Source organism: Pongo abelii, chromosome 21, assembly GCF_028885655.2.
Source record: "Pongo abelii isolate AG06213 chromosome 21, NHGRI_mPonAbe1-v2.0_pri, whole genome shotgun sequence".
Classification (NCBI taxonomy): Eukaryota; Metazoa; Chordata; class Mammalia; order Primates; family Hominidae; genus Pongo; species Pongo abelii.
This window is the reverse complement of record NC_072006.2, coordinates 49,134,042-49,422,399: the sequence shown is the minus strand read 5'-3', so window position 1 is coordinate 49,422,399 and position 288,358 is coordinate 49,134,042. Positions and strand designations below refer to the sequence as shown.

General features: G+C 41.9%; 7 protein-coding genes and 1 long non-coding RNA gene across 22 annotated transcripts; 5 read left to right on the top strand and 3 right to left on the bottom strand.

Moving 5' to 3' along the window:
- The first annotated feature begins 46,420 nt into the window (after positions 1-46,420).
- Positions 46,421-47,623, top strand: WFDC12 (WAP four-disulfide core domain 12). Its single transcript, XM_024239084.2, has 3 exons — positions 46,421-46,677; positions 46,781-46,939; positions 47,104-47,623. Exons 1-3 carry the CDS (start codon positions 46,599-46,601, stop codon positions 47,199-47,201), a joined length of 336 nt encoding a protein of 111 aa, XP_024094852.1. The 5' UTR covers positions 46,421-46,598; the 3' UTR covers positions 47,202-47,623.
- A 7,707-nt stretch (positions 47,624-55,330) lies between these two features.
- On the top strand, positions 55,331-62,427 carry WFDC5 (WAP four-disulfide core domain 5). Of its 4 annotated transcripts, XM_054541368.2 has the most exons (5): positions 55,331-55,538; positions 56,187-56,709; positions 60,759-60,899; positions 60,993-61,133; positions 61,521-62,422. In XM_054541368.2, exons 2-5 carry the CDS (start codon positions 56,625-56,627, stop codon positions 61,523-61,525), a joined length of 372 nt encoding a protein of 123 aa, XP_054397343.1. In that variant the 5' UTR covers positions 55,331-55,538; positions 56,187-56,624; the 3' UTR covers positions 61,526-62,422.
- Positions 62,428-70,460: 8,033 nt separating this feature from the next.
- KCNS1 (potassium voltage-gated channel modifier subfamily S member 1) lies at positions 70,461-79,275 on the top strand. 2 transcript variants are annotated; one of them, NM_001168560.1, is given in 5 exon segments: positions 70,461-70,653; positions 71,214-71,421; positions 72,339-72,417; positions 72,883-73,916; positions 76,225-79,275. In NM_001168560.1, coding segments are annotated over 3 exon segments (1,581 nt in total). In that variant the 5' UTR covers positions 70,461-70,653; positions 71,214-71,421; positions 72,339-72,341; the 3' UTR covers positions 76,696-79,275.
- A 12,403-nt stretch (positions 79,276-91,678) lies between these two features.
- On the bottom strand, positions 91,679-204,854 carry STK4 (serine/threonine kinase 4). 5 transcript variants are annotated; one of them, XM_054541810.1, is made up of 12 exons: positions 199,236-199,316; positions 197,949-198,099; positions 194,496-197,278; positions 192,811-192,939; positions 189,393-189,507; positions 184,012-184,176; positions 176,078-176,245; positions 174,023-174,160; positions 170,808-170,936; positions 169,971-170,157; positions 146,310-146,467; positions 91,679-96,650 (listed from the first exon to the last, which is right to left on the bottom strand). In XM_054541810.1, the coding sequence occupies exons 4-12, from the start codon at positions 192,825-192,827 to the stop codon at positions 96,492-96,494; spliced, it is 1,236 nt and encodes a 411-aa protein (XP_054397785.1). In that variant the 5' UTR covers positions 192,828-192,939; positions 194,496-197,278; positions 197,949-198,099; positions 199,236-199,316; the 3' UTR covers positions 91,679-96,491. The 5 variants fall into 5 exon arrangements, with proteins under 5 accessions (XP_054397785.1, XP_054397786.1, XP_009231903.2 ...); XM_054541811.1 differs by having other exon boundaries at positions 197,949-198,081; XM_009233628.3 differs by lacking the exons at positions 194,496-197,278; positions 197,949-198,099 and adding an exon at positions 204,706-204,854.
- On the top strand, positions 204,842-207,534 carry LOC112130334 (uncharacterized). Its single transcript, XR_002912604.3, has 3 exons — positions 204,842-205,192; positions 205,632-205,755; positions 205,869-207,534. It is a non-coding gene; the product is annotated as an uncharacterized LOC112130334 (long non-coding RNA).
- Positions 207,535-210,832: 3,298 nt separating this feature from the next.
- Positions 210,833-231,125, top strand: TOMM34 (translocase of outer mitochondrial membrane 34). Its single transcript, XM_024238735.3, has 7 exons — positions 210,833-211,133; positions 214,781-214,880; positions 216,044-216,196; positions 219,254-219,423; positions 222,342-222,489; positions 229,753-229,879; positions 230,123-231,125. Exons 1-7 carry the CDS (start codon positions 211,007-211,009, stop codon positions 230,225-230,227), a joined length of 930 nt encoding a protein of 309 aa, XP_024094503.1. The 5' UTR covers positions 210,833-211,006; the 3' UTR covers positions 230,228-231,125.
- A 3,457-nt stretch (positions 231,126-234,582) lies between these two features.
- PABPC1L (poly(A) binding protein cytoplasmic 1 like) lies at positions 234,583-264,160 on the bottom strand. Of its 6 annotated transcripts, XM_054541809.2 has the most exons (14): positions 262,515-264,160; positions 259,969-260,162; positions 255,971-256,086; positions 253,806-253,945; positions 253,574-253,668; positions 251,451-251,588; positions 248,568-248,663; positions 242,525-242,791; positions 240,896-240,986; positions 240,143-240,271; positions 237,838-237,944; positions 236,598-236,691; positions 235,140-235,270; positions 234,583-234,657 (listed from the first exon to the last, which is right to left on the bottom strand). In XM_054541809.2, the coding sequence occupies exons 1-14, from the start codon at positions 262,705-262,707 to the stop codon at positions 234,589-234,591; spliced, it is 1,860 nt and encodes a 619-aa protein (XP_054397784.1). In that variant the 5' UTR covers positions 262,708-264,160; the 3' UTR covers positions 234,583-234,588. The 6 variants fall into 6 exon arrangements, 3 of the variants coding, with proteins under 3 accessions (XP_054397784.1, XP_054397782.1, XP_054397783.1); XR_010138714.1 differs by lacking the exons at positions 234,583-234,657; positions 240,896-240,986 and having other exon boundaries at positions 235,142-235,229; XR_008516951.2 differs by lacking the exons at positions 234,583-234,657; positions 235,140-235,270; positions 240,896-240,986 and having other exon boundaries at positions 235,321-236,691.
- Positions 264,161-264,294: 134 nt separating this feature from the next.
- Positions 264,295-287,192, bottom strand: YWHAB (tyrosine 3-monooxygenase/tryptophan 5-monooxygenase activation protein beta). Of its 2 annotated transcripts, NM_001168603.1 has the most exon segments (7): positions 264,295-266,437; positions 266,725-266,820; positions 267,721-267,884; positions 268,736-268,859; positions 271,031-271,333; positions 285,148-285,242; positions 287,009-287,192. In NM_001168603.1, coding segments are annotated over 5 exon segments (741 nt in total). In that variant the 5' UTR covers positions 271,331-271,333; positions 285,148-285,242; positions 287,009-287,192; the 3' UTR covers positions 264,295-266,380.
- Positions 287,193-288,358: the final 1,166 nt, after the last annotated feature.

The window sequence follows — 288,358 nt, the reverse complement described above, 5'->3', positions numbered from 1 at the left end:
CATCATCAGGTAATCAGCATAGTACCCGATTAGTTTTTTGATCCTCACCTTCCTCCCATTCTCTACCTTCAAATAGGCCCTAGTGTCCATTGTTCCCTTCTTTCTGGCCATATGTACTCAATGTTCAGTTTTCATTTATACGTGAGAAAATGCGGTATTTGCTTTTCTGTTCTTGTGTTAGTTTGCTTAGGATAATGGCCTCCAGCTCCATTCATGTTGCTGCAAAGGAGATGATCTTGTTCTTTTTTATGACTGCATAGTATTCTATGGTGTTTATGTACTACATTTTCTTTATCCAGGCTATCATTGATGAGCAATTAGGTTGATTCTATGTCTTTGATATTGCGAATAGTGCTGTGATGCACATACTGCATGGATGTGTCTTTATGATAGAATGATTTATATTCCTTTGGGTGTATAACCATTAATGGAATATCTTGGGTTGAATGGTAATTCTATTTTAAGTTCTTTGAGAAATTGCCATACTGCTTTCCATGGTGGCTGAACTAATTTACATTCCCACCAGCAGTGTGTAAATGTTCCCTTTTCTCTACAACCTTGACAGCATATGTTATGTTATAATGACTGGTGTGAGATGCTATCTCAATTGTTGTTTGGATTTTCATTTCTCTAATGATCAGTGATGTTGAGGATTTTTTCATTTGTTTGTTGGCCACATGTATGTTTTCTTTTGAGAAGTTTCTGTTCATGTCCTTTGCCCACTTTTTAATGGGGTTGTCTGTTTTTTGCTTGTTAACTGGTTTAAGTTCCTTACAGATTCTGGATATTAGACCTTTGTTGGACATATAGCTTACAAATATTTTCTTCTATTCTGTAGGTTGTTGGTTTACTGTGCTGATAGTTTCTTTTGCTGTGCAGAAGCTTTTTAGTTTATCTAGGTCCTTTTTTTCAAGTTTTGTTTTTGTTGCTATTGCTTTTGGCATCTTCATCATGAAATATTTACCAGGTTCTACGTCCAGAATGATATTTCCTAGGTTGCCTTGCAGGATTTTATAGTTTCATGTTTCACATTTAAGTCTTTAATACATCTTGAGTTGATTTTTGTATATGGTTTAAGGAAGGGGTACAATTGCAGTCTTCTGCATATGGCTAGCCAGTTATTCCAGAATCATTTATTGAATAGGAAGTCCCTTCCCCCATTGTTTCTTTTTGTGTTGATTTTGTTGAGGATTAGATAGTTGTAGGTTTGCAGCATTATTTCTGGGCTTTCTAATGTTCCATTGTTCTAAGTATCTGTTTTTGTACCAGTACCATGCAGTTTTGGTTACTGTAGCCTTGAAGTACAGTTTGCAGTCAAGTAATGTGTCGCCTCCCGCTTTGTTCTTTTTGCTTAGGATTGACTCAGCTATTCAGGCTCTTTTTTGGTTCCATACAAATTTTAAAATAGTTTTTTCTACTTTTGTGAAGAATGTCATTGGTAGTTTCATAGGAATAGAATTGAATCTGTAAATTGTTTTGGGTAGTATGGCCATTTTAACAATATTGATTCTTCCTAACCATGAGCCATAGGAATGTTTTTCCATTTATTTGTGTCATCTCTTATTTCTTTGAGCAGTGGTTTGTAATTCTTGTTGTAGAGATGTTTCACCTCCTGGGTTAGCTATATTCCTAGGAATTTTTTTTCTTATTTGGCTATTGTTAATGAGATTGCATTTCTGATTTATCTCAGCTTAGATTTGTTGATGTATAGGAATGCTGCTGACTTTTGTGCATTAATTTTGTATCCTGAAACTTTTCTGAAGTGGTTTATCAGATCAAGGAGCTTTTAGACAGAAACTATGGGGTTTTCAAGGTATAGAATCATATTGCCTGCAAACAGGGATAGTTTAACTTCCTCTCTTCCTATTTGGAAACTTCTTATTTCTTTCTCTTTCCTGATTCCTCTAGCTAGGACTTCCAGTGCTATGTTGAATAAGAGAGGTGAGAGAGGGAATCCTTGTCTTGTTCTGTTATTCAAGGGAAATGCTTCCAGCTTTTGCCCATTTACTATTATCTTGGCTGTAGGATTTTCAGAAATGACTCATTATTTTCAAGTATGTTCCTTCAATGACTAGTTTGTTGAGGGTTTTTAACATGAAGGAACATTGAATATTATCAAAACTTTTTCTGCATCTGTTGTGATAACCACACTTTTGTTTTTGGTTCTGTGTATGTAGTGAATCACAATTATTAATTCACAAGTGTTGAACCAACCTTGCATCCCAAAGTTAAAGCCTACTTGATCATGGTGGATTTGCTTCTTGATGTGTTGTTGGATTTGATTTGCTAGTAATTTGTTAAGGAGTTTTGCATCAGTGTTTGCCAAGGACAATGGCCTGAAGTTTTCTTTGTTGTTGTGTCTCTGCCAGGTTTTGGTATCAGGATGATGCCTAATAGAATGAGTTGGGGAGGAGTCCCTCCTCTCCATTTTTTTGGAATAGTTCCAGTAGGAGAAATATGAGCTTTTCTTTATACATGTTATACAATTTGCCTGTGAATTGTTTGGTCCTGAGCTTTTTCTTGTTGGTAGGCTTTTTTTTTTTGGAAGTTAATAGCCTTTTAATTTTTATATATATATATTTTTATTATACTTTAAGTTCTAGGGTACATGTGCACAACGTGCAGGTTTGTTACATACGTATACATGTGCCATGTTGGTGTGCTGCACCCATTAACCCGTCATTTACATTAGGTCTATCTCCTAATGCTATCCCTCCCCCTCCCCACAACAGGCCCTGGTGTGTGATGTTTCCCTTCCTGTGTCCAAGTGTTCTCATTGTTCAATTCCCACCTGTGAGTGAGAACATGCGGTGTTTGGTTTTTTGTCCTTGTGATAGTTTGCTGAGAATGATGGTTTCCAGCTTCATCCATGTCCCTACAAAGGACACGAACTCATCCTTTTTTATGGCTGCATAGTATTCTATGATGTATATGTGCCACATTTTCTTAATCCAGTATATCATTGATGGACATTTGGGTTGGTTCCAAGTCTTTGCTATCGTGAATAGTGCTGCAATAAACATACGTGTGCATGTGTCTTTATAGCCGCATGATTTATAATCCTTTGGGTATATACCCAGGATTGGGATGGCTGGGTCAAATAGTATTTCTAGTTCTAGATCCTTGAGGAATCACCACACTGACTTCCATAATGGTTGAACTAGTTTACAGTCCCACCAACAGTGTAAAAGTGTTCCTATTTCTCCACATCATCTCCAGTACCTGTTGTTTCCTGACTTTTTAATGATTGCCATTCTAACTGGTGTGAGATGGTATCTCATTGTGGTTTTGATTTGCATCTCTCTGAGGGCCAGTGATGATGAGCATTTTTTCATGTGTCTGTTGGCTGCATAAATGTCTTCTTTTGAGACATGTCTGTTCATATCCTTTGCCCACTTTTTGATGGGGTTGTTTGTTTTTTTCTTGTAAATTTGAGTTCTTTGTAGATTCTGGATATTAGCCCTTTGTCAGATGAGTAGATTGCAAAAATTTTCTCCCATTCTGTAGGTTGCCTGTTCACTCTAATGGTAGTTTCTCTTGCTGTGCAGCAGCTCTTTAGTTTAATTAGATCCCATTTGTCAATTTTGGCTTTTGTTGCCATGTTTTTGGGATTCAATTTCTTTCTGATTGAATCTTGAGGTTGTACAATTCTAGAATATTATCCATTTCCTTTAGGTTTTCTAATTTGTCTGCAGAGTGTTCCAAGTAGTCTCCGAGAGTTGTTTGTATTTCTGTGGGGTTAATGATAACATCCCCTTTGTGATTTCTGGTTGTGTTTACTTGGATCTTCTCTCTTTTTTCTTTATCCCCCTAGCTAACGATATATCAATCTTCTTTATTCTTTTAAGGAAAGAGCTCCTGGATTCATTGATTTTTTGCATTTTTTTTGTGTCTCAATTTCCTTCAGTTCAGCTCTAATTTTGGTTACTTCTTGTCTTCTGCTAGATTTGGTGTTGGTTTACTCTGGTTTCTCTAGTTCCTCTAGTTGTAATCTTAAGTTGTTAATTTGAGATCTTTCCAACTTTTTAATGTGAGCATTTAGTGTTATAAACTTTTCTCTTAACACTGCTTTGGCTATGTCCCACAGATTCTGGTATGCTGTATTTTTTTTTTTCATTAGTTTCAAAGAATTTCTTGATTTCTGCCTTAATTTCATCATTTACTGAGATGTCATTAAGAAGCTGGTTGTTTAATTTCCATGTAATTGCATGGTTTTGAGCAATTTTCTTTGCATTGATTTCTATTTTTATTGTGCTGTGGTCCAAAAGTGTGGTTGGTATGAATGTGGTGTTTTTGAATTTGCTGAGGATTGTTTTATGTCAAATTATGTGGTCACTTTTAAAGTATGTGGCATGTGCAAATGAGAAAAGTGTATATTATGTTGGTTTTGGGTGGAGAGTTCTGTAGATATCTGTTAGGTCCATTTGGTTCAGTGTTGAGTTCAGGTCCCAAATATCTTTGTTATTTTCTGCCTCAAAGATCTGTCTAATTCTGTCAGTGGGGTGTTAAAGTCTCCCACCATTATTGTGTAGTTATCTAAGTTTCTTCATAGGTCTTTAGGAGCTTGACTTAGGAATCTGGGTGCTCCTGTGCTAGATGCATATATATTTAGGATAGCTAGGTCTTCATGCTGAATTAAGCCTTTCACCATTCTCTAATGCCCTTCTTTGTGTGTGTGTGTGTTTTTAATCTCTATTGGTTTAAAGTCTGTTTTGCCTGAAATTAGAATAGAAACACCTGGCTTTTTCTGTGTTATGTCTGTTTGGTAGATTTTTCTGCATCCCTTTACTTTGAGCTTATAGGTGTCATTGCATGTGAGATGGACTCTTGAAGACAGCATACAGTTGGGTCTTGATTCTCTATCCAACTTACCACTCTGTGCCTTTTAATTGAGACATTTAGCCTTTTTACATTCAAGGTTAATACAGATAGGTGTGGTTTTGATCCTGTCATTGTACTGTTACCTGGTTAATACAAAATTTGATTGTGTGGTTGCTTTACAGTGTCAATAGTTTATGTACTTAAGTGTGTTTTTTTTAGTGGCTGGTAATGGTCTTTCTTTTCCATATTTAGCACTCCCTTTAGGGCCTTTTGTAAGGCAGGTCTGGTAGTAATGAATTCTCTTTGCATTTCCTTCCTTGAAAAAGATTGTATTTCTCCTTGACTTATGAAGCTTAGTTTGGCTGGATATTAAATTCTCAGTTGGAATTTCTTTTCTTTAAAAATGCTGAATATAGGCCCCCAATTTCTCCTGGCTTGTAGGGTTTCTGCTGACAGGTTTATCATTAGCCTGATGGGCTTCCCTTTGTAGGTGACCTGCCTCTTCTTTCTAGCTGCCCTTAACATTTTTTGTTTTATTTTGACCTTGGAGAATCTGATGATTATGCATCTTGGGGTTGGTCCTCTAGTATGATATTTTGCAGGGGTTCTCTGCATGTCCTGAATTTGAATCTTGGCCTCTCTAGTGAGGTTGGGGAAATTTTCGTGGGTAATATTCTCAAATATGTTTTCCAAGTTCCTCACTTTCTCTCCCTCCTTTCGGGAACACCAGTGAGTCACAGATTTGGTCTCTTTACATATTCCCATATTTCTTGGAGGTTTTCCTCATTCTTCATAATCGTTTTTGCTTTATTTTTGTCTGACTGAGTTATTTTGAAGAACCAAAATAGCTTTGAGGTCTTAAGCTCTGAGATTCTTTCCTCATCTTGGTCGATTCTGCTGTTAATACTTGCAATTTTATTCTGAAAACCTTGAAGTCAGATTTTCGGTTCTATCAGATCAGTTTTGTTCTTTCTTGAAATGGACATTTTATCTTTATTCCCTGTATCATTTTATTGCATTCCTAAGATTTCATGGAATGGGTTTTTACTTTCTCCTGAATCTCAATCATCTCTACTCCTATCCATATTCTGAATTCTATTTCTGCCATTTCAGCCATTTAAGCCTGGTTAAGAACCATTTCTGGAAAACTAATGTGGTCATTTGGAGGTAAAAACACACTGCCACCTTTAGTGTTGCCAGAGTTCTTGCGTTGGTTCTTTCTCATCTTTGCAGGCAAAGTTCCTTCAACATTTGAAGTTGCTGTCCTTTGGATGAGTTGTTTTTTGTTTTGTTTGCTTTTATCTTCTTTGATGCCCTTGGGTGGTTGATTTTGCTATAAGTTGAGTTCAGTCAACTGGGTTCATTTCTGGAATGATTTTAAGGCCCAAGTCTCAGTTCAGGACCCCTGGACTGCATGCTCTAACTCTGGAGTGGGGACGGTAACAGGCCCCTGGCTTTATTCTTGGGCCCCTCAAAGTTAGAAACCTGCTGCTCTGGATTGCTGAGGTGTTCCCAGTCCTCTGGCCATAATATTCCAATGTGTGGTGCTGGCCAAAGCACTTCATTGAGCGGTGGCAGTGGGTTTCATGATCACTCACACATTAGTATAACCTTCTATATGTTTTTATTGTCACATCATGTACCCATTAATGAGCTTTATAATAATATTCTCATGCATTTGCCTTTAAATCTTATAGAAAAGTGGGAAGTTACAAGTAATTCAATAATGTTGGCTTCTATATTTACCTGTGTAGTTACTTTTACCAGTGTTCTTTCTTTCTTTGTATGACTTTGAATAGTGTCTAGTTTCTTTTCATTTCAGCCTGAAGAACTTCCTTTAGCATTTCTTATAGAGTAAGTCTCCTAACTGCAAACTCTCACTTTTTTATACTAGGAATGTCTTCATTTCTCCTTCATTTTTGAAAGATAATTATGCTACATACAGAATTCTTGGCTGATAGGTTTTTGTTTTCAACACTTTGAAAATGTTTTCTCATTGCCTTCTGACAAACATGGCTTCTGGTAAGAAATCTGAAGCTAATATCTTAAGAATCTATTGTATGTAGTGAGTTACTTCTCTCTTGCTGCTTTATAGCTTCTCCCTTTGTCTTTGAGTTTCAACAATTGGATATAATATGCATAAATGTAGGTTTCTTTAAGTTTATCCTGCTTGGAGTTCTTTGAGATTCGTGGAAATATAGAGTCACATATATCATCAAGAATGTGACTATTGCCATTATTACTTCAAATATTTTTTCTTCCCCTTTATTTTTTTCTTGTTCTGGGACTTCCACTATGCCTATGTAGGTAAGCTTGATGATGTCTCACAGTATTCTCGGCATATTCTTTTTTCTTCCTTTTTCCTTTGTTCTACAGATGGGATCATTTCAAAAGACATATCTTGAAGTTTACTGATACTTTCTCTTGCCTTCCCAAGTATTTTGAATCTCATTAGTACATTTTTTCTTTCTCTTGTGCTTAGAATTTCACAATGATTAGCCATTAAGCTTTTAAAACAAACTTCCTTACAAAGTTTTTCTCAAGACCAGGGAAGAAGGAAAGAAAAGCCCGGTTTGATACTGGGAGGAGTAAAATGATAGGGTAGATCTGGGTGGGGTTTGTAGGATGAAGGCATAATAGGGAAACACCCTGGCTTTATAATCAAGACTGGATTTCCCAGTGAGTAGCTGAATGACCTTGGGTAACTCTCTTCAATTCTTGGGTCTCAGAGTGTTTCAAAATATTAAGAATGTGATTGCAATGTTGCCTGAGAAGTGAGCCAGCACTTCTTCTCTGCAAGAAAGTAGAAAAGCTCTTGGGACAATCAGTGGTGATGTGATGTGATGAAATGTCTGTCACTTATCCGCATGAATAATTTTTGGGTAAAGATTCCAGGGCCCTCCATAAAGGGGTGGATATTTCCTGATAGAGCTAAGGCTATGTCTTCTTCCTTGTAAATACCAGACCCACCCCTGGAGCCAGGCCACCCTGGGACTGCATAAAGACAGATTTGGTCTCAGCTCTTTGTCAAGCACCTTACTGACAATATGAAAGCCAGCAGCTTCTTGGTCCCAATGGTGGTCCTCATCCCTAGGACACTGGCAGTAGAGGCAGCTGTAATGGGAGATGAGTGAGCAGGTGACCCGATGGGACTGGGTTGGACAAACAATAGCCTCTCTGGAGTCTCCTGGGTCAAGACAGGTGGCACTTCTGGAGCAAGAGGCAGCACTGGAGCCCACACCTTAGCTTTCTGGCCTTTGCCATCATATCCAGAAAAACATATGAGATCTACTGGTCAGTGTCCTGTTTTCAGAGGAACATTAAAAATGCTTGAATAAACATGTATCATGCTCCTAAATAGTAAGAGTTTACACAGTCAAGATGCCAATAATTACACAGAAATTAAACAACTTGCTCCTGAATGAAAAAAGCTATAGTTTTATAGTTTCAGGTCTTACATTTAGGTTTGTAATACATTTAAAATTGATGCTTTTATAAGGGGTGAGATAAGAGTCCATTTTCACTCTTCTGTGTGTAGATATTCCATTTTCCCAACATTAAGTGAGAAATTTAAAAATTCTTTGAAATTGATGAAAATAGACAAAAACAATATTATTAAAATAATTTGGGATGCAGCTAAAGCAGTGTTAAGAGGAAAGTTTATAGCACTGAAGACCTACACCAAAAAGTTGGAAAGATCTCAAATTAACAATATAACATCACACTGAGAGAAACTTGGAAAACAAGAGCAAACCAAACCCAAAGCTAGTAGAAGAAAAGAAATAACTAAAATAAGTAGATCTGAATAAAATTAGGATGTAAAAAGTCATACAAAAGCCAACAAAACCAAAAGTTGGTTCTTTGAAAGAATAAACTAGATTGATAGACCATTAGCTAGATTACAAAGACAAAAAGAGAGAATATCCAAATAAACACAATCAGAAATGACAAAGATGATACTAAAACTGATCCCACGAGAATAGAAAATATCCTCAAAGACTGTTATAAACATATGCATATAAATTAGAGAATCTAGAGAAAATGGATAAATTTCTGGAAACAAATGATCTCCCAAGATTGAATAAGGAAGAAAGTAAAAACTTAAATAGACCAATGACTAGTTCTGAAATTGAATAAATAAATAAAAAAAAAAACCCTACCTACCAATGAAAGCCCTAGACCAGATGGATTCACAGCCAAATTCTAACAAAAATACAAAGAAGAGGTCCTACCAATCCTAGTGAAACTATTCCAAAAAAATCAAGGACAACTCTTCCGTAACTCTTTCTATGAAGCCAGCATCATTCTGATCCCAAAATCTGGCAGAGACACGTAGAAAAAGAAAACTTCCAGCCAGTATTCCTGATGAACATATACCCCAAAATCCTCAATATAATTACTAGCAAACTGCATCCACCAGCACATCAAAAAGTTAAGTCTTGACTTAGAGCAGTGGCTCATACCTGTAATTTCAACCCTTTGGTAGGCCGAGGCAGTGGTCATTGGCCGAGTTGGAGGATGGGGTCTCACGGTTAGAGAGCAGCCTGGGCAACATATCAAGACCCTCTGTCTACTAAATTTTTTTTTTTACTTAGCTAGACATTATCCCAGCTACTAGGGAGGCTGAGGCAGGAGAATCCCTCAGGCCCAGGGGTCAAGACTGCAGTGAGCTGTGAGCATGCCGCTTCACTCCAGCATAGGCAATGGAGTGACAGAATGAGAGCTTTTCTCTAAAAACAAACTCTTTGTGTATCTTTGTCTTCATTGTCTGTGCTTTTGGCATCATATTCAATACATCTCCATTCAGATCAATGTCATGGAGTTTTTCTTTTGCAGTATTTGTCCCTTCTCATAGTTTTATAGTTTCAGGTCTTACATTTAGGTTTGTAATACATTTAAAATTGATGCTTGTGTAAGGGGTAAGATAAGAGTCCATTTTCACTCTTCTGTATGTAGATATTCCATTTTCTCAACACCATTTATTGAAGAGACTCCCGTTTCTTCATTGTGTGTTCTTGGTACCTTTGTCAGAAATCAATTGACTGTAGATATGTGGGGTTATTCCTCATGCTATTTCATTAGCCAAAATGTCTGTTTTTAATGCCAATACTATGATGTTTTGATTACTATAGCTGTGCAATATATTTTGAAATCTGGCAGTGTGATGCCTCCTGCTTCGTTCTTCTTGTTCAAGATTCTTTTGGTTATTGGGGGGCTCCTTTAGTTCCATTCACACTTTAAGATCATATTTTCAATTTTGGTAAAGAATGACATGAATTTTGATAGGGATAGCATTAAATCTGTAGATCACTTTAAGTATGAGCATTTTAACACTATTAATTATTTTGATTAATGAATATGGCATATGTTTCCATATACTTGTGTTATCTTCAGTTTTTTTAATCAATATTTTCTAGTTTGCAATATATAGATATTTTATTTTTTGTTAAATTTACTCCTTAGTATTTATGCTTTTATAAATGGGATTGTTTTTTAAATTTCTTTTTCAGACAGTTTTAAACATTGAACTGTGTTTAGACACACCACTGAATTTTGTAAGCTGATTTTGTATCCTGCAACATTACTGGATTTATTTATCAGTTCCAACTGAGTTTTGTAGTATTTTTGGATTTTTTATATATAAGATAATGACATCAGCAAACAGAGACTATTTCACTTCATCCTTTCCTATTTGGATGCCTTTTATTTTTTCTGGTCCCTAATTTCTCTGACTAGGACTTCCAATACTATGTTGACAAGTGGTGGGAGAGTGCATTCTTGTCTTGTTCCTGATCTTAGTGGAAAAGCCTTTCACCATCTTGATTTTAGCTCTGGCTTGTCATGTATGGCCTTTATTGCATTGAGGAACATTTCTTCTATACCTCATTTCTTGCAAGTTTTTATAATAAAAAGATGTTACCTTCAGTCTATGAGTCTCCCCTAAGGTAAAATAAGTCTTTTGTAGGCAACATAGAATTGAGTCTTTTTTTCATCTATTCATACACTTTATGACTTTTAATTGGATAATTTTATTCATTTACACTTAAAGCAATTATTGATAGATAAAGGGTTACTATTGCCATTTTGTTCATTGTCTTCTGGTTCAATTGTAGATCTTTCATTCCTTTCTTCCTCTTTTGTTTTCTTCCTTTGTGGTTTGATGACTTTCTCTAGTGGTATTCTTTGGATCTTTTCTTTTTTATTTATTTTACAGCTATTATAAGGTGGGGCTTGGGGTTGCCCTGATGTTTGCATAAAACATGCTTATTACAGCCTATTTTAAATTGATAACTTTATTTTGATAACATATACAACCTCTAGTTTTTGCTCCCTCTCTCCCCGTGTTTATATTTTGAAGTCACAATTTATATCTTTTTATAATTTGTATCTGTCAACAAATTATAGTACCTCTATTTGTTTTTAATATGTTTTCTTTTTAATCTTTGTACTGGAGGTATAAATGATTTGCCCACCACCATTACAGTATTAAAGTGTTTACAATTTGACAGTGTGCTTACTTTTACTGATGAGTTTTATATTTTCATTTTATTTCATGAATCTTATCAGCCTCCTTTATGTTCAGCTTGAAAACTCTCTTTAACATGTTTTGTAAGATAGGTCTTCTGGGTACTGTATTCTTGGTTGGCAATTTTGTCTTTTAGGACCTTGAATAAGTTATTCTGCTTCTTTTTGGCCTGCAAGTTTTCTGCTGAGAAATCTGCTGTTAGTCTATAAGGGTTCCCTTATACATGATGATTTGTATCTCTTTTGCTGCTTTAAACATTCCATTTTTGTCTTAAACTTTTGACAATATGATTATAATGCTTCCTGGTTTGAGTCTCCTTGGATTCATCTTAATTGGTGTCATTTAGGCTTACTACTAGGATCAGGCTTTTTTTTTTCCTTTGGCTTATGAAGTTTTTGCCATCATTTCTTCAGATATGTTTTCTGTTCCCTTTTCTCCTTCCTCTACTTCTGACATGCCAATAATGCATAGGTTTTTCCTCTTGGTAGTGTCCTGGAAGTCACTTAGGCTACCTTTACCCTTTTTCACTCTTGTTTTTGTTTTCCTGTTTTTTGTTTTTTTCTCCTTAGACTGGATGATTTCCAGTGGCCTGTATTCTAATTCACTGGTTTTTCCTTCTCCTTGATTTAGTCTGCTATTGAACCTCTCTATTGAATATTTCAGTTCAGTTATAGTATTCTTCAGATCCACGATTTCTGTTTTGTTACTTTTTTATACTATCTCTTTGTTGAAATTCTGAGTTTCTTCTTGCATTCCTCTTCTGACCTCACTGAGCATCTTTATAATCATTATTTTTAATTCTCTTTTGGGTAAATAATATATCCCCATTTCATTTGGGCTGGCTTCCTGTTTGGTTTATTTATTTGTTTTGTTTTGTTCTTATATATTCCCTTGTTTCTTTGGCTTTCTTGACTCTTTGTGTTGATTTCTGCATATTAGATAAGACAACTATAACTTCCAGTCCTGTCAAACTGTGATTTTGTAGGAAAAGAATTCCACCAATTCACCTGGTCAGAGATTTTAAGATGCTTCTCAAATATTTGTGTTTGTTCAGACTGCTGGCTCTGTTTTTGATGTCTCCATAGAGCTTAGGATGTGCCTCCTCCTATCTGTACCCAGAGACTGGTAAGGTAGAAGCCTGACTCTCTAGATGTAACTGAAAGGACTGGGATGCTGAATGTGTGTTCCAGTTTCATCTATCCTCACGTTGAAGCTGAGCATGGGCATTTCGGTCCAAAACTCTTTGCAGTAAGCCAGGGAGATAGTCTGTGGCAAATGCTGTGCTCATGTTCAAGCTGTACCCTCTGATCGTGGGAAATGCCGTGCTCACACTGATGCTGCACCCTCTGATCATAACACCCTCTGCTATAGACAGATAGCTTCTGGAACGAACTTGTTGTAAAACCACTTCTTTGTTTCCTGTAGTCTAGGGCAGCTCAGGAATACAAAGCCCCATTGACTCTCACAGCTAGGTTGTTAAAGAAATTGTCCATTTGGTGAGAGCTATAAAACTTGCAGTACTTGGTCCATAGCCAAACTCCTTCCAGGAAGAATGAGTAAGCCTAGATTTATCATTGGGCAAGCTGGATGGAAGGCTCAAGAAGTGCCAAACCCTTGCTCTGGCTGTCAGAGGGCTCTTGTTTGTTTACCCCATTAACTCCCAAATGCAAGTTCATTAATAGCTAGGCCATCACTTAGCCACTGGAAGAGTGTGCTGTAAGCCCTTTCTGGAGAGAAAATAAGAGCTGCACATTCTTGCTCCTTTTCTGTACTTCTTCAAGGGGGAGTAGCCCCTGGAATTTGTTGCACTCCCATTTAAAACCAACTTTTTTGTTCCATGATCTAGAAAGACTAGAATATGCTTGTCCCCCTGTTCACAGAGCTAAGAAGTTTAAGAAAGAGTCCTTCAGGAGGTAGCTGTCTGATTTGGGGCAACTGATACATGGCATAAACATCTTCTGGGGAAAAACGGGACAGAGTTTTTCTATACCTCTTCTCCTTACTTTTCCTGGGTGATGTAACCCCTGGATGTGCTCACATGCCCATATAAAACTGTCACTTTTTTAAACTGTGGTTTGAAGAGACATACATTCCAGTTTCCTCTACTCCCAGAACTAGGAGGGTTAGTATATAGTCCCTCAGGTGGAAATTGTAAAAGTTGGGGCACTTGATGTGTGAGCAAATTCCTTCCAGGTGGAATTAATAGACTTAATTATCACTGGAGTGAGCTGGAGAAAAAAGCTTGAAAAGTGGCTATCTACTTCTCAGGTTAACACTTGTCTGCCTCTTTAACTTCCCAATGCAAGTTAGTTAGAAGCCAGGCCACTAAGTAGCCACTGGAAGAGTGTGTCATAAACCCCTTCCAAGGAAAAAAGAAAAACAAGCTGCATTTTTATTGTTGTTACTGTTGTTTGCCTTTTTTCTTCCTTTCTTTCTTTCTTTCTTGTTTTTTTGATCAATTCTGCCTTTGACATTCTTAATTGTATCTTTTTCATTTTATTCATTGCATTTTTCAGGTCCAGTATTCTGTTTGATCTTCAAAAGTTATATTCAATCTCTCTGTTAACATTTTCTGATACATTTCTGAATTGATTTTGTATTAGTCTGTTCTCACACTGCTATAAAGGACTGCAAATTACTGGGGAATTTATAAAGAAAGTGATTTAATTGACTCACCATTTTGCATGACTTGGGAGGCCTCAGGAAACTTACAATCATTGTGGAAGGGGAAGTAAACACATCCTTCCCCTTCCTGTGGAAGGGGAAGTGCCAAACAAAAGGATGGCACTTTTGTTGGCAGGAAGGAGAAGTGCCAAACAAAAGGGGGAAAAGTCCCTTATAAAACCATCAGATCTCATGAGAACTCACTCACTATCATGAGACCAGCCTGGAAGTAACCACCCCTGTGATCCAATTACCTCCCACTGGGTCCCTTCCATGACACGTGGAGATTATGAGAACTACAATTCAAGATGAGATTTGGGTGGGGACACAGCCAAACCATATCATTCTGCCCCGGCCCCTCCCAAATCTCACATCCTCACATTTCAAAACACAATTATGCCATTCCAATAGTCCCCCAACATCTTGATTTATTCTGGCATTAACCCAAAAGTCCAAGTCTGAAGTTTCATCTGAGACAAATTAAGTCCCTTCCACCTATCAGCCTGTAAAATCAAAAGCAACTTAGTTACTTCCTAGATACAATGGAGGTACAGGTATTGGGTAAATACACCCATTGGAAATGGGATGAGTTGGACAACACAAAGGGGCTACAGGCTCCATGCAAGTCCAAGATCCAATGAGGCAGTAATTAAATCTTAAAGTTCCAAAATAATCTCTTTTGACTCCATGTCTCACATCCAGGTCATGCTGATGCAAGAGGTGAGCTCCACAGCCTTGGGCAGCTCTGCCCCTGTGGCTTTGCAGGGTACAGCCCCCCTTCAGGCTGCTTTCATGGGCTGGCATTGAGTGTCTGTGGCTTTTCCAGGTGCACAGTGCAAGCTGTCAGTGGATCTACCATTCTGGGGTCTGCAGGATGATGGCCCTCTTCTCACAGCTCCATTAGGCAGTGACCCAGTGGGGACTCTTTGTGGGGACTCTGATCCCACATTTCCCTTCCACACTGCCCTAGCAGAGGTTCTCCACGATGGCCCTGCTCCTGAAGCAAACTTCTGCCTGGACATCCAGACATTTCCATACATGCTGTGAAATCTAGGCAAGGGTTCCCAAATCTCAGTTCTTGAGTTCTGTGCACCCACAGGCTCAACACCACAAGGAAGCTCCCCAGGCTTGGAGCTTGCACCCTCTGAAGCCATGTCCTGAGCTGTATCTTGGCCCCTTTTAGCCATGGCCAGGATGCAGGGCATCAAGTTCCAAGACTGCACAAAGCAGCAAGCCCTGGGCCCAGCCTATAAAACCGCTTTTTCCTCCTAGGCTTCCAGGCCTGTGATGGGAGGGGCTGCTGTGAAATCCTCTGACATGCCCTGGAGACATTTCCCCCAGTGTCTTGGCAATTAACATTTGGCTCCTCATTACTTACACAAATTTCTGCAGTAGCTTCAATTTCTCCACCGAAAATGGTTTTTTCTTTCCTAGCACATCGTCAGGCTGAAAATTTTCTGAACTTTTATTCTCTGCTTCCCTTTTAAATATAAGTTCCAATTCCAAGCCATATCTTTGTTAATACATAAAACTGAATGCTTTTAACAACACCCAAGTCACATCTTGAATGCTTTGTGGTTAGAAATTTCTTCTGCCAGATACCCTAAATCATCCCTCTCAAGTTCAAAGTTCGCACAGATCTCTAGGTCAGGGGCAAAATGCCAACAGTCTCTTTGCTAAAACATAGCAAGAGTCACCTTTCTTCCAGTTTCCAACAAGTTCTTCATCTCCGCCTGAGACCACCTCAGCCTGGACTTCATTGTCCATATCACTGTCAGCATTTTGGTCAAAGCCATTCAACAAGTCTCTAGGAAGTTCCAAACTTTCCCACATCTTCCTTTCTTCTTCTGAGCCCTCCAAACTGTTCCAATCTCTGCCTGTTACCCCATTCCAAGGTCACTTCCACATTTTGGGGTATCTTTACAGCAGCATCTGACTACTTGGTACAAATGTACTGTATTAGGCCATTCTAATGCTGCTATAAGGGACTGCCTGAGACTGGGTAACTTATAAAGGAAAGAGATTTAAATGACTCACAGTTCCACATGGCTGGGGAGGCCTCAGGAAACTTACAATCATGGTGGAAGGGGAAGCAAACATGTCCTAATTCACATGATGGCAGGAAGGAGAAGTGCTGAGCAAAAGCAGGGAAAGCCCCTTATAAAACCATCAGATCTCATGAGAACTCACTCACTATCATGAGAACAGCATGGAGGTAACTGTCCCCATGATTCAATTACCTCCCAGTGGATCACTTCCACTACACATGGGGATTATGGGAACAACCATTCAAGATGAGATTTCAGTGGGGACACAGCCAAAGCATATCAGATTCTCTGGGGTTTTTTTTTTTTTTTTTTTTTGAAGTTTGTGGAGCTTCCTTAAAACAGCTATTTTGAATTCTTTGTTTGAGAAATCACACATCTCCATCACTTAAGGGTCAGTCTTTGGCATCTTATTTTGTCATATTTGGTCAGGTTATATTTCCCTGAATGGTCTTGATGCTTGTGGATGTGCAACAATGTCTACACATTTAAGGATTAGATATTCATTTTAATCTTCACAGTCTGGCTTTGTTTGTTCTTATTCTTATTCAGAGGGCCTTCCAGAGATTCCAAACAGACTGATTAATGAGTTTCCTGTATCTGTGACCGTTGCAATTGTCTCAACACTAGAGGACACTCTAAGCCCAGGCTTGCTATAAGTCTTGCAAGACTCTGAAGATAATGCAGATTTCTAGTTTACATGGACCTGAAGAAGACCCAAGGAGGGTACTGGGGACAAGTGGGAATGCTGGTGAGAAATCATAGTCCAAAAATGTTGCTATGTCTCAGATGGATGAAATTTTTTGCAGGTATATACACAGGCAAATGGGTTCCCAACTGCAGTGAGAGTGGCTAGAGTTGAGACTGGGCCCACTTGGGATCTAATGTGGCAAGAAGTCCATTCATGGGACAGAGACTGGCATGCCTATCATGTTTTCTCAGGCAGAAGCACATTTTCAGGGAGGACCCTGAACAAGTGGCATAGTTCCCCAATTGCAGCAGGGTTGGCTGGAACTGGAACTGGGCCCTCTCATGATCTGCTGTGGGGGGGAGAATGGAGTGTCCATCTCATTGGCTCAGATAGGTACACATCTTTCAGAAGATTTTAGCACATGTGGTAGTTCCTCAATTGCAGTCAGAAGGGAAGCTGAGACTGGGCCCCCTCACAATATGCTGTGGGGCAGAGGCTGAAAAGCCTGGTCTCATTGGTTTACAGGTAAGCACATCTCCCAGCAAGTTCCTGCACAGAAAAGAGAGTTTTCCAATTTCAGCAGGAAGGACAAAAGCTGCAACTGGAACCCCCTCAGGATCTGCTGTGGGATAGAATCTGAAAAGCCAATCTTTTGGGTACAGGCCAGTACATGTCTTCCAGCAGATCTCAGCACTGTCAGGATACTTCCCCAACTATGGCAAGATGGGCTGGAGCTGAGAGTGGATCCCATCTAGACCTGCTGTGGGACAAAGGATGGCATGCCTATCTGGGAGGCTCAGACTGCTGGCCTGTGAGATATGGATGGGTCTCCCTGTGAGTTGTGTAAGCAGCCCTAAGCTGGGACTTTAGTTGATGGGGGCTGGACAAAGCCACAGGGCAACTTTCAGGTTCACTATCCAGACAATGTCAGTGTGCAGAGCAGCCTTTCTGCCAAATGTGTGTAATTCCTTCCGGACCCCTTGGCAGATGGTTTTGGTTGCAGGCTAAAGTCAACATGGTACAGTAGCCAAACCCTGGGAGGACTGGGCCATTTCCAGGATTGAACTCGGGAGCAAGCTCAGCAGATCAGCCACCTGGGTGTCTGTCTATACTCTCAAAATAATCCTCTAAGGGCTTGAGCTCCACTGGCATTTCACAAATTCCCCCCTGGATCCAGAGGCTCCCTCAGAGAGACTTTAAACTGTGAATGGGTGTAGAATTCTTATGGTTGTGGTGGGACACGACTGGGTGACCTTCTATTTCACCATCTCGGTGATGTCACTCCTTCCTCAGCAGTGGTGTGTGTGTGTGTGTGTGTTTTGGTCAATTTTGCAAAGCTTTAAGCTTTATAGTGGGGCTGGAAAGGGCGGGTAAGTGTGAGTCTCCAGCACTGGGATTTGTTGTTTGTTCCCTTTTCACTGACAGGTATTTTGTATTTTTGGCATGCTTTGTTTTCAAGTTATGTTGAGGGTGAGGTTTGCTTAGGAATTTCTTAATGATAGAGTTATTTTATACCACTTGAGAAGGAGATTGTGGAAGTTACTCATTCCTTCTCTTCTGCCTTCTATTGTCTTCAACTACGCCAAAGATCCCCTGGAAACTGCTCACTGAAAGAACTTGGAGAAAAATTATTAATGCACTTGATGGAGATCAACTCAGAAAAAAGAAACTGTGAGTAATGTCTTGGGCGAGTTGAAAAGATGCTAATTCCCTTGCTGCCATTTCATTGCTTCCCTCTGCAATAATTCTGAATGTGATCCATGCATTGGATGTGTCCTCCAGACACAAATCAGGTTTCAAAGGCACATATGGGGTACCAGTTCTCCCAACTTCCCAAGCAATGAGAGGTGCTGTTACTAGGGAAGACAGCCTTGTCCAAGGAGTGCTGGAAGCAGACAAGGGCTTGGAGACCCAGGACTTCAAAGAGAGGTACAAGGCCCCAACACATTTCACTTTGCTGCCCCTGCATGGCCTCCCTAGAGATACTGGCACTTGATTAACAAAACAATTCTTGAAGGGCATAAGGAACAAATAAAAGCACTGTAGAGAGATGTATTTTCCCTCTTTGCTTTATCATGATTGCACATACACCCTAAGAAAGCAATGCCTTTCCTAATTTCACTCAGTAAGTCAAGCCCAGAATACAACTGGCTCCCTGATTCCCAGACATGGGTTCATTGTACCATTGTATGAAAAGAGCTGACTTAATCAAATTGTTTCAAATGTCATTTCTATGACTCCAACTGATGTCTGAAGATGTCTCCTGATATTTGGAGCTTGTCATTATTTCCAATTAATTTGAATTTCAAAGGAAATTATTAATTGAAAGGAAAAAAGAATTCACAGCATGATCAGGGTCTATTTTGGAGAGATACAATTTTGGAACACACGTCCTTTGGTTTTAGGCCTATCAAGACGTGGTCCTGCCCACCTAGAAGACTGTGTAATTGGGTAGAGAAGAGAGTCTGTTTACCCACATTCACTTACCCAGCTTCATCCTCCTTCTAGGCACCATTTCTTCTCTGAATCCTTTCTGGAATTCAGGAACTGACAGTACTGTGCCATCTTCCAGACCTAAGTCCTACTCCTAACAGACATCAACAAATTCCTTGTTCTCACTAATCCCAGTAGCACCATCTGGAAAAGTGAAGTGCTGGGCATGTGGAGGTTTCTGAGCCCCTCTAACAGAGCCTCCAAACTACCTAGAGGTTTCTGAGAGCACATCTGAATATGTGGGTAGGAAGTTAGAAGAAGGGGGAAAATGACTGGATTTGGGGTCTGCCTTGCACATTTAGGTTGCCTAAAACACCATTCAAGCCACTAACAGTGGCTTCATGAGTACAGCAAATGTCAAGTTTTCAGTTACAGGAGGAGATACATATTCTCTGTCCTACTCCTCTTGCTCCCACCACCTAGATCCAACAATGCAACATCCACCAGGACCCTGATTTCCTTCTGAGCCTGGGAGCCCATGCTAATCCTTGAGGTTCCATGATCATCCTTGAGGAGGAATAATAGAGCGGCTACTGGACAGCTTAAGGAAAACTCAAGCCACTTCTTATGCCTTGTCTGGAACTGGGACAGAGAGACTCTCTTTCATCCAGTCATATGAGCCAACCCTCTCAGGGTAAGCAGGTGCCAGCACTAGGAGGTAAAAACAGGAACCCACTGTTTATCACTTCTTAGTATGTCCCTTGATCACACAGCCTTCCATCCAATTTAGAACAGGAAGTAACCCTCAGTGTTTGAGCTCAGATCACATAGAACCAGGGGCCCCAGCTAAAGGTAGAATGAGGCTGTGGTACACAGGTCTACCTTTTCTGCTCAATGTTGGACTCCTCTAATGGAAAATTCTTGCTCCAGAGCTCCCTGATGGGTTGCCAGAGATGTTGTCAGGTCAGGTTGGCAATGGCATCCTCTGCCAGTCCTTCTTCCTTTCCTTTACTGTAACAGGTGTGACCCCATAGGGCAACTTGCCCTCTTAGCTCTGTCTCAGCTCCTGCTTTCTGGATAACCCAATCTGTAAACGTGGCTTACAGAATTTTGAGAAGACGGAAGATTCAGACTCAGAGGTAATGTAAGAAGTAAGAGTATCCAGGCAGCATGATCACAGCCAGAACCACCCCTCAACAATTGTGTGACATGGACCCTACTGCTGCAGTCCTGGACACTCATCACTGCCACCCATGACCCTGAAATCAGTTGTCACTGTGAACAACCAAACTACCTTGTGCTAAGAAAGAATGCCCCTTTATCGTTGCTGCTTTTAGTCTTTTAGTTCTCGATGCTCCAGGTAGAAGCATCATTTGCTGAGTATAGCACAGCCCTAGGTCTAATGGGCAAAGAAAAGTGACCCTCTGGTCTGTTTCATTCCTGCAACAAGAGGCCAGTTCTGTCACTCACCAAGTCTCAAATATGGTGCAAAAAGGGAGGTGCCACAATATAACAAAGGACTGCCACACTGTGAGCAGTCAAAAGCATACAAATTTCTCTTTCACTGTGGATTTTCATAGGGTTCCAAACCCCCCATCAAACTCCAGGCACTCCTTACATTAGCAGGTGCAACAGAAACAGCAAAAATGTTGCCACCTCTGGAAGTAGAAGGCTACACTCTACAATCACCTTGAAAACATCCCTAAAATGTGTTTTCTCTTATTGAGCTAGACAGCGAGATACCCCTTTATGAGTTTCTCCACCAGCAATAATTTATTTCACAAGACCACCTTTAATCAGCCTGACCTGTTTTTCTATCCATAGTTTAATCACAGGCTGCATCCTCAGCTTCTCCACAATAGATAATACTTTGTCCTCCCAGCCTAGTGCTTAGTGATTTTATGGGCACACATTCCTCAACAATACCAGTCCCACAGCCTTTTTCTCTCCAATCACAACAGAGCGCACCACTGCTGCCTCCAGGCATGGTGACACCGCATCTGCCCACCAACATTGCCAAATTGGACACCTCTTCCACTTGTCTTCCTGGAAGTAGATACCCAGCCACTGATGCCACTGCTACCAGAGTAAACACTTCCTGCCATCTCCATGTCTGCTTCTTTCTCTATCCCAGTCCTCAGTCCATCACAGAGCGTGTTCCTCTGACTGTATGAACCAGTGCACATGTGGAGGCTTCCAAGAAGGCAGGGAAGTAGGCATGTGGACTTTGCAACTTCTGGGAATGGTGCTCGTATGCTTAGAAACCAAGACATGAAGTTGTCCACATGACCGTTCTCATCTCATTGTGAGCACCAGAGCAGCTACTGTTCCCTGCTCTCCTCCACTCTGTGTTCTAGCCCCAGCTTGTGGCCTACATTTTACCCAACTGTAAAAGCGAAGTGGAGATTGGAGACATTAGACTCCCTAGGGCTTTTTGGCTGGATTCTCTAAACTACCTACTGCCTTGTAGTATCTCTGAGTGTAATGGTGAGGTGAGATCAAAAACGATGGGAAAGATGAGAAGTTTGGGGCTGCATGATAATACTGAAGTTACCCAGAGGTGCTAGTATGGTAATTCACTACTAGGAATTTGCATTGCAGACAGAAAACACATGGTTATTCAGGGACAGCCTCCTGCAACCATGCTCCTCCTAGAAACAGTTTTGCTAGCAAAGGAGTTTTTGCTGAGACTAAAAACTCTGTTATCTTATTTGCAGGCTCTGTGTGCTCCACAGGGGTTGAGTAGAGAGAATCACTAATGACAATTTTGGGACAGTCTTCTTAGGATCTCCTTGTCCAGTACATGCTGGGATGGAGAGACTCGGTTCTAGCCAGCCATGTGTGTTTGTCTCCTGGAGTCCATAATCACAAGGATCATGCACAAGCATCATGTGCTTCTTGGCTTATAATAGATCCCTGAGCCACAACCTTCTGTTGAATTTGAAGGTGGAAGTCCTCTTTGAAATAATCTAGATAAACACCCTCATCATGAAGATGGGAAAACTGGAGTCCAGGAGAGCCATCAAGCTTACTCTAGAAGTCAGGAGCAGAGTTGGGGCTGGGAACTACCTGTCTTAATATGTCATTTCTCTTTGCTAGGATGTTGACCAAGGAAGGAAGATTTGGTAGCCTTTCAAGAAAGACTTGTGATGAACTCATTTTGCCAAGACAGAAAGCAAAGTAATAGCAGGAATCAGAGTAATGGGATGACTGAGACAAGGTGTGCAATCAGAGAAAAACATAGATTTGGGGACACCATGAAGATGAAAGGAACGTGATTATAAAGTGACATGCTGGCTGGGTGCGGTGGCTCATGCCTGTAATCCCAGCACTTTGGGGGACCGAGGCAGGTGGATCACCTGAGGTCAGGAGTTTGAGACCAGCCTAACCAATATGGTGAAACCCTGTCTCTACTAAAAATACAAAAATTAGCCGGACATGGTGGTATGTGCATGTAGTCCGAGCTACTTGGGATGCTGAGACAGGAGAATTGCTTGAACCCGGGAGGTGGAGGTTGCAGTGAGCTGAGATCATGCCACTGCACTCCAGCCTGAGCAACAGAGTGAGACTCTGTCTCAAAAAAGGTAAAAATAAAAATAAAAAATAAAGTGACATGCCACAAAATGTCAAGTCTGCCAGCATCAACGTCTTCTGCATCACCTTGGCATCCTCACTTACAGTGATTCCACTGCACAAATTTTCTGCTCCTCTATTGCAAATTCACTCTTCACCTGGCAGAGACCTTAGCTTAGATCCCTGAAATCTTTCTCATAGTAAGAAAGGTCTTAAGAGATCAAGTTATTCATTTCACAATAACTGAGACACAGACTACTGGCAAATGAAATTTGCCCAAAATCAGTAGTAACAAGACCATCCCATAGGAACAAAAAAATGACTTGTGTGTTTGTTTTAAATAGCATTTATTTAATTTTGGTTGAAGTTGTATTTATTTTCATACATCTATTAACTACTTACATTACTTTTTCCATAAATCATATATACGTGGTTCATGCTCATTTTTCTATTGGATCTTCTGTTATCTTTTATGTTATAAAAGTTCTTTCAATATAATATAGAATATATTTATTCCCGTCACATGATTGTACTCATATTTTTGAATTTCTAATTGCTTATATTACAATATGTTAGATTTTTCCCAACAAAAATTTTTTTATTTGCATATGGTTAACAATATCAATTTGCTCCAGAAAGTCATTCCCATATCAACATTCTACAAAACTCTACTCATATGTTCTTTAAATACTTTTATAGTTCAATCTTTATATTTAAATTCTTGACCATCTGAAACATACTTTGAGATAATGTGTAAGATACAAATCCAGTATTTCCCATGAATTGCTGGTAATCTGTCTTAATATCATTTACTGACTTATCTAACATTTCTTGGGTAATGTAGGATTCTGCCTTTATTGTTTGCTAGATTTTCGAAGGCATCAAGTTTCTTTTTTTTCCATTGATATGTGTGTGTATTTCCTTCATTAATACCATATGTTCTAATTACGTTGACATGTTATTATGACAAAATTGGTAGCATTAAAATATGTCATGGATAACTCCCTTTTTCATGACAATTTACCCTCAATATATTTCTGGAAATTCTCAAATGCTACTTTATCAGGTGATATGTTCAGTTTCCTTAATCATTAGATTTTCTGCCATGGAGCTGCCAACCTCCTCTTCATGGTTTACCACTAAAATTCCCATTGTTTTCAAGAGCACCATTAATCTAGACATTCCTCACACTCTGTTCCAAGATAATAGTCAGTTTCTTTGGGAGGACTTTGGAGCCCTCTGTTCTTATAGCTTAGGTTTCACCATTGAAAATCAGTGAGCTTTTTCTGTGGAGCTTTTTTGGAAATAGTGGCCCACTTCTCTAAGGGTGGCAGCCTTGTTTTACCAACATGGTTCTGGGCACAAGCAGTAGCCTCTGATGTTGTTGGCATGCATTCCCTAACTTGAAAACTCTACCCTACTAATTAGCTGTGCCAGGGGGTATGGGGTCACAATATTCTTTACCTCCAATCCCTGGGGTACACCCTCCACAATTCAAGTGGTGTTGGGTGGAAGAATGGAGCCTCGTACCTCTTGGTCACACACACCTGCAATACAACCTCTACAATATCACCTGGGAGGGAGGTTAAGAGATGCTTGCAGCCTTTTCTTCTTAGAGAGACATCATAATCCTTGACAGGGAGGTGGCAGAAAAGGGATTTTCCCTGTTCTTGGCTATAGATGCCCCAAGTGCAGCTTCCCTCATGCTGAGCTGGGAGGTAGAAAGTACATAATGGGTTATGGCTCAAATGGCATGGACACTCTGTGTTCTTTCAAGGTTTAGTAGAGTTTTAAAAATAAATGTATGCATGTAGGACAATTCCCAGATGGTTGTTTGGTTAAAGAGTATCTCCACAGAGCTCCTCACACTACTATTGCAGAGCAGAAGTCACTGGGTTACTGGATTATTAGTATTGTCTACTGGAAATTCAGTAAGAGAGTAGATTTTATGTGGTCTTCCCAAAACAAGAAAACTATGTGGGATGATGAATATGTTAATTGGCTTAACTATAGTAATTAACTATGTATATGTATATCAAAACATCATGCTGTATACCTTAAATGTGTACAATAAAAATAAAATCTTAAAAAATTTTTTAAATAACTTTCACCAGCTGTGATTGTTGGTTTAGAGTAATTCATGGAGCTCTCCACACATCTATTCCCTAACAAGAGTCACCCAGTCATTCACTTCTTAATTACAAAGAAGTCAGTCTTGGCTCAGTTAAAATTAAATGGATCACAAAACCATTAGAGAACCTATAAACCCAAGTTATAAGAAAAGGAAAAAGCAAGCAAGGCTATGAATGCAGAATCACAGTCAAAATCAGCCAGATACTGGCCTTAGTGGAGCTCACTGGTGATGCCTGAAAGCAGTGGAGGTTACATGTCTCACAGCCCATGTCTCTACCATCATTTCCATTTCTCTTCTGAAAAGTCAAATACAGCTGCCATTGCTATAAATGTCCTAGGAATAAATGTTCACATCCTATTATCACTAGCTCCCAAGTCCAGTTTAGAGTTTGTGCATCATATGACATTAACCCGGCATGTGCTCATATGAGGTTGTCTCTCAGTGAAGGCAGAGAAAACAAGCATCCAGATTTTCCCGCTCTGTTATAAAAAGTGGCACAGCCTCTGGCTTCCAGGGCTTATATGGTGGTTAATTTCCCCAAAATAGGAATGAAATTATTACACTTAGAAGCCAAGAATGAAACTTGTTTACAATAGCCACCTTCATTGCATCTTCGTCCCAGGGAAAGAAAAACTTTGTGTTTTCCTTCCACAGATTTTGTGGTAGCCCCATCTGTGCTACCAACCTGATATAGGATTTTAGACAGTCTCTGTCCATTTCTGAAGCTGAAATTACCTTCTGGGAAAAAAAAAACTAACAGAAAAATAAGGGATTTGAGATTCTTGGGACCCTCTGAGTAATCCTGACTATGTTACTTCTTGATTGTATGGAGACTGATGGCTCCATTCAGGCAACCTTGGCTTCTTTGTTGGGGAGAAATGAAAAAAAGGAAACAAAGATAAAGGTTTCCATTTTTTTAAAAAAATGGTAGAAATTACCCAGAAATGCAGCTGCGATGTTCAGTGTGACTTGTAAGTAGAGAAGTCAGAAAATGTGGTTTTAGGCACAACTCAACTGACACCACCCTCCTCCGCTGGAGACCTAGAGACCTCAGCACTACAAAGTTTTTCTGTGATAAGGAGCCCAGATAGCATCTCTTCAGGCTCTGGGTACATTTCAGGGGTAGAACAGTGAGCATCACTGATGACCTCAGGCACACTGGAGCCACTTGCAGACTCTGTTCTAGCCAGCCATGTGTGTCTTACCCCAGGATTGCAGAGTGCCTAGAGGCCAGGATAGGCTCCAGGTTCTTTCCAGCTTGTAACAGATGCCCTGAGCCACAACCTCCCATTGAATTTAGAATGAAATCCCTGCTGACATATCCTAGAAAACTGCCCTCCTCATGCACATGGGAAAATTATTTTGGAGTCCAGAACAGAGCTTGGAATTGAAAAGATCTGTGATGATTTCAAATCATTTTTCTTTTCACAGGTTGTTGACCAAGACAGGAGGATACAGATGTCTTCACAAAAGATATTCATCGATCAGCTTAGGTTGTCCCTGGTTGAAAGAGTTACAGTAGGAATGCCAGACCAATAAGACAATCCAAGCCCCAATGGGGAAAATTAAAGTAAATGTATTAATTGCAGCATTGTTTGTAACTGCAAAGTATTGAAAACAGCCCACATGCCTATACAGTGGAGAGTTGTTGAGTAAATGATGTTAATAGTACATCTATACAACAAAGTATTATGCAGCTGTTCAGAGGAATGGTGAAGATGGCTATAAACTGAGGTATGATTTCCAGATACATTATGAAGTGAAAGTGTCTTTAATAAACAAAGCAAAAGAAGAATATATTGAGTTATCTACTCAATGCAGAAAAAAAGAAACACACAAAGGAAAAAACCAAGAGACCATGAGAGTGATCACCTACAGGGTGTTGGCAGGAATGGTGTAGAAAGCAGAGAGAGAATGGAGATGGATACCTGATTCTTCTCTGAATATACCTTTACGCATAGACCTGACTCTGGAACCACGTTGGAAGTTTCACATACCCAAACAAATAATTAAGTGAATACATTCCATGGATCAGGGGGAAAATTTATAATTGAGCACAAACTGTTTATATGTTTTAAAAAATGAAAACAAACAGAAGGTTGGAGACAGAGAAAGGCGGCCAAATAGAAGCCTCCATGGATCATCCCCCCATAGGAACACCAAATATAACAACTACTTACACAAAAAGAATACCTTCATAAAAAGCAGAAAATCAGGTGAGTAATCTCAATACCTGGATGTAACTTCATATCGCTGAAAGAGACACTGAAGAGGGCATGAAAGAGTCTTGAATTGCTAACGCCACCCCCCTCCCCATCCCCCGGCAGAGGCTGCATGGCAGAGAGAGAAAATACGTGCACTGGGAGAGGGAGAGCTCAGTGATTGTGGGACTCTGCATTGGAACTCAGTGCTGTCAACACCAGAAATAACTCAGCCGATGCCCACGGAGGGCGCATTTAGATGACCCTTAGCCAGAGGACAATCACCCATTCCAGCAGTTGGAACTTGAGTTTTGGCAAGCCTCGCCACTGCAGGCTAAAGTGCTATGGGCTACTAAATACACTTGAAAGGCCGTCTAGGCCACAAGGACTACAACTCCTGGACAAATCCTAGTGCTGTGCTGGGCTCAGAGGCCAGTGGACATGGGGTCCATGCGACCTAGTGAGACACCAGCCTGGGCAGCTGAAGGAGTGCTTTCATCACCCTCCCTCAACCCCAGGCAGTGCAGCACACAGCTCTGAAAGAGACCCCTTTCTCCTGCTTGACAAGAGGAGAGGGACGAGAACCAAGGAGTTAAGAGGACTTTGTCTTGCAACTTGGATGCCAGCTCAGCCACAGTAGTATAGGGCACCAGGCAGAATTGTGAGGCCCCTGTGGCAGGCCCTAGCACCTGTATGATATACAAAATCAATGTACAAAATTAAGTAACATTTCTGTATGCCAACAATGTCCAACCTGAGTGCCAAACTAAGAATGCAATCCCATTCACAATTGCCACAAAAATAAAATAAAATACCTAGGAATACAACCAGAAAGGTAAAACATCTCTACTACAGTTATGACGAAACACTGCTGAACAAAATCAGAGTTTACACAAACAGATGGAAAAACATTTCATACTCATGGATAGAAAGAATAAATATTGTTAAAATGGCCATAATGCCCAAAGCAATTTACAGATTCAATGCTATTTCTATGAAACTACTGTGATGGTTAATACATAGTGTCAACTTGATTGGATTGAAGGATGCAAAGTATTGATCCTGGGTGTGTCTTTGAGGGTGTTGCCAAAGGAGATTAACATTTGATTAACATTTGAGTCAGTGGGCTAGGAAAGGCAGACCCACCCTTAATCTGGGTGGGCACCAACTAATCAGCTGCCTGTGTGGCTGTAATATAAAGCAGGCAGCAAAATGTGAAAAGATTAGACTGGCCTAGCCTCCCAGCCTACATCTTTCTCCCATGCTGGATGCTTCCTGCCTTCGAACACCGGACTCCAAGTTCTTTAGTTTTGAGACTTGGACTGGCTCTCCTTGCTCCTTAGCTCGCAGATGGCCTATTGTGGGACCTTGCAATCATGTGAGTTGCTTCATATATATATATATATCTCCTATCAGTTATGTCCCTCTAGAGAACCCTGACTAACACAGATTTTGGTACCAAGAGTGGTTCTAAAGGAACAGAATATTAAAAATGGAGTTCTTTCATTTGTTTGGGGTTTCTGGAGTTTGCTGCTTAATATGATTAGACCAAAAAATTCTAAGGACTCTAGTTCTAATAGTAGTATGGAGAATACTGATAGTCCTGGGCATTAACTGTTTAGAGAGTTATGCAAAATAAGCACATTTGACACTCCTGATTCACTGCTTGTGAGAGGCAAGGAGTTTAGTGACTCTGTACATAATACCTTTGACCATATGTGGAGAACCAAGGAACATAATGAAGCTGGTTTGTTGCTCCTAAGTTCAGCGGACGAAGTGATGAAAAAAAATGATGAACTCAGGGATTCTATCTCCCAGCTTCAGAAGCAGATACTGAGTCTCAAATCTGCTAAGATTGCCCTGACTGAGAGTCTTATCTCCTTTAGAGAAAGAGCTGAAATTGTGGAAAAACAGACACAAGCTCTTATCATGTGAGTGGCTGACCTGCAACAAAAGGTGCATGCACAGCCTCGCCAGGTATCATTGATTGGAAAAGAATGGGACCCTGCAACTTGGAATGGGGACATGTAGGAGGACCCTGATGAAGCTGAGGACACTGAGTTTGTAAATTCTGATGAAACTTTTTTGCCAGACGAAACAGCTTCCTCATCCCCAGTAGTGGCAACATCACCTCCCTGACCCGTGCTGCCATCAGCCTTTCTACCTTTGTCTGGGAAGATGAACCCTGTGCTGCCTGAGGCAACAGTGATGGCCTCCCCTGAGGCAGTTGCCAGGCAAGATAATGTTGATTCTCCTCAGGAGCCACCCCCAACACCCCGGTTTGCTTCTAGAACTATAAGTAGACTAAAGTCCCAGCAGGCCCCTAGAGGTGAGGTTGAGAGTGTGACCCATGAGGAGATGCACTACACTCGAAAAGAATTGCTTGAGTTTTCTCATTTATATAAGCAGAAATCTGGAGAACAGGCATGGACATGGATATTAGTGGTGTGGGATAATGGTGGAAGGAACGTAGAGTTGGATCAGGCTGAATTTCTTATTTAGGCCCACTAAGTAGGGACTCTGCATTTAATGTTGCAGCTCAGGGAGTTTTAAAAGGTTCTAATAGTTTATTTGCTTGTTTAGCTGAAATATGGATTAAAAGATGGCCCACTGTGAGTGAGCTGGAAATGCCTGATCTCCCTTGGCTTAATGTAGAGGAAGGGATCCAAAGGCTTAGGGAGATTGGGATGCTGGAGTGAATTAGTCACTTTAAACCTACTCATCCCAGCTAGGAGGGTCCAAAAGATAGACCCTTGACCAATGCCTTGTGAAATCGATTTGTGAGGTCAGCACCCGCATCTTTGAAGAGCCCTGTAATTGCTCTTTTCTGTATGTCAGATCTAACCGTGGGAACAACAGTCACTTAACTACAAAATATAAATACAATGGGAATAACTGAAGCCTGAGGTGGCAGGAGCCAAGTGGCAGCATTCAACTGTCAAAAGCAAGGTGGGTGTAGCTACCATAATGGAAAGCATAGGCAAAGCAGCAATCAGTCTGACTCATGTAGAGCTCTGGCACTGGCTAATTAATCGTAGTGTTCCTAAAAAGTGAAATTGATAGGAGGCCTACTGCTTCCTATTTAATTTATACAAACATAAAACCTCTAGGTCGAATGGACAAAAGACTAATTTGAATTATAAAAGCAGAGAATCATGGCCCCTCAATAAATTTCCAGACTTGAACCAGTTTACAGACCCAGAACCCCTTGAATGAAGGGGAGGCCAGGTCCCCTTGAGGAAAGACCCCACTACCCTACGGCCAATTTATGCAGTGAATCTTTCTCTCATCCTTTCCCAAGGAGACCTCTGGCTTTTTACTGGGGGAACTGTGCACTGGGGAAGGGGAAATGATCAGACATTTCAGGGACTACTGGACACTGGCCCTGAGCTGACGTTGATTCCAGGGGACCCAAAACATCATTGTTGTCCTCCAGGACCAAAAGTAAGGGCTTATGGAGATCAGGTAATTAATGGAGTTTTAGCTCAGGCCCAACTTATAGTGGGTCCCGTGGGCCCCTGGACTCATCCTGTGGTCATTTCCCCAGTGCCAGAATGCATAATTGGCATAGCCATACTTAACAGCTGGCAGAACCCCTACATTGGCTTCCTGACTGGTAGGGTGAGGGCTATTATGGTGGGAAAGGCCAGTGGAAGCCATTAGAGCTACCTCTACCTAGGAAAATGGTAAATTAAAAACAATATCACATCCCTGGAGGGATTACAGAGATTAGCGCCACTTTCAAGGACTTGAAAGACGCAAGAGTGGTGATTCCCTCTACCTCCCCAATCAACTCTCCCATTTGGCCTGTGCAGAAGACAGATGGATCTTAAAGACTGACAGTGGATTATCATAAGCTTAACCAAGTGGTGACTCCAATTGCAGCTGCTGTACCAGATGTGGTTTCATTGCTTGAGCAAATTAACACATCTCCTGGTACCTGGTGTACAGCCATTGACTTGGCAAATGCCTTTTCCTCCATTCCTGTCCATAAGGCCCACCAGAAGCAATTTGCCTTCAGCTGGCAAGGCCAGCAATATACCTTTACTGTCCTACCTCAAGGATATATCAACTCTCCGGCTTTGTGTCATAAAACAGCAAAAAGACACACAGCTAGGAGGTAACCACAAGACTGCACTAGAAAGAGAGGAAAGAATGATGATGTTGATGATAGATAGACAGATGATAGGTAGGTAGATAGATAGATAGATAGGTAGATAGATAGAACACCTGCTTCAGAGAGCTTTTTCCTCAGTATTTCTCTACCTTCCACATCAGGTACCAATTTTCCTGTGTGCACTCATAACCCATTTCTCACCATTATGGATAGCTATGTTCTCAGCCACCAAGTGAGTAGGTACATCACACACTTTTACAGGAGTGCAGAGAGGCAGAACGGTTATTTAGCCTAGGGGTCACATTCCAAAATGACCTAGTTAGACTTTTAACTTTATCAACAAATAAAGTTTTTGCAGAGTCATGGCGACATAAAGACAGGAGTTAAAGGAGCAAACACTAATAACGCAACTGAAACTTATTTCTCTGTAGTTCATAATGCATTTATATTTTCTATGAATCTAGAAGTTATCTTGCTAATAGCACAATATCTTGCTTTGTCTTTGTGTGTGTTTCAATGTCGATGTGGTACCCCAAATGCACCCATATGTGAACACCGCTGGGAGGGGTGGGTTTCAATTGTTCTGGATACACACTGGGAAGAGGGGAGTTGGTCAGACCTGGTGCAAGCCTGGGGAAAGACAGTGCCCTCCTATTGCCTCAAAATCCGTTGGATAAAGTCAGAATGAGGAAGAGCCAGGGCAGCCCTGCAACACCCTGAAGAGAGGCAGTCCACGAGGGCTCTCATAAATGATACTGCACAAATTGTTTCACTTTGTCTCTTCCTGGAGGTGAAAGGAAACAGCTGATGGTTCCGGGTCAAGTTGAGGCACCTCTGACCTCCAGCCCCCAGAGCCACAGCGCCGCCTGCTGGTGGAGCTCCGCCAGAACTGACATAGACTCGTCCAGCCTCCAGGTGCACCCACGCCCTTTTCTTGCACCATGAAGCTGAGCAGCCTGTCTCTACTCTCTGTGACTGTCCTCCTTGGTCTCCGCATGGTTCAGCCTGGAATCCTGAAGAGTGTGAGTAAGGCGTGACAATCCTGGGTGTGGTTGGGGTTAGGGAACATTTCCTCTGAGGAATCCGTGGAACGAGCTGGCCCTGATGCCTGGAAGTGACTTATGGTTGCCCTCGACTCACCCTGTGGCATCTTTCTCCAGCTGCACCGAAACCTGGATATTGCCCAGAGTTTACTCTATCCTGCCCTTTCACCCTCTTACCTGTGTGCTGGCACGATAAAGCCTGCATGGGGGTCGAGAAGTATTGCTTCTTCAACTGTCAACATCAGTGTACAGAGCCCTGGTGGACTTTGGATTGAGGTAAGGAGCCCCAGATCTGCCCTTCTCGGCTGCCCCTGAAACCTTCCTGCAGAAGCATTCATCTTAGAAGGAGTTGAGAACTGCCCATGCCCCTGGAAATCATTGAGATCAGAGCTTTCAAATTGGGTTGGCCCACAGATCTGCCTCTGAACAGTGAAGGGGGTGGCTCAATAGACCTCCTTGCTCAGAATATGCACTGTCCATTTCACATAAGGGGCATCACCCTTCTCCTCTGTATGAAGGGGACATTTGGACAAGATAATCTCTAAGTTGCTCAAGGGTTATTGAATTTTTATTGTTATTATTTTAGTTTTTCACGATACCTTTCACACCACCTTTCTCTTCATATTTAAATTGTAAGGTCAGGGATTATAAATTCATTATTCCTTAGGATGGCTTGCCTAGAGTCCCTGATCCCCAGTCCCTGATTCTGGGGCAGCATATCTCAGTTTTCTGTGAAGGAGAGTACTTAGCAGGATTTCTGCCACAGTGCCCCGAGACACAAAATCATGTCTCCTGCAATGCCATGTCCCCTGGCATTGACAAAGTACCAGCCAGGCTGAACCTTCCCTGAACCTTTGCACCTTCCTACATCCCTGATTCTCTCTTCTCTCTCGAGGTGGAACCTCCTTAGCCAAGCCTGAGGAGACGCCGGTGCTACAGGCTCAGATTTGGATAACTGGTCTCCAATTTGTCCATGATCTTCCCAGGCCCAAGATGTCATTTTAGAGTTAAATGCTTGTTAATATGACAAGAAGACAAAGAGATAAAGCATTGTATATTTAAAACCACAGAAAAATCTGTAAGACTGCTGGATCTTCTCTCTCTCTGTCTCTGTCTCTCTCTCCATCCTTTATGGCTTTTCCCTTAGGATCTGAAAAAAGGATATGATTACTATTTCACATTTAGTTAAGGATGACAAAGGTAGTAGAAGTCTGGACAAGTCTTCCAAAATTTTATTTGTAACTATTATAAACAAATTTTGAAAAGCCAATTATTCCCTAGCATGCTTTAAGTTGACATCTAACATTTTTATCATAATTGCATAATAGTTACAAAGAATAAACTTTTAAGAATATGATGAATATTGTCATTTCATTTAAAAAGTATACCTTAATCTTTTTAATGTTTCTAATGGAATTTAATCATCTTGACTTGGTAGTAATAACTATTAAGGAAAAAAAAAGCATGTTCTTTTTTCCCATCTTCTTCCTCTTCTTCTCCCTTTTTTCATCATTTCCTGAACTATTCAAACCAAAACTATAGGTGAGTAGGTTTGTTTAGGACTCACTCTGAAAAGCAGATGCCTAGACAGGATTAGATAATCAAGAGTGTGTGTCAGGGAAAATGCCTGTGAGGGGCAAATGGAGGTAGCCAAAGTGGCAAGGAGAGCATGAGACCATGATGCAGGGCTGCCTGCTCTGAGGGAGGAGAGAAGGAAGGAGGAACAGTCTCAGAATGAATTACAACATTGGTAAAGTGCCAGTCAGGCTGAAAGACAAGGCTTCAACTGAAGTCACCTATCAGAAGAGACCCGGGTCTCAGAATGAGCCTGCCTTAGTGTTCGGGCCTCACTCAGTCATTGGCTGGGAGTAACCTGAGGGAAGCATCCATGACTTCTGCACAGACATAGTGGCAGATGCAGAGGACAGTAGCTGGGGGCATCCATCAATTGCACACCCTGAAGCAGCAGGAGATCTAAGCAGTGCATTTCCATGCTCACCACTGTCCTCTACCTTGTGCTGCACAGTTACTTCTCCAGGTATGGTGATGAAGGCTAGTTATCCCAGCTACTTGGAAGGCTGAGGTGGGAAGATGGCTTGAGCCTGGAAGGCAGAGGTTGCAGTAAGGGGAGACCACACCTCTGCATTCCAGCCTGGGCGACAGAGCTAGACCCTGTCTCAAAAAAAAAAAAAAAAAAAGAAAGAAAGAAAGAAAGAAAGAAAAAGAAAAAGAAAAAAGAAAGAAAGAAAGAAAAAGAAAAAGAAAAAAGAAAGCTGGTTAATGTCAACTTGTTGAGTTTTTCATCTTGGCTGTCAGGGTCTAATCCATCATAGATGCTTCCCAGCAGGTGTTAATATGTAATACACAGTAAATGTCCGCTCACATGTTGGTCCTCTTTCCCTACCACAGACATCCTTGCTACTGATTTTCTAGTCCTTTGCCTTCCAAGCTCCTTTTTAAAAAATTGGGTTTTAATATTATTTAGGTATTTAATATTATTTAGGTATGACAAGGCCAACATATCAGGAGATGACTGCCTTTTAAAAGAGAGTTTGTTATACTCACATATCTCAAAGGAGAGCCACACCTTGCCATGGGAAGGGTAGAGCAGGGGGCACATAGGAAGCCCCTTTTTCAGTCAAGAGATAGAAGGAGTGAGGGAGAAATGTGGGCAAACCTTTTCTGTGGTTCCCGCAAGAAGGAGCAGGTGAGGCGGTAAGTGTCTCAAGATTGGCCAGTTTGAATAATTTCAGTGGTCTCTGAGGCAAAGGTACTGTCCCTAGCTGTCTCTGAGCCAGTGTCATAATGTTCCCTATGGCCCCAAACCCTAGTAGACCCAGGGTCCAGCTTATCTCAGTAGACCGCAGCACTAGACTGGCCCCCAGAGACTCAGGCTCCAGGCTAGCCCCTATGGCTAGGACCGAGGACAACCCTTGTGAACCTAGCCTCCAGGCCAGCACCCGCACACCCAGCCCCCAAGGTCAGCCCCAGTAAACTCAGGCTCCAGGCAGGTCCCCACAGACCAGGGCTCTAAGCCAGCACACATGTCTCTAGGAAACTGGCCATCATCTGCAATGCCAGGATCCAGACAATCCCCCACAGACCCAGACACTACAACTGCCACAACATGAGGCCAAACCCAGACTCTAGACCAGGCTCTGTGTTCTCAGAGTCCAGAAGACAAAGGGTCCACGATTGCTCTAGCAGACCCAGGATCCAGGCCCATCCCAGTAGACCCAAATACCAGACCACTTCCCCATGCACTGAGGATCCAGTACCATCCCTGAAGACCCAGGCTCAAGGTCAGACACCATGGACCCAGGACCCAGGCCCGACCCCTTGGACTAAGGCTACAGGCCTGCTCCAGTGGACCCACGTTTCAGGCTCATCTCAGTACTTGGCCAGCCCCTTCAGACTCAGGCTCAAGGGCCACCCCAACAGCAAGCTAGCCCCCATGGACCCAGGCTTCAGGCTAGCTCCTATGAATACAGATTCCAGGCCCAACCCCACCCAGGTAACACATCCACCCACCTGCTGACCCAGGCACCAGGCTAGGCTGCCCAACCACTCAAGCCTGCCCAAAGACCACACTCAATGGTCTCCCCAGAATCTCTGGACAGACTGACTGGGGAAGGGCTCTCCCAGACAAAGTCAGTCTGAAAAGCCTGGAATAAGTCCCTATTTCTTCAGATGCACAGATAGTAACATAAGGGAACAAGAAACATGAAAAATTAAAGAGATATAATGCCACCAAAAGAACACAATAATTTCCTAATAACTGACCTCAAAGAAGTGGAGAAATACAATATTGTCTGACAAGGGATTCAAACTAATTATTCTTAGGAAGCTTGATGAACTTCAAAAAATAATACTAGTACAGAGAAATAATTCATGAGATCAGAAAAAGAGTAAATGAGAAATTTAATAGAGAGAGTAAAGCCATTTTTTAAAAGATGAAACAGACATTCTGCAGCTGAAAAATGCAATGAATGAAATTAAAAATTCAATAAAGAGCATCAACAGCAGAATTGATCAAGCAGAAGAAAGAACCTGTAAACTCAAAGAAAAGTTATTTTAGAATATACACTCAAATGAGAAAAAAGAAAAAAAGTGAAGAGTAGTGAAGAAAGATTATGAAATGTCTAGGACAGCATCAAAAGAGCAAATATTCGAGTTATGGGATTTTAAGAAGAAGAGACATAAAGAGGTAGAAAGCTTATTTAAATAAATAATAGCAGAAAACTTTCCAAATCTGGGAAAGGACATAAATATACAGGTATAGGAAGGTCAAAGGCTTTCAATAAAATTTGAACCAAACAACACTACACCAAGATAGATTACAATCAGTCTGTCAAAAATCAAAAGCAGAGAGAGGATCCTAAAAGCAGCAAGCAAAAGCACTTCACATAAGGGAATTCCAATAAGGCTAACAGTGAACTTTGCAACAGAAACTTTAAAGACCAGGAAAGTGGAATGATATATTTACAGTGCTGAAGGAAAAAAGGTAACTGTCCTTCAGGAATGAAAGAGAAACTAAAATTGTCCAGACAAACAAAAGCTGGAGGACTTTATTGTCAAGAGACTAATATTACAAAAAATGCTAAAGGAAATTCATCAAGCAGAAAGAAAAAGATTTTAATAAGTAAGATGAAAACATACGAAGGTATAAAACTCACTAATAAAAGTAAGTACATAGTCAAATTCAGAATACTCTAATACTATAATGGTGGTGTGTAAATCAAATATTTTTAGTATGAAGGCTAAAACACAAAACTATTAAAAATAATAAAAGCTACAATAACTTGTCAAAGAGCACACAATATAAAAAGATGTAAGTTGTAACATTAAAAATTTTTAATGTGGGAGCCAGGGACAGTAGCTCATGCCTATAATCCCAGCTACTCAGGAGACTGAAGCAGGAAAGTCACTTGAGCCCAGGACTTTGAGACCAGCCTGGGCAATGTAGCAAGACCCCATCTTTTAAAAAGCGGGGACAGGGTGGAATCAAAGTGTAGAGTTTTAACATGATCAAAGTTAAGTTATCAGCTTGAAGAAGACACGGTAAATACAAATATTATTTTATGTTTATGGATTAAAGAATTTATATTGTTAAAATGCCCATACTACTCAAAGCAATCTACAGATTCAATGAAATGCCTATCAAAATTCCAAGGATATTTTCATAGAACTAGAAATAAAAGGCCCTAAAATGTACAGGGAACCACAAAAGACCTTTCGTTAAAGACTGCTTTAACAAAGCAATCTTGCGCAAAAGTGACAAATTTTTTTGTCAGGAGGCATCACACTACCTGATTTCAAAATACACTACAAAGCCATAGTAATCAAAATAGGATGGTACTGGCATAAAAATAGACACATAGGCCAATAGAACAAAATAGACAACCCAGAAATAAATCCATGTGTTTACAGTCGACTGAGTTTTGACAAAGATGCCAAAAATACACAATGGGGAAGAGACAGTCTCTTCAGTAATAATGTTGGCAAAGCTGGATATCCATATGCAGAAGACTAAAATTGGACCCTTATCACACACCACATGTAAAAATCAACAAAGTGGGTTAAAGACTTAAAGACTTGAAACCATAAAGCTACTAGAAAAAAATATAGTGGGAAAGGTCCGCAGCATTGGTCTGGGCAATTATATTTTGGATATGGCCCCAAAAATGTAGGCAGTAAAAGCAAAAATAGACAAATGGAATTACATCAAACTAACAAGCTTCTGCACAAAAAAAGAAACAACAGATTGAAGAGAGAACTTATGAAGTGGGAGAAAATATTTGCAAACCATGCATCTAATAAGGGATTAATATCTAAAATATATAAGAAACTCAGACAACTCAATAGAAAAAATATAACCCAATTAAGGAGTGAACAAAGAATCTGAATAGATATTTTCAATAGAATACATACAAATAACCCATAAGTATATTTGAAAACGATCAACATCACTGATCATCAGAGAATGCAAACAAACCACAATGATATTGTTTGATACCTGTTAGAATGGCTACTATATAAAAGACAAAAGACAAATGCTGGCAAGGATGTGGAGAAAAGGGGAGCCTTTGCACACTATTGGTGGGAATGTAAATTTGTACAGTCATTATGGAAAATAGTATGGAAGTTCTTCAAATAATTAAAAATAGAACTAAAATATAATCCAGCAATCCCACTACTAGTTACATATCCAAAGGAATTAAAATCAGTATTTTTAAGAGATATCTGCACTTCCATGTTCATTGCAGTATTTTTCACCATAGCTAAAATATGGAATCAACCTAAGTGTGCAAAAATGGATGAATAGATCAAGAAAATGTATATATACACAATGAAATACTATTTAGCCTTAAAAAAGAACAAAACTTTGTCATTTGTTACAAATGGATAAAGCTGGATGGTGTTATGTTAAATGAAATAAGCCAGGCACAGAAAGACACATTCTGCATGATCTCACTTATATGTGGAATCTAAAAAGTTGAACTCATAAAAGAGGAGAATAGATTGTGATTAGCAGGGGCTGGGGGGAAGGGGAGTGTGGGGAGATGTTGGTTAAAGAATACAAAATTTCAGTTAGGAAGAATAAATTCAAGATATCAATTGTACAGCATGATGAATATGGTTAATAACAATATTGTGTACTTTTGAAAACTGCTAAGATAGTAGATTTTAAGTATTCTCATTATGATGGTAAAACTTGAGTTGGGGCTATTAGATGACGCGAATGTATCAGTGTTAATTTCCTGATGTTCATGGTTGTATTGTGGTCACAACAGAGGATATCTTTGAGGGAAACACACATTAAGGTATCAGGAGTGATGGAAAATAATTTTGACAATTTTCTCTCAACTAAAGAAAATCACAGATACATACGTCATTACAAACTGTGGCAAATTTGAGTACAAATATAAATAAACTATTCATAAAACTATCTGCTCTGAGAAAAATTAAAAGGGAGGGTGAAAAAGACTTCTTTGATGTAGCACCGTGGAAGCTGAGACTTGAAGAACGTGAAAAACTTAGCCAAGTTGTGGTCAAAGAGCAAGAGGTGAAGAAGAAGACATGTTCTAGCAAAGGGACCTGTATTTACAGAAGCCTTGAGATGGAATAGAATATGATAAAGTCAAAGAGCAAACACTCAAGAACTAATATGTGTTTTATGTGATCATTCTGGAGAACGTGTGGTTTGTCAGAGGGAAGACGAGTTATCAAGCTATTTCTGTGATCTAGATAAGAAATACTGCAATAGCTTGGATTAGGACAGAGAGTCCCAACCTTGGCACTATTGACATTGGGGATGGACAATTTTTTTGTTGTGGGAGGCTGTCTGGTACCTTCTGGGATGTTTACCAACATCCTTGATCACTCCCATGTTTACTGCAGTATTATTCACAATGGCCAGGAGGTGGAAACAAACTAAAAGTTTATTGACAGATGAATGGGGTAAAGAAAATGTGGTATTTACATATCATGGAATTTAAACAGCCAAAAAGGAGGGAAATCTTTTCATTATGCTACAACGTGGATGAACCTTGAAGACACTATGCTAAGCAAAATAAGCCAATCACAGAAGGACAAATATTTCACAGTTCCACTTTTATAATCTTAAGTGAGTTGTCTAAAGTAGTCAAACTTATTTAAGCAAAAAGTATGATGGTGGTTTCGAAGGGTTTCAGGAAGGGGGAAATGGGGAGTTGCTATTCAATGGGTAAAGTTTCAGTTATGCAAGATGAAAAAGTTCTAGAGATCTGCTGTACAACATAGTGCCTAGAGTTAATATGGTACTATACACTTAAAAAGGTGTTACGAGGGTAGATCTCATGCTAAGTGTTCTTACCACAATAAAATAATTTTTTAATCCAAATTTAAATTTTCAGAAATTTAAGAATATTACATAATACATAATTTAGCACACAAATGTAAGAATATTAATAATATATAAGAATGTTATTTAGAAACATGGAGGTAAATATTAGAAACAGCTAGAAGAGCTAAAAGTGGTTACCTCTGGTATCACGACCTCTGGGTATCAGGAATCAAGGTAAATAGGAGCAATGTAGGAGATTCCCATTGTAAACCTGGTTTTACACTTTACATTTTATACTGTGTACATATATTATTGTGATAATACTTTAAATAGAATTTCATATCTTTAAAACTAGGGAAAAAGTAGCTAAAGAATAGGCATAACTTCTTCCTGGTTGATCTTCCTAAGGAAGCGTTTGCTCCTTTGTCTGGCTCAGTGGAAGGTGGAGAAGGGGTTCGGATGATCGTTTCCTGATTTTTAGGCATTAAATATTTTGGGATCCCACAATTTCTAACAAGGCCATTAATTCAGCTTATACTTTCAGTCAGGCACACTGTCAGGGCAAAGATTACTGTGATGTCATCTCCCATTAACAGAAAGTGACCCACACACAGACACAGACACAGACACACACACACACACAAGTCTCTCCTGTTGAAGCAAGTGCTTTAACAAGCAGAATATGTTCATACATGGTAGATAAATAAGGAATTAAATCACTAACATGTAAAATTGGGTTAATACAGCTTTTCATAAGGTGATTGTGCCTTGTCCTGTCATATAATACCAATCAAATGCAAAAATATTGAGCATGGTATCTCTGTAGTGACACAAAATACACACACTTCATCTCCTCCCTCTTGTCTCAGTTTTCCTATAAGCATTGCTCTACCGAGTGTGTAATATGCTGTTGTCCTGAGTTCTATCCTCTTCTTGATAGAAGTATTTAATATGTGATCAATGTCCTGGAAACAAGAATCTGAAACATGATTTTAAAAGAAATGCCTCAAGGCCAGGCATGGTGGCTCACGCCTGTATTCCCAGCACTTTGAGAGGCTGATGGGGGCGGCTCACTTGAGATCAGGAGTTTAAGAGCAGCCTGGCCAAGACAGTGAAACCCCATCTCTACTAAAAGTACAAAAATTAGCCAGCTTATAGGCCCAGCTACTTGGGAGCCTGAGGCAGAATCTCTTGAACCTAGGAAGTGGAGGTTGCAGTGAGCGGAGATTGCACCACTGCACTCCAGCCTGGGCGACAAAGGGAGACTCCGTCTAAAAAAATAAATGAATAAAAATGTAAAAATAAATAAATAAAAGAAATGCCTTAAATAATGAGAAGTTTGAAATAATAAAATATTTTTAAATAAATGAGAGCGTATGCTATTCGCCACAGCAATAAGCTAAATGTTGCACTCCATCAGAGATGAGACCGCTAGTGAGCCTAACACATCAGTTACTGTCAGCTTCAAGTGAGATTGATAAACAATTGTAGTGGATTAAAGGTCAAGTTTTTTTGTTTGTTTGTTTGTTTTTATGTTTTTTTGAGACAAAGTCTTGCTCTGTTGTCCAGGCTGGAGTGCAGTGGCGTGATCTCAGCTCGCTGCAACCTCTGCCTCCTGGATTCAAGTGATTCTCATGCTTCAGCCTCCCGAGTAGCTGGGATTACAGGCATGTACTACCACACCCAGCTAATTTTTGTATTTTCAGTGGAGACAGTGTTTCACCACGTTGGCCGGCTTGTCTTGAACTCCTGACCTCAAGTGATCCGCCCGGCTTGGCCTCCCAAAGTGCTGGAACTACAGGTGTAAGCCACCACGCCCAGCCAAAGATCAAGATTTTAATGTCAAGAGCATCAGGATAGAACTTTGCAGTTATCCAGTTTCATTTAGAGATATACAGCTTCCTTACAAAAGAGAGGAACTGGCAAATCAACAAAGCGGATTGCTATTTTAAGCCAGTACAGAAGTAAAAGATTGAAGACAATGACCCTCCAGTATAACAACCATTTAGTCCCAAGAATGATGATGTCCTTCATTCCACCTTTTGTGCATAACTCAAAAGCAACAGTATTTCACCATACCCACTTACCAAGCAAACTCCCCATCTTTTGTCAAAGTAAAGTGCTATATTTACTACAGAATTTTTTAATTAGGAATTGAAGATAAACATTTAACACTGTGGTCATGTTTTTATTGGGTGTGGCTTCTGTTTGTTTGATGTGTTACTTATGAGACTGCACAAGTTTGAATGTTCTACTTCAACTCTATTTTTTCCAGAAGACCTATTATTTGTAGTGAGCAAAACTCTGTAACTTAACGATTTTCAGGAATATATATTCCATGTTTACGAGAAATATATCTTCCCTTTTATTCCCTATCTGTTTTAGGCTCAGCCATTTTTGGTTCAAGGCTTTCCACTTTCTTGAAGCACATAAATAAATGATGCCCAAAAAAGACAATGAATGTGAAATCTGGTTAATGTAATTCACAAAATAACAGATTGAAGAAACAATCCATATATTTATCTCAATTGATGAAGAAAAGGTATTTGATAAAAATTCAACATCCTTTCATGAGAAAAACTCTTAGCTAACTAGAATTAAAACGGAACTTTATTAACCTGATTCAGCAGAACATGGGATGAATTCCACAAGGTCACATGGCATGGGCTAAGGAATGCCTTTATTGGGTGAAACCAGTGAGCCAAGGATCAGCACTCCTAAGCATGGGATACTCCCAGCAGACACTCCCATCATTACTCACTTCAGCCTACATTGAGGTGTTCTGAGGCCATGCACAGCTATTAGTCAGTGAGGCAGGACAGCAGCGTTTCTCAACATCAATACTATTGGCACTTGGAGACAGATCAGTGTTGTGAAAAGCTGTCTTGTGCATTGTTAGATAGTTAGCAGCAACCTCAGCCTCTAGACACTGGATGTCAGAAGCACATCTGTCCCAGTTGTGACAATCAAATATGTCTCCAGACATTGCCAAAGTCCCCTGGGGACAAAATAACCACCTTTTGAGAAGGTAGTTTACTACTGCAAAACAGGAACATTGTCCCCTGCAGTTTTATCTCTTATAATAAGAATATGAGAAGTTCCTTATGGGGCTTGCTTCCTAGACAGTCTAGGTTTCTAGGAAACCTAAATGTAAGCCTAAATGTATTTTTATATATACATATATAAACATATTTTTGCTATATATATATGTATATATGTAAACATATTTTTGCTATTGAGTTGCAGTTCTTTATATATTTTGAAAATTAACCCCTTATCTGATATGTAGTTTGCAAATATTTTTCCCATCTCACAGGTTGCCTTTATTACTAAGTATTTTACATGTTATTGCTTTTAATGTATTACATTTTTCTAACCAATATTTCTAGTGTATAGAAATGCAGTTGACTTTTATATATCGATTTTTGTGTCAGCTAATCTTGAATAATTGTCTAACTCATGATGTATCTGTAGTTTCTTTTGTGTTTTTATTAGACTATTGTATCATTTGCAAAAAATGGCTTTTCTCTTCTTCCATTCTAATACATATTTCTTTTCTTTTTCATTATATATGTGTGTGTACATATGCATATATATATATATATATACACATAAATATAAAGACCCGATTAACAGTGAATAAGACTTAAACAGACATTTCTCCAAAGAAGATATACAAATGGCCAACAGGTATGTGAAAAGATGCTCAACATGTCTAATCATCAGGAAAATGCAAATCAAAACCATAAGATCACCTCATACCTGTTAGGATGGCTTTTATTTTAAAAGGAAAACAAGTACCAGTGAGAATGTGGAGAAATTGAAACCCTTGTGCACTGTCAGTGAGAATTTAAAGGAGTATAGCCACTATGGAACACAGTATGGAAGTTCTTCAAAAAACTAAAAATAGAACTACCACACGATCCAGCAATCCCACTTCTGGGTATTCATCCAAAAGAATTTAAATCAGGATCCCAAAGAGATATTTGCACCTGCAAGTTCATTGCTGCAATATTCACAATAGCTAAGAAATGGAAACCTAAATGTGCATTGATCCATTGACAGATAAATGGGGGAAGGAAAAAAGATTATATACATGTATATATATATGCATACCATGGAATATTATTCAGCCATAAAAAAGAAGAAAATTCTATCTCATGCTACAGCATGGGTGAACCTCAAGGACATTATGCTAAGCAAAATAAGCTAGTCACAAAAGGACAAATATTGCATAATTCCACTTTTATGAGGTGTCTAAAGTAGTCACATATAGAAGCAGAAAACAGAATGGTGGTTCCAAGGGTCTGGGGGAGGGAAAATGGGGAGTTGCTATTCAGTGGGTTTCAGTCACACAAGATGAAAAAGTTCTAGAGACCTAATGTATGACACTGTGCCCACAATTAACAATAGTGTAGTATGCACTTAAAAATATATTAAGAGGTCATGTCTTATAGTATATATTTCTTACTACAATTTAAAAAAAAAACAGTGTTGAGCAAAGCATGAAAAATACAAAAGAATACTTAGGCCATAATTATGCTTACATAAAATTAAACAACATGTATCACTAAGCAAGCCATAGCAAGAGAGCAAAACTTTAAAGGAAAACATGAGGATGATTAACAGAAAGTTCAAGATAGTGGTTACCTCTGAAGTAGGGATGGTAATGTCCTATTCTAAATTGATAGGTTCATAGGTGTTTATTATTCTTTTTCAAAAGGTATAGAATGTTGATTACATTCTTTCATAAGTAGGATTTATTTTACAATACTTTTTTTAAAGAAGTATCATCAACAGTCAATTACAAATGACATTTTGGGGAGAACTGGAGAAACAAATATGAACTGGCTATGAGATGACATGCAGAAACTATTAATTATCTTAGATATGATAATGGCTTTGTGATTATATTGAAGAATATCCTTATTCTTAGAATTTGCATGCTGATGTATTTAGGAAATAGGAACATAATGTTTTCAATTTCATTTCAAATATTTCAACAAATGTAGCTATAGGTATTCTAAAATATCCCAAAATATTAATAATTGTTAAATCCAGTTGTAGGTATACAAGTATCATTGTTCTGTTATTTCAATTTTTCTGTATGTTTAAAAAGTTCATAATAAAAAGCTGGAGGAGAAAATAGCCAATACATTCCAACATTATAGTATTTGTTTATTAACTTTCCAGACTCCATCCCTGGTATCCAAATTATCTGAGTCCAAGGATATGACTGGTGAGATTGTAACCAAAGATTCACCATCTAATAAGGAGTTGGCTCACTTCCAGGAATGGAGGTAGCCAACTGCCTCCACTTAACCCCAACTCAGTCCCTTCCACACTTTAGGGTGTGGAACACCCCAAATCCAAATCTTTGCATTACTCAGGGGTCCTGTTAGTAAATGACAGAAAACCAATTCAGACCAGCTTAGGCAGAAGGGTGAATGTATTGGGTGGTAACCTCACCCTGAGTATGAGTGGGGCTGATCTCAGGAAAAAGGTTAGTGAAGGACTAGATATCCTCTAAATTACTCCCTGTCCATCTCTCATCCCTTCTTATCAGCATCTTAGATTTATCTTCTCAGAATTTCTCTCTCACTAGGGCCAGGACCAAATTTCTGGAGTTTCTGGGCTTATATCTGCAACTTTTCCAACAGGAAGGATTTTCCTCTCTTCAGTACCCATTCAAAGAAAGGACTCCAAAAGCCTGGTCTCAGACACACACACACACACACACACACACACACACACACACCCATGTCTTCTTCCAAATCCAGGAATTTGGGGGATGCAGGGGCAGAGGAGGGAAAACAAATCCTATGAAGACGATACAGTATAATTATTGTGCTCATTGTATGAATGAGGAAACGGAGGCTTAGAAAGGTGAAGCTGCTTTCAAAGTCACACAGCTGGTGACAGGTCCAAAATCTGCTTTCCTCCAGGCCACATGAGATTGGCGGGGGGCAGGAGCACACGGTGCTGGAGCGCAAGGCTGAGAGTGAATGTTCAGGACAGACATTTTAGGCACTGCCATTCAGATTCTTCCTTGGGTTGAAGTGAGAACTGAGAACAAGTCCAGGGTAGCACAGGAAGGAGGGAAGATTTTGGTCCCAGGTGAATCAGGCATGAAGAGGGACTGATAGAGAACATGGTGGAGTTGAGGAAGTCTGGCCCTGCCACTGCCTCGTGTGTGAACTTGAGTAATTTCATGCCCTTTCTGTGCTTCTTTTCCTCCTTCCATAAGACAGTTTGGCCCTGGTGGTGCCTAATGGTCAATCAGGTGTCCATTTCTTCTCCTCGTGTGAAGAACGAGAGTTGCTCTTGGATTTCTTCTTCTATTCCAGTGCGGAGCCTTAGGGAAAGCCCCAAGTCCCTCCTCAAAAGGGGCCATTTCCAAATAGAGCTGGGAAGTGCAGCCTCCCTTGCCATTTTGAGCCTTCAGCTCCACCCACTGGCACGCCCAGCAGGGACACTATAAAGTCAGGCTCAGCCCAGCTCCCAGCCAAGCACCTGCCTGGCAACATGGGGTCCAGTAGCTTCTTGGTCCTCATGGTGTCTCTCGCTCTTGTGACCCTGGTGGCTGTGGAGGGAGTTAAAAAGGGTGAGCAGACATGGTGGAGCAGGGTGGGGCTGGGCTGGGGAGAGGTCCTGAGGGGCCCTCTGGGGCTGGAGTTCTCATCTCACCTTGTGGCTTCCTCCACTAGGTATAGAGAAAGCAGGGGTTTGCCCCGCTGACAACGTACGCTGCTTCAAGTCCGATCCTCCCCAGTGTCACACAGACCAGGACTGTCTGGGGGAAAGGAAGTGTTGTTACCTGCACTGTGGCTTCAAGTGCGTGATTCCTGTGAAGGAACTGGAAGAAGGTAAGGAGACCTGCCTCCCAGGGCTGGGGCTGTCCCTTCCCCTGCCTCTATCTGACCCATGAAAGTTCGGAGGAATTAGTCCCTTTAGCTGGTGTGGGGAGGGATGGCTAAAGCTGGCAGGGCCCTCAGAGACCAGCTAGTATGAACATCTCCATTGTCCAAAGGAGGAAACAAGGATGAAGACGCGTCAAGGCCATGCCCAGAGCCAGGATGGGAGGCCAAATCTCCAGGCTACTCCTCTACCGGGTGTCCTCAGAAATGATGCTGGGTCCTTTCCACCTCTGGGGGGTCACTCTCAGTTGGCACCTGCCCCTGAGGGTCCTGAGACTTGGAATATGGAAGAAGCAATACCCAACCCCACCAAAGAAAACTCAAGCTTGAAGTCCTTTTCCCCAAAAAGAGGGAAGAGTCACAAAAAGTCCAGACCCCAGGGACTGTACTTTCCCTCTCTACCTGGTGCTCCTCCCTAATGCTCATGAATGGACCCCTCATGAATGAAATCAGTGCCCTTATAAGAGACCCCAAAGAGCTGCCTTGCCCTTCTGCAATGTGTGCTCACAGCTAGAAGGTGCTGTCAGAGATGAGAAACTGGCCCTCATCAGATGCTGAATCTGCTGGTGCCTTGATCTTGGACTTCCCAGCCTCTAGAACTGTAAGAAATAAATATTTGCTGTTTATAATCCACCCAGTCTATGGTAATTTGTTATAGCAGCCCAAACCAGCTAAGACAACCTAATAGTAAAAAAAAAAAAAAATCCTATTCAACATTATCAAAGTGAATAAAATATAAAATACCTACAAATAAACAAATCTAGAGATGTACAGAAATTTTCTGAAAAAAAACCCTAAAACTTTATTAAATGACATTTTAAAATATCTGGATAAGTAGACTAAACTTTTCTACAGAATAAATAAATAAATAAATGTTTTTTAAAAGATATGCTCTTCCTCAAGCAGGAAGCCTCCACAAAATGTTCATCTTGGTTAGCATAATTTATACCTGAAATATAATTAAAATTAAAACCCATTGGGTTTTGCAAACCCTAATGAAATAATTGATTCCAGCAATGATCATCCATGGCTTCTGAATATTTACAGGGCGCCATTTCATCACCCCGTGGTATATTTACAGTTTGTAAGAGGGGAAACACAAGTTTACAATGTGAGGATTCAGGTACACACCTAAAACACATTAATCTGTCTCCACAATGCTAAAAATGGGTAAAGCAGACCTCCGTTCCCCCTCAGGTGATGCAACACAAAACACACAGCATCATTCAAGAAGGGCTCCTGCCAAGACAGTTGAGTATGAACCTCACCAAGCTTCTACAGCTAGCATTCATCTATGGAAAACGTCAAGGACAAAGAAGTTGAAAGACATCACAGGAAAGCAACATGGGACATTCTAAAGAACAATTTGTTTTGTTCAACAAATCAATTGCATGAAGAAGAAGAAGGAGGGAGGAAAGGAGAATAAAAAAGAGTTGGAGAGATTGTTCTAGATTAAAAGAAACTTCAGATACATTACAGACAATGCAATATGTGCACCAACAACCATACAGTCACTTTTGAGACAATAAGAAAAACAAGATGCAAATAGAATATTAGATGATGTTAAGAAACTGCAGTTAATTTTCTTACGTGTGACAGTAGTATTGTGATTATGTGAGAAAGTGTCCTTAGTTTTTAGAGATGCACACTGAAGTATTTAAAGGTAAAGTATAAGATGGGTTGGATTTACTTTAAAATACTTCAGCCAAAAAAGGGGTGGGGATATGCATGAAGGAATTCTTGTAAAATGGTTCATTGTTGAATCTGGATGATGGGTATGTAGGCTCCATAAAAGTATTTGCTGTTCTTTTGTGCATTTCTGAAAACTTTTTATGATAAAAACAATGATTTGTTTTTGCAACTTAACAAAATGATCATTAGGTTCACATGGAACAATAAAATACTTGTAACCTGGAAAATTGAAAATGTAGACTAATGAAGGGTAATGGATACCACTAGTCACTAAAACATATTATGGAGCTACAACAATTACAGCCACAATACAAGCATACCTTGTTTTATTGTGCTTTGCAGTCATTGCATTTTTTACAAATTGAAGGTTTGTGGCAACCCTGCACCAAGCAAGTACATTGGCCGCATGTGTCCAACAGCATGGGCTCACTATGTGTCTTCGTGTCACATTTTGGTAATAGTCACAGTATTACAATTTTTTTCATTATTATTACATCTGTTATGTTGGTCTGTGATCAGTGATCTTTGATGATGCTATTCTAATTGTCTCAGGGTGCCATAAACTGTGCCCACATAAGACAGTGAATTTGATCGATAAATGTTGCATATGTTCTGATTTCTCCCCCAACTGGCCATTCTCTGTTTCTCTCCCTTGGAACACGACAATGCTGAAATGAGGCCAATTAATCATCTTACAGTGGCCTTTAAGTGTTCCAGTGAAAGGAAGAGTCATGTCTCTCATTTTAAATCAAAAAAAGCTAGAAATGATTAACCTTAGTGAGGAAGGCATGTTTGAAAACCAAGAAAGGTCCAAAGCTAGGCCTCTTTTACCAGTTAGCCAAGTTGTGAATGCAAAGGAAAAGTTATTGAAGGCAATTAAAACAGCTACTCCAGTGAACACACAAATGGTGAGTGAAACAGACTTATTGTTAACATGGAGAAAATGTTAGTGGTTTGGATAAAAAAATCAAAACAGCCACAGCATCCCCTTAGCCAAAGCCTAATCCAGAGCAAGGCCCTAACTTTTTTCAACTCTATGAAAGCTGAGAGGTAAGGAAGCTGCGTAAGAAAAGTTTGAAGTTAGCAGAGGTTGGTTCACAAGATTTAAGGAAAGAAGATATCTCCATAACACAAAAGTGTAAAGTAAAGCAGCAAGTGCCGATGGAGAAGCTGCAGCAAGTTCTCCAGAAGATCTATGCAAGATAATTGATGAAGGTGGCTATGCTACACAACAGATTTTCAATGTAGATGAAACAGTCTTATCAGAAGAAGAGGCCATTTAGGACTTTCATAGCTAGAGAGAAGTCAATGCTTGGCTTCAAAGCTTCAAAGGACAGGCTGACTCTCTTATTAGGGACTAGTGTAGTTGGTGACTTTAAGTTAAAGCCAATGCTCATTCACTATTCCAAAAATCCTAGAGTCTTTAGGAATTGTGCTAAATCTATTCTGCCTGTGCTCTATAAGTGGAACAACACAGCCTGGATGACAGCACATCCATTTACGGCATAGTTTACTGAATATTTTAAGCCCACCATTAAGACCTACCGCTCACAAAAAAACAATTTCTACTTTCCTTTTGTAGTATTTCTACTCATTGACAATGCATTTAATAGCCCAAGCGCTCTGATAGAGATGTACAAGACGATTAATATTTTCATCCCCGCTAACACAACATCTATTCTGCAGATCAAGGAGTAGTTTTAACTTTCAAGTTTTATTATTTAAGAAATACATCTCATAAGGCTATAGCTGCCACAGATAGTGATTCTTCTGATGGATCTGGGCAAAGTAAACTGAAAACCTTCTGGAAAGGGCTCACAGTCTAACTGCTATTAAGAACATTCATGATTCATGGGAGTAGGTCAAAATAACATGAATAGGAGTATGGAATAAGTTGATTTCAACCCTCATGAACGACTTTGAGGGGTTCAAGACTTTAGTTGAGGAAGTCATCGCTGCAGATGTGGTGGAAATAGCAAAAGAACTAGAATTAGAAGTGGAGCCTGAAGATGTGACTGAATTGCTACAATCTTATGATAAAACTTGAATGGATGAGGTGTTGCCTCTTATGGATGGGCAAAGAAAGTAGTTTTGAGAGATAGAATCTACTCCTAGTAAAGATGCTGTGAACATTGCTGAAATGACAAAACCAAGAATTTAAAATATTACGTAAACTTCGTCGATAACACAGCAGGGTTTGAGAGAATTGATTCCAACTGCTTGTTGTTGTTGTTGTTTTCAGAGACAGGGTCTTGCTCTGTTGCCCAGACTGGAGTGCAGTGGCATGATCATAGCTTACTGTAACCTTGAACTCCTGGTCTGAAACAATCCTCTTACCTCTGCCTTCCGAGGGGGTAGGACTATAGGTATGCACCACCATCCAGCTAATTTTTTAATTTTTTGTAAAGGTAGAGCCTCACTATGTTGCCCAGGCTGGTCTCAAACTCTTGGGCTCAAGTGATACTCCTGCCTTGGCTTCCCAAAGCTCTGGGATTATAGGCATGAGCCACCACACCATGCCATGACTCTGATTTTGAAAGAGGATGTACAGTGTATAAAATATTATCAAACAGCATTGCATGCTACAGAGAAATCTTTCACAATATACCTTTGTATCACACCTGCACATGTACCCCCTAATTCTAAAATGAAAGTTGAAAAAAAGGAAGAGTCCACGGATGCAGCAAACTTCATAGTTGTCTTATTTTTTTAAATTGCCACAGTCAACCTATCCTTCAGAAACCACTACCCTGATCATTCAGCAGCCTCAGCATCAAGGTAAGACCCTCCACCAGCAGAAAGATGATGACTCACTGAAGGCTTACATGACTATTAGCATATTTTAGCAATAAAGTATTTTTAAATTAAGTTATATACTTATTTTAGACAAATGCTATTGTTCACTTAATAGACTACACTATAGTGCAAACATAACTTTTAAATACACTGGGAAACCAAAAAATCCACATGGCTCACTTTAATCCTGGCATTTTGGGAGGCCAAGGTAGAAGAATCACTTGAGTCCAGGAGTTAGAGACCAGCCTGGTCAACATAGGAAGACCCCTGCCTCTACAAAAAATAAAAACTAGCCAGATATTATTGCAATATTCTCTTTATTTAAGTGGTCAGGAAATGAACCCACAATACATGCTCGCCTGTGCTGGCATAAGAATAAACAGTCAAAAGAAAAGAACGGGCAAGGCAGGATGGCTCACACCTGTAATCCCAGCACTTTGGGAGGCTGAGTTGGGCAGATCACAAAGTCAGGAGATCGAGAGGAGTTTGACCAACATGGTGAAACCCTGACTCTACTAAAAATACAAAAATTAGCTGGGTGTAGTGGCATGCACCTATAATCCCAGCTACTCAGGAGGCTGAGGCAGGAGCATTGCTTGAACCCGAGCGGTGGAGGTTGCAGTGAGCCGAGATGGTGCCACTGCACTCCAGCCTGGGCAACAGAGAGAGACTCCGTCTCAAAAAAAAAGAAAGAAAAAAAATGAAAACCCATAAACAGCCCCTGTTACATACAAGACAAGTTATTGATAAAATTTTAATTCTTAATCAATGGCAAAAGTTTAAATTATTCACTAAATGATCATAGGACAATTGCTTAACTACTTACAAAAAAAGATATTTCCTATTTCACGGTCTGTACCAAGATAAACTTCAGCTAGATTAAAGAATTAGCATGTCTTTCAAAAATCACTTTTACACTGTTGGTGGGACTGTAAACTAGTTCAACCCTTGTGGAAGTCAGTGTGGCGATTCCTCAGGGATCTAGAACTAGAAATTCCATTCGACCCAGCCATCCCATTACTGGGTATATACCCAAAGGACTATAAATCATGCTGCTATAAAGACACATGCACACGTATGTTTATTGCGGCATTATTCACAATAGCAAAGACTTGGAACCACCCCAAATGTCCAACAATGATAGACTGGATTAAGAAAATGTGGCACATATACATCATGGAATACTATGCAGCCATAAAAATGATGAGTTCATGTCCTTTGTAGGGACATGGATGAAATTGGAAATCATCATTCTCAGTAAACTATTGCAAGAACAAAAAACCAAACACCGCATATTCTCTCTCATAGGTGGGAATTGAACAATGAGAACACATGGACACAGGAAGGGGAACATCACACTTCGGGGACTGTTGCGGGGTGGGGGGAAGGGGGAGGGATAGCATTGGGAGATATACCTAATGCTAGATGACGAGTTGGTGGGTGCAGCGCACCAGCATGGCACATGTATACATATGTAACTTACCTGCACATTGCGCACATGTACCATAAAACCTAAGGTATAATAATAATAATAATAATAAAGAAAAAACATCTGAAATAGTCAAAACCTTTCCCAACTTTTGGATGTATTTTCTTTTCAATATTTTATATGCAAACATAGGCATTTTTAACAAAACTGTAAATATGTGAACATACACAAATGTAAAAAATAAAAATAAAAATAAATCACAAAATAATAACAAGTAAATATAGTGAATATTTATCTGGCATCAGAGTCAAAAAGCCCTTTTAGCATAAAAACAAAAGGAGAAAATATGAATGAAAAGATTGAATTGATTACCCCAAAATTTAATCCTTTGGTACTAAGCAAAAACGAGGAAAGAAATATTTGTAATATAGCATTAAAGCAATTACCAAGCTTATCTCATTCAGTTCTCAGAACCATCCTATAAAACATATATGATTATCTCTATCTCTACTGGTATACAAAAATAAACAGGGGTTTTACAAAATTAATGTCACACAGATAGAGCCTATGGCACCAAGATTCAAAACTAGGTCTGCCTAACTCCAATATACATCTGTTCACTACTGCCCCTTGTGTATGACAGGTTAATAGATTCTTAATATATAAACAGCTCTTATAACTCAAAAATAAAAGGACCCCCAAAATACAAAATACAAATGAGCAAAATACAAAAATACAAAAATGAGCAAAATACAAAAACAGGCAATTCACAGAAAAAGGATACAGTCAGTATGCGAATATGAAGAAATGCTCACCATCATGGGTATTAAGAGGAAGAGGAAGACAAATTAAAATGAAATATTGTTTTCCATTAGCAAAGATTTTATTTACTTATTTTTAAATATCCTGTATGTAGTAAGAATATCCACTAAGGATCTTTGGCTGTGAGCAAAAGCATCTGAGCTTTGGACTGTTCTGTTTAGAGAACTGGCTTCTCTGTTCAAGACTCTAATGAAGGTGTGGGCAAGTTAGGGGTGGAGAAGAGTGCAGTGGGTGTAACCTGGATCGAGTGCCCTCAGCTTTGATAGGAGTAGTACCTGCTGATCGGCAACCAACCAGAATGACAGGAGTCAGGAGGCAATGGTTCCATCAAAGGAAGAGATGCTGGGCAGACAAAACAATAGAGGTCTATTGCAGGGCAGGTGGAGGCTCTTGTACACTCACTTACTTCCTTTCTGAAATTTAATTTGACCAGATATATCCAACGCCTGGAAACATGACCATGCCTTTTGACCTAGCATTTCTAACTTTGACAAATTTACTTTAAGAAAACAGTCAGAGATGTGACTCCAAAATGTACACAAAAATATGGTTATCACAGCTTTATTTATGAAAGTGGAAAATTGGAAACCTCCATGTTTCATAATAGGATACTGATTATGTATATTTTGGCATATCTTTTTTCCCTGAAAACTTTACTGAAGTGATGTTTTGACATATAGATCTAACAAAACAGCATGTAGCCATCAGAAAACATGATGTTTAGAGAACATTTCACAGCACAGGAAAATGTCTACAAAATAATTTTAATTTAAAAAGCATTGGATGGTGGCTCATGCCTGTAATCCCAACACTTTGGGAGGCCGAGGCGGGTGGATCACCTGAGTTCAGGAGTTTAAGACCAGCCTGACCAACATGGTGAAACCCCGTCTCTACTAAAAATACAAAAAATTAGCCAGGCGTGGTGGCGGGCGCCTGTTGTCCCAGCTACTCGGGAGGCTGAGGCAGAGAATTGTTAGAACCCGGGAGACGGAGGTTGCAATGAGTAGAGATCGCCCCATTGCACTCCAGCCTGGATGACAGAGCAAGACTCCATCTCAAAAAAAAAAAAAAAAAAAAAAAAAGCATTTCATGGCTGGGCACAGTGGCTCACCCCTGTAATCCCAGCACTTTGGGAGGCCAAGGTGGGAGAATCACTTGAGTCCAAGAGTTAGAGACCAGCCTAGGCAACATAGGAAGACCCCCCATCTCTACAAAAAATAAAAATTAGCCAAATATGGGGGTGCACGCCTATAGTCCCAGGTACTCAGGAGGCTGAGGCAGGAGGGCTACTTGGGTCCATGAGGTCAAGGGTTCAGTGAGCCATGATGGCACTGTGCACTCCAGCCTGGGTGACATAGCGACATCCTGTCAAAGAGAGAGAGAGAAAGAGAAAGAGAAAGAGAGAGGAAAGAAGAAGGAGAAGGAGAGAAAGAAAGAACGAGAAAGAGAGAAAGGAAGGAAAGAAAAGAAAGAAAAGAAAGAGAAAAGAAAGGAGGAAAGAAAGAAAAGAAAGGAGGAAAGAAAGAAAGAAGAAAGAAATAAAGAAAAAAGGAAAGAAAGAAGAAAGAAAGAAAAAAAGAAAGAAAAGAAAGAAAGAAAGAAGAGGGGGGGAGGGAGGGAGGAAGGAAGGGCTCATATATTTGTCCTCCAAAATAAAGCTTCCAAGGAGGTGCCAGCATTCCAAAAGTAACATCAGATCATAGAAGACAGAGCCTCTCCTATCTTTATAGCTTAGAAGACAGCACGAGAGATTCACATTAAACCCAAGGAAGAACTTCCTGCTGCCAGGGCTGTCCTGGATTGGAATGGGTAAGTGAGACAAGCCCTGTAATATCACCCTCCTTTCTCAAGATCAGATGAGGTATTGACCTGCTTTTAAAACCCAGGAACTGAATGAGGGTGATGGGGAGGCCACAGTGGGAAGTCCCAGCTTAGTCAGGAATTAGCTGCGTGTCCTTGGGCCAGTCCTCTCTCATCTCTATCTCACAGTTTCCTCGTCTTTCAAATGGGAAGGCTGAGAGAATGTACTTCGATGGAGTTTCTGTTTAGGATGTCCCTTAGGATGCCAAGTCTCAGCTCCCTCTCTTCTACCAAATGCAGGAGCCAACATCAGAGATACGAAATCTAAGGTGGGGGTCCCTGGATGAGATGACATTTTTTTGCTCAGGATCCCTTAGGGCCAGAGAAGAGGTTCCAGTGGCCATGCATCTGCTGGGACCAGCAAACTTAGCCAAGCCAAAAGCCATGCTCCCCCACCCTCGACAGCCAAGCCAGCCCCAGGAAGAGGGCAGTTCTTCCAGAAGCCACTGGTGATCTCACCAAAGGCGGGGTGGTCTTTCTCCCATCCACAGGACCCAAGAGGAGAGGCCAGGGCTGGCCTCACTCATTATGCCAACCTGGGCCAGCCTTCTTTGGCTGCAAGCTCTGGCCTAACCCTAATGCCTTCTTCCTTCCTAGGCATCCAGAACTCTGCAAATCCCCACTCCTTTGCTATTCAAAGCTGACCTCTACCCACTGCCTAGACATCGCTGGGGCTTCAACATCTTTGAGAGCCAGGAAAGCAAGCATCTGACTCAACAACCTTCACCCTGTATAGAGATGAAAAAACTGAGGCCCAGAGAGACAAGACTTGCCCAAGATCACAGCCCAAGTCACCAATACAGGCAAGACTGGATCTGAGTCCCCCACATGCAGGATGTGCCGCCACCCTGTCTTCAGCTATTGTGACAGCATCCCTTGCACTGAGGCCTCGGGCCCTCAGGGGGTGGGGCCAAGATGAAGCAGGCACGGTGTCACTCCACGCCCCCTCTCTTTCCTCTCCTAAGTTTCTCTGGCTTCCCTGAGGCTGCAGGTATTAATCTGGGGGGCCCTGGGCCCTGAGCCAGCAGCAGAAATATGAGGATCCAGAGCCTCCTCCTCCTGGGGGCCCTCCTGGCTGTGGGGAGTCAGCTGCCTGCTGTCTTTGGCAGGAAGAAGGGAGGTGAGTGCGGGAAATCCCTCTGCTGTGGGGACCAGATTGTCTCTACTTCTCTAGGGAGAGCAAGGTTTGGGGGAAGGCAGGTAATGCCCTGTGGGGCATGTGTGTGTGTGTGTGTGTGTGTGCGTGCGCGTATGTGTGGATGCCTGATTCTTAGTGCTTTCAGAAGCCTGTGTTTTTATTTGTGTACATTTGTGCCTGTCCACCTGCCTGTGTTGGTATCGGTAAGTGTCTTTTCTGCCAGTGTCTCATTGCTTGTCTGTGCCTGTCTATATGTCAGGGGGTGGCGGGGCGCGGAATGCATGTGCCTGTCTCTGTGTAGACGTGTGTCTTTGCGCCTGCTTGTCTGTGCAAAGGTCTGTCTGCACTCGTACACTTAGGAATGGCTGCATGCATGTGTCTGAGCTTGGTGCCTGTCCGTGTGTGTCTCTGTGCCTCCAGGTATGGGGAGGGACCCTGTCTGCGCCTGCTGGGCTGTGGTGTGACTGGGTCAGTGGGTCCACCACCTCATCTGTGGAAAGGACTTGGGAATTGAGGAGAGGGTATCGCTTCTGGGATCTGGGCTTTGTAGGGAGGAAGCTCTGTCTCTAACTCTCATCGCCCCCAACCTCTTGTCCCCATTCCCACCCCTGACAAGGCTGGGGCTGGCCTGCTGACAGGCGAGGGAGGGCTGCTGAGTGGCTAGACAGGTGACTCCTGATCTGGGTGAGGCCTCCACCTCTGTCCTCTTCGGGGGCTGGAACACTCCAACCTACATTCACCTGTGCAACCCTGGCCCTGCCTTAAAGAAAGGGGACACGGGACAGGCTGAGGAAGGAAGTACATTGGTGAGCTCCAAGGCTGGACCCTGTGTTGGCTGTGATTCATGCACCATCACCACATAACTCCTCCATGCGATGCTGTGAGGACATGACTATTTTTAATCCCCATTTTGCAAATGAGGAAAATTGAGGCATAGCGGGGAACCACTTAACAAGGTCAAAGACTGACTCTGAGTTAGTGCCAAATGTGGTATTTGAATGCAAGTATTTGAAATCAGAAAGATTCACCTTACCAACTATTACAGCAAAAACCCAGGACTGTACAGGAGAATGCACCCCCAACGTAGGAAGGAGTTGAGAGACCAAAGAATGACTTAGACAAGACCAGATTGGCAAGTGCATGAGTTTATTAGGACTTCCAGGCAGGGCACTCCTGGAAGGCAACAGGACAGGTCTGGAGACTTACTCCTTGTAAAATGGGGTCCCATGCCTCTCTCTCAGGAGTAAATGGTGTCTGGAGGAATAAGGGCCTGGCACACAGTAAGCATAAGTGGGTGATCTGGGGAAGTCACTGTGTTCCCAAGGAGCACACCCCGATATTCAGCCCAGCTGCTCAGAGGCAAAGAGCTGGCACAGCAGAAACCGAGCCTGCACAGGGCCACTCTGCATGGGCAGGTGTGACACACTTGTCTCTCTCCCAGTTCACCACACCTTGTCCCCCACTGGTTTCTCTCCCGTGAGACATTGCCGAGCTGTTGGTAGAATTTCAGACAATGGAGGAAGGTGACAAAGCCAAGGGAAGGGAAGTCTCAGTTTGTTGCCTGTGGAAGCCCAGCCGCCTCTGTTTATAAGAGCTCCCCATTCCGCCCCTTCTCACTCAAACGTCTGGGTGTCTCTGATACAAAGAGCCTGGCATAGTCCCTGATAAACAGCAAGTGCCTAATTAAATGCTGTCAGTGGTTATGTGGTATTGGGAAGATATATGTGTCTGTGTAGCTCTGCGCATATGATTCTGTATATATGACTGTGTATGCGTATGTATGTCTGTCTGTTCACACACATATGCTATATATTTATATACATAACTGTGTGTGTCTGAGTGTCTATTTGTGTGTATGTATCTATGTGGGTAGGCATGTGTATATGACAGTGATTATGTTCCAGCTCATATGTACATACATGACTGCCTATTTATATGTGTTTATAAATATATTGCATATATATAACTATCTGATGTATGTCCATATATATGTGTGTGTATTAAGTTGAACCATGTAAAATTGCTACTTTTGTAGATAAAACAGTTGACTATCTGCAGTTTCCTATTGTTAAGCCTGTAGCTAATTGTGTGTCTAGATCTAAGTGTGCTTGTGTATTTGACTATGTATGTGTATTGTCTGTGTGTACAAGTGTATATATTTAACCATGTTTGGATACGATTCTTTTGCTCTCTAAGTCTACACACCCATGGCGCATGCATCCAGATGACCATCTGTGTGTGTGACTGTCTCGATGTACACATCTGTGAGTGGAGAACCTGGTTTGGAGGGACATTAGGAAAGGCAGGCAAACAGAGTGAGTGTGACCACCCAGAGCCTCTCACGCCGGCTCTGCACACGCCAGGCTTTTATCCCCACCTCCACATTGCAGCTATCGCAGTTCTTCCACTGGAAATGCCAGCTGTCATGCCCTAGCCCTATCTGTCCATTCCCCAAGGCCAGCTCCAGGCCCCTCGCCACAGAAGCTCTCCCTGCCTGACCCACCCGGCTCCACCGGCTTTGAGTGCAGGCAGCTCCATTTGGCTCACCCTTTGAGGCCTGCGCACCTTTGACTTGGACTTGTGAATTCAGGGCTAAACCTTGGACCTCAGACAGTTTCCCAGGAGCCCTCCCACCACCCCCACCACCCCAAACCCACACTATTCCCCCCTCCCCACGCCAAGCCTCTCTTTCTCCAGCAGGGGGCAGCAATTCAATTTAAACCAACCCGATCTGACTGCCGAAGTTGACTTAGCGCACGTAGGATGTGAGCAAGGTGCCTATTTATGTGTACAGCCAGCACCCAGGTAGGGGGCTGAGGGGGGGGGGGGCGGACACAGAGGTAAAGTCACAGCACCAGATCCAGCTGCCCCTCGGAACTCTTGAACATTTTCTCCGATGCTAGACTGAACTGAAGGCCTGGGACCTGCTCCACCCCTACAGCTCAAAGACAGCTCAGGGTGGAGACTCACAGAGGTCAGAGGGAGCCGGGCCCTGGGAGTCCTAAGCCCAGCCCATGTGGGTCTGGACAAGTCACTGCCCCTTTCAGGCCTTGATTTCCTCCTCTACATGGAGGAAGATACTGATTTCCAGCTTTGTGCATGAAATCTGAACATGGCCCAAAATCCCAGCAAGAAGAATGTTAGGTAAGCTCTGGGACAGAACACTCTGTAGCCATTCAGAGGAACACCTCGGAGACAGAGTTAATGCCCAATCCTCGAAACCATGCCATTTGCAACAGTGATGAACACAACAGTGCAGACGTGGCCAGCTGTGGTTGTGACAGTGCACCAGGCTGGCCACTGCTGATGCACGTGCAATGCTGGGCCTCACTTCAAAACCCTTTCTTTCCAAGTCACTGAGCCCCTACTGCTGTGTGTCAAGTGCTGTGATATGGACCAATGGTGAGCAAAGCTAGCAGGGTGTCTACTCTCATAACCTCCAGCCAAGTGAGAGACACAGACAAACAGATGCAGCGTCACAAACGCTGGAGGAAAGAAATGAGTGTGTGTGGGGGGTGGGGGGGCGCTGACCTAGTTAATGTGGGGTCAGAGAAGTAGGGTCTTCTGAGGATGTGATGTTTCTGCTGAGTCCTAATGAGCTGACCAGGCAAATGGAGTATAGAAGAAGTGCACTAGGCAAAGGATGCAGCCAGAGCAAGAGCCCTGCAAAGAGAGCTGGCTTGGAGCAGATCAGGAGGCACTGAGTGGAAGGGCAGTAGAGGATGGGGCTAGAGAGATGGGCAGGGCCCAGAACAGGCATGGCCTTATTGGCCACAGTGGAGATGTTGGGCTTCATTTTCCCCTGTCATTTGTGCCATCTGAGTCTCAAACTAGCCCAGCTTCCCATTTCACAGCCAGAAAACTGAGGCTTGGAGTCATTATAAACAAACAAACAAACAAAAAACAACAACTAGCCAAAAGACAGGCAAGAAGCAAGGGATGGAGAATTCAGATCTTGTCATTCCCAGCTCAGCGCTTATTACATAACCGTGAGCTTCCTCCAGCTGCAATATTGGGAGATTCTCTTACAGAGAAATCGGGGGGCTGCCCGCCAGATGATGGGCCCTGCCTCCTATCGGTGCCTGACCAGTGCGTGGAAGACAGCCAGTGTCCCTTGACCAGGAAGTGCTGCTACAGAGCTTGCTTCCGCCAGTGCGTCCCCAGGGTCTCTGGTAAATGCCCCCCTCCACCTTGCTGACCACCCAAGCCCCAAGCTCCAGGGCCGGTGGGCACGGACAGAGCTCATCCAGTTCCCTGTGTTGCAGTGAAGCTGGGCAGCTGCCCAGAGGACCAACTGCGCTGCCTCAGCCCCATGAACCACCTTTGTCACAAGGACTCAGACTGCTCGGGCAAAAAGCGATGCTGCCACAGCGCCTGCGGCCGGGATTGCCGAGATCCTGCCAGAGGTATGGTTCCTGGGTGCCCAGGGCAGGTGCCTTCCCTCTCTGAGCTCCAGCTCTAATATTTTCTTCATTGCTACAAGCTTGACAGGATGCCTCCCCAGAAGTCAGGGCCTCCCATGGCCAGGATTAGGGAATTGGATAGGGGTTGGGGGAGTCCTGCTAGGATGACAGAAGACCCGGGAGTCCTTGGTTCTCTTCTTGAGCTTGCTGTGGCACCTGGACGACAGCCCTAAACTGCTCCGGGCTTCAGTTTGCCCTTTTGAAGGGGGCGGAGGAATCCTGCCTTGGTGGCAACCAGAGCTGAGCTGGTGGGGCATGGATGGGAGACCAAGGCCAGAAACCAGAGCCCTATTATGGGAAGGAATTAACCTTTTCTTTCTCCCTCCTCAGGCTAGTTCTGTTTTAGGATCCGTGGCTCTGCACCTAAGCTGGGGACCAACGGAAAGAGTTTACGATGGGAGGCCTGGGGCCCTGCCCCCTGGACAGCACTATCTCTACCAGCGGTGGTTCCAGCCTTCTGATAAACACTGGCCTGCTGACACTTCCCTGCAACCCATCCACCCCTGGTTTCTCCTCCTGGGAGTCAAAGTCCATAGCCTGAGCTCAGAGGAAGGCCTCTGTATCACCCCAGTACCCTGCACCACTGCCATACGAGCTTCCCACCCTTCCTAACACGTTCACACCAGTCCGTACATGCTGCTTCCTCCACCAAAAATGCCCAATTCAGGCAGACCCTGACCTCTCCCTCAGGCAGCCCAACCATCCAGAATGAATATTCCAGCAGAGTTTTCCAAACATCGGTCATTCACCTCTTTCATGATTTTCACCATACCTACAAAATAGCACCGTGATAGGTTGCACGCTGCCTGTACCACCATTTACTTAATGTTTTCTTTAAATGACTCACTTTTGTATATAAACAAATTCATTTCAAAAGAAAATTGATATCACTACTATAAATGAGATAAATGAGATCAATTGCCACAAATGGAATTATGAAAACAAATGCCATGGAAACAGCTCAGTTCCATTAAAGTAAATCATGTCAGATTAAATGATATTAAATAGTGTTATTAAACTCTACCTAGCTACACCCACCTGCCAAGACTGAGCCTGAAGCCTGTACTCAGTCTATGTTTTTTGTTTTTTTGTTTTTTGAGACAGAGTCTCGTCCTGTTGCCCAGGCTGGAGTGCAGTGGCACGATCTTGGTTCACTGCAACCTCCGTCTCCCAGGTTCAAGTGATTCTTCTGCCTCAGCCTCCCGAGTAGTTGAGACTACAGATGCCCACCTTCATGCCTGGCTAATTTTTGTATTTTTAGTAGAGACAGGTTTTCACCATGTTGGCCAGGCTGGTCTCAAGCTCCTGGCCTCAAGTGATCCACCTGCCTCAGCCTCCCAAAGTGCTGGGATTACATATGTGAGCCACCGCGCACGGCCAGTCTGTTTTAATCAATGAAGATTTAAAGGGTTAAAGATGCAAACATTGGCCGGGCACGGTGGCTCATGCCTGTAATCCCAGCACTTTGGGAGGCCGAGGCAGGCAGATCATGAGGTCAGGAGATGGAGACCATCCTGGCTAACACGGTGAAACCCCGTCTCTACTAAAAATACAAAAAATTAACCGGGTGTGATGGCGGGTGCCTGTAGTCCCAGCTACTCCGGAGGCTGAGGCAGGAGAATGTTGTGAACCCAGGGGGTGGAGCTTGCAGTGAGCCGAGATCGCACCATTGCACCCCAGCCTGGGTGACACAGTGAGACTCCGTCTCAAAAAAAAAAAAAAAGAGAGAAAAAAAAAAAAGATGCAAATGTCTAAGCTGAGACTTTCTCCCTGAGGTAATCAGAAGGCTTGAGAAGGGAATGACTTTCTCCCTCCAGGAGTCCATGTTGCATGACACTGCATCCAGGTACATACTAAGATCACTTCAAATTGCCCAAAATTTGGGGAAATGTTGCGCAAGTCGTCGGGATGTCATTATTGTGGTGGGTCTCTCTCCACCTCACTCACCTCAGTTTCTCCTGGGTCCAGTATGCAGTCAGGGTTTAATGAGTGTTTCTTGCGGGGAGAAGGGGTCAATGAGGGAATGACAGTCATCCCAAGGGGCATCCCTGGACCCAGACAGCTGGATTCCTGACTCTCCCACTTTCCTCCCAGGAAGGAGATGGCAAATTCCCTGCTCTATCTGCTGGGCCTCTTGTGTCCAGCACAAGACTGAGGGACTGGGCGGTCCACTGTGGAGGTAAACTTAGGAATCCTTGGTCTTCTTTCCCTGTTCTCTTGACCTTGCAGTATGATGACAGGTGCATCCTTCTGCACTCTGGGCTTCTGTTTGCCCCATTGGAAGATGGAAGGGATTCTACTTCCTCACCCTCCTTGTCCTTCCCATGGGATTCAAATGCTTGAACGGTTGACTCAAAAGTACCAAATGCTAACTACATGGATATAGACTGAGGTCTTGGAGAGGGGAAGGAGAACTATCTGGGAGTCACTGACTCCGAGCAACCTTGGATATTTCTGTTTCTCTTTCTGGGCCTCAGTTTCCCCATCTACATATAGCTTCAGACAGTTAACACAGATAATATTGTAGATTGGATTATTTGCCTACAATTGTCCCTTTCCCCTCCCCACCCCATGCTTACAGTGGCTTCCCTCAGGGAGAGTGTACATCCTGCCCCAGTGACTTGGGCTTGGCGAGGAGACCTGTTTTAGCTAATGGGATGTGGGTGGCAGTGACAGTGTAGCCTGTTTATTTTTGAGACAGAGTTTCGCTCTTGTTGTCTAGGCTAGAGTGCAATGGCACGATCTTGGCTCACTGCAACCTCCACCTCCCGAGTTCAAGTGTTCCTCCTGCCTCAGCCTCCCAAGTACCTGGGATTACAGGCACCTGCTACCACACCCGGCTAATTTTTATATTTTTAGTAGAGATGGGGCTTCACCATGTTGGCCAGGCTGGTCTTGAACTCCTGACCTCCGGCAATCTGCCCGCCTCAGCCTCCCAAAGTGCTGGGATTACAGGTGTCAGCCACCACACCTGACCTCCACCCTTCTTGGAGCTTCTGCCCTCTGCCATGAGAAGAGCTTGCCCAGAGCCACTTGTCTTGCTGGAGAGACTCACCTGGGGCAAGCCTGAAGCTGAGCCAGACCAGCCAAGCCTCAAACTTGCCAAAGAGAAATAAACATTTGTGGTAAGAAGACACAGAGATTCAGGGGTTGTTTGTCACAGATTTATCACAGTAAGAGCTTGACTAATTCAGATTCTGGTTATGAGTCTGTAATGAATGTCTACTGTAGATCTCCCACTTTTAAACATCATTTCATTCATCCAACCCATAACCCTGAGAAAGGCTATTCCCATTTGCAGTGAAGAAATAGTGGCTATGAGATAAGTGACTTGCCCAAGACCCCCAGCTGAGAAATGATGTAGCCAGGATTAAACCATACCTTACTCCTCCCTTGAGAGTAATAAAGGCAGCAACAGCTAACAATTACAGATCATGTGCCACGGACCAGGTATCATTTTAATCACTTTACATGTATAATCTTGTATAATCTCATTAAATCCTTGTATCCTTATCGGGTAGGCTTCATTAATTTTCCCCATTTCACACATGAGGAAACTGAAGCACAAAGAGGTTAATTTGGCCAAAGTTGTCCAACTTGTAAGTACTAGAGCTGGGATTCAACCTCGAGCAGTCTAACCATAAACTTTACATCCCTATTGATTACACTAATTAATTACAATCAGTCTTTGAAGATTCCTCCCACTTAAGATTCCTCCCATCTGAAGATTCAGTGTCCACATCTGAAAAACGAAGATCACAAAGACCCAAGAACGTTAAGTGACCAGACTTAATTCTAGACAACTGGAACCCAAGCCTGTTGATACACAGCTTATTGCCCTAGGTTTCTTTCCTCAAAGGCATCAGGAGGAAAATTAGGGGGTCACAGCAGGAAGCTCCCAGTTAAGCCAGTTAAGACTTGGCTGCCAAGAGCCCTGTGACTATCCTGGAGCTCTGAGTTCTGAGCTAGGTCCTTGGAATGGCAGGAGGTGACAGGTCACAGACCATGGCTTCTCTGGCTATAGGTAGCAGCATCTACACAGCCCATTCTAGATTCCCTGCTCAGCTTCCTGGCTAGTTCATTCCCTGTTCCAGCAGTTCTGTGAGTTGGTCTATGCAGTGCCAGCTCCAAGTTCAGCTCCAACCCAGTCAGCTCTATCTCTACTGCCTGTCTCCGCTGCCTTTCTGGAAAGTCTCCTAGGAGGCTGGTTCCTTTTGCAGACTCTAACCTTGCTTTCCTCCCTCACTCATTCAATAAATGTTTGCTGAGCACTTAATATAGGCTCTAGGCTGTGCTTCGCAGAACTCATGCACTAGTGGATGAGACAAAGCCCTAGCTAGATAGTTGCATGACATATACCAGACTGGAGAGGCCTGGGAGGCTACGGGAGGCCAGGAGAGACCTAACTCAGCCTAGAAACCAGGCAAGTCTTCCTGAAGATGATATCCAGGTCAAGACCTTGAGTTTTAGCAGGAGCTAGCCAAGTAGAACACTTCTAATTATCCATTCTCCCCTTCTTCCTTACCAATAGCAGCGTCCCTGGTTAGAAATATTTGCCCTGCCCCACCCCCAGGCTCTTGGAGTGCCGGTGACATTCCATATTTTGACCTGGGTGGTAGTTACAATGGATACATACATTTATTTTTTTAAAAAATCATTCAGCTGTAACTTAATATTTGTGCACTTTACTATGGGAACAGTATATTTCAATTTTAAAGGTAAATTAAAAATTTAAAAATATGTTTCCTCTCCAGGCTCCCTTGCACCAAACAATGATCATGTGACCCAAGACTGGCCAATCAGAAGTAAGGAAAATCTACTAGGCGGGGCTACATGGCAAGCTATAGTTTTCCTAACTAAGGAGGTGGACTTGGCCTTTTGTTTGTCATCCATTTACCCTGTGTCCTTCCTGGAACATGGCTGCTGACACTAGAACAGCCATCTGGTGTCCTTGAGGATTGTCTTAGTTGGGTTCCCCCAGAATAAATCTTGAGATGAAGAATCATATGACGGTGATGCTTTGGAAATGTTTCCAGGAAAAATGGCTATAGGAGTACAGAAGTTCACCAGGAAGAGAAGAAGCCAGTGATGATGTGAAATCCAGTGAAGTCCCACAGAGCAGTTCTAGAAACAAGCATAGATGGAGCACACACATTCTCAGGTACTTCAGGTTCTCGCTGTGTGGAGCCATAGCAGGCTCTGGCAGCCTCAGGAAAGCCCCAGATATTAGCTGTCAGGAGGAAAAACATACCAGGAGCCTGTGTGCACAAAAGCAGTAAAGGATCCCAGAGAAGCTGTGGGCACGAATGAGTCACATAAGAATGGTGGAGGAGGAAGTGACAAGGAGCCTGGGTCTTCAGGGCTATTCATGAGCAGCTGTACCTACACTGGCCTGCCAAAAAAAAAAGTCAACTCTTCTCTAGTGAAGTCACTGTAATTCTGTTTTTGTTCCTGCAGCTAAATTAAATTCTAACTGATCTGCAGGGTAAAGAAAGGGCAGTAGGAGTTGTTCATGGAGAGGGAACAGCATGCGCTGGTCCTCATCTCAATCCTGAAAGGTAGGTGCTGTTCCCATTTTGCAGATGAGGAAGATAAGGATCCAAGAGAATCCTTGGCCCAAGGTCACACAGCCAGAATCTTGGGCCAAGAGAATCCTTGGCCCAAGAGAATGCTTGGCCCAAGGTCACACAGCAGTTTAGTGGCAAAGGCAGGATTCGAACCCAGCGTATTCATTATCTATTGCTGTGTAACAAGGTTTCACAAATGCAGCAGCTTAAAGCAACACACATGTATTATCTCACAGTTTCTGTGGGTCAAGATCCCGGGCACAGTTTAACTGGGTCTTCTGCTTCAGTTTCTCTGCTTCACGAGACTGCACTCGAGGGGTCGGCCATGGTGGGAGTCTCATCTGAGCTTCAATTAGAGAAGGATCTACTTTCAAATTCAACAACAGGGTTGTTGGCAGAATGTCAGTTCCTTGAGGACTAATGGACTGAATACCACAGCTCCTGGCTGGTTGTTGGCTGGAAGTCACCCTCATTTTCTTACCTTTCCCGCCTGGCAACTTGCTTCATCAAAGCCAGCTGGAAGTCACAACCTTAAGTAACCTAATCAGAGAAGTGACATCCCATCACTTTTGCTATATTCTGTTCATTAGAAGCAGCTCAGTAAGGCCTGTCCACACACAAGGGGAGGGGATTGCACAAGGGCATGAACACCAGGAGGCCGACATCACTGGCAGACATCTTAGAAGATGCCCGTCACATCCAGGTCTACTTAATTCCAAAATTTTCTGTATTTTCTGCAAAATCAAGCTTACTCTGAAGGTAAAACCCCACGGATTCCAATGACTAAACCTGGTCAGGGACTAAGGGAGAATTTGGGGGACAGGCCATCCATGGTACATGAAGGACAGGGATGCCCCGTCCTTCCCACCCGTAAGGCCCACCTTCCCACACTTGTGGCTCACAAATTCCACCAAAACTTCATTTACGTCTCACTATGGTTTCATCTGGGGATGAAACCAGATCCTGGTTTCATTCTCTTCTGCCCTTGGGAAATAGGTCTGTCTTTTCTCTCAATTTTGGAAACAGTCTCTGCAGCTCCAGGGAAAACTCCTGAGTCCTGAGGGGTAGCGAAGGCTGCAGTCAAACTCTTAGGCCAGGAAACAGAAGACCTGCTTCTCGGCAAATGTGCCTCAGTTTCCCTGTTGGTCAAATGAGGGAATTGGGCAAGATGCTCACTAAGCAGCTTCCTGCTCTCACTTCTTCTTTCGAGGGAAAAACTAAAGTGGCACAGCCTAGGGCTGTGCTGTCTAATATGGCAGCCATGAGCCATGTGTGGCTACTGAGCACATAAAATGTGACTAGTCCAAACTGAGATTTGCTATAGATAAATCTCAAAAAATCTCTCTCAAAAAATAAAAAATAAAATAAATTAGTACACTAGATTTATATATGGGAGGCAGAATTCAGATGACCCCCTCCTCAATGATCCTCATCCCTGTATAATCGCCTCCTCTTTAAGTGTAGGTGGAACCCATGAATGTATATTATATGGCAGAAGGGAGATTGCCCTGGGTGGGCCTGGACTAATCAGGTGAGAGTTTTAAAGTCAGAGATTTTTCTCTGGCTGGTTACAGGAGAGGAATTCAGCACTCTGATGTGCCTGAAAGAAAGCAAGCATTCATGCTATGAACTGCCTAAGGGCAGGAACTGTAGTCAGCTTCTAGAATCTGAGATTGATCCCCAGGGGACAGCTAACAGGAAAAGAGAGACCTCAGTCCTATAAGCACAAGGAAATGAATTCTGCCAACAATCTGTGAGCTTGGAAGAAAACTCTGAAGCTCACATGAGAACCTCAACCCTGGCTGACACCTTGGCTTCAACCTGGTGAGACCCTGAGGGTCCAGCCATGCCATGCCCAGACTTCTGACCTACAGAAACCATGAGATCATAAATTTGTATTGTTTTAAGCTACTAAATTGTGGTAATTTGTTATGTAGCAATAAGAAAAATTAGTACACTGGATTTTAGAGACTTAGTACAAAAAAAAAGAAAATGTAAAATATCTCAATAATTACTGATTCCAATGTTGAAATTATAATATTTTAGATTTAATAAAAGATATCACTAAAAATACAGTTGATCCTGAAACAACACAGGTTTGAACTGCTAGTGTCCACTTATATGCAGATTTTTTTCCAATAAATACATTGGAAAATTTTTGGAGATTTGTGACAATTTGAAAAAACTTACAGATGAACCATGTCGACTAGAAATATCAAAAGCCTTAAGAATAAGTTAGATATGTTGTGAATGCCTAAGATATATGTAGATACTATTTATGTGTTAATCAACTGTCTATATTATTGGTAAGGTTTCTGGCGAACAGTAGGTTATTACTAGTTAAGTTTCAGGGGAGTCAAAAGTTATATTCTAATTTTCTAGGCATGGAGGAGTGGTTTCCCTAACCCCCACTGTTCGAGGAGTAACTGTAATTTCGCCTGTTTTTTACTTCTTTAAAATGTTGCAATCAGAAATGTAAAAGGATATATGTGGGCTGGACGCGGTGGCTCATGCCTGTAATCTCAGCATTTTGGGAGGCCAAGGCAGGTAGATCATTTGAGGCCAGAAGTTCAAGACCAGCCTGGCCAACATGGTGAAACCCCTTCTCTACTAAAAATACAAAAATTAGCTGGGCATGGTGGTGCACGCCTGTAATCCCAGCTACTCGGGAGGCTGAGGCAGGAGAATCGCTTGAACCCAGGAGGCGGAGGGTGCAGTGAGCCAAGATTGTGCCACTGCACTCCAGCCTGGCAACAGAGTGAGTGAGACTCTATCTCAAAAAATAAAAAATAAAATAAAATAATATAATATATGTGGCTCACATTATAGGTGTTGGACTGTGCTGGCCTAGAGGACTCAGAAGTCAGCCATGGGACCTCCGGCAAGTCACCACACCTCTCAAAGCAGTTGTTATGTGTGAGATAGGAATAATAGTAGCACTTACCCCACAGATAAATTTGCAGTTTGAGTGAGATTGAGGTCTATGCTTGACCCAAGGTAAGTACTCAATAAATGTTGGTAATTATCATTATTATTAATAACAATATGTGCAAAGGCTCATACCCAGGCCCTAGTCTCCAGTGGCCTCTCCCCAACCAGGCACACAGCAGCCACACAACAGGTACATGTGTGGGGATTTCATAACCTCTACAAAGCTCTTTGGCACATGTTCTTTGCCCTCACAACCCACTTGGCAGGTGGGAATCAGGAACCCGTGGGCAGGTAAGGACACTGTGCCTCAGGGGTAAAATGATCGTTTCAAGCTTCACAACTCACCTAGGAAGAACCTGGGGCTCCAAGGGAGATGAGGCCACCTTCTACAGCTCCCTAACTCAGATGCCCACGGTCTGAGAAAATGACTGGAGCTCACCCCTAAAATGGGGGACACAAGATCCTGGCCCTGTCAAGTGTGTGTGCCAGGAATAACTGAGATCAATAACTTGCAGCAGCTGAAGTACCCTGGCACATACTAAACACTCAATTAAGAAAATCATGATTACTGTTGTTCCTTTGCCAGAGAAGCTTCTGCTGAAATCCCTCTCTAGGGGGAATCCTCACGCCCTAAATGACCCCTCCTTCCCGGCCCCGTAACTCCGGAGGATGCCCCTGCAGGTAGGCCCAGTCTCCAGACACCACCACCCCCCAACCGAGTCAGGAATAGAAACCGCCGCCTCCGGCCGCCAGCGGCCTCACTCCCTCCTCCGGCAGCGATCGATGCGGCCTTCAACCGCGGGGGACTAGGCAAGGAAAGAAGGAAGGAGAGGGCAGCGGGGCCGCCTGCAGCAGGAGGCTCGGCGGGGCCGGCGGGGCAGAGGCGAGACCGAGTATAGCCAGCGGCTCCCAGCCTCGGTGCCTTTGGGACAGACACGCGAGGCGCCCGGGAGGTGCCACCACAGGTAAGGGGCCTCCTTTGGGGAGGGACGTGGCTCCGGGACGGTCCCGGGCAGCCAGAGTGGGAGGCGGGGCTGCCTGGGGCTCCTGGTGCTCTTATCTCCTCTAAGAGACTCCCCCAGCCCCCGCCAAGGAGGAAGCAGTGTGGGGTGGCCGCGCTTTGGAGACCCTGGCTGGTACAGTTTGCTCATCTGTCAAATGGGATTAGAAAACCTCCCTGGCAGGGTTGGTGTAGGGATTAAACCGAGTGAGGTGTGCATGGAGCCCAGAGAAGTGACTAGCAGATAGGAGGTGCTCAAAATAAGTGTGTGGAGAGAGAATGAAGTAAAAAAACCTGGTCTCCAACCTTAGCTGTGCCATGGACTAGCTGGATGATTTTGAACAAGTCACTTGATCTTTCTTACTGATATTCAGGTTCTTGTCAGAAAATGTTTGTTGAATTAATTATCCCGTTTCATAGAGCAGGAAAGTGAGTTTCTGATGGATGAAGGGATTTGCCCAATATTATGCTTCTAATGGGTGATGGAACTGGATTAGAAATTTCATTTTTTGATGCCAAATGCAGGTGGAGATCCAAGTGGAGGTGGGAGTGGAGCTACATCACACATGTTTATTGTGCATTGATTATGTGCCAGGGACCATGCTGCACATAAACATCTTGCATCGTTTAATTCTCTGAGCCTCTCCTGGAAAGTATGATGCTGCCCGGTTCCACAGACAGGGAAACAAGCCCAGAGAGGGCAACGAATGCACTCAAGGTCAGCAGCTAGTAAGTGGCAGACTCAGGTCTGATCACACAGAAGTACACAGGATTAACATTTATCGAGCATCTACTGTTTTCCCAGGGCTTTGAACATATACTGCAATAATGATTCATCCTAAGCAACATTATCCCCATTCTAGAGGTAAAAGAGCTAAAGCCCAGAGTGGGAAGGAGACTGGCCTGAGGTCACACAAGTGATAGAGCTAAGGGTGGAACCCCAAATCCATTTAATGCCAAGCCCAGGTGCTTTACACACACTTAATCCCTAGTCTAGGCATTACTGAACCCACAGTGCAAATGCGATTGCCAGTGGTGAGGAGGTGTCACTAGCCCCCAATTCCAGCAGAGTCAGGAGTCAGTGGGTAATGGAAGAACCTAAATCCTTCCTGAGTATCCACTAAGGCTGAGCACTTTCTATAATCTACCTTAATCCTCCAGCCATCCCTGGAGGTAGGTGCTATTGTCTATGTTGTGCAGGAAATTGAGACCTGGAGGACAAATAGCTTCCTCAAGGCCCCAGGTGCATCAGGGGTGGAGATAAACCCAGGTTTGCCTGACTCCAGAAGATAGTGACACCAGTGAATAATTTATTAAATTCCTTCTGTGAGCCAAGCCCAAGAAAGACATTAGGTCATTTAATCTTCATAACCACACTTTGAGGTGAATATTTTTATCTCCATTTCACAGAGGCTCAGAGAGGTGATGTTACTTGCCTAAGGTGACACAAGAGAGCCAAGGTTCAAGGTCAGGTCTGGCTGACTCTACAGATGCTTTACATAATCTAAAGCAGGAGCTCTCAAACTTGACTATGTATCCGAATCACTTTCCAATCTTGTTAGAACACAAACTGCTAGACCCCACCCTTAGAGTTCCCAATTCAGTAAATCGATGGCAGGCTGAGAATTTGCATCTTTGACAAATTCCCAGGTGATGCTGATGCTGCTGGTCCGGGGAACACACTATGAGAACCTCCGGCCTAAAGTGGTGCTCCCAACACCCCTAGTAGGTAAGTGTTACTATCCTCATTTTGCAGAAGAAACAGGTTCAGAGGGCTGGCGGGCCCAAGATCCCACAGTAGACCTTTGGTGTAAATAAATCCAAGTTTGTCCTGGAAAAGGAGACATCCTATGTGAGCACCCACTAGGTGCCAGGACATCCTGCGATTCCATCGCTTTCATATCCTTCCAGGTAGATCTCAGCATTTACTTTCCAAAGGAGAAAAATGAAATGGGGGTGGGGTGGGTCAGTGATTTGGCCAAAGTCAAATGATGGGGATGAAGGATAGTCAAAGCCAGGCCTGACTCTGAGTCCAGAGGGCACCTGACATCTACTGAGCGCCTCCTGCATACCAGATGCTTCACACAGAGCCTCCAACACCCCTTGGCTGGTTGGATGGAGGACGGGATTTTAACCTGGTCTTCCAGGAAGGGAAGCCCGGGAACTCCTCAGCGCGCCCTTCTGGTGTCCGCAGGGAGGAGCACTGAAACCTTTGTGAGCGAGTTCCCGGGCCCCGACACCGGGATCCGCTGGCGGCGAAGCGACGAAGCGCTGCGCGTGAACGTGGGTGGCGTGCGGCGGCAGCTGAGCGCGCGCGCCCTGGCGCGCTTCCCGGGCACGCGGTTGGGCCGCCTGCAGGCTGCGGCGTCGGAGGAGCAGGCGCGGCGCCTGTGCGACGACTACGACGAGGCGGCGCGCGAATTCTACTTCGACCGGCACCCGGGCTTCTTCCTGGGCCTGCTGCACTTCTACCGCACTGGCCACCTGCACGTGCTCGACGAGCTGTGCGTCTTCGCCTTTGGCCAGGAGGCCGACTACTGGGGCCTGGGCGAGAACGCGCTTGCCGCGTGCTGCCGCGCGCGCTACCTGGAGAGGCGTTTGACCCAGCCGCACGCCTGGGACGAGGACAGCGACACGCCGAGCAGCGTGGACCCGTGCCCCGACGAGATCTCCGACGTGCAGCGAGAGCTGGCGCGCTATGGCGCGGCGCGCTGTGGCCGCCTGCGCCGCCGCCTTTGGCTGACCATGGAGAACCCGGGCTACTCGCTGCCGAGCAAGCTCTTCAGCTGCGTCTCCATCAGCGTGGTGCTCGCCTCCATCGCCGCCATGTGCATCCACAGCCTGCCCGAGTACCAGGCCCGCGAGGCGGCGGCCGCCGTGGCTGCGGTGGCCGCGGGCCGCAGCCCGGAAGGCGTGCGCGACGACCCGGTGCTGCGACGCCTCGAGTACTTCTGCATCGCCTGGTTCAGCTTCGAGGTGTCGTCGCGCCTCCTGCTGGCGCCCAGTACGCGCAACTTCTTCTGCCACCCGCTCAACCTCATCGACATTGTGTCTGTGCTGCCCTTCTATCTCACGCTGCTGGCTGGTGTGGCACTGGGCGATCAGGGCGGCAAGGAGTTCGGCCACCTGGGCAAGGTGGTGCAGGTGTTCCGCCTCATGCGCATCTTCCGCGTACTCAAGTTGGCGCGCCATTCCACCGGGCTGCGTTCGCTGGGAGCCACGCTCAAGGTACGGCCTCTGAGGCCAGGTTGGAGCGGGGGTGGGCGGGTGTAGCCATCCGGCAGGTTAGCAGGTTAACTTACAAGTCTGCCGAGTCCAGGCTTACGTTGAACTGAGACGCCATCCTTTGTGCCAGGCACAGGGCTGGACACCAGGTGTATGTTTCACATGCAGTGTGACTATCCCAACAGCCCTGTGAAGAAGGGCTTACCGTTATCTCTTTTTCCTGGGGAGAAAACTGGGGCATAGCTTTGCTTGTCTTTTTCAAAACAAAGAAAAAAGACAAAGATCACTTTTGATATGTCTATCAAACCTCAAATTGTATATATCACAAAGATGCGCAAAGCAGGATGCTAAATGGCTTTCTGCTAGAGCCTTTCTTCTGGCACTATCAGGGGGCTCTGATAATCATAGGTCACTCTTAATAGGTAAAGTCTAGGAATAGCCCCAGGAGCTAACACTTACTGAGCACTAAATCTCTGCCAATTTCACATCCATTATCAATTTAGTCCTTAGGAGAACTTCCTCAGGAAGATGCTATTATTTATTCTCTTCCCGTAGATGAAGAAGTTGAGGTTGGAGGGTTGGCTCTTTAAAGCCTGGTTGCAGTTTACTGAGCATCCTCCTGGTGCCAGGTGCTGCATTGTGGGTGAATCACTGCCCTGGCAAGCTTGCACTCAAGGGGGTGAAATTAGCCTGGTTTGAAGAGGGAGGCAAGGCGAACGGCGTGTGCCGAGGCCTGGAGAGAGAACAGGATGAATGCTGGGAGGAAGACATGGACGGAAGGAGATTCCCAGAGATGAGATTGAAGAGGCAAGCGGGGCAGGGCACCGAAGGGTCATGAAGTCTTGGCACATGATTTTGGACTTGGTCCCGAGCGTATAGGAGAGCTCGTGAGAGGTTTAAACAGAGGTAAGTGTTATGGTCACTGCTTTGCAGAGGTGGAAACTGAGGCTCCAAGAGGTGACAGGGCTTGTTGGAGGTTCCTCAATAAGCAGTAGAGCCCAGAGAAGAACCCACCTGTGCCTGGCTCCAGCACCTTATGTTCTTTCTCCTAAAGTACCATGCGGCCCTGCTGATAATCCCCAGACAATGCTAAAAGAAAGATCCCTTCCACCCGTGCTTAGTAAAGCCTCTTATATGCCCTCAGGATACTGGGTGCTGGCAGATGACCTAGGCAGAATCCTAGGGCACTGGGCAGGTATAACGAATTACATTTGCCAGACCCCCTGAGCTCAGCATCTCCCCAGGGAAGATCCCTGTGCCCCAGAACGCTGCCCTGTCCCCTCTATGCAGAGAGCCAGGGCCTGACACTGCTAGTTTTGTCTTCAGTAGGGGAGAAGAGTGTTACTAATCAGGGCTGCCAGGGTCTAAGATGCAGGTGTAATATACTCCAGATGAGAGCCTTGCTACTCAAAGTGATGCCCCTGACCACCAGCAGCTGTCTCATCACTTGGAAGCTTCCTAGACATGTAGATTCTCTGGCTCTACCCAAGACTATGCGATTGCGTTCTGCCAAGACCCCTGCATGATTCCTGCACGCATTAAAGTTGGAGAGACTCTGCTCTAGACTAGGGGTTCTCAGCCTTGCATTACTGACATTTGGGACCAGGTAATTCTTTGATGTGGGAGCTGCCCTGTACATTTTAGGATGTTTAGCAGCATCCGTGGCCTTTACCCACTAGAGGACAGTAGCACACCTGTCCCAGTTGCAACAACCAAAAATGTCTCTAGATATTCCCAAATGGCCCTTGCGGGGTGGAGGGGGGGAGGTGGTGGGCAAAACCACCCTGTTTGAGAATCACTGCCCTAGAGCTTGGCCTCAGGGACAAAGCAAACATACACAGCCATAGGAAAGTGAATTCTGTGGGTGGTCCAGGGGACTTATGTCCTCTCAGCTTCCTGGAGGAGCAAAAAATATTTTTATACTTTTCAGACCAGTCAAAAGTACATGAAACCAACTCTTTGCATTGTGGAATATAAACTGTGGTTCTCTTGGTTGTGCAACAGTGTAAAAATCACAAGCTCTTCATTCCCTGGCTGTGGTGCCACCAGTAACCCCGGAGTTAGAAAAAACAGCTGTAGCCTAGCAGACACCTTGGACAATAGAACTTAGGCCTATGCTCAAAACCAGGGAGTTTTGCTGCCAACTGTAGTTGAAAGATCTTAGTTTAAGGGACCTGGGCCTTAGCACCAGCTCTATCTTGCTGACTTTGGACCTGTCCTTTATACTCTCTGGGCCTCAGTTTCCCCATATGCCTAATACCAGGACTGTAAGCCCATCCACTCTGACTTGGCTTTCTACATTCTCTTTCAGCACAGCTACCGTGAGGTGGGCATCTTGCTGCTGTACCTGGCCGTGGGTGTGTCAGTGTTCTCTGGTGTGGCCTACACAGCTGAAAAGGAGGAGGACGTGGGCTTTAACACCATCCCAGCCTGCTGGTGGTGGGGCACAGTGAGCATGACCACCGTGGGCTATGGGGATGTGGTGCCAGTGACGGTGGCTGGCAAGCTGGCAGCCTCAGGCTGCATCCTAGGGGGCATCCTGGTGGTAGCACTCCCCATCACCATCATCTTCAACAAGTTCTCCCACTTTTACCGGCGCCAGAAGGCTCTGGAGGCAGCCGTGCGCAACAGCAACCACCGGGAGTTTGAAGACTTGCTGAGCAGCGTTGATGGGGTGTCGGAGGCATCTCTGGAGACATCCCGAGAAACCTCTCAGGAGGGACGGTCTGCAGATCTAGAGAGCCAGGCCCCCAGTGAGCCTCCACACCCTCAGATGTATTAAAACCAGGGATCCGTGACCCCCTGCCATGCCCCTACAGTCAGCTGAGACAGTAGAGATTCCTCTCCTGCTAAAGTTCTTCATGGTAGTGAGCCTCCCAGGATCACTCATGCTGTCCTGAGAAATGAGATCCAAAAGCTGCATTCCTTCCTCCAAAGGCCCAGGGCAGGACAGTGCTACCCTAGCTTCTGTGAGATTCTGCAAGCAACTCAGAAAGCTTTATAAACCTGCCTCCAAGCCATTCATGAAGCAGGCATGAGCCAGAGGGAGGAAGTTGAAAGGATGCTAATGATTCCTGAGCACCTCCTGTACATGAGCCAGGTCATGTTTGGCCTTGTGTTGGAGAAAGATAATTATCTCCACTTCACAGATGAGGAAACCGAGGCTAAGAGATGAGCAATGTCTCTCCCAGATGTCACAATTAGAAGTGGCAGAGTCAGGTGTGGAATCTGGGCTTGTTGGTGGGCCTGGAGCAATGCTCTATCAACTCCATCTTTCTTCTGCCCTCATGAAGTTTGCATGCGTTTTTTGGTGATTCATGGATCCCCAGAGTTGATCCACAAGATAAGAAATCCCTTTCAGAGCCAGGGAAGGATCCAGACAGGAGATTTGGATATAGGAGCTCTGGATCTCAGCTGTGGTTCCTTTCTAGGAGCATCCAACAGGAGTCAGCAATCAAAGATGAGTCCTGGAGGGAAGGAGGATGAGTTCTGGGAGGAAGTACCATAGCATTGTACTTGCCTCTTTAGCTGGTATGCAAGATTTGCTAAGCAATAATCTTCCGATATTCCTCCCAGGGCTGATGTGAGAGAAAGAAAATCTGAAGGGCCCCTGGCCTGAGATCTAGACAACCTAGCTGCGCCAAGACCTGCCGTGTAAAGTGGTCCAATCCCTGCCTCCAAGTCCAGATTCCAGCCCCTCTGTCAAATGGTCAGAATCTGTGACCCAGAGGGCAATGAAAGCCAAGGAGAGCAGAGGGGTCTCTAATTTAAAGCCAGCTTAGCTCTGAAATGGTGGCAGAGGGCTGACATATATGAATACTGGCTTCCCAGACCCTCCCCCAACAGTCTGACCTTGGCAGTTCCTTTCTGCCCGTCACACAGACGTCCAGCCCTACCTTGTCCAGCCGTACCTAGAGTACCCATCCAGGCCCATGTGTGAGAGTCCTCTCCCTTCTGGCCAGCTCCAGCCCCCTCATCCTTGCTGGGGGCATATCTCTCATACCCGCCTGCTGAATCTTCTCTTCACTTGCTGAGAAAGTCAGAGGAGGGGATCCACTAGCCCTTTCCACATACTGAGGCTACAGCACCCAGCACTGTGCTGTTGTTGTCTGACTGTGGCTATCTCTGTCCCATCACCCTGAGCCTCAAGATGGAAGACATTGTCTGCTTGAACTCTGGGCTTGGTGCAGAGTAGGTGTGTGGTAAATGTTGAATAGATCAACCAATTCCTACAGCCCACTGGGTGCCAAGCTCAGAGGGGAAAAAAAGATAGCCAGAGAGAGACCTGGCCCTCAAAAAGATGTGAACAAGACTGAAAAGGAGGTCCGTTGAGCTCCGCCTGCCCTGTCCCTGCTTGGTTCTTGAAGTTTTTACAATATATTCCTTGTAGGTTCTTCACTCACTCACTCAATAAATACCCATTGGAAGAGTCTTAAACTGGGGCTTCATGTGTGGCCTGCAGTCATGTTTTGGCTTAGTCCAACAGTATTTTTATTATATTTTAAGAATCTGAATGCCTTTGCGTGAGGCTTGCACTCTCAGGTTCCCCATAGCGTCTCCCCCGCTGCCACCCACAAACAGACACACATGCTGTTGTGTTATGCCCAGCCACTCTTATTTACTGGCTTCTGACTTGTGGACTGCTTACTAGTCTCAAGAGATACAGTGGTGGAAAAATATATCCCTATACTCATGAAGCTTACCGACTAGTAGGGAAGATAGACTCTATCGCAATAATCACATAAATAGATCATAGTGAGCTCTACTAAGTACAGGTGTGTATAACGTATCAGGGACCATGGCCTGAGAAAGTGAGAAGGCTTTCCTGAGCAAGTGATAATCTAACCTGCCATCCAAATGAGAAATTGCTAATTAAGCAAATGAGGTTCCAGTGGGGAGTACTCCAAGCAGAGAGCATGGCATGTGTGAAGGTGTGTGTCATACACAGGGCCTAGTACATAGTGGGCCCCCTACATACGCATGGATTCTGGGTCTCCAGATTGGAAAAGAGGATGGAGCTAGGCAGGAAAGGGCCTCCCTTGAATTCACCACACACATACCAGCCCTTCTGCACACTCTGCTCCTTACATCTAGGCCCAGCTGAACCCAGGTTAGGGACAGATCAGAAGGGCTGCATGTACCACCCTTATGGTCTTGCAGAACACAGCAAGAAACCCGATGGCGTCCATATTTTCTGACCCTACAAACAGGTCCCTAATACTGGTGTGGAGAAAGCGCAAGAGAGAATCATCTGGCCTGAGCCCACCATGAGGCTGTTTGTGGTCCTGGCAGAAAAGCAACAACTCGCTCCCCTTCCCATGTATCAATGAGAACCATTATGCAAATAAAGAGCTGGGCCGCAGGACGTGTTTCTGCTTGTATGGAGATGGCTCCCTGACATGCTGTCTGAGTGATTGGAGAGGGTGGGCAATATGTGGAGTGACTTGGAAGCCACATTCTCAGGCTCCAGTCCTGGATTTGGCACAGACTTTGTCTGTGGTTGTGCCAGCCAGAACAGGTTGCAAGTGACAGGAATTCAGTTGGAACAAACTTGGTCAAAAAGGGTAATTTATAAAATAATTAAAGTGATGAATGACTGTTAACAATTAGAGTTTGGGGGTATAAGCAACAGAAACTGACATTAAGCAAAAAATGAATTTATTGGAAGATATATTAGTTTCCAGCAGCTGCTGTAACAAATTCAGACAAACTTGATGGCTTAAAACAGTAGAAATGTATTCTCTGACAGTTCTGGAGGCCAGAAATCCAAAATCAAGATGTCAGCAGGGCCACCCTCCCCTCTGGAGGCTCTAGGGGGAAACCCTCTCCTTTTCTCTTCTAGTTTGTGGTGGCTGCCACCATTCTTGGCTTTCCTTGGCTGTGGCTGCATCACTCAAGTCTCTGCCTCTGATCTCACTTCACTGTCTGTGTATGTCAAATCTTCCAATGCCTCTGTCTTATAAGGACACTTTTGATGACATTTAGGCCCACCAGGATAATCCAAGATGACCTCATCTCAAGATCCTTAACTTAACCACATTTGCAAAAAGACCCTTTCCCAAATAAGGTAACAGTTACAGGTTCCAGATATTAAAATATGGACATATGTTTTGGGGCCACCATCTGGCGCACTACAGAAGGGTATCTGTGAAATTCACCCGACCAAAGGAAGAGCTGACTGACGAGGCCTCAGGAAATACAAGAATGAGGAGAGCTCTAGGGACCTCAGTAGCAAGACTCATGAACCTTCTGTTTAAGACACTGCCACCCACATGATCTGCCTCCAGTCACCTTCCTTCCCTGTATCATCCTGCTCACAGTTCCAATCCCAGGAGACAGTCTGATTTCACTTGAGTCATATGCCTCTCTCTTGGGAGGGATGGAGGGCAAGGTACCGTATTCGTATTTGTGGCAGTTGGAGGAAAGTTACTTACCCAAAGAAAAGACCATCTATTGTCACCAAAATAAAGGCAAAAGGTATTAATAGGCAAAAATAGCATACCATACACTCCCATCCTTTTCCCATACACACAGATTTATGCATGTTTCTAACATAAGGAAACTCTTATATATAACCAAAATATACCGATCGCCCTAAAGGAAAGACACCCTATGGGGCATATCCTGTTCATGAATCCAGCTATAAGTTCATTCTTCCACTGGTACCACTTATTCTGTCTCAATATCCTGTAATATAAGGAATAAATGGTAAATGTAACTGCCACCAGCATACCTGTATGATACTAGAGGAAAGGAAAAGAAAAACACAGCAAGGAGGAAAAGAAGCCATTGCTACTTCTTCATTTCTGTAATGGTCATAAGGCTGCTGCTGGCATTTATAACATGCCTTCTCTGTGAGCCATGTCATGCCCCCTGCCTTTGGCCAGCACTTTAGTTGGTTGGGATTCTTTGTTTGATGGGGTAACCTAAACCTTTATTCCTAGCGAATCTGAGCACTTGTTAGTCCTGCTGGCATGTGAAGATTCCCCAAGGAATTCCATGGAGTTACTTGCATTCCTTTCTGCCTACTTTGTGTAGCAGTAACCATATTTCCCCTTGACAGGGTGGTTGATTACCCTAATCAAGACTGTAGCTCCCTTCATACACACATAGGGAAAAGAAAAGCTCAGAAACTCCAGGTGACAGGCTGAGTCTCCAATTCAGGGTATTCTTCCTTGAGTACCAAAGAAGTATTCTTCCCTTGGGTACCAAAATCTCTTAAGTCAGCAGAGCTCAGAGTCATAGGGATAGGAAGCAATAGATTTGCAAGTGGGTCATTGGGTTTAATCAGAAAACATGCAACTTGATTGAAAGCAAACTTCTCATTAGGGTCTACGTGAGCCAAATCCCATGTACCCATGGATACACTTGATGATGGAGTCCTTACTAGGCATGCTTGACTTTCTATCTTGATGGATGATATCGTAGTTGGTCACGTTGGGTCATAAGATTACCTGATATCCCATAGTTAGGCCTTCATTCACCATCAAAGCCCAGTAGCAAGCCAGGATCTGATAGCAGTAGAACCAACAAAATCCAAATTAACACTGTACTTCTTCTGTGGTGATAGAAGTACTACACATATGTCCAGGTTACTGGATACTCTAAGAAAATTCACTGAGATGCACTGGATTTATCTCCCACCTTGTAAAAGGTGTGTCTTACCTACAGAGCTGAAGTGTCTGCTCCTTTGTGCTCTCCAGGCCCTGTTAATGTGATTTAGTCAAAATTAGTTTGCTGTCTTTTAGAATAGGGATATTCGGGAAATCAAGGCCTTCCTGGTACAGAGCTGGAGAACAGAGGTATGCCTGAGTTAGAACAGTAAATGAAAACTCTTATCCCTTCTAGGCAATAGCAAAATGCTTCCAGTGGTTTCTGTTCCTCAGAGTAGAGAGTGAAACTAGTAGATGCATGACTCCAGGGACTGTAATGATGAGCATATATCTAACACAACAGTTAAAAATGGAATTATCATCTGACTAAAGTAATCCACTGTCATTTTCCAAGACCCATCTAATTTTGCACCTACCAGAGGAAATTAATGGTGTTTTTATTGGAGTCATCAGCCTGCAAGGTCTTTGGTAGAAACACTAATCGCTGCAGCCTCCCCTAAAGATATGTTACTACCGTTGACTTTTCTATTCTGAAAGAGTTGTTCAGTTGGATTCTATTGGCCTTTTATATCACAATGGCCCTCACTTCATGGGTCAGAGAGCCAATATGGGGATCTTTTCCAACTATCTCTCCGAAACTGCTGATATAGAATAGTTTTGGAATTCCATTAGGCCTCCAGTGGCATGGACAAAAGCCAAAACACTATTTTTCACATGATAGATGGACCTACAGTGGTACTCTTGAACCCAAGAAACTGGTATTAGCTCGAAGTCTTCATCAAGGTTCCCTGAATGGTGTATTTCCCTTTCCCCAGTATCCATTTACCTTGGGAAATGGCCACAGATCCTTTTGGAGAAGGCAAGAGAAATATTCACATTACACTCATGTAGTATAGCAGAGTCCTTCCTCAAAGGCGAGTAGCATATCCTTCAATCAAAGGGCTTTAGATCAATAAACGCAAGCCCAGTGTTAGGTGATGATCTGTAACTACCACAGTGGCTCAAGTCGTGACTTTTTTTTTTTTTTTGCCAGAACTAGAGGGTGTTTTTGATTTTCGTTTTGCTTTGTTTTGTTTCTTATGTTTTGCTGGTTAAACAAATCAAGTAAGACTTTAGTGGGTTGTCTTTAACTTTTTAGGGCCCTACACTGTGGCAGTCTGCCACGGTTACTACTTGAGACCATGACTACTACAGTTACTACTGTTACTACTTGAGACCATCATTACGACAGCTTACTACTGTTACTGCCTGAGACTGTCATTACAAGACTGAATGAAGGGACGAATGTAGAAATGAAAACTTAAGACAAAAGAAACTATTTTAAAGGAAGGGGCCAGGGGAAGAAGAAGAGAGCTCCCTGCTTCTAGTGAGCAAAGGGAGCCCCCGAGCTTCCACAGTCCTTCCTATTTATTGGGTAACAAGAGCAGGGAGGAGGAAGTAACGATTGGTCAGCTGCTTAATTGATCACAGGTTCATATTGTTACTAACAGGCTTCAGATGTACCTAATCACAAGAAACACTGTGCTTGGGACGTGACTGCCCTCAGCATTCCTGCCGGGTGGCAGATGCAGTTTGTCAGTTTGTCAACATTCTGCATTTATGAGAAACAGTTTGCTGCTTACTCATGTAGCCTCCAGTAGTATACGGAGTTGATCACGACCCTCATCATTTCGGCCTGTAACACTACACCATGAGTTCTTGCCTCATACAGAGCCTACTGAATATTCCAGTGATCACTTCCACTTCATTTCTGAGGATGAAGTGCCAATGCCTGGCCTCCCACATCTCTGCATTCTTCTTCTCCTCTGAATCAGGCAACCTATTTCAAATTGCAGCCCCTCTACCCAGCATTCTTGACTTTCCTCAAAGCAAGGGTAAAGTGTGAGGGCTACAGTTAGAGGTATTTGTGGGAAGGAGGCACAAAATAGATCCAATCCAGCCTCCTGTCTTCAGAAATCTTTGAATCTCTTCCTCTACATGATGCCAAAGGATTTGGGGCCCTTCAGTTCCATTTCACGTGGGCCAGCATTTGTTTTAAGTTTGCATTAGCCAACTCATCACATTGTTAGAGCTTTGCCAGCTCCTGGAGCTACCGCAGAGAATGCCAAATAATCCCTGGCAAGTGAATCCATATCAAGAAGATCAGCCTGAGCCAAAATTACATTCCCCCTTCCTTGATAAAGCACCACAAAAATCCATTTCCACAGATACTTCCCCAAATTTTTGATGGTGTCAGTTAACAAGTTTCTTCAATTCTGTATGGGTCCAGGATTTTTACCTACCGTGTCTACTTGTCATGCTCTACGCCAAACTGATCCCCACCTTCCAGCTAAGTAGCCTTGAGGGATGGGGCAAGCAGGAAATTGTGAGCTTTCTCCTGTAAGAAAAGGTATGAATTGTTTGCACCCGGTGTTTAGAGAGCTTTCAGTTTTCTTCCACATCCTGTCATATGATCATTCCACTTGTCATAATCCCACTGCCTATTAATGCCTAACTTCACAAAGTGCAGCAGGGCTGTGAATTCAGCAGCCTGCATCATCAATTGACAACTTTGGTTATTTGGAGAACTCGGCCCTACTGCAAATCATAAGAGAGTCTTTTACTGTAGTCATAGAAATGCTGTCCATTCATTGTTTTTTTTTTTAAAAAAAAGGCATTGGGGCTTCCATTGTTGATTCTCCCTTTATATTAATCTATGCAGTTAGAAACAAAATGCTCTAGCTCACAGCCTGAACATCCCTCACTTCCTTAAAATTAACTGTGACACGTGTTATCCCTTCTCTGAGAGCCTCCTCAGTGGTCAGATGCTGTGAAGTAATGTAAGACATAGGTCTTTACCATGGCAGACCATTGCTGGCTTCCCAGACTAGAGCATGAGCAATAACCTCATTGTATTTTGCCCCATCACAGTCCAATAATTTTGAATATCCCACATTTCCTAGAGGATATGGTGTCTACAAATCAACTCTAGTTCCAATTTCTGTATCAGTTGGGAATTTTTGGTTGCAAACAACAGAATCCAACTCTGGAAAACTTAAGCCAAAAAAGGACTGTATTGGAAAGGTACTGGATAGGATCAAAGTCAAATTAAACAACGAGGCTTTGAGAAAGCCAGCAATTTGAGCAACATAGGGATTGAGGTAGGTAAAACTCATAAATCACCTCTTTGGGGCACTGCAATTAAAATAGTTTAGTGACAACTGCCTCCATTGTATAAATCACTCTGCTCAAGCTAAAAAGTTCCCTGAAGATTGAGTCTAACTAGACTGGTTTGGGTCATATGCTCATCACATGATTTCGGGGCGAGATGGGAGGAACTATCACAGACAGTCCCACCAGGACATAGATGGCAGAGGGGTAGCTCCCTGAAGGAAAATGGGGGTCCTTTCATTAAAATGAGGGGAAAGGATCCAGGGGAGACAAAACCAACATATATCTTTTACAATACCACTGAGTGAGAATGGCAGCCAGGCAGCTTGGTTTCAGCAACAACGAAATCAAGAATGAGAGAGAGACAGAGAAACAGACAGAGGGAGAGATTGGTTTCTGCATCACGTGGTAGATAACAGGGTTACCAACATCTCCCAGTTTGGTATCTTGTAGCACCTCCACCAGAGAACTTCCCATTTCCAGTTTGAAAAATCTGATTGGCCCAGAGATTGGTCACCTTGGGTGAGGTGACTGGATCACTCAACTGTGGTGAAGGGGTTGGATCATGTGAACCTGTGGCTGGGGTAGGAGTCAAGCAGTTCCCAGAAGAGGGAGTACAGGACAGATCTCATAGTAATCCCTTGCAGTCTTGCTCTCTTGGTCTTCAGTTTCAACTTCTGTAAAATGGAGGGATAATGTCCAGAGATGTTAGGGAGCAACTGGGGGCACGTGGGACAGCTCAGCACATCTGGGCTCTGAGATGTGATGTGCTTGTTGTTAATGATAAACGAACTGATAGTTTCCCCCGCTTTGCAGTGACCTCAAGGTGGCGACTTCCCTTGTGAGTGAGACATAATATTCCTTAGGGATTATCAGATTGAAGATCTGCCCCCTCTCCAGCCCCATTTTACAGATCAGAAAAGAGAGACCCAGAAGTCCAAGGTCACACAAGAAGCAAATCCCATTCCTCAGTCCCTTTGAGTGAGAAGAGCTGTTCAGCTCAAATAAGGGCGAAGCAGGGTGTTTACACTGGGACATCAGAGTGGAAGACTCCAGTTGACTTATACAGTACTTTTTGAAGCCCCCAAGAGTGAAGATAGCCTAGCAAATAATAGTCATCCTCCACATATCCTTGTCACTGTAATTTGCAAAGTGGTTTCGCATACATTATCTCATATACTTCTCACAACAACCCCACAAGACAACAGCAACAACAATAAAATGTAGTATCACCACTGAACAGATGAAAAAACCAAGATCCATGGTCAGACAGTTAAAAAGTAGCAGATCAGGGATTCAAACTCAGGCTTTTTAATACCAGATTGTACTCACTCAGCACCACTTCCCACTATTATCACTTTGTCTGGTAAACTTAACTCCCCAGGCACCACTGAAGGAAGTGGCTTTGAAGTGTGCATCCTATGAGTTTCTTCTATCTGAAGGCTCTGGAAACAGCCCTGAGGTGCTGGCTGGGATGGTCCTCAATACCAGACCTCATACTTCAGGCCAGTCCGGCCCTGCCGGTGTGGAAAGAATTCTCCAGGAAGTTAGTAAGTTGAGAAGATAATCTTATAAGACAGGAGTCTTTGAGAAGGAATGGGAGGGGGTGGCACCGGGAGTGTCTTTCAGAATCCTGTCTGCTAGAAAGGAAGAGAAGGACAAGGGCAGTTGTAGACTGGTATTTAACCTTGTTCAGAAGGGCAGAGTTCAGAACCCTCAAGAAATTCATTCGTTCAAGAGGAAGAATTGCACACAACTTGGTTTTTGAAGTCACATCTAGGTTCAAATATTGGCCCTGCCACTCATTAGTTGTGTGACCTTAGATTGGACCTGTTGACCTCTGAGGGGTATTATATCAGGACCAACCCCCAACTGGTATCCAACCCCCACCCCACCTCCCCGCCATCTTTTCCTACGTACCTAGATCAATAAGGAATCTTTCAGGTACAAGTGAAAGAGACCCAACAAACTGACTTAAGTACAGGTGGATCCAGAGGTTCCACTGAAGTCATCATGTCATTTTTCCCTGCTTCTCTCTCTGCTCCATGTTTCTGTGTTGGCTTCAGACGGTGAGTTATTTAAAATATTTGAATAAAATGGGAGAATATGAGGGATGCCATGCAGTGCAGAGGAAAGAATGTGGTTAAGTCCAGAAAGTTGGGCTTGAATCTGCTTCTTACGAGGTGTGTGATCTTGGTTGGGTTTCTTTGTCTCTCTGAGCCTGTTTCTTCACTTATCTTGGTTTAATAACACCCACACCTCAGAGTGTTACAGTCAAGTTCAAGTAAGATAATATATATGAAAATGCCTGGCACAAGGTTAAATATTAAAGAAGCCCAAAAAATGCAAAGCAAGGAAATAGAGCTCAGCAGCTTCTACCAGGGCTCTTGTTTTCCTCTGGAGGGCAAAGCAACTCCAAGCAGAGGGCACTGGGAAAGGAAGGGGTTTGCTTTATCTAGAGAACACAAACTGGACTCACACTTGAGGCCATAGTTGGGGTCCCGGAGTGAACACTGGAGTCAAGAAGCCTAAGTTTAAATCCAGACTTGACACTGCCAAGTCTTGGGCCTCTGTTGGATCATTCATCAGAACAAGATGCTGGCTGGGATAAATGCTCATGGGCTAAGAGTAACCACCCCTTACATCTGCAGAGGCCTAGGTAGTTTCCAAGGGGCCTTCCCATCCATGGTCTTGGAAGCTTCTAAAACAGCCCAGTGGAGTAGAAGGCAAAAAGGCTTGTCTATTCAAGTATAAAATACATATGGGGAAAAAAAGCACAGATCCTAAGAGTTCACATTGATAAATTTTCTCATCATGAACACACTTGTGTAACAAGCACTCAAATAAAGAATTAGAACCTGAGTAGCACTGTAGTCCCTCCTTATACTCACATCCAGTCACTACCCCACAACCAACAAAGGCAAACGTTGCCTTGACTTTTAACATCATAGAGTAGGTTTCCTTGGTTCTGAACTGTATATAAAAAGAATTGCACAGTATGTACTACTTTGTGTCTGGCTTTTTTATTGTGGCAAAAGACATATAGAATTTACCATTTCAACCATTTTTAAATGTAAAGTTCTGTGGCATTAAGTACAGTCACATTGTTGTGTAAGAACATCCGTCTCCAGAGCTTTTTCATCTTCCTCAACTGAAACTCTGTGCCCATTAAACACTAACTCCCCATCCCTCTCTCCCTCCCTCTGCCAACCACCATTCTACTTTATCTCTATGAAGAGACCTTGCTACTCTAGGTACCTTATGTAAGTGCAATCATGTATTTGTCCTTTTGTGACTGGTTTATTTCACTTAGCATAATGTCCTCAAGGTTCATCCATGTTGCAGCATGTGTCAGAATTTCCTCCTCCTGAAGGCTGAATAATATTCCATTGTATGTGTAGGCCCTATTTTGTTTATTCATTCATCCATCGATGGATGTGTCTAGCTTCATTTAAATGTTTGAGAGATACAGCCATATTGTTGCATGTAGTGAGAGACTGAACGTACAAATGGACAATCCCAGAATATATATATAAATAGAACTTTGACCCACAACCTGCAGTAACCTGCCCAGGAAACCAACCCCATATCTACAATAAATAGCCCAGGTTGCCAGCCTGCTATAAGTCAGACTTGCAGGAAGCCCCAGATTGCTATCTCCAGTGGCAATCCAGGAAGCTAAACAATAACTTCTGTAACAATCAGGCCAAAATGGTCAGGACTTGATTAATAACTGACAGCTTCCCCAATTTTTGTCCCCACTTCCAACTTAGGATCAAACAGAGAAACCAAATATGCACCCTAAATCAATCACATAGGATGTACTGCTTCAAGTTAGCCCACCTACAGCTTTCCTATGCCAACAGCTTCCAACAGGGCATCCCTGAAGCCTTCCTTTTTTTTCTACTATAGAGCTTTCCCATTCCTTTGCCTGCCTTTGAGTCTCTGACAAAATGCAAGTAACAGTGGCTGACTTCTTTGCTGTAGCAAGCTCACAATACCCTTTTGCTTATTTCCACAATAGCTACAGGTAGCTCATTCTCATTGTTGTATAGTATTCCACTATGCAAATCTATGTAATTTATTTATGCTGCCACTGGGCATCCAGATGGTTTCTGGTTTGGCAAAATTATAAATAATGCCATTATGAATATTCTAGTACATGTCTTGTGGTAAAAAAGCATACACATTTCTGTTGAGAAAATACCTAGGGAAGGAATGCTAGGTCATGGGTATATTCACCAGTACTCGAGTTCCAGTTGCTCCACATCGTCACCAATACCTAGCATTTCTATTTCTTCTATTTTAGTTATTATGGTGGGTACATGGTAGTAATGCATTAAGGTTTTAATCTGTACAGTTATCCCTTGGTATCTGTCGTGAATTGGTTCCAGGAACTCTGATGGATACCAAAATCTGCATGCAGATGCTCAAGTCCTTGATATGAAATGTCCTAGTATTTGCATATAACCTATGCACATCCTCCTGCATAAATCATTTCTAGATTACTTATACCTAATACAATGCTATGCAAAATGCCTAATGTAAATGCTATGCAAATTACTGTTATACTGTATTGTTTAAGGAAGAAAGACAGACACAATTTTTTTTTCTTTTCTTTTTTGAGATGGAGTCTCGCTCTGTCACCCAGGCTGGAGTGCAGTGGCACAATCTCGGCTCACTGCAACCTCCGCCTCCTGGGTTCAAGCGATTCTCCTGCCTCAGCCTCCCGAGTAGCTGGGATTACAGGCGCGCCACCATGCCCGGCTAATTTTTGTATTTTTAGTAGAGACAGGGTCTCACCATGTTGGCCAAGCTGGCCTTGAACTCCTGACCTCAAATGAGTTATTGGCCTCCCAAAGTGCTGGGATTATAAAGGTGTGAGCCACTGTGCTGGGCCATATTTTTTTTCTAATATTTTTGATTCATGGTTGGTTGATGTAGAACCTATGGATACGGAGGGCTGACTGTATTTTCCTGATGACTAAAGTTGAGCACTATTTCATGAAGGCATAGTTTCAAAATGCACAAATCTATCATGCCAGTTCCTTGCTTAAAACCCTTTGATGGCTCTCCATCTCATCAGGAATAACACCCAAACCCCTTCCCATGGACCACAAGGCCCTGAACATTCTTGCCTTCACCCACCTTGTACATACTGTTCCAGCCATGGAAGAATCCTTCCATTCTTCCAACAAGCCAAACTTTTGTTCTTATCTCAGGGTCTTTGTTCTTGCTGTTCTCTCAGCCTGGCTGGTTCCTTCTTGTCATGCAGGTCTCATTATAAACATCGTTTCTCCAGAAGCATCGTTTATCAGTCTATATAAAGCCATCTCTCCCTACACATACACACATGTGCACACACACATGCACACGTTACTCTCAATCCCATTACCCTGTTCTTTTCTTTTTGCTGTACTTCATCATTCTCTGAAATTACCACGTGTTTACATGTTACATAGACTTTCTGTGAAAACAACAGCTACAGATCTAAACCAATCTTGAATGAGTGACTCAAAAATCACAAGCATCGCTGCCATTGATGATGTGGTTTTCTGAAATGGAGAACAACTCTTAGTAAAGGTCCAAACAAAAACAAACTACAAGTGTCTCTCCATTCTTCATAGTTCATTCTTAAAAAAAACAAAACAGTAAAACCATATAAAAAGTACTTTGTGTTTACATGTAAATGAACTTTGGTTTGGTATCACGTTTATAAACAAAATTTTCACCAAAATTAATAACCAGTGAACATCTGAATGTTGTGTTGGACACTGGACAGATGTTTGTTATGCAGGACTGTCCCAGAATGCACTGCAGAACATCTAGCAAACCTGCCCCTGCCCATTAAATGCTGGTAAGGCTCCTCAATCACGATTACCACAAAAACACTCTCATACATTTCCAAAACACCCCCTGGTGGGCACTACTGCACACTGTAAAAGTCCGTATGTCTATAGAAAGGGTACACTATCATATACCTAAGAGTGTGTGTGAGAAAACAAATGAAGTCATCTAAACGGCTCTGCAATGTGCCTGGCAGATAATAAGTGCTTAATAAATATAAACTTACTTCATCCCTCCTTCTTTCCTTCATCTGGCCACAGGTTCTCAGTGTGATCAATAAGGAACATCTGTCATCAACCTTGGCCACAGGAAGGAAGGTACACTAAATATTTCAAGGAGTGAGGTGAGTAAGTTAGGGAACAATAAACACACTTATCACCCCACTCCAAGAAAGGCCCACAGAATAACATGACAGTTATACACACAGACTGTGGAACTATTCGATTAAATACTGTAGAGCAATTTCACTCAAGAGAACTACACTTACTTTTCAATATAACTCTATTCCCTCTCTGCTGTGGGGTCAACTTTTAAGGCTGAAAAAAAAACCTAGGGTCAGGCTGGAGAACTATTCCTGGATAAGAATGGGCCACACCAGGGCAGGAACGTGCTGCTCCACTTCTGAATGCTGGGCCACGTCTGGCCTGGCTTCATGCAGCAGCAGATGAGGATGAAGGATTCCAAGGTGATCATCTCACACTAGAGGCTTTATACAGGCGGGCTCTTCTGTCCAGGATGTCTTCTCTCCCTCACTTCCTACTCTTTATTAATCTAGCCATCTCTTCTTCATTTTTAAAGTTTCAAGGTATATTATCTCCTCTAGAAGAGTTTCCTTGGACATCCCAGGAGAACCGTCACTCCCTCTTCTGTGTATCCACAGGCCCTGTACCTTCTTCTACCATGGTATGTTCAATGTTGTGTGTTTTTGTGCTTGGCTAACTCCCCAAATGCCCTGCAAAAACTGTGCCTGGTTCATCTTTATTATATTCCTGATAACTAGCTCAGTACCCTGGCACACAATAGAAGCCCAACAAAAGTTTACCAACCTCTCCCCAGCTTTGAATCTTAGAATAAACACACCACAGAGTCAATGTCACAAAGATTGTTCACAACACCATTATCCAGGCTATATATGGAGGTTCTCATTAATAAGGGTTTGTGGTCCAAAGGACAGTTTATTTAAAACAAACGTGGTGAGGTATAGGAAGAAGAAAAGAAGAACAACAATTCTAACATAAAAACACAGGAAGCATCTCAAACTTGAAAAAAAAAAAAAGAAAAGGAGTGGGGGCAATGGAGGAAGCTATGTCTTATACAAACTGCTGACCTCAATTGATCACTTACATCCAAACCTTACAAAATAGCATTTCAAGTCAGCACTTAAGCCAGTGTTATTAGATTTTCTTACAAAAAGTTAAAGCTACAAACTTCACATTTTTAAACTGTACATAGCAACAGCATTTAAGCTTTTTTTTTCCAAGTTGGTCCAAGTGCAAGCTGGTAAAAGAGATTTTTTTTCCAAACACAAACAAGAACATGTATTCCAAAGACAATGAATATAATACTGATAAAAACACAAACATAGTGCTTAAGAAAAGATGGGGTGAGGTGGAGATGTAGATTGGGCAGGAACAATTTTCTAGTAAATAAGGAGCTGCAATCTTTAGAGGCAACATGGTATGCTAGAAAGGACACTGGAATAAGAATCAGAAGACCTGGATCTGAATCCTGGCTCTGCCATATTCTAGCCACATGACCTTGAGCAATAGACTTTACCTCTCTGAGCCTCAATTTTCACATCTGTAAAATGAGGATAATAATACCTATATCTCCCAGCACTATTAAGTTTCTACAGATATAGGGCTATTCAGATTATCTACTTCTTCTTCTTTTTTTTTGTTTGAGACAGGGTCTCATTCTGTCACCCAGGCTAGAGAGCAGTGGTGAGACCATGGCTCACTGCAGCCTTGACCTCCCTGGGCTCAGGTGATCCTCCCACTTCAGCCTCCTGACCAGCTGGGATTACAGGTGTGCACCACCATGCCCGACTAATTTTTTTTTTTGGTGTTTTGTAGAGATGGGATTTTGCCATGTTGCTCAGGCTGGTATCTATTTCTTCTTGAATGAATTTTGGTACTTTTTATTTTTCAAGGAATTTGTTTATGATGTTGAAGTTGTTAAATTTATTAGCATAAAATTATTCATAATATTCTATTGGCTTTTTAATACCCATAGGATGTATCACGATGTCACTTCTCTCATTCCTGATATTGAAAAGACTTACTGAGTTTTAAATGGTATAAATTTCTGGCATCTGGCAGGTGCTAAATAAATGTTTCCTGGATTGAAATCTACAGTCTCAAGGAGTCAAGGTTACAATTCTTAAGTTGCTTCAGATGACTGGTTCTGTCTATTTATCAATACGTCTATCGATCCACTCATCCACTCATCCATGCATCCTCCCACCCTTCCTCTTCCCCGTCAAACATTCATCCATCCAATTGGTGGCTTGGGGAAAGGGACAAAAAAGGAAAAAAAAAAAAAAAAAAAAAAAAAGGAATGTGCCTCAGAATTACAGATGGAGCAATTAAAATAGTCTTAAAGAATTCTGAGATTTTTGGCCAGGCAAGGTGGCTCACGCCTGTAATCCCAGCACTTTGGGAGGCCGAGGCAGGTGGATCACAAGGTCAGGAGTTCAAGACCCGCCTGGCTAATATGGTGAAACCCTGTCTCTACTAAAAATACAAAAATTAGCCAGGCGTGGTGGCGCAGCGCCTGTAGTGCCAGCTACCTGGGAGGCTGAGGCAGGAGAATTGCTTGAACCTGGGAGGCGGAGGTTGCAGTGAGCCGAGATGGCGCCACTGTACTCCAGCCTGGGCGACAGAGTGAGACTCCGTCTCAAAAAAAAAAAACAAACAAAAAAAGAATTCTGAGATTTTTTTTTTAAAGACAGAATCAGGTCATTGTTTCTTGAAGGCAGAGAACAAGCGAGGACCTCAAATTTCTCTGGAAGCTTGAGTTGCAAATGCTCAAGTAATGACGGAAGCCCAAGGCTCATTGAAAGCAAGCTGATATATCTTAAATTTAGTATTCAACAACAACAACAAAAACTAGGACTCGCTCCTTTGCCTTTCTGTCACTAGAAAACAAATATACCTTGTCAGGAAATTTCTCTGATCCAAAACAAATTGACTTCTGGCCAAAAGGCTCCATCATGCTAGACTGGTAAGCAATAGACTTTATTGGACCAGCAAGCTGGGTGCACACATGCCTGAAACAAAACAAACTCCAGATCAAAGTTCATGACCCAAGAATAGTTATGGGAGAAAATGGGAGAAAACTGAACTTTCTTTTATTTGGATCTAGCTTAGGAAGGGAGAAAATGGGCTTTCTCCTCCTCTCTGGCCAAGTGCAAAGTTCTTTGTTTAAAAAAGAAAGAGAGGCCAGGAGCGGTGGCTCATGCCTGTAATCCCAGCAGTGTGGGAGGCCGAGGCGGGTGGATCACCTGAGGTCAGGAGTTCAAGACCAGCCTGACTGACATGGTGAAACCCCGTCTCTACTACAAATACAAAAAAATAATCCAGGCATGGTGGCACATGCTGTAATCCCAGCAGGAGAATCGCTTGAACCCGGGAGGCGGAGGTTGCAGTGAGCCATGATTGTGCCATTGTACTCCAGCCTGGGCGACAAGAGCGAAAATCCGTCTCAAAAAAGAAAAAGAAAAAAGAAAGAGAGAGAGAGACAGAACTATTAATTCGTACAGCAAATGGTGCAGGGGTGTGCATCCTGGATGCTTTGGTTTTTAACACTTACTTGGCTATCAGACTTAACTACTAATTCAGCTGTCTTTCCAACCTAAAAACGCTAGTTAGAGTTATTTAGTCTATGCAAGAAAAGGTGGTCACTTCATTTTAAACAGGCTTGTGACTTTCCTGTTTTGTGTAAATACTGACCCCCTATAGTGATGCTATGAATCCTGATTCTATCATTTACTAGCTGCATGACCTTGGGAAGGAATCTTTCTCTCTGAACTTATTTCTTCAACTACAAAATGGAGATAAAGTAGTTAAGTCACAGGGTTATTGTGAAGTTTCGAGCCTACCCAGCTCAGTGCCTGATATATAATAGGTGCTCAACAAATGGTAGCTGTCATTTATTATTCCAGCAAGCTCCTCAAATTGTCCTGTGTTTTCCATATCTGCCACATAGTTATTTCAGTGGCCAAGCCCTGAAGACTAACAGCTGCCTCTTGCGTTTTTTAAAAACTTGCTTTAATTGCAAATAACAGAATCTGGCCACAGAAGAGGCACATTCCCTGCCTTTCCATTGATTCCCAGGTTTCAGGAGCAAAAGCAATTATGGAATCAAATTACAGTATCCTGAGGTACAACCCAGTCATGGCTCCCCATCTGAGGGAAAGAGGTAAAGTTGCAGGAAGATGGCTCTATGCTGTCTTTTGCAAAGCCCTCTGATCTGCTTCAGGCCCGAAACCTGCCTCCATGGGTGCCTGTCTCCTATATCTGGCAGATGTTGCGGAGCTCAAGGACTCGCTGAAACTGAATGATCTGGCTCGTCCAGGGAATCTCTTTACAGCCAGGTCATCTACTGAAGAGCCAAGGCAAGAGCAAGTTTCTGTTAGCAAGGTTCCCTGGAACAATTAACCAAGACTGACACAGGTCTCTTCCCCCAAAGAAGGGGCTGCATGGTTCGGTGGCCTGGGAGTGAGGACCCTGAATTCTAGTCCCAGCTCTTACGCTAACTTGCTTTGTGATTTTGGCCATTCCCCTCTCTACACCTCAGTTTTCGGATCATCCGTACAAGCGGGTCAGACCAGATGATCTCTATAGTCCCTTCCAGCTCTGACATTCTGTGTGTTCAGATTGAGCCTCCTGGAGAACAAATCTTAGTCTAATATTCATTTATCCTTTCCAGGCTGCTTAGCAGTAAAAGAGAAAAGAAAACAGTCACATATTTGAATGTGGGTCACAAAAGCAATCCCCTCTACCCCTGTGTGTAAGGAATGTGGAGCAAAATGCCATGTGTATGATTTTTACATGAACAATGAGAGCTTCGAAAATGCTTTTCCTTTGTGGACTGAACACAGCCCCGTGTTTGCTAAGAGTTCCTGGTAGACCTATCCCCTCAGTGGATCATGTCTCCTCTTAAGGCACTGGGCAGTATCTGTGCTGTGACTCTAGGCAGTTGAGAGAGTGGAGATGGATGAAAGGCATTGAAAGAGCAAAGGCCAATTTGCAAAGAGGGTGCCAGGCTTCTCCTGGGACTCAAAGAGTAAACATAAACTCTCAAAGCTTTCCCTTGGACATCACCAATAGCTCCAGAAGCCAGTGATGACCACACAAGGCTGAAACCATGGTTAAAGAACTGTCCCAAACCTAATTTTTAAATGCAGCCCTGCAAAGGGGGAGGTTGGCTCCTGGGATTCAGTGACCCCCTAACAGCCTCCCGGTGTCCTCTGCCCTCATGTTCCACAGTACCATAATCTTACAGAAAAGAGGCAAACCGTTTAAAACTGTACCTGTACAGAGATGCCACCACACTGCGTGGGGAATCTATTTATAATTTATATATATATATATGCATATTTATATATTTTTTAAAAGTCTTCCAGAAAGAACAATTGAAAGTTATTGGGAGAAGAAAAACAGACAATGTAAAACTTTCCCAGCTATCACTCAACTAGGAGTCTCTGTTCCTGGGGTTTAAAACTCTGAGTTAAAAGCGCCAATATAAATCCTTTGAAATAATATACCTGACCAATGTACATACACACATCAAGATGGCACGCTGACTGTCAAGAGAGCCCTTCCCACTGGCGCACATTCCTGAGTTCACAAAGGTGCTGTGGAGAGACGACAGAGCAGAAGTGCTGGCTAACAAACGTGAGGCAAGCCATCCAGAATTCACCCAAAGCCTGGGTGGAGCTGGGGCCCTCACAGCCTGGCCTTGCTCAGAAGTTTTGTTGCCGTCTCTTCTTAGCCTCAATGGCATCCAGGATGGGCTGCCGCTTGGACTGGTACTTCTGCCGGATCTCTTCAATCTCCTGCTCCATCATGGGGTCCAGGGCCAAGAGCCTCTTCTGAAGGTCCTCCACTGTCCAACTCTTAAGCTAGAAGAGAAGTGGAAAGTATAGTCACGACAAAGCTTAAGTCAGTGGCAGAACAGTGGAGAAGCCCAGCCTTCCCAGGCACCCAGAGGGAAGGGAGACAGGAGGAAGACACTGTGGTCAGATCACAGGTTGGGTGGTGGTGGTTGGAAAGTGACAATTCATTCCAAAGAATGGCATACCTTGAAGCTTGTCTGAGATAATTTATCCCTGGAAGAGATCTAAGTGCTAACCGCTTTGATTTAATGTGCCTTGACCAAGAACTTAGTGAATAATACTCTTACCTCCCCTATCTTTTAAATTAATTAAATATAGATTCATTGTTAGGGCATTAAAATAACAGTAACTTGCTGTATGTGAAATAATGGTTGCCTCCCCATTCTTGTTCTGTCCACAAGATAAGCATCTATCTGGACAGCATCTTTCCCACTTTCAGGATACGACACCATGGAGGATAGATGCTGATGAGGCGCAGATGCCATCCCCTAACCCTGCCTTCCCACACCCCCAATGTCTTAGCACTGCCCTATTATCATCACCAGCATTTACTTGAGGCTACTATATACCAGGTAACACTCTAAGCCCCTTGGGAATACAGACACAACCCTTGGCAGGGGTTGGGGTAAGGGTGGGTAGTTAGAAAAACCTCAAATTTCTATCATCCAGAGAAAAACAATGAGTTGATATATAAATTAATAATAATGGCTGGCATTCAGTGTTTTCTATGCACCAGACACTGAGTGCTTTACATGTATGGATTCCTTTAATCCTCACAGCAACCCATGCTACAAGGACATTATTATCCCTATGTTACAGATGAACAGCCCAAGGAGGAGGGTAGCTAAGTAACCTGCCCGATGTCTCCCAACTAGTAAGTGGCAGAGTCAAGACTCAAACCCAGGCAGCGTGGCTCTAGAGTCTATGCTCTTAACCAGTGTTGCAGAACAGCAGACTAGCAAAGCACAGGTTTTAGAACTAACTCAACCTTTGTTTAAAATGTGGTTCTGCCTGTTGCAGATGCCATGAGACTCTGTCAAGTTACCAATCTCTCCAGGCCTTCCCCATCTACAGAAGTCAGACAGCAGTGCCTCATCACATGTATTATAAGAATTAAATGAGATCACGGCTGTAAAGTTCTCAGCACAGTACCTGCTGCACTGTGTGTGTAAAGATGGCGATGGGTGTTATAAGCCTCTCTTCATAAAAGCCCAGGAGTGTACCAGTGTTCAACCTGTGTCTGCAGCTGTGGGGCAAGGGGCTCTGCTGCCATATGTGTGGAGTGTTCAATGATTCCAAGCCTGGCCAATCTTGGCTGTCAGGGGTGGGAATGAATGCTGACATTATCCACAGTGGGTGGTGATACTTCATTCTGTGTGCTCACAACCAGTTTAATAGGTACAGTGTTTCAAGAACTCAGAGTCTTACAAGAGGTCTGTTGTGCCCACATTTAGAAAATCATGATCCTTGGCCCCTTCCTGAGGTCTCCACAGGAAAGTAGTATAGGAGCTGGGTGAAGGGCCCTCTGTCTGTCTACCCTTCCTTGAGTGGGTGGGGTGAGAGCAAGTGTGAAGTGCTACAGTGGCCTCCCTAGAAATGGCCTGTCACCACAGGAATTTTCCTTGGCCTGCTTCAGGGAGGGTGTCTGAGAAGTGAGAAAACCCTAATAGTTCAAGACGAAAGGTTCTTTGTAATGTGAGAATGGAAGACTTGAGAGTGTGGGTAAATGCTGGAAAGTCGGGCTGAAAAAAAAAAAATGCATCTTTCCAGCCTGTGGTTTTATACTACCTTAGAGGTTGGTGTTCTTGGCCCAAGGACACCCCTAATAGCAATGCTTGCCTAGTCTTTGGCATTTTCAATTCCTTCTGCAAAGAGAGAATTCCCCAAGCCTACTACTGAATGTAACTGGTAGTTAAGAATGTAATCTTTGGGATCACAGGTCCTAAATCTGTACTGGCTATGTAACCTTAAACAGTAATTTCACCTCTTGAGCCTCGGTTTCCTCCTTTGGAAAACAGACAATACTATTTCGTTCCTCCACCCTGGGGCGGTACTAAGACTTACATGAGATAATGGTCTGACAGTCTTAGCTCAGAACTTCATATCGTATGTGATGGGCAGATAGTAAATATTCCATAAATGGAAGTTATCACTGTTGTTATTGTTGCTATTCTTATTCTTATTGTACATATGATTGGTAAGTCTCTAATTAATCTTCCATAAATAAGCTGTTTCTGTAACCTCTAATTCAAGCTAGAATCAAACATGTGAAAAAGAAAATATTCTACTCTATTTTGTGCTAATGCCTAAGGGCTGGTACATAATACCTGTTAACTTATGTACAGTTTAACAAAATATTTTTCACCCATCCATTTACAAATACTCATTGAACACCTACTATGGGTCAGGTGCTATTCGAGGCACATAGGCTACTTTAGTGAAAACAAACAAACAAACAAACAAAAATCAGTGCCCTTGTGAAGCTTACATTTTAATGAAGCAAGGAAAATAGCAATAAACACAGTAAATTAGTAAATTATTTTTATATTAGAAGGTGCTCTGGAAAAAAGAAAATAAAAAATAGTGTGAAAGAAGGGGAGCCGGGAATTAGGAGGGTAGACTTGCTTTTCATCTAGCCACTAGGATGAAGAATAAATTGCAAAATGAAGAAATATAAGTTAGTGGAGCTGCACTGACTTTGCAACTTATTCTGCAACTTTGGGCAAGCCCCTTCTCCTCCTTGGACCTTAATTTCCCCATTTGTAAGACAGGGCTGACTAGATGATCTCAGAAGTCTTTCCAGACTCAATGTTTCTCAGTGTATGACCTATGGATCACCTGTATCAGAATCACTTGCTAAAAATACAGATTCCTGAGCCCCAATCCAAAGCTACTTAGTAAGACTCCCTGGGAGGTGAGGCACAGGATTTTGCATTTTGAAGAAGCTATTCACGCTGGGCATGGTGGCTGATGCCTGAATCCCAGCACTCTGGGAGACCAAGGTGGGAGGATTGCTTGAGCCCAGGAACTCCAGACCAGCCTGGGCAAATAGTGAGATCCCATCTCTATGGGGGAAAAAAAAATTAGCCAGGTGTGGTGGTGCACACCTATAGTCCCAGCTACTTAGGAGGCTGAGATGGGAGGATCGCTTGAGCCCACTCCAAGGCTGCAGTCAGCTGTGACTGAGCCACTGCACTCCAGCCTGGGCAACAGAGCGAGACCTTGTCTCAAAAATACATAAATAATAATAAAAATAAACTAAAGAAGCATACAGATATTTCTTATAAATCCTCAAGTTTGATAAACATGATTCTGTATCTTCCTTATTTTTCTGTTAGTAAAATTGTCACAAAGTATTGCTGCCTGTCTCTAGCCTAAAACTTCTCCTGGGTTTCCAATTTCTAGGCAGTTTTGTTGCCCTTGATTCTAATCTGGGGGCAACAAGCACCCTTGCCTTATCTCAGCCACCTTCAGACTAATTTATGGCTGTCCTAAGAACTTTGGGGCTTAAGTTACATCTGACCTATTACAACACAGCCAGCCAGGCACTGCTGATGACTCAGTCATATCATCCAGATATGGATTTTTCCGAAAAACAAGCTCAGACAATAGTTTCATGGCGCCAAGTGTAGCATTTCACCTTCCTGGTCCTTGGTGGCATAAATACATTTCAAATGAACATCTTGCAGTAAAATAACTGTGGTTCTACAGTCTTGCTACAGCCAGAATCTTGAAGCAGCAAATTCTCAATCCAGCCATGTAAGTAGCTTGAGCTGTTTTCATGAGGTATGGGAAATATCACCATTCAGTACCTCATATATCCCATAGGATGTGAATATCCTCTCTATTCTGTGATACCCATACTCCATACTAGCACATCCAGATCAGCTCCCACTGGATATTTCAGTCCCTGATTATCTCGTGAAAATCTGTGATATGGTTTGCCTGTGTCCCCACCCAAATCTCATCTTGAATTGTAGCTCCCACAATTCCAACATGTTATGGGAGGGATCCAGTGGGAGGTAATTAAATCTTGGTAATTAAATAGCATGGTCAGGTCTTTCCCATGCTATTCTAATGATAGTAAGTCTGATGAGATCTGATAGTTTTTTTTTTTTTGAGACGGAGTCTGGCTCTGTCCCCCAGGCGAGTGCAGTGGCAAGATCACAGCTCACTGCAACCTCTGCCTCCTGGGTTCAAGCGATTCTCCTGCCTCAGCCTCCCAAGTAGCTGGGATTACAGGCGCCTGCCACCTACGCCCGGCTAATTTTTGTATTTTTAGTAGAGACAGGGTTTCGCCATGTTGGCCAGCTGGTCTCAAACTCCTGACCTCAGGTGATCCGCCCGCCTCGGCCTCCCAAAGTGCCGGGATTACAGGCGTGAGCCACCGCGCTAATAGAATCTGCAGCTTAACACATCCAAAGCAAAACTCTTGAGCCACATCCCTTCCTCATCCTCAAATCTTGTCTCCTTACTCCCCAGTCTTCCCCATCTCAGGAATGGTATCATCATCCTTCCATTTGCTCAAAATCATCCCTGATCCTTCCTTTTCCCTCACCCCCGCCTCCTGCCAACACCCAATCCTTTAGCAGTCCTATCAATTTTGTCCCTGAAATATTGGTATAACTCAAACCCAACCACTTTTTTCCATCTCCATCTACCTTGGTCCAGGCTATCATCATCTCACAGTAACAAACATAATTAAAAATACAGAAATGAATCCAATCACATCACCCTTAGGTTTCTTTCCTATTGCACTGAGAATAAAATCCAACTCATCAGTGGCTACATGGGCCTCATATGGCTGGCCCCTGCCTCCCCTCCAACTTCATAATCTATTACTCTCTCTTTTGCTCAGGAACCTACAGCTACCCTTTATTTCAGATCCTCAAACAGGCCCTACTTTTTCCAGCCTCAGTGGCCTACAGAGTTAATGAATCTTCTGCCTGCATGGTTCATGCCCTGTTCTTCCTTATCCTACAGGTTTTAGTTTAGATGTCAACTCCTCAGAGGATGCAGGCAAGCCTTTTCTGACCATCTTATCTAGAAAAGCTGCCTCCTCTCCATTATCCTCTATCTCAGCCTCTTGTTTTCTTCAAAACAATCATGTACCTTGTAATTATTTTTATTTATTTTCTTTTACTTGTCTCTCTTACTAGGATATAAGTTCTGTAAGGGATTGACCTTGTCTTGTTTACTATGCTAAACATAATACTGGTTGAAGAAATGAATAAATTATCCTTCATTTCTAGTCAACTAAGAACAAAAGCCACTGAAACCAATGAAGCAAGCTTACATGGGGCATCATCATATGCAACAAGGTCCTGGATGGGTGCTGAGAAGAGTCAGTGTAGAATAAGAAGTGAGTTCTGCCCTCAAGGAGCTTTTAAACTTAAAAGTAATTCCTCTCAACATTCTTTTGAAATCAAAGGAAATCTCTGTTCACTTAATGAAAATGTCTGTGTTTTGTACTGTCTGATAAGAAGCAAGGCTCCAGTCCCGGCTCAGTTATCTCTAAAGGCATGTCCATTTAAACTGTTTATTCAAACAAAAAAGACCTTCTATTATAAGAAATACACTTCAGAAAGAATGAGATCATCAAAAGAATAAGAGACACGATCCTGCTGGACAAGACAAAATAAAGGCCAACCCTAGAGCCACAGACTTGCTACTGAAGGTGGGTTTTGCTGAAGAGATCAGACCAAGTATAAAGATTTCTGAGTCTCTTTCTGGGAGAGATCACAGTGGAAGGAGAAACTAAAATAAGCCTCTTAATCATGGTTATTTAGAATTTCCTTGCCATAGTAAGGCTAAGCAACACATCAGTCTTGGGTAAAGGAAGAGGATGGGCTCCGAGCCTGACAGTACTAATGTCTTATGGGAACTCACTCACTCACTATTGTCTAACACCTAAACTTCCCTCACCATCGCCTTTACCCAGTGTGATGAAGTCTGATGTCTGCCAAAGGATGTCTGAATAAGTAAAAGCAACAACATTTGTGCAGATGAGATTTCTCTTAAAAGACGTGATCTTTGGAAATGTGTTGTATCTTAAAGTAGACATATTTTTAGTTTAAAGTTCAGCCTCACTCTGTTAGGGGGATACAAATGCTGTCTTACTGTTGGATTCTACACATAGATATGGAAGAAGCATGTTAATTACTTCACCATTTGCATCTGTTAAGTGCTGAACTCAGCATTTTATCTGCACTATTTTATTTCATCCATCTGTAAGGTAGGTATCACCATTATTCTCCTTTTAGAGATGAGGTCACTGAGGATAAGAGTGGTAAAATAATTTAAGTGATACAACAAGGAATTAGAAGAGACAACAAGCAATTGGAAGAAACATGAAGGGTTTCTGGAAATGGGAGTGTGTTTGTGAAAAATGTGGAAGACTGGAAGAATTATGAATTTAGCTGACATCAGATACATCAGATGGCCCTCACATTCAGAAATGCCACTAGTGGTAACGGGTGACTTTAGGCAAGTTACTTGTCCTCTTTGAGATTCCATTTTCTCATCTATAAAATGGGTATGCTGTCTATTTTGCTGCTTTTGTTCACATAAAAATACCAAGTGCCTACTACACACATGGTGCTGCTGCTGAGGTGCAGTGACTCCAGGGTGCTGAATATGATTCAAATCAAATCAACCAATTTTATTGGCAGCTACACTAGGCCAGGAACACTGCTGGGCAACATGAATATAAAGGGCAATACACCTGTCAGAGAAGCAGCTCAGGGGCAAGAGCACTGGTGTTAAGTCAGATGGACCGGGTTCCATACTAGTTCTGCCCTTGGTAGTTGGATGCCTTTGCATAAATCATCTAATATGTGCGTCAATTTTCTCATTTTTCAATGGAGGACGTTATTCGTTCTACAACGGCAGTTGTGAGGTTTGGAGGTATTGGTAAGGTATATAACATAATGTCATGCATCCACCAGAAAGAAAGTGGGTAAGTGAGGGCTACCACCTTATATCCTTTTTTGGGAAATGGAGGAAGTATGTAATGTAAATAATAGCTGCTGTTGCTCTAAGATGAGCTCACAACATGGTACAGGACACATACCACATACACAGAGGCACCTCTATTGAACTCTATGTGAGAAACCCTAAATCATACCCACCTGGTTTATTTCCTCTGGGCCAGGCCACGGCAAAGTCCTGATTCCCAGCATCAGTATGAATAATGAAGGCTGATGGGAACTGATTTCTTCGTAAATCACCTTAGCAACTCCGAAATTCTGAATCATACCATTTTTCAAAGTCGGCTGCATAATTGGCCCAGAGACCCACTGGGAAGCTCCAGCTGATACTTCATCACAGAGATAATTCAAAGGAATTACACTGACAATTAGCCCATCTTGAATCAGCAGAGTCAAGCTACACTAAACACATGAGAATGTATAGTACAGCTTCCTCTTCCCTTGTCAACCAGTCCCATAGGGAACACAAATGGGTCTGGCCCATATCCAAAGTACAGGGTTTAGGCCTATTTCAAAGTTCTGCTCCTCTGCCACTACAAACTCTCACCTCAAAAGTCTATTGTCCCTAAAAACCATCAAAGAGAGACCTGCCAGAGCTTTTAAGGACAAGTTTCAATTCCATATGTATCATATATGAACATTCACAATTCTTCCTCCAGTGTCACAAACAGGATTTCTCAAACACATCATCCCTTCTGGATGGGAGAGTCAGACTGATCCCGTCTCAGGTGATGTTTTATTGTGACCAAGGATGAGGAAACAACACACCTTTGGAATTTAGCAAGATGACAGGGAAGCTCGATAGAAGCTAAAAAGTTGAATGAAGCCGCCATCATACCATCCCATACCTCAACACTGGCCACTAGAAAGTCTGGAAAAGTGCAACAAAAAAAATGTACAAAGGCAGTCAAAAGGCATCTAGAGCACTAATTTAGTACCGAGGATACTTACTCTTTCTTGATGTGAATATGTTACAATTTAGGAATGGATTCTAGTTTAGGTAGAGGTGACTCTAATAAGATGAGATTCTCAGGTAATGCAGTAATCTCTCATCAGATGACAGAAAGCCAAGCAGAAAAATCAAAGAAGATGACAATCAAATCATAACTTGTGTGGATTAAGTAAGTACCACACCATTAGTTTCAAAAGACCTTGCTCCTTAAATAAGCCTTGTGGGAATTTTAATAAGAGACTTTCTCTGACTCAAATTATGGTCATGCCAAATTATTTTTCCATCAGTCCCCTATAAAGGCTTCCTAATTCTTCTCCAATAAGGAGGGAAAGCAGCAAAATCATGATGAGTTAACAATTGCCTCAATCCCATTTTAGGTTTATAATTAATCAACACTTGTAGTTCTCATTATCAAAATTCCAAACAAAGAAAACTTGACCACATATATAAAAAATATTTACCAAGAAGACTGGAATGAAATGCAGATCATAAGCCTGGGTGAATCAAAGAAATCTGGCTTCAAGTAGGCATGGTGATGTAATGACAAGACCTCTGACATGGATCTCTTAGAAGACTGGATTCAAATAACCCAAAGACTTTGTCCATAGAGCCTAGAGAGGAGACTCAGTACATCATGTGTGTACACATGTGTATATATAAAGAATATGATTTAATAAATGGCAAACACAAAAAACAAGTTTTCTTCTTTAAATAACATTTTCTAAAATATGAAGTACTTGCATACTGTTAGTTTTTTGTGATTACAGTAGTCCCCCTATCCACAGGGGATACATTCCAGTGGATGTCCAAAACCACAGATGTATATATTTTGGTACTATCTAGCTAGATATCTATATGTGTGTGTGTGTGTGTAGATATATGATGTGTATATATATATATGTATATAATGTGTGTATATATGTATGTATATAATGTGTATATATATATATACATACACAATTTTTTTCCTATACATATATACCTATGATAAAGTTTAATTTTTAAATTAGGCACGATAAGAGATAAACAAGGAAGCATTTTACAGCTTCTCTCTGGCAAATCCAAATTGCCAGCATCACAACTCTTATGCTTTGGGGCCATTTTAAGTAAAATAAGGGTTACTCATATAAACTAGAGGAACTAGAGAAAGAAGAGCAAACCAACCCCAAAGTTAACAAAAATAAATAACCAAAATCAAAGCTGAACTGAAGGAAACTAAGATGTGAAAAAACATGCAAAAGACCAATGAATCCAGGAGTTGGCTTTCTGAAAAAATAAATAAATAAATAAATAAATAAAAAGATAGATGGACCACTAGCTAGACTAATCAAAAAAAGAGGGAAGATCCAAATAAACAAAATCAGAAATGACAAAGAGGACATTACCACTGACCTCACAGAAATACAAAAAACTCCCAGAACCTATTATGAACACCTCTATACACACAAGCTACAAAATGTAGAACCAGGACCAGATGGATTCACAGCTGAATTCTCCTCAGATGTATAAGGAAGAGTTGGTACCAATTCTACTGAAACTATTCCAAAAAATTGAGGAGGAGGGACTCCTCCCTAACCTATTCTATGAGGCATCCATCTATGTCTATCATCCAGACACCAAAACCTGACAGAGATACAACCACCACCACCAAAAAACAAAAACAAAAACAGAAAAACTTCAGGTCATTTTTCTCGAGGAACATAGATGTGAAAATCCTCAACAAAATACTAGCAAATCGAATCCAGCGGCACATAAAAAGGTTAATCCACCACTATCAAGTAGTCTTTATCCCTGAGATGCAAGATTGGTTCAACATACACAAATCAATAAATGTGATTCATCACATAAACAGAACTAAAAACAAAAACCACATGATTACCTCAGATGCAGAAAAGGCTTTTGATGCAATTCAACATCCCTTCATGTTAAAAAAAAAAAACCTCAACAAACTAGTAACTGAAGAAACATACTTCAAAATAGTAAGACCCATTTACTAAAAACCCACAGCAAACATCATACTAAATGGGCAAAAGTTGGAAGCATTCCCTCTGAAAACCAGAACAAGTCAAGGATGCCCTTTCTCACCACTCCTATTCAACAGTACTGGAAGTCCTCCCAGAGCAATGAGACAAGAGAAAGAAATAAAAGACATCCAAACAGGAAGAAGGGAAGTCAAACTATCTGTCTGCAGACAATATAATTCTATACATAGAAAACCCTATAGACTCTGCCCAAAAGCTCCTTGATCTGATAAACCACTTCAGCAAAGTTTCAGTATATAAAGTTAATGTACAAAAATATAATAAGTAGCACTGTTATACACCAACGTCCAAACTGAGAACCAAATCAATAACACAGTCCCATTCACAATAGCCACAAAAAAATAAAATACCAGGGAAATGAAAGATATGTGAATAGAATACAGCTAACCAGGGAAGTGAAAGATCTCTACTTAAAGAATTATAAAACAGTGCTCAAAGAAATCAAAGATGACACCAACAAATGAAAAAACATTCCATGTTCATAGATGGGAAGAATCATTGTTAACATGGCTATACTGCCCAAAGCAATTTACAGATTCAATGCTATTCCTATCAAATTACTGACATTCTTCACAGAATTAGAAAAAACAGTTTAAAAATTCATACAGAATTTTTAAAAAGCCCAAAAAACCAAGGCAAAACTAAGCAAAACAAACAAAGCTGCAGGTTTGAAGTTGGTTTAACCAAATTCAAACTAGACTACAAAGCTACAGTAACCAAATCAGCATGGCACTGGTACAAAAACAGACATACAGATCAGTGGGACAGAATAGAGAGCCTAGAAATAAGGCTGCATACCTACAACCACAACCAACTGATCGTCGACAAAGCTGACAAAAACAAGCAATGGGAAAAGGAATCCCTATTCAATAAATGGTTCTGGGATAACTGGCTAGCCATATGCAGAAGATTAAAACTGGACCCCCCACTTGGCCGGGTGTGGTGGCTCACGCCTGTAATCCCAGCACTTTGAGAGGCCGAGGTGGGCGGATCACGAGGTCAAGAGATCGAGACCATCCTGGCTAACACAGTGAAACCCCGTCTCTACTAAAAAATACAAAAAATTAGCCGGGCATAGTGGCGGGCGCCTGTATTCCCAGCTACTCGGGAGGCTGAGGCAGGAGAATGGCATGAACCCAGGAGGTGGAGCTTGCAGTGAGCCGAGATCACACCACTGCACTCCAGCCTGGGTGACAGAGCCAGACTCTGTCTCAAAAAAAAAAAAAAAAAAAAAAAATACTGGACTCCCCCCCACTTCCTTATACCATACACAAAAATCAAGTCGAGATAAACTAAAGACTTAAAAGTAAAATCTAAAACTGTAAAAACTATGGAAGATAATCTAGGAAATACCACTCTGGACATAGGACCTGGGAAAGATTTCATGATGAAGACACCAAAAGCAACTGCAACAAAAACAAAAATCAACAAATGAGACCAAATTAAACTAAAGAGCTTCTGCACAGCAAGAGAAACTATCAAGGGAGTAAACAGACAACTTACAGAATGGGAGGAAATATCTGCAAACTATGCATCCAACAAAGATCTAATATCCAGAATCTACAAGGAACTTAAACAAATTTATAAGCAAAAAACAAACTTTCCTGTTAAAAAGTGGGCAGAGGACATGAACAGACACTTTTCAAAAGAAGACGTACATGTGGCCAACAAGCATATTCAAAAGTGCTCAACATCATTAATCATTAGAGAAATGCAAATGAAAACCACAATGAGGCCAGGTGCAGTGGCTCACACCTGTAATCACACTTTGGGAGGCTGAGGTGGGCAGATCACTTGAGCCTAGTAGTTTGAGACCAGCCTGGGAAACATGGTGAAACCCCATCTCTATAAAAAAAATACAAAAACAATTAGCCAGGTGTAGTGGCACATTCCCGTAGTCCCAGCTACTCAGGAGGCTGAGGTGGGTGGATCAATTGAGCTCAGGAGGTCAAGGCTGCAGTGAGCCATGATCACACCACTGCACTCCAGCCTGAGTGACACAGGCAAGACCCTGTGTCCAAAAAAAAAAAAAAACAGGCCAGGTGCGGTGGCTCACGCCTGTAATCCCAGCACTTTGGGAGGCCGAGGCGGGCGGATCACGAGGTCAGGAGATCGAGACCGTCCTGGCTAACATGGTGAAACCCCGTCTCTACTAAAAACACAAAAAAAAAAAAAAAAAATTAGCCGGGCATGGTGGTGGGTGCCTGTAGTCCCAGCTACTCGTGAGTCTGAGGCCGGGGAATGGCGTGAACCCAGGAGGCGGAGCTTGCAGTGAGCCGAGATCGCGCCACTGCACTCCAGCCTGGGCGACAAAGCGAGACTCAGTCTCAAAAAAAAAAAAAAAACCCACAGTAAGATTATCATCTCACATCAGTCAGAATTTTTTGCTATTACTAAAAAGTCAAAAAATAACAGATGCTGGTGAGGTTGTGGAGAAAAGAGAATGCTTACACACTGCTGGTGGGAATGTAAATTAGTTCAGCTATTGCAGAAAGTAGTGTGGTGATTCCTCAAAGAACTTAAAACAGAATTACCATTGGGCTCAGCAATTCCATTGCTGGGTATATGCCTAAAGGAATATAAATCATGAAGACATATGCACAATTAGGTTCATCACAGCACTATTCACAATAGCAAAGCCATGGAATTAACCTAAATGCTCATCAATGGTAGACTGGATAAAGAAAATATGGTCCATATACACCATGGAATGCTGTGTAGCCATAAAAAAGAACAAGATCATGTCCTCTGCAGCAACAGGGATGGAGTTGGAGGCCATTATCTTAAGCAAACTAACACAGGAACAGAAAAACAAATACTGAGGCCAGGCATGGTGGCTCACACCTGTAATCCCAGCACTTTGGGAAGCCAAGGTGGGAGGATCATTTGAGGTCAGGAATTTGAGACCAGGGTGGCCAACATGGTGAAACCCTGTTTCTACTAAAAATATAAAAATTAGCTGGGTGTGGTGGCACATGCCTGTAATCCCAGCTACTTAGGAGGCTGACGCAGGAGAATTGCTTGAACTCAAGAGACGGGGGTTGCAGTGAGCTGAGATCACACCACTGCACTCCAGCGTGGGCGACAGACAGAGCAAGACTCCATCTCAAAAAAAAAAAAAAAAAAAAGAAGAAGAAAAAAGAAAAACAAATACTGCATGTTCTCACTTATCTAAACAACAAAAACATGAGTACATACAGGGGAACAATAGACACTGAGGATTACTGGAGGGTGGAGAGTGGGAGAAAGGAAAAGATCAACAAATCACCTATTGGGTACTATGCTAATTACTTGGTGATGAAATAATCTGTACATCAAACCTCAGAGACATGCAGTTTACCTATGTAAAAAACTGCACATGTACCCCTGAACCTAAAAGTAAAAAAAATAAATAAATTTCCATACTAAAATAAAACAAAAGGGTTACTTAAACACAAGCACTGTAATACCAATACCACAACCGTCTTTATGATAACCAAGATGCCTACTAAGTGACTAATGGGTGCAACAGAGTGGATATGCTGAACAGAGCGATGATTCATGTCCCAGGCAGGATGGAGCAGGATGGCACAAGGTTTCATCACACCACTCAGGATGACGCATAATTTAAAACTCATGAATTGTTTATTTCTGGAATTTTCTATTTAATATTCAGTGGTTGTGGGTAACTGAAGCCATGGAAAGCAAAACCATAGTTAAGGTTTGGGAGCTACCGTAATTAAAAAACATTCTTAAATTTACAGGACAAAATTCTTAAAGTAGTATTTTGCATGCTTAGAATTTATTCCAACTCTATTCTGGCATGAGCTTTTACAACTTGCTCTGGAATTCACAAGGCACCTGCTTTGTTTTGTTTTGTTTTTGTTCTATGAGTTTTATAACAGCCTTCGACCAAAGGTAATATAGTTTTGACCAAACACAGATTTTTTTTCCCTGTCATTTTACCTTGACTCTCTACAGCAAGAACCCATCAGAAACTTTTCTATCCCCCAAGGTTTACTTGCTGATATCTAGCATTACATCTTTTTTAAAATGTAGCCAGTACCCACTCTGTGTCAGAACCCATGTAAGGATAGAGGAGTATGGGTAAGAGTGGGTATGGGACAAAAAAAGTATATGGCATGCTCCCTTCACACTAGTTGTGGAGAGAAAAGAGGTAGGGAAGTCACGAAAACAAGCTACAGTCTGGGGTATTAATGAGGGCTAATGATCACTAACATTAATTAGAGATACTTTTAATTGAGTTCTATGTGCTGGACATTGTGCTCAGCACCTTACATGCATTATCTCAAGTAATCCTCACAACAGTCCAAGAAATAAGTACTCTTACCCCTCATCTTACAGACGCAGACACTGGAGGCTTGGAGAGATATAGGCATTTGCCTCTGGTCCCAGAGGTTGTAAGTGGTTGAATTAGGATAGGAACCTTAGCGTGTCTGACTGTAAAGCCTGGCCAATTGTGTGTCAGGGCAACATGTGCTATAGGAATTGACAGATGGAAGAATCCCTGTGGTCAGAGTCTATGGGAAAAAAAACTTTATCTCGTCACACATTTATAGTGCAGAGAAGAGGGGGTCATTCTAAATCAGGGAAAGGTCTGAATTTTAACTTTTAAAAATGAAATGCAAGTTTGGTTATATCAAGTAACACATTTGAGATACAGAGAACTAATAAAATTACGTTAAATAAACGAAAAGACTTATGAGCTCATTAGTCAGAAATACTAACAACAACTCCCAATTCCTTCAGGTGCCATGCTTTTTTACACCTCCAAGCTTCTGCTGGATCTAATTCTGTCTTCTGCTTAGGGGGCTGCCCATTCAACCTTCCAGCTCAGCACAAACTCCAATTCCTCTCTCAATCCTGTATCTTTTTCTTTTACTAAAGTAGGACCTATTTGAGAGTAAAGACTATATCTAATATATTTTCACAGAGCAGGCCAGCAAAAAATAATTCTTAATAAATATTTAATAAAGAAATAGATCCTTAATCTTTAAGCCTTTATCTGAAAATGATACTGACTTTTTACTGGGTTCTCTCAAGCACCAGTAAGACACTAGGCTTTTCAGCATTGAAAATATGTAATCAATACATAAGCCTAAGAGGATAATTTAAGCTCATTAAATAAAGTTGTATCAATTACTCAAAATTGACCCATGCATACCAAAATCAAAATAAGCAACTAATTCAGTATCCTAATTGCAATAAAATTACAAGGAAAAAAATGAAAAAAATTCTGTAGTCCTGGTTGCTTATGATTGCTCTTTAAGAAAAATTCTATTTTAAGAGTATATTATATTCCCCCTTATCTGTAGTTTCAGTTACCCACAGTCAACCAAAGTCTGAAAATATTAAATGGAAACTTCCAGAAATAATCAATTCCTAAGTTTTAACTGTGTGCCATTCTGAGACGCATGATGAAATCCTGCGCTGTCCTGCTCTATCCCGCTTGCGATGTGAATCATCCCTTTGTCCAGCATAACCATGCTATACACACTATCCACCCCTCAGTCACTCAGTAGTCACCCTGGTTATCAAATGGACTGTTGCAGAATTGGTATCACAGTATTTGTGTTCAGGGAACCCCTATTTCACTTAATAATAGACCCAAAATGCAAGAGTAGTGATGCTGGCAATTCACATATGCCGAAGAGAAACCATGATGTGCTTCCTTTAAGTGAAAAGATGAACATTGTTGGCTAACAACAAAAAATCATACACTAAGGCTGCTAAGATTACAGTAAGAATGAATCTTCTACCCATGATACTGTGAAGAAGGAAAAAGAAATACATGCTAGTTTTGCTGTCATACCTCAAGGAGCAAAAGTTTCAACCACAGTTGTGTGATAAGCACTTGGTTAAGACAGAAAAGGGATTAAATTTGTGGGTGAAAGACACAAACAGAAACATTCTGACTGACGGCAATGGGGTTCAGCACTATCTACGGTTTCAGGTGTCCAGTGGAGGTCTTGGAACATATTCCCCCATTGACAAGGGGGACACTGTAGTTTTAAATTGGTGTATAAATTTCACACTTAAGGAAGACAGTCTGTGAGAGAAACACTTTCAGGAAGTTAGTAAACACCCATTACACCTCCTAGAATAATTGTAAATGTCTATAGAAGTAGAGTACAAGAATGCGAGGCTCTTGATGTTTGAAAGCACTAAAGGGAGGCATCAAAAGTAACCTCATTCTTGTAGGAATATTAATCTTTCAGAAGGTATGAAAACCTAAAACACCAACTGCACCGAGCTACTGTTTTAATGCAGCTTAATAATTCAGGAAAAGAGCTAGCTAATCACATAAGAAACCCTGCAAGCTATGCCTCTGTATGCTTTCTTGGGCTGGAAATTTCCAAGATAGCAAAAAGGCCAAGCTGCTGCTCTCTCTTCCTGCCAAATAAAAAAAGCCCAAAGAATCCCAAGCAAAATTTGAAAGCTAAAATGCAAATTGATCTCACTTTATTTAATAGATGTAGTCTTAAAAGGCATCTTCAGACTAAATAGGATCCAATTTTAAACACATGAAAGAAAAAAGAATGCTTACAGAAAACTTGTCAAGAATACAAATAGAAATTCCCTAAGTAAGCTACTTTGCAGGTCGAAGTTTTAAAATTGGGGATTTCTTAGCGTGGAAAAGATTGCAAGTACATAGCACTCAGTTTCTGGAAAGTATACAACACTCTGTAAGCCTTACTGCTGGGTACTCCCATGTAATGAAGGGTGACAGATTCACAACCTAAATACCCAAAAAAGAAATATCCTCTCAAGCAATCCTTTGAAAGAAAAAAAAAAATCTGCAACAAAAGCAGACAAGAAGTCCGCAAAGCATGTCAGAATCTTTTTATAATGGCCATAAAGTCTTAGGACTTGAACTCTCTACAGTGTCAAAAACATAAACTAGGTCTAGATAGGGGTAAGGGTGTGTGTGTGTGCGCGTGTGTGTGTGTGTGTGTGTGTGTGCGTGTGACCTTCAAACTGCTAAATATGTTTTTATCATTTGTTCATTTTTCTGGTTGAAGACTCTAAAAAAGATAGGTTTAATCCTTATTCTGTAAAAGGATTAGTATGTATATAGCCTAAATATTTTAGCATAGTCCTTTATTCTTTTCGGCAACTGTTTAATTGGTATAATCAAATGTGAATTAATTTATGCCATGGTAATACTTCTCAAATGTGTATAAATTCCTAAACCAGAAAAAAAATTTTGTAAAGACCATGTGTCCTAGTTTTTCATTTTGAAAGGTTTAAACACCATATTCCTAGCAGTAAGCTCGTCTAGGCTCAGAGATAAAAACACTTAGCTTCTCTGGTATAAAACCGTTCTTTAAAATGTGCTTCCTAAATGTTTTCTATAATGAGCAAACATCTTGAAGAAATAAAGTGCTTCCAATCTGGGGTCTGACTTACAACTTGGAATCTATGATTTCAATGATTGAGAGAGGAGAGAATAGTGACAATATCATGATTAGTATATAACACAGGTCCCATGGGAAGGTATAGTTCTATTTGTCTATAAACATATCTTTGTTACTTAAAACTACGTAAGTTCTAATTTTCATAAACTCTTTTCCCCTCATGAAGGGTCTGATTGTTAATAGCACAAGCATATAGTTATTACTGCTCTTGACTTGATAGCACTTCTTTTTAAAAGAATAGGGACAGTGTGTTACCTCTAAGATCCAAGTGCACCCTTCTAGATGCACTCTGTGATAAGCATTTCTCTGAAGAACGTGTGCTGTGAAGTTTTCTCAGTAGAGCACTGGGAGGAAGAGGCTGTCCTAAGTGTCCAGCATGGAAGTTGGCAATGTGGGTGTAAGGACCATCGACACTGTGGCCCAGCTACAGCCCAGAACGTGGTCTTTCTGTGACCTTGCAGGCTCAGCCTACCCTAACGTTTTGGGAGCTCAGCTGACATGGACACCAAAGCCTCCACATGGCTCTTGTGTTCTGAAGGCCTCCTGGCCCAGCCAGGGCCCACACCCCGCTACCCACTGGATAGCCTGCTCTCTGCCCCTTGGATATACGCCCTCAGCCTTAGGGAACCCTACAGAGTTTCTTCATATCTGATAGTTACTCTTTTATCATAGGTAATACTTATTACATTAAACTTCCCCTCTTTAACTTACTGTGTGGTTTCTATCTCCTCTCTGAACCCAGACTGCTACAGGGAGGAAGGGTGCAAGTGAATACCCATGAGCTCATGTTTGCCCACTAATGGAAGAACTTTCAAAATGATAAAACCTAAATAAATATTTGTATTTGAAAAATGCCAAGACACTTTCCAATCCAGAAGAGTCTGGATGATATTTACAGTCCAAATGCAGAATTAAAATACTCTCATTTTCTCCCACTGAAAATAAAGTAGTAGTGAACAGATAAATTCTGGTAATATCCATACAATGGAAACTACTCAGCAATAAAAAGGAACAAACTCCAGACATATGCAACAAATGAACAAATCTCAAAACAGTATGCTAAGTGAATGACGCCAAACACAAAAGGCTATATACTGCACAATTCCATTCATCTGACATCCTAGAAAAGACAAAACTTTAGGGACAAAAAACAGGGCATAAGGGAACTTGATGGGATATTAGAAATGTTCTATAGCTTGATTATGGTGGTATTTATACAACTGTATATTTCTATTAAAACTCATCCAACTGTACACTTAAAAGGAGCATGTTTTATAGCATATAAATTAAACCTCAACAAATCTGACTTTACAAAAATATTACATATCAAAAATTGTGGCAGGTAGTTGAAATAATATTTAAAGGAAATTTTACAGCCTTAAACGTATGTTAGAAAAGAAAGATAATTAGGCCGGGCGCGGTGGCTCACGCCTGTAATCCCAACACTTTAGGAAGCCGAGGCAGGCAGATCATGAGGTCAGGAGTTCCAGACCAGCCTGGCTAACATGATGAAACCCTGTCTCTCCTAAAAATACAAAAATTAGCCAGGCATGGTGGTGCGCATCTCTAGTCCCAGCTACTCGGGAGGCTGAGACAGGAGAATCGCTTGAACCTGGGAGGCAGAGGTTGCAGTGAGCCAAGATCAAGCCACTGCACTCCAGCCTGGGCAACAGTGCAAGACTCCGTCTCAGGGAAAAGGAAAAGAAAAAAAAAAGAAAGAATGAAAGAAAAAGAAAGATAATTAAAAATTAGTAAGCTAAATTGTCCAAGTGAAGAAAAGAAAAATAAACCCATAGAAAGCAGAAAGAAGAAAATGATGTAAGAACATAAATTAATGAATTCAAAAGTTAATGTGCAGTAGCAAGGATCAACAAAACCAAAAGCTGGTTTGGGCTTAAAAAAAATTACACTTTGGTAAGATTGTTCCCCACCGCCCCCCCCAAAAAAAGAAGAAACAAATAACAGGAATGAAAAGCAAGCTATAAATACAGATACTGCAAATTTTAAAATCTGAAAGTTGATGCCAATAAATTTTTAAATGTGCATGAAATTAAGATGTCCTGGGAAGTGGCAGAGACCTACATCTGGAATGAAACCAAACAAAACTGCCCACTAAGAAATCTAGACCACAAGGACAAAGTAGAATGAGTAGATTGTTAAAAACACATACTCAAATGACAGAGCCACAGAGGATGAAACCATCTCTGAAAATAGAGACAACCATGATATTTCTGAATATACGTGTTTTCCCTAAAGGCAGGAAAATAAGAAAAAAAAAAGTTAACGCCCAACCTCCAGTTCTGACAACACGGCAGAGTACCGAGATCACTCCTGAAACCTCCCCATGTAAGACAAGCAGGGATATCCAGGGGCCAGAGTAATTGTGTACATGCCCATCCTCACCCCTTCTTTTGATGCTTATATTGCTATTCTTGGTAAATCAGGTGAAAATGAATACCAAGGGTAGTCCTATGGAGAGAAGAAATCACAAGGACAGGTGGGACAGAAGGTTAAGCTCTGCCTGTATTGCCTTGATGAGAGGGCAGGATTCAGGGACCCTGTACAGTGATTACAGGAATAGTAACAATAGCAATAATAAAAGCCAGAATTTTTTAAGCATTAACTATTCATTATTAGCAGCCATACATTAAGTATTTTATATGTATTAATCTCATTTGCTCTTCATTAAATCTTACAGCTATAATTATTAACCCAGTGCTACAGATGGGGAATTTGAGGTTTGAAGAATTATATAATCCATTGAGGTTAACACAGCCCACAAGTGGTTGAAATCAAAATTGAATCAGGTTCCGTCTGACTCTGGGGTCTGTATTTTTCCTTTTTTTTTTTTTTTTAAAAAAAAAGATAGGGTCTCCCTCTGTTGCCCAGGCTAGAGTGCAGTGGTGCAATCACAGCTTATCACAGCCTCAAACTCCTGGGCTCAAGTGATCCTCCTGCCTCAGCTTCTTGAGTAGCTAGGACTACAGGTGGGCACCACCATGCCTGGCTAATTTTTTAATTTTTTGTAGAGACAAGGTCTAGCTATGTTGCTCAGGCTGGTCTCGAACTCCTGGGCTCGAGGGATCCTCCCGCTTTGGCCTCTCAAAGTGCTAGGATTACAGGTATGAGCCCCGCACCTGGCCAGGAGTCTGCACTTTTAATGAAATGTCACCCAACATCTACTACTATTGGCTAAGTGCTTTCACACTCATTTTCTCAGCTAAACAGAGAGAGAGAATGAAGCACAGACAGCAGTAAAGCCTATATGCTGGGCAGCATTAGCATACAGAGAACCCATGATTTAGTTACTTGCCTTGGTAACAATGAACTGGCAAATTTTCCTCAACCCAAGCTACCATAGTACTAAGTAGTTAGGGGAAAGAGATGGTGGCTTTCTCTATCTGCAAAACGGAAAATCCAGATAATCCCAACCAACTTTTGCTAAAGTTCCCGTGGAAGTAATCAAAATTTCATGGATAGAAGTTCCCTGGGGACAAATTTTGGCTGAAAAAAAAAAAAAACCCAAAAACTACTATATTTACACACAGCTTTGAGCAATGATTTGAACTACTTCCAACTTGTGGAATTCCCTCTTCTCAGAAATGACTGCAGGTAGTCAAGCAAATGTGAGATGATGCCTCTTGTTGGAAATATAGCAAGAGCTGGAAAATATGTCCTTTAAGACCCTTTTCAATCCTGAAAGTTTGTCATTCTCTGATACAGTGCTGGAACAGATGATTGAGAGAGACAATGGCTTCTAGGAATTCAAGACATGCCCATCTGTCACCTGTGCTTACAGTGAAGCCACACAGAAGTAACCATGGAACAGCCCTTCCTAGGGCCTAAGGTGCTATGATACTTACTGCAGTTCTTAGGCTCCATTTCTGAGCCAGTCTGGACTCAGCTCTTTTTCTCACCATGTAGTTGAGATTAAAATCATCCCGTAGTTTAATATCAGAGAATAAATGGCCACAAGAATGAACGCTAAAGAAGAAGCCTGCCAAGCAGCCATGGATCAAGCAGTCTCCGAACCAAACAAAGGAAATGAAAAACGGTCTCAGGCTCACACAGGCTGATACTGTTTTAAGCAACCTCTTGAGGTCAAAAACCACAGACATTTAAGTCCTGCTCTCAAAGCCATTTCAATAACTGAGTTAAAAACCAAGCTCAAATCAGCTAGCATGATCCACCAGTAGAATCAAGCTACTGTGGTAGCCTGGACAAAGATGACATTCATTTACCATGTGGTTTCTCAGAAAGCGTATCTACACAGCAGGTTTCCCTGGCAATTTTGGATACATATGTCTTTTCCAGACTGCTGTTCTTGGCTAGTTTTCTGAAAGAAAAGAGCACAAAATCTCATTATATTCCAAAGCACAAATAAATTCAGTCTCAACATACTTTAAACCAAGCTTTACAGGAAAAATAAGAAGTTGAAACAAAAATAGTGTACCCCGTCAAGAGCAATTTAGGATAGTCTTCTCACCAGAAACTGCTCGGCAGGACTACTTCAGTAAAAGGCCATTAACAGGCAGTGGTGCTGACCTTGGCTGGCTACTGGGCATTCACATGGCACTGCCGGGTCAGAAACCTAAACACCAATCATAGTCTCCATTCATCTTTCTTCTAGCACAGAAGAAAAGAAACTCATCAGAAAAAGCTTAAAAAGCAGAGCATGGAGATTGTCCAGAAAGGTGGTGGCAAGAGTCTGAGAGCGCAGGTGCTGATGGTTAAAACCCCAGCTTAATTCACACACTCAACAGGCAAAAAAATGCAACAACAAAAACAATCCCAAAGACTCAATCCCCAAACCTCCCGTTGACAAGAAAAAAGCCTGGCTTAATATATTAGAATGGCCTGAAAACAACCCAACTCCAACCAAAAAAGCCCCAAATGTTAAATGCCACGTAAAAAGAGGATGATTAAATCAATCAAAAGAATATAATGTGATAGGCTACTATGTGACCCTTAAAAATGATTTCACAAGTATTTTTAATGATATGAGAAAATGTTTAAGATATGTTAAGTGAAAAAAATCAAGATTTATTATGCATGCAGAATGATCTCAGCTGTGTAAAATAATATCTAAGTATTAAAAAACTGGAAGGAAATGTTAAAATGTAATTATTATTGATGGGGGGGTGGAAGAGTTGTAAGACATTTTCTTCTTTAAGCTTTTCTTCAGTCTCTAAACTTTCTATAATGAGTGTGTTTTTACAACTAGAAGCTTAAAAAAATAGCATTGTAACATTATAGAAGAGCAAACCAACACCAAAAAAGAAGAAAATAATAACATCTATTAAGTACTTATTGCAGGCCAGCAATAAGGACCATTGTCCTAAGGTGGTTTACATGCATTACAGGTTTAGTATCCCTTATCCAAGATGCCTGGGACCAGAAGTGTTTTGGATTTTGGATTTTCGGATTTGGGATTACGCAACCTGTATCTCATTTGATACTCACAACAGCCCTATGAAAGAGGTATGACTTTACCATGTTTGACAGATAAGACAAGGGTTAGACAGGTGACATAATAGGTGGAGAAGATAGGCTATGAGCCCTAACAGAATAACTCCAGTGGTTTTAACCACTATATGCCTCTCAACCACAATGGCATAATCTGTCTCCCTGCCTGCAAGCCTGACCTAAACATAAGCCTCAATGACAAAATCTACTTTAAAAGGCACTATAATAATTTAGGATAGTGTGACTGCCAAGGTACTAAGATATTCAGATAAATATTCAAAAGAGGAACTAAAACACCTCTAATGAAGCTATAAAAAGAATCTATGTGATAGAGCAATGCATCACTGCAGCTGAAAACATACCAGCACAACAAATCAACCCACAGCTAAATCCTACTATACAAGAGAAGCTAGTAATAACTGTCAAAGAAAGACCCCTGGTAACCACTTATTTAACTACCATGAAAAAAGGAACGCACTAAAAGATACAATAACAATGAGCTAGACAGAAAGGATTTGAATTTGTCTCCCAAAAAACCCCCCAGCAACAAGAGGCCTGGACCATCAGAGGCTAGAGAAAAGAAAGAAACTAAAGAGAAAAATAAAAAGCATTGTACTTGATGCCAAATTATATAAAATACAGCCAGCACAGGAGGACCCCCTTTTCTTTCAGTGTGGCACTAAAGGCCTTTTGGTTAGAAACAATCAATTTTGCTTGGCAAAAAAAGATCAAGACATAGAAGTACTTTGGATCAAATTCTGTAGAATCAGCCTATTCGAGACGCATTAAGGTATTAATGCCAAAACCAATATGGTGTTCTGTTCACAGTTTCTTTCTAGAGGTTTTAAAAGCCGAAAAACATTAAAACTCAGAGTTTGAAGTGGAAACTTTCTATCTGTAAAAACAAGCCACTTTTAGGTACTATAAGCTATTAAGATTTGGTAATTCTAAATGAATTATGTATTTTTTTAAATCCTTGGTTGTTAAGAAAAATATAAAGCTCGATTGCTACCTTACTCTTAACACCAAGACAAATACATGATAGATTAAATACTGAGAAAGAAAAAATAATAAAACATTCTAAAACAAAGTAAGGGTTAATATTTTTGTAATCTTAGAATGTGAAAAACTTTTCCAAACATGACAGAAAATTCCAGAAACCACAAGAAAAAGCTAATAAATCAAAATATATAAAAATTTAAATGTCTGAAGTTAGATACCATATACAAAGCTTTAAAAGATATTCTAGGAGAATATCTTTACCACATATGTTAAAAGGTTCATAACCTGACTTGATAGCTGAAGAAGTCTTTAAAATCAATAAAGAAAATAAGAATTACATGGAAAATTCAGTAAATAACATAAAGTGACAATTCACATACCAAAAACGATAGGGAAATTTAACAATATGTATCAAAATTTCAAATTTATGAACAGTTTGACCCAATAATTCTACTGCAGGAATTAATTCTAAGGGCATACCATGCAAAGATGTTATTAAAGCAATATTTATTAATATTAAAAAGCTGAAGGCTACCTAAATGACCATCAACTGGAGACTGGTTAAATCAGAGATCACAAACACAAATGTTTTGAGAGGCTGGCAAAGACAACAGAAATAAATTCAACAGTCTGGTCATAAAACAAAAACAGCAAGTGGTGGGATCACTGAAGAGCTGGAGAACTCAGACCCATTTCAGTAGTTCAAAGTATAAAAATTACATGTGCCACAGGCCAAACTGGCTCCCCCTTCCCCAGTCCCCACACACCCCCAGAGTGAGATGTGTAATCTATAGCCATGGGACGAGCACTGCTGACTGTTCTCTCTGCAGCCAGCCTAGGAAGATCCCCTTACTCTGAATGCTCATCTGTTCTATCACATTTGAGTAGATACAAAAGAGCTCATTGATGTGGCCAAACGGATTCTCAGGATTAACAAAACCTTAAAGGTCATCTAGTCTAACTTGAAGCTTTCCTTGAGGCTGGAGTCATTCAACGTTTAGGCCCAGGTGAACAGTGTAGAAAGGGGAGGGGAAGGAAGTGGAAAGTGATGGAGTACAAAGCCAGAAGTCAGGGAATGAGGACTACACTTGGCTTTCCTGTGGGATTTTCATTTTCCACAACAACAAAATTGAGATGGGAGGAGAAGTGGTGAGAATTCTTAAAAAGCTGAAATCCTGTGCATCACATATTTTCTATATCACTGTATGTAAAACTCTATTAACCGAATACCAGGAACTCAAGCATTATTCTAATATGAAGTGCTGAATTCATAGTACCATTGTTAAACATCCGTTTAGCAATGAACTCTGGGCAGCTGTTACCCTCACTGACCAAGCTGGCATAGAGAAGAGTTCCACAGATAATGTGACAGATTGTATATGGTATTTTTACTGCAAGATCTCAATTCATCCCAGGAACTGTTTTAAAAGAATAGTTGTAGTTTATAATTGCAGTCTCAGCAGCACTTCCAAAAGTGGAAAACCTCCACTTGAAATTGGAATGGAACATTTCTTCCCAATGTGTGAAAATAACTTTATGCTTGGTCCTGCATATCTAGGAATAAGAGCACTTGGGAGGGGGTAGAAAATTTCCTGACTTTACCTCATTTTTAATAGCACTACATTAAGATTTATTAAACTAGATGCATCCATATCTAAAGAACAGTTTTTGCTGTGTATTTTCTCCTAAGTAAAGGGCAAATTGAAGTGACTAGTGGGTCTATAAAGTAGATTCAAGTTTGCTCTCCCTCCAGCTGCTGGCCACCCTCTGATCCAATGCTCTGCAATGTGAACTCTGCTAGATGAAAGGGTACACTCGGCAGCTGATGGATCCCATACAGCTCTCGCTGTCTCTCTCTGTCTCTTTCATACATACGCACATACATTTACTTGAGCTGTTTTACATTAACAAATGCACCATCAGGATAAAACTGTTTTGAAAAAAAACACATCAATGTGGGAACTGTCCAGGACTTATAGCCTCCAGGCAGGCACAGAAGGGAAGAAATCAGAGAAAACACAAAAGGTCTATTAGTGTTTTAGTGAGTATCCTTGATATTTAAACCCTAGGAACAAGAAAGTCATAACAGAATTAATCTCACCCTAGGAACAAGAAAGTCATAACAGAATTAAGCTCATCTTAGGTATAAAATAAATATCACGGCTGGGCACGGTGGCTCACGCCTGTAATTCCAGCACTTTGGGAGGCCGAGGCGGATGCATCACCTGAGGTCAGGAGTTCGAGGCCAGCCTGGCCAACATGGCGAAACCCCATCTCTACTAAAAATACAAAAATTAGCCGGGCATGGTGGCGAGAGGCTGAGGCAGGAGAATCACTTGAATGCAGGAGGCAGAGGTTGCAGTGAGCCAAGACCACGCCACTGCACTCCAGCCTGGGCAACAGAGCAAGACTCCATCTCAAAAAAAAAAAATCACAAAGCAAACAATGTGTGAACTAGCAGGGCCTGCAACAAAAGTGTGAAATAAGTGTCGGTCTTCCTCTTACCTTCCTTTTTTGGGGCAGCCTACCTCAGTATCTCTCCCTTTTCTGGTAGTTCATCCATGTCTCCCACCCTAAGTGTTATACATGTAAATAAAATTTACTGAATGCCTACTCTATGTCAAATACTCTGCTAAGCACTTTAAAAGCATTTTTAAATTAATCTTTTCAATAACTCAGAAGTAAATATGATTAGTATATTCATTCTAGGTTGGGTGACCAGCCTAGAGTTACTGGTCCCATAAATAATGAAACCAGCAATGGATCCAAGTCTATCCGCTCTTGGTTGGTATATTAGACTGCCTTCTATGCTCATGTTGGCATCCTGGGTGTCCTAAGCATTTCTCTGCTTTTAAAAGAACAGGAAAAGAACCTTATATATACTGAGCATCTTTTACACACTTTACACAAGCTCTTTATTTTAGGCTCATATGATCCCTATGAGAGAGATGCATTAGCTGCATTTTTTAAATTGGCAAACAAAGATCAAGAGAGTTTGAGGGCTCTTGAAGGCTTAATCTTACCTCTAGCAAAGAAACAGGGTCCCAGAAAGGTTAGGTGGCTTACTTAAGGACACAAAGCTAGTTACAGTCAGAGCTGAGACCTGATTCCCAATCCACTGCTCTCCTTCACTATAAATAAGCCATCACTCTAAAAGGAACCCACATATTAATAACAGAGTAGGAATGCCAGGCACTTTGCTAAATGCTTTATGCTTTATCCAGTTCGATCAAGGGAATTCCCAACACTGTATTTCCAATCAATGTTTTTTACTACAGTTTTACCAAAGAAGCAGGGAAGAAATCTAAATTCCACATCTATGAAATTATAGTCCAATTAACATATTCCTATACACATAGATGAATGGATATTACAAAAAGAAAATCTGAAGAAATTTAAAAAGTTTTCCAAAGAGTACACAATGGGCTCAAATAACATAATCAAATAACACATTCTGAGCACCGGCATGCTATGGCAATTTGCTAAGGGCTGCACACGTTAGAGAAAGAAAAGATGCAGCATCTGAATTAGATGAATGTTCACCATCGGCACATATATAACCATTCTCACGCAAACAAACGTGTGTTATTCTGAGAAAAATAATGGTCTATCATTTATTAATCATGCACCAAGGGTGGGACAGGTCACCTAGCATCTTTTGTCACCTAGTGCCTCAAAGCCTCTCTGTCAAATGAGTGGGAATAAGATCTATAAGATCTACCATGTGAGGATATTATGAAAAGAAGGTGGGATAAAACACTTACAGGGACCTAACACACAATGAGCATTAAATAACTGCTATTTTCATCAGTTCCTTGTCAAATTCCACAATGTAGTTAGTCTTAAGAGACCAAGTGTCTCTGCCAATAAAATTTAAAATTAGACAAGATAATGAGCAACCAATATGAAGATTACTAAAAATATTCATTATCTAAGACTGGAGTAAGAAAAGCAAATTAGGCCGGGCGTGGTGGCTCATGCCTGTAATCCCAGCACTTTGGGAGGCCGAGGCGGGCAGATCACGAGGTCAGGAGTTCAAGACCAGCCTGGCCAACACGGTGAAACCCTGTCTCTACTAAAAATACAAAAATTAGCCGGATGTGGTGGTGGGTGCCTGTAATCCCAGCTACTCGGGAGGCTGAGGCAGGAGAATTGCTTGAACCCAGGAGGCGGAGGTTGCAGTGAGTCGAGATCATGCCACTGCACTCCAGCCTGGGTGACAGAGCAAGGCTTCGTCTCGGGAAAAAAAAAAAAAAAAAGAAAAGAAAATTAGCAGAAAAGTCCATACTGATTAGACAACAGATAACACAGTAGAAGAGAAGAAAAGTTCAGGAACAAGTGCCTGAATGAGACTGACAAGCACACTGTGACAGAGATATAACCAGAAAATATATCAAATATTTCCTGTATCCATTAAGATTCCTCCACAATAGATACCTTTGTTTTCAGAGGTTATATTTGCTTTTTTTTTTTTTTTTTCCTTTTAGTTTTGAGATAGGGTCTCATTCTGTTACCCAGGCTACAGTGCAGTGCCACAATCATGGCTTGCTGCAGCCTCGACTTCCTGGGCTCAAACGATCCTTCTGCCTCAGCCTCCTGAGTAGCTGGGACTACAGGTACGCACCACCACACTTAGCCAATTTTTTTTTTTTTTTTTTTTGTAGATACAGGGTATTGCTATGTAGCCCAAGCTGGTCATGAACTCCTGACCTCAAGCAATCCTCCTGCCTTGGCCTCCCAAAGGGCTGGGATTGCACCCAGCGAAAACCAAAAATGTTCTTAAAATAATAATGCCTTTTTAGTTAGAATGACATTTTCTGGCTAGGTGCAGTGGCTCACACCTATAATCCCAGCACTTTGGGAGGCCGAGGCAGGCGGATCACCTGAGGTCAGGAGTTCGTGACCGGCCTGGCCAACATGGTGAAACCCCATCTCTACTAAAAATACAAAAATTAGCCAGGCATGGTGGCATGCACCTGTAATCTCAGCTACTCATGAGGGAGGCTGAGGCAGGAGAATCATTTGAACCTGGTAGGTGGAGGTTGCAGTGAGCCGAGATTGGGCCACTACACTCCAGCCTGGGCGACAGAGCGAGACTCCTTCACAAACAAACAAACAAACAAACAAAAAGACATTTTCTGACAACAGCAAAATTACTGTACAACCCATAATTAGAAAGTAAATAAGAAATAACAGCAAAAGAAAGTACAAATTAAATTGCTCCAATAAGAATTGTTTGCATAAACAATTAATGAAATACAAAGCTTGTCAATCTGCATTGTGTTCTCAATAAGCATGAAAAAAACACTGTGAGTTAATAATAAATAGTCCTCTAATGTCACGAAATTCCCAGGAAGATGCAATAAACCTGAAATCATTCTTCCTGGTTACTATAGTCCCTATCACATGTTATTTGAAAGATTCTTTTTCCTGGTTTATAATATTGGGTATTTAATATGTAAGCATAGTTTTTGTTTTTGTTTTCATGTGAGAAAACACACATACTTACGAATTAATGCAGACAGGAAGCCACTTAGGGGTTTGGGTTCCAGACCTGATTCTGGCACTAAGTAGGAAAGATGCCTTTGTAAAATGTCTCTGGGCTCCAGTTCCTCAAACGATAAGAGGATAAGAACCCCACCCTGCTACCTCACAGAAATACTGGAAGCATTGCCAAACAAAAGAAGAAACTATGAATGCATCTTTAACTATATTAAATGCTACCTAGATCTAAAGTGATAATGTTACTATCATCAGCAAACAGAGTCATACCAGAAATCCAGGCTTAACTGCTTCTTTGTCTTCCTCACTTCTGAATTATTTGTCATCATTCAAAGAGCTAATTTTTTTATAATAGTAAAATAAAACGTGAAATAAAAATAAGTGATAATACTTAATACACAATGAACTAAAAATAAACATCAACGGCCTTATAATTCTTGGCTAATAAAATTCTATCAAAGTTTTGAAAGTAAACTTAGTTCAAATAACCCAATGTATATTTCATTTGATCCTTTCTCCAACTCTGTGGGAAAAGCAGGATAGGTACTACTATGTTTAATTTTTACAGACCACAAACTAAAATTCAAAGAGGAGGGTGACTCACCCAAGGTCCCAGCTAAAGCCTGGGCCATTCACCCTTCTTCTGATGTAATGTAATATTCATTCTACTGGTCTGTGTTACAAGTTTTCCCTATTTTCAAAGAAACTCACTTCACACAATGTCAAATTTCTAAAGTGATTCAGTAACTTTTTTCTTTTTTCTTTTTTTTGAGACACGATCTTGCTCTGTTGCCCAGACTGGAGTGCAGTGGCACAATCATGGCTCACTGAAAACCATATACTCCCGGGTTCAAGTAAGCCTCCCACCTCAACCACCTGAGTAGCTGGGACCACAGGCACATGCCACCCTGCTTGGCTAACTTTTTAAAATGTGCTTTTATTTTTTGTAGAGATGGGGTCTCACTATGTTGCCCAGACTGGCCTTGAACTCCTGGGCTCAAGCAATCCTGCGACTTCAACCTCCTAAAAAGCTGGGATTATAGGCATGAGCCACTGGTTCGGTAATTTTATCATTCACCCAGCCTGGTTCAATAATTTTATCATTCATTTTACATAGCCAGCAAGCTCTGCCTTAAGCAAATGCCACACAGGCGATTGTGCACTCAAGAAGTGAAAGGGCGGCATCTATTGGTAGAAGTATGTTACTGTAAGGGAAGTAGTTTCAGAGCTTCAAGATTTGAAAATTTCTGTTAACCTCAACAGTTCATGATTTGAGAGGTGGGTAGAAAGAAACACTGTGTTATTGTATAGAGATGTAAGGAAAAGAAAGGAAGAAAGCATTACGAAGTTCTAAAACTGATACCTATGATCACTTTGGTAATCAATTTCCAAGCAGTAATAGTTTTAATTCCTTTGTTTTAAAGTAGTTTTAGATCAGTCCCTCTGGGAGCAAGTATTCTTTGGGAATGTATCTCTGGTTTTATGACAGAAGGCAATGGCAGATCACTGGGGGAAAAGTTTAGGTAATGAAATTTACTCCATGGACAATGTTTCAAGAAAGGAGGGGAAAGTGGAAGGAGGGAGGAGAAGCTGACATTTATGAAGTGACTACAGGTGAAGTATCCCTTAACCAAAATGTTTGGGACCAGAAGTGTTTTAAACTTTGGATTTTGGAGGATTTTGAAATATTTGCATTATACTTACCTGTTGACCATCTCTAATCCAAAAATATGAAATTTGAAATGCTCCAATGAGCACTTTCTTTGACTGTTCAAAAGTTTCAAATTTTAGAGCATTTCAGGATTCCAGATTTGGAATACTCAATCTGTATTATATTGCAGGCACTTGATATGCATTACTCTATTTAACTCTCATATAGGTTCAAAATGTATCCTATGGGTTCTAGTATTACTTCATTTTACAGAAGAGGACAATGATGCTCAGAGAGGAGAGGTAAGTGGCCCACAGCTACTCAGCAAATGGTGAAGTCAGGACTTGAACCCTGAAAGCCTGATTGCAATGATCTTAACTACCAAACCTACTGCTTCTTCACTAAAAGAACAGTCACTTTGGTACACTTGGTACACTTTGGTACACAACTGCAACTTTATCAAGCCTTCTAAACAAATGTAAAATCTTTGCTATTGTGAATAGTGCTGTAATGAACAACCTAAATGCTCATCAATGATAGACTGGATAAAGAACATGCGGTATATGAACACCATGGAATACTATGCAGCCATAAAAAGAAATGAGATCATGTCCTTTGCAGGGATATGGATGGAGCTGGAGGCGATTATCCTTAGCAAACTAACATGGAACAGAAAACCAAACGCTGCATGTTCTCACTTACAAGTGGGAGCTGAATGATAAGAACACATGGACACATGGTGGGGAACAACACACACTGGGGCCTGTCAGAGGGTGGGGGCTTGGGAGGAGGGAGAGCATCAGGAAGAATAGCTAATGGATGCTGGGCTTAATACCTAAGTGATGGCATGATCTGTGTCATAAACCACCATGGCACACATTTACCTCTGTAACAAACCTGCGCATCCTGCACATGTGCCCCTGAACTTAAAAGCTGGACATTTTTTAAAAAGAAAAAGTAAAATCTAACATTTTCAGTCAAAAAATCTGGATGTATAGAACACCCAATATCCTGAGTTGTGTTTTTTTCTCAGTAGCAGTACAATAAATTACCATCAATCAGACTTCTCCTCCCTACACTGTCCATTAGAAATCTCAGTAATATCAGCATCAAACTCCAACAGAGAAATGAAGAAAGGAAATGAAACATGATTTCCATTCCAGCATTACTGGTGCTTGGAGTAGGTGTGTTATCAAAGACAAAAGATGCTAATTGCGTTGTATTTCATTTGAGTAGTGGAGGATCCAGATTTGTATTAGGTAAAAGTGGTCCTGTTGAGAGAGGGAAATGACACCAGGAACACACCTTAGATAATGAGAAAAGTTCTGCATCATGTTTTTTCTTTCAGAGGCACTGGGCTACATAAGCAAATATCACTTTCAAGAGCTCTAATAGAGACCCTTTCTTTGGATGGAGTGGGAAAACTTGCATAAATCTCCTTTGTCTTCTCAACATTTCATGTCCCAGGAATAAGGATTACTGAATTGTCAAGAGTTCGTGTGAGAAAAAAACAGGAGGTAAAGCTGAAAAGAAAGACTGAAGAAAATATCTTTAACAGCTCAAAAGAAGAAGAGTGAAAAATATGTGTCTAAGTGAATGAGATCATAATTCAAAGGTGTGGCTATAGATCCAGGAATAAGAAAAATACATTCATCTCAGCTGAAAAAAAAACTGTGCTTTCTAGAGTAATAGCTAATTTACATTTTAAATTTCAGCCATTGAAACCTTCTTGATGAATAATAAACAACACTGAAGTTACAGTTGTCTTTCTTCTTCTTTTCTGACTTCAAATTATAGAAAAATTAAAGTAACTGAACCAAATCTGGCTTTGGTTGTAATGAGATTCAAACTTTAAAAATTTCAGGTTCTGACTACAGCAATTAGGAATTCCAGGCCTCCAGGTTGTTAACACCTGGCAACATTTTAATACCTGGGGCAGGCTAAAAAACAATGTTTGCCAGGAGATTGATTACTCACTCTTCCTGTGACACGTGATGTTATGACTAGAGTCTTAGGGGCTGCTTTATACAAACAGCACTAAAATGTGGCAGAGGGAGACCTCTGAATAAATCCACCCCTTGCTGTTTTAAAAAAAAAAAAAAAGCTAAACACGCTTAAAACATGTAACTTGCTTCTCAAAACTGACAAAGCATGAACCTAAAAAACCAAAACAATCATAAAAAATTGCATTCCCTATTTATGAATAGGTTTATGAAGCAATCAACTTAAAAACTGTTGCAAACAACCTAAATGTGTATCAACAGAGGACTGGCTGAATAAACTACAATACACCCTCACAATAGAATACTAAGCATAGGAAAAAAGAATGAGGACTGTCTCTATGTACGGCTATGGAGTAATTTCTAGGATATATAATTAACAAAAAACAGAGAAAAGTATGGATAGGACACTACTGTTATCTCAGAATGGTAGTACAAACACACACGTATTTGTCTGTGCACGCATGTGTCTTGTGTATATCTCCCAAACATAAAAAAAGGAGGAAACAGAGGAGATAGGAATAGAAACTAAATCTGAACAACTTTGTTTTGTAGACTTGCCCCTTGGAACCATATAGTTTATATAATTATAAAGCAAAACAATAAAAAGCAATACCTCAAACAAAAAACAAAATGAAACAAAAAAACCTATCAGCCAATTGAGTTTGTGGCATAACCACACAGAAATTATTCCCAGTAGCTTTAACACATAATAATTTGATTGTACATCTATATGGGATGTCCCTAAGGACAACAAGCTGCAACACAAATCTTTAACTGTTTTCAGTATTGTTGTCAGAAGTACTGGTATTATTATTCTGAGGCTGACATTTATTGTGAATTGAAAAACAAATGAGTAATTATATTAGAATTGCTGGGAAGATATTTGGCATGGGGGAAAGGATTACAGATGTGGGATGAAAGTGGTTAAGAAAAAAACTAGTAGTATTCAATCTACACTGGAAATAGCATAAGAATGCATGAGTTTGTAATAAACACATTTCCTGGATTCATACATTGAAAAGGCTTAGAAAAAAATGACCTAACTGCAATGAGCACAACTTGCACCCAGACTGTGGTCTCTAATTACCATTTCCCATTTGAAAAACCTGAGTTCCTTTAAAAAAAAAATGTCTGTTTCCAGGTTTGGAGCAAGACATGGACAAGATGAGCCTGGAACATCTCACATCTCATCATACTAGAAAGCAAGGATGCTCTCACAAACTACCAGGGAGTATATAAAGCATTTAATAAAACATTTAAAAGTAACTACTGGGGTTATAACAAGATGGAACCATTTGAACATAAGAAATAGTTGAAAGGATTGAAACAGATCAAATATTTTTAAATCCAAGAATTTATGATACAAAAAAAAATCACTGGTTATATCTTTGGAGAATGCTAGGGAACCAATACATTATTTTGAAAATTATAATAAAAATTAAAAAATCAAGTGCATAGTCTGTCTTTTCTATATACATTGTACCTGAGATTATCTAAATAATGAAATGCTTCTTTACTTCAATTGGTAAATGGAGAAGAAATGATCAAATGTCACCACTTTGTAATCTCTAATGAAATGGCATCCAGACAATGACCTTCATTGGTTTCTAACAACAGAAAAAGAGAGATGACCATATATCCAGATATTATGAACCTTCTGATGAAAGTATACATACCACCTATGAAATACCCTTGCCAAAAAAAAAAATTGAACCTGATTCTGATCAAGTTTCTAGATCAGCAATTCTCAAAGTCTGGCCTGCAGACCCCTGGAAGATCCCTGACACACTCTTAGGGGACTCTGTAAGACCAAACTATTTTCATATTAATCTTAAGACACTTTTTGACTTTTCTACTGTGTTGACATCTGTACTGATTACACAAAAGCAGTGGGGGCTAAAACTGTTAGCCTCAGTATAAATCAAAAAGTGGCACCAAATAGTGTCAGCAGTTATTGCATTCTTTACAGTCACTGGCTACAGTTTTTTAAAAACCCTTAAGAATGTCCTTGATGAAGTAGTAAAAAAATTCATGTCTTTTTAATAGTATCTATGATGAAATGGGAAGTCCGCATATAGCACTTCTGTTGTAACTGAAATATAATGGTCATTTTGAAGCAAAGCACTTGTGCAATTGAGCTGCAAGCTCAACCAGCTGCTTTTTCCACAGAGCACCATTTTACATGAAAAATGACAAATTGTGAGTATTCGGACTTGGGTATCTGGCAGACATTTTCTCAGAAATGAAAAAAGTGAGTCTGTCACTCAAAGGAAAACAACTAAGAGTGTTGTAGCTGATGATAAAATTCAAACCTTCAAATGAAAATTAGTATTCTGGAAAACTTGAATCTACCACTGTGAGCTTGACAACTTCTCTACACTTAGCTACTCTGCTGATGAGACTGGTCATAACTTCAGGGAATGTGGTTTTTTTTTTTATATTGTTTAATGAAATGTTTCAACATTTAGAAGATCCATGTAACTGAATGAACCAACATCTTCCAAATGCCCAATGCGTGATGTTACAAAATCACGTGTGAGTAAAAGTTCCACTCAAAATTTTAAAACATCAATGAATTTTAATATACGGAGTAAGAAAATTTCATGAATTTAGTTTTATATTCTACATTGCAACTAACCTATAAGAAACCACTACTTGTTGAGTTTTGGTATAGGGTCAAAGAAGACTATCCACAGTTATCTTAAACAGCTATTCCAATAGTTCTGTCTTTTTCAACTACACCTCTTTTTGCTAGGCCAGACTTTCTTCCTATACTTCAAACAAAACAATGTATTACAACAGACTGAATGCAAAACAGACAGGATCATCTATCTGTCCAAGCCAAAAAATTTGAAAAATGTAAACAATGTTATTTTTCTTACTCATTTGTTTTTGTTTTGGGAAAATGGTCATTTTTCATTGAAAAAAACTACATTAATGTATAATTAGCTTTTTTTTAAGTAAATAAATTCTTTAAAAATTTTTGAGTTTTAATTCTAATTCAGTAAATATTAGCGTAAACGAAAGCCCTCTGGGGTCCTCAATAATGTTTATAAGTATGAAGCGGTCCTGAGGACCTCTGTTCTAGACAAAACTACCAATTTATAAGAAACTCAGGGAACATATTAAATAAGACCACTTAGATGCAATCAGCAATATCCCGAATGAGGGAAACTATATGGGATAACAACTGGGTTTCTCCAACAGTATCTCAAAGTACATGAGCAGGGGTAGCAGAAACGAAGGGCTTTAAGTTAAAAGTGGCTTAAGAGACATATCAACCAACTTCCTATAAATCGCATTTGGATCCTAATTCAAACAAGCTAAAAAATGTATATAAATCCAGGAGACTAAGCAGTAACAAGGCATTTTTTGGCATTAAGGAAATTTATTACTCCTAATTTGTAAAAGTATGATAAAGGTATTATATTTTTTAAAAGGTCATTAATATTTTATAAATACATATGAAATATTTAGAAATGAGATATGCCTGGGATTTGCTTCAAAACAAGCAGTGTGGGTGAATAGTGAAGGTGAAGGATTAAATAAAACAAGAATAGTTGACTTGATGATTGTTGTAACTGAGTAATGGGACGTTAAATTTTACCTTACCATTAAAGGCTGGTAAATTTAAGAATATGCACTTTTAGACTCACTTTGAAATAAATGAACAATAATTTCACAAAATGTTTTGGGAGAGTTATTTTTGTCTCTATGAAATGACAGATAAAGTTTCAAATTGTAGATAACTGAGTTCCCAGGAAACATCAAGATGCATTCTTGACAGTATTGACTTAAGCGTAGGCAAATAAAGCATCTCTTCTACCATATCAATCATGATTTCTAATTATAAATAAGGTAGTAATAATTCTTGCCTCCCAGCAAGTGTCTGATTTCTAACATGTGCAGCCAAAAGCAAAAAGTACAACCTAATAATAAATGAGTAACTGACTATGTTCTGACAATTCAGTAAAGCTTCTTTGTAAAAACCCAAAGAAATCTCAACTTACAATCAGATTTGGAGCCCTGATCTAGGAGAGAATGGTTAAGATAAAGTTTCGTGGAATCATAGGTTGTTATCGGCCTCCTGGGAAAAACTCAGGGCTAAAATTTATCCTTCCCTACCACAAAAAGCCATCTGAATGGCTTATAACTATCCAGGGAATCCAAACAATCAATTTTGTTCAGGTTTTGTTACTTTTATCAAATTAATTTTGAATTAACAGTTCGGTGGTTTTATATCCTGATGGACCCATTATCACACAACTTCAGATGGATATTAGCTCTCTGTGCTGCATTAGGACTCTATTTTTAATTTCTCTGATATACCAAGGAAAAAATCTAAAAGAGTACTAAATATTTCCAGCAAAAAAGGGTACATTGGGCATTAATTTACTTCACCTGAAGTTCTCTCCTTCGCTCCCTTCCTCCCCTTTTACACACATCCACACTGCTAATGCTCCAGCTCAATTACTCAGTACTTCCTGGACCCATGCCACACTCCTTAGTATCACCACAGACACACTTCATCTTTCAAAACACACTTCCAATGACACTTATTGGTGCCTTCCCTGGGGTTCTTGCTTTCTCTTTTGGGCTCCTACAGCCCCTTCTTTATGTACTTTATGGATAGAACTTACCAGAATAGCCTAGAAAAATGCCACGCATTACAGATAGTTAAGAGGATGGGCTCTGGAGCCAAACTGCTTTGGTTAAAATCCTCATTGTGCCACTAACTGTCTGTATTACTGTAGTCAACCACCTCCCTTTTAGTCTCAGGGTTTTCTTTTAATTGACAAATACAGATTGTACATATTTATTGTATACAACATGATGTTTTGAAATACAGCAGTCTCTCCCTTATCCACAGGGGATACATTCTGAAAACCCTAGTGGATGCCTGAAACTGTGGATGGTAATGAACCCTATATATTCAGCTTTTTCCCATGCGTAAATACCTATAATGAAGTTTAATTTATAAAGTTGTTACAGCTAAGAATTTATCAATAACTAATAATAAAATAGAACAATTACAACAACAATTCACGGATGGAAGATTCACATTTGTTCACAATTTCATGGATGGATGATTCGTTCTTACCATAGATCTTAGCAACCTCAGCATATGGTTTTTCCCCCCTTATTTTTGGTCAAGAACTTTCACCTTTTCTCTTAAAAGAAGCACTTTACATCTTCTCTTTGGCAAGCTGGAATTGCCAGCATCGCTACTCTTGCACTCTGGGGACATTATTAAGCAAAATAAGGGTTCCCTGAACACAAGCACTGTTATACCCCAAAAGGTGATCTGATAACCAAATTGGCTCCTAAGTGACTAGGAGTGGGTACCGTGTACTGCACAGATATGCTGGACAAAGGGATGAATCATGTCCCAGGCGGGATGATGCTCAATGGAACAAGATTTCATCGTGTTACTCAGAATGGCATGCTACTTAAAACTTAGAAACTGTTTATTTCTAGAAGTTTCCATTTAATATTTTCAGACTGCAGTGGGTAACTGAAACCTCATAAAATGAACCTCATAAGGATATACTGTATGTACATACATTGTGAAATGGCTCAATCGAGCTAATTTACATGTGCGCTACCTCACATACTTACAATTTCTTTGTGGTGAGAACACTTAAAATCTACTCTCAGTGATTTTCAAAATACAATACATTGTTTATTAACTAGTTACCATGTTGTACAATAGATCTCTTGAACTTATTCTTCCTATTAAGCCTCAGTTTTTTTACCCCTAAAGTGGCAATCACAACATTCCTACCTCATGGGATGGTTCTGAGAGTGAGGTAACATATGTAATGCCTGGCACATAGTAAATTTTCAATAAATGTAAGCTATCATTAGTATAATGTATCAAAATCATTTGATTATTTTCTGCTACATCATAAACTCTCTAAGTGTAGTGACTATATTTGAGTTTAATTCAACTAGTAGTTGAATAAAATAATGAATGAATTCAGAGACTATGTCTGAGTTTAATTTGAAATGGTGTGCTAACTCTAAGCTGGGCAATTGCTAGGCGTTAGGAATACAAAGACGGGAAGATAAAGTGAAGGCTGTAAAAGATCTCACAGTCTTATCTATTCACACATAGTACACACAGAGAACCTCAATAAATATAGATTGAATTAATATGTGAGGGCCAGTTACTACCAACTCTTTTTATAGAAGAAGTCATAAGAAATCTGAAAGCAACTTCATTTGAATAAATAGGAAATTTACTCTAAAACCTAAGGATACTGAAAGCTAATAATCAACAATACTTGCAAAGCTGATAACTGACTGAAAAGTACTGTGGTTCTCTTAATCTGTATATATATAACCTGGTTAACTTTATTTAGACTAAAACCAGTAAAAATCTCAATAGAAAGTTTAAAAATGTATCTTGCTCTATTTATTTCTTTTAAGCTAAGCAAGTAATATATTAATATAGTAATATATTCTCTCTCTGTGTAAAGACAGCTAAAACTAAAGTTCTGTCCACAGGTAATGACTTTCAAGTTATTTTTAGATCCTGTCTTTTGTTATCTATGCAGCTGTATGTGTGCATATACATAGAAATGGTAGCATGATCTGTGTTTTATTAAATTTACACAAATTTTACAGTTTGCATTATTTTGTGTTTTATCATTATATAATACACTCATATATAATGCAAACTATGCATCCAACAAAGGTGTATATATTTTTAAAAATTTATCTATATTATGTACACACACACACATATACATACATAGGTATGTTTCTCAGTCCTACTCTGTAACATTAATCTTTTGTTGTTGTTGTTGTTGTTGTTTTAAGACATGGGGTCTCACTCTGTCACTCAGGGTAGTATACAGTCGTGCAATCCTAACTCACTGCAGCCTCGAACTCCTGGGCTCAAGAGATCCTCCCACCTCAGCCTCTCAAGTAGCTGAGATTATAGGCATGTACCACCAAGCCGAGCTAATTATTTTTTCTTTTTTTTTTTTTTTTTTTGTAGAGATGGGGATCTCACTATGATACTTAAGCTGATCTCAAATTCCTGGGTTCAAGTGATCCTCCCGCCTTAGCCTCCCAAACTGCTGGGATTACAGGGTGAACCACCACACCTGGCCTATGTTCTATTCTTATGCCAATATCACAGTGCTTTCATTATTGTGGTTTTGTGGTATGTTTTGGTCTCTGAAAGAATAAGATCAACCTTGTTCTTCTTGTTCAAAAGTATCTTGCATATTTTTATGCATTTACATTTCCACATGGGAAGTAAATATGGCATAACGTTTAAACATCTATTTATCTAAGTTTTCAAATTTAATAATATAAAATTATAAATAATAATCTCTGATCACACTGCCATATTCTGTTTCTAGTAACTGTCTCTCGCCTTTCCCCTACTGCAGTTTATTGGTACACTCTTCCTTTTTAACTTGATCAAATCTACCAAATATCAGGTCCTTTCAAATATCCTGCTGTTGGTTTTTACCAATCAACTTTTTGGTTTGTTTTCTATTTTCATTAAATTCTGCTGTTATCTTTATCCTATTTTTAACTTATTTATAATCTTTCTTGTATTCTAAAAACAAAATTCATTTAAGGCTATAAATCTTCTAAGTGCCATTGTTTACTGCCTCCCACAGGTTCTGAATTACAGGGATTTGAATTTGGTATAATTCTTATTATTCATTTCTAAATTGTTTATAATTTATATTTTATTTTATCTTTAAAGTAAGATTTAGGAATATATTTTTATATCTCCAGGTGGGATAAAGTGGCTTTGACTACTTTATTAATGTTAATTTCTAATTTCATTGCATTATAGTCAGGTAATGTGGCCTGATTTCTTTTTTAACCCTTTCAAACATTGGCTGGGCATGGTGGCTCACACCTGTAATCCCAGCACTTTGAAAGGCCGAGGCGGGTAGATCACCCAAAGTCAGGAGATCGAGACCAGCCTGGCCAACATGGTGAAACCCCATCTCTACTAAAAATACAAAAATTAGCCAGGCGTAGCAGCAGGTGCCTGTAATCTCAGCTATTCGGAAGGCTGAGGCAGGAGAATCACTTGAACCCAGGAGGCAGAGGTTGCAGTGAGTTGAGATCACGCCACTGCATTACTCCAGCCTGGACAACAGAGCAAGACTCTGTCTCAAAACAAAAAACAAAAAAACATAGTAACTCAAAGTTGACAAACACAAGCAATGCGGAAAGGACTCCTTATTCAATAAATGATCCTGAGATAACTGGCTAGCCATAGGCAAAAGACTGAAACTGGACCCCCCTCCTTAAACCGTATACAAAAATCAACTCAAGATGAATTGAAGACTTAAATGTAAAACCTAAAACTATAAAAACCCTAGAAGATAACCTAGAAAACACCATTCTGGATATAGGACCTGGCGAAGATTTCATGATGAAGACAACAAAAGCAATTGTAACAGAAATTAAAATTGGCAAATAGGTTCTAATTAAACTAAAGAGCTTCTGAACAGCACAATAAACTTTCAACAGAGTGAACAGACAACCAACAAAATAGGAGACAATTTCTGCAAACTATGCATCCAAGAAAGATCTAATATTCAGAATCTGTAAGGAACTTAAACAAATTAACAAGTAAAAAGCAAACAACCTCATTAAAAACGGGGCAAAGGACATGAACAGACACTTCTCAAAAGAAGACATACACATGGTCAATAAGCATGTGAAAAAAATACTCAACATCACTAACCATTAGAAAAATGCAAATCAAAACCACAATGAGATACTATCTCATACCAGTCAGAATGGCTATTATTAGAAAATCAAAAAATAACAGATGCTGGCAAGGTTGCAGAGAAATGGGATTACTTATACACTGCTGATGGGAATGTAAATTAGTTCAATCATGGTGGAAAGCAGTGTGTCAATTTCTCAAAGAACTTAAAAGAGAATTACCATTCAACCTAGCAGTCCCATTATTGAGTATATACCCAAAGGCACAGAAATTGTTCTACCATAAAGACACATGCATGTGTTGTGTTCACTGCAGCACTATTCGCAATAGCAAAAACATGAAATTAACCTAAATGCCCATCAATGACAGACTGGATAAAGAAAATGTGGTACATGTTGACATGGTATACTACACAGCCACAGAAATGAGCAAGATCACGTCCTTTGCAGCAACATGGATGAGCTGGAGGCCATTATCCCAAGCAAACTAACACAAGGACAAAAACGAAATACAGCACGTTCTCACTTGTAAGTAGGAGCTCAACACTTGTAAGTAGGAGCTCAACACTGAGTACACATGGACACAAAGAACAGAACAACAGAAATCAGGGCTTCCTTGAGGGCAGAGGGTGGGAGCAGGGTGAGGATCGAAAAACTACCTATGGGGTACTATGCTTATTACATGGGTGATGAAATAATCTGTACACCAAACCCCCATGACACACAATTCACCTGTGTAACAAACCTGCACATGTGCCCCTGAACCTGAAATAAAGGTAAAAAAAGAATAAAACATAGTTGTTTTATGAATATTCCATGTTTTTAAAGTTTCATATATATTAGAAATTTTGTCCATTTTCTGTTTTATCAATGTTGTTAATTGTGTTAGTTTTTCGTCTAACTGAAATGTCAATTTTGGGGAGAAGAATATTTAAGTCTTCTTGATTAACTTGTTGAAACTATAATTGCAGTATTCTCATTGCTCCTTGTATTTCTATCAGTTTGGGATAAATATGTATGTTTTATATAGGTGCATGACTTACATCTTCTAGATAAAGTATACCTTTTAACAGTATAAAACAGATCCTTCCCAGGTAACATTCTTTTGTCTTAAATTCTATTTCATCTGATTTTTTTTTTTTTTTTTTTTTGAGATGAAGTCTCGCTCTGTCACCCAGGCTGGAGTGCAGTGGCACGATCTCGGCTCACTGCAACCTCCGCCTCCTGGGTTCAAGCAATTCTTCTGCCTCAGCATCCTGAGTAGCTGGGACTACAGGTGCATCTGCCACCACGTCCAACTAATTTTTTGTACTTTTAGTAGAGATGGGGTTTCACCATGTTGACCAGGCTGGTCTCAAACTCCTGACCTCACGTGGTCCACCTGCCTTGGCCTCCCAAAGTGCTGGGATTACAGGCATGAGACACCATGCTAGGCCTCATTTGACATCAATATTGTTTCACCTACTTTCTTTTAGTGAGTATTTGCCTACTGTATCTTTTTCCATTCCTCTGTTTTAAACTTTTCGGTTGTATTTTCTTTTCGTTGCATCTCTTATAAACAGCATTTAGCCAGAATTTGACTGTTATTTTTATCCAGACTCTTTCTCTTCTAATAGGAGATTTTAGTGCAGTCACATTTACTGTGATTACTGATGCATTTACATTTAAACTGCTATCCCACGTGTCACTCGGCTCCAGCCACAATGGACTCCTTTCCTTCCTTACACACAATCTATGTCTTGTCTCACAGTCTCTGTACTTGTTTCCCCTATCTTCCTGTGACTTGCTTCCCCTCTTCACTGATGTCTCAGCTCAATGTCCTGTCTCTCCACAGGCCTTTTCTCACAATATCTCTTAACTGTGCTTTAAAAAAAAAAAAATTCGCTATAATTACCTGAACTGATACCTACTAGGGTACTGGCTTAATGTCTATTTCCTTCACTGTAAACTCCATGAGAAAATGGGCCTGGTCTGTTTTGTTCACCACTGTTGGCACTCGGGCCATTTTTTTTTATTTTTGTAATACAGATGGGGTCTCACTATGTGCCAGGCTGGTCTCGAACTCCACCTCGAACTTCCACCTTGGCCTCCCAAAGTGCTGGGATTACAGGTATGAGCCATTGCACCCAGCCCGGGTCATCTTAAACTAAAATATTACAGTGTGTTTTTGGAAGATTCATGAGCCAAAATGGATTTAAGTTTACAGCTGTTTGTGGCTTTATGAATGGCAAAATGGGAAGGTCTGAATTCTCATAAAATCTTACATTTTTTTCCAACAATGTGATCTGCTAATAGGATATGAAATATCAATTTTAGAGACTATTGCATTTTTAAGCACCTTTTATATTTTAATCACTATGTATCTTAAACATTATTAGAAATTTTTGGGGGGGTTTCTCAACTTGGCAAACAGGCAATTCACTTTTAGAAATGGGACAAATATTCAGTTTCAGATGAAAATATGAAGTTTTTGTCAGTATAAAATTCAGCTACTCCTGATTAAATTACTTCCTATTTGCCATTTTGGGCAAAAAGGTCATTGGAAAGCAGCAATTCTCTTCATAGGAGGAAACAGAATTATCTTTTTTCATAATTAAATACTATCTGCCTAGAAATCAGAAAGTCTGTAAGAGATTGTGAGGGAGGCTGGGCCCGGTGGCTCACGCCTGTAATCCCAGCACTTTGGGAGGCCGAAGCAAGTGGATCACAAGGTCAGGTGTTCAAGATCAGCCTGGCCAAGATGGTGAAACCCTGTCTCTACTAAAAATACAAAAATCAGCTGGGTGTGGTGGCAGGCACCTGTAATCCCAGCTACTCAGGAGGCTGAAGCAGAGAAGTGCTTGAACCCGGGAGGCAGAGGTTGCAGTGAGCTGAGATCATGTCGCCACTGCACTCCAGCCTGGGTAACAGAGCAAGACCCCATCTCAAAAAAAAAAAAAGCAATTGTGAGAGAAACATGTTAGCAAGTCTAACACATATCCTTTCTTAAGCTTTCAGGAGATTATTCAGAACTTTCTTCACTCAAAGGACTAGCTCTTTATTTGCCAGATGTCACTTACAAACATACATTTTCCATATTTTATGTGCTTCTTTGGTACCTCCGGTAAGAGTATAAGAGACCCAAAGGGGGAATAATAAGGAAATTTAAAAATCATACAATGTTAACAAAATAGAAACACATCCTTATCTCTGAATTTCTATAGTACCTAATAGAAAAGAAAACAAGAAATGTATATAAAGATATACTACTCTAAAAACCTTTTAGAACAATTTTAGTGGGTTAGAGTCACCCAGGAGGACAGGTTAAAACACCAATGGGTGCTGTCCCCAGATATTCCTATTCAGTCCGCCTGGGGTAAGGCCTGAATAACTGCCTTTCTAACAGTCTCTAGGTGATGCTAACACTGCTGCTCTGGGACCACTTTGAGAACCACTGTTCTAGACTATTATTTCAAATGCTTGCTTTAGGATCAAGGTAAAAGCTATGTAACAAGAATATCAACTATAAAGACAGTTTTCATTTGACCTTTGTTGGGAGAGCAGCTCATGTATCTCTCATATCTATTTTCTTTTATTGCTTAGTTTGAAATTTTTTTGTAAGAGATTTTCATTAAGTAAATTATCTTAACATTCTGAAGGTACAAATAGAGTAGAATGTCATATATCAGAATAGGCTGGCTCAAGCATATATAAATCCAAACAATTTAATGCAAGAGTCCCAATATCAAATGCCTCTAAGTGTCAGACAGGTCAGACAGTTAATACAAATGAGTGAAGTAGGTCAAATAGTGTGAAGAATTAGAGAGGTCATACATAAAGAAGGCAGCTGCCAATCAGCTCCAGACAACCATTAACCAATAATGTAGGTCTACTGTAGCCAGATCTTTCACATTTTCAAAATAAGCTGGAGATCCAACATTTTGTGTAAAATCTCCTAAGTTTTTAACATAAGCAACTAATTTTAAAAAATTAAAAATTTAAACACCGTATAGGACACACAGAAAGGTCTGTGAGCTGGCTGCTGCCAGTTTATGACCTCAGATTTAGAAGAAAGTCTCAGGAGTAATACAAGTCATGCAATGTGCTAACCTGGTCACTGTGCACCACGGGCCCACTCCCCCTAGAAGTCATCTACTTCTAAAATAAAAAATTACTCTCTCTAAAGACCTCCTAAAACTCCTCTGTATAAGTAGCTTGCCCACCAAAACAAGTTTCCTGCCAATGATCTTAGTATGAGAAAACTGTGGCAAAGAGAAATAAATTCTTTACACATTGAAACTACTGATCCAAGAATAATGATTAGAATTAAAGTTGGGAAAAGGCCTGAACAGACATTTCTCAAAAGACATACAAATGGGCAACAGGCATATGAAAAAATGCTCAATATCACTAATCATTAGGAAAATGCAAATTGAAACCACAAAGAGCCGGTACAGTGGCTCATATCTGTAAACCTAGCATTCTGGGAGGCCCGGGCAGGAGGATTATTTGAGGCCAGGTGTTCCAGATGAGCTGGGGCAACATTTCCAGACCTCATCTTCAGAAAAAATTAAAAATTAGCCAGGCGTGTTGGTCCATACCTGTAGTCCTAGGTACTCAGAAGGCTGAGGTGGGAAGATTATTACAGGCCAGGAGTTTGAAGCTGTAGTGAGCTATGATCGGACCACTGCATCCAGCCTGGGAGAATAAGCAAGACCCTGTCTCTTAAACAAAAAAAAAAAAGAGAGAGAGAAAGATATCATCTCACCCTAGTTAGAATGGCTATTATCAATAAGACAGGAAATAACTAATGCTGGTGAAGATGTGGAGAAAGGGGAATGTTCATACGCCATTGGTAGGAATGTAAAGTAATAAAACGATTATAAAAAACAGTATAGAGGTTCCTTAAAAAATTAAAATAGGTCTACTATATGATCCAGCAATCCCACTGCTGGGCATATATCCAAAAGAAAGGAAATCAATATATCAACAAGATATCTAAACTCTCCTATTTATTGCAACACTATTCACAATAGCCAAGATATGGAATCAACCTAAGTGTCCATCAATGGATAAATGAATAAAGAAGATGTGGTATACACACAATGGAATATTATCCGCCAGAAAAGAGAAAGAAATGTTGTCGCTTCTTTTATTGCAACATGGATATTACTGGAGGTCATTATGTTATCTACAATAAGACAGAGACAGAAAGACAAATATCACATGTTCTCACTCATGTGGGAGCTAAAAAAATGGATCCTATGGAGACAGACTGTAGAATGACGGTTAGCAGTGGCTGGGAAAGAGGTGAAAAAGGGATGAAGAGAAGTTGGTTAAGGGGTACAAAAATATAGTCAGAGAGAAGGAATAAGTTCTAATATTCAATAGTATGGTAGGAAAATTATAGTTAATAATTTATTGTATACTTCAAAATGGCTGAAGATTTATAATGTTCCCAACACAAAGAAAAAGTTTGAGGTAATAGATATTCCAATTACTCTGATTTGATCACTACACATTATGAACAGGTACTAAAATATTACATGTATCCTAAAAATATCATAAACAATAATTTTTAAAATTAAAAAGGATTAAAGTGACTGGGTTTTCAAAATCGCTAACTTCTTTTTTTTTTTTTTTTTTTTTTTTTTTTGAGACGGAGTTTCACTCTTGTTGCCCAGGCTGGAGTGCAATGGCATGATCTCGGCTCACCACAACCTCCACCTCCTGGGTTCAAGCGATTCTCCTGCCTCAGCCTCCCGAGTAGCTGGGATTACAGGCATGCACCACCACACCTGGCTGATTTTTTTGTATTATTAGTAGAGACGGGGTTTCTCTGTGTTGGTCAGGCTAGCCTCGAACTCCTGACCTAAGGTGATCAACCCGCCTCGGCCTCCCAAAGTGCTGGGATTACAGGCGTGAGCCACCGCGCCTGGCCAAAATCGCTAACTTCTAAAACATTTAAAAACAAGGAAACTAGGCTTAGAAGTACTACAGATTTGAGGATTCTCAAGCATTCTATCACAATAATGATGTGATTTGGTACCCAGTAGTTAAACATCTTTGCCTGAAGACTGGCTAAACTGAGAAATCAGTCCTTATACACATGTTGAAGACAACTATACAGGCAACATAGAATAGACGCACAATAATTCAAATTTCTTAAGTCTACTCTGATTAGCAGTGGCAGCCTGGTGTGCTGTGTTAAGAAGGATTCTGAAGCTGAACCCTGATTCAGTGGAACAGATGAGTGCCAAAGGCCTAGAAGAGGAGAATAGTAGCAGATGTGCCCCATAATTTGCCACCTTTGAACAGTAAATAAAAACACTGCACCTGTGTTCAGAAACGCTACAGTTCTCCTATAATGTATTAATATAGCAACTAGAATAATACCTTTTAAATATAAATAAGGTCAAGTCATCTCTTCCAATGGTCTTTCATTCCACTCAAGAGTAAAAGCTAAAGTCCTTTATTACACAAAAAGCCCTGCATTATCTCGCTCTCCATTATATCTCTGATATCATTTCCTGCTGCACATCTTATTGATGCCATTCCAAAACATACTGTTTCTTCGTTGTTCTGTAAACACACCAGCCAAGTCCCTGCCTCAGGATCTTTGCATCTGCTATTCCCACTGCCTAAAAATCTCTCCTCTGGATATTCACATAGTTCACATCCTCATCTTCTTACTAATGAGAACTTCCTTGACTACTCTATTTTTAAAAAACTACACACACACACACACACACACACACTCTTTTTGTCTCCTAACCTCCCTTTTGCTTTATATTTTTTACAATACTTGCTACCATTTAACACACTAAATACTTATTTTCCTTCACCTAGAATGAAACCTCCATGAGGGATGGGTTTTTGGCTGTTCTGTTAATGACCCCATCCCTAGAATAGTGTCAAACACATGACATTCAAAAAAAAAAAAAAAAAAACACTGGATAAGTAAGCAAATGAACAAACAGGTAATAAAACAAATGAACCTGGGTTCTATCATGGGTTCAGTGACTCATCAGTTAATTTACCTCAGACGAGTTATTCTGGTCCTTAAAGGATCTCTACCATTAGTTGTATAAACTATGATATTCCTGCCATTTTATAAAAGTAGAAATTAAGTTATGGAAGAATGGCATCATTTCCCCAGGCCAGTCAGTAGTATAGTGGAAAGCCAGAACTAGACAGGCCTACCAGAGTTCAAGCCCAATGCCCAATCTAAGCTTTTTTATAAACAACAGAATTATGACAGATGGAGGATCAAACTTCAGAATTTTAGAATGTAAAAATAAAAAGCTCCTGAAGAGAAAAATCTTTTCTAGTAATAGTCAAGAAGAAAATGCAGACTCCTTAGCTTACTTTTTCCCAAAATTTTTATTGCTCCACTCCTTAAATGCCTATGAACATTAATAAGTGTCTATGGTTGAGGGAAAATGTTCCACAGTAGAGAAAGGAAAACACATCCAGTTTTTCATATGAAACTGGAAAAATTATACATTCATCCTCTGAAAATATTGAGAATAATCCTTTCAGCAGGGTTAAAATTAGGAGAATAGTTAGCAAAACAACAAGGACACCACAAAACAGTGTCAATTGCCCTCCAATCTAATTCTTAAATATAAAATCAAAACCCCAAATAAACTATTAAAGACAGTTGCAATTTCATTTGATGATTGAATACTTCTCTCACCATGAACAATTTCAAATTGGACAAAAACAAAAAGTGAATATAGATTTTGAAAGTGAAAAAGATGCCACTAATCAGGGACCAGAGAACTGCTCAAACATCAATCAAAATACTGTCCTTCAGCTCAGTAGACACTGTCAGGGATGGTTTAGGAGACTCAAAATGCACAAGAAAATGCTTGGGCACTAATGTGTGACATTTCAAATAACTTCCCATGAAGACATAACCATTTATTTCCAACACTACTTACAAACTCGTAGTCTCCATCCTGTGGTATTTTCCAATCTGAAGAATTTTTCAGTGGAGCAGGTACACTCTTGCCAAAGCTGTTGATCTGGTTTTCCTTTTCTTTTTGTTCAAAATATTCAAGAAAAGATGGTTTTGCAGGTTGCATGGTCTCATCCCTTCCTGAAAACCAATAAAAATGAAAAATGAAAAGAAACACTCTAAATTTTAGATAAGTTTAATAAATAGACATATCTCCAGATGGGCTACAATCTCTGGATCAGTGGATATTTCTGTTAGATAAAGGACTCTTCAAGAATCTAGTGAAACTACAAAAAATGCACAAATGCTTGCCCAAAAAATTCTCATGGAATTCCAGAGGAGTTAAGATTTCCCCTAAAATACATTCAGAAATTTCCCTGGGGTCCCTTTTTCTAAATGGAAAGATTTGGGTGATGCAATGATTCTGATAATCTGCAAATAATACATTTGGAGTCTCCTATAGCAAATAGCTCCTGTAATATTTAGAATGAAACAGAAGCAAGCAAAAATATTTAGCATCTATCATATACAATATTCTCTACAGGCATTTAAGTAGGAAGAGGGGATGATACAGTAGGGTGACTTTCTTTGATAATCTCATCATCTAACTGGAATAATGAGAAAAATATACATGAAAAAGAAAACATAAATAAATCACAATTCATCCACTCTATGAAATATTATGTAACTTTAAAAATACTATCTACATATGGCTTCCAATAAACTTACAAAAAAATAGGATACAGTATTATATATACAGTATGATTTTGACTCTATAAAATCATACATATAGGAGAAAAAAAAAAAACTAGGGGAAAATACCCAAAATGTTAACAGGGTTTATCTCTGGTAGTAGGACTATTGGTGATTTTATTTACTTCTCATGAACATTTTTTAAAGAAGTTAGTATTGGGTCAGGCGCGGTGGCTCACGCCTGTAATCCTAGCACTTTGGGAGGCCGAGGTGGGCAGATCACGAGGCCAGGAGATCGAGACCATCCTGGCTAATACGATGAAACCCCGTCTCTACTAAAAATACAAAAAATTAGCCCGGCATGGTGGCGGGCGCCTGTAGTCCCAACTACTTGGGAGGCTGAGGCGTGAACGCAGGAGGCAGAGCTTGCAGTGAGCTGAGATTGCGCCACTGCACTCCAGCCTGGGTGACAGAGCGAGACTCTGTCTAAAAAAAAAAAAAAAAAAAAAAGAAGTTAGTATTGAACAGGTATTAAATAAATAGAATTGATTAAAAGAATTATATGTGCCCAGTTCTTGCATGCTGTGTGGTCAGGGAAGACTGGTAAAAGGGGACTTAGATGATGCCTCAAACCATCCTGGAGAAAAGCATCAGCAGTTACATAGCAGCAGTAACCGTTAAGACAGCAGAATACAGCAGCTATTGGTTATTAGTAACAAGAGCAGAAAGAATAATTTTACCTGGCATGATTTAAAAATCAAGCTAGCTGAATGTACCTGTTTCAAAGGTTGAAGTATCTTTGTGCCTGTGATTAGTATTCTAATATAGGGAAATATAGGAAGTACTTTTCATTGCTTTCCATGAACATAGGGGTTTATACGGCCCTTTCCCATAGTAATCAGGAAAAACAACCAGAAGGTTCAGCACCTTAAGAAGTAGATGAGAAGGTATCTAGAAGATAAAGAACAGCAAGTGTTTCTCTCCAGGCACCCTTGGTCTATGCAATCTTACTTATTTCATGACACTTCCTAGTCCTTCAGGCCAGCCGCTCTACCTCTCAGAACGTTTGTCATTTTTCTCACTATCACCATTGCTAAGATCAACAGCAGCCAATCCTATATCTGCCCATATCCACACACTGCCAATGGTTTCCTACTACACTGTTTTCTCCTCACTAATTAAGAATTAAATACATTATTTGCTAGGACCAATCAGCAAGTATATGGTGTTTTGTTTTGTGTGCTCTAGGTATGATGTTAGAGCCATGATTATGCAACTGCACTCCAGCCTGGGAGACAGAGTGAGACACGGTCTCAAGAAATAAAAAGGAAAAATCACTCTTTGACCACTTTATTGTGGTAACAAAAAAGAGCAACTCCTTTGTAGGAAATACAAACAAAAGAGGGTATCTTCTTTCTCAGGAAATACACACTTAAAATTTGAGAGTACGCTGCATATATCACGCACCAACCTCTCTCATCTCATTATTTCTGTCATTCATGTCTGTTTATCCATCCATCCATTCATCTTTATATATGCACAGATAAATGACTAAATTGAGTTCATCAATAAAAATGGTGACTTCTGGACAGAAATAAGAGGTAATTTAAAACTTTTTCTCCAATGGAATTTACAAAAACCATAAGGGCGTCATTCTTTTGTAAAATTTATTATATCCAACAACAAAACAATATATTTCTATGGTTCTTCATTAATTACTTTCAGTTGCAATACAGGTGGACTTAAGAAATTGAATCTTTAAACCAAGGATGATGAAACACTAAAGATAACATTTCTGTGGTCTAATTCTAAACCATGTCATAAAAATCAAAGAAATGTCTGTTAAGTGAGAATATAATTATTTGTCTAATTTCTGTCACTGTTCAGATGAAAAAGTGAGAACATCTGCTTGCCTCATATTTGAGTTCTTCTTTCTTATCAACCCACTTAAAAATTTCTAATTTTTGGAGTTAAAACACCAACTGTTCTTTGTCTCTTTCAACAATGAAAATCCACAAATAAGAAAGTCTATCTAAAATGTATTTGCTTTTACCTTCTGATATCAATACCGGGGACCTGATTATACCTGACATTTATTAGAATTCAAAGTTCCAAAAACTAAAGTGAAATAAAAAGAGAAGTTTTTTTATCTAACCACATATTCAGATATAAGCTGCAAGTAAAATGCACATATGTATTAGAAATTTAATTATAGCAAAATGATTAGTTAAAATGTTACATTTATCAGATTGCCAAAAAGCTAAACTTGATTTTAGAGACAGAAGCATGGAAAAATTCCTCTCCTCAAATTTTATGTTATGTATATTTTACCATAATTTAAAAAAATGGAAAGTAAATCCCTATCCTGCAGTGGAAAGATTTAGATTCTGGTTCTGACTATATGATCTTGGTAAAACCACAGCTTCCCAATCTGCAAAAAGAAGACACAGGGCCGGATTATATCTAATGTTCCCTGCAGCTTTGAAAAATTCCGTGATTTTATGACTTGGCAGTAGCATATGAAAACATATTTATGCTCAGTTATTAATAACTATTCAAAAGAAGAAGTTCTTATCTCTAGTAGGATTATGATACTGGATGCCTCTAATCTAAAACATGCTACAACTAGATGTGTACGGGCATAAAGCAAAGACCAAAGTGAAAAATAGTTAAGACTCAAGAAATATTTTAGTGACAAGAGTATCTCTGATTCTTTGGATTTTTTGTTGTTGGTGGTTTAACAGATGGAAGAGGTGACTCAAACTGTAATAAAGATATCGTCTAGAGATGCAGATGAAATATTTTATGGAACTAAAGTGAAAAATTGAATGAACTGACTGATAAGGGAAGCTACCTTAACCGGCAAGAAACAGCAGACACTCAAAAATAATTAGCTGATCCTTGCATTTAGTGATTCCAGAAATTAAATGCCTCTACCATAATGGTTCTTTCTTTATGTGTGAGAGTGCTTTACTGACATGTTAAGTTTATATGAAGAAGACAGCATTCCTATTGTGAATAACACTGTCATTACATTGCAGCACCTGTTCTAAGTCTGATTTTATAGACTGATAATAATTCTCAGTAAACAGATTTGCATTCCTATCACAATTAGTATCTAAGATAAATTGTTTTTAAAAATGGTCACAACAATTTCCTCTTGGTATCTTCATCCTTACCTTACTCCCTCTTACAATGGCTCTGGGCCTGGCTATCTAACCTGCTTTGGTCATTGAGACAATAGCAAATGTACAGCAAGAAGAGACTTAAAAATTCTTGTGTAGGCTGGGCATGGTGGCTCATGCTTGTATTCCCACCACTTTGGAGGCCAAGGTGGGAGGACTGCTTGAGCCCAGGAGTTCGAGACCAGCCTGGGCAACATAGCAAGACCTGGTCTCTACAAATAACAATTTTTTTAAAAAATTAGCTGGGTGTGGTGGCACGCACCTGTGGTCTCAAATATTTGGGAGGCTGAGGCAGGAGTATCACCTGAGCTCAGGAGGTCAAGGCTGCAGTGAGCTATGATCGCACAACTGCACTCCAGCCTGGGTAACAGAACAAGACCCTGTTTCAAAAAAAAAAAAAAAAAAAAAAAAGTCTTGTATATTTTACTATAATATAAATAAACCTGATTGAGCCTGCTGGATGGTGAAATACTATATGGAGAGGCCCAAGTCAACAAATGTCTCAACAAATAAATCAGCCATCCCCAGCAGTTATTGCACCAGCTGACCACAGAGCACAGCTAACCAGCTCAGACCAGAATTGCCTGCCTACATGAGTCCAACCTAACTGCCCACTTACGGAATCATGAATCAAGTTAAATAAAATGGCTATTTTAAACCACTAAATTTTAGGGTGGTTTATAATGCAGCAAAAGCTAACTGATACAGTTTCAGTATCTCTATCTCACATAAACATAAACATACACACACACACGCATAAACATACACCCCTAAATCTCGAAAAAGAGTTCTATTCTTTGGAAACTTAGGTTCAAATTCAACTAACATTCACTAAATACCTTCTACATTTCAGGCTTTCTACTAGGTGCTTTCACATAATGGTCTCATCCAAACTGCACATCCAAACTGCATGACCACCATATAAAGTAGAGGGGGAAAAGCCTTACACTTAATAGGCATCTATCAAGTGCCAGAAAATGTACTATATCACTTAATCTTCAAAGAGTCTTTTGAGATATGTGTCATTATGCCCCTTTTACAAGTGAGAAATTTGCAGATTTCTAAGCTAGTAACCAACAAGGATGGGACTTGAATGCCAAATGTCAGGTTTTAAGTTTAGTGAGCTACATCTCATATTGTACAGTCTCTGAAATCAAAATAAAGATTCTTGACATGTTAGGACTGCCATTAAACTAAGTGCGGAAAGAGCGGGGAAATGTAATTTTCCCAGTAACCTTATCTTTGAACTTTTCTTTCAGCACCCGTTAGCTAGATAGATGATCAAGTGTGCTGGACAGCAGCCTGTCAGGTTGAAAAGCATAAGAGAATCATTCCAAGCTGATTAAAGGCCATGCTGTCCCCCAGGGCTTCAGCTAGCTGGTGGGTTTTTTGTTTTAACTTGAGCTAGTGTATTTTTTCAGATATATCCCAAGAAATAAAGATGTTCAGCTGAATGATAATACAAGAAACCTAAAGCCGTAGAAAGAATGGACTGAAGAGAGAAATCAAGCCTTGAAAATACCACATCTTGCTCTGATTCTTTTATCTGATGCCGGAAATGCATGAATTCCTATACTAAGACTGGCCTATTTTTCTTTGTAAGCAGCATTTGTCAAGCTAAATGAACAATCTGTCTAAGCCTACAGACAAAGCAATGAATTCATAAGCAACTGTATCTTTCATTTATTTTTCTTTGAAAAATGCTACGTAAAAGCAGAAGGAAGCAACAACCCAAATGTCTATCAGCTGATGAACAGATAAACAAAATGCAGTGTATTCATACAGCGGAATATTATTCAGCAACAAAAAGAAATAGTGATACATGCTATAACATGGATAAACCTCAAAAACATTATGCAAAATGAAAGACACCATTCTCAAAAGGCCACATGTTATATGATTCCATTTACACAAAATGTCCAAAATAGGCAAATCTATAGAGACAGAAAGTAGATTAATGGTTGCCTGGGGGTGAGAGGCGAATGAGAAGTGACTGCTAACAGGATTAGAGTTTTTTGAGGGGATGATAAAAATGTCTTGAATTCAATAGTGCTTAAAGTTGCAACACCTTGTTAATATCCTAAAAAAACACTGAATTCCACGCTTTAAAATGGCAAATTTTATGACATATAAATTATATCTCAATTTAAAAACAGTGGCCAGGCATGGCGGCTCATGCCTGTAATCCCAGCACTTCAGGTGGCCAAGGCAGGAGGATGGCTTGAGGCCACGAGTTCGAGACTAGACTGAGCAACATAGTGAGACCCTGTCTCTACAAAAAAATTTTTTTTTAAATTAGCCGGGCATAGTGGTGCACACCTGTAGTCCCAACTACTCAGGAGGCTAAGGCAGAAGGATCACTTTAGCCCAGCTCAAGACTGCAGTAAGCTATGATCATGCCACTGCACTTCAGCCTGGGCAACAGACCAAGATCCTGTCTCCAAATTACAAAAAAAAAAAAAAAAAAAAAAGTGAAACTTTAAAAATTAGATAGAATTTTAAAAATTAGATTGTGGTGATGGTTGCACAACTCTGTGAATAAACTAAAAACCATTAAACTGTACACTTTAAATGAATAAATTGTATGGTGTGTAAATTATATGTCAGTAACTCAATTTTTTTTAAGCAGCAAGACACCTTTCCTTTACTATTTGCTCTTATTTCTGGATTCATATGAACTACAACATAATGCCTGGGTAGTCATAACTGGGAAGGACCTTGACCAAAGACTGAAGCCCACTGTTCCATTGGAATGACCATCTACTAGACCTTAAACTTCATGACCTTCAATTTCACACCTTCATTTTCCAGACTGTCACTAAGTAAACCACAATGGTCAACCTACTATTTCCTTAATTCCTACAATGACTCTTTTCTACTTAAATCGTAATTAATTCTGTGCAAACCAGAGAACTGGGCAGAGTCTGCCTTTTTTTCTCTGTTTCATGCATGAATGTTTGCAGGAAAAAAAAAAAAAAACAACTCTGGTAATCCTGCTAATGTTTTCCTCTGGCTTGGAATAATATGCCTTACTGTGCAATTCTTATCACAGGGTTTGTTCTTTTCTAACATTTGTTATGAGTGTGTGGTTTTGGGTTTTGTTTTTGTTACCAGGCACCTAAGTGCTTTACATGTATCAGCTCATTTAATTACACTGGTTACTATCCAAGTAGCTGTGTACGGCCATAAATATTCCTTTGAATGTCCTTTGAAACCACTAAGAATTGCTGGAATCATAAGTTATAAGGTTCCCTGGAGCCCAGAATAACTCTTCCAGTTAAGCAGTTTCAGTAATTGCCTCTATATGAATGGACTTAATTTCTGGGCAATGGTGCTCTAGCTGTTTTAATTCTGGTGAACTGAAATATATCAATTCAAAGAATCTAAATCCAAAATTCAAAGGGTTACTAACTAGAGCAATAGTGGCAGCACATCTAAAAAGATAAAAAATGTTCACAGGTGAGAATGGTCCACATCTTGGTTCTTGCAATAATTTCCTAATTGGTCTCACCTTTTACAGTCTTTTGACACTCCATTTTATCACTTTCCTAGTCAAAGTGTCTTCAGATACCCTATTAACAGGAGAATCAGGTTCAAACTCCTTACTTTCGAATTCAAAGTCTTCCAAAATCCAGTCAACACCCACATCTGCTTCAGCCAATCTGAATAATGAAAACACACTTCTACCTTTCTGACTTTGCACCTGCCTGTAACATCCTTCCCCAGCCTTCCTGCATATATGAGTCATTGCCTTCCTTTTCACAAATCCTTTAACGCTTTCCTGTACCACTTACCTAGCATTTGTCTTAGTTATCATTACCTTCATATGTAGAGGTCCTTTCTCCTACGTTGCATCATTATCAAATACTATTATTTGAAGCGCCTAGAGTAATGCTCTATACACATAAGGAATCAGAACAATTAGAACAGTACACATGCCATAAGTATTAGATAATGATAGTGACAAATGTCATCTTCCCCTTTTAATATATAAGTTACTGAAAGCAGTGAATGCCTCATTTGGTTTTCATACTCTACATGTTAATGACACATAGTGACTATCTAATAAATGCTTCTTGGTTGGTATTAAATATTCATTATAAACAAATACTGATTCCAAATTGATATTTCTAGAGCACAAACATTTGAAAAGAATCATCTGCTTTTTCTTTATAGATCCACTTAAATTGATATTTAAAAATGTATCTCCATTTTCTTGCTGAACAAAAGAAGGTCAGAACAGCAAGCTTAGAACAAAAGAGAAATAATATATTCCACTAACTGATGAAGAAAGATTTATCTGCCTCTTAGGCTTAAGGACCAAAGTATATCTTTTGTGATTCACTTTCCTATGTTCTTCATTACCATTATGCTACTGCCCTCTCTTGAAAAATGTATTTCCCCCATGGCTGTTCTTGGCACTCCTTTTACCAATATAACTATACTGGAGCAGCTATCTTTCAAAATATATAGGCCTTGAGCCCTTCACCCAAGTTACACTGAGATCTGGTACTTTCATATCCTAAAATGTGGTCTGGCAGCGTGTTCTGAATGAATTTTCAGGCACCAGGAGTCTGTGCTTTTTGGCTCATTCCAAAAGAATCAAGAATGCTAATGGTTTCCAAAGATAAAAGGGGGCCCAGCATCTGGATACAATAAGAAAAACTGCACAAACAATTAGGATTTAGTCTGCACTCTGGCAGGACAATCTTGAATTATTTTTGAAACTGTGAGAAAAACCTAAGTACCAAGATGTCTGCTCTTCTATTGTAAATCTCACCCATGAGGGAGCTACTGATAAAATGCACAGTGAACCACAGGGGTTATCTTTCGGGGGTGGAAAAAAATCCAGTCGGTAATAAATTCCACTGTATTAAGATAAGAGGCTGAAACTTTACAAAAGAAGGCCCATGTGTATCTAAAGTCTGGCCCTCTTAAAAATCTGTCATCTTGTATTCTGAGCTATTTAACAGATTCTCAAAACATGTATCATCTTATTGCCAAGGAATTTAAAACACAGACACACACAGACACACACCACACAGAGCCTCCCTCTCTCTTCTCGGCACAATGGTAAAATGTTACTGAAACTAACAAGTGACCATCCCTTAGCTCAACCATGTTCATGCCAGCACTCAGGCATTCTTGGGGTGGCACTTACAAAACACCATTAATACCAAGAGTAAAAACTAAAAGTTAATAAAAAGTTAGTATCAAGAGAAATGGAATTAGGAAGAAGAAAAGTAGCACTGTTGAAGAAATGTTTAGGTCCAATGAAAAAAACACTCTCATACATTAAAAGACTTATTATAATACCTTCCATTTTTGAGCATTTACACATTAAATATTTTACACATACAATCTCATATCATCTTGACAAAACTACAAAATAGGAACTTTGGTGCCCCATTTTTTCAGACCAGGAAACTGAGGTTCAAAAAAGAAAGAACTTGACCAAGATGACGTAGTCTGTAAGACCCTGAGCGAAGTTTCAAGCCAAAGACTCTGAAGCTAAAAATCAATGTTCACTCCACTACTCCTTTGTCCTTCTCTTGCCCTTACTCAGAGATAGGGTCCCAACAAAATCAAATGTTTTCAGCTTTAGTTTTGGGGTGCATAACTGCACTAACGCTGTCTGAAACTCTCATATGATGCTGACTGTGAGTGGCAAGCATACACCAACACAATACTCTGATGATAGATGTTTAAATCCTGAAGGGATCAGAAATTGAACGGTAAGGCTACTGTGGTAAAAGAAGTGTTAAAATACTTGCAGTACTTTATGTCCTAATTACTGTACTTGCAAATGCCATAATCTGAGTCAGAGAGAATAAGACAGATAACACACAAGGGAGACAATGTTCTAACAACCCCTTTCAAACTGCAGATGGAAAGAAAATAGGCTCTGAGTCAAGAATTCCTATCTTATGCAGCTCTGAAATCAGTATCTGATGGACGGTGTGGAAGTAAAATCATTTTGACAACAGCATAGCCTTTCACCTGATTTCAACATGAGGAAACTCACAGCAACAATAGGTGCCTTCGTGAAACTTAGGACTTTCTGAGGAACTATAAACACATAATGTTTTTACCACAAAATACTATCTCAGTAATTTAACTAAAACATGTCTCTTAGTTGCCCTAACTTAATTACGTCATTATGCTCTAAAATTCTATTTCAAAGAGATTAATGTGGCTGTTGCTCTGGGAGAAAAATTAGAATCTTATGCACTAAGTACAAGTTTTAAAGAGGAATCATCATCTCACTCCCTTCAACTCACTGAATCTAATTTGAAGGCTTGGTCAGGGGAAACATTCTTTCAATTAGTAGTCCAAATTCTGCCTCCCATTGACCTATTAAGCCTGGAGATGAGGAGGGGTGACCAGGGCTATGCATCTCTTGGGAACGTGGTAAGGACAAGAAAACCATGACATTATCGCCAATAAATCCTGAGAGGAAGAACCGTCGCATGTCAAATCTTTAGTGGATGAGTACATGTTATTACAAGTGGCCATCCTTCGGCTTGTCATTTCCTCATGAGGGGCAAAAGCATTTAACTGCTAAACTACAAATCTGTGCAAATTAAGCTACTTCAGTTGCTCCAAAGTGTTTTTGTTATCTCTGCCTCTAAAAAAAAAATTTTTTTTGCTTTCAAACGTATAATTTACTTTTTAAATATTTAATAATGTTGTGAAAGCTTGGATTCTTTCTACGTCAAGTATAAAATTAATCCTTTCCATTTTACTTTATTTTATTTTATTTTGAGACAGAGTCTTGCTCTGCCACCCAGGCTGGTGTATAGTGGTACGATCTTGGCCCACTGCAATCTCCGCCTACCGGGTTCAAGAAATTCTCCTGCCTCAGCTTCCTTAGTAGCTGGGATTACAGGCACGCCCCACTACGCCCAACTGATTTTTTGTATTTTTAGTAGAGATGGGGTTTCGCCATGCTGGTCAGGCTGGTCTCGAGCTCCTGACCTCAAGTGATCCACCCACCTCGGTCTCCCAAAGTGCTGAGATTACAGGCATGAGCCACCACATCCTGGACCGTTTTCATTTTAGCTCTAAATATTAACACCGTATTTCATAATGATCAAATAAAACAGAAGAAATTCCTCTCCTTTAAAAAAATGGTTGCTTGAAAACGGATAATGGTGAAACTATTTTTCTGCATATTAAGATAAAAGAAAGAGAAAATACATAATTTAATATAAAACAGAGAAAATATGTAAAAAATTCCATCATTTTCACGTACTACCAATTGTATTCAGTGCCACCAATATATTACTTTGGATGACATATGTGAGTAATACCAAAATTAACAAAACCCACAACCACACAGTGACAATCTTAACAATTTAACAATTTTAACAAATCTCCTTCAGAAGCTTAGAAGATCAAGTATCAAAAATTGGTAAAGAATAGACAAATGAAAGACAATTAGCAACTGATTGCTAATTACATAGATTCCTGCACCAAACAATTAGAAAATACATTATTTTTAAGACACACAAAGCACATTTAATGAAAATTAATAACGTTAGGCCACAATGTCTCAAAAAATAACAAAGAATTGATATAACACAGGCCACACTCTTCAACTGCAATTCTATAAATTAAAAATTTTAAATAAGCAGTTTTTAAAAATCATACATTTGCTATTAAAAAACACTTCTGAATAACTCATGGGTTAAAAAATAAATGTGTACAGCACAAGCACTACGCACTGGAAAAAAATATTTACAATATACCACACATGAAAATGTATGGAATACAGCTAAAACAGAACTAAGAGAAAAAGTTACAATGTTGATTAAATGTATTAGTAAGCAAGAAAATTAAAACGCTAACTAAAAAAGACAAAAACAACATCAATTAAAGAATTTTTTTTAATAAAATCTCTTAAACTAAAAATAGATCAAAACTTATTTAGCCTGTTAAGGGGTATTGACCAAATTCTGCTGCAAAATCAGACTCGATGGTAAAAAATCCCAAGAATTTTCTTTAAAGTGAGCAACAAGACAAGAATGTCCACTACCAGCTCTACTATGCAACACTGTATTGGAGGTCTTAATAAGAAAAAAAAACCTTGGCCAGGCTTGGTGGTTCACACCTGTAATCCCACTACTTTGGGAGGTTGAGGAAGGAGGATTACCTGCACCCAGAGTTCCAGACCAGCCTGGGCAACACAGGGAGATCCCATCTCTACAAAAAAAAAAAAAAAATCACAGGTGTGGTGGCACATGCCTGTGGTCCCAGCTACTCAGGTGGCTGAGGTAGGAGGATTGCTTGGCCCCAGGAATTCAAGGCTGCAGTGAGCTAGGATCGTGCCACTGCATTCCAGAGTGAGACAGTGCCTCAAAAAAAAAAAAAAAGAAGAAGAAAATTATATGTAAAGATCAAAAGGAAAAACTATAATCATAATTCATAGACAATAAGACTGTCTCCATTTTTTTAAAAAGGCAATCTCCAGAAACCCTGTTACAATGAATAAAACAGTCCATAAATATCTACAGTAGTTGTCTATAGAAGAAAAATGTTAGAAACAAAAGTTTTTTAAACTATGCCATTTGTAGCAACAAATAAGTATCTAAAAATAGATTTAACAAAAAGCTCTAAAACATCTTTGTGGGTACAATTATAAAATTATCTAAGAATATAAAAGATAGACCAAACAGATTGAAAGATAAATAAACCATGTTCATGCATAGAAAGAATTAACGTAGAGATGGCAATTCTGCCTAATTAATGTGTATCCAATGCAATTAAGTCAAAATTCCAGTAGTATTTTATAAAATTTGATACACTGATCCTAAAATTTATATGGGAGAGGCCGGGTGCAGTGGCTCATGCCTGTAATCCCAGCACTTTGGGAGGCCGAGGTAGACGGATCACGAGGTCAGGAGATCGAGACTATCCTGGCCAACACGGTGAAACCCTATCTCTACTAAAATACAAAACATTAGCCGGGAGTGGTGGTGCGCGCCTGTAGTCCCAGCTACTTGGGAAGCTGAGACAGGGGAATTGCTTGAACCCAGGGGGCAGAGGTTGCAGTGAGCTGAGATCGTGCCACTGCACTCTAGCCTGGTGACAGAGCAAGACTCCATCTCAAAAAAAAAAAAAAAAATTATGTCGGAGAATAGTGATATAAATTTCAAGAAGTAATCTGTGATGAAAAGAAAAATAAGGGGATGGGAAATCTATTGTAGACAAATGGTCAAAGAAGGACTGAGAAGGTGACAGGATCAAAGACCTGGATAGAGGGAGGAAGCAAGTCTTTCAGATGGAAAAATAAAACAGATTACTAGAGCCCATATTGTAAACAAAAACAAATTCCTGATCTATATCAGGAATATATATACTTTTACTGTAATTTACTGTAACGTAAGCCTTAGTCCTGGCTCCCAACAACTTGACTTAAAAAATATATATATATATGTATGTTCTACACAAGAACTTTCAAGTCAGTCCTACACAAGAAATATTAGGTTTTTTAAAAAATTTATTCAGTTATTCAAGTAAGGCCATTTTAGCTGATTACAGTTTAAAAACCATATGCATGGTACCACGCTACAGAAAAAGAACACCAATTGTGTCAAGTCCACTGAGAAATCTGGGAAGGGAGAGAAAAAGTGACCATTTTGAGATGTTTTGGCTGACTTATTTGAACTTTGCCAAGTATGAGGTATCCAGTCTCCCAACTAAATAAAATAAAGACATTGTCCTAGTGTCACTGTGGTTACTTAAAATACACTTAAGAATGAATAAATAGTGGTCTTGTTCTAGCATGAAGCCTACCTTTATATAAAGGGGATTTGTGAACTCAAATGGGAACACAATTATAACCCATTAACTTAATACAGAGCTCCCTCTGCTGGCCCAGAGAATGCACAATGATCCTAACACTGACAGACCCTCTCATGTCACCTCAATAATGTATCCTGCTGTTTGGGGAGGTAAACAAGGTTATTCTAGAGCCCTTATTCAAAAACAAAAACAACAACAAAAACAAGAACATATCTAGACAAATAGAAGAAACCTTCCAAAATCCCCAATCTAATATTTTATCCAGACAGAGGTTTTCAAAGTAACATGGACCATGGTTTGCCTCTTTCGTTCTCACATGTATGCTTGAGGCCACTTAAAAGCAATCAAATCCCACCTTAATCCCTTCCCTCCAACTGCAAGATGACTCCTTCCTATAGATTCAGATATATACATCCAAAACAAATTCCCTCAGAGGTAACAATATCATTAGTTTATCAGAGGCATGCCCCCTTTGAAAACCATCTGTCCTTTCCTTCTGGAAATCCTGAGGACATATGTAGAGTAACTGGTTATCAAAACAACCAGCAAGGAGAAGTACATTACTACAAGCTGAGACTTACCAACATATGATCTGTAACATAAGCCTTAGTCCCAGCTCCCAACACTTGATAAAAGGGCTCTGCTAGAAGTAGTATAATCTAATGATTCAGAACATAACCTCTGAAATCAAACATATCTGGGTTCAAATCTTGGCTTTTCTATTACTCATTATACAATCACAAGCATGTTACTTAATCTCTGCAATTGGGTTTCAACTGCTATTAAACAGGGAGTGGTTCCATTTACCACACAGCAAGGTTGTAATGATCAAAATATGTGAAATGCTTAAAGGATAAATCATAGTGTGTGGTATATATTAAGTGCCTAATCACTAATAATTATTATTAGCAGTTATAACATCTATCCTATTGAGTATAACACATAAGTTACATATAATAAATAATTGGGAGGCTGGGCGTGGTGGCTCACGCCTGTAATCCCAGCACTTTGGGAGGCAGAGGCAGGCGGATCACGAGGTCAGGATTTCGAGACCAGCCTGCCCAATATGGTGAAACCCCATCTCTACTAAAAACATAAAAATTAGCCGGGTGTGGTGGCATGCACCTGTAATCCCAACCTCAGGAGGCTGAGGCAGCAGAATCGCTTGAACCCGGGAGGCACAGGTTGCACTAAGCTGAGATCGCACCACTGCACTCCAGCCTGGGCAACAGAGCAAGACTCCATCTCAGAAAAAAATAAATAAACAAATAAATAATTGGGAAGTCCTAGCCAGCGCAACCAGGCAAAAGAAAGAAATAAAATGCACTCAAATAGGAAAAGAAGTCAAACTATCTCTCTTTACTGACAATATGATTCTATACCTAGAAAATCCTAAAGACTCTGTCAAAAGGCTACTAGAATTGATAAGCACCTTTAGTAAAGTTTCAGGATAAAAAAATGTACAAAAATCAGTAGCATTTCTCTACACAAACAATGGCCAGGCTGAGAGTGAAATCAAGAACGCAATCCTACTTACAACAGCCACAAAGAAAATGAAATACCTAAGAATACAGGTAACCAAGGAAGCGAAGGATCTCTACGAGAACTACAAAACACTGCTGAAAGAAATCAGAGACAACACAAATAAATGGAAAAACGTTGTATGCTCATGGATAGGAAGAATCAATATAATTAAAATGTGTATACTGTCTGAAGCAATTTACAGATTCCGTACTATTCCTTAAAATTGCCAATGACATTCTTCACGGAACTAGAAAAAACTATTCTAAAATTTATATGGAACCAAAAAGAGCCCAAATAGCCAAAGCAATCCTAAGCAAAAAGAACAAAGCCAGAGGCAGTGCACTACCCGACTTCAAACTATAAGACTATAGTAACCAGAATGCTGTTCTGGTACTGGTACAACAACAGACACACAGACCAATGGAACAGAATAGGAAACTCAGAAATAAAGCTGCACACCTACAACCATCTGATATTCGACAAGGCCAACAAAAACAAGCAATGGGTAAAGGACATCCTGTTTAATAAATGGTACTGGGATAACTGACTAGCCATATTAAGAAGATTGAAAGTGGATCCTTACCTTTCACCATATATAAAAATTAAGTGAAGATGGATTAAAGATTTAAATGTAAGACCTCAAGCTATAAAAATCCAAAAAGAAAACCTAGGCGATACCCTTCACAACATTGGCCTTGGCAAAAAGTTTTTGGCCAAGTCCTCAAAAGCAATTGCAACAAAAGCAAAAATTGAGAAGTGGGACCTAAACTAAAGAGCTTCTGCACAACAGCAAAAGAAACTGTCAACCGTGTAAACAACCTACAGAAAGGGAGAAAATATTCACAAACTATACATTCAACAAAGGTCTAATATCCAGAATCTATAAAAAAAAAAAAAAAAAAACTTACACAAATCAACAAGCAAAAAACAATTCCACTAAAAAATGGGCAAAGGACATAAACAGACACTTCTCAAAAGAAGACATACAAGCGGCCAACAAATATATGAAAAAATGTTCAGCATCACTAATCATCAGAGAAATCCAAATCCAAACCACAATGAGATAGATATCTTATACCAGTAAGAATGGCTATTACTAAAAAAAAGGTCAGAAAACAACAGATGCTTGTGAGGCTATGGAGAAATGGGAATGGTTATATACTGTTGGTAGGAATGTAAGTTAGTTCAGCCACTGTGAAAAGCAGTTTGCTAATTTCTCAAAGAACTTAAAACAGCAATCCCATTTGACCCAGCGATCCCATTACTGGCTATATACCCAAAAGAAAATAAATCATTCTACCAAAAATTCACATGCACTCATACGATGAGCTTACTATCACACTATTCACAATAGCAAAGATATGGAATCAACCTAGGTGCCCATCAATAGTGGACTGGATAAAGAAAATATGATACATATATGCCATGGAATACTACACAACCATCCACGTAAGCAGCCATAAAAAAAGAATGCAATTAGGCCAGGCGCAGTGGCTAACGCCTGTAATCCCAGCAATTTGGGAGGCCATGGCGGGTGGATCCTTTGAGGTCAGGAGTTTGAGACCAGCCTGGACGACATGGTGAAACCCTGTCTCTACTAAAAATACAAAAATTAGCCAGGTGTGGTGGTACACGCCTGTAATCCCAGCTACTCAGGAGGCTGAGACAGGAGAATTGCTTGAACCTGGGAGGCAGAGGTTGCAGTGAGCCGAGGTCGCGCCAACGCACTCTAGCCTGGGCGACAGCGCAAGACTCTGTTAAAGAAATGCAATTATGTCCTTTGCAGCAACATGGATGGAGCTGGAGGCCATAATTCCAAGCGAACTAACACAAAAACAGAAAACCAAATACCACATGTGTTCACTTAGTGGGAGCTAAACACTGAGCACACATGGATATAAACATGACAATAACAGACACTGCAGACTACTAGAGGTGAGAGGGAGAAAGGGGACCATGGGTCGAAAAACTAGCTACTGGGTGCTATACTCATTACCTGGGTATAATATATTTATGCATCAAGCCTGCACATGTACCCTCGTATGTAAAATAAAAGTTGAAATTTTTAAAATAAATAAATGAATAAATAATTGTTTCGAACAAACAAAAGCCATCCCTGGATTCTCAGTGAAAGACAGCACCAGAATCACCATAACTATGATGAGTTTTCTATTATGGATCTAACGCCTATGAATATAATAGGCAACCAAAACAAATCAGAAGCTCTGTGGAATGAAGACAGCATAGACTCTGAAGTGCTTTCTTTTTTTTGTTTGTTTGTCTGAGACGGAGTCTCGCTCTGTCACCCAGGCTGGAGTGCAGTGGCGCGATTTCAGCTCACTGCAACCTCCACCTCCTGGGTTCAAGCTATTCTCCTGCCTCAGCCTTCCGAGTAGCTGGGACTACAGGCGCCCACCACCGTGCCCGGCTAATTTTTGTATTTTTAGTAGAGATGGGGTTTCACCATATTGGCCAGGCTGGTCTCGATCTTCTGACCTTGTGATCCACCCGCCATGGCCTCCCAAAGTGCTGGGATTACAGGCGTGAACTACTGTGCCCGGTCAACTCTGAAGTGCTTTCAATTTCCAGCTCCACCACTTACTAGCCATGTGACCATGAACAAGTAACAATCTCTGAACCTGTTCCTTTATAGAGAAAGTGGAGAAACATCATCTCTGTAGACAGTTAAGATAGCGGAATGAGCTGAAGTGCTAAGGTCTCCCCTCCTGTTATAAACACACAGAAACTCAAGACTTAAAAAACAAACAAACAAACAAAAAACAACCCATAGTGCTCAGAACCAGAAAACGAAAACTTCCAGATGCCAAAAGCAGGAAAGAAACCCACAGCACTGAGCCGAGTGGCCTACTGGGAAAACCAAATCACAAGGACTTTAGCTTTAAAGCTGATGTGCAAATAGCAATCAGGATAAGGCAGAAGGCAAGACATACCTGTAAAGGGGGAAGCCAGAACTCAATTCCCAGCATAAAGATAGGAGCCAGGACAATACTGCCCAGAAGCTTAAGAAGATGACTTAGAAATGGCTTCTGCTTAGGTAGGTAAGAGGTGGAAAAAATCAACTTCTAGAAATACAATTCCCTTGGCTGTACCACAAGTACAATGTGAAACTGAGAAATAATCTAAAGACTGCTCTAGAAAGAAATATCCCATAGGGCCCTAGGGATGCCTGTACAACCCAAGGAATACAAATGACCTCCAAGCAAGATAATTCTCACCAAACACAAGCTCGAAAACAAAATTTACAAAGTGTAAGAAGAAATGTAACAATATGAGAGACAACAAACACAATAAACAGAAAAATCAGACCCAAAAAACACAAAATAATAGCATGATCTGAAAGTTTTTTTTTAAAGGGAAATTGAAACGTTCAAAGAGATAAACAGAAAAAATCTGTAAGACAAGCCCGGAGCAGTGGTATGCACCTGTAGTCCCAGCTGCTTGGGAGACTGAGGTAGGAGGATGACGAGCCCAGGAGTTTAAGACCTGCCTGGGCAACATAGCAAGACCACATTTCTGGGAATAAATAAATAAATAAATACATCTGAAACAAAATGAAACAAAAATAAAATAAAAAAAGAGAAAAGGAAATCCTAGAAAAAATAATAATAATAGAGAAACCAAAGAGAATTTTCCAAAACTGAATAAAGTCCTGGGTCCTTAGATTGAAAAGTACAGAGCCAGAAGAAGCAGAATTAGAAGGGGAAAAAAATCCAACATAGAGACAATAAGTTAAAACAGAAAATATTCAGGAAAATGAAAAAAAGAGAAAAAAGTAAATCATCTACAAAAGAACAATATTGACAACAGAATTTCCATCACCATCAACAGATATCAGAAAATATCAAAATGATCTCTTCAAAGTACAAAGAGAAAATAAGAGTCAACTTAGAAATCCATGCCTCAGTAAACTATATTCAAAAAAGAGGAAAAAAATTAAGACTTTCATTAACCATACAAATTATAAAAGTTTGCTACCCATTATACCCTACTGAAAGGAGAAGAAAAATGAGCCCATAAGATAAAGTATAAGCTTAAAGAAGCAAAGGTAAGCAAACATATTAGTAGCTCACTATGTTCATAAATTGTATTGACTCTAAATAATGATTATAGTAGCTAACGTTTGTTTTTTGTTTTTTTTTTTGAGACGGAGTCTTGCTCTGTCACCCAGGCTGGAGTGCAGTGGTGCGATCTCGGTTCACTGCAACCTCTGCCTCCCAGGTTCACGCCATTCTCCTGCCTCAGCCTCCCGAGTAGCTGGGGCTACAGGTGCCCGCCCCCATGCCCGGCTAATTTTTTGTATTTTGTTTAGTGGAGATGGGGTTTCACCGTGTTAGCCAGGATGGTCTCGATCTCCTGACCTCGTGATCCGCCTGCCTCGGCCTCCCAAAGTGCTGGGATTACAGGCGTGAGCCACAGCGCCCAGCTGCTAATGTTTTCTAAAAACCTGGTGAACCAAAGCAATAGACAACAATAACAAAATATGAGAGAGGCAGTTTGAAAAAAAGGCAAAGTGTCTTAAATCCTTTTTCTTATTTAGGAAGAGGAGAGAGATACCGATTAACTTTGAAATTTATTAGGAAAGTAGAAATTTAAGTAAGCATACACTTATGCAAACACTTTGCCAGTTGGTAGAAGAGAGCTGGGAGAGGGGATCAAGGTAAGGGAAAGGAAGTGATGGTGGTGAGGACTCAATCAATCCAACAGAAGGAAAGAAAGGAGGCTGGGCGCGGTGGCTCACGCCTGTAATCCCAGCACTTTGGGAGGCCAAGGCGGGCAGATCACGAGGTCAAGAGTTCGAGACTAGCCTGACCAACATAGTGAAACCCCATCTCTACTAGAAATACAAAAAAAATTAGCCGGATGTAGTGGCGTGCACCTGTAATCCCAGCTACTTGGGAGGCTGGGGCAGGAGAATCGCTTGAACCCGGGAGGCGGAGGTTGCAGTGAGCCAAGATCGCACCACTGCATTCCAGCCTGGGCGACCGGGCAAGACTCCGTCTCAAAAAAAAAAAGAAAAAAACAGAAAGGAGAAAAAAAGGATTTCATGACAAAAATATCAAAAGCAATTGCAACAAAAGCAAAAATTGACAAATGGAATCTAATTAAACTAAAGAGTCTCTACACAGCAAAAGAAACTATCATCAGAGTGAACAGACAACCTACATAATGGGAGAAAACTTTTGCAATCTACCCATCTGACAAAGGTCTAATATCCAGAATCTACAAGGAACTTAAACAAATTTACAAGAAAAAAAAAACCCATGAAAAATTGGGCAAAGGACATGAACAGGCATTTCTTAAAAGATTAATTTTTTTTTATTTTTATTTTTAAGGCTAGTCAAGTGAAACAGTGGGAGTGGAGAAAAACAAAGAAAAAATTGGTTGTGGCCGGGTGCAGTGGCTCATGACTTTTAATCCCAGCACTTGGGGAGGCCAAGATGGGGGAATCACTTGAGGTCAAGAGTTCAAGACCAGCCTGGCCAACATGGTGAAACCCCATCTCTACTAAAAATACAAAAATTAGCCAGGCATGGTGGCACACGCCTGTAATCCCAGCTACACAGGAAGCTGAGGCAGGAGAATCACTTGAACTCAGGAGGCAGAGGTTGCAGTGAGCCAAGATCACACCACTGCACTCCAGCCTGGGCGAAAGAGGAAGACTCCGTCTCAAAAAAAAAAAAGAAAAAAGAAAAAACTGGTTGTGATCAATTAGTTGTAAACCACTGCACTCGGACTAACCAACAGTTATCATTTTTTTAATGACATTTTTAGAGGCCGGGAACAGTGACTCAACCTGTAATCCCAACACTTTGGGAGGCTGAGGTGGGCAGATCATGTGAGGTCAGGAGTTTGAGACCAGCCTGGCCAACATGGTGAAACCCCATCTCTACTAAAAATACAAAAAAATTAGCCAGGTGTGGCAGCACATGCCTGTAGTTGCAGCTACTCGGGAGGCTGAGACAGGAGAATCACTTGAACCCAGGAGGTGGACGTTGCTGTGAGCCAAGATCGCACCACTGCACTCCAAGCCTGGGCTACAGAGTGAGATTCCGTCTCCAAAAAAAAAAAAATTTTAGAGACGTTTTAGGTTCACAGCAAAACTGAGAGGAAGGTAAGGAGAGTTCCCATATCCCATATACTCCCTGCCACACATGCATAGCCTCCCTTAACATTTATAATTTTAATTTCCAAGGACAAACATTTCATAGAGGTTCAAATAAGGAACTAAATGAAAGTCTATCTATTTTCACAAATTTTAACCTCTAGAAATTTCAGTTCTGTAAGTCATGAATTACACAATTTTTATAAATGTGTTGACTATTAGAGGAATAAGGGACAATGAAAATAAACAAGGTTAGTAATTATTTAATTTTACTGATTAGGGCACTGAGACCCATAGGAGGAAAGTGAATTATCTAACACCACATAGATCAGTATCTGCGCCCAGGCTTGTACCTGGTCCAATATTAAATATTAAATCAGGCCAGGAGAGGTGGCTCACACCTCTAATTCCAGCACTTTGGAAGGCCAAGGCAGGATGATCACTTAAGACCAGGAGTCCAAAACCAGCCTGGGCATCACAGCAAGACCCTGTCTCTACAAAAAATTTAAAAATTAGCTGGGCACACCTATACATACTCCCAGCTACTTGGGAGACTGAGGTGGGAGGATAGCTTGAGCCCAGGAAATCAAGGTTACAGTGAGCCGATCATACCTACTGTACGCTAACCTGGGCAAGAACAATACTCTATCTGTTAAAAATAAATAAATAAATAAATACTTAAAATCAATTATAAAGAAATGGTATGATGACTGAGATTTACTTTGAATTAATTCATTTTACTAGTTTCTAGAGTTATTATCAGAAAAAAAAAAATCTTGCCCAAAATACCACTGATGTCATAGCATGTCCTATAAATCAGGACTTTGAAGCCTGCATTACCCTAAGAATCTTTTTTTCCCCTTACTCCTCTCACTGCTTTTTATGGCCTTAAAAATGAATACTTTTACAAAGTGTTTACTATTTGCTTTTTGGTGAGGTGGGGCTGAAATAAGATGGGCAGTGAGTTGATCATTGCTGAAGCTGAGTGATATAGGTCTATAGGGGTCATTATATTATTCTGTGTAATTGTATGTATGTTTTAATTTTCCATAATGATAAATTTAAGTAACTCCTAAAACAATAAGGAATTTTTAAAAATCTCAAAATAAGTGGCAAATCTGTCAAATCTGTAATCCAAAAGGGAGAATTACAAAACCTGCAACAGACTGCCTGTGAACAAATTGTATTTAATGTTACTCAGACTGTGACTGCTTAGGTTTTTAAACAGTTCTCTTCATGAGTATAATAAAAGATGCATGTTTCTCGTTAGAAATGCTAAAACTATCCAAGTTCAGAAACTGAAAAGAATAAACAACTCATTGAATTAGCATTTGAATTATGAAAATCACATTTGGGAAAAAATTAATTCTTTAAATAAAAATGGGCACAATTTCCCTAACACGTGCATGTACAACACATGCTAACAGGTTGGCCTAGTTGTATTACACAGTGATTATAATCATCTACATAATTAAACCCCTTAAGACAAGTAGACGATTTAGTACTCAGAGTCAATGAAAAGAACTAGAGGTCAGTAGCTCATTACTGCAAAATGAACATCACTAATAAATCATACTGGCTACTTTTAAAACAGGAGGGGAGGAGAAGGGCAATCTAGTACATGGCATTTAGTTGATAATTTGTATATCATCAAACATGGGATTTCTAGAGTGCCTTAATCTTGAGTTTAGGGGATGAAACACAAAGCACCACGAGCACTGAATGACACAAGAATTTCACTTTAAGATAGGAGCTGAACACAAGATGTTAGGCCTAGTCACAGGCAAAAAAGGATCAGCCAGATATGGAGAGAAGCAGAGAAGAGTTTAAACTAGAAGAAACTGGATAGAACTTTTCAACTTGTACAGTCATCTTTCATTGACTGACAGTGTTGGTAAACTTGGGTTAGACCCAAACTGTCATGAAAATAAACTGAAGATGTAGGTACAGTAAATAACTCAGAATGTCGTTACACCTTGACAGGAATTATGCATAAAACAATGCATGGGCTTGCCTCCAAAGATCAAGGTAAGGAAGGAAAATAATGACAACATTCAATGAGAAAATGGCTGTTCTGGTTCAAAAGCAAAATTCTTTCTCACTGTTGATGCTTTCTTGACTTTGACTCCACAGGCCAGCTTTCCCCCTCCCCAAACCTCCTGCCCCCATCGCAAACCTCCAAGTTTTCTACTCCTTTGGTTGTGACAAAAGAAAGAACTCAAAGCTAAGCCTGCATGAACCATGAGAATCTGTCTTCTCTGAAATATGTATGCTTGGTCTAAGAAGTCAGTGAATTTACTCAGAGCCTTACTTTTCATAGTTCCTTCCTCTTCCTCATCCTCTGCATTGATCACCATGGTGCCCAGCTGTGATGGCAACGTGTCATCATGCTCAATCATAGTATTGGCTCCATCAGTCATGGTGCTGGCTACTCGGACAGTGCCCATCTCTTCACCCACTGCTCGAACCATCGTGCCAGAATCCATTTCATCCTCTTCCTGTAAAAGGATACAATCTCAAATTGGGGCTAATTTGACAAAAGTCTTTGAGTTTTCTGAATAACTACTACTTATCTTAGTGAAAATATTTCAAGATTTAACGTTTATTCAGGTCCTAAACTCACCTTCCAGAAATGAAAGCGCTGTTATTTAAGCAAAGAAGACAAATTTATCCACGTGATAATAAGCAGTGTATCTAACCCTAAAAGAATTCTTCCTCCACTCTGCTTAATAGAGTTTTGCGACATAGATCTAAGAAACTCATGTGAACATCTTTGGAATCTCAGGGTTGTGAGGAAGTCTATAAATGTAAAAGCTACATGTTAAGTATGGATCCCAGATTCCCCAAAAGGATATGAAAAGCCAAGTCCCACACCTGAGCATTCTTTCTCTAAAATAAAAAGTTAAATTGAGTAAAAGATAGGGGGGCAAAGAGTAAAATTTAAAAGTGTTTTAGGAAGCACTGGGAGAAGAATAAGCACAGATACAACAACCCTCTAGCATGCGTTGGTCCAGGTTAGGACATAGTTATGCTGGAAGCATCTCCAGCTCCAAGTTGATCCAATACCTCCTACTCATCTTACCTGGTTTGACAATCATAAAATAACAAGCATCAGTGTCTGAGGCCCACAGCAATGGCTGCCACTCACTGAGTTTTCTTCATCGTCCTGGTCCACTTCCCGCTGCTGGGATTCCTGGCGTTTCAGTTTCACATCCATGGCTTCATTAATTAAGTCTCGCAGTATTGACACTCCTTTGGCACTCTTGACAAATGGGTGCTTAAAGAACAAAGTAGAAAATACTGGAGACAGTTTATATGGTGACAGTGCCAAGACAGTACCTGGAACACAGTAGGTACTGGATAACATGTGTTGAATCAATCAGTGAATCTGATCTTTGTCTTTGTGCTTTGGACAACAGCTAAATCACACTCCCTTTATAACTCTGAGCAGAGCAAATTCAGTCTTTGCCTATCTTTTTCAGCCTGGCTGAAATGCCTATGCCATTTCTCTCTGTCAAATCTAGCAATTCTCAACAGGGAGTATCATCTCCTGGAGGAAGTTGTGTAAACATGTTGGGAACATGTTATAGCTGTCACAATGTTTGGTGAGCACCAATGGCATGGGACACTAGCAATTTTGCAAAGTACAGAACTGTCCTGTACGACCATGAACTGTGGCAGATTCTGCACATTTTTCAAATGTCTCAGGGTGTGTAAACACTTTAGTAGATAATACTAAAACAATGTTTTCAAGAGATATGCAAAAAGGCCAGTGATTTGGGAGGTGATTTTAGAGAGGGGAGCTTAATGGAATAAAGAAATTCTTTAGAAATCACTGAAAAATCTACTCATCTGACTTGTTTTTTCTATGGTAGCAATTCCAACTACACATTTAGGTAAAAAGGATTTTAGTGCAAAAATGCAGTTGCTGCAAACATACTAAAACTGATCATATATATGTAACAGATTTTAACCCAAATATTATTCAATCACCAAAGATACTTGAAACAAAGGAGTATTGCTGCATTTCATTAATAAAAATTGCTTTATAAGTTTTTAATACTAATACCATCATATGTTTTTATTGTTTGTATTTGTAGCACGTGGTAAGAAATCTATGCTGTGAAAGTTACATATGGAAATTCTTTTTGGGGAATTGCCTGTTGTCTTCCAAACTTACTCCAATATTGTCCCCATTGTTTCTTGGCAATCCATTCTCTGTTCTCCATCACCCATCAAAGGATACAAGTTCCAAGTAAGAACTCCAGAGATGGAGAGTATACCTCAAAATGTGGTCAGATGGCAACACAGGAGATACATTTCCACAACATTTTGTCACTACCCCATCCAGGTAGAAAAAGAATTTGGCAATCCACTCAGAAATAAGACCCAGCTCATTTGCAATAATATCATATTGCCTTGTTCTTTCCACCTAGAAAATCTATAAGATCATATCCCACCTTCTGTAATAAGAGACAAATAAATCTGGCCTGTTATTATTTAACATCAGTTTCATGCTAGTGTCCACTCATTCTTTTTACTGTATTTCTTAAATGGCGTAGTTTCTGATTTTCTTTTCTTTTTTTTTTTTCTTTGTTTTTTTTGAGATGGAGTCTTGCTCTGTTGCCCAGGCTGGAGTGCAGTGGCACAATCTCAGCTCACTGTAACCTCTGCCTCCCAGGTTCAAGTGCTTCTCCTGTCTCAGCCTCCTGCTGGGATTACAGGCATGCACCACCACGCCCAGCTAATTTTTGTATTGTTTTAGTAGAGATGGGGATTCACCATGTTGGCCAGGCTGGTCTCGAACTCCTGACCTCAAGTGATCCGCCTGCCTCAGCCTCCCAAAGTGCTGGGATTACAGGCATGAGCCACTGCGCCTGGCTAGTTTCTGATTTTCTTACAGCTCTTAAATCTAAACTCATTCATGATGCCAGGCACAGGTATCTATTTCATTATGTCTGCAAACTGGGTCAGGCTGAAGTATCTGCACGTTGAAAGCCATATTATTTCATTATAAATTATCTTTATTTTTCTCCATCACATCATAGACAATATTGATTCTTTTTAAATTATGGGCATAAAAAGGTTTTATTATATGTGAGTTTCATACCAGAAAAGTAATGAGAGTTTTTAAATATATACATTGGTTATAAAAAGGGGGCACTGGGTCTGAAATGGCTGTAAATGGTTGCCTAGCCCAATTCTAATAGCTGATATTTATCACATTCATACCATACTGTCTTCAATACATGTGAACATTGTTCAAAGTAACACACATTATATCATTTAATCATCACAACACATGAGGCAGGTACTGTATCCATTTCATAGATCACAAAACTGAAAGAACAGAGAGGTTAAGTTACTTGCCCAAGATCACAAAGCTAGTAAATTGGGAGCCTGGATTCAAACCTGGGCAATCTGATCAGGATCCAAGCTCCTTACCACTAAGCATACTGCCTGCCACATGCCACCTGTCCTTCAAGGACCAGGCCTAGAAGCTACATCCTCCAGGAAAACACTTTTTGCATCTCCAGTCCAAAGAGGCCTTCTCCCACCCTGAACTACAACAGTACCTACCACTGATCTTAATTCTTTGTCAGACTCAGGTAGACTTGATGGTACCCCTGCTTTGGAATAAAAAAGACTCAAGTTCTAATACTGACTGTGCTATTTACCAGCTGAGTGACCCGAAATGAGTAAACCTCCCTAAGCTTCCATTTTTTCATCTATAAAACTGAAATAATACCCACCCTTCACAGGGTCTATGTGATGATTAAATGGCACATGTGCAAAGTATGTGGCTCACAGCAGGTACTCACTAAATGTCAGTTCCCTTTCTCTAATCCCATACTGCCCTGTATTTTTTTGCATTATTGTCTTGTTCGATGATTTAACATTCTTTTCTACTCAAATAGATTCAAACCTCCCTAGAGGTGGAGAATGTCTTAAACTTCTTTTACTTTGTTTTTTGAGATAGCGTCTCACTCTGTTGCTCAGGCTGGAATGCAGCAGCGCAATCATGCCTCACTGCGGCCTCAACCTCCTGGGATCAAGAGATCCTCCCACCTCCCACCTCAGCCTTCCAGGTAGCTGGAACTACAGGCACGCGCCACCACACCTGGCTAATTTTTTGCATTCTTTTTGTAGCGACATGGTTTCACCATGCTGGCTGGCCTCAAACTCCTGGGCTCAAGCAATATACCTGCCTCAGCCTCCCGAAGTGCTAAGATTACAGGCGTGAGCCACTGCACCCAGCCTGCCTTATACTTCTTTACTATCTCCACGTAGGTGACCTCATGGCATCTTTTGATCAGCATGTAAATAAAATGGAGCGAGATGGCATCACAGGGTGATTCATACCTGCAGGAGCTGAGTGGCTGTGGCTCTCTGCTCAGGGCTCTTTACAAGACACTGTTTCACAAAATCTGTAAAGTTATCTGACCATAGCTCTGGTTTTCGGAATGTGGGAGGAGGATTTGTAGGAATCATGAAGATTGCCTGGTGAGAACAAACAAACAAACAAAAAGATCTGGTAAAATAAAAGTAATGCTCCAATAAAAAATACATCTGGAATTACATTTGAAGCTTAGTAAATGATTTTTCACTTATCCACTGAGAAGCTCACCCAAATTCCAACAAAAGTCTAAGCATCTGATGGTTAAAGGGCCTGATATATCTCCCTCTCTCCTTTTCCCTCTCTCATATATGGGTCTTGTTCCCTAAACCTCACAACATCAATCAAGCTTTTTTATTATTATTATTTTGGTAACCACAGTACATTGCCTTTCAAAGTAGAAAGGCGAGACCTAAGAGTACCTACATCCTAAAGATAACCTTGGCCCCACAGTTAAGTTTCCCTGCCTCTTAAAACTTATTACCACCCCCAAATGGTCAGCAGCAACTACACAATAAGGTCATCAACCAGAAGTCCCAAAAATCACAATGGGGTCATTAACTTCCAAACTAAGCTAAATCAACGTATGTGTGAGGGGGAAAAATTAAAAATTGGCCCACTATGTTGCAGTTACATTCTACTATGTCCAAAAATAAGACTATTATTTATTAAATTTCCAATTTTTAAAAAGCCATGTTTTTTGAAAAGTAAAACACTATACAAATAAGCAGCTTAAATTATATTCTTTAAATCTATAATTGTAACTAGTAAATCTCCTCACTCCTTCTCCCAAAAAAGAGGGAGGACTTACCTTGGGAACATGAATTTTTATAAGTCTTTTAATAGGAGAATTAATTAATCAGAGAAAAGGAAGAGCTGGGGTAAGGAAGGATGGAGAGGACCACAGAGCCCCTGAGGAAGGCAGGGTTGGCGGGGGGGTGTATTACAACAGTGCTGTGATGAAGGGTTCTGGGACAGTTAAGCCTGGGAACTGCTTAGGGTGTGAGCACTGGAAGAGCTTCACTGGAGATGCATTCTATGGGCCCTTAACATTCTAAAAGGAGATAGAGGCTGGAGAGTACACAGCCTCCAGATGAAGAGGATGTGGGGATCTACAAACCAAAACTTACAAATTCAAACACCTATAGGGGCCAGGCAGAAGAAAGACAAAAAATGAACAAGGCTGGGTTTCAGTGACATGAGTTCAAAAATACAGTTTGCTTTCTTCTTAACACTATTATAAGAAAAACATTAGAGAAATACTGTAATAAGTGGCAGCTAATACTTGGTGACACAACAGGGAATCATGGAGACTGATAAAGTAGAAAGTTCATACTCTGTATAAAGGAGACAACCACTACTCAGCTCTAGTGAATGTTGACATGTTTAAATGTGGTTGTCTAAACTATTCAAAGTGAGTATGTGAGAGAGACAGAGAGTAGCACAAATCAAACTAAACATTTCTATGGCCTATGTCCTGCCAGAGGGCTATCAATACACAACCTCTGGAATGGAGAGGTGTGGAACACACTTAAATTAATTAATGACTACAACTAGAGTCAGTAGAGGTGTATCATCTGTAGTGACACTTACGAATTACACATAATTCATTTATTCTTTGCAACCTAATCAAGTAAGCCATTGAACAAACTTTTTTTTTTTTTTTTTTTTTTGAGACGGAGTCTCACTCTCTCTCCTAGGCTAGAGTACAGTGTCACGATCTCGGCTCACTGCAACCTCTGCCTCTGGAGTTCAAGCAATTCTCATGCCTCAGCCTCCCAAGCAGCTGGGATCACAGGCACGCGCCACCATGCCCAGCTAATTTTTGTATTTTTAGTAGAGATAGGGTTTCGCCATGTTGGCCAGGCCGGTCTCAAACTCCTGACCTCTGGTGATCCATCCACCTCAGCCTCCCAAAGTGCTGGGATTACAGGTGTGAGTCACAACACCCGGCTTGAACTTAACTTTTTAATGATGATCAGTAACTAACTACCCCACTGGCTTTCTGTCCACTTCCTTACCCTCATTGGATGGATATCGGCATAAGGGGGCTTTCCTTCAGCCATTTCTATGGCAGTTATTCCCAGGGACCAGATATCTGCTACACAGTTGTATCCAATTTCCTGAATCACTTCTGGAGCCATCCAAAATGGTGTTCCTATCACTGTATTCCGCTTGGCCATGGTATCCTAAAATAGAAAGGGAGAGAGACTGACACTAAGCTTACAACTACTGAGATGTCTACAGAGGAAGTCTATAGAAAAAAAAAGAAGAAAAAAAAAACTACTGAAAAAAAGAGGCTTTTCCAACAATAAAAAAATGCCTTGTACTTGAAATACATATAAAAACCATACTCTGAGCATGATCAAGCAGGCACAGAAGAAATTCAAATGACAAAGAAACACAAAAAGATTCTCAATCATTTATTAAAACACAAACTAAGATTGACAAAAAATTTTAAATTAATAATTAATGCTGATAATAGCATAGAAAATCAGGCACTGAAATAAAATGCTACTGTAGTATAAATTGGTACATTTTAATACATAAGTTGGCAATATTTATTCAACTTTTAAATATTCATATCCTTTGATCCAAATCTTTTCTTGAAATCTATCTTATGTTTAAGTGTCTTAAACTATATGCACAAAGATTGTAGAAATGTCTGTAATGGGGGAGATGAAGAGGAAAAGGAAACAACTCAAATAATCATCAAAAGATAGTAAGTTAAATATAATAAATAACCATATACTGAAACACCACATTAAAAAGAAAAAAAATGAAGATATACACCTTTTCCTAGCATGAAAAAAATGCACAACATATATTACAAAGCAAAAAAAAGTTGTACAAGTAAATATAATATAGCTCTGTTTTTGTAAAAGGAAAATACATATAATAATAATCATAACAATAATAAAACAATAACCAATAATAAGAAATGTTGTTATATCATAGCACAAAAAAATCTGGAGTAATACACACCAAACTATTAATTATATCTAGTAGGCAGAACCACTAAAGATTTTTACTGTCTATCCTGTATACATCTGTAACATTCTGAAGGTTTATATGAGCATACATGTGCAATAAAAAAATTTAAAACTTGATATATAAAAAATAATATACAAAATATCTTAGTTTGTGACCTAAAGAAGACTATGTGGATAGAGTACACATTACGGCAAATAACCACTTGCATACTTTCTCAAGATGGCATGGCACTACTAAAAGAGAACCTCCTTACAGTTCCTATGCTTTAGCAAAAGGATTTTTTTTTTTTTTTTGAGAAAGAGTTTTGATCTTCTGCCCAGGCTGGAAGAGGCACAATCTCGGCTCACTGCAACCTCTGCCCCCAGGGTTCAAGCGACTCTCCTGACTCAGCCTCCCAAGTAGCTGTGATTACAGGCGCCCACCACCATGCCCGACTAATTTTTGTATTTTTAGTAGAGACAAGGTCTTGCCACATTGGCCAGGCTGGTCTCGAACTCCTGACCTCAGGTGATCCACCTGCCTCGATCTCCCAAAGTGCTGGGATTACAGGCATAAGCCACAATGCCCAACAAATGAAGAATTTTTAAACAGAACTAAATACGAAAAAGGACTTCCGATCATCATCACTGATATTCCTTCTGAAATGCCTGTGATTTAGGTTATGCCAGTCAGAAGCAAATGACAGGTCATTTAAATCAATCTCATTGACAGTCCTACGTAAAAAACTAACACAGGAACTAACTTGCTGCTTAGTCATTTCCTTAGCTCTGAAACTTCAAATTTGCAAGGGTGTTTTCAAATGGTGCTAGTCAAAATTGTTTTCACTGGATTCTTTCAATTAGAAATGGTTACTTGGATAGCCAGAAAGTTTTTGAAAATTAATAAGAGCAATGAGTGTACACTAACCCCACTTAGATTTGTATTATAAAGTTATATTAGTACAATAGCATAGCAATAAAAAATATAAAGTCCAGAAGTTGACTATGGCATATGTGTATATGTATGTGTGTGTGTGTACATATATATCATGTATATATATAATAACCTGTTATATATACCACATATATATGATTTATGATTAAAATGTCATTTAAAATCAGCAAGCAAAGAATAGATTATGAAAAAAAAAAGCACTGGGAATCTAGTTAGTCATTTGTAGAACTCTACACTTAAATGCCTACCTTATACTTTCACCAAAATAAGTTCAAATAAGTTGAAATTTTAAACATAAAAAACAAAGCCCAAAGAATACTTTTAAAAAGTACATTAGACAGCCAGGCACGGTGGCTCATGCCTATAATCCCAGCACTTTGGGAGGCAGAGGTGGGCAGATTGCCTGAGCTCAGGAGTTCGAAACCAGCCTGGGAAACATAGCGAAATCCCATCTCTACTAAAAGTACAAAAAATCAGCCGGGTGTGGTAGTAGGCACCTGTAATCCCAGCTACTCGGGAGGCTGAAGCACGAGAATCACTTGAACCCGGGAGGCGAAGGTTACAGTGAGCCAAGACTGTGCTACTGTCCTCTAGCCTGGGTGACAGAGCGAGACTGTCTCAAAAAAAAAAAAAAAAAAAAGTACATTAGCCCAGGCATAGTGGCACACGCCTGTAGTCCAAGCTACTTGGGAGGCTAAGGTGGGAGGATCACTTGAGCCCAGAAGTTCAAGATTACAGTGAGCTATGATCATGCCACTGCACTCCAGCCTGAGCAACAGAGCAGGTGTGCTGGCTTATACCTCTAATCCCAATACTTTGGGAGGCAGAGGCAGGAGTTCCAGACCAGCCTGGGTAAAATAGTGAGAGCCTATCTCTACAAAAAATGTTAAAACTTTAACTAGGCGAAGTGGAACACACCTGTAGTCCTAGCTACTTGGGAGCCTGAAGCAAAAGGATTGCTTGAGCCCAGGAGTTTGAGACCACAATGAGCCATGATCATGCCACTGTACTCCAGCCTGGGTGCCAGGGCAAGACCTTGTCTCAAATAAAATAAAATAATAAAAAATAAAGAAACACAGATTAACCATTCTATAATGTTAAGGAGAAAAGGGTTTTTTAAGCATGACATTAAAGGCAGAAACCATAAGATAAAAGGTAGATGGATTTCTCTATATAAAATTTGGAAACTTATGTAGTATTTTTTTAAAAAGCCATAATCAAAATTAAAAGACAACTAGTAAACTAGAAGATATTTCAGCATATACAAAAAAGGAGTAACAATTTTAACATAAATTTTTTTAGTTTATCTTTTTTAACAGATTTATTTAAAAGATGGAACACTCAGCCAGGCACAATGGCTCAAACCTGTAATCCCAGCACTTTGGCACGCCAAGCGGGGCAGATTGCTTGAGCTCAGGAGTTTGAGACCAGCCTGGGCAACATGGTGAAACTATGTCTCTACAAAAACTACTAAAAATTAGCTGGGGGTGGTGGTGTGCGTCTGTAGTCCCAGCTACCCAGGAGGCCAAGGTGGGGGGATCACCTGAGCCTGGTGGTTGAGGCTGCAGTGAGCCATGATTGTGCCACTACATTCCAGGCTGGGTGACAGAGCAAGACCCTGTCTCCCAAAAAAAAAAAAAGGTACAACATTCAATTAGGAAAACTGACACACACAAAAATGAACATTTACAAACGAATTGTTATAAATGGCCAATAATCAAATGCAAAAATATGTGAACTGCTTTGAGAAATAGCAGGGAAGATACAAGTTACTGCCCATTCAGCATTAGCAAATATGAGGGGAAAAGAGCACATTTATATACTGAAGTTGGAAACTGAAATTGTTCACTTCTAGAAGAAATTCAGCACTATGCATCAAAAGTGCTTTGCCAATATACATTCACATATTTTCTGACCCAGATTCCAATGTAAATAAATTATCCTAAGGATTTACTCAAGGAAATGCTGAAAAATTTAGTTGCAAGAATGTTAATCACAGAGTTTATGTTTACAGTGGTGGGAAAACTCTAAGCAACCTTAATGGGCACCCAACATCCAACTGTAGGGAAAGAGTTAAATAAATCATGTTATATCCATACAATGAAATACCCATGTTGCCACCAGAAATAATATTACAGAGTCTTGAGCAAAGATGACAGTTTGAGCAAATACATTTTACTTTCACTATCTCTCAAAACTCACTCAAAAAGATAATAAAAGGATTGTTTTTTAAGAATAAATCTACAAGAATAAAAAAACAAAGGGGAAAACAACCACAGCCACAAAATTTTAAAAGCTGGAGAGCAGATGGCCCAATAGTAACTAACTGAACAGACTATAAGATGGAATCCTCAGTCAGTCACCAGGAAAACTAGGAAACAACCTGATTTTAACACCAACCCTTCCAAAAGGCTTAGAAATTGGTGGCATCAGGTAGAGAAAAGAGGGGCGAAAATGGACATCCAAATAGGAAGCCTGGGTTGAAAGAGTTAAGAAGCAGCTAAGCACCCTAAACCCTCCTCTCCCATCAAGCAACTAGTAGGCTTCCCTCGCCCCACCCTGGCATTAGACTGGAGGTGTACTCTCTGGGGAGTGAAATCAAGGATCTCTAGACTATAGAGAGTGTGGGTGGTGCTGTGAATCAGGAACATTAAATGAGCATTAACATGCTAACAATCCCCACTGCTACCACCGCCACCACTTCTCAGAAGGCTGCCAACAAGGCCTACAGCCTCTAGACAAGAGACTGGAGAGGGGCCTAAACTTAGTAGTACTGGAGGTTTCACAACCAAACAGCCGAGTCAGATCATCTTATACTACAGTTTCAGTTTATTTTAGTGAAGGAAAAAAAATCTCATTTTTTTTTTTAACAAAACAACATACATGGTCACAGTTAATTAAAAAAAAAAACCAAAAAAAACAAGTCCAGCAAGGCGCCAGGACACAAGATAATATAAAAAATCAATTGTATGTTACACTAGCAATGAACAATCTGAAAATAAGGCAAATCCATTTAAAATAGCATCAAAAAGTACAAACTACTTAGGAATGAATTTAACCAAATACATGCAAAACTTGTACACTGCAAATTATAAAACATTGCTAAAAGAATTAAAGAAAATCTAAATAAGTGGAAAGACAGCTTATGTTCATAGATCGGAAGACAATATTGCCAAAATGGCAGTATTTTCAAGCTGATTTAAGATTCAAAATAATGTCTACCAAAATCCCAATGGCCTTTTCTGCAGAAATTGACAAGCTGATTCTAAAATTTATGTGGAAATACAAGGGACCCAGAATAGCCAAAACAATCTTGAAATAGAAAGACAAAGTTGGAACACTCACACTTAACCAATTTCAAAACTTCCTTCAAACTTACAGTAATCAAGACAGCATAGAACTGGTGCAAGGACAGACATGTAGGTCAATGGAATAGAATTGAAGGCATAGAAATAAACTCACACATTTCAACTGTATGAACCGAAGGCACAGAAATAAATTCATACATTTCAAGAAAAAACAGTCTTTTCAACAAATGTTGGAACAACTACATATCAACATGTAAAAGAATGAAATTGGATGCCTATCTCACACCATGAAAACTAACTCAAAACAGATTACAGGTCTAAATATAAGAGCTAGAACTATTAAACACTTCAAAGAAATCATAGGAGTAAATCTCTATGACCCTGCCTTAGCTAATGATTTCTTAGATGTGACACCAGAAGCACAAGCAAGAAAAGAAAAAAGAAACTAGACACGACCAAAATTTAAAAATTTTGTATATCAAAGGACACCTTCAAGACAACCCACAGAATGAGAGAAAATATTTGCAAATCATGTACATAAGAGACTTATATCTAAAATATATAAAGAACTCTTACAATTCAACAATAACAAGGTAAATAACCCAATTAAAAATGTGCAAAAGATTTAAAAAGACATTTTCCCAAAGACACACAAATGTCCAGTAAGCAGAAAAAATGACAGTCAACATCACTAGTCATTAGTAAAATGCAAATCAAGACCACAAACAGATACTACCTCATACTCACTAGGATGGTTATAATCAAAAACACAAAAAAGAAAATGTTGGCGAGGATGCAGAGAAGTTGGAATTCTCATACATCAGCAGGGAACACAAAATGGTGAGCCACTTTGGAAAACAGTTTGGCAGTTCCTTAAAAAATTAAACACAGAGTTACCATGCGACCCAACAACTCTGTGTATCATATGAAAACAAAAGTTCACCTGTACACAAATTTCACAGTAGCATTATTCCTAACAGCCAAAAAGCAGAAATTATCTAAATATTCAACCAATGAATAAGTAAACAAAATGTGTTACAGTCACGATGGAATATTACTGAGCAATAAAAAGGAATGAAGAATTGATGCGTGTTACAAACGGATGAACTCGAAAACATTATGTTAAACAAAAGAAGCCAGAAACAAAAGGGCACATTGTGTATGATTCTATTTATATGAAATATTCAGAATAGGCGAATCTATAGTGACAGAAAGTAGATTAGTGGTTGTCAAGGGCTGGGAGGAGAATGGGGACTAACAGCTAAAGGGTACAGTTTATTTTGAGGATGATGAAAATGTTCTGGAATTAGACATTGGTAATAGTTGCACAATTTTGTGAATATATTAAACACTGAATTGTACACATTAAAAGGGGAGAAAAATTCTGCCAAGGCAGGCATTACAGCAATAAGAACACTGTAAGTCATTATTGGGTGATCAATCAATTACTAAAATTATTACTAAATGGAATGGATACTCATATATATATATATATATATATATATACACACACACATACATACATACACATTTTTTTTTTTTGAGATGGAGTCTCACTCTGTTGCCCAGGCTGGAGTGCAGAGTGCAATGGCGCAATCTCCCAGGTTCAGCCTCCCAAGTAGCTGAGATTACAGGCGTGAGCTACCAGGTCCGGTTAATATTTGTATTTTTAGTGAAGACGGGGTTTCACCATGTTGGCCAGGCTGGTCTCGAACTCCTAACCTCAAATCATCCTCCCACCTTAGCCTCCCAAAGTGCTGGGATTACAGGCATGAGCCACTGCACCCGGCCAATATTATATTATTTTATAGACCATCAGAGGGTGTGTTTTTTCAGTTTGGTTTCCTGACTAAGACTGTGGTTTAAGTAATATCGTCTGGTACTGTTTACTTGTGTGTTAACAACGAAACCTTTTGGAGAGCCCACAAATCATAATACTGAATAAGGTTCTGATTTATTTTAAACATCAAAGCAATTTCTGTGCTGTTACAATACCTGAGGCTCCCTAACATGTCCCAGGCAGACTTATAATAAAAAAAAATAAATAAATAAAAACTGTACATAACACCAGTTCTAAACACACACTATACATATTCATTCTACAACCCAAGAAAACCACTTGATATGTAATATTTTTGCAAATTTTAGAGTATACCTGCCTAGAACTGTTTCTATTTTTCTATATATACTTTCATATATACTTATGTATTTTATAGAATCAAATAATTCTAGACTTCCTATTTTGAAAACACGTTTTTTTTTTTTTCTTTTTTCACTTCCATGCACTAGTTAGGCAGGAGAAGAATCAAGAGACTGTATCCTGGACTCAAACGAAGAGAGTGTTTTCAGTACAGTAACTGCCAAGTACTACCTGGAAGTTGAATGAGATGATGTTATGTCTTAGTCAAGGAAGGTAGTTTGGACTTAATTTTTCTTCCTTTTATAAATATGTTGATGTAGTGCACTAGAGTAATCTATCATTTCTTGTTTTACTTTTCATCTTTATAAAAGTTAAACAAAGTTAAGCTATGTGACCTGAACCCCAGGAAAAGATCTAAAATAACCCACTGACCAGCTCTTTCGTAACCTATTGGCAGATTCTGTGATTTTTTTACTAATACAGTTAAGTCAAGTATTATATTTTAAAAATAGGTAAATAAAAGGAACTGCTTCTCAGGACAGAACTGAAAATTATCAATACAAGTAATATTTTTACTTACTGTAAGTTGACCTGCTACCCCAAAATCTGCAAGTTTTGCATGTCCTTCTGTATTTAGCAAAATATTTCCTGCTTTGATATCTCGGTGTATTTTTCTCATAAAATGAAGGTATTCAAGTCCCTTAAGAGTTGATTGTAATATTGTAGCTATTTCATCTTCTGTTAACTGAAAAAAGAATAAGAAGTTCAAATTTTATCAGTTTACATCAGCACATTAGACAAAGGAGAAAAAATCAGATCCAAACACCTTTCTTTAATATAAACAGATCTTATTCAACCTGTGAACAGCATTTGACTGCTTATACCATAGATACACTGACCACTCCCAAGGCTATATTTCCATACCAGATCTCCCCTCAATCAGATTTATGTATCTCCAACTAGAATACCTAGCCAGCATCATAAGCATAACATGTCAAAATCAAACTCCATGTCTATCACCTTACCCCTCTCCCTCTGATCCATCCAACCTACTCTGCTTCTCCCACAGTCCTCCGTCTCTCAGTAAAAAGAAACTTTATTCTTTCAGTTGCTCTGGTCAAAAACCTTGAAGTCATCCTTGACTTTTCTCTATCTTCAAAATACTGTATATCCAAATACACCCTCTGTAATCACCATGGTCCAAGTCACCATCGTGTCCTGCTCGCACTATTCTCATAATCTCCTGACTGGCTTCTTTGCTTCTGCTCTTGACACTCTACAATGTATTTTCCACACAGAAGCTATAATTAAAATGTAAGCCAGAGTCAAAACCTACCAATGTCTTCCTAACTCACTTAAAATAAAAGTCAGTCCTTACCAAGGCTTTACATGATCTGGCTCCCAGCTACCTCTTTAACTTCATCTTCTACCACTTTCTACCTTGCTCAATCTGTTTCAGCAAGGGCTTGCTTCCTTGCTGTTCCTCAAACACTCTAAGCACACTCCCCTTTCTGGGACTTTTCAACTGCCTATTCTCTTCATCCTGATGTCTATCCAGTTTGCTTCCTCAGTTTGTAATCTGCCCAAATATCACCTCCTCAGAAAATGGAGAGGGCTTTCTTACTCCATTTCTAGCTCATACTCTATTCCCTTAAATTACCTTGTCACTGCAGTATACTACCATCTGACATATTACCCATTATTTATCTATGTATGTGATATCATCCCTGTTAGAAACACAAGCTCCTAAAAATGTCTGATTTGTTTACTTTTGTTTCCCTAATACCAATAAAGCCACCTGGCACACAGTAGGCACTGAAAAAAATATCTGTTGAACGATGATAAATAAATGAAAGTGAGAATGCTAGAAACTAGTGTAGAATATCTGATCTGTCCAATATAGACTTTCTGCAGACCCAACACCAGTCCTAAACAAACTCAATCTATCAACAAACTGTTACACAGTTCCCCTTCTGACAAACAACTCAGATGTGAAATGGAGTGTGCTCTGGTGCAAAAACTGTAGGATTTGGGACTAGGAAGATGTAGCTTTTACTCTTGGCTCTACTTTCATGTGACTTAAGCAAGTTACTGACCTTCTCTTAGCCTGTTTCCCAATCTATAAAATAGGAATACAACTTTTCTTTAAGAGTGTCATGAAAATCAATTAATATAAGATGTCATAATTTAACACCTTTGATATTATCAATCAATATTTAATATGCACCAGGTACTATGCTAATAATATGAAAAAAAGTCAAGCACAGTGGCACATGCCTGTAATCTCAGCACTTTGGGAGGCCAAGGCGGACAGATGACTTGAGGCCAGGAGTTCAAGACCAGCCTGGCCAACATGGCAAAACCCTGTCTCTACTAAAAATACAAAAATTAGCGGGGCGTGGTGGCAGGCGCCTGTAATCCAGCTACTCAGGAGGCTGAAGCAGGAGAATCACTTGAACCTGGGAGGCGGAGGTTGCAGTGAGCTGAGATCGTGTGCACTCCAGCCTGAGTGACACAGCCAGACTGTCTCAAAAATAAATAAATAAATAAATAAATAAATAAATAAATAAAGGCTAACCATTACTAAGTGTTTAATCTATGCTAAGCACTATGTTTGTAATCTCATTTCATCCTTATAACAACTAAATGAGGTAGAGGAACTATTATTATCATCATCATTTTATATATAATGAAGCTGAGGCACAGACAAGTTAAGTCATTTATGCCAAAGGTCAGAGAGAAATGATAAAGCTTTCACTAAAGTCCAGGCAAACACTATTGGCAAGGTAGTAGGCTAGAGTCTGGGGTACCTTCTACAGTGGAAGAGAACAAAGCTCATGACTTGACTTGCCACCTCTTTATGCTAGCCAGTTAAGTTAATCAGTTGAAGTAGCACTGCCTAATAGAAATATAATGGGAACCACAAATATAATTTTTAATTTTCTAGTAGCCACATTGAAAAAGGAAACAAGCAGACACAGTGGCTGGTGCTGTAATCCCAGCTACTCAGGAGGCTGAGGCAGGAGGATCACTTGAGCCCAGCAGTTCCAACATACAGTGACCTATGATCACACCACTGCACTCTAGCCTGGGCAACAAAGCAAGACTCTATCTTTAAAAAAAAAAAAAAAAAAAAAAAGAAAGAAAGAATTAATTTTGATAATCTGCTTTACTTAACCATATTTATCCAAAATATTATCACTCCACCATGTCATCAATATGAAAAAATCAAAGATTTTTGTTTACAATTTTTTTGGCAATAATTCTTCAAACTCTGGTGTATAATTTATATTTACAGCATATCTCAGTTCAGACTAGCCACATTTTAAGTCCTTAATAACCACATGTGGCTAGTGGATATCATGGTGGACAGGGCAGAGTTATAACATTTGGCAAAATAACGCGTAGTAATTAAAAATCAGCACTTAGGCCGGGAACGGTGGCTCACGCCTGTAATCCTAGCACTTTGGGAGGCCGAGGCAGGCAGATCACGAGGTCAGGAAATCGAGACCATCCTGGCTAACATGGTGAAAACCCGTCTCTACTAAAAATACAAAAAAAATTAGCCAGGCGTGGTGGCAGGCGCCTGTACTAGGGACTACAGCTACTAGGGAGGCTGAGGCAGGAGAATGGCATGAACCTGGGAGGCGGAGCTTGCATTGAGCCGAGATCATACCACTGCACTCCAGCCTGGGCAACAGAGTGAGGAGACTCTGTCTCAAAAAAAAAAAAAAAAAAAAACCAGCACTTAGTAATTAAGTTAAAATTTTACATAAATATAATAACCTACTATTACAATGGCAAAAAAAAAAAACCAAAATTGCCATCAAAATTAATTTTGGACCAGTTTAAAATACCTGAAATAAATTGACTTAATGCTGCATATAAGAAGCCCTGAAATCCGATGTTTAATTCAATAAATTATTCCAGTTTTGGAACTTCTTTACATATATCTTATGTTGGGATATTATTCCTAAAGAACTTGCTATTTGATTAAGCAAACACACTAATTCTGAATAATGTAAATTAAGAAGATAGTATATGAATAATACAAAAGTTATAACTCAGGTTTAAAACACCCTCACCTTATAATTTGTGTAGCACCTCACAATTTACAAAGTACTTTTACATATTTAAATTAATTTTCCCAACTTTGCAAATATGTAATACAGATATTATTATTCTTATTTTTCTTATTAAGACAAAAAAACTACAGGCTAAGATTTTCCCTGCTTCTCCTCTTATCCACCCACAATCTACCCAGAAGTCAGAGTTATCTTTTTTATTTTTTGAAAGAGTCTTGCTCTGCTGCCCAGGCTGCAGTGCAGTGGTGCAATCACAGCTCACAGCAGCCTTAACCTCCTGGGCTCAAGCAATCCTCCCACTTCAACCCCCATCACACCCCAAAAGTTAGCTGGGACTACAGGCGCATGACACCACACTTGACTAATTTTGTTTTTCTTTTTTCTTTTGTAGAGACGAGGTCTCACTATGTTGCCCAGGCTGACCTTGAACAATCCTCCACCTCAGCCTCCCCAAGTGCTGGGATTACAGGCATGAGGTACCACACCCAGTCCCAGAGTTATCTTTCTAAAACATACATCAGATGGCTCGCTCACTTGCTTAGAATCCAGCAATGGTTTCCTATCGTACCTGGGATAAAATTCAAACTCATTCCCATGACCTACAATATCCAATACAATCTAGCCCTGCCCACCTGTCAAACCTCATCTCCTACAGCTTCTCCTTTGCCTATTCCCTTCTAGTCATGGTAGCCCTTCTAACACTCAGACATGCCAAACTCATTCCAGCCTCAAGGTCTTTGCATTGGTTACTGCCCACCTACAATGTTCCTTCAGGACTCTTACCTCCTTTTTGTCATTTGAGTCTTCCTGTAAACATCACCACTTCTGAGTGACCTTCCTCAACTATCTACTCTAAAATAGCCCACCAGTCTCCACAACTTTAACATCACTTCATCCTCATTCATTTTCCTCATAGTATATATCATTATTATATCTTTTCCGTTAATAGTTACCATTAACTTGCTTTTGTTGCCCTATTCCAAAGTACACTACCATGACAGCAGAGTTGTCATCTGTTTTATTTACTATTAGATCCTTCAGGCCTAAAACAGTGTTCAAGAAATATTTACTGAATGAATACATAAAGAGATTAAGTAACTAAACCAGAACTAGAACCCATGACTCCTAGGTCTTATACTGGCAACCACAGTATCAGCAAATAATCTTTCATAAGGGGATTATTCTCTGATTAACAGGAAATAGAGGAAGTTAATCTGTGAACATGCTAGGTAGAAGCAGAAACCCAAATCCAAATCCAAATTTAAACATTTAAAATTCATTCTATAACCAAGATTTAACAGTCATTTTTTTTCCCAGTAAGAAATAACCAAAGCATGCTAAAAAATCACTGGACTAAATTGGTGTCAAAACTGCCACATTGCCAGGCATGGGGGGGTCACACCTGTATTCCCAGCACTTTGGGAGGCCGAGGTGGGAAAATTGCTTGAGGCCAGGAGTTCGAAACCAGCCTGGGCAACATAGTGAGATCCCATCTCCACAAAAAAAAAAATTAAAAAACAAAACAAAACATTAGCTGGGCATGGTGGTACACGCCTGTAGTCCCAGCTACTCAGTAGCCTGAAGTGAGAGGATCACTGGAGCCCAGGAGGTAGAGCTATGACTGTAGTGAGCTATGACTGTGCCATTACACTCCAGCCTGGGTGACAGGGGACTCTCGTCTCTTAAAAAAAAGAAAAAAAAAAAAAAAAGCTGTCACACTTAGGAGACATAAAAGAATAAAGACGGAAAATAACCATGGAAAAGGGGAAATCTGACAGTCGTCTCTCTAGTAGGAGAATGCCCTGAAAAAGAGGCAGAGAAAAGAAGATGGCATAAGAAACTAGCACAGTTGCATTGTTCTAGAAGGTAAACCTACCGTTTTATTTCGTAATCGAATGATATCAGATACAGAACCAGCCCCACAGTACTCCATAACGATCCATAAGTCTGTGTTCTTAAAATAACTGCCATAATATTTGACTACATGAGGGCTAGAGAGAGAGAGACAACACAAATTAATAAAATGGCCTTCAAACATCTCTTAATTCATGCTATTAAGTATAACAAATTAATTCCTCATCTGGAAAGATCAATTATTCATAGTTAAGGACAAAATGGGCAACCTCCTGATAAGAATGCAAAATGGTATAGCTTTTCTGGAGGGTAATAAATCACAAAAGTATAAAAAACTTGGTGGGTCCTTTAACCAGCATTTCTATGTCTACGATTTATCCTCAAAAAAGAATTATAAATGTTCAAAAAGTAACAGTTACCATCATAGCACTATTGACAAAAGCGGAAATTTAGATATCATCTAAATGTCCATCCAACATTAGGTAGTTTATTTAAGAAATAATGATACAGGGCCAGGTGCGGTGGCTCATGCCTGTAATCCCAACACTTTGGGAGGCCGATGCGGGCGGATTGCCTGAGCTCAGGCATTCGCGACCAGCCTGGACAAGATGGTGAAACCCTGTCTCTACTAAAATACAAAAAATTAGCCAGGCGTGGCAGTGTGCACCTGTAGTCCCTGCTACTCGGGAGGCTGAGGCAGGAAAATCGTTTGAACCCAGGAGGTGGAGGTTGCAGTGAGCCAAGATCGTGCCACTGCACTCCAGCCTGGGCGACAGAGCAAGACTCCATCTCAAAAAAAAACCAAGAATGCTATAGCCGTATAATAAAATATCATGAATCCATGAAAAATGTTACAGAGGAGTATGTGATAACATGAGAAGATATTGTGTTTACAAAAACAAACAAACACACAAAAAAGCAGGCTACAAAACAGTAATTATTGTAAAACTCCAAAGTGATTTGGAAGAATATGTGTATAAGCAGTATTTAAGAATGATGATTTCAGCCGGGCGCAGTGGCTCACATCTGTAATCCCAGCACTTTGGGAGGCCAAGGAGAGCGGATCCCGAGGTCAGGAGATCGACACCATCCTGGCTAACATGGTGAAACCCTGTCTCTACTAAAAATACAAAAAATTAGCCTGGCGTGGTGGTGGGCGCCTGTAGTCCCAACTACTCAGGAGGCTGAGGCAGGAGAATGGCATGAACCCAGGAGCCGGAGCTTGCAGTGAGCTGAGATCACGCCACTGCACTCCAGCCTGGGCAACAGGGCGAGGAGACTCCGTTTCAAAAAAAAAAAAAATGATGATTTCTCCAAAGGGAAAAGTGATTTTCTTTTCTTTCATTTGAATTTTTCTAAGAAGTCATATGTACTTTGTAATAAAAACATACACACACTAAAATCTATTATAAAGAAAAAATGCTCAGGATCAAACCTGGAATTTTAGGTCTCAAGCTGGAAGAGAGACACCAAACAAGAAATTTCAGAGAAAAATCAAATATCCTATTAAAATAAAATAATGTGCCCTCTGAGAATTGCCAGCTTTAACTGGCTAGATTGTTATCATGGCCAAATAAAGTTTCATAACAACTGATGCTAAAATCAAATTGGCTTCATTAACTCAGAACTCTTAGAATTTCCTCTTCAAACCTTGGGAAACATGCCAGTGACAAGGACAGCAAAACACACACACACATTAAATATTAATGAAAAAAGTGTCTAAGGTAAATATCAACACATTTACTCTCCCTGTAATACAGTACTGACAGGAGTTAAATACTGTAGGCCATTACTATCAAGTATTTACTACCAGAATATGTTCTCTATAGACTTGCATTGTTGGCTAGATTCTCCTCTACATATATATATATATATATATATATATATATATATATATATATATATACTTAGCCTGTCCAGTTAGTCTATAAACTCCCAGAGCACAAGGACTCTGCTCTGTATTTCACTGTATTCCTTACAGTGCTTAGCACAGAGGAGACTCTTGAAAATATCTCTTCTTTAATTAAAGACATTTCCATACTCTGTTTGGAACACAGCTCCTGCACAGTCTATCGAAAGTGACAAAGTCCCAATTTGCCAAATGGAAAGAACTTCCAACATGTATCTGAAAAAGGAGCAAATGGAAAACTGCCACCTTCATCTGGTCAATCCAATCAAGAAAAATAGGGATTTTATCTAGTAGATAGTAATCACAAAAATAGAAGGGAAAAAAAAGGGAGGGAGAGAAAAAAGAAAGGACTATATTCCCAAGTCTGTGAGACTGAAAGGCTTCTGGACTAATTTTTTGGTAGGTAGCCCCACCTAAACCCTAATGTAGAAGTTTTGCAAACAGCAGGTACTAAGTTGATCTGTTGACCAAAAAGCCTTCAGAAGAATGAATGCAGCTTCAACTGAGAGAATTTCTCACCCATCTTCAACTCCCTAGAGCTGGCATTGCCCCTAACTTTGTGTTTGTCTCTAATCTAAATAGTGCTGGGGAAGCCTGCTCTATCAGTGACCAACCCATGTTGTCATGGAATTTCAGAGCAAACCACGTGGTTTTCTGTGGTTGTCTTTTGGTCTGACTTCCTGCTTACAACATTTGACAAATCTTAGTTCCTCAAAAATAAATACTTAAGTACTCTCAGCTAGGATAATTTTTTTTAATGTGAAGGAACAAACAGTAGTATATACATAACTACTCTTTTTTTATAGATTTACCTGATATTCTAAGGTTTCTAGAACTAAAAAACATTTGAATTATCTGTTCTTAGCTATCTCTGTAGAAATGTTTTCTCAATAGGAAGTAAAAAAGATCATTATCACAAAAAAAAAAAAAAAGCAAGCACCACCTTCTGCCTCTTCTTCCTAGTTTCTAAAAGGGCTCACTGAAGAAAAGAAAGCAGCCAGGCATGGTGGCTCACTCCTGTAATCCCAGTACTTTGGGATTTGGCTGAGGCAGGCAGATCATTTACAGTCAGGAATTTTGAGACCAGCCTGACCAATATGGTGAAACTCCATCTCTGCTAAAAATACAAAAATATTAGCTGGGCGTAGTGGCACTTGCTGTAGTCCCAGCTACTCGGGAGGCTGAGGCACAAGAATCGCTTGAACCTGGGAGGTGGAGGTTGCAATGAGCTGAGATTGCACCACTGCACCCCAGCCTGGGTGACAGAGCGAGACTTTGTCTCAGAAAAAAAAGAAAAATTGAGAAAAACAAAAAAAAACAAAAAAACACCATGCATAAAAATTATGGAGGTTTAGCTACAAAAACAACCATTATCATCATATTTTTTTCTGAAAAGAAAATGCACAGTGATTCCATCGAATTCTCCCTTCTGCAAAATATCTAAGTAAATGTGTCTCTAGGTATCAAACTCTACACAATCATAGCTAATTCAAAACCACATTCTCCCCAAAGGAAGTCCACATGCCTTTACCTGTCACATTGCTGCATTATAGAGATTTCTTTGATTATCTCCTGGAGGTCTGATTCCACAGGAACTTGCTTAATAGCAACAATCTGACCGGTCTCTTTATGAATAGCTTTGTATACACTGCCATAGGACCTATAAATTTGGGAGAAGAAGAACATTTATAAAGTCAAAGCAAGCCAAGATATAAGAAGTGGTAAAACACAAGCAACTGATAGTTCCAACATATATCCCTAAGTGCCTAATACATATACACTTGCAAAACTAAGATAGCTAAAATACTTTTGGGGAAAAAACTGTCAAGAGAACTACAACAAAATGGCATCTTGAAAGCTTCACATTCAAAACTGTAATGAATGTATTATTATGAGATGGTAATATAGTAGCTGCTATGCACTGCATGCCTGCTATCTGCTACAGACTGTACACCATCTCAATTCATTCCTACAAAAAATGAAGATGAGATAATTATCCCTATTTTACAGGTAAATGTAAAAAGGTTCAAAGGGGTTTATGATTTGCCCAAGGTCACATAAGTTATCAGTCCAGGATTTGAAACCAGTTGTGTTATCAGTCCAGGATTTGAACCCAGGTGTGTCTGAAAACAAAGCTTACGTTGTCTCCACATCTAAACTGGGGTACAATATGGAAGTGGTAGTCTTTGTTTTATTGCATTCACTCTAGTACCACAAGATCTTTCTGTCCTTGCTCCTCTTACTTACAATAAATACTTAAAATATTATGGAAACTAATTAAAATCTAAGCCTGTTTAATATTAGTATCAGGTAAACACAGCACACACACTCTTTGCTTCCTACTCCATCTTCCCTCAACAGCTTAATATCAAAATAAAGTTTATGTATCTAGTCAATTTGGAGGCTACAAGTCCACTAGATTTTGAAAGTAAAGAAGCTGGATTTGAGTCCTACCAACACTACATTTAGCTATCATTTACACCTTATTAACCTTGTTGTACCTGAATTTTCTCATCTGTAAAATGACAATAATACAAACTACCTTACAAGACGTGATGGTATCTCATTTGTGATGGTCAAATGAAATACCATCATCACTTTATACAGATAACATTTTCATTGGAATCCTGGGCAGCTGTCAGTGAAATAATACTGAGTAAACTTTCTTTCATATTTCCCAACACACCTGTATCTTCACACTGTCTTGGTGAAAAAAAAAATCAAAATAACAGTGCCACCTACTATGTCAAAGTAGAATACTCTAACTGCCAAATAGATGCTCATGAACTGTTTCAATGTGAAAGTAACATAAAACTTTTTAAGTCTATGCAGAGCACATAAAAAAATTTCCATTCCATTAGAAGCTGTCATACTTGCAAAACTAGCATAATGATCCTTAAATATTACACCAAATACTTTTTGCCAGAGACAGCCAACTGCTGAGCATGTGTCCCTTCTTCCTTGCTAAAATAACCTCTTAATTTGTTACAGTGGTGATGTGCTTGGTCCCAGGAGATATACCATGGTAGTCCAAGCCACTCACAGAATTCCTATTCCCTTCTGCCAGTGACTGAACTAGTGGCAAACATGTCACCCAGTTCTGGCCACTGAAATTTGAAGATAATTCTGCTGAAAGGTTTCTGGGAAAGACTTTCTTCCCTGGTAGGAGACAAGCACACAAGAAGGCCCATTTCCACCTGCCACTTCCCTTCTTACTTTGGTTACTGCCATGTGAGGGATGATGCTTGAAACTAATGCAGCCATTTGAGACTACGAGAATTACCCAGATGTCAAACCATTGTCAAGCCAATTAACCGCTTCTTGAATCTCACACCCCCAGATGTATTATTTAGTTCTTAATGTCTTTATTGGTTAGCCACTGTTTGTTGGGTATTGTTACTTCCATCCGAAGGCATTCTTGATAAATTAGCTCCTGTGTGTCTGAAACTGTCTTTATTTCACCTCCACTCTAGAATGATAGTTTGGTTGGATACCGGATTGACAACAGCTTTCCCTCAGCACTGTTGTTGCAGTGCTCCAACATCGATTGTGGTTGAGAAGTCAGCTTTCATCAGATTATCATTTTCCATGGGTAATCTCCCCATAGTTTTTAAGGTTTCCTTTGTCCTTAACAGTCTACTATTCTACTGTAATATAACTAGGAGTTGATCTGGCACTTCATAAACTTCTTCAATCTGAGAGCTCTTGTCTTTCCTCAAGACTGAAAAACTCTCAGGATTATGATGTGATTATTTCCTCTATCACTTCTAGGATCTTCTTCTAGAATTCCTACCGAAACTGTATTAGACCTCCTCAATCTATGTTGTCTTCCTGGTTTCCAACACTGTATTTCTGCATGTTGTGATCAGTCTCATTTCTATCTTTCAATTCACAAATTCTCACTTTCAGTTTGTCTAGTTTACTGTTTATCCAATTTATTGGGCTTTTAAAACTTCAATTGTTGTAGTTTTCATTGTCAAGATTCCCAACTTTTTATCTGCCTTTGGGCAAATGTGTTAATAATCATGTTAGTAATCTGATGTTCTTTTAAAAATGTTATTTCCTCCTTGATCTTTTTAAAATTGTGATCATATTAAATTCTTTTTGAGATTGCTCCATTATTTCTTTTTCCTTCAGTGTGAATTCTCCCATTCTGCTGATTATCTCATGGCAGTAGATTTCCCTGCATGGATTTCATTTTCTCTTGAATGATTTTCCTCTATACCACACTCACTGTCAAATGATTTCATGGTTTTCTCAGTACAGTCGTCTGGGATATACAACTTAAACCAGGTCTTATATTCAGAGTTTGGGGTTTTTGCCCTTCAAGATACCATACAATCCAAGCCCAGTTCCTATTATCGAACCAGTATATCCATTTTTTCCCTAGGCCACAGGCAAATGACACTTTCTGGTTGTGGTCAGGCAAATTTATTTCAGCTTTAGTTCACAGATGGAGAGCCGAGTTCCAGCCCCCAACTTCATGCAGGAAGCTCAAATGCAATCTCATGACAAGGATAAGGCATGCTTTAGTCTCCGCTGATTATTTAGATTTCTTTCCTATCCCTTGTCCATAGCTGTCTATATATCCTTATATTTAAAATAATTTTCACCCATTATTCTTATATATTAGAAAGTTCTCCGCATACACTCACACTCAGCAATCTTGACCAGAACACTCTTCATACCTCCCTATGCATCCTGATAGCAAGGAAAACTCCGATAGCTCATATGAAATTAAGATTCTTGATTCCATATACTGCATTTACAGTAATCTGAAGGCGGGGATTGGGGGGGGGTTAGAAGATTTCAGCAATCATACTCACAAGCAAGTCCCTTAAAACTTGATTCCCTACAACAAAATGAGATGATTCAATGAATTACAACTGACAGCAGAGAATGGAGAAGTAGGTGTTTTACATAAGCCATGCAAGGCAAGGATCTATGTAGAAAAATGGAAATACTACAGTATCTGAAGCCAAATTAACCAGATACAAATCTTAACAATAGCACTCATTTTTTATGAAACCATGGGCAAGATGCTTTTGTTATCATTCTATGATAAAAGTTTAAATGAGTCAATGTGTACAACTTTAAGTAGAAGAAAAAAGGTGCTAGGCTCCACTTGAAAACACTTCCCAAGTGCTCTCCACTCATCCTGGTCTGGAGCTTTGGCTCTAATCTGCCACAGATCCATATGATCCTCATAACACAGAATGATCGCAGCCTCCAGAATCCAATGGTTTTTTTAGCCAGAGCTCATTTCACAAGATACAAGTCAGTGAGAGTTCACAAATCATTCATCCTCCGGAACAATTTAAGAATAGCATTGGCCAGGCGTGGTGGCTCACATCTGTAATTCCAGCACTTTGGGAGGCTGAGGCAGGCAGATCACAACATCAGGAGATCAAGACCATCCTGGCCAACATGGTGAAACCCCATCTCTACTAAAATACAAAAAATAAGCCGGGCATGGTGGTGCATGCCTATAGTCCCAGCTACTCAGAAGGCTGAAGCAGGGGAATCGCTTGAACCTGGGAGGCGGAGGTTGCAGTGAGCTGAGATTGTGACATTGCACTCCAGCCTGGTGACAGAGCAAGACTTAATCTCAAAAAAAAGAATAGCATTGTGTCACATGTTTGGAAAAGAAGTGCAGTGAAGGTCTTCCTTCAAAATATTCCTAGTTAAATGAGGCTTGCTTAGGTTCATTCAGTCAGAATAACAGAAATCCAAGAAATACCAGAAATCTGGTATTATTTAGAAGAACAATGAGGTGATAGTATGGGAAGAAAGATCTGAAGCTTTGTTTTCTCCCTGGTGATATCTTCATAGGGAAATTTCCACATTCCTTGCAGAAGACATCCATAGATCTAAAACGCAATTTGTCCAGGTGCAGTGGCTCACATCTCTAATCCTAGCACTTTGGGAGGCTGAGGCAGGAGGATCACTTAAAGCCAAGAGTTCGAGACCAGCCTGGGCAACACAGTGAGACCTCGTCTCTACAAAAATAAATAAATAAACAAATAAATAAAATACAATTTAAAAAATCATAATTCACTTATTTTTTGTCTACATTATATTCCTGATATATTCTCTGTCTATAGTCTTCCTTTGACATTCCACAAACTCAATCAGCTCAAACAGAGCTACCTATAAGAACACCTAAAAATACTTTAAGACTTGACATGATGAGGTCTTGAAAATGCTTCAGTTGATACATTTAAAATAGAATAGCAATAGTTGCCACTTACTAAACATTTATTATTGTGATAAGCACTATACTTTACCCCAATTACCTCAGGTAATAACATAACTCTATGAATTGATATATTATTATCCCAACTTTACAGATGAGGATTGTGAGCCTCCAAAATAGTAAGCAATTTGCTTAAGCCCAGTTGTCTATTATGACCAATAAACAGTAGAGCAAGGATTTTAACCCAGGTCTGCCTCAAGTTATAGTAGTAAGAGCAAACTGTATTAGAAATGAGAGAAATAAGTTACATAGTCAATTATGCCTATCAGTCTTGACCTTATTCTAAGTATAACTTATGAGCATTGTTAGATTAAAGGACATGGCCTTGCTACCTTAGGGAAAATTGCAAGAATGGCAGGCTGAAGCTGAAAATGGCAGGCAACAGATGTAGAGGGACTGTCATTTCCCCATACCTTTAATGATGCCAGTCAACTGGCAGTCTTCAGATTCATCTTGGACTTGTCTTTTCACAGCACAGCTGGTGTGTCATTTTTACTTCCCTTCTCTGCTTGATTTCTTGCTGGATTCCAAAGGGTATTTTTCCAACTTACAAAAAGACGATGACTAATGTTTTTTACAAGGAGGTAAATCATAAAAAAACCATTTCATGTAATCCAGGATTGGGTTTAACATTGTAAATCTGTCTCCTAACATAAAAAATACTAAACCCAAAAAATAATCTAATGACATAAAGGAAATAATTTTAAAGAGCATATAGTCATCAGTCAGTAGTTGTTTTTACAAGTTAGTATGTCAGGTCTTCCCTTGAACCAGAAATACTCCCAAGGGATTAAAAATACAGACACACACAGACACACAGACACACAGACACACACACACACATGTGTGCGCACCCGTGCACACATAGCCTGTCTCTGAAAGACACACAAGCCACTACCCTCGGTGATTCTGGGTGGCTAAGAGACAGAGAGAGGTAGGAGGCAGTTTTTTTTTTTTTAATTGTATGCGTCTTAATATTTTTTTAAATTTTGAATCATATGATTGTATCACCTATTCAAAAATTAACAAGAAAAACTTAAGAAATGGTGTTATTAACATTTTAATTTCCTGGTCATTACAGAAGAAGGAATAAATACACAGGATTGAATTAAAATGATATTTAAAAGTATAAAAATTATGTAATTGTATCATGAAAGTCAATGATGGTCACTGCACATTACTAATATCATTTAATCAGTATTTTATAAACGCATTAACAAATCTGTGTTTCAGGAAATCCACTGGCTCCCAACCCAGGATTGTGGATCTCCTAAGTAGCTGCGAAGCTGGTGATAGTGCTCGATTTATTTACTATATTTCACAAAGGTGCAAATATTAAAATAGTAAATTACATTGATTTTCATTGAAACAGTTATTGCATACCAATCAGAAATTATGAACAGCAAATTAAAAAATTTCTTATAGAATTATAATCTAATTAGTGCTATCTGTTAAGTAGATAAAATCAAACAGATTCTACAAAAGAGAAAACAATAGATATTCTTCGTGTTAAAAAGACCGGGAATCACTAAATCTGTCTATAATAGTGATTGGAGTAAAGCGAAGAAGGACATCACAAGCTGTAAATTTACCTTCCACCCCACCTAGAGCAATGCTGAAAGGTTCATATCCTTCTGCTTCTTCTGGGGCAGGAAAAAGACTGGGACCCAATGGTCTACCCATAGTTTCTTTACACTCACCCTTCTCCAAGTTTCTCTAAGACATCAAATACTTCTTCTGGTTGTTTGGTTAAACTATCTTCATCCAACTTTTTCAGCTGCCTATGAAAAAGGAAATATAAACACAAAATACATTTTATTTGCTAGCAACTAAAACATAAAATATATCATTTATTTTATAATTAGCATCTCAGGAACTTCTCTATACAGTCTTCACTAGTTAAGACTGTTTTAAGAAACAGGGTTTCTTGGGAGGCCAAGGCAGGCGGATCACGAGATCAGGAGATCAAGACCATCCTGGCTAACATGGTGAAACCCCATCTCTACTAAAAATACAAAAAAATTAGCTGGGCGTGGTGACACATGCCTATAATCCCAGCTACTCAGGACGCTGAAGCATAAGAATGCCGTGAACCCAGGAGGCTGAGTTTGCAGTGAGCCAAAATTGCGCCACTACACTCAAGCTTGGGTGACAGAGAGAGACTGTCTCAAAAAAAAAAAAAGTCATGTGGCTGAAATGCCGTAGATTCAAGCATTCGATGTATCCTTCAAAATCTATTTAAATCTTGAGATTTCATGAATTAAAATGATGTAATTATCTCTTCAGAAAAGGTGTTTAATGTAAGGTAACTATGAATTGAAACATAACTATGAATTGGACTGCAGACTAAGGAAGACACAGGAAACCTTTGCTCTTCCATTAGCAAGTCTTTTGTAAATTTGTCAAAACACATAAATTCTATAGGTATCACAGAAACAGAAAGTGGAAAGTGTACGTTTAGACATGATCAAAAGTGAAAAATCACTAGGCAGCTGAGAGTTTCAGATATTCTCACAAAGACCTTCCTATGAGTAGATACATACCTTTGACTAGTCCCAAAAATCAAAGGTACTTGGCTGCTCACAATTTCCAGATAATTCGGATTTCTGACTATGCTAGACAATCATAACAAACATGGGAGGTTGTAAATTAACATGTTTTTAAAACTGAGATCTCTGAAAATTACTAATGAGCTTAAAGAAGGAACTTGCCAAGGAATATGTGTGTGTGTGTGTGTGTGTGTGTGTGTATGTGTGTGTAGTCTACACAATGGCTTCCTGAAACTACAAAGAACAACAAAGAATAGAGAGCTGAGGAAATGCGGATATATGGAAGTAGTCACACTGGAGACTTCTTTGTAGAAAAAAAAAAAGGTTTAGACTAGCTGGATAATATCAATTATTACAAGAAAAGACTTAAATACACACACATACACAAACACACACACACACACACACACACACACACACAAATGTGTATCTTCCCAAATAAAACGGATTAAAATCAGAAGATAAAAAATAAAACAAACCAACAAAAACCCTGACCACATCAAGTGTATCTACCAATAAACACTGATCTCAAAAGGACAATCTTACAGAAGTTTATGAATATCAAGGACTATATACTAGAGAAATGGAGAACTGCTCCAAGTCAAACTGCCTTAACTTGATATCAACAGAACAAAATGATCACAGTGACCTTTGAAAATCAAAAGGTCCTAAAAATTAAATACCAATGACATCATAAAAACTCCTACCTTCAAAATGAAAAGGGATGAAGTGAAACTCCTCTTAAACTTCAGAACTGAAACTTCTATAAACTCAGAAGTCAGAACAAACATCTCATATGCGAGGGGTTTTTTTGGTAAAGTCCTGAATTGTAATTGTATAAACATTGGACAATACCTCATTTCTCAAGTATAATCAAAGTTGTATAAACAGCTTATACAAAGGAAGATCAAGTATGTTTCTTTGAAGTGTTGACTCTCTGTGGTTTACAAAATGCAAAAGTCACTATTTCAACTACTTCAGGGACCACAGCATAACAAAGGAAATTGCCAGTGCCTTGAGAGAGACAGCTGCAAACCTCTGATAATACTTTGACAGACAAACTTTATATGACGGCTCGGATACTTCTTTGAAACAATCTAAGTGCTTTTTTGTTTGTTTTTGATCTGGGGCTATTAAAAACAACTTGACTTAAGGCGCTATTACATCTCTGGTGCCTGATAACCAAGAGGTGGTCAAAATATATTTGCGAAATGGATTCACAAATGTAATGACGAGAACCACGAATTTCATCAGCAATCTTTGAATTATCACAATAAAACAGAATTTCACCTAAAAAGTATTACTGAATTATCAACATTTCTATAAAAATATTTTGATAAGTGACTCATAATAATATTTTATACCATGACTCTTCACAGAAAAAAACACTATTACCAAAACAGCCTGACTCTGATAATGCAGTTCTCTTATCTGGGACTTCCCCAGGTTCCAGACAGTTTCAGCACTTGCTCATAAATGAACAAGCCTGGTCAACAGAGCATCCATGGACCAAATACTGGTGGATGCTCCTCTCCTAAGTCAGATGGCCATGTGGATGGCCAGCATCCCAGGAATGCACTCTACACCTTCCACTAAACCATTAATCTAATGGCAACTCATTTTTTAAAATTATTAACTCCTATACGAGACACCAGTCTGTCATCATTCACTTAATCACACACACACAAATGTCAAACTCATGAACACAAAGGGCATTTCCTGCACTGGGGTTATTGGAAACACATGCCATCTGAATTTCTGAAAAGACACCTGTATCTTTCCAAACACAAGTAATGCTGTCTACGAAGTAGTCACTTACAGGTTTGGCTAATTCTCAAAGCTTTCTCCCATTTCAGAACTCCCATAAAGTTCATTTTATGTGTAACTATTTCTTTTTCCACACAGAATTTGATATGGATTACAACAACTACACATGACAAACGGACAAAATCTTACATGATAAAACTGTGTCCCCAGCTTACCCCAATTCATATGTTGAAGTCCTAATACCCACCACCTAAGAATGTGACTGTATTTGGAGACAAGGCCTTTAAAGAGGTAATTAAGATAAAATGAGGTCATATGGGCATGCCCTAATCCAGTATGACTGGTGTCCTTATAAGAGGAGATCAGGACACAGACAGGTACAGAGGGAAGAACATGGAGACACAGGGAGATGGCCATCTACGAGCCAAGCAAAGGAGTCAAAAGAAACAATTCTGACAATGCCTTGATTTCAGATCTCTAGCCTTCAGAACGATGAGAGAATAAATTTATGTTGCTTAAACCACCCACTCCATGACACTTTGTCATGTCCTAATAAACTGATACAAGTGATAATAAAATTGATCTGCTTCAAATTAGGCAATCTACTAGTTACAATGAGCAGGGAATCACCAGCCACTTAAGAACCCAGTCCTGCAATGCTCTTCTCTTGTGCTTTTAATACATTTTTTAAAACCCAAAAGGTACAGGAATGAGCATGCCAAGAAACTTTAGTCCTTTGCCCAAGATTATGTAACACAAGGCAAAGGGGGAAACAAAACTCAGATTCCTAATCCTCTTTTCAATTAAACCAAGGCCTCAGAGAAAGAAACCAAGAAGAAAGAACGAACATAGTTCAGAAAGAAACGTAACTAGTGTGCATTCATAATTGGATCACTATGGTACTATAGCAAATATCTGCTAACATACACAGAGATCTGTGAAACAGGGGTACTTTTAGAGAGGCATCAGAGTGAGGCAGTTAAGAGCATGGCCGGGCGCAGTGGCTCACGCCTGTAATCCCAGCACTTTGGGAGGCCGAGGTGGGCGGATCACGAGGTCAGGAGATAGAGACCATCCTGGCTAACACGGTGAAACCCCGTCTCTTCTAAAACTACAAAAAGTTAGCCAGGTGTGGTGGCACGCACCTGTGGTCCCAGTCATGCGGGAGGCTGAGGCAGGAGAATCGCTTGAACCTAGAAGGCGGAGGTAGCAGTGAGCCGAGATTGCGCCACTGCACTTCAGACTGGGCGACAGAGTGAGACTCCGTCTCAAAAAAAAAAAAAAAAAAAAGAGCATGGACTTTGGACCAGACCCCATGGATATTAAAATCCTAGCTCTGTCTCTTACTTGCTATGACTTCTCCCAGCAAATCACTACCCTGTCTGTATCTCAGTTTTATCATCTGTAAAACAGACATATAGGGATATCTACCACACAGGATTGTTGTGAGGTTCAAATGAGTCAATAAACTGAACCATATGAAGTTACTGTTTTTATGGTTCAAAGATGGTCAAATATCAGCAATTTTACATATGCTTCAGCAGGAGACATGGAAAGCACTTAGAACAGTGCCTGGCACCCGGTAAGTGCAATATGAGTGTAATAATCATTACTATTACAGTCTCAGCACACTACGCTAGGGTGAATCCAAAGCCCATCCCAACCACCTATTTGCCTTCTGCAATGTTTGTGCACCTCAAACACCCCCAAGCTCAAACAACCCCTAAGAGTGCTGCCCAGGCAGTCAATCCCTTCTCTTCACCTCTCGGTTGCCCTGCACTTCCACACCCTGAACACTTCCTTCTTTAGAGCTCATTCTGCTGCAGGAAGTCAGACGTCTCTGTGAAATACAAGTAACCACACTGAACCTCAGAGAAGCATGACTCCTTCGGTCTCTAGTCCCTACTTTTCTCCAGATGTGGCAGAGTGGCAAAAGACCCAGGATGTCCACAAGGGAAATCCAGGAGTTGAGATTTTCTAGGATCAGCCACCATCCTGATATTGACCTAAAGCAATTCCATGTACCACTAGGATCTGGTGCTGATATTCACAAAACAACTGAGGCCTGAAAAGGGCACAGTCTGGCAGGGTTCAGTGACCCGGAGTAAAGAAGGAAACACGTTTCCCAACTACTCTGGACCTCAGTCTCCCCATCTCGAAAATATCCTCTTATTTCCTTACCTACCTCCCAATGTCAGGTTCTGAAGAGCTGAGGAGGATGTGAAGACCATTAGGAAGACACTCTGAACATCAGTAATAAAAGATGCCATCCTACAGTGGGGACACCACCAACAGCATCCTCTGAAATGCTACTCTCCACCATCCCCTCCCTTACAGACCCTCAACCTTTCCTCGCATGCTTTCAGCCTTAGGCGCAAAGCTTTTCCCCCCCACAGATCCCCACACCGCACCCCTCAAGTGGGACTTCAGACCCTTAGAAAGTCCACCCGGCCTTCCTGTTGGCCAGTTCTCGATCCACCCCCTTAAAGAGATCCCTCACAGATTCTCACCCTGCTTCAGCATTCGCCCCCACCTCCGTGAGTCCCTGCTTGGATAGCGTGCCCCCGAGTGGCCCGGCCTCAGCAGGTACTCTCCCTAACTTGTCCCCACGTTCCTCAGCAGAGTCGCACTACAGTGAGTGCTCCCTCTAACCGGTCCCAAGTCTAACCTCCTTACCATATGCTCCCCTCAGCCGGACCCTCACCCACCAGAAGTCCCCCCCTTCACTCAGCAGGTGCCCCATCTGCTGGGTCGCTTCGCTCCGGGGACTCCCACACAGGTGTCTCCCCTCAACCAGTTCCCGCCTTTTCTTCCTCTGACCCCATGCCCGTCCTCTTAGCCAGTGGCCCCTCACCGGCGCGGCGGGTTCCTCAGCTGTACCGTCTCCATGGCGCTGCCGGCAGCCGCCCAGACCCGCTCACTGCTCCATCCTCCCGCGGACCTCCTAAGCCCGCCCCGCAGACCCTCCCACACTTCCGCTTTCCGCCCCTACCGGAAGCCGAGCGCGGCGCGGGAGCGGGGCGGAGCCACGGTCCTGATCACGTGGTTCGGGCGTGAGTCTTGTGGCGCGGTGGGGAGCGGACCCGGAACCGCCAAGTGGTGAAGGCGCCTCCAGGTGGTGCCCGCTGGTCTGTAGGGTGTCAGCGGCGCTGTCTTCCTGCGATACCGGAGCGCACAAAATACTTGGTCCCCAGACCGAGAACGCACCTCTACCTGGGTCCTGGGCCCCATTTCACAGACTGAGATGCGTGAAGCGCCTCCTTTAGAAGAGCTGACGATTCTTAACAAACCAAGTTTTGCATGATTTTGGTGAGGCGGCGCTACCCCAGGAACGCCTGGAGGTATTTGTGGTTTTCTGCCGCTTAGCTGGTTGAACTCTGGTCCCACCGGGCCCCCTGCACATTTTCTCCTAGGATGTTACAGAGCATCAACGCGCAAATTGCCCCACTGTCTTTCTTAAAGGCCTCCCCCTTAAGTCAGTTTGCAGACATAAAAATAAGCAACATTAATTAAGCATTTGCCGTGTACTTGTCTTCATATATTATCTCGTTTAATCCCCTATGTCAAGCCGATAAGATCATCCCTGTTTTTATTTATTTAATGGTTTAACACAGTCCCTACACGTTTTCAGTGCTTTACCTCATTTAATACTCCTAACAACCTAGACGGTATTATTATTATTCCTACTTCATAAGGCCAGAGAGGTGAAGTATCTAGCCCAAGGTCACATAGCTTAGAGTATAGGTTTGGTGATTTAAATCCAGGTTGGTCTGATTTCAGGGCCTGCACCACGAAACTGGACAGCCATGGATGTGTAACCTCTTTTTGGGCCTGAGAGACAGACCTTTCTCTCCACTCAGAGCTCCGGCTTCAGCTATTGTGCTTCAGAATGCCACTACCATCAGTGAGTATTAGGAAAATGGCAGATTCTACCCAATTGACCCATGGGGAAAGTTATGGGAGAAAACTTAACCAGAGCAACCTCTCACTGTTTTTAATTGCCTTGCTTTTCCCAAGGATATGCCATCTACAGAACTTAACACCTGAGCACCCACCCTTCAGGGCCACCCATGGGCCCAAAACGGGATAAAGGAGCCATTCCCTGACATAGGAGGAAAACATTCGCTGAGAAGCCACTGTGTGCCAGACACAATCTTGGACTTTCACTTAATCCTCAAAACAGCCCTAGGAAGAAGTACCTACCGTTAACAGATAAGAAAGCTGAGACCCACGGTTTACATAGCTAAGGAGAGCAAAGGTTTTAACCCAGGACTATCCTGACTCCACAGCATCAAAGTTGTTGTTTTGTTTTTGGTGTTTTGTAGAAATAGGATCTCCCTATTATTACCCAGGCTGGTCTCAAACTCCTGGGCTCCAGCAGTGTTCCCACCTCAGCCTCTCAAAGTGCTGGGATTACAGGCAAGAGCCACCACACCTGGCTGATGAATAGGAATTGGGTACACATTTTTGAAAATTAAATACCAAATTACCATTACACAATGCCGAACATCCCTCCTTTGTCCCGTTCCCAGGATTTTTTCCAGAAGATGGACTCACATTATGATGGCCCCTTTTTTCCACAGAATGTTCCCAATGAAAATTTCTGAAATGATGGGAATGTTCTAAATATGTGCTGTCCGAAATAGTAACCATTAGCCACATATGGCTATTGAGCACTTTAAATGTGGCTAGCATAACTGAAAGGCCAACTTTTTATTTAAATTTAAATTTAGATAGCAAACCGTGGCTAATCATAATAATAGCTTAAGAGAGAAATGGTGAGCAGGGTTACTGGGAGAGGTATTTTCCTATAAGCTCTGGATATACAGTTGACCCATGAACAACAAGGGTTTGAACTGCATGGGTCCACTAATACAACCCTTGTTTTGTTTTGTTTTGTTTTCAATAAATACAGTCAGCCTTCCCTATCAGAGGGTTCCACATCCACGATGAAACATGGTTGGAAAATACGGTATGGGATGTGAAACCTGCGTATAGGGTGGGCTGACTTTTCATTTCCATAGGTTCTGCAGGGTCAACTATAGTACATGAGTATACTCACATTTTAGTATCCTAATAGATCCTGGAACCAATACCTGGCGGAAAATGGGGAACAATTGCATAACAGTATTCAAGGGACTGGGTATGATGGCTTGCACCTGTAATCCCAGCACTTTTGGAGGCCAAGGCAGAACAGGAGTTCAAGACCAGCCTGGGAAATATGGTGAAACCCCTTTTCTACAAAAAACTTAGCCAAGCATGGCATATTTGTGTAATGCCATTTGCATGACCCACATGGTCACCCTGGACCCCGTGGATCAGGCCCTGCCTGGTGCCACCACCACCACTTCTGTGCCAGGCCCCCAGCGTGATGCAAGTTGCATGATGCTCTTTGCCGTAGTGCCTTTTAATGGCATAGCTTTGGCAGGTTTGGAGATGTTCAGAATAGGCAAATCTATAGAGCCTGTGGTGGATTTGTGGTTGTCTAAGGCCCTGGTGGAAGGGAGCATAGGTGAATTGGAGGGGACGATTAAAAGGTGTGAGATTTCATTTTGGGGTGATGAAAATGTTCTAAAATTGGTTGTGGTAATGGTTATACAACTCTGAATATACTAAAAGGCATTGAATTGTACACTTTCAATATGTGAGTTATATCTCAATAAAGTTATTTTACAAAAAAAGACACCTCTTCCCAGAAGACTTCTCTGTTCCCTTGTCCCTCTCCTGACCCTCTCATCTGTCCCTCCTTCAAATTATTTCAGTACTGTTTTTATCAGTCCTGGCATTTATAGGAAGCACTGCAGGAAGGGATTTCCAGGTATTGACTGCTGTGTAAGAAACCACCCCAAAGTTTATAGGCATAGAACAACAGTCTTCTTTTCTTCTCAGAAATCTACAATTTGAGCATGGCTCAGCAGGAAGGCTCATCTCTGCTTATGGTGTCAATCAGGATCAATCAGCCCTGTCCAAAAGGCATTTCACACAGCTGACAGGTTGATGCTAGCTGTTGGCTGGAAGCTCACTTGGGTCTGAAGGCTAGGGGCGTCTCCACTTTTCTTGAGCTTCCTCACAAAATAAAGCCTGGGTTCTAAAGCATGTTCCCGAGGGAGAGCCAAGTGGGACGCTGCAGTGCCTTTTAGTGGAAGATACTTAATGTCATTAACCACTGTGGAGGGGGGCCACAAAGGCCCACCCAGTTTCAAGGAGAAGACGTAGACTCCACCTCCTCATACGGCAGTGGCAAGGGTCTGGAAGAGCTTGGGGAACCAGAAATATTATTGGGGCCATTTTTGGAAAATAAAATTTGCCACAGCTACACTTATCCAATAAACCACTCAGGAAATATTCAGCTGCAAGCAAGTGAAAACATCTAAATGTTGGCTTAAAGCACCATGGCATTTACTGTTTGTTTGTTTGTTTGTTTTGAGACAGAGTCTCGCTGTATTGCCCAGGATAGAGTGCAGCAGCCAATGATCTGGGCTCACTGGATTCAAGCAATTCTCCTGCCTCAGCCTCCTGAGTAGCTGGGATTACAGGCACGTGCCACCACACCCAGCTACTGTTTGTATTTTTAGTAGCGATGGGGTTTCACCATGTTGACCAGGTTGGTCTCGAACTCCTGACTTCAAGTGATCCACCTGCCTCGGCCTCCCAAAGAGCTGGGATTACAGGTGTGAGCCACCACACCTTGCCTTTATTGTTTATTAATAAGCCAATAAGTCAGCAGTTGATTCAATGACTCAGCAATATCTATTTCATTTTTCCCCTCCCATCCTACTCAGCATGTTGGCTTTTCATACTTGTGTTTATTGCCTCACAGTTGCAAAATGGCTGCCACACCTCCAGGTATCATATCCTTAACCCTGCGCTACCCAAAGCAGAAAAAGAACAAGAATGGCTACTTGACCCAGTACCTCTCTGTTATGGGGAGGGAAACCTTTCCCATAAACACCCAGCAGACTCTCTTTTTTTTTTTTTTTTTTTGAGATGGAGTGTTGCTCTGTCGCCAAGGCTGGAGTGCAGCAGTGCAATCTCAGCTCACTGCAACCTCCGCCTCCCGGGTTCAAGCTATTCTCCTGCCTCAGCCTCCTGAGTAGCTGGGACTACAGGTGCGTGCCACCACCCCAGCTAATTTTTGTATTATTAGTAGAGACGGGGTTTCACTGTGTTAGCCAGGATGGTCTCGATCTCCTGCCTCGTGATCCACCTGCCTCGGCCTCCCAAAATGCTGGGACTACGGATGTGAGCCACCGTGCCCAGCCTCAGACTCCCTTTTATCTCATTGTCCAGATCAGCATCACATGTGCATCCCTTGATGAATCACTGGCAAGAGAAAATGACATTTTTCTAATTGGCTTAGAGCAATCCTGATTCACTTCCCCAGCCTGGGAGAGTCTCAGGCAAAATTCAGGCTCCTGGAAGCAAAGATGGAAGTCACTGAGTAGCCAGCCAGCAGCATGGGCCTCATCTGGTTTTCCCACCACAGTCAGTGTTCATCCTTGGTGGGGGCAGGGGGGCAAGGGGAAGCATTTCAGATGGAACAGCCATCCAGCCCTCAGAAGGCTTATAGTCTGGTGGAGTTAAGTGTATGCAGATCATTATAACCGAATTCCTGAAGGTAGAGACTAGATCTTTATCAATCAATGACTTTTATTGGATGCCAGACCCTATTAGGGTCTTGGATAACAAAGATAAAAGGGACTCACTTCCGGCCATTAAAGACCTCGCAGTGTTTAAGGAAAATACAAACTGGCAATCATAGGGTGACTAATGCAAAGTTAGGGATAAAGCTAGAGACCAATAGGGAGCAAAGGGAGCATAGTGGGGGGTGGGGAGGGGGCTGGAATCAGGAAAGGCTTTCAGAGAAGATGATGTTTAAATGGAATGTTATAAGTTAATTCAGGATTAGGCAGGAGAAAAAGTATTTAGAAAAAAAAAAATCCAGGAGAAGGAGATAACGAGGAAAGGCTAGGAAGCAAGAACTTAGTGTGTGTAGATAGCAATGCGTGGGACATAGAGTCATCAGATGAGGCTGGAGATAAATTGAAGTCACGCTCCGTGAAAGATCTTCATCCATTCTGAAAGCTGATCATACGAATTGGGTCATTCTTGTCATATTCAACTAAGACAGAATTGAAAAGCCAGGGCAACAAATACTCAGGGCATATAACATGGCTCCAAAAAAGTAATTTTTTGCAAGCCTGGCTGCTAAAACCGCCTGCTGTAACCTAAAACCAGTTTTATCGAATAGCTACTGAAACAGCCTGCTACAATTCTGAGTTTTATCCACCACTATCACTTACCAATCAAAGCTTGCCAGCCCCCCAAGAAGCTGATAAACTCCCACTTTACTTGTGCCAGTAAACTTCCTTGAAGAGCAATATGTAACATTTCTGTTTTATAAAATCTCCAAACCTTCTCTTTGTTCTTCTGACATACCAAAGACAACCTGGTCTGTGTGTAAGCCCTGAATTGCAATTCTTGATTCCCAAATAAAATATTTAAACTTTAGAGATTCATCTCTATATGTTGACTTTGACACCATCAATCCACCTGTGCATTAATTTATTAAATAAATATCTATAGAGCACTAGGTACCCGGTACTTTAGCCTTGGAACCTTTGCACTTACCATCCCTCTGGCTGTAACAGCATTCCCTAAATCTTGTCTGGTCTCAGCTCAATTATTATCCCCTGAGAAAGGCCTTCCTTCATCCCCTTATTTAAAGTAGCCCACACGTGGTCACTTTCCATTGCATTATCCTGTTTTGTTATCCTTACAGCACTAATCACATGAAATTAGAGTCTTCGTTTGCTTATCAGTTAATTGCCTGTAGGGACCCCACTGGGACATAATCTCCCTGATAGCGGGGCCAGCCTCCTTCCCTGCGTCATCCACGGCGTTCTAGCAACGCAGGGAGCCCAGAGCATGCAGCCGCCCCACGTGCAAGGGAGCCTAAATTCCAAACAGAGCACGCGCAGAGGGCGGGACGCTCCGGGCCTCCAGGTCTCGCAGGCCCCGCCCCCGGCCCGCCCCCTCGCCGAGGGTTCGCTGTGGGGCGGAGATATTCGCCGCCAGCGCTTGCTTCCGGACGGTGTTCCGCACCACACGGGGGAGGACAGAAGGCGCCCCCAACTCGCTGGCCTGGCCACGGGATGGCCCCCAAATTCCCAGACTGTGTGGAGGAGCTCCGCGCCGCCGGCAATGAGAGTTTCCGCAACGGCCAGTACGCCGAGGCCTCCGCGCTCTACGGTCGCGCGCTGCGGGTGCTGCAGGCGCAAGGTACGACCCCGGCCCCCATCTCACCTCCGGGCCTGCTCCTCCAACCCCCGCAACCACCGCCCGAGCCTCGCGCAGCGGCCAGCAGTCCTGCCCGGCCCTCCCACCCTTCCAGCCCCTTCTGACTCCGGCATCCTACCAGAAACTTCCTCGGCCCTTTCTTTCCACCTGCTTGTTAACTGCCCTGTTGGCCCCCATCCTAAGTTATTTAGGCCTCATTCTGAGCCCTGGGAAGAAAGCTAAACCCTCCTCCCCCGCAGCAATTCATTTTTCAGTTAGTATTTGTTGAGTAGCTGTTATATACCGCCTGTGTAACAAGACACAAAAAGTCGCTTCTCTCAAGGACAGCGCATTCTTGTGGGGGCGGTGGGGAGGGCGTGAGTCTTAAGCGAGTCAGTAAGTAAACGAGACCTGTGGGAAAATCAGGGTTAGGAAGAAGACAAATAGGGTGATGTGATAGAGTTGACTGGAGTGGGAGATCAAGGGCAACATCTCTAAAGAGGTGATATTTGAGGTGATGTCTAAATGATGAGAAGCCAAGCGCACAAGGTTTTCGGTCCTGAAGGGAACTGCAATGAGAAAGGCCCCCCAGACAATATAGACATGGTGTGTTTCAGGGGTCAAAGCATAGTGAGCCAGGGCAGGGAATAGGAAGACATGAGGTCAGTTAGGAAGGCAGACCCTTATTTATTGTGGAGGTGTTTTAAACCGTGCTAAGGAGTTTGGATTTCATGCCAAACTGGAAGCTTGGCATGAAAGCTACTGGATGGGAAGCTACTGGAGAGTTTGAAACAGGAGAATAGCATATTCTTACCAGTTCTCCCAGCGTCCAGCTTTCGTCAGCATACCGCAGACCTTTGCCCAAAGCCCCTTCTCCGGAGTGACTTAATCAGAAACCCTCATTGGTTAAAGCCTTGACTTTTGAAAGAAGCCTTGGATCCTGGTTTCTGTGAGTCACCGTTCAGTACCTATTTCCCTTTGCCGCCTTCCTTTTTTTCCTTTTCTTGGCTAGCATCTGTTGAGTGCTTTACCGTGTGCTAGACATTTTAGACACGATCTCCTTTGATCTTTATTATGGACCTGTGGATAAAATGCTTAGAAAGGAGGAGTCCAAGAGAGTTAAATTGGCTCCCTTGGGGTTACACAGTGAAGACATGGAAGAGCCACGATTTGAATATGGATCTGTTTGATTTTGATGCTAAGTCCAAATTTTTAATCATTTTGCTAGACCTCTCCTCACATCCTCTCCAGATTTCATTCTTTTTTTTTTTTTTTTGTCTGCACTTTTTGCAGTTTCAAGCCAGTCCTTTGCCCCCTTCTTTTTTCTAGAAAACTCTCCTTTAGGCCCACTTCCTCATGTCAGCCTTGATGAAGTTGCTGAGGAAGCTGAGGTATTGATGTTGCTGCCATTTTCATTCATCTCACCCCAGCTGGTCTGGAAACGCTTGTACGTTTGTATGGGTTAATTCTGGGTCCATAGAAAAGCTAGCCTGGTATCTAGATTTAGCAAGGACCAGAGTTTGGTTCTGCTGCTGCTACAGATTTCCTAGGTAATTTTGGGCAAGTCTCTTGATTTCTCTGATCAGTCTTCTTGATCACGAAGAGAGCTCAGGGAACAGGCTAACACAATGAACCCTTCCAGCAAGTCTATGAAGTGGTATCCTCATGTGGTAGGTGGGCACGCATGATCAGAGGGATGGAGTGACTTGTCAGGATTGCAGGGTTGATGCCCTTTCCACCGCACCACTGCTGTTTCTGAGCAACCGTACTCTGGTGACTCAAGATGGATTACAGGTTTTGGGTACTTATACTTAGCTCCTTAAGGGCAAGGATGTATTTTACTAGTCTTTGTACTTTCCGTCTCTGGGCCTGGCAAAACAAGAGGGGAAAACGCTTGTTATTGTTGGTATTGAATGAAAGATATCAAATATTAACATGGCAACAGGATACTTAGTGGAAAAAGTAAGTTGCAGAAGGATAGGCAATATGATGCCTCTTAGGAAATGCTTTAATAGACATAAAATGGTATCTTACCTGTTAACACACACACACACACACACACACACATATATAAATGTAGAACATGCTTGAAAATGTTACATACCAACTTCAGGATTGTACTGGCCTCTGTGAGTCTGGGGAGGGAGCACAGGGATAAGGATAGGGATGGCTGGAGTTTTAGCTTATCAAAAAAATTTTTAAGGGCTGGGTGCCATGGCTTATGCCTATAATCCCAACACTTTGGGAGGCCAAAGCAGAAGGATCACTTGAGACTAGGCATTCAAGACCAACCTGGGCAACACAGCGGGACTCTGCCTCTACAAAAACTTTAAAAATTAACTGGGCATGGTGATACACACCTGTAGTCCTATCTGCTTGGTAGGCTGAGCTGGGAAGATCACTTGAGCCCAAGAGTTCGAGGCTGCAGTGAGCTATGATTGTGCCACTACACTCCAGCCTGGGCAACAGAGGGAGACCCTGTCTCTCAAAATTAAAAAAGTTGGGAACTAATATAACGTGCTAAATCTAGGGGTGGATTCTGAGATAATGGTTTTCTGTATGTTTCAAAATTTTCAAAAAGAGACCCTGTTTTCAATTCTTTTTAAAATTATGGCCCACACTAGTGGGTATGAAGTGGTTGAAAATTATCTTTAAAAATAAAAATCATTGTTGGTTGGCCACGGTAGCTCACGTCTGTAATCCCAGTACTTTGGGAGGCCGAGGCAGGCAGATTGCCTGAGGTCAGGAGTTCAAGACCAGCTTGGCCAACATGGTGAAACCCTGTCTCTACCAGGCGTGGTGGCGAGTGCCTGTAATCCCAGCTACTCAGGAGGCTGAGGCAGGAGAGTTGCTTGAACCCAGGAGGTGGAGTTGCAGTGAGCGGAGATCGCTCCACTGCACTCCAGCCTGGGCAACAGAGCAGGACTCTGTCTCAAAAAAAAAATACATAAATAAAGATCATTGTGGCCACAGTGAAGGACTTGAGCCTCTGCGATTCCTGAGGGTAAGGACTGCCTTAGAAAAATGTCTAATAATTCTCCCCATGGGGTAGCTTAAGGCTTTTTCCTGATTAAGTTCTCTGTACTCCCATCACACCCAGCTCAATTATCATTTCCCTGACAAAGTCCTCTCTGGTTTGACCAGGTAAAACTAGTCTCATGTCTTTCATGGGTCTTTTGTGCCCCTACAACTTTTGGTCAATCCATTTATCATGCGTTTATCATCTTGTTCCCTCCCTCCCTTCCTTTCTTTTCTTTTTTTTCTTTCTTTCTTGGATTTAAATGCTTTTTGTAATAAAATACACACCTATCCATCCACCTACCCACCCAAACCCAAGTAGTTACAGCATGGATTTCTTTGAGGCAGAAGCTAGCTATTTCATGTTTATCTTTTGTCTGTTATCAAGTTCAGTGCTGGAATGAGTGAATGAGGAAATACTTGGTTCCCTTTGAATGGCAGAAAGCTCAATGTCCTTGCTGTCACATAAGAATGACAAACACGCCAGCCTAGCAGACCAACAAGCCTGAACAGGTTATGGTTATCTCTACTGCCTTAACACAAAGCCCAAAGAGCTCTGAGTATGAAATGTATCCTAATGCCCTGAGGCATCCATTTCCCAAACTGATCATCTTCCCACTCTACCTGGGTAGGTTCTTCAGACCCAGAAGAAGAAAGTGTTCTCTACTCCAACCGAGCAGCATGTCACTTGAAGGATGGAAACTGCAGAGACTGCATCAAAGATTGCACTTCGTAAGTGGCCAAGGGTAATTTTGGGATGCCTGAGGGTCTCAGAAGAGGAGGCTAGGCTAATCTGGCTTGTTTCTTCTTTGGAAGGATCCCATCAATTACATCTGGGACAGATATTAAGAAAGTGTCACTGAGTTTCACCAGGTCACTGAGAATAGGAGACTCTATTTGGTCCTTACGGCCCCTGACTTGCATCTTTGGAGTCTTGGCTCTGCTGCCGAAAAAGGAGTGGGATGGGCAGTTAGAAGCAGGCCTTAAAGTCTTTGTGCAATTTGAAACCTGGGAATGAGGTGGAGTGGCAGACCAGTAACTGGCTTGCCCAGGTGTTTTTCTGGGATGGGAGTATGTGAGGGGAAGGGAGTGAAGGAAGGAAGGAGGATAGAGGTTAATAGATTGTCTCAGAAGGAGAAAGGAAAAAAATGGTATTCATGAATGACCAGTTTTAGAGGACACTGAACAATGTTTCATACCTCTTTTTCTTCAAGCAGTCTAATATTCTTTTATCATCATTAAACTCTCACATTTACCTGAAATGTGTTCTCAGATCTGATGTCCTCTGACATTGCTTTAGATTCATGCCCTGGTGATAGCCAGGAGAGCAGGAGGGGTGTGAGCATACTCACAGAGCCTGTGCTGAATTAATTTGTGCCATGCCCTGTGCTAGATTTCCCTCTTTGAGTGTTCACAACCAATCTGCGGGGTACGGTTACCATGTGTCCCAGGCCAGAACTTAGTTGCTGAGGGTTGGGGCAGTAAAGTGATTTACTTGGGTCACATAGTTAGCAGCAGAGGTGGAATTCAGACACCACCCCATCTGACTCCAAAGCTTATTTGTTATTCCCACTAGACCACAACTGTAAAAAAACATAGTAGCATGAAAACCATGAGGCTTTTGTTCTTGATTTTGGGGGAACTGAAACTATGAAAATTGATGCATGTGCACACACATTTAACAAAATTCATGTTTCTCCGCCCTCTTTCCCCTCCTCACTTCACTCTAAGTTGAAAAATCCCTGTTCTGAGGTTTGGCGTTTTTAGCCATGTCTCTCAGCTGGAAATTACTTCCTGTATGCTGAGTGCCCCAGATAACCCTGCCTGGAAGAAACTGTAGGGAAACCCTGGTGGCTCAGCAGCCAGCCAGTTGACATTTTTGCCTCCTATTCTAGAGCACTGGCCTTGGTTCCCTTCAGCATTAAGCCCCTGCTGCGACGAGCATCTGCTTATGAGGCTCTGGAGAAGTACCCTATGGCCTATGTTGACTATAAGACTGTGCTGCAGATTGATGATAGTGTGACGTCAGCCCTAGAAGGCATCAACAGGTGAGCTCCATTCCCAGCAGGTGGTCTCCACGGCAACTCCCTGTCCTTGACTGGCTGCGGGCCATTGCCTTGTCTGTCTTGTGAGGGGATCCCTTTGGCTACACTTAGAAAACTCCCGATGGGTATGTAGGGGAAGGTGTGAAAGGAAAATCTGCTTTTGTGTTTAGCAGGTTTTCAGGGAGTCATAATTACTAAGATTGATTGATCGATACTTGCCTACATGTGCCTCACAGTAATATTTATTGTACACTGTTTAAGGTGTTGTGCCCGGTTCAGTGGGGGATACCAAAATGAGAAAGAGATACAGACCCCACTTACCTTCAAAGCGCTAACACTAATTGGAAGAATAAGACACAAGCCCAAGCAGCTATGACAAGCCTAAAAGGATATGGTTTGTGGACATGGTTCAGTATATTGCACTGTGACCCCTCCAGAGGTTCCCCAGGTGCAATTCCTTTCTGGTCTCTGAGCAGTTATTGGCTTTTATCTCATGGATATTGTCATTTGTATAACTGATCATGTTTCCCCTCTGTGTGTGCGGCTAAAAAGCCAAACACTACACTAATAGCAAACCCTTAACAGGACTTCATGGTATGTATTTAGTGCTTTATTTCTGGCTTGACTTGTCTGCCAGCATTCTTTGTTTTCTCTTTGCCTCCTTTTTATCTGATTCCACAAAATCTACCAATTCTGTGACAGACTTCGCTCTAGGACCTGGGCTGATGACTGAGACATACCTCTTCCTGCCCTCATAGAGGTCCCGGTCTCAAGGAGGACACCAGTCAGTAATAGGCAAGCACAATACAACATGATAAGCGCCATGGTAGGAGGCAGCACAGGGGGCTCTGAGGCCAGAAAGGAGCCACCTAGCTAGCTGAGAAGGGAGAGGGGGAGGCCAGAGAGAGCTTTTCAGAGGAGGTGAGCTAAGACTGAGAGATATGGGGTAGGGAGTTAGCCAGAAGACAGAGCAGTGTGTGCAAGGGTGAGCAAGTGTGACAGATCACAGGAATTGTAAGAAGTCGGTTTCACATGGTGCTGCAGGCAGGAGCTCAGCTTGGGACAGATTGGTGAGGCCAAGTCACACAAGACTCGGTGTTCAGGGCTTGGATTTAATCCTGAGCAAGTCAGGCTTTATGAAAAGGTCTTTAGCAGTGGAGCAACATGAGCAGATACGTATTTTAGAGAAAAGCTCTTTGCTGCCATGTTGAGGGATGATGTGAAGGTCAACAGGTTAGAAAGGAGCCATGCAGCAATCCAGGGGAGAGGGTGGAGAGAAAACAATGGGACCAGTCAGGGGACATGTAGGAAGTATATCAACAAGCTTTAGTGGTTGCGGGGTAGTGAGAAGGGAGGAATAGAAGAAGACACTCAGATTGTTGACATTCAGTCGGAGGTGACTGTGGGACATAAGACTAGAGATTCTAAGTAAGACGGTTGGGTATTTACATGGAGCAAAGGAAGAAAATACAGGCCAGACATACGGATTTGAGGGTCATCAGCGTAGAGGTGGATTAGGGCTGTGAGAGAGAAAAAGAACATCACAGCAAGTGTGAAGAGGATGGAGCTTTGAGAAACTCCAGCATTTGAGGGACTTACAGAGGAACAGCAGCTGGAGAGGTGGGAGGAAACAGGGCATTTATGTCCCAAGGGAAGGAGTATTTCAAGAAGGATGGAGACATCATTAGTGTCAGGTGTTCCAAGGAGCTTACATTAAAGGTTTAGCAATGAAGTCACGGGTGGCTCTGATGGAAGCTGGTCAGTGGGATCGGGAGCCAGAGGGCAATGCTTTCAGAAAGTCAGACTTGAAGGGAAGCCGGGGAGTATACCTGTGATGGCAAGGGGTGTCCAGTATGGTTTTATTAGGTGAGGAAAGAGTTAAAGGGATTTAAATGCTAATGGTTGGAGTTAGTAGAGAGGAAGGATGAAGATGTGGGAGAGGGAGGTGCTGCCTGGGTGTGGTCCCTGAAAGAGGCAAGAGGAGATGGGATCCAGAGCTTAAGTGAGTGGATTGGTCCCATTGTCTCTTCTGTTGTGACAGGAGAGAAATAGGAAGGATTGGGCACCCAGGCAGATAGGTTTGTATTTGGGGTATGAGGAAGTTTGCTCTAAAAAAGGGGAAGGGCCAGGGAACAGGTTTGAGGAGAGCAGAGGTTTGAAATAGCTTGGCTGCCAGGAAAACAGCCTAGCCAGAGACATCTTGGAATTTGTAGTGATATAGTCTGTGGTTTTTATTCTTGTAATATAGGAAACATGGTTGTAGGAGCAGAAAAAGTATACAGTTAGCATTATTCACTCATTCAACACATAACTGATTGGGCCTTGGTGGTTGCTAGGTGACATACCAGGTGCTGGAGATCAGTTGACAGAATGAACTTGGTCCCTGGGTGGCATTTTAAGCTGAAATCTAAAGAATAAGTTGGAGTTAGCCGGGCCTGGAAGGTGGCAATCTTTTTCCAAAATGGAAATGGTTGTTCTGGGTAGAGGAAAAAGCATGTGCAAAGTCTTGAACAGAAGGATCAGAAGGGAATGTGGCTCACAGTGAAGGGGGGACAAGAAAGGGTGGGGACCAGATCTCACATGCCACATTAGCCTAGGGAATTGGGAACCCCTGAGGAGTTGTAAGATCTGAGAATGATGTAAGCTTTGTGTTTTTTAAAAAGCCTGAGCATTAAACAAATGTCAGGTGCTTGCATGGTTGTGTACTTGATTCATTGATAAAATATGAAACAAAACGTACAATTCTTTCTTGGAGAAACTATAGTTTTTTTGATCATGGTTTAAGTATCCTTAACAAGCAACAGATCACCACTTTAAAGATAACATAGTTTGACCAAGCTCAAGGAATGTCATGGGGACTGATCTGAGATGGCGTTTATGGGTGGCAGACTCCTGCTCCTGTATTGCACATGTTGGAGGAGCTAAAGAGGTGGTTCCGACCAGGGGGAGGGTGGCAGCTCTGGCTCTTCTGAAAAGGCCTACCTCCCACGGGTGTGTGAAAGGAGAAGTATCTTCTTGACCCAGCTGGAATCCTCCCTGCAATCCTGCCTTCTTTTCCAGAATGACCAGAGCTCTCATGGACTCGCTTGGGCCTGAGTGGCGCCTGAAGCTGCCCTCTATCCCTTTGGTGCCTGTTTCAGCTCAGAAGAGGTGGAATTCCTTGCCTTCGGAGAACCACAAAGAGATGGCTAAAAGCAAATCCAAAGAAACCACAGCTACAAAGAACAGAGGTAAGCTGTGACTCACTGCCCAGAGTCTCGCAATCTCCCGCTATTTCTTTTCTTTAGAGTAGTCCTGCAAAAATTGGCATTGTTTAGCTGAGTTATAAAAATAATCTTAGGAACAAAGTATAAAACAAAATAGAAGTCTTCACCTCTTAGAGATTGTTTTCTCAGCTGTATAGTGAGGGTGATGATAAAGTCTTCCTCACAACCATGGGGACTGAATGACATAAGACACATAAAACTCCCAGCCTGGCACATAGGCATGCAGTGTGAGTTCCCTTCTCTTTCCTCTGGTAGCACTTGGGATGTAGTACTTAGGATGTTTTTGGTTGCAAAAACAGAAAGCTCAACATGGTAAAAATAGTATAGGGAATTTATTGGCTCATAAAACTGAAAAATCCAGAGAGAATTCAGGCAAAGTTTGCTCCAGCAGCTCAGTGTATTAACAGACTAACTCCATTTTTCTGTACTTATCTCAACTTTATTTTCTGTTGTGTGTCAGCTTTGTCTTTGGCAAGCTTCCCTCCTAGTAGCAAAATAGCTATAGCAGTTCCCGGCCTCACATCCATACCCCATGCCTCATGACCCAGAGAAAGAAAGTCTTCCTCTGATAGCTCACTAGGAAAAGATAGGATTTTTTTTCCCCTAAAAACTCTAGCTCACATATTTTCTCAATCGATTCTGGTCTTCATGGTCACAGGCCATTCCCTGAAGTACACACCATAACCGGGGGATGAGATTTTGTGATTAGGTCACCCCTGAGGCACCTGCCCCACCTCCAGAGCTAGAGGGTGATGCTTCCCAGGAGCATGTACACTGTGTGAATCCCTGGAGAAGCATGAAGAAGAGAAAGGAGATCCAAGCTGGGCAGCCAAAAACAGGAGACTCCTCACCTCAACTGTATGAAATGAAGAAGCCATTTGTCAGGCACTAGGAAGCTCTTTTAATGTTCCAGGGGAATGGTCCCAGCCCAGCAAGCTAAGGATTCAGGCTAGAGGTGCAGAAGGGATCAGAGATGGAGCCCTGCCATGTGTAAGTGACCTTTAGGTGTTAGGGGAGGACAAGAGTTACTCACCTTCTACAGGAGAACGCCTCTCTGGTCATGGGTAGCATTCACTCTGGTTTGTGGGAGCCTGGTAAGTGTTCCCCACTCTTCTCTAGGATGAAAATGTGGGGTGCTAATGAACCTGATGGCATCAGTGCACCTACCATTGATTTCATTCTTTCAATCAGTGCACCTACCATTGATTTCATTCTTTCAGGGTCACTGAGCCATGTGTTCCAAGCCATGTGTATGCTAAGCAGTGTGACACAGAGGACAGGTAGTCTTGGCCCTCAGGGACCTCTCCCTCAGTTGAGGGACTGAGACATGTAAACAGTGTCTTAAAACACAAGGAGGAGGAACATGTGCTTTTAGAGTCTTAGTGTTTGAGGATTTCAGGATAGAAACTGACTTAAGTGCGTGAGGGAGTCGGGGAGAGACTCAGAAGGGGTGGCAGTGGAGGTGGAGCCTTGAGCTGGACCTTGAAGAAGGTCATCAGATGGGAAGGAAGGAGAATTCTTGGCAGAGACAGTGGAGAGAGCTGGAGAATGAAAGTGCATGGGGGGAACAGTAGGAGTAAGGATGACTGCAGAGTGGTGTGTTGCAGGGTGCCAGTGAAGCTGAAGCCCTACTTCGAGAGAAACCTGTGTGCACGTGCACAGGGAGACGTACACACAAATGTTCGTAGAAGACTGTAATAGCAAAAACAACTGGAGATAACCCAGATCTCCATAAATGGGAGAATGGACAATTCAGCTTTGGTATGGCAGCAATGAAAATGAAGGAGCTGCAGGTCTGTGCATCAACACAGATGAATCTCAGAAATATAACATTCAGGGGAAAAAGAAAAACCAAGTCATAAAAGAATACACAGACTTATTCTTCTGTATGAAGTTCAAAAACAAAGTAAACAGCAAATGGTCTGTGGGTACTGTTGTATATAGTTATACTGTTTAAAAAGGTGGGGAAGAAGCACAGAACTGGGGATAATAGTTTCGAGGATTGAATTGAGGAAGGTCCCCCAGGACTTCAAAGGTTCTAGTTATGTTCTTTTTCTTAAACCGGGCGATGAATTCATGGTGTAAACCTATCATCTTACCCTGGTCATAAATATTTAGTATTTTATAAAGATAGTTTTAAAAAATTTGAAAAGCAGATGATATGGAGCCGAGGCTTGAATAATTAATTGGGGCCAAGCAGTGAAGGGCCTGAACACCAAGTTGAGCAGCTTGGATTTCACCTTGTTCTCTCTGCTTCCTCTCCTTGAAGGCTGGAGCAGAGCTGCATGTGTTAGATGAGGGAGGATACTCACAGGCTCAGCCCAAACCAGAAATGAGGAATAGCGGGCTCTTCTCCCCTTTCCTCATAGCCCAGAAGCTATACCTTTTCTTTACCAGATGTTTATTTATTAATATTTATTTACTTATTGTCCTGCTTTAAGTTTATAGTGTGTTCTGTACTTTCTTACATACTCTCAGATTTGACCCTGAAAATAGCCATCTGTGGAATTAGTATTGCCCTATTTTATTGGTGAGGAAATTGAGGTCCAAAAGTTAGGTAGGTCACACAAGATCTTCCACCTACCAAGAGGCAGTGCCAAGGCTAGAACCTGAGTTGCTTTTTATCATTTATATATTTTTATGTGCATGCAAAAATGTTTTTATATCAGGAGTCCCCAACTTCTAGACGAAAAACTGTTGAATTGCCCAGAAGTTATTAATTGGGGGAAGCCATTAATCAGGAAGGATGATTTACAACAGGGGAGGAAATCTCTGGGGGAGAGGATTGTAGTCAGTTTGGAAGGGACGATGCTGAAGAGACCTCACTGATCTCAGTTGGGTGCTGCTCCATGGTTTTTTTCCTCTTCTGAATTTGTATCTAGTGCCTTCTGCTGGGGATGTGGAGAAAGCCAAAGTTCTGAAGGAAGAAGGCAATGAGCTTGTAAAGAAGGGAAACCATAAGAAAGCTATTGAGAAGTACAGTGAAAGCCTCTTGTGTAGTAACCTGGAATCTGCCACGTACAGCAACAGGTATCTCCTATACAGCTGCTGGCCTGGGGCATTTCAGGACATTTGTTCCATAGTCTTCTCTTGGACTGCAGTGGGCCCTTCATCCCTAGCATTTAGTCAAGTATGTTATGGCTGAAAACATGCATCCATGTTGTGAGCTAGACATGGCCAGTGGCATTCATTCTCTCAAAAGGGTAGAAACTGAGGGATGCTAAATGGTAGCCTGGGCTTTGTTGGCCCCTGTCCCCAGAATTTTCATAAGCATACAATGTAACTAAAAGCAGTGTGCCTGCTCTGCAAACACAACCCTAACACAAGTCTCTTAGCCTGTCCACCCCACCACGCTGCTCCCTACCCTTCTCCAAGACCCTCCTGTTATAAATTTTGGCACCATTTCTGTCTGAGAGCACTGGCCCAGAAGCCAAAGTGTGAAGTAACCATTGCCTGGCATGAGAGCAGGAAGGACGGGTACATTCTAGCCTGAAAGGTTAGACTTGTGGGCCTGTAGAAAGCCCTGCACCAGGAGCTGCCATCAGTGACCACTGACTGAGAACCTGGGAGCCAGGGTGCGGTCCCTTCACTGTGTAGGAGTGATTGTTCTGCAACAATGCTCGGAGTTATAGGTGGTCTTTCTGTTTTAGTGTTGAGAAAATTGAGGCTCAGAGAAGGAAGGGTTTTGCCTTAAACTCAGCCAGCCAGTAAATGTTGGCACCAGAATTGGAATCTGACTTCAACAAGATCTTCCTGTTACTTTTACTCTCAGAAGCTTGAAACATTCAGCAAGAGACCACATCAAAACCAAATGCTTAGTATAAAACATTTATTATAAAATGTTAGAAATCTGTTTATCCTTCCCTACCAGCAGACACATATCACTCTCTAGTTTAAAAATCTTGGATCTAATATAGACACATTGTTCCTTATTCCAAACTCTTGAGATAAAATGTGTTTTCCAGCCACGGTGGCTCAATGCCTGTAATCCCAACACTTCAGGAGGCTGAGGCTCCGGGAGGATCACTTGAAGTCAGAAGTTTGAGACCAGCCTGGCCAACACGGCAAAACCCCATCTCTACTAAAAATACAAAAAATCAGCTGGGCGCCGTGGCACATGCCTGTGATCCCAGCTACTCAGGAGGCTGAGGCAGGAGAATCACTTGAACCCAGGAGGCAGAGGTTACAGTGAGCCAAGATTGTGCCACTGCACTCCAGCCTGGGTGACAGAGCGAGACTCTGTCACAAAAAAAAAGAAGTGTTTCCCATTTTAGTTAGGTAATATGGTCTGAATTATGTAACACCCCAGCAGCGTCTGGGGCAGCTTGCAGAAGTTAATTATTAGTATTTCTGCCAGTGAAACTTGAAAATTCCATGTTCACATGGGGTGGAATAGAGAAACTAAATAGCTTCATGTCAGTTCAGATCGGGTTTTGCTGCCCAATGAGTTGGAAAGAGAACTTGTAGTTTTAAAGCTTATATTTTAGAATTTTGCACCTGTGGTTTTATGTGGTTTTATTGCTGATTGGACCAGAGGGGCCTCAATCTGCCAGGCTAATTTGAAAAAGAAGCCTGCAGCCTATTTGTTCCATATTTGTGCGGCATCTTCTAACTCCTCTATCTCTGGGCCCTCTTTCACCTTGCTTACCTTATGCTGCTGGACACCTCCATTAACTCATTTTTCTGGATCATTACCACATTTGGAGCTGTGTTTTGTCTTGTTTAGATACTGTTCTTCATGAAGGTGTCTGTGCCACACTGTTTTAATTACTTTTGCTTTATAATATCTTATAGGGCTGGTGTTTTCTTCATTCTTCTTAATCAGAGCATTCCTAGTATTTTCCCATGTTTGTTCTTCTAGCTAAACCTTTGGTTCATTTTGGCAAACTCCAAAAAATGTCTTGTTGGACAGCTTTTGGTTGTGATTGCATTGGATTTATAATTTAATCTAGAGGACTAATGACAAAACTGAATTTTTAGCCATTGTGGCTAACATTTTACCATGTCCTGGAACATCTTGGACATAGTCTAATGCTCCACCTCATGTACGCCCATCTGAATGACACAGTGCCCAGGCTTTGGCTTACTTTGGCTCCCTTTGTGCAGGAGACATCTGAGTGCATAGCACCTACAACTTGCCAGCCCTGAAACAGCTGTCATAAGAATCTCATTTGTACTCACAACAGTTCTTCAGCTTAAGTCATTGTCCTGTGTTACCTAATCAGGCTCAGAAAGATGAATTAATGACCATAAAGTTAAACAACTAGTACATGGTGGCTGAGATTTAAGCCAGATCTTTGTAACTCCAAAGCTTATTTCCCTTTCACTCACTTGTGTTATTTCCCAACCCCTTTGTAATTAAAACCCTTCTGACTGGATATAGAGTCAGTTCATTTACCAGAAGTCAAGGGGGTTTATTTTATTGCCTGAAGTTATGCATTTTGTTCATCTTAAATATAGTCTTTAGAAGTGTCACATGACCCTATTAATCACCACATTTCTATTCTGAAGTCACGATACACTGTGATTCCTCTACTTCCCAGACACTTGGCTATTTCTTTAAATTGCCAAGCCCATTGGGAGGAAACTTTAGTTTCCTTAGAATTCCTCTATGTTCAGGCCAGGCACGGTGGCTCATGCCTATAATCCCAGCACTTTGGGAAGCCGAGGTGGGCAGATTGCTTGAGGTCGGGAGTTTGAGACCAGGCTGGTCAACATGGTGAAACCCCGTCTCTACCAAAAAATACAAAAGTTAGCTGGGCATGGTGGCATGCACCTGTAATCCCAGCTACTCGGGAGGCTGAAGTGGGAGAATCGCTTGAACCCAGGAGGCGGAGGTTGCAGTGAACTGTGATCATGCCACTGCACTCCAGCCTGGGCAACAGAGTGAGACCCTGTCTCCAAAAAAAAAAAAAGGAATTCTTCTGTGTTCAAAGTTTAAAACAGGGGCTACTATTCTACAACTTGGTGGTTTACAACAACCATTTTATTTTGCTTGTAATTTGTGAGTCAGGAATTAGGGAAAGGCAGTTCTCATTTGGGGTCTCTCATGCAGGGTCAGCAAGATGGTAGCTGGGGCTGGAATCCTCTAAAGCCTTCTTCCTCGAATGTCTGGCTGCCGGGCTGCCTGACTCAAATGACTGGGCAATGGAACTGCTAGAGCAAGCTGGCACCTCTTTCCACTTTCTTAGCAGCCTTTTCATGTGTGCTGGCGTGAGCTTCCTGAGAGCGTGGTGGCCTCAGAGTAGTTGGCTTCTTCTCTGTCAGTTCAAGGCTCCAAGAGCGAGTGTTTCCAGAGACCAAGGTAGAAGCTGCAAGGCCTATTATGACCTAACCTTGGAAGTCACATCGTGTCCCTTCCCCTGTCCTCTGTTGGTCAGAGCAGTCACAGAGCCTGCCTGAATTCAAAGAGAGAGAGCAGATACACCTCCTCTCAGTGGGAGGATTGCCAAAGAATTTGTGCCTGTCTTTTAAGTTGTTACAAGGAGAAGGTTTTTCTCCGTTAATTTATGAATTCCATGCAATCACAAAGGACTAGTAGAATTTTCTTCTTTAAATTCATGGTAAGTTTGTTAGAAAAAAATGAGAACAATGACATGAGAGAATCTGGTGTATAATAAAGTCTGGGGCAAAGAGAGATTATTTAATAAGAGGTGTTAGGTTGGCCACGTTAGAGTTAAACTTGAATCCTACCTTCTTATTTTAAAGTAAGTTCTAAGTGGATCACAGGAATGTAAAAAGCGAAAGTTCTAGAAGAACACATGGATTAACTATCTTGCAGTGGGGAAGGTATTCTTATGTGAAGGGAAAAAAATGTTACAGAAGTCGTTAAAGGAAAAGTTAGAGAAGTTTGATTTCAAAAGATTAAAAACCCTTATTAAAGATGTTCAGCTTTACCCACAACTAAGCAACTAAGACAGTGAGATACTGTTTTCTTCCATATTGGCATACATTAAAATTTAAGACCCAAAGTTGGTACAGTTGTAGGAGAATAGGCTCTGTCAATAACTATTCAGCTTTTTTGGAAAGCATTTTGGCAGTAACAATCAGATTTTATTTCTTTTTTTGTTTGTTTTGTTTAAGAGATGGGGTCTCCCTATATTGCCCAGGCTGGTCTCAAACTCCTGAGCTCAAGTGACCTTCCCACCTTGGCCTCCCAAAGTGCTGGGATTATAAGCAGGAGCCACTGCACCTGGCCAATCAGGTTTTAAAATGCATGTATCTACTGGCACAAGACAGGGATGCCCTCTCTCACCACTTCTATTCAACATAGTGTTGGAAGTTCTGGCCAGGGCAATTAGGCAAGAGAAGGAAATCAAGGGTATTCAATTAGGAAAAGAGGAAGTCAAATTGTCCCTGTTTGCAGATGACATGATAGTATATCTAGAAAACCCCATTGTCTCAGCCCAAAATCTCCTTAAGCTGATAAGCAACTTCAGCAAAGTCTCAGGATACAAAATCAATGTACAGAAATCACAAGCATTCTTATACATCAATAACAGACAAACAGAGAGCCAAATCATGAGTGAACTCCCATTCACAATTGCTTCAAAGAGAATAAAATACCTAGGAATCCAACTTACAAGGGATGTGAAGGACCTCTTCAAGGAGAACTACAAACCACTGCTCAAGGAAATAAAAGAGGATACAAACAAATGGAAGAACATTCCATGCTCCTGGGTAGGAAGAATCAATATCATGAAAATGGCCATCCTTCCCAAGGTAATTTACAGATTCAATGCCATCCCCATCAAGTTACCAATGACTTTCTTCACAGAATTGGAAAAAACTACTTTAAAGTTCATATGGAACCAAAAAAGAGCCCGCATCGCCAAGTCAGTCCTAAGCCAAAAGAACAAAGCTGGAGGCATCACGCTACCTGACTTCAAACTATACTACAAGGCTACAGTAACCAAAACAGCATGGTACTGGTACCAAAACAGAGATATAGATCAATGGAACAGAACAGAGCCCTCAGAAATAACGCCACATATCTACAACTATCTGATCTTTGACAAACCTGACAAAAACAAGAAATGGGGAAAGGATTCCCTATTTAATAAATGGTGCTGGGAAAACTGGCTAGCCATATGTAGAAAGCTGAAACTGGATCCCTTCCTTACACCTTATACAAAAATTAATTCAAGATGGATTAAAGACTTACATGTTAGACCTAAAACCATAAAAACCCTAGAAGAAAACCTAGGCAATACCATTCAGGACATAGGCATGGGCAAGGACTTCATGTCTAAAACTCCAAAAGCAATGGCAACAAAAGCCAAAATTGACAAATGGGATCTAATTAAACTCAAGAGCTTCTGCACAGCAAAGGAAACTACCATCAGAGTGAACAGGCAACCTACAAAATGGGAGAAAATTTTTGCAACCTACTCATCTGACAAAGGGCTAATATCCAGAATCTACAATGAACTCCAACAAATTTACAAGAAAAAAACAAACAACCCCATCAAAAAGTGGGCGAAGGACATGAACAGACACTTCTCAAAAGAAGACATTTATGCAGCCAAAAAACACATGAAAAAATGCTCACCATCACTGGCCATCAGAGAAATGCAAATCAAAACCACAATGAGATACCATCTCACACCAGTTAGAATGGCAATCATTAAAAAGTCAGGAAACAACAGGTGCTGGAGAGGATGTGGAGAAATAGGAACACTTTTACACTGCTGGTGGGACTGTAAACTAGTTCAACCCTTGTGGAAGTCAGTGTGGCGATTCCTCAGGGATCTAGAACTAGAAATTCCATTTGACCCAGCCATCCCATTACTGGGTATATACCCAAAGGAGTATAAATCATGCTGCTATAAAGACACATGCACACGTATGTTTATTGCGGCATTATTCACAATAGCAAAGACTTGGAACCAACCCAAATGTCCAACAATGATAGACTGGATTAAGAAAATGTGGCACATATACACCATGGAATACTATGCAGCCATAAAAAATGATGAGTTCAAGTCCTTTGTAGGGACATGGATGAAACTGGAAATCATCATTCTCAGTAAACTATCGCAAGAACAAAAAACCAAACACCGCATATTCTCACTCATAGGTGGGAATTGAACAATGAGAACACATGGACACAGGAAGGGGAACATCAGACTTCGGGGACTCTTGTGGGGTGGGGGGAGGGGGGAGGGATAGCATTGGGAGATATACCTAATGCTAGATGACGAGTTGGTGGGTGCAGCGCACCAGCATGGCACATGTATACATATGTAACTTACCTGCACGTTGCGCACATGTACCATAGAGCCTAAAGTATAATAATAATAATAATAATAATAAAAAAGCATGTATCTTTGGATACAGCAGTCCCTTGCACAAGGATGTTCATCATGGCATCACTTATTTACAAACTGGAAACAATGAAAAATACCCCTCGATAGGAAATTGGTAAAATAAATTATGCTACATCCAACTTAGTGAATACCCTGCACCCGCTGAAAACAGTGAGGTGGAATGGATGAACTTATGTAATGAGCGCCCAGACATCTGACTGTTTTGTTTTTAGTGACTGTCCTTGGAGAGAAGGACTAGATCTGAATGAGGAAGATATATACACACATGCACTTTTTTGAACCCGCAGATGCAGAATATATTGTGTGGATGCACATGACTTTTTTCCAACATTTTATTATGAAAATGTTCAAAATATAGGAAAGTTGAAAGATTTGTACATTGAACACCCATATACCTACCATCTAAATTCTACAATTAGTATTATTACATTGCCTTATCACTATTTAGCCATCTGTTGGTCTATATTATTGTCTTTGATGCACTTCAAAGTAAATTGCAAACATCTTTACATTTCACCCCATGTCAGCATTATATTATTAGAGTTGAGTAGTTGTTGTTTTTTTTTTCCCCCTTAAAGTAGATAATTTTTTAATCTGTCAAGGGAAAGGTTTCAGGAAAACTTTTCTTTGCTTGAAAGAGCTCAGTATAGGAGAGTGCAGTACAGCATGATAGAACTAGATGAGATCAGGATCTGGAGTCTGACGAACGAACCCCCCGCCTATTTGAATCCTGGGTCTGCCCCTCAGTACTGGCGGTACCTGGCCCAAGTTCCTTTACCGTTCTGGGCCAGCACGTTTCATCCATGAAAAGGGCTAGGATTGTTGTGAGGATTTAAGAAGACATAAAGTAGCCAGCACAGAGTAGGTGTTCAGCAAATTGGAGATCACTTCTCAAACTACTGCGTGGCATGTGGGTGGCCCATAAGAAGTGACTGAAACCTCTGAAATGGTCTTTCCCCTTCAGAGCGCTCTGCTATTTGGTCCTGAAGCAGTACACAGAAGCAGTGAAGGACTGCACAGAAGCCCTCAAGCTGGATGGAAAGAACGTGAAGGCGTTCTACAGACGGGCTCAAGCCCACAAAGCACTCAAGGTAAAAAAAAAAAAAAATCCTGGCCAAAAGGTCCCAACATAGCTAGAGATTTATGCCAGTGTCACCATTTACAGGGTGTAGCCAAGCTGAGACAATATCTGCAGCTTTCCTTCTCATCCTGGGCCCAGGATAACTCAGAGCAGGCCTGTGGGCTGGGGTTTGAAAACACTTTGCTGCCTCAGCAGCTATCCCTACCCCAGTCTGGGAAACCTTCCCCAAAACTCCTGTCTTTTCTTCTATTAGGACTATAAATCCAGCTTTGCAGACATCAGCAACCTCCTACAGATCGAGCCTAGGAATGGTCCTGCACAGAAGTTGCGGCAGGAAGTGAAGCAGAACCTACACTAAAAACCTAACAGGGCAGCTGGAACCCCTGCCTGACCTTACCCAGAGAAGCCATGGGCCACCTGCTCAGAGCCCGCTCCTGAAACCCAGCATGCCCCAAGTGAGCTCTGAAGCCCCCTCCTCAGCCCCTTGATGGCCTCCCACCCTGTAAGAGGCTTTGCTTGTTCATATTAAGCTCAGCGTAGTCAAACACAGACGTGGTTGTTGTACCAGAAAGGTCCCCACTAGAGCTAAGCGTGAAGCTGAAGCTCTGTCCCTATTCCCCCTGGCCCAGCTAGCTGATCACACCAACAGATCGTCATCAGCAAAGCATTTGGCTTTGTCCTGCCCAAGTGTGCCGCAGACTGAGTGCTGCCCTTGTAGTTTCCCCAGACCCCACCTCACTGCAGTTCATCTGAACAACCTGAGCTCCTGGGCAGGGGTGGAAGGAGGGGGATAAACCTAAGGCCCTGATCCAAAGCAGCCTGTTGAGCTGGTTCTCCAGTGCTGCAGTCTCTCCAGGTGTACAGCTGCTGTCCCTGCCCTGCCCTGCCCTGTCCTGTCCTGTCCTTGCACAGTCTCCTGTGTCTGAGCCCCAGTGCCTTCTGTTCGGGCCCTCCTTTGGTGGGAAGGCAGAGCCCTGACCCTTGGATGGCTGTCCTTGACTCTGTGCTGCTGCCTTCTGCAGAGAGGCACCTAAGCTATTTAAAGAGCCCAGTGATTGTGGCCGCTCCTCCTAGAGGTGGGAGGGGGCGAGAGGCCTCCTTGGTCAGTGTCCATGCTTTCTGGGCAGGGACTTGGCTTTTTGTTCCAACAGTGGCCTTCTCCGGGCTTCATAGTTCTTTGTAATATGTTGAAGTTAATTTGAACTGATTTTGTTGAACTGTGTGTTTAAGCTGTTGCATTAAAAAGCTTTCTTCTACATCAGTATCTGCTGTGCTTTCATTTATGCCTTTTCAGCTTTGCACCTGGAACTCTGTGGTAATAATAAAAGTTTTTGCTTATTGGGCATTCATTCATTTGTTGAACAAATTTATTGACATGTCTGCATGGGCCAGGCACTGTGAATAGTGCTAGGGAGCTAGCAGTGAATAGACACAGCCCCTGCTCTCAGAGGGCTGGTAGTCCAGTGGGAAGGCAAGAAGTTAATCAGACAACCACACACATGTAAAATTGCAGCTTGCCTGAGTGTTGTGAAGCAGTCGTCAGTGATTTCCCTGCCCAAAAGGGGAAATTTGATGCAGTGGAGGGAAGGGGGTCCCTGAGTAAGTAAAGCTTGAATTGAGTTCCAAAAGGGGAGGTTAACTAGTGAAGAGGGGAGAGAAAGCACCGTGGACAGAACAGCATGTGTAAGGCCCTCACTGGGAGCACGGCCGGTGAGTACAGGGACTTAAAAGGGCTGATGAAATTCACAAAACATGGTATGGGGTGAGGCTGGAGAGTGATCTAGGATCTAGCTAGAATCAAGGGCTGCCTCCCTTTCCTGGGCTGGTTTTCACCTTATGGAAGTAGAGTTTTAGGATTCCACAGAGCAGAGTAGACAAAGTGGTCTGATCATCCCTTGGGTCCCATCACATAGTGCTAAGCAGCACTCGGCGTTAAGCACACCACCTCTGAGCTCTCTTAAGGATGAGTCTGTTGTCTGAGCTGTCACAGACATCCAGGCTGAAGCAGAGTGAGAGTCAGACAAACCCCATCGGCACAGTCAAGGGACAGTTTCAAAGTGGGGCACCGTATCCCTTTTATTGCCTCATAAGCAGGCAGGACTGATGTGAGGCAGGTTTCGTGACATCCAGTCACAACTGATTTACATCATTCTGAGCTCTAGAAGGCAAGCAACTTGATTTGCTAGTGAAGACATAGAGGGTGGGGCCGGCACAACCCGAAGAGACTACTCATTTTGTACTTCAAAAATGTCTGAAGAACACGACATAAGCTTCCTCATCCCCATCACTCATCTTTGAAACTTAACATCATTCAGTCTTTTCCAGAGATGCTTTGAGGAATAAAACTTCTGCTTCCCATAGGTTAATGTTTCTAGGAGAGGGACACACAGCTATCAATGTGACTGTCTTAATGGTCGTGATGGAATTCTACGCCGACTCCCAGAGAAGGTAAAACACCGTTACGTGGGAATGACAGGGCAGAGAGCAGATCATGCAGGGTCTCGTCCTTATTCTAATGATGGGAAGCTACCGCAGGATTTATGCAAGGATGAGGCATTAGAGAGGCATTTTGAAAGAAGCCTTAGGACTGCATGGTGGAGGACAGACCGCCGGAGGGCCAGGGTAGACGCAGTTAACTGGCAGAAGGCAGTGAGTGCAGCGGTTGAGCTTAGCTCAAATTAGTGGATTTATTCCACTAGGTAGTGGTAGTGGATTTGGATCTGGTAGGAGGTCATGTTGGTGGATTTTCTCTGGAAGATGGGAGGAGAGAAAGTGGTGTGGCAGCAGGGCTGGGGAAACCCTCTGATTTTCGCTTTTGCAACAGAATGGTGGGGCCATTTATGGAGACAGAACACTGGAAGAGAGAATCAGAAATAAGGCCGAGCATGGTGGCTTATGCCTGTAAACCCCACTCGAGGCGGGTGGATCAGCTGAGGTCAGGAGTTCGAGATCAGCCTGACCAATATGGTGAAACCTCATCTCTACCAAAAATACAAAAATTAGCTGGGTGTGGTGGGCACCTGTAGTCCCAGCTACTCTGGAGGCTGAGGCAGAAGAATTGCTTGAACCCAGGAGGTGGAGGTTGCAGTGAGCAGAGATCACGTCACTGCACTCCAGCCTGGGTGACAGAGTGAGACTGCGTCTCAGAGAAAAAAAAAAAGAATCAAGGAATGAAAAAGAAAGAGAACTTAGTTAAATCATAAGCTTGATTTTAGACATGAGTATTACCAAGATAACCAGGAGCTGATGGCAGGTAGGCGGTGGAATGTGAGAGAGGTGACTCAGGTGCTCTTAAGAGTTGACTGGGCTGAAGAAAAAAACAGGGAGTCATCCTAGACTGGGTACAAATTGAAGATGTGCTTGTAAATTAGATAGCTCAGGAGAACATGGCATGAGAAAAGGAGAGAGCCCAGGACTGAGATTAAAGAAATGCCAGCAGTCAGGATTTGGGGAGAAGACGATGGAGCTGCACAGGGAACAGATTAAAAGCAGCCAGAGAAGTGGGCAGGGCATGGCGAAGACACGTTGGAGGTCTGTGGAGTGGAGAACAGGAAGAGTGAGGAGCTGAGAGTGGCAGAGCAGCCTTGAGGACTCAGTCAGATTTGTTGCTGGTGAATTTTTAGCAGAACCCAGTCTGCTTGGGTCATAGTAGCCACTTTCATTTGGCCGCTCGGGTACAGGAGAGGGCAAAGACCTGGACTGTACGTCCCTGATGGGAGGTGAGCACTAACTGACACAAAGAAGCTTTTCGAGAGACTTCCCTATTCCCTGCAGGGGAGGACAATCCTGACCTGGGAAGGTACCCTAAAGCGTTCCTACAAGGGTTGATTATGTCACACAACCCCTCAGCCAGCCGAGAAGCAGCTGGGTGTTTGCCCTGCAGGGTGCCCAAGCCAGGGGCTGCATGCACATCAGATGGGGGCCCCTGTAGCTCTGGTCCATTGTGTGATATCCGTGTCATCATCCACTGTACTGTTGATGGGTCAGTTCCTGACACTTCTTCTGCTCTTGTGTATATGCCCTTTGTGTACTTCAGCACTCCTTTAGGGTTTCTGTTTCTTAGACCCTGAGCCCCACCCCAGTCATGTCTACCCTTTGCTCTGTCCCCACCTCCCTCAGACACAAAAGGGCCTCCTGGGAGGCAAGGCAGATTTTGCAGCACTTTTAATACACAAAGCAAAAGGTAATAGGCTGGATGGGTGACCAACCTTCATTCACACACAGAGCCCAAGTATAGATACAGACTAATGGGGAAATAAGTTAGAGTTTGCAGGGCCTTAGGGCTGAGAGCCAGAAACACTGTCCTTTTGGCAGCCATGGAAGCAAGGATTTCCTTTTCTGAGGATAAAAAGGTAAAAATAAGTGTTTTTGAAGTATGGCGGACACCCAGTCTTCAATAAAGAAGGTGGTTACATCCTGGCCAGGTCTTCAGGCAGGCAGAATGGAGCCAGGCAGGGCCCCGGGAAAGCCCAAACTATTCTGCATGAAGCCAGGCAGGGCAGCTGGCAAGAGGGCACCTCCTTCACTCCACCACCCCCCATTCCGATCACAGTTAATCATCTCCTCTGATTCTCACGACTTCCTCCAAACTCCCTGGTGCTTCAGAGAAAGCCAGGGACACAGCACAATTCTCAGTGTTTGTGAAAGTCAGTCCCTGCTTATTTCCTTACAGCTTCTCCCAGGCTCAGCTGCTCCTGTCACCATTCCACCCACCTGGTTTCAGTGCACGTACGCCTTCGGCTGCTCCATAGCCTGGTGTGCCTGCAGCACGGCCACTGCCTCGTCTATCTGTGAGACATGAGTGGTGATGGGGGCTTAGTGCAGCTGTCTTAGCAGGTCACAGAAGAGCCTTGACCTCCCCCTGGCTCAGCATCCTGGATACAGGATCCTCCTCCATCCACAGGGTTTCTGTGGAACCCTCCCATCCACCACTGCTTGCAAGATCCCATGGCCCTGTCTGTCACCTTTGACACAGAGGTACATTGCTGGACAGCTGGAAAAATCTTAACCCTTACACTGAGTCACAACACACTTCCTTGTACCAAAAGACCTACCTACAGAACAACACAGAATTAGTCTATGGAAGGGCTGAAGTAGCAAACCCTTACCTAAGGCCGCTTCCACTCTAAGATTCAACAGGCCTTCAGGTATCAGCAAGAAGAAACACTTTATCTGGCCAAACAGCTGCCCATTGGCTCCACTAGGACAGCCCTTGTCGTTAGCTCTCCTCCCGCCCCCTCAGCCTCCCTGCTGCCCAGGCTCCTGCTTACCTTGGCATGGAGTGATTCTGGAGACTCCAGCATGAGCAACAGCTCCGAGTTGTCAATCTCCAGCAGCATGCCCGTGATCTTGCCGGCCAGCTGGGTGTGGACATCATGGATAAGGGGGTAGAGACGCTCCCCTGTGTGGAACACCCTCTAATGGCTTGTGCACTGCCTAGCTCACACCCCAGCATCCCAGGGCTCATATGGAGTGGAGCACTGAGGACATCTGGGTTCTTCTCCCAGAACTGCTCCTTCTAGGCTATGACATTTAACACTTGATCTTCTAACATCAGGTACTTTTAATGACCGGGCCTGGTATTGGTGGTCAGCCCATCTCAGCAATGTGTCCAGGGCCCAGCCAGGACTGGGTGCCTTAAGTGGGGGCGGAAAGGGTCTTCCCATGAAGAAAGTGAAGATGTTTACAGAGAACTACTAACAAAGCCTTCTACTTCCATTAAGCTCATTTAAAATGTTTCTGGGTGAGGCCAAGCATGGTGGCTCACACCTGTAATCACAGTACTTTGAGAGGCTGAGGTGGGCGGATCACCTGAGATCAGGAGTTTGAGACCAGCCTGGCCAACATGGTAAAACCCCATCTCTACTAAAAATACAAAACTTAGCTGGTCATGGTGGCATGTGCCTGTAAACCCAGCTACTCAGAAGGCTGAGGCAGGAAAATCACTTGAATCCGGGAGGTGGAGGTTGCAGTGAGCCGAAATCGTGCCACTGCACTCCAGCCTGGGCAGCAGAGCAAGACTCCATCTCAGGAAAAAAAAAAAATTTCGGGGTGAGGGGAAGGGGTAATGTGGCAAAACCCTAAGTAAGCTGAGGAAACAATGGGGCAGTGGTAATGGGGGCCTTCAGTGAAGGGTCTGGAGGTCTTGGTGGCCATGCAGTAAAGAACCTGCCAACCAGGAACAAGCTTGTGTTCACTTAGTGGAATTTTTATCAGGACCTGCCATGGACACTAGGGGTGGAGATGAATTGCACAAGGAATCCAGAATCTATGGGAAACATCATGTATTTACCAAACACACAGATTCCCCACCGGCCTGCATTGAGCACTGGAAACTGGTGAACAGCAGCTTCCTCCCGTTCAGGAGAGGTGTGAGGAACTTTAACCCCCACCTACAGGCCATTTCTCGGCAGAAACCCAAGACCGTACCCCTACTCCTCCCTTTGTCCCCTGATCTCCCCACATCTGGAGTGTCTCCCAACCTCAAAGTCATAGGACAGCAGCAGTGGAAGAAACCTCAGGACCATCCAGTCTGACCAGGGTTTTAAGACAAGAGAATAGGTGCCTAGAGAATAGAGCCAGCTTGGCCACGGTCACCCAGTAGGGGGGTCGGTGACAAAGCTGGACTTTGACCTCACGTTGGACCACCACTCAGGGTGTTTCCCAGCAGGCTAGCCAGCTCGCAGCCCTCCTCTTCTTGCTCCAGAGTAGGAGAACCAGCCACTCACCAATCATCTGCTTTTGCTCATGCAGGGGTGCCGCAGCCAGCATGGACGCGGTCAGGGGCTCCTGTCCAGGGATGTGCACAGCCGGCTCCTGGACCTGCATGGTGCCGGGGACACATCCCTCAATCACCATGGACAGGCATGTCCTCAAAACACTTACCCTGGCAAGTGAACAGAAGGCCAGGGAGGCACTGGAGGAGGGGAACAGAGGGCAAGGTCTGGATGATCAGGTCGGGTGGAGAGTCCCCAACGAGGGCAAAGTGGATTAGAAGACGAAGTCATGCTTCTAGCTTAGACGTTTCTTGTAGTGCTATGAACTTATAAAGGTCCCTGATGAACATTGATAAAGGAAAGCCCTGTGTTACCAATAACTTTGTGCCAAATAAAGCACTTTTTATCAAGCAGATTTATGGACACGTCCCCAGCACACCTCTCACCCTTTCACATCTTGGTAATTTTAAAACATTTTTGGCCAGGTGTGGTGGTTCACACCTATAATCCTAGAACTTTGGAAAGCCAAAGTGGGAGGATCGCTTGAGGCCAAGAGTTTAAGATCAGCCTTGGCAACATAATGAGACTCCTGTCTCTACAAAAAATACACAAAATTAGCCAGGCATGGTGTCACATGCCCGTACTTGGAGGCTGAGGTGGGAGGATCACTTGAGTCTAGGAGTTCAAGGCTGCAGTGAGCTGTGATCACACCACCGCACTCTAATCTGGGTGCTGTCAAAAAAAAAAAAAGACCCTGTCCAAAAAAAAAAAAAAGACATTTTTGCTGTTTAAAGACTATTCTCGTTCATTTTGCAAGAAATAGTTCAAAAAAGACACATTGAAATTCTACACAGGATATGATAATGCTGAATTTTAGACCTTTTTTTAGGGGAGGGAGATAAACACACAGTCTTTGATTACAGTAGGTATTTTCTGTTTTGAAGATTAAGTACATCCCTTCAATAATCAGCATATTCTCAGAATACCTTTCCTTGGTGTTCATCACAAATACTAAGGACATCCAAATTAATTTTGGTAATAACCGAGGCAAAACAAATTGTAAATAAAACGTAATGCTGGCCCTCTTTCCCCTTCTCGCAGTAAGGGTGATCTCTCATTGATTGTACACATTAATAAATGAAACTTTACAAGTCAAGAAAAGAAAAAAAGCCAAGGCCCAACACCTTAGCTAAGGTTCTGAGCCAGGCGGCCAGGAGCCCAGGCTAAGAGCAGGCAGCTGGGCTGGCCTTACCCGATAGGTGCTATGTGCTGCTGAGGAACATTTGTACGGCAGGAGAGGCCGGCCTGGTGTACAGCATCCTACCCCACTGGGTCCTGTGGTCTGAGTACCAATGTTGGCTGCAAAACAAAACAAAACAAAACAAAACGAAAAAAGTAGAGTTCAAATAGCTGCTATCCAAAAACAAAACAAAACAAAACCAAAACAGAAAATAACAAGCGTTGACAAGAATGTAAAGAAACTAGAACACTGTGCACTGTTGGTAGGAATGTAAAATGATGTAGCCACTACAGAAAAACAGTATAGGGCTTCCTCAAAAAGTTAAACAGAATCACCATATCATCCAGCAATTTTACCTCTGGGTATACACCCAAAAGAATTGAAAGCAGGGTTTCAAAGAGCTGTTTGTACAAATGTTTTCTTTTTTTTTTTTTTCTGAGACGGAGTCTTGCTCTGTCACCCAGGCTATAGTGCAGTGGTGTGATCTCGGCTCACTGCAACCTCTCCATCCTGGGTTCAATCAGTTCTCTTGTCTCAGCCTGCCAAGTAGCTGGGATTACAAGCACATGCCACTATGTCCGGCTAATTTTTGTATTTTTAGTAGAGACAGGGTTTCACCATGTTGGTCAGGCTGGTTTCGAACTCCTGACCTCATGACCCAGCCGCCTCGGCCTCCCAAAGTGCTGGGATTGGCGTGAGCCACCACGCCCAGCCTGTACAACCATTTTCACAGCAGCATTATTCACAATACCCAAAGGGTAGAAAAGCATCCATTGATAGATGAATGAATAAGTAAAAATGAGGTCTATACATACAATGGAATATTATTTAGCCTTAATAAGGAGATTCTGACACACGCTACAACATAGATACATCTTGAGACATGTAAAGTAAAAAAAACTAGCCACAAAAAGACAAATACTCTATGATTCTACTTATATGAGGTACCAAGAACAGTCAAATTCACAGAGACAAAGTAGAATGGCAGTTGCCAAGGGCTAGGGGGAGGAGGAACAAGAAGTTATGTTTTGATGGGTACAGAATTTCAGCTCTGCAAGATGAACAGAGTTCTGGAGAGTGGATGGTGGTGATAGTGCACAACAGTGTGAATATGCTTCATGCCATTGATCTGTACACTGAAAAATAGTTAAGTGGTAAATTTTGTTATGTGTATTTTACCACAATAAAAAGGAATAAGCAGGGGTGTCAGGGCCTGGCAGCAACCTAAGGCCAGGGACTGAGTATGCCTCGTTCATGCAGAACCTCCAGTGCTGAGCTTGGGGCCCCAGCACACTGTGGATGTAAGAACATTTGCAGAACGAAAGAACAGATGCGCTTGCTGTACAGCCAAAATCTACACCCTTGTTTATAGTCACTGCAATACTTACCAGGCTTTAGGCCCAGTGCTAAGCCCTTTCATGCATGATCTCATTGATCGTCAACAACAAGCCGGGCATGGTGGCTCATGCCTGTAATCCCAGCACTTTGGGAGGCCGAGGCTGGTGGATCACCTAAGGTCAGGAGTTCGAGACCAGCCTGGCCATCATGGTGAAACCCTGTCTCTACTAAAAATACAAAAATTAGCCAAGTATGGTGGCGCATGCCTATAATCCCAGCTACTCAGGAGGCTGAGGCAGGAGAATCGCTTAGAATCCAGGAGGCAGAGGTTGCAGTGAGCCGAGATCACACCATTACACTCCAGCCTGGGCGACAGAGTGAGACTCGATCTCAAAAAAAAAAAAAAAAAAAAAAAAATTAAGGCTGGGCACAGTGGCTCATGCCTATAATCCCAGCACTTTGGGAGGCTGAGGTGGGCGGATCACCTGAGATCGGGAGTTCAAGACCAACCTGACCAACATGGAGAAACCCTGTCTCTACTAAAAACACAAAATTACCCAGGCATGGTAGCACATGCCTACAATCCCAGCTACTTGGGAAGCTGAGTCAGGAGAATCACTTGAACCTGGGAGGCAGAGGTTGCAGTGAGCAGAGATCATGCCATTGCACTCCAGCCTGGGCAACAAGAATGAAACTGCCTCAAAAAGAAAAAAAAAAAAATTTAAATTCTCTACAATAAAATGGGGGTACTATTTTTGTCCCCATTTTAAAGATTAGGTGATCAGATATAGTAGTCAGCAAGGGCCTCAGAGTCAGTTGGTCCCAGGAACTGGAGGCCAAGCTAACTACCACACTACAGTCTCCAAAGTCGGCTTTGCTCACTGAGAGGGCATGTGGCAAGGTCCCCATGGAGTCTGGTCCTGACTCCTAGTGCCAACTTTGCCCCACCCCCATTCCCCTTGGCCCTACCCACACTCACCTACTCTCTGGGTATGAGGCACCGTGTGTGGCACCTGGGTGGAGGCCTGCCTGACACTGCTGATGTGGGCCGGGGGGCGCCGAGGCACAACTGGTGGCCGGACCACTGAGGCACCTGGAGGGTAGGCAGCTTGTGGTGCAGACACCACAGAGAGAGAAAAGTTGGATGGAGCGGTGGGAATAATCAGGGTGGCACACTGTGCCTAGAAGCTTCCAGGGCCGCCAAGAGAATGGGAGGGGAAACTACAACATTCACAACAGAAATAGGAGTCAATTCACTTAGACCCAGAACTCCAGAAAGGGGGAGTATAGGAATCTACAATTTCAAAGCCAGCTCGTGTCTACCTAGAGCCCCAAACTGCATAAGCACCAGGATCATACACCTTAGTCCCTCAAGACAGTTTCAAGTGAGCATGCATTTCACTCTTACAGAGGAGGGCCTTTGGTCAACAATATAGCCAGAGGAATTTCACCTTCTCAGCTTTGCAAGAATTTTCAGAGTCACAAATCGGAGGCATCTTTGGTGATGACTGCTGGTAGCTAGCTGCGTGTCTTTCATTGGCTCACCACTGCACTTGGTACTTTACACACATCTCATTCAGGCCCATGCTCAGAAGAGGAAACTGAGGCTCAGAGAAGTGAAGTCAACCACCTTGTGAAGTGGCAGAGTCAGGTTTCATCCCTGTGTTATGACTGCCTCACGGGGCCCACACCAGTAGGCCAGTCTGAGAGTGGAAGGGGCTGGGTCACTCACAGGAAGGTCTAGGTGGCTGGGACGTCCACCTGGGGGCAGGCTGGGTGGGTGTCACTGGGCCACAGCCATAGTATGCAGCCTGGGCTGGAGGCTGCATGGGAAAAGAAGACCCAGACTGAGGGGCTTGGCGGTAGGGTAGGTGACAAGCTACACCTCCTCAGGGACACCATGGCAGGAACTCCACTGGCTTCTGCAGGGACTGGTGAGTCAAGACCCACAAGGCTGAAATGAAAGCTCCTTCCTCCCATCTCAGGATGTCCATTAGCCCTGAATCCTCCAGGGCAAAGATCTTAGATTTCACTCTTGGCTCCTTGTCAGCTAGCCCAATGACCTGGATAAAAAGGGTGACATCTTACTCCAACTTGTGCCAGCTTAAGCAACTGCTAAAAGGAGAGGAATGTTCTCACCCTGGTGGCCTTTAATGGGTGACATCTTTCTACTTCCTCTAAGTCCCACGAGGTCCTTTCCCAAACCATGCTCCTCAGAACATTAACATCCAGTGGAGATGTTAACAGGCATCCCACAAAAAATGACCATCTAAGCTGGGGAAATGCTGGATAATCTGTGCCTGTTTTGGAGAGTCTCAGTAGATATTAGCATCTTAGGGTAGAAGAGTGTAGACAGTAAAGAAATTTAGGGCCGATCATGGTGGCTCATGCCTGTAATCCCAGCACTTTGGGAGGTCAAGGAGAGCAGATCACTTGAGGTCAGGAGTTCAAGACCACCCTGGCCAACATGGTGAAACCCCGTCTCTGCTAAAAACACAAAAAATTAGCCGAGTGTGGTGGCACGCACCTGTAATCCCAGCTACCTGGGAGGCTGAGGCACAAGAATCGCTTGAACCCAGGAGGCAGAGTTTGCAGCGAGCCGAGATGGTGTCACTGCACTCCATTCTGGGCAACAGAGCAAGACTCTGTCTCCAAAAAAAAAAAAATTTAATTTAATTTTTAAAAAAATGTAGGGCGGGGGACGGTGGCTCACTCCTGTAATGCCAGCACTTTGGGAGGCCAAGGCAGGAAGATTGCTTGAGCCCAGGAGTTTGAGACCAGCCTGGGCAACATGGCGAGACCCCTTCTTTAAAATAAACAAAAAAATTAGCTGGGCATGGTGGCACGCACCTGTAGTCCCACCTACTTAGGAGGCTACAGTGGGAGGATCACTCAAGCCCAGGAATTCAAGGCTGCAGTGAGCCATAATCACGCCATTGCTCTCCAGCCTGGGTGACACGGAGACCCCGCGAAGGAAGGGAGGGAGGGAGAGAGGGAGGGAGGGAGGGAGGGAGGGAGGGAGGGAGGGAGGGAGGGAAGGAAGGAAGGAAGGAAGGAAGGAAGGAAGGAAGGAAGGAAGGAAGGAAAAATGTAGGTTTATTTTGCTTAACGCAACATTTCCCAAACTTGCTGGATCATTGAGAGCCTTTTTCAGCACAATATTCACGAGCTTCTCTCACTGGGAAATGTCATTTGACTAACACTATCTCTCCCTTTTATAGAGAGGGAAACAAAGACTTCCTAATGAGTCCTCAGCAGAAGCAAGTTAGAAACCTCCATTTCCCTAGAACTCTAGTCTTCATGCTCTGCCTGGCTGGGGCAGGGGGGAAGGCTGTGGTGGGAGTTGTGGGCAGGCCGTCACCTGGGGCACGGCAGGCAGGAAGTAGCTGGAGGGCTGCTGAAAGGAGCCCAGGAGGGGGTTGCTCAAGGTCCGCATGGTGGAGAGGCGCTGCATGTACTGGTTGGTCAAAATGGCCTTCCGCTCCTCTTTGCGCTGGGCCAGTGCCACGTAGAGTGGCTTGGTGCCCACGATGCGCCCATTCATCTCTGTCACGGCCTTTGTCGCCTCTTCTGGGGAGGAAAAACACACAAAGCCAAACCCCTTGCTGTGGCCACCCTCTGTCATCACCTAAAAGCAAGACAAGACAAGAGCTGCTGGGGTGGGGAAGGAAGGCTGCTGGGGCTGCGCTGCCTCCCTCCTCCCCACGGGCCAAGCCCAGCACTAGGCAGGCCTGCGAGAAAGCTGTGATGGAGGGATGTAGCGTGCACCCCTGTTTAGTGAGCTGTGTTTGAGGGATGTAGTGTGCACCCCCATTTACTGAGCTGTGATGGAGGGATGTAGCATGTACCCCCGTTTACTGAGCTGTGATGGAGGGATATAGCGTGTACCCCCGTTTACTGAGCTGTGATGGAGGGATGTAGCGTGTACCCCCATTTACTGAGCTGTGATGGAGGGATGTAGCATGCACCCCCATTTACTGAGGAGTGATGGAGGGATGTAGCATGCACCCCATTTACTGAGCTGTTTGAGGGATGCACACCCCATCTATGAGGCCTGCTGCATGCCAGATACTTTACATGTCTTCACACCTCACATGTACAACCTCCCAATGCGGGAGGCATCGAGGCTTCCACTTTACAGCTGGGATAAGAGAGACTTGAAAGAGTGACTTGTCTGGGGTCACTCAGCCAGTGGTTCATGTTAGCCAGGACTCAACCCAACAGTTCTGGTAAGCTTCTATTGCCTCTGCTAAGTACCAAGCCAAGTTCTTCAGGAATTTGGGAAAGAGGTTCTTAGCCTTTTTGTTAAAATAACCTTTTTACTTTGGAGTAACTTTAGATTTACAGAAAAAGTTACAAAAATAGTACAGAGGGTTGCTATATATCTTTTTTTTTTTTTTTTTTTTTTTTTAAAGAGATGGGGTCTCACTCTGTCATCCAGGCTGGAGTACAGTGGTATGATCATAGCTCACTGCAGCCTCAAACTCCTGGGCTCCAGGGGTCCTCCTGCCTCAGCCTCCCAAGTAGTTAGGGCTATAGGTACATGCCACCACACCCAGCTAATTTTTTTTTTTTTTAAGTTTGTAGAGATCGGCAATCACTATGTTGCCCAGGCTGGTCTCAAGAGATTCTCCTGCCTAGGTCTCCCAAGGTGCAGGGATTACAGGCAGGAGCCACCACACCTGGCCCTGGGTTTTCAACCATTTTTAGGGTCAAGACACTGGCCTGGCTCACACATCCCAGAAGGACTAGAGTTATTTTTGAAATCTTCTTTTTTTGAGTCAGGATCTCACTCTGCCACTCAGGCTGGAGTGTGACGGTGCAATCTCAGCTCAACTGCAGCCTCAACCTCCCAGACTCAAGTGATCCTCTCACCTCAGTCTCCCAAGCAGCTGGGACTGCAGGCAAGCACCACCATGCCTAATTTTGTTCATTTTCTATAAAGATGAGGTTTCATCCTGTTGCCCAGGCTGGGCTTGAACTCCTGGAGAGCCCATGCTCTTAATCAGTAATTGTTGAAACTGTACTCTGCTACCCTTCAGTATAGGGGTCTTAACCTTAACCTGACAGTCCATGGATCCCCCTCAGGGAGCTCATGGATACAGTTTAGGGAGTCTGTGAATCTGGATTGGGGAAAAAGTGACATCTTTATTTTCACATTAGCGTTTCCTTCTATTATGAATATGGGCAACAACAAAAAAACCCTGGCAGTATTAGCCATGAATTTGTCATGAAGAAAAAGAAAATATTTTCATATCACATTAATTATTGCTAATCTCGGCCGAACGCAATGGCTTATGCCTGTAATCCCAGCACTTTGGGAGGCCAAGGTGGGCAGATTGCCTGAGGTCAGGAGTTCGAGACCAGCCTGGCCAACATGGTGAAACCCCATCTCTACTAAAAATATACAAAAATCAGCTGGTTATGGTGGTGGGTGCCTGTAATCTCAGCTTCCCAGGAGGTTGAGGCAGAACCCAGGTTCTTGAACCTGAGAGGCAGAGGTTGTAGTGAGCCGAGATCATGCCACTGTACTCCAGTCTGGGTGACAGAGTGGGACTTCGTCTCAAAAAAATAAAAATAAAAATAATAAAAGAAGCACATACTGCTCTTACTTCAGTATTTTGGCCATTATATTTTTTCAATATAATTTTTTTGTACACCTAAGAATCTTATTTTATGCATTTAAAAATATTCTTAGGGCCAGGTTTGGTGGCTCACGCCTATTTTTGGGAAGCTGAGGCGGAAGAATTGCTTGAGCCCAGGGGTTTGAGACCAGCCTGGGCAATACAAAAAATAATTAGCCAGGCATAGTGGTGCTCCTATAGTCTCAGCTACTTGGGAGGCTGAGACAGGGGATCACTTGAGGCCAGGAGTTGGAGGCTGCAGTGAGCTGTGATGGCACCACTGCATTCCAGCCTGGGCGATAAAGCGAGACTCTGTCTCAAAAAAGTTTTTAAAAAATATTCTTAGAAGGGGTCCACAGGCTTCATCAGATAGCCAAAGGGCCGGACGCAGTGGCTCACGCCTGTAATCCAAGCAGTTTGGGAGGCTGAGGCAGGTGGATCACCTGAGGTCAGGAGTTTGAGACCAGCCTGGCCAAAATAGTGAAACCCCGTCTCTACTAAAAATACGAAAAATTAGCTAGGCATAGTGGCAGGTGCCTATAATCCCAGCTACTCAGGAGGCTGAAGCAGGAGAATCACTTGAACCCAGGAGGTGAAGGTTACAGTGAGCTAAGATTGCACCATTGCACTCCAGCCTGGGCAACAAGAGCAAAACTCCATCTCAAAATATATATATATATATAGTTAAGAACTTCTGTCAGTCAGTAGTTAATAATGATAAAATTTAGCAAAGCTAACACTTACGCAGCCTTTACCATGAACTTGATAGTGGTATAAGTATTTATATCCATTAATTCCTTTAATTTTCATAATTATTTGTATATAAAACAAAATATAGGCCAGATGCAGTGGCTCATGCCTATAATCCCAGCACTTTGGGAGGCTGAGGTAGGAGGACTGCTTGAGCCCAGAAGTTCAAGACAAGCCTGGACAACACAGCAAGACTCTCCATTTCTACCAAAAATTTTTTTTAAAAAATCAGCTGGGCACAGTGGCACATGCCTGTGGTTCCAGCTACTTAGGAGGCTCAGGTGGGAGGATCACTTGAGCCCAGGAGGTTGAGGCTGCAGCGTGCCATGATCACATCACAGTCCTCCAGCCTGGGCAACAAAATAAGAACCTGTCTCTAATAAAAAATAATAATAAACCAAAATATATAAAATTGCATAAGATAGGCCAGACGCGGTGGTTCACACCTATAATCTCAGCACTTTGGGAGGCCAAGGCGAGCAGATCACCTGAGGTCAAGAGTTCAAGACCAGCCTGGCTAACATGGTGAAACCTCGTCTTTACTAAAAATACAAACATTAGTAGGGCTTGATGGCGGGCGCCTGTAATCTCAGCTACTCAGAAGGCTGAGGCAGGAGAATTGCTTGAACCTGGGAGGCAGAAGTCGCAGTGAGCCAAGATCGCGCCATTGCACTCCAGCCTGGGCGACAAGAAGGAAACTCTACCTCAAAAAAATAAATAAATAAATAATTGTATAAGATATATATATATATGTAGGCTGGGTGTGGTGGCTCACACTTGTAATCCCAGCACTTTGGGAGGCTGAAGCGGGCAGATCACAAGGTCAGGAGTTTGAGACCAGCCTGGCCAACACAGTGAAACCCCGTCTCTACTAAAAATACAAAATTAGCTGGGCGTGGTGGCAGATGCCTGTAATCCCAGCTACTCAGGAGGCTGAGGCAGAAGAATCGCTTGAACCCGGGAGGTGGAGGTTGTAGTGAGCCAAGATGGCGCCACTGCACTCTAGCCTGGGCGACAGAGCTAGACTCCATCACAAAAAAAAAAAAAGAAAAAAAAATATATATATATATTTATAATCCCCATTTTATACCGTTTGTCCTGTTAAAAAGATGGTCACCCCAGGTGTGCCTTAACTCTAAGCAATCCAAATTTATACATTTCCTTTGTTCTAGGAGTCCTCAAGAAGGTCCATCTCCTGAAGCTGTATGCAAGGTGTATGATGAATAATTACAACAATCACTGTTTCACTACTTATCAAACACAGACACTGTACATGCAGCCTCTTTAGTAGTTCTCAGGATACCTGGAGAGGTGAGCAATGTTGCTCCCACTTTATAAGAGTAAACAAGGTCCGAAAAGCAAAGCCACTTGCCTCAGATTCTACAGCTAGGTAATGGTAGGACTGGGGTTTACATTTAAACCTGATTAACTTTAAAATTCTAGCTTTCAACCATGTTACCACATCAAATGTGTATGCATTTGCTTGGAAAGAAGGACCTATAGCTTTTTATGATGTGTAATCAAATTTACTGATGCCTAATTTACATGTGCCACAGCCTTCTCTCGCATTTTTCAAAAGGATCTTAACCTAAAAGACACCCTTTTTTCCTCCAAACACAAGGCTCCCTGAAGTATGTTTACAATTGGACTCAATAGCCAAAAGAGAACTTCTAGACCACTTCCTCAGAACCCAACATCACATCATTCAGGCGGGTCCCCCCATCCTGTCACTCACACTGATCTCTTTGGAAAATTCCTCATTCCCACTCCAGCTCCCTACCTCCTCACAGCCAAGTCAAACACTGCTGCTACTGCGACTTCTTCCAGGCAGCCTTCCGTTCTGTTCCACTGAGCTCCTGTAGCTCTGCCTCCCATACTGTCCCCCATCTTATAATCCACTTGAGTTAGTGATGGGCTGACTTCCTCATTAGACTACAAGCTACTTGAAAGCAAGGATCACATCTGATTTGCTCCTGTTTGCCACAGAGCCTGGTAAAACAGCAGGTATTTAAGTATAGAATGAATAAACACTGGATCATCTTAAAAACCATCTGGGCGCTTTTTTTTTTTTTTTTGAGACAGAGTCTCGCTGTCGCCCAGGCTAGAGTGCAGTGGCGTGATCTCGGCTCACTGCAAGCTCTGGCTCCTGGGTTCACGCCATTCTTCTGCCTCAGCCTCCGGAATAGCTGGGACTACAGGCGCCTGCCACCATGCCCGGCTAATTTTTTGTATTTTTAGTAGAGATGGAGTTTCACCGTGTTAGCCAGGATGGTCTTGATCTCCTGACCTAGTGATTCGCCTGCCTCGGCCTCCCAAAGTGCTGGGATTACAGGCATGAGCCACATCGCCCAGCCTCTGGGAGCTTTTTAAAAAAAATAAAAAGCCCAGGCCCTATACCCCAGGGATCCACAGTCTATGTCTGACTCAGGTGTGTGTATTTAAGAATTGCCGAGGGGGTTGAAATGAGAAGCCAGGGTCGGAAAGCCATCCAGTGAGCCCAGTGTCCTTATCTATAAGGCAACATCTGCTAAAGCTCATAGAGCTGCTGATGGGCCAGTTGCCACATCTCAGGGGCCTAACAGGGTTGGGCACACAATTGGTGCTCCAGAAATAGGGACGAACAAATGAAGAATGACGAAGTCCAGCCCTCTCACTTTCCAGATGGGAAAACGGAGGCCCAGGAGGGTGATGTCACTGGCAGAGGCCAGACAACAAAAGTCAATGGAAATACTAAGATGTGAATTTCTGGAATCTGGCATACAGTAGGCACTCAATAAATGCCAAGGTTACAGTGAGCCCCAAGTCCAGCTGTGCGACTGGGACTATATTTCTACCGTCTTCCCCTCCAGCCCAGACAAGGCTGCAGATGGGCTACAAGCTCCAACGGGGTCAGCAGAGCCCCAGAAGGGGTAGCCGGCACCAACCCCCTGGAGGCTGCTGGGTGAGAGGACAGAGGGGTGGGGTTGTGGGGGGATGGTGGTGAGAGGATGGAGGGGAACGCTGTCCCCTGGAGGTGCCCCCAGTCCTCACCTTCGCACTGGTAATTACTCCATAGGGAGAGAACTCCTTCCTCAGCTTGTCGTCATCAATGGAGTCATCCAGGTTCTTCACGTACAAGTTCACACCCTGGGAGGGAAGAGAAACTGCTGGATGGCTCCTTCCCCTCCAAGCCCCAACTGCCTTGGGGAGAGCAGGGGGCTGACACAGGCACAAGGGGCATGGGGAGCCCCACCAGCCCAGCCTCCTGCTCCCCGTCTCCCTCAGCACCCAGGTACCCCCATCCCTCAGTGTGCCTATCACATGCAAGCTGTAGCACCTACATCCCGAATTCCCCTGCAGTTCTCACACATCTGCACTGGTCCCAGCCTCACCACAGCTATTCCCCATTTCACAGATGGGGCCCATGAGGATGTCCCAGGTCCCATGGCAGGCTGAGGTACAGAGCATGCCCAAGCCAAGCTCTCCAGATGGTGGACGTCGGGCAGCAGGAAGCAGAGCTCCTTGCAGGCCGGCCCATGACCAGAACCCTAACACAGGCGAGCTGCCCCTCCATCCCCTGCCAGCCCAGGAACCTCGGGCACTTACTCATGTTGGTGTCAGGTGCCACTCTAAGCTTTCTCATACATTTTGATTTTTTTTTAAGACTTTTTTTTTTTTTTTTTTGAGATGGATTTTTGCTCTTGTTGCGTAGGCTGGAGTGCAATGGTGCAATCTTGGCTCAGTGCAACCTCTGCCTCCTGGGTTCAAGTGATTCTCCTGCCTCAGCCTCCCAAGTAGCTGGGATTACAGGCATGTGCAACCAGGCCCAGCTAATTTTGTATTTTTTAGTAGAGATGGGTTTCTCCTTTCTCCATGTTGGTCAGGCCAGTCTTGAACTCCTGACCTCAGGTGATCTGCCCGTCTCGGCCTCCCAAAGTGCTGGGATTACAGGCGCGAGCCACCACGCCAGGCCACATTTTGATTTTTAATCTTCACAACAACCCTGCGTGAAGGAAACTTTTACCCTTGTTTTACAGACAAAACGGAAACACAAAGAGGCTAAATAAGTTGCCCCAGATCATACAGTAGCTAAGTGGCAGAGACAGGACAACCCAGGCAGACTAACTTCAGAGTCTGTGCACCTCACTATTGAGTGACAGCTGCCTCTAGCACCTTGACTTTTCTCCTGCCAGACCTCCCAAACACAAAAGTGTATGAACATACAAGAGAACAGAGACCACACAATTGTACAGCATAGCATCCTGCTCTCGCAGATTACGTGACGTGTATTTTGTTCTGCGGGTCTGAAAGCCCCTGGACACGCTGTATGTACATAACAGGATGCATGTGTTTCTCAGCTGTATGTACATAAGAGGATGTATGTGTTTCTCAGCCTCAGACCTAGTGACATTTTGTGCCAGATAGTTCCTTGCTGTGGCATTGTCCTGAGCACTGTAGGATGTCTGCCAGCATCCCTGGCCTCTACCCCATGGATGACAGTAGCACCCCACCACCCACATGACAATGAAAATTCTAGACATTGCCAAATGTCCCCCAGGAGGCAAAACTGCTCCTCACTGAGAACTACTGAGTATGTGTTCGTGTTTTTGTGTGGATGTATATATTTATATGCCCCTCTCCATGAAGGATCTAGAACTATTGTGAAAAATCTTAGAGGGGGGCCAGGCACGGTGGCTCATGCCTGTAATCCCAGAACTTTGGGAGGCCGAAGCGGGCAGATCATCTGAGGTCAGGAGTTTGAGACCAGCCTGGCCAACATGATGAACTCCATCTCTATTAAAAATACAAAAATGAGGCCAGGCACGGTGGCTCACACCTGTAATCCCAGCACTTTGGGAGGCTGAGGCGGGCAGATCACAAGGTCAGGAGTTCGAGACCAGCCTGGGCAACATGGTGAAACCCCATCTCTACTAAAAATATAAAAATTAGCCAGGCATGGTGGCACGCACCTGTAATCCCAGCTACTTGGGAGGCTGAGACAGGAGACTTTCTGGAACCCAGGAGTCAGAGGTTGCAGTGAACCAAGATCATGCCACTACACTCCAGCCTGGGTGACAAGAGCAATGCTCTGTCTCAAAAAAAAAAAACCTTAGAGGGGTTCACTTCCCAATGAAGTTTTAAATTGCACTGATCTACAATATATTTACAATATTCACTTTTTTTTTTTTTTGGAGACAGAGTCTTGCTCAGTTGCCCAGGCTGGAGTGCAGTGGTGCTATCTCGGCTCACTGCAAGCTCCACCTCCTGGGTTCACGCCATTCTCCTGCCTCAGCCTCCCAAGTAGCTGGGACTACAGGCGCCCACCACCATGCCTGGCTAATTTTTTGTATTTTTGGTAGAGACAGGGTTTCACTGTGTTAGCCAGGATGGTCTCGATCTCCTGACCTGGTGATCCGCTCGTCTCAGCCTCCCAAAGTGTTGGGATTACAGGCGTGAGCCACCATGCCCAGCCTACAATATTCACTTTAATTATTAACTCCATATAATTCAAAGGCTGTCCAACATTCCAACTTTTGGATGTCACAGATTTGGCCTGATTATTCTCAACCAGGAGTAGGATTTCCTCTAGGGGCATCTGGCAATATGTGGGGTACTTTGGTTGTCTGAGACTAGAGGATGCAACTGGGATTGAGTGGGCTGGGTGGGATGCTAACCAGTCCCACGTGAAGGATTATTCTAACCAAAAGGTCCCCAGCACCCCTACTAACCCCTATCATGGTTGGACAGTTGGGTTGTGCGCAGTTTCTCACTGTTATACATCAGGCAGCGGGGGCCATCCCATGCTCATTCGATTCCCGTCTTGAGCCAAGTGCCCAGAAGTAGGTTAACTAGAGCAAACAGTCACCACTCAGGGCCCCTGACACACAGCTGCTCTCACACAGAAGTGGCTGCCACCAGGAAGCCTGACCTCACCTGGTAACGCCTCAGCCGGTCCTGCTTCATCTGCTCAAACCTGCGCTTCAGTTCATTCTGCCGCTCCACGCGCTTTTGGGCCCGGCCTGCGTACAGCAGCCGCCCGCTCACCTCCTTCCCGTTCATATGGACCACAGCCTGGGGAGAGGAGGAGGGAACATGCTTGGTAATCACTCAGATGTGGCCCTGGCCCAGGCTCATCTTCTGGATCTAGAGGGGCCACTTGCAAACAAAGCTGGCCACACTAGCTGAGAATAATCAGTACCAGGACAAAGGCCATTTAAGTATACCCACTTTGGCTCACACCTGTAATCCCAGCACTTTGGGAGGCCGAGGGGGACACATCATCTGAGGTCAGGAGTTCGAGACCAGCCTGACCAACATGGAGAAACCCCGTCTCTACTAAAAATACAAAAATTAGCCAGGCATGGTGGCAGGTGCCTGTAATCCCAGCTACTTAGGAGGCTGAGGTGGGAGAATCCCTTGAAACTGGGAGGTGGAGGTTGCAGTGAGCTGAGATCATGCCACTGCACTACAGCCTGGGTGACAGAGTGAGACTCCATCTTAATAAAATAAAAATAAAATTGAGATTTGCAAAGTTTCCCATATTTAAAATGTAAATATGGCCGGGCACGGTGGCTCACGCCTGTAATCCTAGCACTTTGGGAGGCCAAGGCGGGTGGATCACTTGAGGTCAGGAGTTCGATACCAGCCTGGCCAACATGGTGAAACCCCTTCTCTACTAAAAACACAAAAATTAGCCGGGCATGGTAGCGGGCGCCTGTAGTCCCAGCTACTCGGGAGGCTGAGGCAGGTGAATCACTTGAACCCAGGAGTCAGAGGTTGCAATGAGCCGAGATCACGTCACTGCCTTCCATCCTGGGTGACAGAGTGAGACTCCATCTCAAAAATAAATAGATAAAAATAAAATAAAATGTAAATATTTATATATTCCCATATTTTAAATGTGTATTACTAAGTGAAAGAAGCCAGTCTAGGTGACATAGTCTCTGTCCCAGAAAAGGCAAAAGTATGGAGCCAGTAAAAAGATCATTGGTTGCCAGGGGTTAAGGGGCATAGAGGAATGAACAGATGGAGCCCAGGGGATGTTTAGGGCACTGAAAGTAGCCTGCATGATACCATAATAGTGGATACATGTCATTATGCATTTGTCCAAACCCCTAGACTCTACACCAAAAGTAAATCCTAATGTAAACTTGGGACTGTGTGTATTAATGATGTGTCAAAGTAAGTGAATCACCTGTAACAGATGTAACCCTTGGGAGCAGGACATTGACAATGGCAGAGGCTGTTCTTGTGTCGAGGAATGGGGTATACAGAAAACCTCCATACCTTCCACTAAACATTGCTCTGAACCTAAAACTACACCAAAAAAAGAACTTAAAAAAAAGAACTTAAAAAAATTTAGGTTCTAACTGCAACTACACATGGATAATTTGAACAAAGTAGCAAGCATAATTCTCTCATAATGGCATGACAGCATCATCAACATCCTTACTTTGAGTTGGATTTCACGGCACAAAATAATCCTCTTTGCTAACTGTGAGAGGCTTTTTGTGTGTGAAAATGGCATCTCGCTGTTTTGCCCCGCTGGTCTCGAACTCCTGAACTCAAGCAGTCTTCCCACCCAGCCTCCACAAGTGCTGGGATTACAAGCATGAGCCATCACATCTGGAGAGTTTTTAAAAAATTAGAGACAGGGTCTTGCTATGTTGCCCAGGCTGGACTCAAACCACTGGGCTCAAGAGGTCCTCCTGCCTCAGCCTCCCATGTAGGCTGAGACTACAGGTGCACACCACCACACCTGGTGGAAATTGATTTAAGTGGTCAGTTCATGAGTAAATATTTTTATATAATAATGACTTTTGCATCCCTACCTAAATATTCAGTTCTGCAGCCATCAGGGCTTAGAAGTGACCAAAGAATGAAGCCCTTGGCCTTTGACCACAGGAAGGTAGGGCTCTGTCTGCACACAGGACTCTCCCACCCTTTTGGCTTAGGCCGGGGGGGGATTTTCTTCCTCTCCACAGGCAGCTGGGACCCTCTTCTTAGTCCCAGCTTGGTCTGCCTGCTGCGGAACAGAGCCATGGGGAGGCTCCTACCTTCTGGGCTTCCTCATGCTTCTCAAAGTTGACAAAGCCAAAGCACCGCGAGTGGCCGCTGTTGTCCCTCATCACCTTCACACTCAGCATTTTCCCTGCAAAGGACCAACCTGGCTTAAAGGGAAGTCTGGGAAGTCCTCAGGAAACCCCAGGAGAGCCCCTCCTCCCTACCAGACTTTGGAAGGGAAGAGGAAAAACAGCGATACCCCCGCTCCCTTGGGGACACACCCACCAAACTGGGAGAAGAGGTCCTGCAGGCCTTGCTCGTCCACATCCACCGGGAGGTTCTTCACGTAGATGTTGGTGAACTCCAGGGCCCGCGCCCCCAGCTCCGCCTCCCGCTCCCGTCGAGACTTGAAGTGGCCCACAAAGCTGTAGACACACCACACTGGCTGATGGCTGTGGACAGCTACCAGCCATCAGCCACTCCCAGGCCAACTCCCGCTCAACTGCTGCCCTTCTCCAGGCTTACATATCCCTCATCAGGAAACTGGGCAGGACAATACTCCTTAGTATTGTTGGCTACCTCCAACAGCCAAGATATTATATTATGTTCCAGAGCTTGTCCCCAGCAGAAGGTTAAGAAGATTTCATTCTTGCGACAAATGCACACATAACTACTATTATATACCAGGCAGCTGAGAGCACAGAAGAATGAGCCTGGGAGTCAGACAGACAAGGGCTTGAATCCTCGCTCTGCAGGTGCCTAGCTGTGTGACCCTGGGCAAGCTACTTAACCTCTCTGAGCCTCAGAGTTCATTGTTGTAAAATTGGGACTCAAATTCTCATCATGGGGCTTTGCTTATTAACATGTATTGGGTGCACTGGGGAAGCAGGGGTAAGTGAATTAGACGCAGTCAATGCTAGTGTTGCTATGGGGGGCATTGACTAAAATCACTTAAATACAAGATTAATTTTATTTTTATTTATTATGTTTTTGACACTCAGTTTCGCTCTATCGCCCAGGCTGGAGTGCAGTGGTGCGATCTCAGCTCACTGCAAGCTCCGCCTCCTGGGTTCAAGTGATTCTCCTGCCTCACTCAGCCTCCCAAGTAGCTGGGATTACAGGCATGTGCCACCACACATGGCTAATTTTTGTATTTTTGGTAGAGATGGAGTTTCACCGTGTTGGCCAGGCTAGTCTCGAACTCCTGACCTCAGGTGATTCGCCCACCTCTGCCTCCCAAAGTGCTGGGGTTACAGGTGTGAGCCACCACACCCAGTCACAAGATTAATTTTAAAAGTTCATCTCCAAGTTCATGTAAACACATCTAGGAAAGTACCCCAGATTTTAAAAATAAAAATAAATTCTGATGGTATCTATAGCACGTTTAGCACAAACAAAGTTGTACCAGGCATCAAAATTTGAAGAAAACTGAGCGGCAAAGGTGAACTTGAGTAAATTGGAGCTAACGAAGAGCATTCTTCTGAGAACTGGGAAAAGCCCACCAAGATTTGTTTGACAGGTGGACTGGACCCTCCCCTGAGTAACCCTGGACAAAATGACTCTCAGTGCATCCCCCAGCTCAAAGCCACCTTCTCTCCATGGCCCTCACCATGGGGGCTGGCCCCTCAGATGAGCAAAATCAAAATTCTGGGCAGGGAACAGCCAGAGGCAGATTCTCTCTATTATCTGCCTCTCAGTTTTCCCATCTGTGTAGTGGGGATGATATCAAAGTTAACAGTATGATGAGGGCAGGCTAAGCATATTCCTACTTTTCTTTCTGCCAAAATCTCATGAAACACAAAAGGTTTAAAGAAAAAGCCAGACGTGGTAGCTCATGCCTGTAATCCCAGCATTTTAACACTTTAGGAGGCTGAGGCAGGAGGATCACTTGAACCCAAGAGTTCAAGACCAGCCTGGGCAACAAAGTGAGACCCCCATCTCTACAGAAAAAAAAAAAAAATCAAAAAATTAGCCAGGTATGGTGGCATGTGGTCACCTGTGGTCCCAGCTACAAAGGAGGCTGAGACAGAAGGATTACTTGAGCCAAGGAGGTCAAGGCTGCAGTGAGCTGTGTTCGTGCCACTGCACTCCAGCCTGGGCTACATAGCAAGACCCTATCACACACACATACACCCCATACTGAGAAGGCTGGAAAACAGATGAAAACACTGAGTCCATTGATGATACGACCATTAGCCAGTCCCTCTAGAGTTTTAAAATCACCACTTCCTTTACCATACTCTAATGCAGATCATCAGCTCCATCTTTATGTGAGGAAAGAGTCCCTGAGATGTTGAGCAGCTGCTCCGAGGTCACACTTCTAGGAGGGCTGCCTGCCGCTCAAGTGCCTGGTGCCCATTAGCAGCTTGAGGGTAGCATCGATTGCTAGTCGGTGGTGCCATGCTTCTGTCCCTGCAGCCTCTGCCCCTCCCTCGGGCCCAGCCACTCACACTTTGCGGTCATTCAGCAGCATCCCATTCATGGTGTTGATGGCCTGCTGTGCGGCCTCATGGGTCTCAAAATGGACAAAGCCAAAACCCCGGGAGCCATGCTCGTCACACGCCACCTGGGCCGCAGGGAGGAAGGACAGGAAGAGTACTGACAGAGGGTTCAGGTAGAAAGGAATGGCAAAGGTGATCATGACCAGTCTCTGCATGCCTGCTGTGTGCATGGAAAAGGCAATCCTGCATGTTAGGGATGGGATATGGAAGCTCAGAGAGTGCCACCACTCAAGTTAACGGATTAAGGAAGGCTGGCTGCAGTGGCTCATGCCTGTAATCCCAGCACTTTGGGAGGCCGAGGTGGGCATATCACTTGAGGTCAGGAGTTCGAGACCAGCCTGGACAACATGGTGAAACCCTGTCTCTATTAAAAATACAAAAAATTAGCCGGATGTGGTGGCGGGTGCCTGTAATCCCAGCTACTCAGGAGGCTGAGGCAGGGGAATTGCTTGAACCCAGGAGGTGGAGGTTGCAGTGAGCTGATATTGCACCACTGAACTCCATCCTGGGTGATAGAGTGAGGCTCTGTGTCAAAAAAATAAAAACAGAAAAGAAAAAACAGATTTAAGAGGGAGAACGAAATGAACACAGGTTTCATCTATACTGCATACTGGCTTTTAATTTTCTTCCTAAGGCAATGGGCAAAAGGGTTAGATTCAAACCCCCATATCTGCATCCTTGTTTCTATCAACAAACTAGAAACAACCTGGATATTCATCAAGGGGGAGCCTCGATGGTACACCAGTCTACTGTATGTGCACAGTTGAAGAGAATGTGGTAGGCTACATGGCTGACAGTCTTGTTAAGTGAAAAAAAAATCCATTCAGGCTAAAGCAGGCATCTACACATTGGAAATTTTGAAAAAGACACATAAGTTGTTTTCATATTACTTTTGGGGACTAGGGCTGAAAGAAATGGAGCCTTCTTTTTCACTTTCTTCCCTTCCACATTGTTTAAACTTTGCCAATTCATGAATTACTGCAACAACAAACTCATTTCAATTTTTTTTTTTTTTTGAGATGGAGTTTCACTCTTGTTGCCCAGGCTGGAGTGCAATGGCGCAATCTTGGCTCCATGCAACCCCTGCCTCCCCAGTTCAAGCGATTCTCCTGCCTCAGCCTCCCGAGTAGCTGAGAATACAGGTGCATGTCACCATGCCTGGCTAGTTTTTTGTATTTTTAGTAGAGATGGAGTTTCACCATGTTGGTTAGGCTGGTCCTGGACTCCTGACCTCAGGTGATCAACCCACCTTGGCCTCCCAAAGTGCTGGGATTAGGAGCATGAGCCACTGCACCCAGCCTCAATTTTTTTTAAAGATGCACAATATCCTATTCCCATTCTGTAACCCTCCTGACTCAGGCCAGCAGGACAGAACTTGAGAACAGGGAAAGACCTTCTAGTTCACATAGTCCCCACCCTCTTGTTGCACTCGCAGAAAGACCACTAACTCCCACTTCAAGGCGACTGTGACTCCACTCATCCTGGGCTCAGCTCAGCTAGTGGCATTGTCTGCCTGGATGACAAGCACCGCCTCCCAGCCTAGCTTGCACACTACCACTGGGATGCTCTTTCTAAAATGTAATTCTGACCGCATCCCTTCAATCTCTAGTAGCTTCTATCCACAGTACTATATCAGCTTGGCATTTGAGGCTCCCCAATGGGTGCTGCGTAACAGATCTTGCTTCCAAACCCATGCCTTGCGCATACCCCTCCACCTCTCATCCTAAAACAGGGTCCTTCCACTTTCAACTCAAGCCTCAGCTCGGCCATTCAGATTTAACCACATTGACTGGGTCCCCACTGTGGATCAAGAACCTGCGAAGGGCATTACATACTTCCCTTGTTATCTATGCCACGAGAATCCTTCCAGGCATTTCTTAACCTCTGAGCCCCAGAGGGAAAATGAGAATAAATGACTTGTCCAAGGTCAGCCAACAGAAGTAATTCTTTGATTGTTACAGTTATCACTTAGAAGCTTAACAGTGTGCCAGGTACCCTTTTAAGGAGTATACATGTATGCAGAAAACCTAACACACAGAAAGTACGTGATAAATCTGCCATTATTATTGTGAAGAACTTAATACACAGTTAAGAGTCTCTTTCTTCCTTTGATCCTCAAAGACAGGAAACAGCCCCGTCTCTCTGTCACAGATAACCCTTAGTGCATTACTACATCTCCTCAAGTCTACCTGCTCCTCTGAGCCACAGGGATAGCCTCTTATTGACCGGGAATTTGAGAGCCCTCATTGAGAATTTAAGGATTATGCTTGGCACACAGTAGCACTTGATAAAAGTTCTGACATGCCGGGCGCGGTGGCTCACTCCTGTAATCCCAGCACTTCAGGAGGCTGAGGTGGGCGGATCACAAGGTAAGGAGATCGAGACCATCCTGGCTAACATGGTGAAACCCCATCTCTACTGAAAATACAAAAAAATTAGCTGGGAGTGGTGGCGGGCACCTGTAGTCCCAGCTACTCAGGAGGCTGAGGCAGGAGAATGGCGTGAACCTGGGAGGAGGAGGTTGCAGTGAGCCGAGATCGTGCCACTGCACTCCAGCCTGGGTGACAGAGACTCCATCTCAAAAAAAAAAAAAAAAAAAAAAGTTCTGACACATAGGCTACAAAAACTGTCCCCATCCTCCCTAGAATAGCAGACACTCCAAAGGCTACAGAGTAGCCGATGAACCATCCTCATAAAATCTAGAGGCAGAACACCCAGGTTTAAGCACTCTGTTCCGGACATACTGACCTGCTATATGGCCGCTGATCCTCAACATCCTCATATAGAAAGTCAGAGAAATAATCAGAATCCTTCTCAAATGATATACATCCATTGGCTCAACAGATATTTATTGAGCACCTAATATGTGTCACATCTTATTCTAAGTATTAGGATACAATAATGACTAAGAACAAGATCACTGATAGAACTTACATCTAATGTAAGACAATCTTAAAAACAAGATTTAATAACTTAATTGCCTTGATGGCCCCAATTAATGGCCTTCCTATAGCCACACCCTTCATCCTATAATTTCTACTCCGCTCTCACTCTGAATGTGGGCTGGTCTTGTGACTTGCTTTGGTCAATAGAATGTAGTGAAAGTGGCCAGGTGTAGTGGCTCATGGCTGTAATCCCAGCACTTTGGGAGGTCAGGAGTTCGAGACCAGCCTGGCCAACAGGGTGAAACCCACCCTGTCTCCACTAAAAATACAAAAATTATCTGGGCATGGTGGCTCGCACCTGTAATCCCAGCTACTCGGGAGGCTGAGGCAGGAGAATCGTTTGAACTCAGGAGGCTTGAACCCAGGAGGTTGCAGTAAACTGAGATCACGCCACTGTACTCCAGCTTAGGCAACAGAGTGAGACTGCATCTCAATTAAAAAAAAAATGTAGTGGAAGTGATGGTTCCAGTTCTGCATTTAGTTCTCAAGAGGCCCGGTGTGCTTCCACTCTTGTCTTCTGAGCCCCTGCCATTGCCATGAGAATACCATGAGAATAGCCTGGACTAGCCTACTGGAGGACAAAAGGCCATAGGGAGGAAAGCCGAGATGTTCCAGCTGACAGCCAGTCACCCCCTCATACACCCAGCAAGAGCTCCCACTCAGCTTTCAGTGGGCATAGAAGGGAACCCAGCCAAGACCAGAAGAACTGCCCAGCTGAACTTTGCCCATTGCCAACTGTGGCATTATGAGCTAAATAAATGTTGTTGATAGCCACTAAATTTGAAGGTGGTTACACAGCAAGAGCTGACTGATACACAGGTAATGTCTGATCATTCATGGAAGATGAAACTGAAAGAACGGCTATCATTCAGGTGCTTGCTGTACCTGAAACTTGACTGAAAGGACCTTGTAAACTGTAAAGAGAGGTGTTGCTTGTCATCCCTCTACCAGGCAGGTAGTTGACACCGATCCACCCAAAGACGTATACCCTTCATCCTCTACCTTGCAAGAGAGGATGTTCCCAAAGGTGGAGAAGGTATCATATAAAGCCTTGTTGTCAATGGAGTCCTCCAGGTTCTTGATGAAGATGTTGCCCACACCTGACTTGCGAAGTCCTGGGTCTCGCTGGGACCACATGATGCGAATAGGCTGGCCTTTGAGCATCTCAAAGTTCATTGTGTCCAGTGCCCGCTCCGCTGGACAGAAGGAAGAGGAGAGAAATTAGCAAGTTAAGGGAATTTTCTTACCTTGATCACCCACCCCTCGAGGTGCTTAACTGGGAGCCAATAAACAGAAAGTCATTGTCTGGGTCCCAGACAATAAGCCAAGATAAGAGCCCAAATAACCGAGATAAAAGCCCAAAGGCTCAGGAAGGATAAGCTGAGAATTAGTGTGTATGGTGCTCCCCCAACCTTCCAGTTATGATCTCATTCAACTCCCTGCAGCCACATGAGCATGGATTCCTGCCCCCCATTTTACAGGTGGGAAAACTGAGACTAAGAAACATGAAAGGTCTGTGGCAGTGTCAGGTCTATTCTGGCTTCTAAAGTACACTGAGTGGATAAGAATGTCCATATGACAAGGGGTGGCAGCACTTTGAGGAAATTAAAACTCAGAGGTGCTGCAGGGCAGAGCTGAGGTTAGATCTCAAGCAGTCGGGCTCTGGGGAAAGTGGACATTACCTCTCTGAGCCTGTTCCTCACCTGTAAAGGGGGAATGATGATAATATTACCTACTTTTCCACACCTAACAAAGGGAGATACTACCAACTACCAGGTTGTTGGAGGGACTGAAAAACAAAGAAGGTATGCAAGGGGCCTTGTTTGTAACTTTGTGCCTGACACAAAATAATGTCTCAAAACAGCAGCCCATGCCCAGCCTCCCGCCACTGCTGCAGCCTGTGTCCCTCCCAGGTCATACATGTGACCTGTTTCAGGGAGTCTGCTAGTGCAGACAAGGAAGGGGGCTGTGGGGAACAACACAGTGGAGCAAGTTTCAGGAAGCCGGGCTTCTCCACCTAGTCTTACCATAAATACCTGGGGCAAAACCCTTCTCTCTGCAGCACGGTTTCCATCTATGAGGTGGGGCAAAAAGGCCGAGTCCCACTTCGTTCACAGGGCTTGGAGGAAGACGGGAAGAAGCAGGAGGTGGAGCAAAGCAGAACAAAGAGAAAAGTGCCCAGGAATCCAGCTCAGTAAGGGGCGGGGAACAGGCCCCGCGGAACAACCCCTTCCCTAGCAAACCACCCACTTAGGGAACCACCCGGTCCACCCAGGCGACCTGGCGCAAGGGATCCCTCTAGTGGACCCCGAGCATTTTTTGAGTGAGTTTCTGGAGTCTTACGTCAGAATGTTAAAGCCACTATTTTTGTTGTTGTTTGGTTTTTTTTTTTTTTTGAGATGGAGCCTCGCTCTGTCGCCCGGGCTGGAATGCAATGGCGCAGTCTCGGCTCACTGCAACCTCTGCCTCCCGGATTCAAGCGATTCTCGTGCCTCAGCCTCCCCAGCAGTTGGGATTACAGGCGTCCGCCATCATACCCAGCTATTTTTTGTATTTTTAGTAGAGACAGGGTTTCGCTGTGTTGGCCAGGCTGGTCTCGAACTCCTGACCTCAAGTGATCTGCCCACCTCGGCCTCCTAAGGTGCTGGGATTACAGGCGTGAGCCACCGCGCCCGGCCTTATTTATTTATTTATTTTAGGTTATCACTTAAGAGCGTTTACGAGGTAACAAGTGATACAAGAGAGAACTTCATCATAGACACCAGTTCTCCATTCTTTATGCTATCGGAGAATAAGCCTTAGCCCCATTTTGCAGATGAAAAGGTGCAGAGGGTGAAGGCTTGCCCAAGCTCACACCCTAGTGGCAGAACGCCCTTGAAACCCGGTGCTCTTATCTTCATCCTCTCCACTATCAACAGAAGTGCAGGCAAACTCATCGGACAAACTCTAATCAATGCTATCAGCTCTGAGAAAGCGGCCTTGCGGCCTGGAGGCAGCGGTTTTTCAGAGCCTGTGCAGGTAGAGGTGCCCAGTGTGGATCTCACGTCGCGCTGGGAAAGGCCTGAGCCCAAGGCTGGGTTCTCCTGCCTCCCCGCTCACCAGCTGTGTCGCCTTGGGCATCTTCCTCACCAGGTGCTTTGAATCTCTCATCCTCACAAGCACTCTATAAGGCAGCTAGGACCCCCATTTTCCAGACAGGCATCTGAAGCTCAGAATGGTCGAGTAACTTGCCCAGAGTCACACAGCTGCTGGGCTTCTATCCCTGGTCCGCCTGACCCCCACCCCCGCCCCCCGCCCCGCCACAAAGCCTATATCTGTTTTCACTCGACCCTAATCTCTCTCCTCTGTAGAGGAATAGCAGTAAACCACACTAATTACCAATTCCCGTCTCAGGGGCCAGGCCTCTGCCCACGCCCTGTTATCTTTGAGCCTCAGTTTCCCCGGCTGCAAAGTGTAAGATGAAAGCGCAAGCGGCCCAGTTCCGGCTTCTGGCTGTCCGCCTGCTTGTCCGTCGGTCCTTCCCCTCCCGCCCCATCCCCGGGGCTCACCGTCCGCGGGCTGCTGGAAGTTGATGTAGGCATAGCCCAGCGAGCGCCGGGTGGCCACATCGCGGCACACGCGGATGGACAGGATGGGGCCGGCGGGAGAGAACTTCTCATAGAGCATGGCCTCGGTCACGTCGGGGTGCAGATCGCCCACGTAAAGCGAGGCAAGCGGGTAGCCAGAGCCGCTGGCGTTCATGGTGGGCAGGGGGCCGGGGCTGCGGGGCAAGCAGGAGCCGGGTCACCCAGCGGCCCCGCGCTCACCCGGGCGAGAGCTCTCCTTCCTGGGCGCGGGCCCGCCCCTTCCCTTTACCGCCCCCGGGTCCCTGCTCACCAATCGTGGGCGCGCTCGGACGCCCCTCCCCGGGATCCCTCCTGGGCCCACACCCCACCTGCGAGCACTTGGGGGATCTAAAAGCTACAGGTGGGGACACCTCTGACCCCGCCCTAGGAGGCGGAAAAAGCCTTCAACCTGGCCTTGAGCAGGGCTGCGGGGACTTGAATGCTCTCAAAACCCCCAGCTCTTTTGAAAGGGCCGAGGACTGGGACAGAATAGATCATCATCTTTCTGAATCCGTTTCCCTTCTCTGTAAAATGGTAATGACTCCCTCTTGACAAGAATGAAAGGAGACCCAGACCGCGCTTTTTGCGTTTCACACACAAGCGGAATTCCGAACAGGCCACTGTTTCAAAGCTTGTGTAGAGAATTTTACCCTGCTCCACTGAAGACGTCTTCCTCCAGAGAGCCTGATCCAGTCCCACCGTTTCGCACCAAGGATGGAAATGGCTTTGAGACGTGAGAACTGGAGACCACTAAGGCCTTTCTTGGTACTGGCTCATATTACCAAGACCCCTTTTCCTGGGATATTCCCTGTCCCTCTGCTAAGCCATTACACATCCATTACACCAGCGAGGTTCACTGAGTTACTTGTGGCTCAGCCTAAATGCGAACAGTTGGGAACTAATAGCAGAGCAAGACCTAAACAGAGCAAGACTGTCAATCTGAGCTTGCAGCGTCAATCTATCTGTGGTATAGGGACATTAAAAACAACACAAAAACAAAACTACTACTCCACTGAGCACCAATACTTCACTTTTCCTCTGATAGGACTTTCCTGGTCTCACTGATCCAACAGAGCAGGTACGCCCCCACTGACTTTTGGTTGAGTGTGGCTTCAACAGGTGAAACAGCTCCCAAACTAGGGACAGAAGGTGCTCATCTGGCTGTCCAGCCTCAGAGTAGCAAGGAAGCACTAATTCTAATCTTGGGCTAAAAAAGACCCCTCTATCCTGATTTTTTTCTCTTCTTGTGGTAATGTGGATGTTTTCAGAAGGGGCAAATCCTGTGAGGAACCAGCTCTGCAGGCCACCATACAGTGTGAGGACAGGTGAGAAGCCAGCTTGGTGATGACCAAGCCTTACGCAACCATAGGTTACCTGTTTCACTGGCTTGGTTGTATCTCAGGGTTAAAAAATGGGGAAGGGATGGGGGGCTTGAATACAATGCAAAATAACTGTCCATACCAAATCTTAGAAGTCACTAAAGAGGACCTAATACCTGCATGGTTTGTTGTGGAAGGTAGAGAGGTATCAAGTAACGGGTGGAAAGAGGCTGTTTAATTAATGGTAATTTCTTCCCCTGGATAACACCTTGACTTCTGGTCCTAAATAATGAAATAAAACTGTTTGCCTATTTTTAAAGAAAACAGAGTTAAAAATAAGTGTGATCAGAATAGTTAGCTAGGACTGGTAGCAACAGAGATGGTGGTGACACATCAATTCACAGGCAACTAACTGATAAAATTTTTATTTCACTTTTGAATTTTTACACTTTTCCTGATTATTCCATGTAAGGTGAAACTAGAACTGTTTAAAAGACATACACAAATCTAGTACATCAATAACCGGGGATTTTTCTTTTTTTGCTATACTATTTTCACAACCACGGGTGTGCTTGCTAGGCAATATAACCATCACAGAAGCAAACATTAGGCAGAATACTGGTAAGAAAAAACAAAGCAAGAAAAGAGCTACCAGATATACAGACAGGCTTGGTTCCACATTCACTACTGCATTTTCAAGCGCCAAGTATTAACTGCACATTTTTGTTCAGCTAGAAAGGAGGGATTTTTTTTTTGTTTTTTTCTTTTTTTTTTGGTTTGTTTTAAATCAGTGCATAAATTTTTCTTTTCTCATTTCAGCAGATGGACAAACAGATGGACTCTACAGCTAAGAGGAATATTAAAGGTAGAGGGGTGATTCTGTGAGACTGATAGGCCTGACTATTCTCAATTCTCTCCACTGCAGTGTCCACGCAACTTCCCTGAATATAGGGTCTCCTTAAACACATCTGAGCGCTGAGCTGGATGAGTGCACTTGGGAGACCTGGTGACAGGCACAAAAAGCATGATCAGGGCTAGCCTCAATACAGGGAGAAATCATGGATATTTAAAAATACTTTTTTGATTCAGATCCTGGTATGACTGAAGAGCAACACCGTGTTGAGAACTGGAGGAAGACAGGGTTCTTTCTGGTGCCAGAAGCTCTTCTCAACTCTTTAAAGCCAGGCTTGCTCACCAAGGTGCTCAGTAATGTCTCTCACCCCTGCCCATATATAGCATTAAAAAGTGAACAAAAGACAGATAAAGATAGAATTCAAAAAGGAAAAAAAGGAAGCAGAGGGACAGAAACTTAGAAGAGAAAACCAAGGTCAACAGTCAAAAAAGGATGGTGGGAAAGAATGTTTATATTTCAAAATTTAAAAGCCCCGAGCTAGGAAGAACCTGAAAACTGAGTACTCCTCAACTGAAAGGCCATCTCTACAGAACATCATTCCTTTTTTTGTTTTCTGTTTCCTTTTTTGGAGACGAGGTCTCGCTATGTTGCCCAGGCTGGAGTGCAGTTATTCACAGGTGCAACCATAGGGCACTACAGCCTTAAAACTCCTGGGCTCAAGCGATCCTCCTGCCTCAGCCTCCCAAATAGTTGGGACTAGATGCACGCACCACCACGCCTGACTCAGGACATTATTCTTAAAGGTATTATCCAGGAAACAGATAAGGTCATTCATAAAACACACGGCTTTTTTTCTTTAGCTCAGTGTTAACAATGAAAATAGATTCCACTATTGAAGCACAAGCTGCAAATTGGTAACATAGTGAACATATTGCTGAAGGAAAGGGGGTTCAGTCTGGTGTGTTATATGAGCACTTGAACTTTTCAAGGTGTCATAAGCCAGTTATCTGCCACAAAGAATTTCCATTTCAGGATTCGAGTTTCCTCAGAGGAAGATACTGTGGACATTTGTGGTCATGAACTTTTAAGTGGCAACAGCCCAAACAGGTCAAGTGTCTTTAAGTCCCGAACAACGGCAGCATTACTGTGAATTACCATTAAACTCAAATGTCAAATGATGTGTGTCTCACTCCAAGTTCCAGCATCACAATATAATCTCTATAACTTTCTGTACAACTTTACAATGGAATTGTATTTCAATGATTATTTTGATATCTGATTAAACTTTCCAAAAAGTTACACATAATTCAGGTCTATTTTTTCTACCAGTAAGAGTTCTGCTAAATTACAAAACCCCATAATCACAGTGTTCAGTTTTTAAAAAATTAAACACACAGTAATCCTGTCAATGTTAATCAAAATCAAAACTTCGGAACGCCGTGGCATTTATGTGACCAATCTGAGTTTTAGATACAACTACCAGCTGTTTATCCCATGAACCATTTTTCCTAGGCTGAGGCTGTGAAAAATTGAAAGTTGACGTACTTTTTTTTTTTTTTTTTTTTTTTTTTATCGCACAAGGGATATATGTGGAGGGTACAGAGTGACACTGAACAGATCACAAAGCACGAGAAACATTAGTTCTCTCCCTCCCCAGCGTCTCCTTCGTCTCCCTGGTTTTCCGATGTCCACAGCTGCAAGAGAAAGAACGTATAATTAAAGCAAGGCTACTAAAAGTTCCCTAGGTAGGTGGCCCAGTATGTATAATCTTATCTCACTCAACAGTTTAAAATTATTCCTGTGCCACTGCAGACAGGGATGACTGCAAAGGTCAAAACTTCAGCAGTCATTTCTAACAAATTTAACAACTTAAAACTGTAACTACATTTAACAGGGTACAAATCCCCTCTTGAAGATAATAGTGAATTATTAAGTAGGTGAATAGGAAAGAGAGTATAAACCCTGTGGAATTAGTACTTACAGTGAGATTGTCCCTAAGTAACTGCATGATCAGAGTGCTGTCTTTATAAGACTCTTCATTCAGTGTATCCAATTCAGCAATTGCTTCATCAAATGCCTAAAACAAAGAGCCTTTAGCAAAGAATTCACAAGTTCTCTGGAGCTAGTTTAGCCCACTTTTTTTTCTGCTAAGTGAATATAATTTATCTTCTTGTACAGTACTTTGGGGGAACCTAGGCTATTATTACCCTGTCTGTTAGCTGTTTCCAGCAGAAGTATAAGGCATATTTACAAAGCACCAACCAACAATGACAGAAACTCCAAGATAAGAACTTTGCTGTACCTAATAACTAAGCTAACCCTAGCACAGTCATTCTGGGCAAACGCGTGGGATTTTTTAATTACCAAAGACATTTCTAGCAATCTTCTGTTTAAAATTATTTATTTATTTATTTATTTATTTATTTATTTATTTAAACTAAAACTCAAAAGGTCTGGATACAAGGGATAAAGTGAAACTCACATCACTAAATCTGATTTAAGTGATGGAACTCTAAGGCACCTTTCCCGAATAAAATTTTTTTTAAAAAGTTGTGTGCAGGTTGAGGGACTACAAAAAATACGTAGAAAAGGCCAAAGGAAGAATATGGAAGGTAATCCAACACACAACAACAATGTGCTGTATATTTCCTTTATACAACTATAACCTCAAATCTTGGCACGAGAATGACAATGTATAACCAAGGCTCAAAGCTTGGTAAGAAACAACTAACTACATTCACCTGGAACTTTCTACAACCAACCCACAAAAAACAGTAATCAAACAAAGTCAGCAGAAGGTATTGAGAATGAATTAAAAAAGTAACAGATCTGTATTTATCTCATAAAAGATACACTCCCGCCCCCAGAAAATCTTTCAAAAAAAGTCCAAGACAATGAGTATGTTCAGGAATAAAAAGAAGTTAATAACACAAGCACTGTTTTGCTATGGTTAGATATCACAAAGGGTCTTTCTCACCGTTTTTGCCAGGCTACAGGCCTTTTCAGGAGAGTTTAGAATCTCATAGTAAAAGACTGAGAAATTAAGTGCCAGACCAAGTCGAATTGGGTGTGTAGGTTGCATTTCTTTCTTACTAATTTCAAATGCTTCCTGGTAAGCCTGCTGGGAGTTCGACACAGTGGCTGTAACATAAAGATGAAAATATTAAAGGCTCATATCTTTCATAGGTATCACACACTGGACCAACTATCAAATTATTTTCTCAGTCCCAAATTGGGCAGGAGCAATGACCTATCAAATGAGGTGTCAGTGTCTCTGCCATTCAATTATACATTTGTTAGATATTTATTCTAAACCAAGTTGTACATTAAATACTTTGGGGGAAAATAATTATGACAAAGTCTACTAAAGCAGTTAAATACAGCTATAACCTTTAACAATACAGAATGTGAAAAACCATAGGTTCTAGTGCAAAGATCATAGGCTTTAGAGTTGATAGATCCAAACTTTAATTCCCAACTCTTACTCCCTAGGTCTGTGGCTTGGGGCAAGTAGAAACCTCCATAAACCTCAGTTTATCTGAAAAATGGGCAGCCTGCCACCTAACTCGTAGGGCTGTGTGAAGAGTGAGACTCGGAAGTACTTGGCACATAGGCACTTAATAAAGTGTGGTTAAGATTATCACCATCACAGTAATACATGTGATAAAAGCAATGCATCACTAGGGTAGTTTCATACCACCAAGTATAAAAAGTTCACCAATAAAAAGAGAGCTAACAAATAATACTCAAGATAAAGATCTTTTTAAATATACTGCGCACCAGATTTTTAATGCCCTCTATATTTCCCTGTCAGATAAATTTTTATTTGCCCACCCATGACCCCGTTCATCACAATGCTGTGGTCTTTTAAATTCTTAGTACTGTGACGTTGGTGTCTATGGCAAACAGACAAAGCAAAAATCGTTAAAAGTCCCTGTGAAAGAAGACTGGCTGCATTACTGGTCAAATTTCTTTTTACAGATATTACTTACTTTGTTTGTTGTCTCCAGATGCCACTTCAGAAAGATACCTAAAATAATCTCCTTTCATTTTCAAGTAGAACACCTTACTTTCTGGTTGTGTAGCATTGGGAATAAGATATTTGTCCAACAGCTCCTAAAAAATGAACATTGTTAAGAATTTAGAATTATTCACAAGATGCTAAAACTATGTTTGAGATTCAAGATATACACTACTGCTTCTAAATAATTTTTTGGAAGATTAAAAAAACACCAATTTTTCATCCAAGCTACTAAATGTTGTTTAGCCCAGGTCATAACAGCAGATGCCTGTATGCTTCTGTTAAAAATCACTTTGACCATCCATAGGGGATAATTAAAGTATAGCCATACAATGAAATGCTTTGTAGGCCTTTAAAATGATGCAGAGCTACACAGATAATGGAAAGGCTCTCAAAAGAAATCTGGGTGAAAAAAAGCAGATTATAAATACCACAAGAATCCTATTTTAACATTAAGATACATATGTGTACATGCTCACAAATACGTAACGGAAAAGCCTGGAAGGAGTATGTTAATAATGGTTCTCTGGGTGGTAAGATTAGAAGTGATTTTTACTTTCTTATTTATATTCTTCTGACTTGTTCCCCCCACCCTTTTTAAACCCACAAACTGGTATTACTTCTATAATTAAAGGGGAAAAAAACATCTTTCCTTAGGAGGAAAAAGGCGATAATAGAGCAAAACTGCCAAGAACTAAGTTTAAAGTCAATCTGACCTGGGTAGAAATCCCTCTTCTGCCACTTATTATCTGTATCTGTATGACTCTGGACAAATTACCTAATCACTTTGAGCCTCAGTTTCCTCAGCTATACGAAGGGTCATCTTCTAGGGTATAGCCATCTTCTAGGGTAGTTATAATGATAAATAAGTTGACATACATAAAGCGCTTAACACGTTGCCTGGCACGTAGTAAGCACTCAAAGAGTAGCTAATACTATTAATAATAAATTCCTTTAAACATTTATGCTTACAACAAAAGTAGTTCTGAAGGAGTCCAAGCTTCGTATACAGAGCAATATTTTCGAAGAGTTGTTTTAGAATGTGGCATCCTGAAAAACTGGTTAAGAGGCAGTAAGTACCAAGCTCTTCTTCACATTCTTTCAGATGCTCTTAAAAGTTGGTCTACATTTCATGAATTATGGAACTTTCTTGCCTTTGGAATGCATGACATACTTCATCTGAATACCAGATGTACCTAACATTCAGGAATTAGTGCACCATTAACAAACCCCCAAATTACCAACAGGCAACAAATTTAGTCATGACACTCTTACGCCATGAGTCTAATAAAAAGAGAAGCTCAATGCAAAGCTTAGTTATAAGGGGATTTAATCAACCAAAATGAGAAGATGCAGGGGGTGGTAGTCGTTTTAATATTCTTTGTAGACAGTCAGTGTGTAACTCCTAATGGGTTAGGGATAAGGGGTGCTGCCTGATGGCTGACAAGCTTTGTACTGGTTTTCAAAAGAATGGAGTCATAGGCAGTAATTCGGAAAGGCAGCCAGCAGGGAAGGTGGTAGGTCCCCAAGTGTGAATTCCTTTTCCCTTCAAAGCAGCCCTCACTGAGTTCATTTTTACCTGATTTCACCTGGAAGAAAAAGAAAGTTCCCAATGGGCTCAGGATGTGGGGGAAAGACAATATGATGATGATTTGTTTTAGAGTACATACCCCTCCCATTCAATCCCAAGTGGCAGCCAGAGGGAATCAATCATCTGACTAAGGGCTTACGTAAAATACAGGAAGGAGAGGAGAATGCCCAAAACACTTTGAATTTGGCTCTGGAATGCATGCCGAACTTGATGGATGTGCCTAACTTTCAGACCAAAGCAGGACTTTACAGTGTGAAGGCATGACTGGGGAGAGGCTGAAAGGCAGCTCAGCTTTTTCATCTCCCTCCCCTACTGGCGATGACATCACTACTCTGACTAATATACACAATAGCCTATCTGTAGCTGTTATCTATTAAAATCCTGTCTATCTGGCCTCAATTTTAAAAGATGGAGGGAGGCTGAATAAATGTCACTGTTTTTCACAGGTCTTTTTGATAGGAGAGGAAAATATCTCAGAAGTGATGTACAACCTCTGATCAGGCAATAGGTGACACAAATTATATCATATGCTTAAATATTAGTTGTAAATGGCTGGCAGCTTTCCAGTATATTCAGACACCTCTCTCTCATAAGCTGTTTTGAGAGTCTGCATTTATACATTAAATTAATACTATTTAGAAACCACTGTTCAAAACAGAAGCACTGGCCTCTTACCAGAACGTCATTGCAGATGTCCTGCAGTTCTGCCTCTATCTTCTCACGGTACTCTTTGCCCATCTGCTGCTTCTTCTCGTTCCTCTCTGTTTTCTGCTCAATGCTGGAGATGACACGCCAGGAAGAGCGGCGGGCGCCTACCACATTCTTGTAGGCAACAGAGAGCAGATTTCTCTCTTCATTGGAGAGTTCATGCCCCTGTTCTGTGACTGCCTTCATGGCCGCAGCCATATCATCATAGCGCTCAGCCTGCTCAGCGAGTTTGGCTTTCTGTACCAGCTCACTTTTATCCATTGTCATTCCCTAGAACAAGAGCAAGAGAAAAAGAAAGAGCAAATGTCAGGTTTTGGGGCCTAGGAAACATGTGTGTGAATCTTCTTCCAACCCATCTAGAAAGCAGCATACTAAATGTGAAACATCTCATTCCAAATGCCATCAACAATACTGATCATATATCAAACACCTCTAGGGTTAAGTACTTTGCTAAGGCCTTTATATTATTTTGGTCAAGTAATCTTCCCAACAGTCCCAGAGTAGGTATGTTCATAACAACTTCTTTCCCCTTCATATGGGTGAAGAAATGGAGGGTCAGGGAGGCAAGTGATATGCCCAGAGCAACATGCAAATAGATGGTAGAGAGCCAGAACTCCAGCTCACCTCTAACTGGCTCTAGAGCTTTTGTTTTCTTCCATTAGCCTAATTCACCTGCCTGGCACATAGAGACTGCTTAATAACTATTTCTTTAGAAGTTTATGCTTACTAGCCGGGTGCAGTAGCTAACACCTGTAATCCCAGCACTCTGGGAGGCTGAGGCAGGCAAATCACAAGGTTAGAAGTTTGAGACCAGCCTGACCAATACGGTAAAACCCCATCTCTACCAAAAATACAAAAATTAGCCAGGCGTGGTGGCAGGCATCTGTAATCCCAGCTACTTGGGAGGCTGAGGCAGGAGGATCGCTTGAAACCAGAAGGCAGAGGTTGCAGTGGGCCGAGATCACACCACTGGACTCCAGCCTGGGCAACGGAGTGAGACTCCACCTCAAAAAAAAAGTTTATGCTTACTCTATATATGTCCTTGACTTCTCTCAGTAATTGTCTGGTTTGTTTGTTTTAATGACCTTAATCCAACTGTATTTTGTAATACAGGAAGTCCTCTCTTCACTGTCCTGTAAGAAACTCTGGTTTTGACTAAACCTGTTTATTCCATAGTACATGAAAGAGTAAGTATGATGATTGTTTCAACCAATCCTGAAGCAAAAGATATGATTTTAAATGATCTATTTGGGTGCACCCATCAAGCAATAGATACCTGAAAGATGGGAAAGATTATTATCGTATCTTCTGTAATCTGCTAACTTTGTTACTAGGACACACTGCACAGGAAGAACATAAACTAAGGGCAGTCAGACTTGGGCTCTATCTAGCACTAGCTCTGCTACTTAGTTACAAGTGGCATGACCTTGGTTAAATCACTTAACCTGAGAGCTTCAGTTTCTTTACTGGGCAATAAGAACACTACCCAGGGCTGGATGTGGTGACTCACGCCTGGGATCCCAAGAGTTCAAGATTATCCTGGCAAATCAGTCTCTAACATAGTAAGACCTCATCTCTACAAAAGAAGAAAAAATTGGCTGGTGTGGTGGTGTGCACCTGTAGTCCCAGCTACTCAGGAGGCTGAGGTGGGAGGATCCCTTGAGCCCAGAGTTCCAGGATGCAGTGAGCCGTGACTGTGCCATTACACTCCAGCCTGGGCAACCAAGTGAGACCCCTGTCTCTAAAAAAAAAAGAAAGAACACTACCAACTCTTTTAGTGGGCCTGTTATGAGGAACAAAAGACCTGATACATGTGAAGGCACCTTAAAAAGTATAAAGCATTATATAAAAATATCAGGCACTAATTTTGTATATGGTATAGGTTGCAAGAGAAAGGGTTGTATAACAAGATGTACAGCAACATAACTTGAAACCGTAACTGAATTCATCTGAACCATAACTGAGTTCATTTAAAGTTTTTCTGAAATAGACAAAAAACCTAGTGACTTCAGTTTATCAATTTATCAAATCCATATGCCAATCAGTGAATACCTCTTATCAACTCACCACAGTCAATTCCCCACTGCAATAATCACCATTTACTGAGTGCAGTAATTTTAATAAGTAATTTTTGGATAAAATAATTGAAAAGTTATTTACTAAACAAGAAGAGTTAATTTTATGTACTGTTGGTTTAAATATTGATATATCAATCTGTGCCACACAGTATAAAAATACGCTAATATCTTGAGCTATAAAAACATGAAATGCTACTTTAAACAGTAGTAGTGTCAGGTTTTTTTTGTGTGCTTTGTTTGTTTGTTTGTTTGTTTGAGAGAGTCTCACTCTGTCACCCAGGCTGAAGTACAGTGGTGCAATCTCAGTTCACTGCAACCTCCACCTCCAGGGTTCAAGTGATTCTCCTGCCTTAGCCTCCCGGGTAGCTGGGTGTATTACAGGTGCGTGCCACCATGCACAGCTAACTTTTGTATTTTTAGTAGAGATGGGATTTCACCATTTTTGGCCAGGCTGGTCTTGAACTCCTAACCTCAGGTGATCTGCCCGCCTTGGCCTCCCAAAGTGCTGGGACTTACACGTGTGACCCACTGTGCCTAGCCAATGTCAGTGTCTTTTAAAAAAATTCTTTCATTACTACATACATGGTATCACAATTTAAAGCTCTGAAAATGATTATTTGTTTGGAGACAGAGTCTCATTCTGTCACCCAGGCTGGAGTGCAGTGACGCAACCTCAGCTCACTGCAACCTCCGCCTCCTGGGTTCAAGTGATTCTCCTCAGCCACCTGAGTAGCTGGGACTGCAGGCATGCGCCACCACACTCGGCTGATTTTGTATTTTTAGTAGAGGTGGGGTTTCACTATGTCGTTCACTATGTTGAACGCCTGACCTCAGGTGATCTACCTGCCTCGGCCTCCCAAAGTGCTGGGATTACAGATGTGAGCCACCGTGCCTGGCCTCTTTGCTATTTTTAAATTAATCATTTTCTGCTGGGTGCAGTGGCTCACGCCTGTAATCCCAGCACTTTGGGAGGCCGAGGCAGGTGAATCACGAGGTCAGAAGATTGAGACCATCCTGGCTAACACGGTGAAACCCCATCTCTACTAAAAAAACAAAAAATTAGCTGGGCACGGTGGCACGTGCCTATAGTCCCAGCTACTGGGGAGGCTGAGGCAAGAGAATCACTTGAACCCGGAAGATGGAGGTTGCAGTGAGCAGAGATCGTGCCACTGCACTTCAGCCTGGGCAACAGAGCAAGATTCCATCTCAAAAAAAAAAAAAAAAAGAGGAAAAAAAAAACAAGAAAGTATGACCTCCACTCACAAAATGGTTTTGCCTCAAAAGTCATTTCTGTATTTTCAAGAGAGAAATTCTACACACAGGGCCTTATCACCTAAAAATGTTTTAGGGAGCACAACAAGATACACTCAAAATCTAGGTGATTCAGAAAGAATTGATTCTCCAGTTCATAACTATAATTTTTCTTCCTACTGCTTATTATCTAAATCACATGCAGAGCTGTGTCTTATATAAGGCTCACTAATTGTAAGCTTACACTCAGTGAGGCAAGTCTCACTTTGATCCATCTGACATCTTCACTCACAACACTAGAATAAAACTAAGGCAGAGAGTAATCCTCAAGAAACATTCCATTTGTTCCCTTCTATTTCCCAGAACCCCCACAGCAGTTAGAAGAGGCCACATGGTAGTTCTGTCCAATGAAAGATAAGTAGAAATGATGCTACTTCCAGGCTAACACTGTGAATATCCTACGTGTGGCTCCCCAGGCTCTCTTCCCTCACAGCAGCCACTGAGAAGGCCATGTATTCTAGGTGGTACCGTCATGCAACTGTAGAGTTTTTGTCAGCCTGAGTCCCCGGGTGACTGTATAGTGCAAGACTCCTGCAGACCTGCATTGGACACACAGGGTGAAAACAAGAAACTTTTGCTGGGTTAAAACATTGAGATGCTGGAGCTGTTGGTTACCACAAGACAACCTGTTCTACTCTAATACAAGTACATCAAAAATACTCTACCATCTTAAAATTACATATAGTCGGCCCTCCATATCTGCAGGTTCCAGATACACAGATTCAACCAACCGTGGTGGAAAATAAAGAAGGAAAAAAACACAAAATAAACAAGTATCTTCAGATTTTGGTATCCCCAGGTGTCTTGGCACCAACACCCCCCTGGATACCAAAGGATGACCACTGTCTTAATATGTCTAACTTTCTTGACCATAAGGTCTTTGAGATCAGGACAATAAATATCTTCATCATTAAATAACCCTACTTCATGGTTCCTAAAAGTGCCAGGTACACCAGAAAGAAGCCAACTTTCAATGACCCAACAACCTTTAGAAAATTTCCAGTCTGTAGACTAATTCAAAGTTAGAAGTCACTTAGAGGCCCACTTCAAAGTTCATAGAACAGTACCTACGCAACTCTACCCGTGGATGACTCCAAATCATAAAGTACTGGCCAAAAGCCAATTCAGAGCTAAGCCATCCCATGTGGTATCATAATGGAGTAATAAAGGATTGCCATTGCTAAATAATGCCATCAACCTCTTCAGCTCTACTAGGCCCCAAAATTAAGCTACCCCCCTTTTACTTCTCCCCTTCTCAAGGATTAAAAGTTAAATCATACTACTCTAAAGAATCTGGACTATTCAATGGGACCTCCCAAATATGCCTTTCCTATTTCCCAAAATAAAATGTACCCCTTCTGTTTGGGGTCAGCTATTTTAAGCTTCTCTGAAATTACTGCAAGATTTCTTAGAGATTGAGAACCATCATGGCAAGATAAAGACTGAATGCACACCTTTTTAAAATCTGTATCCATTTATCTGTTTTAAATATTTTTAATTATACACATACAGAAAGAACTTACAACAAACAAAATCCATAGCTAAAGGTCCTGATGGCTACTGCTTACACAACTTTTGACTTATATAACATGGATTTTGAAGCAACTAGACCAATTTCAACAGGAAATGGGTTACACAACACCCAGCAGTTTGGAGGAAGGCAGCAAACAAAGGAGAAATGAAATTGTTCCTATTTCTACATCTACAATAAATCTCCCATCCAAAATCTTGCCCTAGTGGCACTGCTTTCAGTCACTCATTATCTACAACCCCCTCCATGCCTTTGCTGTAAGACCCATTTTCCTATAACTCTGATCAAGTCACTTCCTGCTCAAAATTCTTTAAAGTTCCCTGATGCCAAAAGTAGAGTCAGATTTCCTCCCCTATCAGTGAAAGCTTGCCAACCTATCTTCCAGACCCCCACATCATGCCTTCCACATCATATGTGCTTCTGCCAAAATGGTTTTCTTACATACAAAGTATGCTTTTCTATCTTTGCTCACTAAGCCACTCCCTCTACCTGGAATGGCTTTTCCCAAATTTACTCTGCATACAGGATTCTTCACAGCGTGGCTCAGATATCATCCCTTCCATGAAGCCTTTCTTAAGCTGTTTAAGCCATAGCCATAGCTACATGTGGCTATTCACTTAAAATGTGGCTACTGCCACATATTGAAATCATATTTTGTTCATAATGGGTTAAGTAAAAACAAATAGAATCAATTTCACTTTAAAAAAATTTTTAAATGCAGCTACCAGAAAAATTTAAATTACATGTGGCTTACATTCTATTCCTACGGGACAGCATTGCTCTAAGATGAATATATTCTCACAAAGCATTTCGCTGATACCTGTCAATGTCTTATCACGTTTCTTCAGTACTAAAATTACTTACATAGTATCTCCTATTTCCCTTCCTACACCATAAGCTCCTTTGGGCATATCTCCCACAGCATCCTGTACATAATTGGTAGGAACAAATATCTGCTGAGTGAACAAACTGATCCTGAAATGTAAGCATAAAACTGCAGAGTTGGTAGAGTTCTCCCTTTTCTCAAATAATTCAAAGCACCTATTAGCCTCACAAGCATATTAAATCTTCATTACATTTGTACCTAGTTTCTTGGATTTCTGTGCCCTCTGAAATTCAAAGAGTAATTTACTCTTCCAGTCAGGCATGGCGGATCAATCTATAATCCCAGTGCTTTTGGAGGCCAAAGCTGGAGCATCGCTTGAGACCAGGAGTTCAAGACCAGCCTGGGCAACATAGTAAGACCTTGTCTTTACAAAAAATAAAATACTAGCCAGGTGTGGTGGCTCATGCCTGCTGTCCCAGCTACTTGGGAGGCTGAGATGGGAGGATCGCTTGAGGCTAGGAGGCCAGGGATGCAGTGAGCCATGACTGCATCACTGCACTCCAGCCTGGGTGACAGACACCCTGTTTCAAAACAAACAAAAAATTACTCTTCCTAAATTACCTCTAGTCTTGCCTTTGTCCTTACTCAGTAAGGACAACTGGCTACTTACAAAGTAGCCAATGACTCCCTTTTGGCTACTCCATCAAATTTAAGCTCTACCTGGCTTTCAAATTCCTGATAAATTGTCTCCTCTTTACTTGTTTGGCTTTCTCATCCACTGTTCTCCAACATGTACCTTTCTCTCAGGCTGGCCAGCACCGCATGCCCTATAAACACCATGCTCAAACGTGTCTGAAACTGCTTTTGTAGTTCCCTTCATCTAGAGTGCTCTCCCATTTACTGCCTGCCTATCTGAACCCCATCCATTCTAGGGCTACAAACCCTTCCCTGACTGCCCTAGCCCTCACTGATTTACCTTGCCTATGACTCTAAATCTATTGTGGCCTATTACATGGTCCAGGACTTCTTTATGCCATTCTGTGATACAGATGAGTACTGTACCATTTACAGCTTCACGTGTGTGCCCTCAAAGGAAAGCTTCACGTTTGTTTCACATTTAATGCTTATAACTGTGCTAAGCACAAAACTCATATGCAAATGAATATCAAGTTTTTCTACAAATCATTATTGGGAGAGCACAAGGAACACACAGTACCTATATGTAGTATAGTCAGAAGGCAGCAGGACTGTGTGTCACAGCGCATGTGCCACTATACTGCCATGTGAGCATGTTAAATCTCAGCCTTCCAATCCAGAAAATGAAGATGGTATCTACCTCAGGAGAGTTGCTGTGAAGATGAGGGGCAGGGAATTAACGAATACTAAATGCGGAAATCTTCCTTGAAAAATGCATAGTGCAAAATCAAACTGAAGTACTATTATTCTTCTCCACGACTATTACACTGTAGTAGCCCATAAAACCATAAGCTTGAATTTTCTTTTCAAATATACAATTTTGTGAGAAGGAAAAGCAAAAGTCTAGATTAATCTTGTACAGATAGTTAATATGTTAAAATGGACACATATGTTAAATGTAACTGAAGTTTATCCATTAGTTTCTAATTGAATTTTCTAGTGATACGCCATGATGGTTTTTAATCAAGACCTACTGTTGTTCCAAGACTTTGAATGAGGTTCCCTCTAAAAAAAAGTCAGCAAGATACTCTTTATTTGTCTCCTAAAAAGTTTTTGAAAGACTATAGTCTCATCATCAGGCCTGGCACCACTGCAGAAGCATCAAGATAGTGGCGCAGGCAAACTCATTAGAGGCCACAAAGGGCCCAACCCTGCAGTAAGCCAAGAGATTTTCCTTGTGCTGGGCATATTTCAGGAAGAGACTGACATGCTTGAGAACAGGAGCTCTCCAGCACACCTATATGATGATGATGGCTGTCAATCTGTTCTAAGCCACTGGACGCAACAAGTCAGGACTGGGAAGCATTTGCTGATAAACACAGAGATTGCTTAGTGAAAAAATGGAAGCAAATCTAAATATCCAGCAATATGGGAATGGTTTAAAAAATAAGGAGACTGGCCAGGTGCACCGGCTTACGCGTGTAATCCCAGCACTTTGGGAGGCCAAGGCAGGCAGATCACCTGAAGACAGGAGTTCGAGACCAGCCCGGCCAATGTGGCGAAACCCCGTCTCTACTTAAAAATACAAAAAAAATTAGCCGGGGTGGTGTATGACTGTAATCCCAGCTACTCGAGAGGCTGAGGCAGGAGAATCACTTGAACCCAGGAGGTGGAGGTTGCAGTGAGCCGAGATTGCGCCACTACACTCCAGCCTGGGCGACAAGAGCGAAACTCCGTCTCAAAAAAAAAAAAGGGCAGGGGAGGGAAGGAGATAGATGGTATAAGATTACGTGGCCATCAAAAGAAGAGATTTAATGTCATGAAAACATTTATTTAAGAGCAATGGGGGCTGGGAGAAGGAAGCTGCACAATATTTTATTTCTGTAAAATATCCCCTAAAGAACAAACAAACCCGAACAGAAAGGTTACACCAAGTGGTTAACACTGGTTCTGTCTCTGGGTAATAACATTATTATATCCTCATTTTCTTATCTTTTTAAATTTTCTTCAAGTATGTATTAACTTTTTTAAAAATTGGGTTCTATTTCTTTTTTTAAGAAAAAAAGTGTTTTTCTGTTTAAAGAGAAACCACTAGTGCAGATAAACAGCTATGAAAAATAATTCTAAAGGTACTCACAAAATAGGATTTTCTTCAAAGAAACAAAATTCTAAATCAGATAATAAATGCTGAAAATAGAGGATCTAGGAAACAGCCTAGTCCCCCATCTCAATTCCTTCCCCAAGGGACATCTTTCTAGTCAGGGTCAAAAGACTGAGAAGTTATTTCCCAGTGGCTGGAGCAGATATCCTAGGATAAGAATCAAAAAAGAAAGAAAGAAAAGAAAAAGAAGACTACCTATTGCTAATCCATTTTTTTTTTTTTTTTTTAAATAAAGGCAGTGCAAAGACAGAGTTGAAAATGACAGTTGTGGCCTTTAGAAGCACTGGCTTTCAGCTATGTTTTGTTTTCAAGGAAAAGAACATGCTCGATTCTAAAATAATAAGCTTTGAGTTTAATAATTTGTTAGAAATTTCAGATGAGGACTCCATTATTATATGTCAGGAATTACCCAAGCTCTATACATACGAAATATATGGTGGGGTCTGCTTTTAGCAAGCCTTACATACACATCTGAGCTTCTAAAGAGAAAGTAGGTGATTTTTCTACATTTCCACATTACAACTTATCTGAATCTGTTTTCTCAGTGTTAAAAGGAGACATTAATAGCTATTAAATAAGATAATGAACATAAAATGCCCATATAGTGCTGGTTAGAGTAAAGGCTCATAAGCCATTCTTATTTTTTATTCTTAAGCTACCTCACAAAAATATAACACATATAATCCAATGTGTGTTGAAATAACTACAAAATGAAAAACTACCAAATTTCTAAGAACTCTTTGGATTATTCATTGAGAGGAATTTAAAAGAAAGCAGTGTAGTCCTCCCCTTAGAGAGCTTAAACTCTACTGGTAGAAACACAAGACAAGAGCACATGTATATCTATTACACATCAATTAAAAAAAAAAACACAGCACATGTTTAAGGGTTACAATGCCTCTCCTTAGAAAACCAACCAGATAGAATTAGAGGAAACAGGTTTAAAGGTAGCTAGGTCGTGACTTGAAAAGAGATGTTATTAATAAAGTGCATGTATGTTTTTCTAGATGAAATAAAAATCAAAAGCCAAAGCAGATAAAGAAATGAGAACAAGGAAGAAAACTGACAAGAAAATCTGAAAAATCTAGGCTCAAATGTTTCAATGAGGTAAGGAACTGATCACATATTCTGAACAGCATTCACAGATGTACCATTCCAGATAGAGCATCCACAGCACTGTAAAGCAGAAGTTTTAGTTCTAGAGTCTCTCTGCTGAAGAAAAATCAGATGCCAAGCTACTGCAGGAGGGACTGAGAAAGTCAGTGGGACCAGGTGGTTAGTGGGTGTTACCCAGAAAAAGTTAAACACTCTTGGCTCTCAGAGAAAACTACTCACTAAAAAACACCCACTATAAAACTGTCTGTGTGCCATTCTACATATAAAATTTAGAGTCCTGTAATAAATTTAATTCCATTCAAACATTTGCAGGTTCTTTGTTAGGAAACAAAACACAGCATATCTGTAATACAAAGTCATTAGCACCATGTCCAGTGAACACTGAATTTGGAGAGAAACTGCATTTCTATTATTTCAAAATCTCTTCCCTCTTTCACATCAGTTGTTGCATATCATTGCTAATTATGTCCAATTAGCCATGATTAAACTTACTGAGGGTGTTAAGTGACAGGCGCAAGGTTACACATGTGACTTAATGGTAGATATGACAATAAATTGACTTCTTGGCTTTAAGTAATCAATCCAAAAGACACTATGTTAATTCTGATCCATAAAGACAGCCCAATTGGTTGACCTTATGAATAATTTCTACAGTTTGGGGCCCACTGACATAATGAAGCCAATCAGTCTGATTTACCAGTACCGCACACCGAGTCCACAGGCTATGTGACCTCCATGAATTTGTTTTCTCATCCATAATACAGGCAAATCTGGGCTGGGAGTGGTGGCTCACACCTGTAATCCCAGCACTCTGGGAGGCCGAGGAGGGTGATCACTTGAGGTCAGGAGTTCAAGACCAGCCTGGCCAACATGGTGAAACCCCGTCTCTACTAAAAACATTAAAAAAATTAGCCAGGTATAGTGGCAGGCGCCTGTAATCCCAGCTACTTGGGAGGCTGAGGCAGCCTGAAGGCGGAGGCTGCAGTGAGCTGAGATCACGCCACTGCACTCCAGCCTAGGCGACAGAGCAAGACTGTGAAGAAAAAAAAAAAAAGACAGGCAAACCTACTTACTAGGGTTCCTGTAAGGAGTAAACCTGTTTATGATGCAAAACAATAAGCACTCAAATAAATGGCAACCACAGTACATTCCACACAAAACTTAAAAAACAAATGGTCAGCCAGTGTAGGGAAACTTACTATGTACCTCATTTATTTTACACATACTCTGCTTTCTTTAAAGACTTTTAAAAGAAAGGCACATAACAATTTCCCTATGCTTATTTCTAAAATGGCCCTTATCACAGTTTACTGCAATGCAAGTGTCTCTGCTGGCTCCCACAACGGATTGTGAGCTTAAGGTAGGAATCCGGCCAGGCGTGGTGGCTCACGTCTGTAATCCCAGCACTTTGGGAGGCCGAAGCAGGTGGATCACAAGGTCAGGAGTTCAAATCCAGCCTGGCCAAGATGGTGAAACCCTGTCTCTACTAAAAATACAAAAATTAGCTGGGTGCAGTGGCAGGCGCCTGTAATCCCAGCTACTCAGGAGGCTGAGGCAGGAGAATTGCTTGAACCCGGGCTTCAGAGGTTGCAGTGAGCCAAGATCATGCCACTGCACTCCAGCCTGGGCGACAGAGTGAGACTCCATCTCACAAAAAAAAAAAAAAGGTAGGAATCCAGACTTGTATCTTTGGACACCCAATGTGGAGCACAAGGCCTAGCACACTGAGTGACTACTTGATCAACTGATGCATTCTTAAAAAGTGAAAAAGCAATTATTTCCTACGTGGACAGAGGAAGGTAGCACACATCTGACCTATAAAATACAGACTGTTTTTATAGTCTTAGACTACTTTTTGAAAAAAGCCAGCCAGCTCTCATCAGGAGGCAACACTATACATTTTGACTAATATTTTTCAGCTACCAAGCATTGTATTTATAGATTCAAACTGACTTTCAACAAGCCTTTGGATTACTTTCTGTCCATCTCCTCCATTCAGAAGTCCAATCAGTTTGCTATACAAAAAGTTCACTATACAAAAACCCAAACCAGCTAACTCGTTTAGTAAATAACAAAAATATCCATCCATCATTTATGGCCTGCAAAGCACTCAGGGATTCCTAGAAACGCATTTGATCCTAAGTATCCTATGAGGCAGGTGACACTGTCCCCTTTTATAAATGCAAAGAGTTAACTTATTCAGGCTCACACAGCTATATATGGCAAATCTGGGATCTAAACCAACATTAATTTTAAAATTAATGCTCTTTCCTTTATGTAACCCTATCTCCTAAAGATCAATTATGATCTCCAATGCTCACTTAAGGAAAAGAGAGAACTGTCCATTTTTAAAAGAACTATACAAAGTTGTTACAGTGAAATTTTAAAACTGGCCTATTGAGCTAATGTATCTAGCTTTAAAAATACAAACAAAATCAAGGAGTTAAAAACAGCATAAAAACATGCCAAAGACTCACCAAAATGTCAAACAAATTTTAAAGGAAAGCTCTTAGCTGAGGGCAAATAATAATAATAATAGACAGGACTCATATCTACTTTATTGTAGCCTTCAATCTTCTTGTCCTGGTCAAGGCCATTCGGAAATAACTTCCTGTTGATTCTCTTAGGGAAAACAATAAAATAAACTAACCGGTAGGTGAAAAACTTACATAATAAAGAACTGGCCAGAATTAAAAAAAAAAAAAAAAGTCAACTAACTTACAATCTGCTAGGAATGACTTGAGGCCACTGATCATTTACATCTCATTACGAGTATTAGATACATATAACCATACCTCTATTAGAAAATCTTTTAGTAGAGAAAGCAGTAAGATGATTGGCCTTCAAGCACACATATCATGAGACAGAAAGCACTTTTAGTCTGTTTCCTCAAGTATTCCCCTTAGAAAAATTCCCTCAGAATCCAGCTCCAACCGTTAGTTTCTCCATCATGACATACAGATGACTGCTAAGATCATATTCACAGAGATCAAAAGGATTCTAAAGCTTAAAGGTTGCTATTATATAACCATAATTTCTTGCCCCTTAACTAGTGAATTGTCGTCTTTCCCTAGAAAAATGTAGAAACAAGGAACTTAAAAGTATCTTTACAAGGAAATTTTAGTTCATTCTCTAAGGTACCAGCATTTAAAGGAAAACTCAGTTTGTTGACACCAAAAGAGCAGGTAGCACAACAGGATGTTTTAATTTAGAAGTTTCTCTCTATTTACGTAGATATAGTTCCTCATTTCCTCCCTGCCAACAAAATGAGAAAAATCTGAACATCTACTGATGAAGTAGTAAGATAAACAAAAATTAATGGTCACAATCAAATTCTATTAGATGAAGAACCTAAAATTCTATGCCAAAGTAACTGATGACTTTCTCCCTAGTACGAAGCAAGTACTAGAAAAACTGGATTGTTCACAAGCTTGCTTCCTGATGCATGCTAGCAATTATCATCCCTACAGGCCAGAATGGGTATATGCTCCACAATAAATTGTCCTGTATCTATCTTCAAAAATAGCTAATATTCCCATTCAAACGTTTACTTTATTAGGACTGGTGTAAAGAAAAATTAAGGACTAAATGGTGTTCACATAAAACATATACATGTGCTGTCTCTACATGTAGAAATCTATAGTATCATTCCTCAGAACCAGATCACCTGGTTTCATTCCTGGTTCTGGCACTTACCTTGCGCTGCCTCTGAGAGCTCGGGAAAATTCTTCTTCTCAGTGCCTTAGTTTCCTCATCTGTCAAATGGGGCTAACAATCTTACCTTTCATTGGTTGTTATGAAGACTGAACTAATATGGTTAAAGTGCTTAAAAGAAAGCTTAGCACACAGTAAGAACTAGAAGTGGTAACTATTATTACAGACTAATTGTCTGATACCACCTCATCAGTTGGTGAATAAATCATAAATGGATGGATTCTATATAAATATCCTTGAATAGCATATATGCTATGTCTAATCTATACACGTGTATATTCATGCAGATGGTCAAATAACATCTATTGAACCCCAACTATATCCCAGATGCTTATTTTCATTATTGAGCTTGTCACAACAAAAATATATCAAAAGCTGCATTACCATTTGTGCTATATAGAAGAGAAAATGATTCAGAAAGACTGGATTTGCCTATATGCAAAATAAAGTCCTATAATAACATACCATTTTTTGAAAGCAACATGTGTACAAAGCAGGGTTCAGTGTCATCGGATGTTAACTGGAGAGAAAAAGCCATTAATAGTGAACTCTGATTAAAAAACAAACCAAAAGCTTATATTTAACAATTCACAGTTTATAAAAAAGGCTTAATGATAACCCTGGAAATAAGAAAACCAAGAACCAGAGATTAACATGCTGAAGATTCAGAAAGCTAGAAAATATTGCAGGCAAGATTTCAATCAAATTTACCTGACTCCAAGTCCAGTGCTCTTCCTGCTTCTCTATCCACAGCCAAATGGGCAAAATGCACTTTTTGTAGCGGCCCAAATCTCTGGAGACTCTGCCTAGAGAACCAGCATCATGGGAATTTGCTCAGCCTGGTTTTATAGAGGCTGCCTCCCTGATCTAAAGCGCTCCAATTCTAAAATGGCTTCAATATAACAAGCACTGCAAGATGTGAAATGTACAAAAGATTACAGGGTAGGAGTCATACTCCAGGGGCTGGCAATCCATAAATATTTGCTACTGATGAATGAGGATATTCAATTTGAAAAAAACTAGGTGTACAGTCTAGGCCAAATCACCTCAGTTCTCATAAAGACTTCATCTGCAAGACAGGTGAATGGTTTCTTATCTCATTGGACGGACAGGCCAGGAAAATAATTCTGCAGTTGCTACAGGATTATTAGCCTTCCATTTTGAAAGCCACACTTAAATTTCTAACTTAGGTCCAATAAGATTGACAGGTTTTACACTCACATACTGTGTGTTGCCAAGGACAGGGATCCAAGAAAAATGAGGGCTCAAACAAATGAGATATCCCTAAGTAAGAAACAGGGTACACTGGAAGCAGTCAAGAAGAAATTCACTAAGAACAAATACTTATATACATTTCCAACATGAAAATGCAAAAGCTGCAGTGTTCAGGTCTACAAACTGCATCTGTGTCTGGCTTCACATCAACTGACAGAACGAGAAATGCAGACAATTTTCATATTCCTATAAGTGCTTCACCTTTCTCTTTTGGTTCCCAGGGAGGCTGATTTTATGTTCATAGCATCATCTTGCCAAATTCCATCTCCCACACAGGGCAAGCAAAATCAGGACCTGATGCTATCTAGCCTTACCAGAGAGAAATGCAATGAAGGCAACGACAAGAAACATGTATTTTACAGAAAGGTTGGCAAATTGCTTACCAAGGCTGCCACCTCTGAAAACCCCATTATATGGGAGTTCTCCATTTGCGGCAAAGACGCACTCACCTTCCCACCTCTTCTTCCCTCCACTCCCCACCCCCCGACCAGGAAGCCACCGGGCAAATTTCACACCGAAAAACGTGCTAACACACAATATGGGGGAACTTGGGGTAAAGACACAAAAGAATCTGGCATTAAATGACGGTAAATACTGTGGGAAAATACTCCGATTGTCATCCCCTGATATTTTTTCCTGGGGATCCCGCCTGACTCAGTAACCGGCTCCAACAAACACATTTTCTTGATTCAAACCCAATTCCCTTCCTAGGGAATCTTGGGTCCTGCCAGGCTCCATAACCAGTGAAGGATGATGAAATGGTTTTACTGCAAAATGGGAGGGGGTTCCCCCACTGCTGTCTGCCAAGGTTAAACCCCTTACTCATCCAGGAGGAGTCAAACGCGGAGATTGGGGCTAGAAAACTCACCCGCGTTTGATTAAATTTTAATTTCTGGAAACCAGAAAGCACGGAGCAGAGGTGACAGGGCTGAAGGGGACAGTTCTTGCCGACCAAGACGCAGGGAGGGGTCGCGTGGGGACCGAAGCAGATAGTGAGGGAGGGTCCGGGATCCCCGGCTCCGCTGTCCCTTACGGCGCAGTACAGACTTGCACCCCGCCCGGCCGGCAGGACCTCAGGCGGCCCCGGCCTCTCCAAGAGGTAAAGGGCCCGGCCCCGGAAATAGGGAGGGGCCGCTGCGAGGTCTGGCCTCGCCGCCGGCGACCGCGCGGAGCGAAAGAGGCAGCACGCCGCTACCCCCCGGGGCCCACCCGCTGGGCCGCCGTCGTCGCAGCAGCCAGAGAGGGGCTTCGAGTTTGGGCCCCCGGGGGCCCCGGTCGGACCCCGCGCCGCACTCACCGTGGGAGGGCTGCAGGGAACAAAGACCCTTCCGAGCGAAGCTCCGAGCGAGATGACCTCTTCCTTCCCAAGCCCACTCCTCAGGCGGCGGCAGCGGTGCCTGCAGTGGCTGCAGCGGCGGCGGCGGCGGCGGCTACCCCGGCTCCGGAATCGGCGGCGGCGGTGGCGGCAGCTCCACTTCCGCTCCGATCACCACTTCCGCTCCGGTCCTGGCCGCGCCCCGCCCCAAACCGTGTTCTCATTGGGCAAGCGAGGCACGGGGTTGCCGCGGCCCCACGGGAGGGGCGCAGACGGAAGGGAGGAGGAAGAAGGGCGAAGGGCAGGGTTGCAGGGGCCGGGGCAGGGCGGATGGCCGGGGGAGGGACCAAGGAGGAGGTGGGCGGAGAAGAAGGAAATGGGGCGGGGGAGCGGGAAAAGGAGGTGGGCGGAGAGAGGGCGGAGCTGGGGGTGGTCAAGATACGGGCTGTGTGGGAACAAGGAGGAGTAGGAGTGTGGTCTGGATGGGGTTTGCCCTTTCTGCTGAGACTGGAAACGCGCCAGGGCCAGGCCCGGAGACTCGAGGTTTACCAGTTCTCCCTCCACCCCGAAAGTAATCTTCACTGGGTCGGAGGCCGATGTCAGTCCTCTTGGTGTGTGCTTTGGGCATACTGGAGCCAGGGAAGAACAGAAATTGCTCATCCCTCAATGTTCACTTAATCTTTTCAGTCTTTCAGGGTACTTACTTTTTCCTTCTTTGGTAGACTGAAGAGGCCACGTGAAGTGCCAGGAATCCAACGCACAAACGTCTTTTTTAAAAACCTGTGTAGGGCCGAGTGCGGTGGTTCGCGCCTGTAATCTCAGCACTTTGGGAAGCTGAGGTGAGAGGATTGCTTGAGACCAGGAGTTGTAGGCTGCAGTGAACTATGGTCATGCCACTGCACTCCAACCTGGGAGACAGAGTGAGACCCTGTCTCCAAAAAAAACCCACAAAAATCTGTGTACATGATTTCTTCTTTAAGATGCCCCCTCCTTGAGGAAGTTCAGGGAAGGAAACAGGCCTCCATGGCTCCCCTCCCCTCCATGACTGCTCTCACAATTACCAACATTCTACTCCTCTCAGGGTAGTTGATTTTGTTTTGTTTTGTTTTGTTTTCTGTTTTTGAGAGACTGAGTCTCTCTCTGTCACCCAGGCAGTGTCACAATCTTGGCTCACTGCAATCTGCCTCCCAGGTTCAAGCAATTCTCCTGCCTCAGCCTCCTGAGTAGCTGGGATAACAGGTGCATGCCACCACTCCCGGCTAGTTTTTGTATTTTTAGTGGACACGGGGCTTCGCCATATTGGCCAGGCTGGTCTCAAACTCCTGATCTCAG

Coding starts and splice junctions, on each gene's coding strand:
- PABPC1L (XM_054541809.2), bottom strand. CDS start 262,707: ATGAACGCCAGCGGCTCTGGCTACCCGCTTGCCTCGCTTTACGTGGGC. Junction 260,163..262,514: donor CTTCCAGCAGCCCGCGGACG/GTGAGCCCCGGG, acceptor CCTTCTGTCCAG/CGGAGCGGGCACTGGACACA. Junction 236,692..237,837: donor CAGCACATAGCACCTATCGG/GTAAGGCCAGCC, acceptor GGCACCATGCAG/GTCCAGGAGCCGGCTGTGCA.
- KCNS1 (XM_054541370.2), top strand. CDS start 72,342: ATGCTGATGCTGCTGGTCCGGGGAACACACTATGAGAACCTCCGGCCT. Junction 72,418..72,882: donor GCTCCCAACACCCCTAGTAG/GTAAGTGTTACT, acceptor TGGTGTCCGCAG/GGAGGAGCACTGAAACCTTT. Junction 73,917..76,224: donor CGCTGGGAGCCACGCTCAAG/GTACGGCCTCTG, acceptor ATTCTCTTTCAG/CACAGCTACCGTGAGGTGGG.
- WFDC5 (XM_024238444.3), top strand. CDS start 56,625: ATGAGGATCCAGAGCCTCCTCCTCCTGGGGGCCCTCCTGGCTGTGGGG. Junction 56,710..60,758: donor CTTTGGCAGGAAGAAGGGAG/GTGAGTGCGGGA, acceptor ATTCTCTTACAG/AGAAATCGGGGGGCTGCCCG. Junction 61,160..61,520: donor TTCCTGGGTGCCCAGGGCAG/GTGCCTTCCCTC, acceptor CTCCCTCCTCAG/GCTAGTTCTGTTTTAGGATC.
- WFDC12 (XM_024239084.2), top strand. CDS start 46,599: ATGGGGTCCAGTAGCTTCTTGGTCCTCATGGTGTCTCTCGCTCTTGTG. Junction 46,678..46,780: donor TGTGGAGGGAGTTAAAAAGG/GTGAGCAGACAT, acceptor TTCCTCCACTAG/GTATAGAGAAAGCAGGGGTT. Junction 46,940..47,103: donor TGTGAAGGAACTGGAAGAAG/GTAAGGAGACCT, acceptor CATTGTCCAAAG/GAGGAAACAAGGATGAAGAC.
- YWHAB (XM_009233622.4), bottom strand. CDS start 271,330: ATGACAATGGATAAAAGTGAGCTGGTACAGAAAGCCAAACTCGCTGAG. Junction 268,860..271,030: donor ACATCTGCAATGACGTTCTG/GTAAGAGGCCAG, acceptor TTCATTTTTTAG/GAGCTGTTGGACAAATATCT. Junction 266,821..267,720: donor CCTGTAGCCTGGCAAAAACG/GTGAGAAAGACC, acceptor TCTTTGTTTTAG/GCATTTGATGAAGCAATTGC.
- STK4 (XM_009233628.3), bottom strand. CDS start 204,740: ATGGAGACGGTACAGCTGAGGAACCCGCCGCGCCG. Junction 199,317..204,705: donor CTGAGGAACCCGCCGCGCCG/GTGAGGGGCCAC, acceptor CCTTTTTCATAG/GCAGCTGAAAAAGTTGGATG. Junction 184,177..189,392: donor TTCGATTACGAAATAAAACG/GTAGGTTTACCT, acceptor TTCTTTTTTCAG/TTAACAGAAGATGAAATAGC.
- TOMM34 (XM_024238735.3), top strand. CDS start 211,007: ATGGCCCCCAAATTCCCAGACTGTGTGGAGGAGCTCCGCGCCGCCGGC. Junction 216,197..219,253: donor GCCCTAGAAGGCATCAACAG/GTGAGCTCCATT, acceptor CTTCTTTTCCAG/AATGACCAGAGCTCTCATGG. Junction 219,424..222,341: donor CACAGCTACAAAGAACAGAG/GTAAGCTGTGAC, acceptor ATTTGTATCTAG/TGCCTTCTGCTGGGGATGTG.